The sequence below is a fragment of the Pyricularia oryzae genome, chromosome 3, assembly GCF_000002495.2.
Source record: "Pyricularia oryzae 70-15 chromosome 3, whole genome shotgun sequence".
NCBI classification, from domain to species: Eukaryota; Fungi; Ascomycota; class Sordariomycetes; order Magnaporthales; family Pyriculariaceae; genus Pyricularia; species Pyricularia oryzae.
This window is the reverse complement of record NC_017849.1, coordinates 4,299,274-4,501,337: the sequence shown is the minus strand read 5'-3', so window position 1 is coordinate 4,501,337 and position 202,064 is coordinate 4,299,274. Positions and strand designations below refer to the sequence as shown.

Below are 202,064 nucleotides of genomic sequence, written 5' to 3'. Positions count from 1 at the left end.
TTGCCGGGGGGTTATGGTTGACGTGTGCTTGTTCCGGACGGGGGCATTCATGTTTGCGTGATTCCGATGTTTGTTTGTTTTATTATCCTTCTCCCTCAATTGGCTGGCCTGACGAGTTTTGATGCCCTTTGATCATGCTTGCATTCTTCCCGGCCTTGGGACGGAGCCTTGCCTAGGTGGCCCTACGCCACCAGCCTCACAGGGAATTACGTGTTATTACGTAGTATGACGGTTGCTACCCGCAACAAGATGAGGGAGACTGAGAGAGAAAGAGAGAAACAAAAAAAAGAAGAGAACAGATAAAAGAAAATTATGTTTCAGACCCTGCTCCCAGAATTTTGCAAACAAAGCAGGCCCGACTGCCCTGTAGTTACCTCACATCGGCAACCCCACGGTTCCCTCCGCCCTGCATTGCGCAGTAAAGCGACGCCTCCCCGGGAGGCAGCTTGGCAGGTCTGACAGAGACGACGTGCCTTGTCCTCCTCCCGTCCCCCATTTCCGCCGACCAAGGTTCCCGCCCAGGATGTTTTTGCTTTCTCTCTGCCGGCCTTGATCTTGCTCTCCTTTTCTTTTCTTTTTTGTCAATTCTTCCGAAGGTCTCCCACCAACCGGCTCTGCGGACTGGGGACCGTTTCCAATATTTGACCGGGGGAGATTTCGTGACCAGCAGGAAATATACATGGCAGACTATATCAGCCATGGCCCTGCTTTTACAGGGGGGAGGTTAACCAAGGCAAGGCTGATGAGGAAAAAGCCCAACAGGGTGGCAGTGCACCAAAAAAAAGAAAGGTTGGTAATAGATGTTGTTAGTCACCCGTTTCGGTAACCAAGTATGTAGAAAATAAAGCGAATAGCATTATTACACATGCATACACTCCCGAGTCGTAGTATTCGTCTTGCCTCCCCCGAAGAGCTGCATAACCACGCCTCATTGTGGGCATAAAGACTGACTGTTAGAGAAAATCAGGCAAGCAAGAATAGAACATGTATGAAAGAGAGCTTTGGATCTTGTCGCACCCATGACCTCGGCCGGGCTATCCGATCCTATCTGACGGAGCATGCTCCGCCCGGACAACGATAGAGTAGGATCACCCCCGGTGAACATGGTCGTACAAAGTCCAAAAAGCCCAAAAAGCCCAAAAAAAGCCAAGGTGGTTGCAAACGGGCTTTTGTTTTTCTTCGGAATCATGCAAACTGCAGGAATTCACCAAAGAACTCTTTTTTTTGGTTTATCAAAGTAATGTTGTGTTTGGGTTTTGCTACTCCGGAAACAACACAACCCCTTACACGACAGATCGTCATCGTCTCCCCCCCCGTCGTCGCACTACATCTCCCCGTATGCGGTGTCTTCCCATTTGGGACAAGAGTGCATGATGCGGATAGGATAGCCATTGAGCAAGTCATTCTCAACTGCCCCAAGTTGACTCCCGCTCCCTGTTAGTGAGTGGCTGGGTTTGGAGAGTGCGAGTCATCAAGAAGTATATTTAAGTGTTGGAAAAAAGAGAACTGGACAGCATATTATTATCACACGCAATAACAGCCCTTCGTGGCGTTGTTTCATTTACTGTTTATGACCCCCAGAATTCAGTTGACCTAACTGAGCGTTGTAGATAGGAATATAAACTTTATCAGTTCGGTGACCCCTGACCAGCTGGTCCATATACCATCTTGGCTCTGTGAAGCTTCCAAGAATATCCTCAACTTTATTACACCAAGTCTTGAGTATGCCGAGTTAGTTTGTGAGAGGGCCATGGGTACTATGAGGAGCCGATGGGTTATAAAGAGTTTGACAGGTAGGCTTCTACAAAAAACATATTCATTTCATGACGCTACACCTGACTGGAATAAGATTGCTCACTTGAACGTAATTCTTGGAGCAAAGTCCCTAGGGGTTTACTTTGCTGTTTTGTAAAACCCACAAGTTCTTCAAGCTGACATGTCCGAAACTACAACTGATAGTTCCCCCCTTCAACACGGAAGAACCCTAGATGTTTCTTGACATGTCAATCATTCCATCCAAAAGGGGATGAGCCTGCATAAAAGAGCAGAAAAAACAGAAGCACGTAAATGACTACTCCCTTTCTTGGGACCCTGAAATTTTCCTGACTCTTTGAACGCGCCTCCTTTTTGTTGATGCATCAAACGTATTCAAGCCCACCCGCCACTCGGTCAGAGAAAAAAAAAAGGTGCAGGAAAACTTGGCACCCACTTCCCGCACAGTTCTCTCCCGGCCCGGATTGTTGGCGCGAAAGACTACAGGGGAAGCACTTGAACAGTCGCGGAGAAGGAGAGACGTGGGCGCTCAGCCATGCATCATGAGTAATCTGTCTCGGTGTGCCCGAGGCGGGGGGGGACAGATACAGAGACCCGTGAGACGGCGCACAGCGGAAGGGGTGGGATGAGAAGCTTCTACCGGGCTACACCACACAGCGAAAAAAAAACGCCTTGTAACCCTCTAGGGCAGCGGTCGTGGGTGTTGCAGTGTGGGATGTGGTGCCTGTCCATCGAAACAAGTTGGTGTTTGCTAGGAACAAAGCAAACCACCCAGTCTCTACCTCTCCCGATAAGGGGGGGCCCAGACAAACATATTTCCAAAAAAAGGCCTCGAGGCAAGGTTCCTGCTTCGCTGTGCGCCCCCTGAATGGTCGCGAGCAGGACTTCCGTTCAACCATCTTGATCCCACTCTATCTGACAAGGTCTATACACCGGAGAAAACACGCCGATTGTGACGAATGCAAAGACGACGAAAACTAACAGCCAAGTCAGATGAACAAACAGCTGCTGTCCCCGCCCGCACCAACGGCTACCGGCGTAACCAAAATAGCCCCCCACCACAGGTGCGTCGGGGACCCGGGTGCTTTGTCGGCGGGGACCTTTGGCCTTGGTAAACATGGCCGGTTGTGCTTACCTAGATGCGCAAAGTCTTCCCGAGACCAAACAAGTGGACGGGAAACGGAGCCAAAAAAACAAAATAGGAGACGTTTGCTTGGTTTATGCTCTTTTCGGCGCGACTTGCAGGTCCCCGGATGCCAACATGTTACACGAGCGGGAACGGACAACGATGTTTGCATCTTTTTTTTTTTTTTTTTTTTTTTGATATTCCCAAGTGTCTCACCGCGCCACAGACGCAATCAGGGCGGTTTTCCTAGCCCCCCACGGTCTACGGGAGCGGACGCAGAAAAAAAAAAGTCCCATCCACCTCGGTGAGAACTCTTCCAAGAAAGAGGTGATGCAGCCATGTAGCCTCCCGCGTTGCATGTCCTGTTCGACAGCAACACGACCTAAAGCGAAAAAAAAAGAAAGCCTCGCTCGGAAGCCTCATCCCAGCACCCAAACAACATGAACACAAACACAAACACAACGCACAAGAAGAATGGTAAGACAAAAAGAAAAGAAGGAAAACATCGCCTCAGTTACGCCGAGTCAGATCTGTGCATGTATGAGCAATGACTTGGAGGGGAGGGCACGAGTATTGCCCTGCCTCTTCTGTGTACAATTCTTGTTTGCGCCCCCAAGACACCTTCACCCCCCCAATCTACACCTTGAGGTACATGACAAGGTGAAAGCCTAGCCGACTTTGCCGTAGGGCCGCATTTTGAGCTCTTTTCTTGGTGTGAGTGCTTGTCTTGGGTCATCATCCATGCGAGGGGAAGGAGGAGCACAACGGGAGATGGTCGTCAGGCCTCGCGTGGGGACCCGTCAGTGAGGCGGAGATGGTAGGACTTTGGGGGTTGCGAGGCTGGGGGGGATCGACTAATCCTCCCCTGGCTCGACTCGACAGTTGCCTCCCACAAGGTTCGAACTCGGCCGCTGTGGCCAGTGGGCGGGTGAGAAGGCACAGGGGGCGCCCGACGAAGCGGCCAGTTCAACCGTCCACAGGACCGTTGGGCGATAATGGGGTAGGGGAATGGTGCAACGGGTCATGATGTGCATACACTGTACACTGGTACTCTGGCGAAATCCTATCGTATGTGGCCTTTCTTGTTGGTGTACATCATCCGGGATTGCACGGGAGCAAGGAGTCAATGGTGGATCTGCCACATGACATCCAATGGGCCGGGGAGACAATACTTGGGCCCTGCTTATGCAGCATGGGAACTAGGAATAACAACAAGCGCCCGTCATGGAGACGAACATCTTACTACGTCGTCGTTAGATAGGTTGATATGTAGGTACCTGGTGCGAACCAGTTCACACTCAGCGGGGGGGGGGGGGGGGGGGCACTCTGCCAAGGGCAGAAGGACTTGCAGAATCATGAGGGACAAACATTTAGCTTATGGCAGCTTTATGCGTGTTTCAGCAAGCGCCGATGTCCTTGGTCATCAGGCCATCTCCTTTCCTGCTAGCTGGGAATTAATAGAAACGACGATACCGTGAGCAGATATGGGGCAAAGGCAGCTACATGCTCACTGGTAACAAGCACACGGCTCGAGATTGGATTGCATATTCCCGTAGATCTATATTTGTACCATAGCACACTATGTCGTTCGTGACAGCGCCGTCGCAGCTACATTAACTTTGACGAACAAGCTTCGCTTGCCGAGACCTGTAGTGTATGCCGCGGACGGTGGGGGCTGTATTTCTAATTATGATTCTATATTTTCACACCCAAGCAAGCCTCAACGGCATGCTTGTAGGTCGCGTCAACGCCGACCAGTCGTTTGCAACCTAGCTGTAAAGAATGGATGCTTCAGGGCGTCAGCGGGAGTGATCCTCTTGTCAGGATTGACGTGGAGGCAGCGATCCAAGAGGTCGTGGAAGAGGTTAAGCTCCTTGGCCTCAGTATCCGTCATGCCAGCAGACGCGGCCAGCAGACGGGTCCGCAGATCGCGAGTTGGCTTGATGGCGGCCAGGGTCCTGACGGTAGTCTGCAGGGGTTTGTGTTAGTTAACTTGTGGGCCGCGTTGCGTGCATTTGCTATTTTGATTTACGAACAAGAAAATGTTGGGGAGAGGATCAATAGGGTGTAGGGCGGTACAGAGGGGTGTTGGGAAGGGGTGCCTAGCACCATATGGTGGTGTTGATGTGACCGGTCCGTCGGATACTGGGCCCACCAAAATGGGAAAAGGCCGCAGCCAAAGATAGACGAAGGTGTAGAGAGGGGTTAACGATGACCGTAGCCGGGCTGTTGGGGGCATGATTATGGGGTTTAATTTGATTGCATTGCACGTCAGCAGAAAAAGCTGAGGAGACAGGGCTGTCGATGATGATGTTGCCTGAGTTGACGCCGACACCACAAGCGTACGTTGCCTTTAGCAGCCCACACGGGACGATGCAGTGACTTCACTAATCAGGTAGGCGCCCAGCCGTTGAGCTAGTCAGGGGTGGTAGGCTGTGTTTGCTGAACTAGATCCACCTCCGCTGGACGATCTCAGATCCTGGGTATTATTGACTTGATCCCTGGAAATCGTTGCATCGGAAACTGTCCCGAGTATGGATGGTTGAACAAATCGGGCCTCAAAATCCGACCCGCTGCGCATAATTGAAATCGCCAACGCAAGGGCCAAAAGGTCGTGTCTTGAGTCTGGTGGAGGTAGACGGATGAGGTGATTCCGCTGACAGATTGTCCTGTCGTTGGGCGTCCTCAGAATCTCGGGTGCGGGAAAACGAGGCAGGGGAGGTAAAAATAGAATTATTGCCGCGCCACTTGTCATTGTTGGTTCGACGACGCATTCGCGATCTTGAAACAAGTAGCGCAACCGCCACCGATCTCTGTTTGCAGATGTCACAAATGTGGACACCAAAACAAACGATGTCAAGCCAAAGAGAACGAATGAATAGACGCCAACGATGCCCATGGGCAACGCAAAGCGAGAGTTTGACGCAGGAGCCAGGCTAGAGATTTCGGACAAAAAGAAAACAACCAAACACCAAGGAAATAAGCGAAGCAAACGTACCTTGCCCAAGACTTTGTCCCTCTCTTGGCTGAAAAAGTTGCCGACCTCGTCAAAGTGCATCTGCCACAGTTCACCCCTTTGATAAAGCTTTCTACTCATCTTGCCGCGGATCTCCATGATGGCGCGAAGCATCTGGTTGTTGCTGTCACCCGTAAAGAGAATCTTGCCCGTGTACATCTCGTACAAGGTGCAGCCGATCGACCACATGTCCGCGGCATAGTCGTATGGGATTCCTAAAATGATCTCAGGCGCTCGGTAGAACCTACTGACGAGGTAAGGTGTGATCTCGTTGTGTGCTGTCGCCGCGTCTGATCTGTCGATCGCAGTGCCCAAATCACAAATCTTTAGCACATTACGTTGGTCGTTGACCTGCATCAAGATGTCATCAATCTGGTTAGTCAAGCCGGCCATGTTGAACCCCCAGGGTAAAAACGACAAGGTCAGGCTTACCAAGATGTTGTCTGGCTTTAGATCGGCGTGTATGATGCTGCACCTGCGCATGTGCCCCAGGGCCAAAAATATCTGGTATGCATAAGCCCGAACGCCCCGAAGGTTGATACCAACGTTGTTGCCAAACTTTTTAAGCACTTCTCTGAGGTTGAGGGACAAGTTCTCAAAGGCCATACACAAATGGCCCTTGTACTCGAAAGAGCGCTCAAACTTGACAATGTGCTTCTTGTTTTCAGGATCCGCATCGTTGAGCTTCTGCAGGATGGCGATCTCAGTAAAACCTCCTTTTCGTAGGGCGTCGTTGTTGCGCATTATTTTGATGGCAACGAGCTTCTTGTTCGTTATGTCCATTGCCCTCGCCACACCCGAGAACATTCCCTTGCCAAGTGCCGACTGGATCTGATACCGGCCGTCCAGGATCTCTCCAGGTCTGATCTTGTAGTAGCCGTCCTTGTCGTCGCCTTCAAGGATACCGCCACCATTGCCCTGCGCCAGCTGCGTAGCACCTGCTTCATCTTCTGCACCAGCCGCTTGAGCCGACTTTTTGGGTGCAACATACCTCTCAGGCGGGGCCGTGGAGAACATGTCAAAGTCGTCATCGTCTTCGTCGTCAGCTGCTTTCGGGGCGCCGGTATCTGTCTCCTGTTCCATGACCTCTCCGTTGCCAAGGGCCGAGGCATTATTGGTGTTAGGACCTTCGCCGTGCAATCCTACGTTGCCATGTCGCATTTCGTCGCGGCGCTCATCCTCTTTCCTGTCAGCAGTAGGATCATAGTCGGCAGCCGAGGGGCCGTCTTCATCCAGGGATTTGCCCTTGTTATGAGTGTTGACCAAATCCTGCTCAGTAAACATATCCAGAGCTTCCGGCGTTCCAGCATCATTGGCTTGCGCAGGGGACCGATCAGGAGATACCGCATCTGAAAACGCATTAGTAACAGAAGTATGGCTGTGGCATCTCAGGGCGTTCTTACCAGAGCGAGGCGTATTGACTTCGGTCCGTTGTGGCGTGTTGGCCTGTGTCGATTCAGGCGTCGAAACGGCCAGTTTGGCAGCAGATGCAGCGAGAAGCTGCTGCTGCATTGGTGTTGAGGCGCGTGACTTGCGGAGGAGCTCTTCACGGCGCCGTCTCCGACGCTCGATTTCAGCCTCTTCGTCCACGACAGACGGAGGTTCCCAGTCCTCGGCCTGAGACTCGGACTGCTTGGAGCCAGGGCTGTATGAGCGAAGTAGATCGATTAGCATACTTGAACAGTTATTCGGAATACAGCTACACCCAACATAAGTGGTAAGATTGGAAACATACTCTCTCTTGTCATCTTTAGCACCGTTTTTATGCTCTTCGGCAACACCTTTAACAGATTTAGCATGGACCATTCTCTGGCTACTATCATCAGCCACAGGACGAGCCCGCTTGGACATGGTTTCGTCCCGTGGCTGTCTGTCATTGTGGGCACTATACTTGATAGACTCAGCCTGGTCCCTATCCTGATATTGTCGATCGCGATGGTGACCATCACCTCTGCCGCTGCCCCTATCACGTCCTCCATTTTCAGCCCGCGTAGAGCGGTACGGCGATCTGCTGCGGTGACGTGCACGCTTGTCCGGGTACTTGTCACCATCTCTGTCGTCGTAGCGATAGTCTCGGTCATCGTATGGGAGAGGGCCGCTGGCACCTGGGCGATCTAGGTCCTCGTACTGGCGGGAAGGCCGATCGCGGCGGCGCGATGACTCCTCGTAGTGGACGCGAAACCGGCGCGGGTCGCGGTCAGAACCACCGCCGCCCCTGGATCCATTGTAATAGTCGCGGTCGTCAGCGCGGGCACGCTTGGAGCCGCGTGGAGAGCCGGAACGATAGCCGGGTTCGGGAGACCTGGACGGCCTGCCTCGATTTCTATTGGTACGGTCAACACCGCTGGCCCCCTCACGATGCGGCAGAGTGGTTGCCTTTTTCACACCATGGTCGCCGTTCTCTACAATTTCACCTTCGTCTGAGCTGTAGCCGGAAGCCATCGCGCTGGATGTGCCTGCCTATCGAGAATCGGGTGTTTTGTTTGCTCCTTGGTGTTTTGGTCACCCAGCCTGGGCCCTTTTTTTCGTTGCGAGAGGTTGGGATGTTTGTGTAAGCGTCAGTGAAAGAAGCGATGAAGCAAGTGAGATGCGACAAATGCGCCCAACCGGATCTAACCTAGAGCCTTTTCAGTCAGATCATGCCGGTCTGATTGTAAGCCACTGCAAGTTCGTAAAAAGATGCTGTACTCTCTGTCGGGGTGAAGATTCCGTGACGGATCAACAGATCGCGGTGAAGGGATGATCTCGTGAACAAAACGCCTATGCTTGAGATTCAGAGTCTGAATTGCTCGCGCGAGTCATCCATCAGATTGATCGGATACAGTGTGTAGGTAGTGTAAATTAGTGTGTAGGGCGAGCGCGTCGGGATGGCGAGAGTGGGTCTGAGACCCCACTCACCGCTAGAGTAAAAGACTCGAGTGCCTTGCCTTATCGGCTGATTTTCCCGAATGATAAGCCTCGTCGCAGTTGGAAGAGGGGCAAAAAAGGGTCGGGTCCGTCTTTCTCCAAGTCCCTTTGAACAGAGCCATCTTTGAACCCACCTGAACCAGCGCATCGGCAACAAAGTTTCCTTGTCGTCGAAGTCTTTATTTCGCAGCCTAGAACCTCACCAGAATCTTTTCAGAAGATCACAATGGGTGGCGCAAACCGTGAAGGTATGCGCTCAACGATCCCCGGATTTCAAGCCACGACCAGTCCTCCCCGCCATCCTGCTCATTGCTGACACGCGTTTTCTGCACACTCAGGCGGCAAGGCCAAGCCTCTCAAGGCTCCCAAGAAGGGCAACAAGGACCTCGACGACGACGACAAGGCTTTCCTCGAGAAGAAGCGCGCCGGTTAGTGAAAATATCATTATGGCCCGAGTTCGGATGAACGAAACGAAACGAACTTGGATAACATTGCCCCGTCGGCTGCTAACCCTGTTTGATGCGCACTAGAGGAGAAGGCAAAGAAGGAGATGGCAGACAAGGCCAAAGGCAAGGGACCTCTTAACACAGGTACCCAGGGTATCAAGAAGAGCGGAAAGAAATGATTAGCATTGCGTTTGGTTGGCTTTGGGCATTTGAGCGACCATTCGGTTCCATGTTGACCTCGGCGTCGGCTTGATTCAGAACACGCAGCGATGGAGTTGTGGATTAGTTCTATTATTAAGGACTACGAGAAACTGGGAATATGAACTTGGCGTTCCGACATGCTCAACTTGTTCAAAAACTTGGTGACATGAGCCATGTGTCTTGTTGCTGTGGCCACCTTGTTCTGCTGCGACGACTTGAATCGTTGAAGCAAGGTGAGCCATGTGTTGTACGACGTGCTATTTATCTAACCCGTAAACCATACTCGGCATCTAAATTACTGTATATGTTCAGTCCGAGACTACTCCAGCATGCTCATGTTTAATGGCTTAAGAATTTACTTCAGGGGTACTTCAAGGGTTAGGGTGAATAGCACTGGGAAGACGGGGAAATTGTTGAACTGAAATGTTATTGATTCCACATTCATAATCGCTCTTGCCTCGGCCCTCAACAGAAAAATAATAAAAATAACAATACCAAGAACAGTTCAAACACAAATCCCATGTGCAATTCTAAAGAAATTCATGCGTATGGCGACTGTACAAAAGGACCCACGAATTGGCGGAGGTTAGGCAGAACAAGGACATTCTAGAAAAGAAAGAGAAAAAAGTCGACCAAAAAAAGAAGAAAAAAACGGCCACAACCGAGACATTCCATCTCCAAAACCTCCAGAAATAAAAATGCCCGAACCACCAGTCAACGGCGTGCGCCGGCGCCGAGACCCCTCCGCAGACGCCACAACCGCCACCGACAAGCTCGTCGAGACCGTCAAGGCCGTCGAGGACAAGGCATCCCAGACGCTCCTCATCCTGTGGGACGAGCTGGAGGACTGGCGGCGCGACAACGCCTTCATCCTGGGCGGGTACCGGCGCACCAGCAACAGCTACGCTGCGTCGCTGGCCAGCCTGCTGCACCTGCACAACGAGTCTGTCAACATCTGGTCGCACCTCCTCGGCGCCATCGGGTTCACGGCGACGGGCGCGTACTTTTTGCAGGCCGTCGTCAGGCCCAGGGTGGCCGAGGCCTATGGAGGTGACGTGCTCGCCTTTGCCTGCTTCTTTGCAGGCGCCTTCCTCTGCCTGGGGATGAGTGCCACCTTTCACGCCCTCAGCAACCACTCGCCCGCCGTCGCGAAGTGGGGGAACAAGCTCGACTACACGGGCATTGTGTTCTTGATCGTTGGTAGCTACGTCCCCGCGCTGTACTACGGGTTCCGCTGCCATCCGGCGCTGCTGGAGCTTTATCTGTCCATGGTGAGTTTGCCTACTCGCCGTGAATCTGCAGCACTTTCTTTTGGGATGGTGCCCTTGCCGTAATGACATTACCTGACCAAACCCCCTATCAGATCTGTATTCTTGGCCTCGGATGCCTGGCAGTTTCCTGGGTAGAGCATTTCCGATCCCCAGCCTGGCGACCCTACCGGGCACTCATGTTCGTGGGCCTAGGCCTCTCTGGCGTTGTACCGGTGGTGCATGCCGTCGGCGAGGATGGCTTTGCTGCCCTGGACGAGCGGATGGGGCTGAAGTGGGTGATGTTGCAGGGCGCTATGTACATTTTTGGAGCCTTCATCTATGCGGTAAGATCTGTGCAGCCCCTGAATTCTTCACGCGGAGCACTCTACGACAAAAAATTTTGCTGACATGCAGTCATTACAGGCACGCTGGCCCGAACGGTCATTCCCTGGCAAGTTTGACATATGGTGTAGCAGCCATCAGATCTTTCACATCTTTGTTCTCCTTGCCGCCGCATCTCATTTGTACGGCATGATCAAAGCGTTTGACTTTCGGCATAGTCCGCTGGGTTCTGCGCAATGTTGAGCAGCGTCTTTTCAGCAAAGAAAAAAATGGCCTTGTTACTATTTCGTTTCATTCAGCTGAAGCTCGAGGATTGTCTATGCATTTCCACAAAGATGGGATCTAGACTGGACTAGACTAGAGTAGAACAGACTTGATAATCAAATAAAAAAAAGGCTCGCGATTTGTCATCTGCCCGGGTTGTAGCAAAGAGCAAGCCTCAATCGAGGCCCAGGTCCATCACCCTTACAAGCCCAGAGCCCATCGCAGCGGCAGCCCACCAACCCAGCTCGACGTTAGGATTCCAAGCACAAACCACGACTCGAGTCTCAGGCTCATGCAACATAATTCCTTTGAGCGGATTGTGTTCCTCCGGATAGTCGTCCCTTTCTGTCCGCTCGACCAGCTCACAACCATTGGCTGCGGCCGAGTCGCCTTTGCGTGCCGTGGTCCGCTTTGCCTTTGCCTTTGCCTTCTCCCGGGCCTTTTTCATGACCGCCCTAGAGTGATCGTTTCTCGGATTGTCGTTAATTTCGGGCTTGAACCCATGCAGGATGCGAACTGCACCCCGGATCTGTGGTTTGCCATCCGTGTTCTCCTGGTCCGCGTCCTGCATCGTGGTATCTTCATTATTGGCATCTCCATCAGGAGTCTGGGCCTCGTTGGCTTTTCTGTACTCGTGTTGAAACAGCTTGATCTTGTACAGCTTCTCACCTCGCAGGTAAAAGACCTTGCGCATGGTGTTGAAGGACCAGAGCGAGCCGTCTGCACACCCAATCAGCGTATAACAGTGCGTCTTGCCGGCTGACAGGCACATAGGCTGGCTGAAGCCTTGGAAGACGGTGCGTAGCTGCGAGGGATACCTCATGGCCAGGAAGGCGACAGTGGTAGAGCCCGGGGTGGAGTTGGCATAAGTTGAAAGAAAGCCTTGCATGTGTTCACACCAGTCTAGCATGTTGGGCTGGAAAACGGCACTTGGAGTCGTATGGGCTGCGGTTTCCTGTGATGGATCCGTGAAATCGGTAATGGCCGGACAACCGCCCAACGGGACGGATGTTATCAGGTAAGGGTGCGAGGGGTAGCCTGAGCATATGTCGAGCATTTCCGCGTGGTGGACAACTTGTCTTGATATGAGAACAAGAGGCTGTATGGACCATATGCCGATGGTTCCATCCTTGAATCCGACCGCTATGCGGTTGACATTGACCCATGCGAAACAAGTTGCGACTATCCCAGTTTCTTCCTCTTTGAGGCTGATTGTGGCGATGGGTGTTTGAATCCAGTCTAGAGACGTGTGCAGGTTTGGTTAGATATCGGCCCATATTTTCATGCAGTACATCGTTATGTGAGAACCGGGCAACAGGTAAACCTACCGAACTGTGTCTCGCTACCGACTTCAGGCTCCTTGACCTCGACAATGTGAACTTGACCTTCACACAAGACGGCAATGACGCCACAGAGGGATCCTGGCTTGGTTACTGGGGCCACTGGGCACCACTGCAGTCTCGTCACTCTACCCCAGTCGAAGCAAATGGCCGAAACTCTCTGCGGCGGTTTTCGGCAAGGCCTGCGCACAGAATCCCCATCCAATTCTGACTCAAACCTCCAGAACTGCACACTACCGGCGGTCTTATCCTCCTTGGGGACTGCCTTCTCGGTTCGGTAGAATGCATAGTCTGAGTGTGGTGAAACCGCGATGGCGAGAATTTGAGCAGCATCAGGGTCCGCGCGGGGCGCCCAGCCTATAGCCAACGGTACACCTCCTACATCGAATAGCGAGCCGGTAGGCTGTTGTGCTTCGTCCGTTACAGATTCATCCTTCTCGGAAAGGGTTATTGCGCTCCCCTGGGGAATCACCACAGGCTTCTGGCTATCATGAGGCCCAATGAATGTAATCAAATCTCCTTTGGTTGACTCGGGCAGAAGCTTCTTCTTACGCTTGGCCGGTACCGTGCCGAGCCTCTGTGACGCAGTGCCACCTTCTGTGATCTGTCGATACCATGCATGGAACTTTTTCCTCTGCTCTGCCTCGAAACCGCCAGGAACCCAGGGGCTTGGCATAACGCAGCAACGTCTTTTCAACCCACGGTCGGGGAGGACGTGGTTGACATAGTGCAATCGCAGGTTGTCCGCAAGCGCGACCGCGGCCACATCCGGTCCATACACTGTCTCAAGAAGCAGGCCGAATCGATCGTGACGCTGCAACGGACCTAGATAGACCCTCAAGCTTTTGTTGAGGTTGTCGGCCACATAGCGCCAAAGCTCCCCGTCGGTCTCGGGCGGTCCTTTTCGTTTCGAGACTACTTTCAGTGACGCTCGATATGCCGCTTGTGACTTTTTCTTCTTTGGCAATCGCCACCTCACCTTGGAGGCTGCGTCTCCGTTTTTTTCTGGTCCTAGGTCCGTCGGGTCCTCTGTTTGTACATCCACAGTTCCTGATTCCCTGGCCGGTTTGGAGGCTGGGGTCGACGTCTGCCTCGAACTAGGCTTTGGCTGCGTCGGCGCATTCTTGCGCTGACGTTTGGGGGTCTTGTCCGTGGCCTTTGCTCTCCTCGACGAGCTGGTGTGTGAAGCATAACCTACATCACTTTCATCGGCCTGGACCTCATCATCTTCTGCGGCCGACAAGTCGCTTATCTGGTCCTGGCCGGCGCCATCCTGCCCCAAGCCATTCTCAAAGTCTCCGTCCTCATTTACCGAAGGCTTTCTTTGCCGTCTGCTGGATTTGGAGGGAGTTATAGTATCGTTCACTTCCACTTCACCGTCGACGTCGTCGTCAAGGCCGTAATCAACGGCTTTGTATGTCGCACGTCTGGCGCGAGTCGACCGACGAGCGCTCATAGTTACGGATCAGAGCAGAGAGCAAGATTTCTGTCATCATTTCATGACATCTCTGGGGTTGGCTTTGGTACGAAAAATGACAACTGCATTGAAGAAAAAGTCGTCAAAAAAGGCCAGTAAGGTGTAGCCTGTTTGCGCCTACCCCCACTAGAAATTGTGCAACAGGGTCCACTTTTTACATGCCATCGGAATTTACAGAATGGAGCGGGTTGTCTGTAACTTCTTTGTCGTCACTTTTTGCGCGACAACCTGTCCAACTCGACAAGACTCGTCTGCTTGAAATCGCCCATTCGCACCATTGTTACAGTGGAATAGAGACTACAGGGACCCCACCACCTCGAAATATATAAATCATATTCGTCCATCGATAAATGTTTCGCCTTGTCGCTAGGACGAGTCTAACAAGTCTTCAACTCTTCCCCCTTCCCCACACTAAAAGCCTCAACGCGCTAAAGAAACTGCCCCTTTTTGCAACAAATCCACGATTACTAAATGAATCAATTGCACTTTGACTGTAACTTTCACCGTTGGTCAAGCCCAGGAACACTCAACGGCTAATTGCCAACTTGCCTTGCAAATGCCACTGTCGGACTTTGCCAAGACCTTTCATCCGTCGAAGGTCCCCCGGACATTGAAGGCCGTGCTAGTCCAAGATCTCCGACCCCCGGATTTTATTTTTAAGTGACTGGACCTTGAGCTCTGGGAAATGCGGCAGCTAGAGGAGCGCGTCGTTGGGGTGATCCTTTATGGCCGTGTTTAATCCACTAGCTCCGTCATGGCCAGAGGGAGGTAGCGTCTCTGGTGAGTGAGAAGGCCCGAGGATCTCTTGGATACATCTGGTAAGGATTTTGCAAGTGATCTAGGAAAGAATAGGAGGCCCCTGAGGGAATCGTAATCGAAATCGTCATCAAAAAGAGGGAGAAAAAAACTACCGGTAGAACCCGATGGTTCGGTTGGACCTAGTGAGTAGAATCTGTAGCTCGTCTCAGGAGTGCCACAGTTTGCCTCTGATCCCTATGTGTGAATATTGAGATTTTCAAGACTTACGCATCCGTTTGCCGCCCCGTAGACACCAGGTTAGGCTGTTAGTACGAGGACAAAGCTCGGAATTGGGGAGCCGTTCAACTAGCAAACAGCCAACGCCAACACCTACCCCCTTAAGCTCCGAATCCTTAGTATTACACTGGCTAGCTCTGGACTAATCTCGCCCGTTTGTTGCGATCCAGAATACTGTAGAAGCATTGTTTACTTGCCGATCTGCCTTTGTCGAAAGTCATTTATTTGGACAAATGCCACCCCTCGCGACAAAGGAATCGACATGACCTTTCTATTGTTCAGGCAAAACGTTCGTTACCTTTGTCCAGTGACTTCTTTTCTTTACAGACCTTTGGTCTTGGTTCATTCTTTCGTCGCATAAAAAGTCACCTTCATCTCGAGTCTTGTCCCGGCTCATCCAGTCGTTAATCATCATCAACAACCGCATCATTTTTACAGGCTTCCTCACGCAAGAAACTTGCCAGATTTCGACATTACACAACACCAACAAACAACACATCACAAAATGCGTCCTTCGACCTCTACAAACGTCGCCCTGGCAACACTGCTGGCAGTGCTGGGTGTCGACGCTCACATGATCATGAACACGCCTGTCCCATACAACCTAAACGGCCAGGCGCCACTGCTTCAAACGTCGCCTCTGGGTCCCGACTTTGCCTTTCCGGGCCAGGGACTGTCGCGAGTCGTCGAGATGAACAAGTACGCCGCCGGTGGCGCCCCGATCGAGGTGCAATTCACCGGTTCCGCCATGCACAAGGGCGGCTCGTGCCAGTTCTCCGTGGCCCCCGGAACCACGCCGCCGAGCGACCCCAAGGCCTGGAAGGTCATCACCTCCATCATCGGCGGCTGCCCCGGCGAGACGGACGGCGAGGGTAACCTTCAGACCATCGGGCAAGACCCAGAGGGTCGGCCGACCGCCCAGCAGTGCACATCCTTTGAGGAGAAGGAGTGCCTCAAGACCTTCAAGATCCCGGTGCCCAAGGAGCTCGCGAGCGGCAGCTACACGTTCGCGTGGACCTGGTTCAACACGGTCGGCAACCGCGAGATGTACATGAACATGGCCCCCATCGAGGTCTCGGGCGGCGCCAGCGAGGCGGCTGGCCAGAGCTACCTCAACAGCCTGCCGTCCATCTTTGTCGCCAACATCAAGGGCAACCCCGTCAGCACCTGCACCACCTCGCCGGGCGTCCTGGGCTTTCCCGAGCCTGGAAGCGTCGGCATGGTCCTCCAGCCTCCCACGGCGGGCTCATCTGGTAGCTGCCCGGCGCCTGCTGCGGCACCCAGCTTCGAGCAGGACATCCGCGCGATGCAGGACGGCGGTGCCGCGCCGGCCCCGCCCTCCGGAGGGAGCGACAACGGCAACGATGGCGGCGAGAAGGGCGACTATGGTGGCAACGAGGAGACAGCAAGCACTGCTCCTCCTGCCACCACCGATGTGCCCAGCGGTGTCTACATCAACCCTACCACCCCCACCACCCTCGCCACTGTCGTCAAGGACCCCGAGACGGCTGCTCCCCCCGCCGCGACGCCCGTGCCGGCACCCAACGCAGGCTACGGTGGTGGTCTCCAGGGCACCAAGGTCGCCTGCGCGACGGACGGCGAGCTCATCTGCATCGGCGCGCAGCAGTTTGGCATCTGCAACTTTGGCTACGCGCTGCCGCAGGATCTGGCGGCGGGCACCGCCTGTGCTAACGGCCAGATCGCCAAGCGCTCGGCGTGAGTCCCTTTTTGAGGATCTCGTCGAAGCGGATTTTCGAAGGGTTTGTATTTGTGTGACAAGAGGGGGAAAAAATCGACCCCGGTACTTGAAGGTAAATTGAACAGTTTATTGTTGTAAAAGATTGAAACCATGTGAAATATAGATCTAGAGCCTGTACATTTTTTTCCTTTCTTCTTTTGTTTTTTATTTCATTTTATTATTTTTTATTTTTATCCAGAATGGATTCTTGACCTCATTCGATATTCAATGAGTCGTATGGTGCTTCGGAGGGTTTGATGTGAGGATCCGGTGACGATCAATGAACAAACTTGCCGACTCCAGGTAACCCAAGCAAGTCAGGGTGAGTGTGTTCGGCGGTTTGAGACCAGACAAGCTAGGGGCAGTGAACAAAGAACGACCGAAATTCAAGCCTGTGTGTAGGCACCAGTTAGTTGCGCTGGTGTCACGTGGGAGGCTGTGCTGACCCGTAACCCTTGCAAATAGACCAGGGGCGTAGCCTGGATTTAAAGCCCGGCTCACCGAAGTTGGCGCCAATCATCGCCCTACCAAGTCCTAAAAACAGCGACTGCTTACTGGGATTTGGGCGCAGCAATCGCGGCTGGTTCTCACCGGGGGCTTGAAGCTCATCCATCCCCCAACAGCAATGCAGCAGTTCGAGTCCTCATGATGAAAGACTATAAGGAGTCGGAGGCGGGTTGGTTTGGTGTTTGATGATTCTCTTGTTCAGCATCAGCATTCATTCGCATTTGAGTTTGACATCGTCGCCCTCGTGCTTTGTTCTCGAGTTTTGTGGGAATATCCAAACAAGGGTTCAACAAAGCACACAATTTGGCTGTTGGATGTCAGCATAAGCATTGAAATCTCTTGATTCAAGACAGTTCAAGCCTTTCAGTTATATATAGTACTTTCTACTAGGAAGTACTTTCTACGTCTTCTCTTGACTTTTCTCTCTCTCTATTGTTTTATATTCTTTTTCCCTCCCTCTATTCCTCTGTCTATCCCTTATTCCTGAAACTCAAGCAAAAGACACCAATACCACACAGCACAGTCCCTTACAAGATGCATTCCACCACAAGTCCCATGAGCCTTCGCTCACTCGCTGTTGTCTTTGCCCTCCTACCCGCAATCGCCCTTGCCCACCCCACCGCAACGCCTACTCCCACAAACACAGCTTCGCCTGCACCCAGCTCCAGCGCGCCAGCCAGCACGGCAGCGACGACATCAACATTATCTGTCTCGTCCACCATCACCGGCACGCCGGCATACTGCACGACGGCGCCACCGCAGCCCAAGTTCGACATCCCAACTGGCACCACCCGGCCCGTTCCGCCTCTGCCCTGCACCGGCGCCTACGATGCGGAAAAGGGCCTGTGCTGCAAGTCCACCGACCCCAACTGCAGCGGCGGCGGCGTCGAGTGGCAGCTGCCCCTGGCGCCCTGCGTGACCTTGAACCCGCTTTACAGGGGCTGCCCGGGCAACATGCTCAACAACGTGTGCTGCGAGAGCGCACGTGTCGCCTTTGTCGACGGGAAGGTCAGCTGCGAGAACGGGAGGAGTCTGTTCATGGTCATGACGAGCGCCGACAAGACTGTCACCAGCTCCTTTGGCCCGGCAATCACCACCCCCGGGCCGAGCTCCTCTCAGACTCCCCCCAGCGCGAACCCGGGCTCGGGGACGATCCAGACCACCACCAAGACAGGTGGCGCTCGTATGCCGGCGCCGACGGGAGCGGCACCTGTTGCTGCCATCCTCGGCATGCTCGGGGCTGTGGCTGCTTTGTAAGGATGGATGGACTACCTTGATCAGTTTACAATGTGTTTTCTTTTTCTACAATACCCCTTTTGCAGCGAATGAACGGATGCTTGCGTTTCTGAAGCATAGCGACGCGTGTTTCATTTTTGTATCTTCATTTCTTTTCCTTTGTCTGGAGTGCCTTTTTTATATTTGGGCGTTTTGTCAGGCTATAAGGCGTCGGGCCATAGTGATGCTTGATGGCCCGAAATTGCTTTGTTTTCAACTTTTTGATACCAGAAAATGAAAAGATTTCTCTGCGTTCCATCTCCTTGGTCAACAAACTGCTTGCAGCTCATAATAGAAATCCCCTGGTTGGTAGAGTCTTGGAAGAGTTTGCGGTTATTTTCCTGTTCCCCTGTGACCTCCAACTGGGGCGACTTGGTGGGCGTATCCAGAAAAGGAGGCACAGTCCAACGAGACATCAAGGTGGAGGCACCGAGATTAGGTAGGTACCTTCCCTGAAGGCTTCAGCAGACGACCAAAAGGAAGCTGCAACCACACGGCTTTTTCAAAGAACTCTTAGCGCACATGCAAATTTGAGAGGCAAGGTACCTAGGTAGGTACCTACCGGCGTAGAAGGCAGATTAAGTTTACCAACCACCAACTTAGGTCCCATATGCAGTGTATCAGAGTTCACACATAACCATACGCAAATCTTGTTCACTTCTTCCATCAATAACGCATAGAAGCGCTGCCTTCTTACCTGATTCTATCCTCGTAGCATCAGTATACCAGAGTGAGCTATTCATTCGCCCTACCGGTACCAGCAAACCAGAGCAGCGACGATGAAGGCTGGCAGCAAGTTCAAGAGACTCCCACGTCAGGCCTTCTGCCACTTCTGTGGCGAGCAGAGGCCGGACCTCCTCATTTGCCAGCGATGCGAGATGGTTCATTACTGTTCTCGGGAACATCAAATCGCAGACCACCCTTGCCACAGCACAAACTGCCGACTTGTCGCCAAATGCATTAAGGAAGTGTCCGAGGAAGCCGAGCGGCTGCGAAATCTCGTATGGGATATGGACCCTTATGGCAAATTCTTTACCATCCCAGAGACTCGAAATTACATGCGTGCTCAGATGTCTCTGGGAAGGGTGATGGGCAGTTTCAACACTCCATACGCGGTCAACGCACAGCTTGAGCTGCTGCTGAAACTGTGTCGGCTGGCGAGAGAGGATAATGGACTGGTCTTGAGGACCGTGATCCCGGGCTTGATGTTGCGGCTCGGCAAGGACCAAGAATGCTACGACTTTTTGAAGTGGTGGGGGACGACGCCCATACACAGCCCTTGCTTCACCAATATTTATCTGCCATACCTGGATCTGAAAGACTCGTATGCCTACGAGGACTACAGGTGGATATTCTCCGGCAGCTCATTCGAGCTTTCCATGGGTATGCTCCTTCTGGTACATGGCTTAATCTGCTGTGTTTTCTTGGGTTGAGCTGATTAACATTCCGCAGTTGTCGCCCTTCTATTGATCAAGATCAGGTTGTTCCTCGATCTCCAGCTTTTACAGAGAACCTTTTCTCGGTCGGGTACGAACGGATCCCCTAGCCAGGCCAAGGATAACCAGCAGGCGCTTGATAGCTCCATCGTGGAAACGGCAACTCAAGACACTTGTCAGCAAATGCCAGCCATCCAAAAAGCTGCTGAGAATGGATCTGTCGATGCTCAACCCAGAAATGAATCCGCATCCCCGCAGCCCCGAGACCCTCAAATGAACGCGCAAAAACATGGTAGCATGGTTTCAGGCAACGACACCACTGGGACGACCAAAATCTTCGAACGAGACAAAACCAACGGGACCAAGTCCCAATTTTTGAAGCCACTTTCCGCTGATGTTGCCCGAATTATTCCATGCCTCCGCAGCAACATCGTCATCAACCATCTACAGCAAATCCAGAACTTTGACCACACGCTTCAGATAGCCCAGTTGGAAATAGACATATCAGAGCTCTACACGATAATTAACCAGATCAACGCGAGGTTCTGGGGGGATGTAAGCACCTTCTCCCCATGTCCCGACAGAGTACCAGGCAACGAACTAACATGTGCCCTACTGTACAGCTTTTGGACCCGAGCAAAGCGCAAATCGCGAATACATATTGTATGGATCCGAGTGGGATGGCAGAGTCGTTTAGTGTCGTCAATGTCTCGCAGAAATCATGGTATGAGACTCCAGGGGCAATCGAGTTGGTAGGTATGCTCTCCAAGTCAACAGGTTGATTGACGGACGAGACACAACCGAGAAGCATCTATATGCTGGCTCAGGCGCGAGTCGTTTGTACCTATTGCCAATGTCGGGAGCGAAGATTGGATATCCAGTATACGTATCCAAAGTAGCGTATTGGTAACCTGGCTCATAATCCTAATGGTAATTTGGTTTATCTGACTGTCGCAACGGGTTGAGTTTTGCCCTTTTTATGCTTTTGAAAGGACCAGACTGAGCAGCCCCCACAGTCATCTACTGGGCATCCAGAATACACTATTTTCAGCCCGCGCACCAACCTACCTAGATATCTACACTGGGGGGTGGGGGGTATGTCTACCGTGCCTATCAACCTTCCCAGGAATTCTTTGGTGGAATGGCTTACAGTCTTTCCTATATTACCAGCTACATCACTATTTGCACTGATAATGGTGTAAGTTGATCGTCGAGCGACGAGTTTTCCATTGTAGATGGACTAATCTTGTGACAAACTCCTGGGTATACCCAATAAAACAAAACTCCTACAAAAACAATGCCCAAGCAAAATATAAAAATAAACAAAAAAAGCCAAAGTTACTCAAGCACAATATCCCAGTCAACTTGTTTTCCAACCATATTCTTGTCTATCCCTTTCGCGGGCCGCCTCTCTCTCCGCCATTGCCCTTTCATTCGCTCTTTGCAGAGCCAACCGCCGGCGCTCAGCCTTCTCAGCGGCCCCAGCAACCACCTGCTGGGCCTTTTCGCTGGTTGCGACGTGATGGTTGTGCGCCTCGGTCTTTCGGGCCTCTTGCATTCCCCAATCCGGCCGGCGCTGCTCTGCAAGCGGAATCCCAGGCCTCATCTCGATCCTCCTGTTGGCCGCCTTGACCTTGGCAGCCCTGGCCTGACGCTGCTCCCTCTCGATCCGGGCAAAGAACTTGCTGCGCGGCGGGGCCGCCGGCTTGGTGGGGTTGCTGGCGATCCTGGCCGCCATCGTCTGCTTTTGCCTCCTCTCGGCGCGCTTCGCCTCGGCCTTGCACCTCCTCTCCCGTTCGGTGAGGGTGGGGGTGGTGGTGGTGGCGGCGGCGGCGGCAGCAGGCTGGTCGTTGCCCTGCGCTGCGATTCGCGCTTGGTAGCTGGGCCTGTTGGACAACCTGCCATGTGGTGGAAACAGAGAATACATGTCAGCCACAAAGGTGTTTGCAAACTTGGTCGAAAAAAAGTACTTACAAGAAAGACTCTGCCGTGTTGCTGATGGGCCTGGGATCCCTTGATGGCTTGTTGAGTTGGATGGCCGCCTCGGGAATGGTGGACGACCTGGCAGCAATGCCAGTGGTGGTGGGAGTGCGAGTGGCAGCCATGGGAGACATCTTGATATGGTTTTCGGAGTGGTAAAGTATAAGGAAGGTATGTATGTGCTTTTGTGGTACTTGGCTTGTCCTTTCCTTGCGATGTTATGTCGAGTCGGCAAGTTCGATGTTGGTTTACGAGATTGTTTGCGTGCTTGTATGGTTCTCGGCAAGTTCAAGCTGTTTTTTTTTCAACAAGGAGCTGGTATTGAGGCTTGGCTTGGGCTGTTGAGACTTTATATTTTGTAGCGACTGTAATAATCTGACGTATCGTAAGACTTGTAGATGGCTCGAGGCAGAGTGGACGAAATGCCACAAAGAGTAGGAGAAGGGGGACTTATATACCTACAAAAAATAGCCTTTCAAGTACAGTTATGCGATATTTACAGAAAGCTCGCCTCTCGGTCAAGTAGTTCAATGTAATAACTTTGCCATCGATATGCCGGCCCCCTTTTTGCATGCTACGTAGGACGGGCAGCTGAATGCCATGTGAAGAAATCACCAACAAACTCTCCCAGGCAAATGATGCAATTCCTAGACCTACCTCCCTGGGGATGACTCCCGTCGTTTTGTTCTCCGGGCAACGCTACGCATTGTATACAGATTTGGTTCGTTGACGCCGAATGCTATACTAGCTACTACTGAACGGGGGTGTCGCCCCGAGAATGCTTCTATTTCGTTTCTTTATTTTACCGACCCCATGGGAGTCATCCCTTTCCCATTTGGTCCTTTCGTAAACAGCAGCTTTAGGAAAATGGGGCGGCCGTTGATCCGAACGAACTAATGCAGTGCCCTTACATGCTTGACAACTTGCTTGTCGAGGGCTATATTGAGGCTGAGCCGCCCATTTTCTATGTAAACTTGACGGTAAACTGAAATAATTGTACATAATTCACGTCGGCAACTTCCTGGCCTTGATGCTGGGCCATATTACGGCGACATTGCCAACTAGGCAACTCTAGGTGGATCACGTTGCTAGTATAGACGCATATGTTGCCCATGAGACTAGATAATTCTATCGGACTATTTGTTTAGATGATTTTACTTAAATAATTTAGGGGTTTTTTTTTTTTTTTGCCCTTGGAGTCACCCACCTAGTTGTCGAAGGGTGTCCAGGCCATATTGTAATAAAAGGGGCTGGGAAAGAATGATTACATGTGAACATGGAGCTGGGACTTTTATCCCCACTGTGCAATGAACGCTTCCGGGCTAAACCTTTGCTCGCTGAGCTACTCAATTCAGATACAGTTATGCAGTATTGCAATATATGAGTGAAGGCAAAGGAAAACCCAGTGGCTTTGCCTTTGGTTTCCTATAACGGTCGTTGCTACGTGAACAAGCTTTGATAGAATCGTCTACTCCAGGGCGCTTAACTCCATGCAAGGTAGAAAGGGATCCCACACAAGCTCCACCTTTGATCCAGCCGAGCCAATAAGAAAACCAATAATCAGGATGGACCTTCACCCCGCCCGCTACTGGTCGATCCCTGCTTAAGCTCTCCATGTTCTTCCTCCCAACGAACGAGCTCCGTCCTTTCTCCTCTCTCGGCACAGCAGCAACGTCAAACTCCTTTGCGTTTGTTTGCTCATTTCTGCCAACCTCCCGTTCCGCCATTTCCAAAATCAGCAGCAACCATGGCTTCCCGTGGAGTGTCTGTCCTCAAGTTCGTCGGGACTGTTTCCCTGGGTCTTTTGACTGTGAGTAGCCATCTTCCCCGAGCTCCGTTTCAGCTTTGTTTTTCTTTTTCTGTTGCTTTGTCTGCATGAGTTACCTGCATGGCGGTCTCCGTTGCGTCGCTACGTCATTTAATAAGGCGGCCCCGCAACCAACGAGTCGTCGTCAACCCGCCCGAGAGCAGTCCTCGATAGGCATCTCCGCCTTGAGTGACCATCACACTGTGTTTGAGACAATTTAAAGTCGAGCAACATTGTGCTTGTTGTTGTGCGGCACGCGTCGCTCCATCCCGGGATCATCGCGGCCACGCCAAACTGCAAGCGATGAAATTAAGCGAGCATGATTGACTGACACCTGCATCTCCCCAGGGTCTTTCCTACACATTGGGGACCGTGTCGGCACCGGCCCTTTTGACATTAAACTCATCCGAAAACGCCGCATCCGCCTTCTACTCCCTTTCGGCCTCGGCCCGCCGCCAGCTTGGCGCCCTGACCGCCGCCTCGGCCGCGACCTTTGCGCTCGCCCTGGTCGCATCTCCCCGCTACTTCCGCCACCCCTACCTTCTCTACACCTCGGTGCTCGCCGTCCTGTCGGCCGGTGCCGCCTCTGAAAGGTTCAACCCCTACCTGCGCATAGCCCCGCGTCCCCTGCCGAGGTCGAACGCCGACCAAGCTGCCCGCCGTGAACGCGCCGCCCGCGCTCGCATGGAGGCCAGCTACGAGGTCCTGAGCACCGACCTCCACAGCGATGGCACTAGCGGCGACGAGCTTCCCGAGGAGGAACCCGTTAACCTGAACGGCGAGACTGTGCGTGCCGACGTCGAGACCTTCGTCAAGAAGCAGATGGTGCGTGCCGGTGTCGCCGGTCTGGGGTTCCTCGTCGCCGTCCTGGGCATCTGGGGCGACGGAGCCGTCCGTCCTCCCGTCTACCGCTACTAAGTTGGCCTGTATTGGAAACGGCAAATGTCGATATAGATGTATTCCCTTCACAATCTCGACTTAGTTCAGGCCCTGTTCTCCCCTTCTAGGCATACTCATTCCCACACATTACTGGTCGCGTTGGATCGACGCACGTACGCCGTGTTGAAGTCGACTTTTATTACATTAGGAGAGCTGCGATGGATTGGATCTTGAAGGAAACGTTTTTTTGGTCCTCTCGATTGATCAGTCCTCCTTCCTGTCCCTGTCCCGACAACCCAAGCACGTCACTCTCTACTGGGTATCCCGTACGACCTCGTCGATTTTGCTGGCAACCCTTTTCGCGTTTGCATCATTTAGCCCGGATATGTTGATGCGGCCGTTTGTAGGGAGATATATATGATGCTTGTCGACCAGAGCGCGACACTGGGCGGGGCTTAGTCGGAAGTAGGAGAAGAGGCCTTTTTCCTCGAGTATGTGTTGCCAGTTCCCGGGCGTCTGGTTTAAATATTTGAGGGGCTTGATTTTAGCAGAAACCCAGGCAAAGATTGAAATGTTTTTACGGCGCTGCAATAGTTTGCTTACCTTGTATTCCTCAGTCAGCAGTTTGAATAGAAGCTCACGGTTACCCTTGAGTCTTTGCCGCATGACGGAGAGTTCATTTTCCCTGTGAAAGACAAATGCAGCACGGTCAACAATGCATCCATTCACCGAAACCGAAACGGCGTATTGTTTTTTTTTTTTTTTTTCTCAAAGGGGCAATTTACTAACCATTTCGACCTGAGCTCTTCAGAACTCAAGATCCTAGTCACCAGCCTCGACCCATATGCCGGCGAGGACGAAAACTCCCAGCGGATCAAGCACCTCAGCTGATCGTGAACGTTGCGCGCCGCACCCGCCCCGGCCGGGCAGAAAGCATGCAGGACGCCGCACCGCTCCCCGTACAGGGCAAAGTTCTTGCTAAATGACTGGCAGACAAACATCTCGATGCCCTCGGCGGCCCACGACCGCACCACATACGCGTCCTCGTCCAGCCCGTCCCCGAGGCCCTGGTACGCATTGTCAAACACGGGAAAGTGGCCCATGTCCCGCACCGCCGCCCGCAGCTCGTCCCACTGCGCGCGCGTCGGGTCCATCCCCGTCGGGTTGTGGCAGCAGGCCTGGAAGATGAAGACGCTTGCCCTCGGGGCGGAGCGGACGGCGGCCAGGATGGCGGGGAAGTCGAGCGTGCGTTTTTCCGAGTCGTACTGCTGGAACTCGACGATCTGCAGCCCCACCAGCTCGCACAGCGGCTTGTAGTTGCCCCAGGTCGGCGTGCCCACGTAGACGGTCGGCGAAGGGTGCACGAAGCGCGAGATGAACTGCGCTGCGAGGTGCACCGCGCCCGTGCCGGATATGGTCTGTACCGAGGCGATCTTGCCGGCGGCGAGGAGGGCGCTGTCCCGGCCGAACATGACGCCGGCTGCGTGTTTGATAAAGTCTACGTTGCCGGTTGTGCATTCGTACTTTTTTGTGGCCATGTTAGTTAGAGTCACTATCTGCGTGGAAGAAATGAAATAAACAGTCACTTGGAGAATTTCAACTTACATCATGTCCAGGGTCATTTTGTAGCAGTTGCACCTTGGCCTCCCTCACGGACGCCAGCTCCTGATAGTTTCCCTTTTCGTTTCTGTAGATTCCAACTCCGAGATCAACCTTGTCCGGACTGGTGTCTGCGTCGGCCGTTGTCTTGAGCAGGTTCATGGGATCCGGAGGACCCGGCTGTATCGCTTCAAAAACCATCTTGGATTGATTTCTGAGATAACAATCTTTTCCTTGCCTCGAGCCTTTCTGTGCACTTGTGTTCAACACACTGGTCAAAGTAAGTTTGGTAGTTTTCTGGCCAAATCGGACTGGTAGAATAAACGGGTGGTTCAGCAGAAATGAATTATGATATTGATAGTTGAAATATCAAAATGTGACTTTTAGCTGAAGAATTATTTTGTGAAATTCCAAACATTTCCTAAAAGCAAGTTGTGAGTCCAGCGATGCGAGACGATTTCGTTGAGCATTCATTCCAGCTCCGAAAGTCGGCCGCTTCCGCCCACCTCAGGGTCGCGGATCCTTCTGCCGAGCTCGGAGCCATTAGGCGCATTTAGGGTCCCGAGGTACCTTAGATTACACTGCAGATGGGGCTCCGAAACGGAACCACATCCGAACCAAGCGACTGGAACAACTGCTATCTTTCGTAAATATAAGATATAAGCAGTTAATTCTTTTTACCAATTTTTCTCCTCGTAAATTCTCATGTGCATTTTATTTCACTGCAGAAAGTCTTCTGTCTCTGACATTGAAACCGTCTGATTCCGTCTATTGTCACTACAAGTGTCTTGAGACCAATCCAATTACCCCTATTATCCTCTCCAACCACACAGCACGCAACCGCAATGGGAATGTTTGCAAACAACCTCATACGGAAAGCGGCCGCAGGCCAGCTATGCAAGGCAAGCACAAGACCTCCCATCCCTTTGATAGAAAACATTGACTGACCAATGTCCCTATAAACCACTCCCCCAAAGCAGGCCTTTGGCGTAAAAGCCATGGCCCACCCGACCATAGCCACGCTCGTCAAAAACGCCGGCTACGACAGCCTGTTCATCGACCTGGAGCACTCCAACCTCAGCATCTCCGACGCCAGCATCCTCAGCCACGCCAGCCTCAACGCCGGCCTGACCCCGTTCGTCCGCGTCCCCCACCAGTGCGGCAACGGCTTCGTGCAGAGGGTGCTGGACGGCGGCGCCATGGGCGTCATCTTTCCCCATGTCTCTAGCGTCGGTAAGTCATGAGAGGGCCCCTCCACCCCACCCCCCTTTGTCTTTCAGCTCTTTGTTCAAATGTCGAAACCATCCCCCCACACGCCAAGTTGCCATCGGGATGTTGGGACATCTAACAGCAAACCCCCAATCTTTTCCCCTTTGCCGTCCGGTCTCCCACCAGAGGACGCAAAAGCTGCAGTATCAATCTCCAAATACCCACCGCAGGGCGTGCGGTCCATGACGGGCCAGCTGCCCATCTTCAACCTCGAGGCCGTGCCGCAAGCAACCGTCATCGCCGAGGGCAACACGTTGGGCTCGACGGTGCTGGTCATGATCGAGGACAAGCGGGCCGTGGCCAACGTCGACGCCATCGCCGCCGTGCCGGGCGTGGACGTCTTGCTAGTCGGGTCCAACGACCTGGCAATCGACCTGGGCGCGCCGGGGGCGTTTACGACCCCGGAATTCCGGTCGGCGCTCGAAGCCATCGCCGCAGCGTGTAAAAAGCACGGCAAGATCATGGCCCTGGCTGGCATCTACGACCAGCCCGAGATCCAGGGCTGGGTGGTGCGGACCCTTGGGGCAAAATATCTGCTGTGTCAGCAGGATACGGCAGTGGTGGCTTCGGGGGCTCTCAATGCCTTGAGGGCGGTTGAGCTCAATGTTGAAAAACCGGCGAATTAATCGATAAACAGACCAGAATAAGCTGGAGTTAGTGTATTTTCCTCCATCGGTGTAAAGCCCTAGTAGATGAAAAAACGTAATATTCCCAGCCAGTCTACCCCCAATGCAACGCAGTGTAAGCCCAAACCAAGCCCGGAAAATGAGATTGCAGCGAAAAAAAGAAGAGAGAAAAAAAAAAAAAAACAGAACTGAACCTCACACGCTCGTATATGCGCAATGCTATGTAATCAGTGTGTCCATTCTCCTGCTTCTCACAACCCAGTCACTACAACGTCCACCCCTTCTTTTTGCTCAGCCACCTGACTGTGTCCAGTCCAGTTTGCACACGCATGCCAAACCGTGCATCGAGAACATATGTTTCCCACTTGGCCACCGTCTCGAGCAGAGTGTAACATTCTTCCGTCTTCTTGCGACGGAACTCTTCCACCTCGTCAGCGTCCGTCGGCCATCGCTCGGGACGGCAGACGTCGTCCCAGGCCAGCATTGCCAGCTCGTAGGTGGCCGATGCGAGGATGTAGTCATCCTTGTTTCCGCCTTTGCATGTAGCACTATTGAAACGCGTGGTGGGGTCAGTATGTCAATATAATAACCGAACAAAAAACGCATAGTCGCAAGACAATCTCAGCAACATCACTTACCGATCATAGGCCGAAATATCCAGCAATATCCCCTTGGCCTCATCGCCCCGGCCAGCATGCCGGAGGAGCGCGGCCTGCCCAACACCGTGGATTGCAACCTCATCGTGTTCCTCCTTAACCTTGGCGACCGTCGCACTTGAAGTGCACCTGTCCCATTCCAAGATGGTCATCGCCTTCTCGATGAGCTCCAGGTTCATGCGCTTTCCACCGTTCCAGAGATATATCATCTCTGCTGCTGGGCTGGGACCTATGGCATCTGCAAGATCGAGTTTGAGTGCCGTGGCGCGCTCCTCCCACTTGGCCACTTTACGCATCACAAAGACCTCAAAAGGCATTTGTCGAGCCATGAACCGCTTGCGGCCGGCCGTGGTGGGTGCTTTTCGGAACAAAGTCTCGGCGCTCTTCTTGTACTTCCGGGCGTTGGAAATCAACTCCTTCTTTCTAATGTCCTCCACGTCCAACCTGTCCTTTGTCGCTGTAACCTTGACGTCGCCTGCCTTGACCTCCTTCTCCGATTCGCTCCCATCCTCCGAAAGCTCGGATAGACCACCAAGCTCATGCACGGCATCCCTGTACATCTCAAGGTGGGCGCAGCCGGCAATAAAATAGTAAAGAGCATGGCTCCAGTCGTTGAGCTCGACCATGCGCACAAAGGAGCTGTGCATGCGCGGCCAGTCCAGATAGCATATTGAGCTAACGGCCAGTTCGAACGTGCTCAAAGCCGTGACCTGCCTCATCTTGGCGTCGCCACACTTCTCAAGCATCTCGATTCCCTCCTTGAGCTTTTTCTCACCAATGAGAACACGAGCCTGTTCCATTCGCCATAGGCCGGAAGCAGGATACCGCTCGCGCATCACGCGGAGCAGCTCGATACACCGCCCGCGCGGGTAGCCTACTATCTCGTCCGGTTCTGCAAGCTCCGCCACATCGCGCTCGCTAGGGAGGACATCGGCGAATGCCAGCAGGCCGTGGTAGTATCCCAGAAGCAAAAGCCCAGCAACAGCGCCGTTCATGTTGGGATGAGCGGCGCTTTGCCATAGCATGTGAAGACCCTTGTCTCTGTCACCGCGGAAGCCGATGATACCCAGCAGCCGTGAAAAAGCGGGTGGCACCATGGAGAGAACTAGCATGAGACTTCCATAGCACATGTTGATTGCGGAATGAATAAAGATGTCTATCGGGTGAGTGAAAAGGCTACCGTCGGAAGCTGCATCGGTGAGCTGAGGAGGCGGCCCCGGCGAGGGTGCTCGCGATGCTGACAATGACGGTACCTGAGACTCGACTGCGGATTTGCTGAGATGAGACTTGGTATCCGAGTCATCTGGTATTTCAAGTGCTTGTAACTTCCCCTCCAAAGTCGCCGCGTCAGTCGCTGGCTGACTTGTAGAGTCTTTTGTGCTCGTGTGACCATCATAGGTGACATGTATCGGGGCTTCAGGTGACACCTTCTCGTCGGCATCTACGAATTCAAGGTCGCTGTCTTCGTCTTCTGCTGCCAGATTCCCACTGCCGGAAGCTGTTGATGCCTGCTCAAAAGGGTTACCTCTAGCGCTAGATGCGCCTTGTTCTTTCATAATCTTTTCTTCTGCCGCTGATATGCTGCTCATAACGGCCATGGCCTTTCGCAGCTTATAGAATGCCTTTAGCGCATCCGTAAGACTCTCATGGAGAACGCTAACCACAGCGTTCATGAGCAGCGCCTGGGCGTACACGATAGCAAACTCGGACCCGTTAGGGAACAGCCTGCCGTCTGTCGCAGGTTCTCGCCTCTCGCCCTTGACCTTATCGTTCCACGACCGCGTCTCGCAGTCAGCGATACATTTCGAGGCCTCGGCCATGACGTCCTTTTCGAATCCGAGGATCGAGCGCATGAATATAGAGACACCCAGACCCAACAGGTGGAATGAGCTGGGATCTTTGCGCTGTCGCAGATGAGCCTCTGCACTCTCCGGATCATCATTCATAATATGAGCCATAGCCTGCATCGCATCGCTCAAATCCGCAAGTTCCTGCTGCTCAGCAGTCATGACGGTCCCTTGAACTCCGGAAGGCGGTGTTGTGGCTCTCGATGGTCCGGCCGACGACTTTGGTGTCGTCGTGCCGGAGCCACGGAACCATGACCGCAGCGACATTGTGAATGTGCCAACAAAAAAGATCCTTTTTTTGTATGTCAAGTATTACCAAGTAACCCCTAATGTTTCGCAAATCTGCAAAAGTGTTGACCTCAAGTCAAAGTGGTAATTGAGATTGTCGCGTGCCCAGTCCCAATGAACCAAGGTGCTTGCAGATGCATGCAGCCAAAGCTACGTAAGAGATATGCACGCAAGCTAAGTTATAAAGAGGGGCAGGCGAGCCAGGGCTGACCGGTTTTGAGGTTAAAAAAGAGACAAGAGTGAATAATGTAAACAAAGAATTCTGTTACTGTTCGTACGGGAAGACGTGTCAAAAAGTTACCCCAAATTGCTTATCTGCGGGTTTGACAAGAATGTATGCTGCTATAATCTTGTTACGGTGCAAATATGTTTGCGAAAATGACCGGTTTCCACGGATGTGTTTCAGGGTCCTGGAGAGACACCAGAGAGACCCTGCTGTTGACGATGACGGATACGATGTGCAAGGATTCGCCTGTTAGTCAGCCAGAGAGAGGCCTGCGATTACGACTTTGATCGGTCGAACTTGACCTGGTCGAGACAAGTCTGAATTTTGGGGGGGATTGATGGTGACGTCGAGATTGTGTCCTGGAGCACGTAACCCCGCCGAAAGCTTTGCAGATCAGTTTTTGTCAAAAGACTTGAGAAAATCTCAATTGAGGCAAAGAATATGGAGAGAGGAAAAAAGTGAAAACCGACAAAGGAGATGAGGGTGGGTTGGTTGAAAGGGGGGAATGATCATGAAATAAATGAGGCCTTTATCGCTCCAACATCAAGCCACTCACGCGCCAGCCATTGCTAGCAATTCACTTCCAACTGCAAGTACTTATGTGGAACGGAGGCTAAATAAACGGAAGTAAGCCACCTCGACTATTCGGCCGTCTTTGGGTTGCCAATCCGTCCCGCGGGGTCTCCAAGACCGGACAGACTTTTTGGCCTCCATGATTTGCACTTTGGTTATTCCGGGGGGTTGCTAACTAGCCAAAACGCGAAAGCGCCCAAAGGGAACATAAAACGGTGGGCACCAGTGAGATTAGCACGGCGCGAATGTGTCATTAGCGAGTCGGCATCAGATCTAAGTGGGCATGGAAACAAGACACGAGAGCCGCTCAAGACGCAGGAGTAAATGCTGGCGGCTGCTGGAATGGTGTCTTGCTCCGGTCGTCGTTGCATCAGTTTGTTCATGGAAGATGTTTGAATTAAGTTCAACGTAACCAAGGGGTATGAAGCGCCTTGAAGCGCCAACAAGAGCCACCCCCAAAAGTAACAATACTCGCTCGCCTTGACACTCACTGACACTGTGCGTGCATGAATGGGCATTTACCTGGACCCCTAACCCTGGCCGCCCGCTACCAACAGCTTACCGAAGCTAGCCTGGACCAAGCAATAGGACAAGGCGGCAGGGAGCTGGACGACTTAGCAATGTCTGACGACGTAGACGTTCCCCAACCGCGACCCAAGAGATTCACTCCGCCATCCATCAAACCACCCCACCACCACATCACGCTGCAACGAATCCTTCAAGACGACGGTGATACCTGAGAGTTTACGCGTCACTTTTACCGAAAAAAAGTCGATAATTCACAAGGAAACCCACAAACCAACCATGGCGTCGTCAACACAAACTGCCCCTCAGAAGAAGGAGGACAAGCCAGCCGACCAGACATCCAAGCTTGAGACCCAGCAAAAATCAGCCGCGCTCGAGGAGGACGACGAGTTTGAGGACTTTCCGGTGGACGGTACGTTATGAACGACTGGATGGATGGCGGAACGGCAAACGGCGTTGTCTTGATATCTCACCCGTTCCCACCGCAAAACCGGGGAATCATCCGTTTTCGTACATGTGACCGCACAGGCACTGACGCTTTAAAAAAAACCGATAGACTGGGCGATGGAGGAGACCGAGGCCGGCGCGAGCAACGACGCCGCCCAGAAGCACTTGTGGGAGGAGTCATGGGACGACGATGACACAAGCGACGACTTCTCCCAGCAGCTCAAGTACGTCCGTTCAAGCCAAGGCGCGCACATGGCACTTGCACTAAAATCCCGTTTATAACCCTTGAGTAACGTCGCCTGTTCAACTACTAACGACTATGGATCATCACAGAGAAGAGCTGAAGAAAGTCGAGGCTTCAAAGAGGAGATGAGCAACGGGTTGATGAGTATCACGGGTTCCCCTGGGCACACGGCATCGCACGGGGCGCAGCCACAAACCACCATGGCTACGAGAAAAGGATAGACACAGTTGTCGAGCGGGAAGAAACCGCCACCCAAATAACATCGTAATAGACGCCGTCAGAATTTCATCGTCAATGACCCTGTATCAAGCCATATCAAACCGGGGTGACGTGAGTGTATATGTCATGGATGCCTCGGATAGACCCCCCGTGGCTCTTTGACAGCCCTCATTCTGATATGTACTATTATTTACTTCAAAATGATGGTATTGCTGCTCATAGATAGGAGGTTCTACTGGACATTGTTCTTTGTTCATCAAATTGTCAGGGAATCCTTGTACTTGCAGTAATTACAGGCCACCCATAGGCCACCACCTTTTTATTCTTTCAAGTCCAAAATTCCTCATTGACCACTTACTTGCTGCTGAGCGCGGTGACACCAGGCAGTTCCTTGCCCTCGAGGAGCTCCAAGCTGGCACCACCGCCGGTCGAGACGTGGCTCAGCTTGTCCTCAACTCCGTACTTGGCCGCAACGGTAGCTGTGTCACCACCTCCGATGATAACAATCTTGCCCTTGCCGCAGCCGCTGACGGCAGCGTCAAGAGTGGCCTTGGTGCCCTTGGCGAAAGCGTCAAACTCAAAGACACCGGCGGGGCCGTTCCACAGGACGGTCTGCGACTCGTCGATGGCGCTCTGGAACAGCTCGACACTCTTCTCGCCGCAGTCCAAGCCCATCCAGCCCTCAGGGATGCCCTCCTTGTCCGTGGCAGACCCAGTCTTGGCGTCCGCGGCGAACTTGTCAGCAGTGATGAAGTCGACCGGCAGGACGACCTTGACGCCCTTCTCCTGCGCCTTCTTCATGAGCTCAGGGACGGTCTTGGATCCTGCCTCGTCAAAGAGCGAGTTTCCAATGGCCATGTTGTCGAGAACCTTCTTGAAGGTAAAGGCCATGCCACCGCAAACGATGAGCGTGTTGACCTTGTCAAGCAGGTTGTCGATCAGCTGGATTTTGTCCGAAACCTTGGCACCACCAAGAATGGCCAAGAAGGGGCGCTTGGGCGACTCGAGGGCCTGTGCGAAGTAGTCAAGCTCCTTCTTCATCAGGAAACCAGCGGCCTTCTGGGGTAGGTCGACGCCAACCATGGAAGAGTGAGCACGGTGAGCAGTGCCGAAAGCATCGTCTGCGCAGGCACAAGTTAGCCTGGTGATCAATTATACTGTATGCGGGATATCAATTCTTGTCGGCTTACTGATGTAAATGTCTCCCAACTTGGTGAGGCCCTTGCGGAACTCCTCGACCTTGGCCTTGTCAGCCTTGGTCTTGTTGCCCTCCTTGTCCTTGGCGCTGCCCTCCTCCTCGATGTGGAAGCGCAGGTTCTCCAATAGTACGACGTCGCCCTCGCCGGCCTTGTTGACGATTTCCTCGACCTCAGGGCCGACACAGTCAGGAGCGAAGGTGACCTTTTTGCCGCCCAAAAGCTTCTCAAGCTCGGACACGACAGGCTTGAGCGAGTACTTGGGGTTGGGCGATCCATTTGGCCGACCGAGGTGCGACATCAGGATAACTGTCTTGGCGCCATTGTCGAGGGCATGCTTGATTGTTGGCACAGCGCCGGCAATACGCTGGTTGTTGGTGATGTTCTTGTTATCGTCAAGAGGAACGTTGAAGTCGACCTTTTTGGTGGGGTATGTCTCAATGTCAGTTTAATCACTTCTTAATAATGGAGGACAAGCAGAAGCTTGGATGAATCTGGTAAGCTATATTGGTTTTGCATGTCCTGGTACCGTCAAAACTTACACGGATGAGCACCCGCTTCCCCTTGACATCAACGTCCGTGATGGAGAGCTTGTTAGAGAGAGACATGGCGGATTGTCGACAGCTATTTTTGTTTTGTGAAACCTGAAAACTCGGAATTGAAATGAGATTGATTCTAGGACTTGAACAGGTTCTCCGGTGTATGTTGGGGATGGATGTGAGTGAGGTGACAAAAGTTATCGGGAGGCCCAGTAAACGCGTCGAACATCTATTCATAGCCCCGCCATTGATAGCTCTCTCTTTCTTCTGAAGCTCCAAATTGACGCACCTGCCGTTGGGGAGGGGTTCAATCGTAGTGGGGCTCAACGTTGTCAGAGCGATTATGACGTAAAATGAACTGCCATTATTACTGGTAGGGTGATTTTGTTTGCAACAAAAGTGGCAGTGCAACTGAGACGTGCCCTGCATTCGGATCTACATTGGCTACAATATGTTGTGCTTCATCGCAGGCAAAATATCTGCACCTTTTGACACTAACATAGGCCTCGAATGGGCCGGTTCAGGGGTACAGTCTGTGAAGGCATGGAAGCTAGTCCAAGTAGGCAGGTACCTAGGTAGGTATGCATATCTAGGCTTAACAAGGTACGCAATCGAATTGTATCTTAGCGAATGGCTTAAAAGTACACACAGCGACGACAAGTGACATGAGCTATGTACAGTCGAGTGAAGAAAGAGGAAAAAAGAAAAGGAAAGGTAAAGAAAATTTCTAATGTAGAACAATTGCCATTGGTCTCGTTTGCGCTCAAAGAAATAGGAGAGCAAGTCCATAGTCAGCCAGAAGAATGCACCGCATCCTCCTGCGATCCAAGCCAAGAACGCCGAAAGGAACCCCCAATATGCTCGCATGTACCGTAAAATGCCTTGATGTGGTCACAAAGCACCACTAGAATTCGCCAAGAGGCTGCCAAACAATTTACTGGCACGTTATTGGATGTTTATAGCGGTTGTAAGAATTTCAGCCAGTGCGTCCAAGCAACAGCTCTTATTATTCTGAGGCTGCAGCGCCCATGATAGAAGAACATTCGTGGTCGTGGCGCATTAGGAGAGGCGCAGGTTGGGTGAGTCGGGGTAGGCATGCGGTGTAGGCTGGGCCTCCTCGGCGGCGTTGCTGAGGGACAAGTAGGCAGTCCAGGCAATACCGATGGTTGACACAAACGGCTAGGGCACACACATGAAGTTAGCAAGACTATCACCTGCGACGAGCTACGTAGAGCGAATATTGACTCACCAGCTGGAACTGAACTGGCATCAAGCGGAAGTTGATGACCTGGACCGCGGGCCAAATCGCAAAGTTGGCCTTGAGCGTCGGCACATACATGTCCCTCAGCTTATTCTGCACGGCGCGCCTACCACCACCCTCGGCAATCGTCATGACAGTGAAGAAAGCGGCAATACCAAACGGCGCAAACACCAGCTGGTCCATCGCCACCCTCTTCATCGCCGGGCCAAAAGCAGCCGTTTTTGTGATCGGGAAGGTCTTCTCCAAGAACTTGAACCACTTGAACTGCACCGGGGCCATGCAGAAGCCGTAGGCCATGAAGCGCGTCAATCGCTCAAAGTCAAACGGAGGTGGGAGGATGCGGGAGTCCGGGATAAGGTCGCGATCGCTGAGAGGGTTTTTGCGGTCGAGTTCCTGGATCTCGATAGCGATGGGGTCATCCTTGGGGTTCGGGTGGAAGGGGCCCTTTCGCGCGGCTCGCTGCTTGACGGCGGTTATGGTTTGTGCGACGGTATCTGCTATGCCTCCCAGGACCGCATTGGTGACCATCATCGTGAGGACTTTGACAAAGGTTTTCTAGTCAGTAATGTTGAAGGTTGTCGGTACGGGGTACTGAAGTAGAATATGTGACGCACTAGGCCGCTCCTCGTAGTACGCATTGAAGCGCGAAGTGAGTCGGGCGACGAAAGCCATCTCGACGAGGAAGATTAGAAAGTGGAGGAGTGGCTGCAATATCGTGGTTCGCGATGGTTAGCTTTGAACGTGTGTTGCAAAAGTCCACAACAAGAGAAGACATTGTGGGCGGGAGCAGGTGGGTAAGTGACATCAGCATCAAGTACCCCTTGACATAGGAGTCCATGTGTAAGGGGCAGCTGAAATCAACGTTTGTACCGGGCAAAGACATTAGGACGTTAGACGGATCATGTTCCTGACACTTACCACCCTGTCGAAAATGTATTTAGAGTTAACCGTACGAATGATTCGTCGGCGGCTTAATTCCCAAGTCATCTTGAGTTATAGAAGAGAACAAAACAAAGAAAGAAAAAAGCGGTCCAGATTCAAAGAAAAGTAGACCTGGCTGGTCTAGGGATGGTGATGTATTCTACGGGTTGCGGCTTGCTGTTTGCCAATGCGATAACAGAAAATCGACGAATGTGGCCGAAATGGACCCTTGCACGGCGCGCCGCTTAGTGAACCGCCCGAGGCTTGACAATGATCGATGACGACACGCAGCTGGTCTGGTGTGGGTGTGAGGAGCACAAGCGGGCCCTGTGTGTTCCCTAATCGGGGATGGTGAACCAACGTCGCAGACAAAAAGTGACGTCCCCTAAAAAAAACAACCGACGCACTACACTGTTCGTCAAGATTACAGCGTATAGGAGTGCTCGCGTGATGATTGAAGTGTTGATGACAAGAGAAAGTCAGAAAATCTTTCAAAGTTACCGAAACGTCCGCAAGCGCAAGTTTTTGTGGAAATGCCGTGCCTAACACAGTTTGAAATCCCCCTCAATCCTACTGTAGGAACAGTATACACACCCTGGCACCGCCTCAGCTTTGATCCGTCCGATCCACAGTTTGCAAATGCTTATTTTTAGCCGGCCCTTGTACGGCCACAAAAGGTGCAGAACTCTCGAAATACAGGCGGTAATATCAACACCACTCGAGGCGCTTGGATTCATGTCATTATCAACTTTGCTGAAAAATCAGTCCTACTGCTGATGTAACAAACTCAGCACGACAAGCACGGGATCTACCGAGTCCGAACACAGGATTTTGAAGCTGGCAGGCAGCCAGCGCAAGTAAAAGAAAAAGGTGATATAATTACTACTGTTGCGCCACAGATGTAATGACGCGAGATCATCCAGTTGATTCCTGGATGGATCTTCATCTTCCAAGTCTGGAATGGCATAAGAAACATAAAGAGCCTGATCTTCAAAACGTTCGAATCATATGCACCAAGATGAGCAGGCAAACGAAATTAGTAAACTATACTGATGACTTTTCTCATTAGAACGCCTAGTTGCACCAAAACCACCTTGGCGAACAAGATACAGAGGCAGAGCATGCGCCGAGCTCAAGATCTTTCGCCTTCTATGTATAGCCATGGGGTATCCTTTTTGCACTCCAGAAAAAGCGTTGTATCCCAAACCATTAAATGGTGACTTTTCTCTAGCGAGGAACGCCTGCCAACCTTTGTGGTCAAACTTGACGATAAAAAAGCAAGTACAAAGAAAACACATGCGAACGAATCAGACCAGCATCGAAGTACTCAAATATGATTTTTGTTTCGAACATAAGGAAAAGGAATATTTCAAGATTTTTGCAATAAAGGACAAAGTTGAGAAAATTAGGCCAAGGCCAGGGATGACCGCTCCGACCCTTGTTTCAAGGTCGGCGAATCATGCCGTCCTTGTACGTCTGTTCAGTTGGCATACTCTGCCGGTCCAATGTCAAATGCGATCATATCTGCAGTGACCGGACGTCTGAGATGCTTCGTTGCCTCTTGTGCGCCTCGTTGAGGTTGGAGGACGCCTTGCGTTTCTGGGCAACGCTATCGAGAGGACTGCTGATCATGTGCTGGTATGCACTGACTGATGACTTGCGTCGCCGCACAGGTGTCAAGGGGGCTGTAATGTTATTCAGACTGTCACTTCTGACGCCCCTGATTGGGTTCGAATACCCATTCGAGAAGAGTAGCGACTCTTCAGTTGCCATATCGCTCAGGATGAGCTGCTTGTTGACTTGATCGCGACGGAAAGCCCCGACCTTTTCCGAGTTTCGATCGAAATGGGCCAGCAGCGGGTGGATGTCGCCGTTGCCGTTGACTGTGGCATCGCTGACCGAGCTAGCGGCGACAGAATGACGACGCCCCGGGGTAGGCGTTGCGCCGCCATCATTCTCATCTTCTGAAGGGTTGGCCGTCTCTGCCTCATCCCCGGTGTCATTAGAATCAAAGATGAGGAAATCATCCAATTTCAGGTCTTTTTCGCCCTCATCACCAACAAAGTCCATGTTCTCGGATCCGCTGGAGCCATCCGAGTAAGACATAGCATCCGAGTTTAGAGGATAGAATGCCTCCTCCGGCCCGACGGGCAAATTGTTCATAAAGTCTCCCATTGCGTTGTTGGAGAACATGGCACCGAACATCATACTTCCCGAGTTGCTGAGGATTGGAGACTGCTGCATGCCTATCATGTTGGAAATCTCAGAATCTTGCCAGTTGAGAGAGTCTTGAGACAACTCCAAACGCCGTGTCTTGGATGGGGTGAAGATGATCATCTTGCGAGTAACAGGATCCATGACGCCCACGGGCTTGCTGTCATTGTTGTCCAAATCGAAATGTCCAACACGGGGTTTGCCAGCTTTGCTGCGAAATCGCTGAATAGAGGTTTTGGCGGCCTTGGCAGATTTGGCCGGGCTTGCAGTGTCTGAATCAGACGACCCGTCAGCGGACTCGATGCGGCGGATTTGCTTCTTGCGGATGAGGGGCTCTGTAGGTATGTCCTCCTCCGTGGTTTCGCCATCCGCTGAAGGTTTGAAGAATTCTATTAGCAAAGGTCGACACCGTCTAGCCAGTCTTCACAAAAACTCACTCTCATAGCCGTCCAGAGACTCCGAGCTATCATCTAGCTCCTCGATATTCCGGGCCGGCGTGGAGGCCGCACTTGCAAGCTGACTTCCGGTGGCATCTTCTGTAACCATAGGGCCTTGGGGGGCAAACATGTGATCGTTTGCGTCTTCAAAATCCCAGAAAGATCCGACACTAGACGTGTCGTCGGGATCCTGCTCAACTTGTCGGCGAAAAGCAGGGTCAAGCGATGCCTGCTCGACAAAAATGTCGGGGAAGAACTCTTTGTTGTAGTCCGAGACATCTGACAACGTGTCATCCGAATCCGAGTCGGGAACACCCGTGAAGCGGACATGCCGCTCTACGGGCTGCTGCTCAACGATATGTTCTTCAGGGTCTGATACGATGCCATTCCACTCTGGGAGGTCGTCTTCCTGGTCGTCCTCTTCATCCTCCTCCTCTTCTTCGTTTTCGTCATCGGCCTCATCTTCTTCATCTTCATCCTCCTCCTCGCTATCTTCAAGTGGTGGCCGAGAAGAGCCAGGTGTGTGCTTTGGGTGCGTCACACGGTTTATTATGTGCTCTGCCTCGGCCGCGTAGACATCCTCCTCGTCGTCATCCTCGTCATCACTAACATCCTCGACGGCGGAGTAGCCTCCGTCGTCGGATAGATCAAGTGAACTTGATGAGGTGTCTGAGAGCCGGCGTCGCTTGACCGGTGGCTTGACCTGAGTCTTCTTCTGAGGAAGCTTAAGCCGTATTATGGTCCTGCTCGCCATGATGGGGTATGTGCAGGGGTCAATATGTAAGGGTAAATGTCGGGGTGATTTCTCGTCAAGCCACAAATGGCGGTGAAGGGCTGAAGCTACAGGCTTCTGGGATCAGGGACCACAGGCTGCAGAATTCAGATGATGTTTGCGTTTAGGTCTCTGCTAGCGATGCAGAAGACCGAATATGGTCAATTCTTTGCCGAGTATGAGGATCTCGGTTGGTGAACCTGGTCGTGGTGGTAATGTGATACAAGGTCGTTGGGCGCGAGTGATCCAATCTCACGGATTTCAAGTCAGGTTTTCTAGATTTGTTTGTTTTTTCACAGCAGGAGGCTTCCACGCGCGGGAAATCTTGTTGCTGGCTTGTCTCGACTATTCCCCTGTTTCTAGTGGAAGTCAAGGGCCCAAGGACACGAAAGCCGTGGGTAACTTTGTCGAGAGGAATTGGCAGAGTTGAACTACTCGTTGAGGCTGCTGGACTGCGGAACATGCCTGGAGAAATCGGGCACGTCCCGCAGTGGGGGTTCACAGCTCAGCGACGGCCGAAGGCATCTTGAATTCTCGACAATGTTTCTGTAGGTGTTACGGGGTCTCTAGTGTATAATTGCGACTTCGTTGTCTTTGGGTTTGAGGGTGTTTGGTTTGCTGCGGAAGAAGAAACTCAAGAACACGAACGGGAGGAGGGGGTTGAACTTTTTTTCTGCTCGAGCGAGACCCGGGCCACGGTGGGGTAGGCCCCGGCTTGCATGCGGCGGGGCCCACCTCGGAGGAGTTGCCAAAGCCTCCATTGGCGTCGCCGAACTCCAGTTTTAGCTGAGCAAAAAATACTTTGGACATGCATCAACCTTTTGCGGGCGAGCCTCCCCACAGTGGGCTGCCAATGAGCCATATGAGCGGGATGATACGCACATCAAAATATTCGCCATTGGCCTGAATTCTGTGGATACCTTCCTTTTTTCGGGGTCGCATCGTCACGTTTCTTCACTATGCCAGCAAGCGACGGTCTGACCGCCTTTTTGTCCAAGATGTGCAAGATGCTATGGAGATCCCCTCATGTCGATGTCGTTTCCAGTTTACCACGTAGGTACCAGCCCCGCCAGGATGGCTGCGCATGTGTCGGCTTGGTCGGGTACCTTGTTACTGTAACTAATTCCCGACTACAGTGTACTACTTTCAGCAGTGGTAGGTTAATAGGTGCCTAGCTGGAACTCCTTTGCAAAGAAGGGCGAACTATCTAGGTGCCATAATCGTCCGAGCAAGTCACTAATTATGATTCACCTGCATACAATACTTCCAAAAGGGTGTACGGCACAAGCCATTCACACCTCGTAGCGACTCATCAGTCAGACAGAGTTCACCATTGCTTGTCAAAAACATACAGAGTATAGCCGAGTCCAAGATGGTCTGGAAACCAAGTAAACTAAGTAGACAGCGCGCACAATTCTCTTCTTTTAGCTAGTTTTCCGTCTCGGCTGCAGACCCTTGACGCATTCTATGAAGCATTGTTGCTCATTGATGCTGCAAGATTCAAGGGGCTTGGGCCTGAATCATCCGTCCGCCAAAAGTAGTGCTTCTTTTTTTCCCTCTTAGCCCCATTCTAAATGCGGGTTTGGTTTTCCAAGCATTCCTACGTTTCCCCTTGTCATGGCCCCACAATAGCAGCTCGAGCACCGCTTCTCTGCCACTCGGAGCCTGTCGCAGCTGGGCTGTCGCCTTGATGCCTAGGTAAATCACCAACGTCTTTTGCAACCATCAACCTTGGAATGTCCCTCGTGAGCATGAATAGGGGTCTCTTTTTTTTTTATAGTATCGGGAGCATCAGCTGCGAAACTCTGTTCATGAGCGAATGCTTACCACCTATCTCCCTACTATAAGGATTGTGCCTGTGATTCGTTGGCATAGCTCCAGCTACACAATTTGGACCCAAGGAACCACATCGAGAGGTGGATGCTCAACGAAATCCCTCCGTTGACATAATTTTTGACTCTGTACCATAGTAGTTGCCACCGCAGCTGCCATCTGCAATTTCGAATGAATGACTCAGAGGTGTGTATGAGCAATTTGCGAGATTTTTTAACCTACCCATTGTGAGCTAACTTATTCAAATTTAGACTTTCAGGGTGCAAAACTTGGCTCAAAGTACGTGTACAATACAGAAGTGGTTGCATGGCTTTTGGTTGAAGTGTCAGCATGTGCAGTGGTGGGTCTCATCTGGTTCTAGAAGATTACTACGGTAGAGTCGTCTCTCACAGACACAAGCTCAAGCTTGCCTTTCACAAGCACAAGTTATGTATTTTGACGAACGCACAAGTGTCACAGTCGCCTAAACTGCGAACTAAACATGTTTTACCTGTCAGGCACATGGATGCTATGTAGGTACCTTACCTACTACGTAGTATATTCCGTACTCGCACTGAATAGAGACCATTGGCGTCGGCACGTCATCTGAATTTTGTTTCTCCAAGGGTCTAGCCAAGATAGTACGTACCTAGCGCTTGCCGATCCACTTTCTCGATCTGCCCCCACCAACACAAAATTGGACCGACCACCTGGTTGCCTTGTACTTTTTCCGCAAGGCGAAAATGGTTGCTGGGCGACCACAGCTTGGGCACTCTGCCAAATAATTGACCAAAGTAAACACAAGCTTGAGCGGTCACAAAGAGACAGGCAACCTGCATGTCACCGATGGGGACGCATCACAACCTGGTGGCTACACATCCACAATCAATTTGGTCACGTCGACACTATCGACGCAACTGAATGACAATACTGCTTCAAACTTGTCGGTGTACAACGATCATCACGTCGCGCTCCATCAACAGACAGATTTTAACGACTCCTCCACGTCGTGATGGAGACTCCGTCCGCTACAAAGGACAACCTCTTTAAGGTTTTCCTGCGACTCCGACCTCCTCCTGCCGGGGTCGCGCCTAGTGAGCGCTTTCTCACAGTTGAACCGCAGAGTTCGGATTCGACATCTTCTACGCCTACTCACGTCACGTTGACACCGCCCAGTAACGCGCGAAAGCATGCGACGGAAAAGTATTGCTTCACGCAGGTACTAGAGGAGGATGCATCTCAACTTGATGTTTTCCAGGGCACTGGAGTAATTCCACTTATTGAGGGCGTGTTGGGACCTAATGGGGGGGATGGTACAGATGCACTTTTGGCAACATTGGGTGTCACCGGCGCGGGAAAGGTACGGTCAACAGACGTATTACTGGCGACCATGTCGGGAAAATGGTTGCCTGGGTGTCTTGACAATAGGCTAACATATCACTACATCAGACACACACGCTTCTAGGCTCCAAGACGCAGCGAGGCATGACCCAGCTGTCTCTTGAAGTGCTCTTTCGCTCTATCGGCCAAAACATCGCCAGTCCTGGCGCTTACCCACCGCTCGAGACCTCAGTCGCAGCTTACGATGCGTCAGAGGCAACCATTCTCTCTGCATCTGCATTCCTCGAGTCTGTCTTTGCCGATCCGCATGGCCCATCGCGCTCGAACTCAAGAGCACCAACTCCCATGATTGTAGGAGACCCTAACATACTACCTAAACCAGCCTTACCCTCTACATGGAGTGGCTCCTCCAGGAGCCTTCCCCGAAAGCCCGAAAAGTGTTCGGATTCTTCGGAGAGGAGACTACATTGCTATGCCATCCCCGGCACCTTCCACCCCTACCAAGAAGTCTGGGGGGTTATGTGGTCCAGCGGCCAGTACGGGAAGGGACAAGCCCCCAAACCAACATTTCATGTCTGCCACCATGTCCACTGTGAAGAAAAACATGGTTACTAAATCTAGCCTCTCGCCTTTGAAGGGTGAATCTGCAGCTCCGCCCCTGACGCCCCGTCGACTGCTCAACCGGCCATCATCATACCCGACGATCCCTGATGTCGGTGCCATCAGCGTCCCTTGCGATCCTTCTGCCGAATACGCTGTTCTCGTGTCGATGTACGAAGTTTACAACAATGCGATTCACGACTTGCTTACACCTCCCATCAGGTCTGCGGCCACAAAAGAGTACCGTCGCCGTGCTCTGCTTTTCAAGGCGACCGAACTGTCCCCCGACCGCAAGGTGGTGGCCGGACTGAAGAAGATCCTCTGCACTAATCTGCAACAGGCTCTTATGGTCTTGGAAGCTGGACTTCAAGAGAGAAGTGTTGCAGGAACAAACAGCAACCGTACTTCTTCCCGAAGCCACGGCTTTTTCTGTGTCGAGGTCAAAAAGCGCAGGAAGAGCAGGAGACAAGGCCACAGTACCGAGGCTCCTTGGGCTGGCAGCACATTCACCATTGTCGACCTGGCAGGAAGCGAACGTGCTCGCGAGGCCAAGACTACGGGAGTGACGTTGGCAGAGGCCGGCAAGATTAACGAAAGCTTGATGTACTTCGGTCAATGCTTACAGCTTCAGGCGACTGCTGGTAACTCAGCAAAGGTATGTCTCTTTTCTTGCACTCAGACGCAGGAGCAGGATGCTGATCGTACTTGACGCCATAGCCAACAAACCTCTCATTCCGCCACTGCAAACTGACCGAGATTCTATTCTCCAACAACTTTGCTTCGAATGGATTCAGCAAGTCATACTCGGCACGACGTGCTCCCCAGAAGGGCGTCTTGATTGTCAACGCCGACCCTCATGGTGAATTTAGCTCCACGTCACAAATTCTCCGATACAGCGCCCTGGCTTGTGAGGTGATGGCACCACGGATACCTTCCATCACCCAGACAATCCTAGCAGCGGCGGCAAAGACGATTCACCCGAACAACCATAGGGAAGCCAACAACACGATGCTTCTGTCATCATCGCCCATATCATCGTCTCCTGCTGTGCATCACAGGCCGTTCTTCCCCCCAGGCAGTGTGGCTGGCTCCTCGAACTCAGTACCTCAGTACAACGACAACAGCCCCAACATTCAAAGAACATTTTCGCCTGCCAGTAACTCGTCCTCGGACGATCGGGCCACTATGGAGGCTGCAGCGCTGGAGATCGCGAGGCTATCGGAAGAACTTGAGTACATGCGACAGTCATGCGAGACAGAACGGGCAAGGCGTGTTGAGGCAGAGGATCAGCTGTTGTCGGTGGAGGACCGTCTAATAGACCTTGAGCAGGAGATTCGCGAAGACTGTGCAGCCGAGTTTGAGCAGCGGCTTGCCGTGGAGCTCGCGAGGTGGAAAGCCTCTATGGAACTGGAGAAGGAACGAGGCGAGGAGCACTGGGATCGCAAAATCGAGGTCTATGAGCGTGCTGCCAATGTCCAGGTGCTTGCAACGGACGGCGATGAGAACGATGGCGACAACAAGGAAAATGTCCTCATCGAGAATCTCGAAGAAGAGAACACCCGTCTGCGCCGTGAGGTTCAAGTGCTTAAGCGTGAGCTTCTAGGCCGGAGTCCGACCAAACGCAAGCCCCTGGCCGAGCGCGATGATCTGGCCACCGAGGATATGGCAGCGCCACACCAAACCGGAGACAGTCTACATAGCAAGATGGAACAGCTGAGAGTCAGCGAGGTTGGCCGTGCAAGCTCAACCTCCAACTCGAGTCGAGCCACGGTCCAGAGCACTGCCGGTGGCAGTCCCAGGAAAGTGCGCAAGCTGGTTGCCAAGCGGTGGGATTTATCTGCGGCCAACGATGACGGTTTCTGATCTTGCAGTTTGACTGCTCCTGACTAACAGCGTCCATCTGGGACTCGATTGCCCGGTTGGCAAATGCGGTGTTGTTTTGATCGATTAATGACCATGTTCTATGGAGATGGTGGATACCCCTTGCTCGTTACGGTTGTTTTCGTTGGTCTAGAACTAGTTCTTTGTTTATACTTGCTAATAACTCTCCTATTAATGCGGATATTACGGTACCATGGGACACGTTTGCATTGTTTTGTTGAGTTTTGCTTTGTCAATGTCGGAATATATCTTGCGAAGCCTTGGATTTTTACTTCTTTTCTATTTGTTCCCTTCTGTCGGAGAAACTGCCACTTGAAACTTTTAGATCGAATCTGTGGAGGTAAGGTAGGCCCCTGGCCAGCTCGTCACTACCTAATTTAAGCGCCAAGGAGTGATCGATCATCGGGGGGCTATCTTAGTGGAATTCTGCGGGGTGGCCCGTCCGAGACATCAGCTACTTGCTTCTACAGCACGTTTCGTCGCATCTTTGACGATTTAGCCCTTAAAGAGGTTGATAGCTTGATCAGGAGCCATCCATCTTCACCTTCACATGTCGAGGAAGACGGCCAAAAAAAATAGAAACAGGTTGTTATCAATGGTCCAAAAAGTGAAAGCATCTACAAGAATACCAGATCGTCCTCCCGGTGCAAGCCTTACCTAGCCTTCCCAGGACATTTATTTACCCAGACAAAACTCTGGCTCTTTTGATACCTCCAACGTCCCCCCGCCCCCCATGGTCCCATGTAACACTCCCCATAACCGGCACGCATGATGCATGCATTTATTTGTCGCCAAAGGTCTCCCGTCCGTCCTCAAAGATCCTGTCAAAGTCGAACTCGCCCCAGCGGATGTCGGGCTTGAGGCCGGCGAACTTCCAGACGCCGTCGATCTTCTTGTACCAGTGAAGGTTTGCCGAGTGGGCGTGGCCCTTCATGGTGACCTCCTTCATGGTGGTGTCCTTGTACCTCTGGTGCGGGACGCGCAGCTGGTGGTAGCCGATGACCTCGTCCTCGGACACCTTCTCCCAGCGCGTGCCGCCGATGAAGTGCTGCGTGCGGAGGGTGGGGTCGCCCAGCACCTGCTTGCTCGAGACCATGCCGACGAACTCCTCGGCCGGCATTGCCTCCCAGAGCTTGTCGAGGAAGGAGCGGTAGTCAATCTGTTTTTTTTTTTTTTTTTGGTCGTCGCTGTTAAAGTCTGGATTTGGTGTGGGAAAGTAAAAATAAACATGGCAGGGCGGAACATACGCGCAGAGTAGGCGCAATGACCTTTCGCAGCCTATCCCAGTCCTTGGAGTCGTAGCTGTCTGCCCACTCATAGACGCAAGTCATGAGGCCCAGGTAGTCTGGAGGGGAATTAGGGTCAGCGGTACTGTCGTTGGTGGCTTCACCGCTATTTTCTTTTTGGAGGGGGATATTATGCTCACCTGAGAAGGTTATCTCATCGCTCTTTTGAACTTGCGAACCCATGTTGGCGGCTTTTACAAGTTGAAGTGAACTATACTAGACTGAAGGAAGCTCTTTGGTGTGGGTATCACAGCACTGCGGTTGCTAGATGATGTCGTATATCTTGACGAAGAGACCGGAACAAATGCAGGAACGAGACTGTGGGAGTTAAGACCCTTAAATTCATTTTTTCTCGTCCCTATTCCCAACAATCCGGAAATTGCTTTTACATTCTGAACAAGCAATGCTGCCTGGCTCGGATGGCCGAACCACAACGGACTCCCGGACCGTTTGTGGGGATATGCGGAGAGGGAAAGCAAAAACCGTTGAAGGAAATCTGACATGGCGCCAGCGCCTTGATATTTTTGGCAAATCAATCATCTTCAACCCATGCACTGCCCTGTAAGGGACTCGGAGTTGGAAAAAAATCCCACATGAGCAAGATAATTCTTTGACCCTAAATCTGAACGCATATTTACTAATTAGCCCCAAAAAGGGGTTTCGCAACCTCTTAAAGTGTCTTTGGTGTCGTTTGGAAAAAAGGGTTGATTTATTTTAACTACTTTTAGGTTCGGATGATTTGCTCCGCGACACTCGGACTGCTTCGTCTTGTCTCTACTCATAGCTGGGCCACCCGGACATTCAGACGAACACGAGGCGTTGAGAGCTGAAAATGAATGGGATGTATATCCCCATGCGGTCGAGTCCCTGCAGAGCTGAAATATTAATAATCGAGGTTGCCAGGACAAAATAGTACAAACTGTTTTGTTTGGTTGACTCCATTGGCTAACCCATGGCAGACATTACCCAAGGTTGTGTAGTGAGTGAGTATATTGTGCAAAATCCCAATAAATAACAACCGGCCATCCCATGCTATCCTCTTGCGCCGCTCTATAAACTTCAAAGCGGGTGAAATATATACAAGATGAATTTGATGAAGAAAGAGAAAGAGAAAAGAGCTCATAAGTCTCCATCTACCATCCCAAGATGTTGTAGAGACTGCTTCTTGGCTCAAAGTCGGCAAAGACCTTTGAGCGAGCAGCCTCGTATTTCTCGTCGTTCTTTTGCGCAAAGATCTTGTCCATGGCACCGCGCTCCTGGGTCAACTGCCGAGCGACATAGGTGACGACTGTGGCGACTGTTTGCGGGTTGGAAGAACCGTTGGTTAGTAGCATGTAACATCCATGTAATGTATACGGATAAAAAAAAACGCCATTGTTTTGCTTGTTTGCCAGAACCTGAAAAAGAAAGGCTTCAGAGAGACATACCACATCCAGCGACGATGAGTGGAGGGACGACTCTAAAGAAAAGGTTAGCTCAAGAACAACCAGGCGCTAGAAAACCATAAAGCCTAGCGCTCATTGGGAGTAATTGCTGACAGCGGGAAAGAGACTGCTAGATAGGTACCTACCTAGCGGCAATGGGCACATGCATGGCGGGTCGGATATGCGAGGCGGCTGTAACGGCCGGGCGACGAATGGGCATTGTTGGGCTCATGATTGTTGTATCAGTTTTTGTCTTATATGTCTGGCGGTGTTGGTAATTATAAAAATAGTTTGGAACAGGTTGCTCGTGTAAGTCTTGTATGTGCGTCCTAATTAGGAAATTAGGTTGTTTCAATTGGGTTGAAGAGGAAAGATCTGATTCTTTTCTGGTTTGGATGATGGATTTGCAACCCAAACGAAAAGGAAATTCTGCTGGAATAACATTGCTCTTTTTATCTCATTATTTACCTACTTCTGTTTATCATCAACTTCAAGATCTTTTCGAATCATCCCGACCCTCAAAGCCTGACTTGGGAGGTTTTTCCCGGTGGTGGCCTGGTGGTGGGGTGTTGTCGAGGTCGGGGTCACATCATATGAGGCCATCAAAAGGCAGCGCCAATCCAAGTTGGGCGCTTGGTCGAACCACTTCCTCTTGAGAGGCAACCCCACCATGAAAACCAACAGCCCGCTGACTTACCGCGTGACCAATCCATTGCCCAACGCCTCTGTCGATTGGGAGGATCATGGATGCTTGGCGATGTCCATGTTATCATGCTTTTGATTCTTTTTTTGGGCTGGTTCGGTAAAAAACGCCGCAGTCATGATGCACTGCCTTTCATGATTCCTAGCATTTGGTAACCGGCCCAACCCGATATTAGACCATGCCAAGAGTTTTTCTAGTCGACGTCTAGGTTCTAGTTCTATTTCTAGAATAGTCCTGTAAGCCGTGAGCTCGAACGCCGCCTTGATCAACCAAGACGAGACAACATATCTTGCCAAGCCGCGAACTGATAGCACGTGCGAAGCAGGCCGGCCAAATGCGTGTAGACTTCTTGTCGAGCGCGAGGAGCAACAAGGCAGTCCGCACGTTCATCTCGACCCGCTGCAAATCAGTTTGCCGGAGTTTAAGATGCATCGCCGTTGCCCTGAACACCTTGAATTAGACGCCAAAATATTGGCCGAGATGAGCAAGGACACAGCTGGGCTGGACTGGTTCTACCGGTTCTGTTTGCGTGCTATGGAGGACCGTATCGTGACATGGAATTCGAATATGCGGGGATAGAGCAATTATGAGATGTCCCAATCAATTGGCCAATATGAGCCAAAAGCCTTCCACTGGCCAGATCCCGCTCGCATCATCAGTGTTGACAAAAGCGTGTATTTTTACTTTTTGATTGTCAGCAATCTCAGTTCCTCGTGTTGAATTGAAATTTGGTACGTACGTGGTACTGTTACCGCGACCCAACTCTTGCCTGCCCCACATCAGCTCCGCACCGCGTTTAGCGCCATCCGAGCTCGAGGGCTGTTGACACTGATTCAAGCTCGTTCTGTATCAAATCAAAGCTCTTTCATTGTGAGCAACAGCTGCCTTACAGCGATGCGCCTTGCTCGCGCGATTGCTACCTCTTAGCTAGACTAGAAATTTCCTGGCAATCGACATTCGAGGAGGTGCTGGCCCGACAATGCGTCAGTTCGAGGACTACGTGCTCGAGTCCTTTGACCACACCACTGGCTGGTACCAGGATAACAGCTATGAGAGCCTCAACCGGACTGCCGACCGTACGACCCCCCGAATACGCATGTCCCACGCATGGACCTCTGTTGACACTTTGCTGACCTTGAATGTGCATTTGTGGCTGTAGAGCTCATGCAATTCCGCCTCCCCACGGGCTTAAAGCTTTCCTTCTCATCCCTCGCGACACCGAACTTTTCGACGTCCTATCATCTCGGTGCCGGTGGCCGATTCGACGGCTCAATATGCTACCTGTTTTCTTCCGTGCCGTTGAAAAATGTCGTATCCAGCTCCGAGTCGATACCGCTCACGGCCTTGCTGCGTTCTTACAGACAGGTCCAGGATCTGCCGCCGTTCCAGCCTAGCCATGGCGCGGTGCCTCCAGCCCCAACACCTACTCCAGGGGAACGTCTTCAAGAATTCGTAAAGCAACCATGGCTCGTGTTTGGACGCATGTTCTTGCCAGAGTCGATGCTGGAGGCACAAGTGGTGAAGCGCGCCTCGCCTAATCTGAGATTTCAAGTCAAGGGCGTAAGCCAGGCCGATCTGCCTAACGGCGGAACCATACTGGGAAGCGTGCAGTACACGAAGCCGCGGTATGGCGTCGCGGGACTGCTATCTACGGACGGAGGCCTTCTTGGCTTTAGGGGTTTATACAATTTTGGTGGCGACACGACCCCCACGACATCATCGCCTCGGGCCGTTGGTGGCGACGAAAACGGTGGGGCAAATGGATGCGACGAACGTGAGCGCATATACGGACGTTTCAGTGCGGGCGGAGAGCTCTACTACGGTGTGCTCAACAAATCGGCCGGCGCATCTCTGGGTGTCCGGTTCGCAACACTACCGGCACACAGCGGTACGCCTCTGACGGCGACGTTTACTCTTGCCCCACTGATGGGCAACATCAGCTCCAGCTTTGCTGTCATGGCGCGCCAGAGCTGTTCCCTAGCCACCAGGTTTGACTTTAACGTGTATAGCTACGAGAGCGACTGGACTATCGGCATGGAGCTTTGGGGCAAAGGCCGGATGGCCGGGCTGATTGACCGGCGCCTGGAAGAAGAGGAAGCTCAGATTGTGCCTGTTGATATGGGGCCAGCTGAGAAGAAGAGGGAGAGGAGTTTTCAGGCCAAGATGGAATGGAGACTGGACGAAGACGACGAGACCGAGCCTCCTCTTCCAAATAAACGGGAAGAGGAGTTCTCTGGTGTACTCAAGGCGCGAATGGATCAACACTCCAAAGTCGGGTTGCTGTGGGAAGGCCGTCTCAAGTCCCTCATCTTTAGCTTGGGCACCAGCGTGAACCTAAGCAAGCCCGAGCAGTCATTTCGCAGTTTAGGCCTGGCAATACAGTACTCATCATGAAGCAACCGCTTCTTATCCTTTGGTGGGCGAAAATGCGTGGGAAAGGGGCGTCGACCTACTCTCGGTACCCGGCAAGTGGTCTGGGTCGGGTGCAGGGGTTGGCAGTGTCAAATGGTTTAATACGTCCAAAATCGATGTATTGTCACTTTTGACAGACGGAAGAATCCATTCCTCAAGGGGGAAGAGACGAAAACAGCAATGATCATTTATGCTCTCGGCAGGGCCGACCTCTATTTGGGCAGGGCAGAGGAAATGACTTTCGTCAACATTTCCTCCCAGATGAACGCTCGGAGCCGAGTCCCGAAAAAAGAACAATAAGCAGCGGTGATCTGTGGAACTATATGCCACTACAGCTTGATATCACAGCCGATTTGCTCAATAATGGCAAAACCATGTGTGGCCCAAGCCCCGCAGCAAAAGAAAAAATACCACAACAACAGCCTTGGATGAATGGTGGGATGACTCGAGGAAGACGGCGACCGACACCTTGATGGCCTTGTGGGTCAAGCTTGCATCAAACAAACGAAAACCCAGCAGAGCGCCGAACAAAAAAAGCGGCGAAGGCGAAGATAATTGATGCACCTCGATGCAAGGATTCGACAAAGCTTCGCACCCACATACGTACGTGGTTCATTTAGCCTCTCGCCGCTAATCAACGGTGGGCTCAGTTCTATGAGCGCTTTTTCTAGTCGCAACTCCTCGTCGTCGCAAGCGTGGGTTTGGCGATTAGACCCTGCTTTGCCCTGCCAGCATGGCGCGAGATCATGCGTGAAAAAAAATAACAGTACTGCTATTGGATCTATTTGTAAATTCTTGACCCGGGTCTCGTCGACCCTCTAGAGTTCAGCTGTAGCTGCTCTATAATAGCGTCGGCCCTGGTCCCAGTTTACCAGCAACAACCAGGTCACCCGTACCCACTCTTTGACACTAGCGTGGCCATCAAGGTCCTCAAACCGCATCCAAGCTGCCATCGTCGCAAACGGCGGTAGAACTGTCGTCTCGTCTATTCGAGGGAGGGCAAGAGGAGGTTCCGACAAAAACTCCCGCGCTGCTTTCTGCTACTCCTATCTAAAGTGGGCATGTACGCGAGTGACTTGGTCACACCAGACCCGCTGCATTTGCGCAGTAGTCAAGTACCTTCCTCTGACCTGGGACCGCCTCTTTGCCACAGCTCACGCGGTCGTTTCTCTTTTGTGTTTATATTCTAACACAGCAGGCTCGGGCCGTTGGCACCTTGGACAGGACTTGGTATTCTTGAGGAGGCAGCCTGCATTCCGGTTTAGAACTACAATCATCGATATTACATCCTAACCAGGCGGCATCCCTTCAAAACAGCTTTGCCATTAATCAAGGCTAGGGCTGACCCGAACTGGTTTCCATTTTGTTCAGTCTATTCCACAAAGGACCATTACCCCGGGACGACCCACCCCAAGCATCATTTCTGTGGGTGCATAACACAGAAATCTTTTTGCTTGAAATTCACCTTGGACATATACAATCCCTCACCTCGGGGCATATTTAAGGAGGAACGGGGTCTTTATTCGCATCCAATCTATCCTAGCAAGCACCACCCTGGTACTGTCAACGTCGTGACTGTCGCTTCTGTCGCATCGAAAGCCCCTGCAAGTGCGACCTGGGATTTTGGCTAAGCTTTCAAAAACCACTTTATCGTGCATATAAGGAGACGGCTGGCATCTCTTGGCAGGCTTGGCCGTGTTCTACTCTTCTGCACACTCATTCCCATCCCGCCTGTGCGAGTATCTTTTCACTCCCCTCTTCGCCTCGGAACGTTTTCAATACCTTCGCTTCAACGCTGGTATCTTCAGCCCGCCGCCCGTCATGTCTTTCCTCCAACGTCGCCAGGATCCTGGCACAGATGCCCCCGCTCCTGACCCCTCTGTCTGCACTATGGACGAGACGGCCAACGACTGGTACGGGGTGCGCATCGCCTCCATTTTCGTGATCCTCATTGGTTCGCTCCTTGGTGCCGCCATACCAATCTACCTTGTGCGCTACCGCAACAGCGAGCGCATGGGCTTCTCCAAGCTGGCCTTCTTCATCTCAAAGTACTTTGGCACTGGCGTCATCGTCGCCACGGCCTTTATGCACCTTATCTCGCCTGCAAATGAGATCCTTGGCATGGACTGTCTCAAGCCGCTTCTTGGCGACTACGACTGGTCCATGGGCATTGTACTCATGACCGTCATGGCCATGTTCTTCATTGAGATGATTGGCGCCTGGTTTGAGAACAGGAGCAACGACAAGGCCGGACACAGCGACGCGCTCGCGGTATCCAAGAAGAGCGACGAGGAAGATGGCAGCTCGAAGGAGGCGACTGGCACTGGCGTTAAGGATGCAGGTGCCCCCGCAGACGGTGGCATGCCATCTAACATTCGCGGCGAGGATCATTTGGGACACGGCCGCGCTCACAACGAGGGCGATACCCACCTGGCTTTCGCTGGCAAGATGACATCGATCATTATTCTCGAGGCCGGTGTCATCCTGCACTCGGTCTTCATTGGTTTGACGCTTGCTGTTTCATCCGAGTTCATCATTCTATTCGTCGTCCTGGTCTTCCACCAGACCTTTGAGGGGTTGGGTCTGGGCTCGCGGCTTGCCACGTTTGATTGGCCCGCCGACAAGCGCCGCTGGACTCCTTGGATATTTGCTTTGATGTACGGCCTTACCACGCCTATCGCCATTGCCGCCGGACTGGGCGTGAAGGATGCGCTCCAGGCGGCGCCGACGACCAGGTACATGGTCGAGGGAATCAGCAACGCCATCAGCGGTGGAATCCTGCTCTACACGGGTCTGGTGGAGCTGCTGGCCCACGAGTTCATCTTCAACCCTGAGATGGATCGCGCGTCGCTCCGCTACAAGCTCTTTGCTTTTGGCTGTATTGCAGCCGGCGCAGGGCTGATGGCTCTGCTGGCCAAGTGGGCTTAATTGATGGAGGCGTGCGTGCTGTGCATGGCACTTGTGTCTGGGTGGCTTTTCGACCTGATGCTTTATCTGGTCTATTTGATTGTGGATTAGTTCGAGTTCGCACTACCTACGGGTACCTTTGTCACATCATGACGTGGTCGAGGCGTTGGGTCGATTTGGTTTTTGGAATAACGTTCTGAAGATGGGGCACAGCGGCTTGACCAATTGAGTGAGGCAAGGGACAATTCTTGTTTGTTTGACTATTAGTATTCTTAGACACATAATTAGATATGCTTAATCAGGTATGGTTGATTTCATGGGATTTCTGCACAGGCGCTGCACACGTCTAGTGTTGGTCTTGTTGGTGACTGAGTGTTTCTGTATGCTTCTGTGACTGTCCATATTCGTCCGTACTCCGTACGTCACTGCTGCAGCTCTTGTTTCTTATCGATAGATATGGGGAATTAGTGAGGAACCTATCAAGTGGTCAGTGGCGCTGCCAAGACCCAAGTCCTCCGCTAATGCCCCGGCCCCTCCCCTGTCCCCCAGGTTAGAGGGGCCCATACTATCTAGAACTAGTCACACCGATGAGCCAAGGAAGCTGTGTTCTGACTCGACTTGCCGTGTATTTGTCGACTCAGTTTCGGGAGCTTGGAAGCTCATATATCAACATCTCGAACAAGCTTGTGCAATCTCGGATTGATTCTATGATTGATAACTTGACATTTCTCGCTGTTGCACATTGTTACATGATTAGGAACGAGATGATTTTACGAATACAACGGCAGAACTTGATACATTGAACCCAGCCCAACGCGACTCAAATCGATCGGCGCGTCTCCAACACCTGTCGTACTACCACACATTCTGATGTGACCTGGGGTATCTTGAGAATAATAGAAAAATGTCTGGCAAAACAATAAAACAGGCCCCGCACGAGCGGCGGCGCGGCGAGGCCGCCCTGAGCGAGTTTGCCGAGTACGTGGAGCGGCAGCAGTCCCTCCGCTACCCGTCGTCCGTCACGGCCTCTACGGTGACGACGACGTCGGGCTCGACGACCGAGCCCAGCATCGCCGAGACGGACGACACGGAGCACCACGCCGAACTCGACGACTTTCTCGACGCCCTCAACCTCTCCGAGACCACGGCGCCCCGCCTCCGGCTCCGCGACCTGCTCCTGTGCGCGCCCGACGACAAGGCCTCGCTGTCCCGGCTGGCCGAGGTGCTGCGGGAGCGCATAGTGGCCGAGCACGGAGAGTTTGTCTTTGAGCTTGGGTTTGAGGACGGCGGCGGTGGCAGTCTGCATCTGACCAGGGCCGAGTGGGACACGGCGTTGGACAGGTTGCAGGCCACGGCTAGGTTGGTCAGTGCCGAGTGCCAGCTCTTGTTGACCAAGGGCGTCGGTGGGCCGTTGGAGGCCGAGTCCAGCACCGGCAAGGAGAAGGAGTGTACTGGTAAAGTCTTGGTTCGGCAGGCGCCGGCGACGGTAGAGCAGGTCATTGAGACGAGGATAGCGGTCGTTGGCAATGGTGAGTTTTGACGACTTTAAGGGGCGAGGGGGATGCCGATCAGTGGGGGTACAGGTCTTGCTGACACTACATTGCGCTGTCAGTCGATGCTGGTAAAAGTTCCATGCTGGGCGTGCTGGTCAAGGGCGACCTGGACGATGGCAGGGGAAGGGCACGTGTGAACCTCTTCCGCCACAAACACGAAATCGAGACGGGGAGGACTTCCTCCGTCGGCATGGAGATTATGGGCTTTGACACAACAGGAAATGTCATTACTAGTGACACGCCTGGCCGTAAGTGGTCCTGCAGTTTGCTAGTCACGCCATCTGAACAGAAACTGACTCACGACTGGCACCAAAATAGGCAAGTTATCATGGGAAGAAATTGGCCGCCGAAGTGCCAAAGTAATCACGTTTACAGACCTTGCCGGTCATGAGCGGTATCTGAGGACGACAGTGTTTGGAATGCTGTCCAGCTCGCCGAATTACTGCCTCTTGATGGTTGCGGCAAACAATGGCTTGATCGGCATGAGTAAAGAGCACCTTGGAATTGCGCTTGCGCTGAATGTCCCGGTGCTTGTGGTCATTACCAAAATTGACATCTGTCCACCGTAAGTTGGACACTGGTTCTTTGCCGTTATAGGCTTTTTTTTTTACTGACCTTGATTCAGGAATATTCTGGAGCAAACCATCACACAGATCACTAGGATTCTCAAAAGTCCGGGAGCACAAAAAGTGCCCGTTTTCATAAAGAACCGTGAGCAGTGCGTCAGCACAGCGACGCAGTTGGTGAGCAAAAGGATATGTCCGATATTCCAAGTATCCAATGTCACAGGAGAGAATCTGGACCTGGTCCGGATGTTCCTCAACATCCTGCCTCACTACGGAAGATACGACCAAGGGGCACGGTTCGAGTTCCACGTCAACGACACATTTTCGGTTCCCTTTGTCGGTACCGTGGTTAGCGGTATAGTCAAATCAGGAGTTGTGCACGCAGGTGATTCGGTGCTTGTCGGTCCCGATTCTCTGGGCAATTTCACACCTACCAGCATCAGGTCCATCGAGAGGAAACGAATAGGCGTGCCCGCCGCCTCTGCTGGGCAGTCGGCATCGTTTGCGCTCAAGAAAGTGAAGCGTAAAGACGTCCGCAAAGGAATGGTGGTTCTCCCGAAAATTGAGGGCGAAGCGCCGCCTAAAGTGTATCGCGAGTTTGTCGCGGAAGGTGAGTTGAGAGATGCTAGATGAGCGCTTCTTCTATGACTCGTTGTCGTGTTGCAAACTTTAGCTAACACTAACCTTACACGTCCAGTCTTGATCCTATCTCACGCGACAACTATCAAGACAAAATATCAAGCCATGCTGCACGTGGGTCCCGTCTCGCAGACGTGCGCCATAATAGACGTCGACCGGCCGTTTATACGAACTGGTGACCGCGCTCAGGTGGCGTTTCGATTCGTGCAACGGCCCGAGTACCTGGCGCCTGGGGACAGGCTCTTGTTCCGTGAGGGCAGGACAAAAGGTCTGGGTATCGTGAAGAGCGTTGGATATGACCCCAAACACCCATTAGGGGGTCGCCCAGTAGACGATGACGTGCCAGCCGCCGGGCAGGAGGGCGCTGCCGTCGCTTCAACGACGGAAGAGGCACCTCGTGTTGAGAGCGCCACTGCCTAGAGCGGACTTTAACGTAGAACAATGGTAAGGTACGGGTGGGCATACAAGTGCCCTCTCATTGCCTGAAAACTCGCGCTTCTCCTTGGGCCTGCCTTGGCCACATGCGGGTTTATTACAGCCCATATTTCAAGTATATTCTTGGTGCTCTGTATTTACGATTGAGGTCACGGTTCGTGTTCGTCCAGATTATGTTGGGTGGGTTTTGTGTTTTCTGGTGGTTTATTTTTATTCTGTTTTATTTTTCGGCATCCTTTCTTTGTTTTTACTTTTCTGTTCTTTTCTTTTGTCCCGGGCGCATATATAGCCATGGTCTCGGCTAGTCTATATTCGCATTTGTCATTGGTTTACTGCCAGGTTCCCAGGTGCCATTTTTTGGTGTCCAAATCGGTCATGACGACACTTGTTTCGGTTTGTCTGCCTCCCAGGTACCTATCGCTGGACAATGTTCTAGAGCTGGAACTTGCAATAGTTTGGTTTAAGATTAAGATCATCTTGACAGTTAAACTAGGCGGGCTAGGTAAATGCCAAGTGCATTTTTCGTATTCTTGGCCGCTAAAGAGATTAACAGGCAAGCCAGGCTCGAACACGATGACCGGCACCCGTCTACAGCTGCGATGTTGGCGTCCTTTTGACAAGCGCATTTGCCCCTGCTGCCCAAAGGGCGGCTGTCTAAACGACCCCTGAAAAAGAGCAAGCGCCTCGTGCCGCTCGTGTGATTCTAGATTTGATCTGCTTGATTCGGATGTCGGCTGGAGGAGGCGCAGACTAAGAAACGCTGCAGACAAGCTCCGATTCTAGTCAGGAGACTGGATCGTGCTGCTGAGATCCTTCGTCCATTCTACAGCCACGGGTTTTGCTTTTTATTTAAAGCAGCCCTGTCGGCTGTCTCTCGAGCTGCCAAGACACATCCATCATCCATCGTTTCTTTTTCTCCTCATCTTTTGTCTTCACACTCAAGCCCTCCAACCATGCCGTCTTACAGACTCGCAGCAGTTACCCTGACGTGGCTCGCAGGGGCGGTCACGTCCTCGCCGGGCGCGTACGAGAAGCGCTTCAGCTGGCAGCTCGGCGGAAGCCCCCAGTTCGACTACGTGATCGTCGGTGGCGGCACCGCGGGCCTGGCCCTCGCGAACCGTCTCAGCGCCGACGCGAGCATCAGCGTGGCCGTCGTCGAGGCGGGCACGTACTACGAGGTGACGCAGCCGCTCATCGCCTCGACGCCGGCGGGTGATACCTTGTTTGTCGGCTCGGACCCCAGTGACACGAACCCGCTCGTCGACTTGGATTTTGTCACGGAGCCCCAGGCCGGTGCGAATGGGAGAAAGATACACTATGCGCGGGGCAAGTGTCTTGGTGGCAGCTCGGCGAGGAACTTTATGATCTACCAGCGGGGATCCAAGCAGTCGTACCAGAAGTGGGCGGATGCTATCGGCGACAATAGCTATACCTGGGATGCATTGTAAGTGAACCTTTCTCGTTGTGGCAGCAGGGGGTACTCTATGCGTTTCTGTGGATACTCGTCTCTTTCCAAGCTATGCGACCCTCTGCATAAGCTGGAAACGTCGGCCGTTATCCACCGGAGATGGCAATTTTACACAAACTTCATAAGGTATCTCAAGAGCTGGCTTGTGAACTGACTGAACATTACCTAGACTTCCTTACTTCAAGAAATCGGTGGCATTCACCCCTCCAGGATCATCCAGATTCGAGAACGCCACTGCCGAATATAACCCTCAAGCTTTTTCGTCATCCGGCGGGCCCCTGCGCGTTACCAGCGCAAACTACGCCCAGCCGTTCAGCACTTGGATGGAGCCAGCCCTGAACGAAATTGGAATCGATTCCACGCAGGACTTCAACAGCGGCAAGCTGATGGGAGCGCAGTACTGCTCTAGCACCATCAACGCTGCCAAGCAGACCCGCGAATCCAGCCAGACCTCATACCTGGATGAGGCTTCTAGCAGGCCCAACCTCAAAGTCTATTCGCTGACCAAAGCCCGCAAGGTCATTTTTGACAGCAACAAGAAGGCCACGGGCGTCGAGGTGCAATCTCAGGTTGCCGGTGCCATTGGATTGGGCGGCTTGACCAAATTCACCCTGTCGGCGCGCAAAGAGGTCATCTTATCTGCCGGGGCCTTTCAGAGTCCCCAGCTGCTCATGCTGTCTGGCATTGGTCCGAAGGACCAGTTGAACAAGTTCCAAATCCCAATCGTTGCGGAAAGACCCGGCGTCGGACAGGGAATGGAGGACCACGTCTACTTTGGTCCATCGTACCGGGTCAACGTCCAGACCCTGACCCGCCTGTCCAACGACGTCCTATACACCGGTGCCCAGTTCATCGGTCCCTACTCGATAAACCACGAAGGACCGCTGACAAACCCAGTTGCCGACTTTCTCGGCTGGGAGAAGACGCCCCGAAACCTGCTCACCCCCAACTCCACGTCGGTTCTAGACTCGCGTTTCCCAGCCGACTGGCCCGAAATCGAATACCTCTCGGCCCCCGGCTACATTGGCGACTTCAACAACCTCTTCACGGCCCAGCCCAAAGATGGCTACCAGTACGCCTCCATCCTGGGCGCGCTCGTCGCCCCGCTGTCGAGGGGCACCGTGACCCTCAAGTCGGCCAGCCCCAACGACCTGCCCCTGATCGACCCGGGCTGGCTGACCGACCCGACCGACCAGAACGTGGCCGTGGCCGCCTACAAGCGGTTGCGTGCCGCGTTTGCAAGCGATGCCATGCGCGACGTCCTGACCGACCCCGTCGAGTACTTCCCCGGCCCGGCCGTGCAGACCGACGAGCAGTTGCTGCAGACCATCAGGAACACCGTCATGACGGTCTGGCACGCCTCCTGCACCTGTCGCATGGGCAAGCGGGACGACCCCAATGCGGTCGTCGATAGCAATGCCAGGGTGATTGGGGTAACGGGTTTGAGGGTCGTCGACGCGAGCAGCTTTGCCCTGCTGCCTCCGGGACATCCTCAGAGCACCGTCTATGTTCTGGCTGAGAAGATTGCGGCTGAGATCTTGGCGGGGAAGAAGTAGATGCAAGACTTCTAGGTTTGTTTGCAGTTTCGAAATGCTCTATTGCAACACTCACTCGATATTTTGAGTCTGTGTTGTAAAAGTTGCAATTGATGTGAAGTTGGAGTTGAAAATCCGATATTATTCGGGCAGGCAATACTAGGTATATGATAGAAATCTTTGGCGTAAATAATTCAAGTCTTTCCCGAATGGAGAAAACCAAGATGGTGATGATAAAAAACTGCGGCAAATTCCTCTCGGCTCACGATTGGCGTCTTTGCGTCAGGGGGCTGATACCACTGATCTTGTTCAAGTGCCATGGACGTCATGAAATCCATGTGATTCGTTGTTCGCACACGGAATCAATCCATTCAAAACAAATATTAGAACTATACGCATTTCACATTCAAGAAAACCAGGGTACCTGGGTATACATACAGTAGGTGATAGGGAAAGAGGTAGGTGGTAGGGAAAGAGGTAGACAGGTGGGGAAAGCGGTAGACAGGTAGGCAGGTAAGTAGCATTGCTGGAAAGCTGAACGACTTCCCTGTGCTTTGACAGCAACTCGTGACGACCAAAAAATACTCTCTTTTGACCCTATCCGGGTCCTTGAACAATACGTCACCCATGACACCGTGCCCAGTCCTCATTGATGGCTCAGCCACCAATGTCGGCGGTCGCCAGGATATTCATGCCAGGCCTGCTAGGCCAGTGTATGCTAAACAATTAACTATATGAGTCCTGTAATACTTTCCCGACGCAAACTACCAAATTATTTTGAAAGCTATTAATATGATGTATCATATTCATAAAACAATCTAAGCCAATGTCAGTTTTCAGAGACACAAACACCGGGCTCAAGCGTCAAATTTGGACTGCCTCCCAGTCAGATAACAGATACGATTCTTGGCTAATTTGGTGACGTAGCTCCTGCCTTATCTTCCTCGTTGTAGGAACGGGGTTGCAAAAGACTGTTCTTCGTCTTGGGTCTGGGAGGATGTAGGCCTTTTCCCGGTGTATGCCTTGTTGACCCCAACTTTGCGATAATCGGAATTTCCAGGGGTGCATTTTCCAGAACCGGCATTCCCAGGTCTATCCTCAAGATACGCATATCACGCACTCACAAACGATTTCCTTTATGCCTTGACTAAGAACGGTACTCCGTTCCAGACTGAAGGCTTTTTATCTTTTGACTAGGAGGCCAACAATCCTGTGACGGATACTCAATTCTGAGCCCTGTGGGCAAAGACAACGCCATAGAACAGTCTGTGTGCGGGTATATATCAAAAGAGCAAGATTGGTAAGGGAAGATGTGATGGTAGTAGCAAAGAAATGGATGTGAAGCAGGAGGTGGGCGGTTCTGAACTGGCGGTAAAAGCTCGCATCGTGGCTGGCACAGAACCAAGGCCACTCCCCCTGGCCCAAGCATTATCTAGCTACCTCTTTTCTCTCACTATCTCTCACTTGCTATTTGGTGACACACATCTTTGAGGAAGCCGCAACTGGCCTGTATATATATATATATATATATATATATATATATGGGTCAGGACGCCTCTGCGGAATACCGGAGAAGGCTGAAAACTCGGCCCTTCAAGTGGGAAAGAAAATGAACAAAACAACAATAAAAGCAATGCCACACGAGATAGAGATGCATTCATTGAGCTACCTTCGCAGACCACGCACTTCTTCTCTCTGGTCCTTTCAGTAAGAAAAGAGCCAGAAATGGCAAAAGATCTTGATCAGACCGGGGTTCGAACCCGGGACCTTGTGCGAACAGTGGGACGAGTTACCTCGAACTGTGAAGCACACATTATGACCAACTAAACCATCCGACCAAGTGTTGAATTATCTTTCGATGCATCGTCGAGCTGGTGGACAGCCTCATCACCGGCGTTGCATGGCCTGGAGTGGGTATTGGAATATCTCCACGAAAAATTGGGACTGTACCCATGATGCCAAACGCAAAACGACATGCAAAGCGCCCCGCCCACGCTCACTGCACAATTTGGAAGGTGCCAGCGGGCAGGAAGTGGTGTGTGGCCGATGATTCAAAAACTCGCTCCTTCTCCAACAAACTTTCACTTTCCACGCATTCGTAGGTCTGAAAACTCTCCTTTTTAGGCTACAGGAATACAGAGTAAGAAGACGCTACATACACTTGCAGTGCTTGGGGTCGCTCGGCTTAACAGCCACCTCGACCCAAGCAGGCAAGGTACGCAACCACCGTCAACATTGCCAGCCGGTCCATCATCACCGTAGACGGGCAGAGCAGCCCCCTCAGCAAACCCCTCCTCTCAAAAGCCACCCTAGCCCGTCACGTTCAGGAAGTTTCCGTACAGGGGCGCGGCGAGCCCGGCCTGCTGGGCAAAGGTGTTCATGTCGAAGCCGACGCGCGAGTTGAGCACCTGGCGCTGGCCCGCGGGCACGGCAAAGTTGGCCGGCTGCTCGAACAGCAGGAATGTGTAGCGGTGGGCGGGCTGGCCGGCCGGTGGCGACGGGCCCAGGTAGGCGGTAGGCCCCGTGGCGGTTGAGCTGAGGACCTGGAAGCCTTCGGCGCTCGTCTTGCCCGAGGGCTTGACGTCCCGGATCATGGCGTGGAGGAGGTTCTGTCTGTTTCCGCCGGCGCGTTGTCTGTTTTGGGGACGTCGATGGTCTGCATGTTAGTCACCTTGGGGATTTTGGTAAACTTTTCCAGGGAGTTGGGCATAGTTGATTATAGGAAAAAAAGCTTACACATCGAGATCTAAACGTTGATACCAGCGTTAGTGCTCAACGCTCGAGGCCTGATACTAAGTTGCTGACTGCAAACGCGATGGAAGCTCACCAATCATAACAAAGAGATATGTCCCTGACAAGTTGTCATTGGAACCGAACACGGGCATAGAAGCAGTCTCTAGATGTCGTCATTTAGTCAGCACAAACACAATGTACCCTTACAATGCAGAATCACCAGATGCACAAGAGTCACTCACCGGCCTTTGTGAATGATGTTCCCGGTGGGTCTACAGCCTTGGAGCCATAGACGACACGAAGCTGCGCACTGGCGGACGGATTGAACCCATCCGGGGTCTGTGCAGCAGCAGAGCTGCACAGGATCGTCAAAGCGAAAAGTCGTGGTGACCACATTATGGGCGTTGTAGACGTTGACAGTTGGCAGTTTGGGCGGTTTCGACAGAATAGGGAAAGGGCTGGAACTGGCCTCTTGGATGCGAAGGGTTGGTCCGTCTTTATAGAAGCCTGGTCGGTTCGTGCCAGATGCTGGTTTCATCAGAATTACGACGACTTCGTCTGTATCAAGCCGAGTCCCGCTGCACCATGTGACAATGTTTTCCGTAATCGCCTGCATTGCGGGATTTGGCTCAAATTGCCTGAAATGGTTATTTGGGAGAAGCTAGCCCGTCCGTTGCCTCCGCCACTTCAATCTTTCTAATCTTCGGGAAAATCACCCGGCATAATCCAACCACTTACACGAGAAAATTGTGTCAATGTGTACCCGATGGGGCAACTCAGCTTTTGCACGGATGCCGGTAGTTGTGAACGAACCAAGTCGTTTTCCTCCCCACGTTTGAAGTGTGCATAGGTAGGTAGGGTATGTATTGTTCACAAAGGCCATCACAGCACTTCAGAAAGGGAATTCGAATGGATCTGGTCCAATTTGAACATCAAAGTGTAACCAAACTCTATGAGATACGCTCACCTCTAACTATCCGGGACGGCCATCAAAATATCCATGATCGCGCCTCAAGACAGCAAGACAGAATCCTGTTACTGCAACCGGTCAAAAATCACATAGTCTCAGGGCAGTAGCTAGGCCTGTGATTTAGCCAGCACCCCAAGAACATAACTCCCGATCACGCAACAGTGACGTGCGAGGCTTGGTCTCAACCGTGTCTCTTGCAGACAACCTGACCACTTCCGAGGGTTCCAAACCCATCCTCGGCCTCCTCGGCCCACTTGCGCCAGGCTATACCGGACTCCTCGACAAACTCTTCGGTCAAGCCTGCAGCCTTGCACACCTCTGGGTTCTTTCGTAGGGCCTCAGAGGTAACGAACCCAGTGTGCATCGTGCGGGCCAAGAACCTGCGCTCCTCGAGTGTCGAGTGGGCGACGGCGCCGATGCTGGCCTGGATGTTTTCCCGCTTGAACCCGGCCTTGAGCGCATTCGATACCAGCTTACGGCCTATGTACGGATCATTTCCGTTGATGAGTAGTAGCTTGGTGAAAATCTCGCCGTGCTTTTTAAAGATTGGGTCGTCGGGATACATGACGCTTAGTCCCACGTCGAGCTCGCGGCAGCACACCAAGCCGCCGTCGGGCTTGGCCATGTCGTGCAGCTCCTTCATCAGCCTGGGTGGATCTCGAACGTGCTCGTGGACCTGATGGGTGTGGACAAGGTCGAAGCCGTGCTTGAAGAGAGTGGACGCCTCGGGCGAGAGGTTGTCAAAGCTCTTTGAACCATCTGAGACGACTGGGTATTTGGTCACGGACTTGATGTCGAGAGCGCTTCCTACTACAAGCTCAATGTTCTTCACCCCAGCGTTTTTGATGTTCTCGCGGGCAATCTCGAGAGCATCCGGCATGTCCAGCCCAACAATGGTTGCTTGAGGGTACTGTACGACGAGAACATGTCAGTCTTGCCGCTACAGACAAGTACCAAGATAGTATCTCGATTTCAATACTCACAAGTTTGGCTATGCTGATGGTGATGCTGGCTGGCCCAAGACCCACGTCGAGCATGGCAAAGTTGGGAGGCAACGACTTCAGCACTTCACGAAGGTATGGTACCGTATTGTCCAAAGTGCGTTGCTATAGATGTGTCAATCTCGAGCTTGAGCTGGCTAGTTGTCTCCTGACGGTGGCTGCATGAACAAACCTCAAATATGTGCGCAAGCTCTGGAATTTCTCGTCCCAAATAACTGTCGGTCGCCCGATAGTCAGCTTTGGCGGCGATAACGGCTGGCATTGCGAAGTTATGTTGACTAGATTTTGAGTAATATAAAGTGTCAAGATAGGCTCATGTTCTGCAGAGTCAAGGACCCAACAAGATTGGGGAGGGGCAATGGCCAAAATATATAGGCGATATTCGTCTGAACATGGTGTTTGTCGCATTCAAGTCCTCTATAATACAGAGGTTCCTTTTCAAGCCAAGCTCTCACCAACAGTTATGTTTTCGTATACTGCCCAGACTGCTCACAACTCTGCTGGGAGGTTCGGGACGGCTACAGCCAGTGGGTCCGGTGCCGAACCGACAAGCAAGATTGCCCTAGGACGACTGGGTTTCACAAGACTCCGGATAGACTTTCGGAACTCGCCCTGCAATGTGCACTCCTAGGTAGCTATAGTTCAGTCTAGAACTACTAGAACTAGTCTAGTTGAAAGAAACAGAAAGCGATATCGTCAACCACCCTTGATGATTACTACTTTGAGGAAACTTCTGAAAGCCCGAGAGCCTCGGTTTAATCTTATTGTCGGGTATAGGCAGTAAGATTGTTGGTAATCTGGCTAGGTCCGGTCAAAGTTCAGACTGTCGTGAGGGGCATTTAGAGTGTGCTGTTGGATGGATCACCCTTGCGGGGAGGCTGACTTTGCTGGGCAGGATCCTGTCTTGACCTGAGCTTGATGTCAACTTCGGCAAAAGACACCGCCGTCGGCATGGTAGTAGCGGTATACCCCGCAGTTTCAATTAGTAAACGTAGGTAAGTAAGTCTACGTGGGTAGAGAATGAGGGCCATGGAGGGATGTTGTTGGAGGATGTGCCGGTTGTCTACTTTGGTATTTAGTTTGCGAAGTTACAAGCTCCGGAAATAAACCCTGGGAATACCGTTACCACGTACTCCGCACAAACCCAACTTGTCAGAATTCCATCAATGTCAGTCAAGCATTCGACCCCAAACAGGTGGGGCGGTCACATCAAGACCCACTCCACACACATTGGTCAACTACCTCCACACGCGCGAATTACGCGCGCCACTTTAATCATGACGCGTTCTAATACACCAACCCTCCGTACCATCATGAACTTGATCCGCCCTCACCAGAGATATTCTCGCGGGAATCTGTCATAAAACGCCCATGGCAGCATATTTACAGGGAAAATCCCGAATATCTGCGACTTGACGCGTTGGCTCATCGGAGAAGTAATCTTCACGGGCCAATTCCCCAGATTTTGATCACCCCAACTCGCCAAAAAAACGCACGCACCACGCGTCGGCGGCTTTCCACCACCTCCCCCGGAAGAGGACGATGGATATGTTCCACAACTTCCGGGAAACGTTTTTCGGCACACCACGGTCCCGCGTACCGGCACCCATGGATATGAACATGGGTAAAGTCCCGGCCACTGCGCCGCAACGCAAGCGCAAGGCCAACGACGACCTGCATGTTACCACCTCGAGCCAGCAGACCAAGCGGGGCTACGGTAGGGCATCACGCCGCCTGTACGACGCCTCAAAGTCGTCGCCGCTCAGCGCTGTCTCTGCCGAGAGCTCGCGGTTGAGCTTTGTTAGTCGCTCTCAAGTGACAGGTACGCGATTGCCCATCACGTTACGCTGAGTATATACACACACGGTCGTATCATTAACGGCTTGGGACGTGTATCAGTTACGGTGCCAGAGTCACCGCACAAACCTACTATCGAGTCCGCAGCCGACGGTAGTATTGTCGTCGCGAACGACTTGCATTATGCGCAAGACGAAGAAGACGCAGACGAGGCAGACGGCAATGTCGACGAACCCGTCGAGGCCAATGACGTCAGCATGCCCCCGCGCGCCGTCAGTGTCGAGCTCCTAAGTAGCCCGTCGCGCTCGAATCGTGCAAGCGGGCTCCCAAAACGCGGATCTGCCAGACTTCCATCGCCGGAAATCCTCGAGCCCAAACGTGCCCGAAAGTCTGCGACTGAGGAGCCCGAGCAGAGTCGTCAAGACCAGAATGCGCAATCCGAGGCGGAAGATTGCGAGGATGATAACGAAGACAAGTCTGTCCGGCACGAGTCTGAGCCCGCCGTTCCAGCCCGCACACTTGAACACGATGGCAAGGGCGCAGAAGGAGACAACGGTTTAGACGCAAATGACGAGGAATTGGGTAGGGATGAGCCACTCGATGCAACCGCGCCCTCTCCCACAAAAGCCACGCCGCCCAGACCAGAATCGACTCGAAGCGACAACCAGGAGGAGTTCCCCGAAATGCCTGACGACGGCATCGTTCTCCTGCAGCCCGACTCGGAAGCGATGCCGATAGTCCTGTACGACGACGTGAGCAACGAAAGGTACACCATCAAAGCCATCCTCAAGCATCGACCCAACAAGCACATTAAGCACTCGTTCGAGCTTCAGATAAGCTGGGTTGGCTACAAGGAGCCATCGTGGGAGCCCGAGCGGAGCATCCAGGCCCAGGCACCCGAGCTCCTCTACAAGTACTGGAGCGACCTCGGCGGGCGGCCCGAGACGGGTGCCTTTAGGGTCTTTATGATACTGAGGCACTGGACGGATCCCGAGGCGGCCAAAGGGAGACGAGGTCGCCCAAGTAAGAAAAAGCAGGCGGAGACGGAGACGCAGGCGCCTACCGCGGCCGGCTCCATCACCGGCAGGATCAAGACCAAGACCAAGTACGAGGTGCAGTGGGAAGGTTACCCAAACGAGAAGCAGTGCAACTCGGTCGAGACCGACATGCGGTTGTCAAAGATAGCGCCTGAAGAGTTGGCTGTCTACTGGGAGCATTTCGAGTCCCAATCAAAGGTTGAAAATACAGAGTAGCGGCCTAGGGGCTGTATTGAATTGTCTGGCAATTGTCTTGTTTTCGGGGAATGGCGATCGGGTTCGAATTAAGTGCTTAATGGGCTGTCAAGATACGAGTATTTCGGAAATGGTGACGGGGCATTGGCGTGAGGGCGTTGACTTGTTCGAATTGTAACAAAATTTAGCTTTGGTTTGTACGATGCTTGATATCGGGAACAGTGCCCCTGTTTACGACTCGGTAATATTACCAAAAAAATAAGTACCTACCTACTTGTATTCTTCTGATGAGTATTTTTGAATGCACCCATACAGGCGTATAGTCATACTGTCGGAATGATGTTTACGCATATGGGTTTCCACAATCTGATATCAGTGCCCGTGTAAGTGGAGACTAGCGTGAGGCTAATGTTGATATGTTGGGCTTGTAGACTCGGGATGGTTGGCAACCAAGCCACCAAGTTGCCAGATATATAGGCAGAAAAGATGGACCAAGATCAAGGCCATGGCGGAGAGCTCCAATAAGTTGATCCGCTGGAATTTATCAAAGAGTATAATACAACAAAGTAAATCTCAATGCACCGCGGTTCTTATACAAAGTATTCCCAGATTCACCCGCGACTATTACTCGCTCAAATCAACAAGTAACAAAAAAAAACAACATCTGAACTGGCCTCAAGTCAAACAAAGAGAAATTAAATGCCTTCCAATGCCAAAAAGCCCCTCGAGGGATTCGGGTGCAAATGCAGAACAGAAAATCCAGATGCAGCAGAGGGATCGAGGCGCCAGGAACGCACGGAAAAAAAAGTGTCAAATTTGAGATGTATACGCTAGGTGGTAACAGTGATAAAAGAATGAAAATAAAAAAAAGTACATATGAAAGAAAGAAAGGGAAAAAAAAGAAGAGAAAAAAGATATTGGTATATACTACTACCGGTCGAGGCCGCCTTCCCCTGCAGACGTACATCGAGGCTCCCCCGATTTTCTTTTTCACCACCCAGGCATTTCGTAAATACTTTGCTTCTTCCCTGGGGGCGGATTTGGATCTTCGCTCTCCGGCGTCGGCGGCAGTGGCCTCTTGTCCAGCCCGAGACCGACCCCAAACTGCGCCGTTGGACTTGGCCTGCCCATGACGGGGGATTCGTTCGGCGTCCCCAGGCGTGGCGTCCTGTAAGGGTCCATGCCGTCCTTGGCTTCCGCGGCGGCCCAGTAGCGAGCATGGCCCGCGCCGCGATCCATCTCGGCCGTATCGTACCTCGTCAGCGTTTGCCACTTTGCTACATCTCCCGCCTGCGACCCGGGCGGAGGACCCTGGTAGTAGTAGTCGCTTTGACTGCTCACAGCCGAGACCTGGCTCGTCTGATCCCTCCGCGTCATCCGTCGCACGAGAAGCATAACCACTATCGAAGCCAGGGCAGCACCTCCGAGCCCGGCGCCCACGCCTACAGCAATCAGGCCATTGCGGTCGAGGGGTCCATTCGAGTTGGCGGCAGCTGGTCCAGGGACCGGTGCGCCTGTGCTGGTCGCGCGGGCCGAGTCGAGGCCGGATGTGGGCGCCGGTGCTGTCTGAAGAGTCGTGGGTGTAGGTACGGGTGGGATGTAAGTCTGGATGGCGAGAGCATTGCCAGGAGTGGCAGCGGCGAGTCTGAACACGGCGGACTGGGTCGCACAGCATCTTGTCTTCTCGGCGGCCGATTCGCAACAGTAGTTTGCCGGGTTTCCATAGCCTTGAGCATCGCACTCCCACATCTGAACGCCGTTTAACCTGAAATCGAAAGCTGAGCTATTCCTCGGTGTATCCTGGTCTGAAAATGGGCAGACGGATCCCGTCAGCAAATTATCCCCAAGCAAGCAATGGCCATTTGGACCACGCTTGAAGGCTCACACAGGACATACTCAGCTGGCAGTGTTGTGGGCATATTGGTGATTGCCATGTCGGATCTGTACATGTTCCCCTGGCGTATGCCACCCCTGTTTCGTTTGTAGTCTTTTCGTCTTTGCATAGTCCGTTCGACAGGCATGCAGCTACTGAGCCGCAGCACATGCTGACCTGTGCCTTAAGGTCGCATGGTACATCGGCCGCTTGTTTACCGCCAGGGAAAAAGCATAGGTTGGCTGCTTGGGTGACTGGTGCGACCACCAGCAGAAAGATGGATAAAGCCCGCCGGCAGAGCATATTGACGATGTGATTGTTGAGATGACTCGATAGAAAAGGAAGGAAAGGACCAGGACAGAGTTGAAAAGAGGTCCTTTGATGAAGAAACAAAAGAAGGGAGGATCTCTTCACGCGAAAGCACAGCCACTACCAAAACGCATGTTTGTAGAAAGTAGAGACGAGGCTGACTGTCCAAAAACGGGAGGAGAACCACTTCGCTGGGGGACTATGGGAGGCAACACGAAGAAGAAAAAAAAGGAATGATCTATACATGGAAAACTAATATGGCTGCGGACGAAAAATAAGGTAGGCGGGAGGGAAACTGAGCAGGGTGTTGGAGCATTCACGTCCCAGAGGACAAGGGTGTTCTTTGCTTGGACCCAGAGAGCATGGAATGTCCAAAAGCCCGCAGGAGGCTATCTTGATTGGCCCGTGTTTTGGGCTTCAAGCAGTACTACCTTAAAAAAAAAAGTCTCCAAGACCTTGTAGGCCATACCCTTGGAGCACGGCAAGCGCAAGCCCCAGCAAGTTGAAGTGGTTCCCCATCGTCGTGGTGTGGTCAAAGTGATTATGATGGTTGAATTGCCAGATATGGGTGGCCACTCGCATGAACACCATGACTCGCTCTGGTGGCACCCAAGGCTTCCCTTAGCCAAGTGCCTTCAGATCCGTTTCACTACGTCTCCGGTTGGGCAAGAGTCGAAATCTTGGAAAGTTTTGAGGGGATAATGAATCATAAAAGTATAGCCATCTAGTTCGAGGCGACACATAGTTTAAGGATTAAGATCGACGACTGACTGCAATAACGACCATCGAGAACTCGGCTTTTGGCCTCCATCGTAAAGGCTTCGTAGAAATACCGAGTAAATGTGGCTATGGCTGTCGTTCGACTCGATTCGCGAGAACCACAAGGCTGCGGCCTGTCAAGTACCCCAAAGGGCAAGTCGACACGGGACGGTTGGAGACGCCCCCATCCCCACAATCCGGGTTACCTGGAATAGATCAGTAAGCAGACGGGTTGTGCGATTGTGGCTTGAACGGGCATAATAAATGCGCATCATTATCAGATTGGATGAACATGGCAAGAAATAACGTGAACTCTCCCGGTTTTATCAACACTTGCACGTTAATAAGTAGCAACGTATCTCTCACTTGGTTCCTGGCGTTGATTTTGACAGCATGACGGGATGACAGGATGACAGGAGACACATTCATTTACCACGTACGCAGGGCAAAGTCAAAACTCAACCAACCAACCTTGCTCTTTGGCAGTCATTCCGATGAGAATCACGACTCGGCTTGAAACCTTAGCAGCTGTTGATGAAGGCGCCGGTCGCAAGTTCAGGATAACCGAGTCTCTAGTCGGACAGGAGATCCTGGTCGGATGGCATCACATAACCCTGTGGTCGAAAAGTCCAGTCTGTCCGTGCATACTTGACTGGAACTGGAGCAGCCATGAGTCGCGTCGGCTGGGGCCGAGCTGGGGCCGAGACAGAATTTGCCGTACCATATTCTGATGCGACTCTGGGCAGGACCCTGCGTGGTACCATTCATCAAAGATTTTAACTCATGGATGCGCGCTGTTGGGCTGACCAGTGAGTTGTATTAAGTTTTGATGCGTCCCAAGTACATGCCGCGCTGGTTGCCAACTTGGACTCGATCAGAACCCATTGAAAATCTTGACATGGTAGGAGCCTGAATGGCTGGCCACTTTGCCATACCAAGCTCCATCCTAGGACTGACCACTGCTGCTGTTATTGTACTATAAGTGTACATGTTGATTGTCTTCTGGTTCGATGACAAAAAAAAAAAAAAAAAAAAAAAAAAGAAGACCGGAGAAAACTATCGTTGCCTACCGGGTACAGTGTCGTGGGTACTGCACACCACTGGCTGAAACGCTATATACCCACCTAGGTATCCTCCGCCGACAATGCTTGTTTTCTGTCTGCGAGCTGGAAACGAACAATAAGATCTACCGCCAACATGCAATTTTGACAAAAAGTTTGATATGCGAAAATCGCATCCGGACGAGTGGGCTTGCGGAAATGTGGGCGGCCAAGGCGAGGCGATTCTCCGTACCGTACCAGCTTTCTGTAACTTGGCGGGAGAGGAGTGGTCGGGTCGCCGATGTGATGTCCTGGGGTGAAAAGCGATCGTTAAGCAATTGATGCCAAGACACCATCTTCAGGGTAGAAGGTAGTGGGGATCTAGAAGTGTTCAATCAGTTAATCCCCTTTGGGCAAAAACCAAACGAAAAAGAATAACGTGTACCTGTCGATCGGTATGCCATGGAGCAGGCGAGATTAGACCGTGGAAAAAGTGATGGATTTCCAGCTAAACTGTTGAATAAAGTGACATCTTCAGCACTTGAAACATCAAATTACGCTCTGCCTCACGATCCTTTATTCCCAAAATTGCACATGCAAAACTATGACAAAGATGATGCGGGGAAAAAGAATGCCATCCAAGCACTAAGGGTTATCTAACATGGAAAGGTAAAGATGGTCGAACGTTCATACTGCCATTTTTGGATGGATGTCTACATTGTGGCGTTTGCTCATCCCGTAATACATTTTGGATTTCTTGAGTGGCACATCCGGCCTGCCTTGCTGCCATGCCTTCCTCCAAGAAGGTTAAGGGTCGTGGCATCATTTCTCGCCTCATCCATGCAGCTTGGCCCAAGTAGGTAAGAACCTACGTAGGTGGTAGGCAGCCACCTACCTAGATAACTAACGTATCTGTAGGCAGGTAGGTACCACCCAAGCTAGGTAGGAAGGTATTGTTTCATTTGCTTCTCAAATCTCGTGACGCTATCAATGGCATCCATCTATTCGGTCTTTCGCGCTTTAAATCATCCACTATATTCGTAGTCGTTCAAAACCCGATAACCCGATGACATCAGCTTTGAGACAACCAAACTAAACCCACATCTCCGCCCTAAAAAAAGAAAATGATTGCCCTCCGTGTGTTCAGTTCATTCCACCTTATCGGGATCAAACGGGTTTCACCGTTTCTCTACTATTTACAACCTATGCTACATTGGTGAAGATCTACCGACAGATCTACCTTGAAAAAAATTCCATAGAAGATTCCAAAGTGTCCAGCTGGATCAACGCCAAGTCGCAACCGAACAAAATCAATCAATCAATCGATCATGGCTTGGACGGGAATAAAGCCGCACTTTGCATAATCCCCCGCTGACGGTTTTGATTATTTCATAGCAAGGAGGGCTTGGGTAAGGTTCCCAGGATGCTATTTCCGGTACTGGCTCGGCATCCCAGCAAGCAGGGGTAATGATGGGGGCCACCGCCTGCGGCCGTATCCGCTGCCCTGTCGCCCACTAAAGCTGACCACCTCCGGCATTCAGAATTGCAAGTTTGCTGCTATTTTGGATCTGCCAACTCCAGGGAGACCACCGACCCCCTTTTTCCTCCGAGAATCTCGGGTAATTGGTCGGCACATTGGGTTCAGTTTTCGTACGGCACAGCCCACCCCCTTACGGGCAACACGTGCGCCCGCCTCGCCTTTGAACAGAATCGAATCTACCGCTCACTTTCGCGCGTTGGTGATATTCTGGTGTTTGGTGAAAAAAAAAAAAAAAAAAAAAAAAAACCGCCAGGGAAAGCCCCGAACCCCGCCTTTCTTACTCCGTCCCCGCTGCGGTGAAGGCGCCATGCCCAACCGCCACACGCCATCTCCGTTGCCCTCGCCCACGCGCGATCGCCCTGCAGTAGGAGGACGGAGACGCTCAATCTCTCCGTCCCATGTGGGGTCAGGGTCACGACCAGAAGGAGGGGGTAGCCGGTCTCCCTCGCCTGTCCAGGAGCGATCATCCCGGTACGGTGTTCGTAATGATGGCTTTCGTGATGGGTCGCCGTCGCAGCCCCGGAGCCGTAGCCGACCCGCCACTAGCAGGCGCTCCCGCTCTAGGTCTCTGTCAAGCTCTCGTTCAAGGTCGCGATCGCGTGATCGAGCCGGTGCAAAACCACGATCCAGCCGTCCTGGTATTGACAGTGGCAGGTCAAGGCGTCGCAGGTCCCGGTCGCGCTCACGTTCAAGATCCTCATCCAGATCGGACTCGAGGTCGAGGTCGCAGCTGAGGCGGGACTGCGAGGATGCAAAGAGCAAGGCTCGCCACGAGGGCAAGAAGGAAGCTGCCGTGAAAACTTCGGCCATGTTCCTGGGAGCTATTGCTGTCACAACTTTGGCAGTTCACAAATTCTGGCCCAAGGGGTTCCCATATGGTGACAAAGAAGAATGTAAGGCTTGTTATTATTCTTTCTTTTTTATTCAGCCCCAATAGTGTTACAGTCGGTCTGGCCCAACAAACCTGACATTGATTATGCTCAGGGGAAACACGGGAAATTCCCAAGCATGTTCAGAAATCAAAGGAAGATCTGTTCGAAAAACGGGAGGAAGTGCACCAAAAAATCGAGGACATGACGCACGGGCGGCGGCCCATGCTCGAGGGTCGGCCCGGACGGTCCGGTTCCACGGCATCAGTTGGCTCTAGCAATGGCCGGCGCTATGCAGAATATGATCGCGAGCGAATTTATTATGAAGACCGCCAGGGCAGAAGATTCTTGCCGGTAGCCCGGGAACGGGAAGAAAGACCTGGATTCGAACAGGAGACCATCTGGGTTGACCGGGAAGGTTATCGCGTAGACCCTCCGCCCCGGCATGAAAGGGTATATCGACGCCAGGAGACACACTACAGGGGTGATGACGCTCCTTATGGCGATACAAAAGCACGGCTAGTCAGTCGTTCAAGAGAGGAAGCAGAAGTCCACCAACCACCCGCCCGAAACAGCAGGCCCATGCTTGAGGATGTCAGTCAACGCCCGCGGGATATTCCATGGGAAAATGATGAGAGACGAATGCTCCAAGACACTTCCTCTCGATCTTCTATGAAATACGCAGAACCCGGCGATCTTGGTCCACCTCGATATGAGAAAGTCACTGCTCGCCAAGAGCGCATGGTCGTGAATGAGCGAGCTTTTTCTCCCCCCGGTGAGTGGGATAGAGACACGGAAATCGGGAGGGACCGACGGTTGCATGAGAGCACCAAAGAAAGACATCACATCGCTGAGAATGACCGACTCTCGTTACATGATCTGGAGCGAAATCATGAACAAACCCAAGATCCGCCGTTAAGAGAGATCACTACAGAGCGCCGAGAAATTGTTCGTGGGCGTGATCCATCGCTTGGTCGTAGTTATGAGAGACCACGAGATCATGACCGAATCCAAGATCCACCGTCAAAAGAAATTATCACGGAACGTCGAGAAATTGTTCGTGGACGTGATCGTTCGCTTGATCATGATTACGAGAGACCGAGGGATCATGACCGAATCCAAGACCCTCCGTCAAGAGAGATCATTACGGAGCGACGAGAGGTTGTTCGTGGACGTGATCCATCACCTGATCGTGACTATGATAGACCGCGAGATCGGACACCAAAACGCAAGGTTATCGAAACTCAAGAGATAATTCGAGAGAAAGCAACCTCGCCCCCTCTGGAATATCATAGAGAATCAGAGCGAGCACGGGAACTCGATTTTGAGCCGAATATAATTACAGTAGAACGACACGAGAAAATTCGCCAACGCGACATTTCTCCTCGGGGCCACAAGCCCGTCAAAGACCGACCCAAAGAAACTATCGTCGAGGAACATGAGATTGTCCGGGGACGAGCTCCCTCTCCTGCACGAGGTTATGAAGACGAGCGAGAGTACAACATGACAATGAAGAAGGTCACTAGAGAGCGACGTGAGGAAATACGAGACCGGAGCCCATCGCCAGACTATGAGTATGAGCGAACCCGTGAACAGCCTCGTGAGTTCCGGGAAGAGCGCAGGGTGATTCGTGAGAGAGGAATTTCCCCGCCTCGGGAGTGGGACAGGCCGCGAGAAAGACGATCAAACCACGAAGCGGTAGGTCCCATCGAGGTCGACTTTTTGGACCTCCCAGTACGTACGCGTCGGAATGGCGCGTCGCCCATGCCACACTCGAGAAGGGGTGACAGGGAGCGAATGAGGGACGAAGACCTTGCTTACTACTGAAGACGTTTCAGTCGCAATCTTTCATCCCAAGTGGATCGATGGCGCACATGGCTATGGATGTGATTGTTAATGGTCCAAGGATATAAATTATGCATACAGATTTAACATAAATATAGAATAGACATTGATAAATGCGTACGTTCCTTCTCATAAACATAAAAGCACAGTTTGGATGAACAACAACTTTAGACATGGACATACTTGACTTGACATTTTGTAGGAATAAATAGCTATAATGTTTCATGACATCCTTGATTTCGTAATATATGTGTCCCAGGTCAATTCTACTGTCAGACATTGTGGCTAATGTCACGTTAAATGCAAAGTCTCGAACGAACTGTGAATCCCAAAAGAAGGTTGTTCCTAAACATGTTTCCTGCACCAAACTCCGATGCTAGACTTAGTAGTATTATGAAGCCAACTCATCCTCGGAACAGTCGCTGCTCGCGCCCACCACACTTTTCCTTAGTTTGTTCCTCCCTTTGTTCACTACCGGCTGGGGTGCCGGATCGCTTTCGTCACAGGATGATCCCAGTCCTGCAATCTCACCGGCCGTGCTTCTTTCATCTGCCTCGATGATGGCTGGTATCGGCACCAGATCCGCACAGCCCCTAGGCGCGGTGGCCTTGACGAAATATGGGTTTATGTCCGCTTTGAACCACTTCTCGGCACGGGTAGTGCTCCTCTGGCCGCCCTCCATGGCCGAATACGCTGCGCGGGTGGTGCGCATCCGCTTCTTTGGACCGGCGCCGCCCTGGCTCATAAGGTTGCTCAGCTTCATGCGGTGTTGTTGGAGATGGTTGTCGAAAGCAACGATCCCTCTGACGAACGGTGCAACATCAAGTGTGATGATCTTCATCGTCCGATCCCATACTGACGGATCGAGATGGGAAGAGGGCCCGGCTGCTGCCGCCTCTTCCGAGACAGCTATCGGGTCAAAGGCAATGGCGAAATCGAGCCGGTTTACAGCAGGGGCCGCCAATGATGGCCCGTTAAGATGGTTCCGGATTGCGGGGATGGCTTGATCTTCTTCCAGTGGAGCGAGTCCATCTTGACCCGAAGACAATTCTTGATTTGTGCGTGTCTGGCGGAGCTCCTGTTTGCCCATCGCCTTCAGACAAACTGAGATCGCAGTGTCCAAGGCATCATAACTTGTAACTGGCGTCGCTTCAATGAGTATCCGGCCAAGCGTAAAGTCTTCTCTGGCCTTAGCTGGAAGCGGTGGAAGGGTTGCATCGATTGAGAGCTTTCGATAGTCGGTTAGTGAGCGGTCTGAACGGAAGGGGAATAACAAAGATACTCACCTCTTTAGACGATATTGTCTCCATCGCAGAGCTCAAGTCAGCAATGCTCATGACGTCTGTGAAACTGTCATATGCCTCGAGAGCCGCCAGTCGTTCAGCACAAGACCTGTCCCCAGAGCCACTGCAATTCTCAGCCCACAACTGCATGGCTTGAGAATCCTGCCACAGGCCTATGTCAAGACCAAAGTGATCCCAAGCATGTTTCATCAGGGCCTCCTCGCCATGGCATCCTTCCTGAGCCCCTTTTTCAGGCGTTCTATTCAGCCAGCCCATTCCTTCCTGATAGGTGTCTTCACTGACAACGCGCACAATATCCCCGGCTTCGTCCTGGTCAACCCCCTTAGGCCATCTCAGGTAGAACCAATCAAAACCACCCCTGCGATCGCCAACACCGATTTGGCACCAATAGTTCAGATCGGCAATTGACGCACGCATGTCATGGCCTCGCGATACATATAACGATTCGACAGCACCTCTTCGGAGGGCGTGCCCTTCATGTGCCGCCATTATCAAAAGTCGATCGACAGTAACGTCAATAGGGGGTGGGTTGAAGCGGAAGATACCGTGAAGATCAAGTGACTGAAGAGGAACGAGAGACTCATCATTGCAAGTCATGATGAAGGGTCGTTTGGATTGGGCCATAAGTCCCATTACCGTTGTCCAAAAATTCTTGTCTTCTTCGTAAAGGATGTCAACCTCCTCCAGCAAAATCAGTGACTGTTTCTGAATCTTGGATGGCGCCTTTTTAATCTCTGATTGCTTCGTAGGAGCTGCCGGGTTTGGTGCTGGTTGTGGCTTTGGCGTCGGTTTCGCTTTGGTGTTCGTCTTAAAAAATGAGCCCATGGTTGCTTGCTTTCCAGACTGCACCTCATTCGCAACACTGTCGTCAATAGGCACACAAGCGTCCTCATCGCCAGGGGTGATTGCGCTTGCTTGATGGTGCTGCACAAGATGATTCCTGGTCATATCCCCGATCTTCTCAAGTATATCTTTGCCATTGCGACGGCTGCCAGGGCTGATCTCGAATACTTCGAAGCCAAGTTCTTTGGCAACCGCATAAACGGCTGCGGTCTTTCCACATCCATGTGGACCACTGATGACAACCGCGTTCTTCAGTCGTGGCATTTCCTTGCCAGCCTTGGATGAAGCGCCGTTGCTTGACCTAATGACAGTTCTCCTTGAAAAGCCTCCGGTGACTGGCAGAGATGATTCGGTTTCCGGCTCGGATAGTTCGTTCAGTTCGTTGTCGTCCTCGTCGCTGGAGACGATGAAATTATCAACCTTTCTCCGTTTCCGTTTCTTTTGCCCCGCATCTATTCCTTTGAGGCCCCCTTTCCCTCGTCCAGGCGCAGCATCAGCGCCAGTGTCAACAGACTGGACTTGAAGAGCCACAAGCCACTCTTTGAGCAGGGTGGTTTCTCTCTCTGCCTGGAGAACGTCGGAAACAGAAGCAGGGGCGTACTTTTGTGCCCAAGCCTGTGACTCGCATTGTGATCGATCGTGTGCTGCAAGGCTAGAGCTGATAGACTCAAAGAATCTAACAGTGCCAAGGTTGAACTCAAGTGTTTTGAGTTGGCTCCTTATCCTTTCTTGCAGTTTTCGCCCACTCTCGCAATGTTTCTGAGGAAGTCGGAGCTCACGAGGAGCTGGCGTGAACCTGTCAGTATCCACATTTCTGAGCTCCTCAACCACTGCAGGTATCCGAAGTTGATCAGTAAGCCGCGTTATAATCGACTCATCCAGATTTATCAGTGTGGCGTTTCCTTTGGATTTTCTACAAGAGCGATATAAGGCCGGCTGTTCTTGTTTGCAAGCCATCTCATCTTCGCCTATGCGGACAGCCCCTTTCCAAGGCCACGGAGGAAGACATGCACCAGGTATTTTAAGGCCTAGATGCCTCGTTCCAAACTGGATTTGACCTTTGCCCATGGCCTGTGCAGCATCTATTGGTTGGGCACGTGGTCTTTTTGGGGAACAAGGAGTTGAGGAGAAGACCTTATGTGTTGTTGAATCCGTAGTTGTCTTCTCTATGGCCTGTTTCTCGGAGGTTGCACTCGTCTTTTGTGTCTTGGCAAGAAAGAAAGGATGAGTCTTTTTGTTGGTTGTAGCTTGCTTTTGGATTTTGGCATCGACCTGAGGGAGGTTTGTTGCTGGTAAATCCCATGCTGTTGCAGGTAGCACAGAACCATCGTGGCGCTGCGCCTTAAGAATCTCTTCGATCCTATTGCCAATCCTCAGACGCGCCTGTTCGTCCGTGCCATATTTGACTGATACCACCAACGTCAGTTTCTTCGCAATCCGCGTGCCGCGAGCTTTCGTGGGCTTCAAGTTTGGTGATGACTTGACGGGTGTTTCTTTAGGGTTCGGGGGAGAGCCAAGAGTTCCTGACTTGGCGTTGAAATTCAACATCTTCTTGGGCTTGACTCCTGCATCTGCATTTGCATCCGTGGGTACAGTCACGACTGCAGTTGTCGCTTCGTTGTGGGGTACCTCGTTGCAAGATGGAGGAAGAACTGGTGGCAGAGATCTACGGATGTTGTCGGCAGTTTCTCGTAGGGTATGATCATTTGTTGTGCTGGTATCAAGTGGTCCCTGGACATCCTGGGAAGAGACTGAAGCATCGTCTCTGGTAGTATCGGTGGGTTGTTGTACTTTTCTTGGTCTTCCCCGTCTCTTCTTGCCTGTGGTTCCCTCAGTGGCCTCCGATTTTCGCTTCTGCCTCTTGGGCTCGCTATATTGGGGGTCTGATTGATCGCCTTCCCTGCTCAAAGCCAATTCTGGCCCAGCGGCAGCATAGGGTACTGGACTGCTGCCAAGAGCAGCTTGCAGCTCGCCATGCTGCTCTTCGTTTAGGGGTTGTGGGCGCGGTGTAGTAAAAAAAGGATGTACTCTGCCGTCATTTCCAGCTGCGGAGGCTCCCATAGTCGGTATATTATCGGGGAGTCGCTGAAGAAGAACGGACATGCCTGTGGAAGATTGAAGGGTCGCTTGTTCCTGTGTGCTGTATACCGTAGGCCGTAATCGTCTAACAAAGGAAGGAGCTCCGGGTCCGATTAAGCCAGGCTGGTGGTGGCATGTGTGAGAAAAATATTATTAAGGAAAAGCAGTGTTTGGTAGCAGAGAAGCCCAGAATCCATCCACAGATTCTCGAGACAAGAGTTCAAATTGTGTATAAACCTCGAGAAAAGTACATGGCTGGTGAAGCCTTGATTGACTAGCAAATGTGCCGTCACTTGGCACGCGTTCAGCGCGTCGTGAAGTACGTGAGGCGCGACTTGATTAATGGGACTGCGGGGCTGATAAGGGAGCCCAGTATTTAAAGAGTGGAGCGCTGGAGCTGGGCTGCTTGGCTTGGGTGTTCCATGTCTTAGTCAGCCCCCTCCAATCGATAAGACAAATTGCCCCACTCCCCAGCAGCAATTCGTCGGACGAGATTTTTTTTTTTCTGAGGCAGGCTGGCGCATCGCGTGAAGGTCGAGTTCTCAAGACCAAAGGTCCCTCAGTAGCAGGAGTTTTTCGCCGGCTTTGAAGTGATTGGAGTGCAGTGCGCGAGCCTAGCTGCGATGGCATCGCAATTCAGGATACAAAAGCCATATGAGCTTACTGCACTACCTAAAACCCTAGACCAAAGTGAAGATACCTACGTGGTTGGCGATGTCTTCGGTCAGTCTGCTGGTGTGAGCTCCAAAAAGCGCAAGCGGTCAGAGCTTGCCGTCGGGATCAATGGCGAGGCATTGAATCTGTACAATGTCAGTTTTTCGAAAGCTTAACTTACGCTTGGCTAAGTAGTATTTACTAAACCTTCTGAGATTACCAGGTCGCGTCATCCCGGTTGATTACTTCTTATCCAGTCCCACCATCGTCTTCTTTCACCTGCCCGCCAGTTTCTTTGAGGCTGAAGAACTCAGATGGCGGCATCACGAGATATACTTACTCCTCAACCCTTGAACCGAGACCGAAAGTAACGCTCTACCGAGATGCGCTGGGTGCCTCTGGCGTCAACGCATCAACGACTGTCTCCCAGCCTCTTCCTCGATCGCAACGGGTGATGTACCTGGCTGCGACACAATCCACCAGCACAGCCGCCTACTCGGATCTTCTGGCTGTGACGCGGACGGGAGATGTCTTGTGTCTTGATGGAGAATCACTGAAGCAAAAGTGGCAATCCTCTGCCGGGATCCTCAAGCAGGATACAGCTCTGCCTGCATCCGCCAACTTTCGGATCGACTTTGCGCAAGCTGCCAGCGCGGCAGACATTGTACAAGGTATTTTTGGAGGCGATCAGGAGCAGCTAGGGCTGTTCTTACCGAAAGCCAAAGACCAAACAATCAACGCCGACATCCTGGTGCTCCTCTCCTGTGCGGAAGTCGACGGCAAGGAATTAAGGCATATCCACATTGTAGCCACTACAAAAGCTGCTGATGGAAGCCCAGCAAATGGCCAGGGACTTGCCCAAATCCGTGTTCTGCCCTTTCCTTCGCGGCCTTCAAAGGAAGATGGCATCTCAACCTACCGCCTGGACGCTGCCTCGGGCTCCCTGATGGAACTTTTTGTCGACACTGTCACTGCATACGATATTTCGTCTGCAATCCCTCGCGTTGACAGCAAGCTCCACGTGTCCAAGGCGACCTCATTTCTTCGACTGTCCAAAACCTCTGTCCTTGCTGCAACCTCGTCGGAACTGGCTGTGTACAACCCGCTATACAGATCTTTGCAGGCGTCGCTCCCGGTTGAGGCCGCTGAAAAGCAAGAATCGACAATGAAACTTGTTGCATACTTTGCTCGATTGGAAATGGCAGTTGCCGTGCGCGGAACCTCTTTAGTCGCCGTGCAGCTTGAGGCCCCGAAGGGCAGGAGCAAGAAACGGAGAGCTGAAGGGCTCCTGATTGACTCCATTGGACGGGGTGTTACTGCACCAATCACCAAAACCAACAAGCGAGGCGGCAACTTTGACCCTTTGAGCTTCTCAACGCAAACTCCCCCATCCCTAGAGAGCATCTACGGACTCGGTTCTTGGATTGATGACGCCAAATTGGCTGAAGAAAACATCAAGGCTGGTGATTACGCCGAGTTCGAGAAGTTTATGGCGTTCTCTTTCCAGGTTCACTGCGATGACGGGCTTGAACACGACGGGACACAGGATGAGAACACGGCAATGGATGTGGATGAGACATCCTCGACCAGCGTCGCTGCAACCGGAGCCGGCCCCCGGAGGTCCACCAGAGGCGATGGACGAGTTTGCTGGGTCTTCAAGGATCGGGAACTACCGCAGTGGCGTTTCCCACAACAACTAGAGCCGGTTGATAGGCGCATGGTCATATACGCCATCCAAAGAGCATTCAACGTCGCGAGTGTCACTGCATCTACTCTGCTCGGCTGGCAGCTGCGGTGCCGTCTTCCTTGGAGTGGGACAATACAGTACTTGGCATTAGCTGGTCATCTCACCACAGCAAACCTGCAGACAGCACTCGAAATAGACAACACAGATCTCAGCGGTTCGGAGGATATCTTGGCAGAACAGCTACCCCAGGTACTTTCCGAGATCGACCCGACGCTGGATCTGTTGCTCGTATGGTTAGCAGCTACCAAGCTGGGCCCCGTGGAGATTCTATCTGCCGTCAAGATCATCATGCGCAGCCTGGAGCTCATCCAAGATCCACAGCAAATGACCAGGAATTTGCTCACCGGATCAGGCGCAAACGGCACCGAAAATGGTAACCAAGAGAATGGCCAGATAGGCATGGAGCTTGACTTGCTCGAGGAGGAGCTTCACCTGACAGAGCATTACCTGGGAGACGACTCAAGCACTCGTGCGGAGGGCCTTAGTATCGCATTTGGCAAGCTGGGTACCTGTCCCGCCGTGGCCAACGTCCGTGCAATCCGCCAAATCTTCAAGCCGGAGGAGACGCTTTCTCTGATCTACCTCCTTCGTATGGAGCTGAACAGGGATGGTTGGACCAGTCGATACCTGGATGGAGCTAGGCTGAAGGAAGAGGATGATTTGGACGCTGTCCCGGATAGCAGCATACGGCTGATTGCCGACCTGCTCTGCCAATGCATCGACTCTGTGGGACCCGGTGGTTGGCTCATCAATGACATGTTATCGCTAGCAGCTGGGTCGGATGATCAGCCGGATTCAGCCGACTTTCTCAACTCGATGAAACTAGAAGTCAGTGCCGCGCTCGAGGGTGTCGAGGAGGCGGTCTATCTGCGGGGTGTGCTGGCAGAGGTTGTGAAGTATAGCTCATCACTATCTAAGGGTATTACTCCTGGTGGCCAGGCAGCAACGAATGGACCTGTCGAAGGACACACAAACACCACCACGGCAATGCTTCCCTTGGGTTCAAAGGCTACAAGGAATGCGGTATCCAAAAAGAAGGTTGTGTCGGGCGGAGAGGTCAAGACCAGAACTCCAAGAGAGGTTGGGCATTTGACCAGCAAGAAGGTTGCCGATTACACTTTTGAGAGGATCTTGGTTTAACTCGTTATATGCCAAGAAGTTTCAGCATGTAGCAAATACAACATTTCAACCACTTAGTCGTAGCTCTAGAGCCTTCAGTTTTGGGTTTACTGGTACGGTCTTGCTGTGCAGAAATGTCTGCACGGTGTGTTCTGGCTATCACGACATTGTCCTCAAGAGAATCAAGTCTTTCTGGTTGATTGAAAGTGATAAGCCCCCACTAGACTAGTTCTAGTTCTAGATGCAACCTGGATATACTACTCCGTAGACTGTTCATTAATAATTCACAATGCTGATTGCCTGCAACACGACATGCAGCCTTGCCGAGGCAATGTGTCCATGTGTTATTCGTCCTGACCGGCCGCAGTTGCACTGCATCCAATCTTTGCATACACTTATCATGGTAGTATTTACACTAAACGCCCAGAAGCAACTTAAACTTGCATATTCAGGTAGCGCAAGACCAACGCCCAGGACTGCATTTGGCTGCCCGGGAGCCGCAATCTGATGCAAGATTGTCCAGTGATGAGCCGGTAAACGGGCACCAGCTGAGCTATGGAGAGGCTATGCAGTCGAGATCAGAACTAGTCACGAGGAATCGGGCGACTTTGATTCGCTGCATGGGGTTTTTTTTCTTTTTCGTTCCCGGTCAGAGGAATGTGTTCAGCTTGGCGATCGGAAAGGTAAGACGCCTTTACCGCATTTTGCGTGGCTGCCTGGTGGGGTATACAAAGAGGAAGCTCCCGTGCATGGCCTCGCAGGTCTCGGTCGATGGATTGATTTGACGAGAGGCGAACAAAATAAAAGAAGACAAAACGAATTCGGCACAACTAGGAGCCGCGAAAGAGTCAGAGAGCGCCGTCTGAAAGGCCGGCGCAAAGGTCCGGCAGCGTGGGTCGGGCTAAGTGTAGTCACTGGCATGTTTCCACTTTGATATATTGACATGAGTTTTTATTGTACAGTGCATATTAATTATATGTTTGAAAGAATATCATTTGCATAGTATTTCTATATTTTACTTTTCGACCTTGTATGCCGCGGCAGTCGAGTTACTTTAGCCAGTAGCAGATTGCGAGCGTCTCGGTCGACAAAAGGGAGGCTGTGGAGAAAAATAGCTGCGCCCAGTCCACAAAATACGATCGGGCTGCCCTGCATTGCATTGAACTATGGAGTCTTCTTGCAGCCAACGTGCATTGAATGCAAACAACGGGCCTAGACAGGTCTTTTGGGATATTGCTGGGTGCGTTCTGTCAGGAGTCGGGTAAGCGGGTTTACCACGGAAGCTTTGCCACAATCCCGATGGCCATGAATCATTGTGTTGACTTTGTGGTGAATACTTTATGGTTGGGACTGTCTGTCACCGCGGTTTGCGTCACAGCTCTTTGGCTTTTTCGGGTTTAACCATTCGGAGTATTTTGATTGAATGGACTGGCTAGCAAGAATTTCAAAAAGAAACCCCAAGATAAGGTTGTTTGGTTGGCTGGACTAGCTGACTAGACCGTTGTTTACGTAGTGGGGAGCGTTTGGATGTGCATGTTCCGTGGACCATCGCTCGGTGCCACACGGCGCTTGTTTGCTGCAGAGTCTTGAGAGCGTGCAGAGGGCTGAACCTGGGTGGGCGAGAAAGGAAACATTGGCTTCGATGCGGCGCTTCTTTGGCGCTTTTGTGGCGTTGCATCTTTTTGTGTAAATTTACAGGGTGGCACGTCACAGCTGGGACAGTGCCAAGGATGTATATCGTGGTGGCGTATTTTGAATCTACGGTACAGGCATGTACCACGTACAATCTTTCAAAGCCCCCATTATTATGTGAGAAGAAATCTCTACTTCGTGTTGATGTGAAGCGTCGCATTTAAAACCATGGATGCTGAATCACGCCCAACTGCACGGAAGTGCCCGTAAAGTGAAGTCGATGATGACAGCAGACGGCTCCCAATACGGTATGATCTCGTTTCTGTCAGGCAAAATCCTACTACGTAAATGCTTCGCTTAATTATTTCAGACTGCTCTAGCCTGGCTTGGCCAGGTACAGACCTATTGTAAAGTCGTGGGTGGAAGATCATTGCCACCCTTCTCCTTACCACTTCCTCGTTTTGGAAGGCTGGTGTGGAATTTTTCTTCCGTTCAATCGCGTGTGGACACGTCCAGCAGTGATCGGCTCGAAGTCCCCGTTCCTTGTTTGCAAAAAAAGAGAAGTTAAAAAAGGAGAGAAGCTCACAAGGGGTCCTGTTGAAGCTTGTGCCGATCGTCTGGTTGTTGTTCTCCATGCTGGCAAAAATAAATCTTGGTTCCTTGTCTTTTGTCCCTGCATGGACACAACCCGGAGAGCAGGGGAGGCGAGGGATTAGAGCTGTTGCATCAAATCGTTTTTAGAAAAAAAAAGGCAGGGGCTGCTTGAACTGGCCCCGCGTTCTCCAGTTGAAACTTTTGAGCCTCGAGGAGAACCATGATATCATCATGACCTTGTCCTGATTATCCTAACCGAAGTGCTGAGACGTTCTTTTCGCTTTTCTTTTCCTAATCCCCATGTCGCTCAAGCTCGCTTCATAATTATCTTATATCCTCAGAAAGGATGTTAGTTCTAGTATTTATCATAGTGCAGAGTTGTCTTACGGTAATTTTATGACCTGCACTATAAAAGCCGACCATAATTAATTCGGCATAAGACCTCCACGATTTTTTTTTTTTTTTAGCATAGTACTTCGGACGTACCAGTCAGGAGTGCAGTGTTCATCCAATCTTTATCCTTACTGAGAACCAAGGGACGTTTATGGGGGGTTGGTGTGTCCGACATGCGATGGATGTGCCCAAAACAGCACAGCCCTGGGAGTGACAGACGTCCCCGCTGACAGCCGGCAAAGCTGGGGTTGGCTGGCTAAAAAAGCCTTTTTGCAAGTGTGACTGCGACTGGCTGAAGGCGCAAAACGTCAAGACACCGACCTTGCTCAGCACGTGTGGGCAGATGACCCACCCCAAAAAGTACGTCATTCGGCACGGAACGCCACAGCCCCCCCGTTTGTAAGTTGTCTTTGCGTAGAAGCGTTTGTTGGAAAAAAAAAACATGCGTTCTGTCGGACATTGTCAGATTCCCCTCGGGCGTCAAAACCGTTCAATAGTTCGAGGCATCTCGACGAACCGTGTTTGCCTTGTGCATCCAGACCCAGGGTTGCACATATGAACTTGTCGCTCGGTGAGCCGCGCGACCCAGACTTCTTTGCGCGGGAACACCTTTTCCTGCAGCAGGTGTTTTACGCATTGAGACGGAACGACCAGGTGGGTAAGATTAAGGTGGGTAAGATCAAGGTGGGGAACATGATGTTGATTCTGCGTGCGAGCCACACCGGAAGTGATGGTACCACCCACGGTGATGGGGGGTAACTTGATGACAACGCTTGTCTCTGATCGAAATTGAATCAGAAAAAGTCTGCCCGCTGGCCACGGGTTTTTGGCCGATCATTCTCTTTTCCGTCGCCGGTTCGTACACAAAAAAAGCGTGTGATTTGCTGATCGTCGATGAACTGACCAACCACTCACTTTCATGGGGTATCAGAAGCTTGCCCGAAACAAAAGCGCAGTCATTTGTTTCTATACCTATCTCACCTTACCTTAAACTTGGCGCCGCGCCCTGGTTGCTTACATACATACTAGCAGGGTACGGTACATTGCGGCGGGTACCAGGGTGTTGTCTAGTTTATTCTTCTACAGTAGCCTGCCCGGGGCACTTGTCTTTTCTTTTCTTTTGTAGCTTCCGCACCTGCATGCATCCTGTGCCTTTTGCTTCTGTCTATACCAAGCCCTTTCCTTCATCATTCTTGACAAAAACCACCACTACTCATAAGGCCTCCTCAAGACTGTGGAAACCTGCCCTGTGAACAAGATTCGGTTCTCCCTCCTCACATAATCGCCCGAGTTCTCACAGCGTGTTCGAGGAACAGCCCATTCGATACCCCCAGACACGGCAGGACCGCCTATATTACTCATCAATATTCATGCAGGCAAGCGACTGAACCCAAGAATCGAGGCACCTTCTCAGTCGAGTCTTGTTTGAGCCGTTCTTCCCAACGCCACTCTTCCTGCAACGACTGCTACGAGCAGCCATCTCCAGTGGCGTTGTCGTTCTGCAAGAACCCCACTGTCGAAACGGCCGTGGCTGGCCATAAAACCCTTAGCCCCAATACCGTTGCCGGCGCCGCTTTGACAGCGACCGAAACGACCGCAATGATGAACCGCACGTCGGTCGAATCGATCCAGACCGCAGATTCTCTCGCCCGTGCCTTGTACCGGCGCGCGCGGCTGTCTGGTCCTGACTTCTCCGACATTGCAACTGTGGTTCGATCGCTGCATACGTGCCTTAAGCACCTGCGCGTCGAGGCAGAAGATCCAGACAGCTTGTTGAACACGACCCAGCAGGAGCACAGCGTCTACGCGCGCCAGCTTGGTCCCATCGTTGAGGACTGCGACTTCACTTTGAAGCAGTTGGATACTATCTTGGAAAAGTATGGCGGAAGCAGCGCCGATACCCCTTCTGAGGAGGGTCCACACCGTGATGGCTACATTGTTGGCACTGCGGATAGCCGCGAAAAGGACATGATCGCTTTGATCAGGACCAAGCTTGCCAACCAAAAGACCAACATCGACATTTTCCTGGATACGGTCCAACTGCACAACCCAGCCAAGGCGAGACAGCAGTTTGTGGACAACCCTCAGAGCCAACAGCTGGACTCTATCAAGGATAAAGTCGATGCTATAGCTGCCCGGCTTGCGCGGCGCCGGGTTGCGCACATGAGCGCTGGCGATATGGAAGAAGAGGAGCTGTGGCAACAGTTTTCCACCGAGCTTGAGCGAGAAGGTTTCTCCAGCGAGGTTCTGATGCGAAACAAGGTACGTTCTGGCGCTGAATTTCCCTCATCCCTATGGTGTTCTTTCTCTTTTGAATCACGTAAAGTCACCGGACTTCAACTCTTGGGCATGGTTTTCAGCGGTTTTACTGACGTTTCCTGCATCATATAGGAGGTTCTCCGAGCTTACATCCGGGAAATGGACTCCAACGGTCTCTTTGATCAAGACCACCCGCCGTCAGTTCGAGGTCTTTTGCCTGCCGCGGAAGGTCCGAATTCACGGGGACCACCCATGTCAATTACGCCTTATCCATCTGATAATCGCGACGCCATGAGTCCCAAGGAAGTCATCTCACCTCCGACGACTGCCAATGAGAAGTTTCTACCATCAGTCAAACTCAATCGGGGGCCCCCTGACTATGATTCTGTGCATGGTTCTCAGAATGAATACAGTCCCCAAAACGCCCACGGCGGCTTTTCAAACCAAATGTCACCAAGATCTCGGGCCCGTTCTCAAAGCCAACCGTCACAACCTCAGAGTGCACCACCGCACCAGACTATACATGCAACCCCATACCCCTATGACTCCCTGCAATCCCCGACTCTCTATGGCAATGATGGCCAGCAACGGGTCGATTCTCAGCAGTATCAAGCTCCCATCGTGTATAACCCCCCTCTTCCGGCCAAGATACCACTTCGTCAGAATTCAGGGTCGGATTCTGGTGCTTCGGACTCAGATTCTACCTACAGTGATTCGAACAACTCGCTGGCTTTGATATCGACGCAGGATCTGATGCACCTTGACCACCGCATGACAGCGATGCATCTTGGCCCTCCGCAACCTTCTCATCTTCTCTTTTCACCTGGAACTTCGCCAAATGCTCCTGGCGGCCGCTACTTGCCTGCTCCTCCAGTAGGGGACCAATTACCCCCTGGTGTCCCAGGCAGCCCGTCCAGCCTTCCACCATACAGCAGCCCAGCATCCTCGGTGGCAGCAATTACTAAGCCGCCGCCTCCGGCGTACGGCAGCTCCCCCATGCAGATGCCTGCCATAGGTCAGCAGCAGCAGCAGCAGCAGCAACGGCAGTTCTCACGACTTCAGCCCGATAGCCATGGTAACGAGATTCCCCTCGAGGCCACATGGACCAAAATTCGCCGCACGCTTGTTAGCCCCGAAGTGCTTGACAGAGCGGGCGTTCGGTACGAGGCTCGTCCCGACTTTGTCGCCATCCTTGGGGTTCTTTCGCGTGAACAAATTGCACAGTTTGCCCGCGAGAGCGATGAGGTTCGCCGAGCAAGATATAGTGGTCAAAACTATCCACCTCCTCGTTTTATGCGCGATGGAAGCAGTGGCATACGTGACAATGGTATGCGGCAAAACCACCGGGACGACAAGTGGAGGTCTGGTTCGACGAGCGAATCCGATGACGTTTTGTGGGATACCGACTCTTCGTCTGATGAAGGATCCCGCGAGAGAGAGCGACGACCTTATGGCGGCCGCCCTTATCGTGAAACCCCTGAGAAGGAAAGGCGCCGAGGCAGTGACGAAATGGAGAGGAACACGAATGATGAAAAGACGGATGACAAGGGTACAAAAGTCTATCCCTTCGTGTTACCCATGGCAGCGGCTGCTGCAGCAAAGGGTCTTGATGGTAAAGCAACGCCAGCAAGCACAGTTCCGCCCAAGCCGATACTGAAAAACAAGAATGAAAATCACGTCCGATTCGACCGCGAGGGGCCTATCGAGATCTCACCCGAAGATATGTCGGCTGATAAGAGACGACGGGAACAACAACGACGGGAGCGCGACCGTGACCGTGAAGCGTCGAGGGAACGTGACCGCGATCGCGATCGTGACAGAGATAGAGAGCGGGATCGTGAGAGGCGGCGAAGAGACCGCGACCGAGAACGTGACCGAGACGGGGATCGTCGCGACTACTACTCGTACGGTTCTCGTCACGGCCACCACCGACACTCGAGCTCAATGGATGCCCGCCGCCACGGGCACCACTCTCAAGGCGCTGAGCCCAGCCGTGATAGAGACTCTGCGCGTCGGGAGAAGAAAAAGGCCTGGGGCCAAACGCTGGGCGCCGCCGGTATTGGTGGCGCCGCAGCTAGTCTGCTCAGCGTCCTTACCGAGGCGGCCACTGGATTTTGAGGTGTCCGACACGACAAGTTCGGCCTGAAGTCCATTGGCAGTCTTTATTCACTGTTTCTTTTAGTCATTTCTGGCAACTTTGTTCACACTTTCTCCAGAAGAGTTCTTTTTTGCATATACTGCCCCTTTTCTTTTCTTGTCATTTTCCTCCGGATTGCGAGTACTGTGTACTACTAGGATTTTATGGCATGTACGCTATCGCTGGGTATGTTCAAGCAGCGCGGGAAGGCAGAGTAGCGTAGATTTTACATGATACCCCTGAAGAGTGTTGAAAGATTTTGACATGCAGGATGAATAACTAGCCTGAATTTGCACTTTTCTGATATTGATTTCTGAATTTGATTCAACTGTTATTGCGTGTGTTGTTGGTGGAGGTAAAATTGGCGGAACTCTAACAACGCTACTCTTAACAGTCTCCCAGGATTCTTAGCTTTCTCTTACCTAGGGACCACCAAACACCAGAAGATTTTGAAGGCTGGTCTCTGCAAAGCCATGTTGGTGCAAAACATCCCGCCCTCGATGACAAGGGAACTCGGCGACTACTATAACGCTAATGTTCTTTTCATGAACACCGGCCTTTTTGAGTAGTCGCAGTACTGCACAAAGCGTTCTGCCGGTAGCGAGCACATCGTCTACGACCACAACGGACGCGCCCGGCGAGATGGCATATAGGTCCATCTCTATCCTGCCCAATGTAGAGTCAGCGAGTACCGGAGACGAGATGTGCGAAGGAAGCTTGCTCGTGGAGATGGTCGGCGGCGGGAGTTTGCCGGCCTCGCGGATCAGCACCAGGGGCACGTCGACCCGCGTCGCCAATGCCGATGCGAAGAGGAAGCCGCCGGCCTCGCAGCAGACCAGCGCGTCGATTTGGGCCCAGTCGCCGGCGAAGTGGCTCTGCAGCAGGGATGAGCAGAGGTCGAGCCCGCCGGGGCGCTGTGCGATGTCGAGCACGTGGCGGAATTCGATGCCCTCGCGTGGGTGGTCTGGCACTGAACGTATCATTTGTACCAGTCGTTGCAGGTCCTCGTGGATGAGCGGCAGCAATCTGTCTTGAGCGAAAGCCTTCACTGCTTTACTTCCGGGAATGTCGTTCTCAAAGGTTAAATCCGGGCAGTCTGACGAGGTCATCGAGCCCAGCCTGGCGTGTTTGATGCCCTCGCCGTCGGTTCCGTCCTCGGCGGCACACAAGGCGGCACAGTTGCCGCGACCAATGGCGAGATCCTTGCGAGACCCTCGACGAACCTGTCGCAGTTCTTCGCTTACTGTGACGCGAACCTCGAGCAGCTTGCTCTTTGGTACCAGGTGCGACAAGGCTGCAACCGGGGCCTGCTCTCGCATCCCGGTTATGAGTAGTACATCGATGGGTGCGGAGTCGCGCACCACCTTGAGGAAATGCTCCTCTGGGAGACGAGGCCGTCGCCGCAACTGACTCTTGAAAAACGCATTCAATCCTGATCTGTGCTGCTCCTTGTAAGGCCGGTCCGAGAGAAGCCGGTCAAAGTCGGCACCCGTGGCCTCGGCGTATTCTCGTTTGGTCGCATCGCTGATGCCGATTGCGCATGCAGTCGGATATTTGCGGGCTGGGTTGCTGCTGTTGAATACAGAGACCCAGATCGCGGCACAGTAATCTTTGCCGGCGCCATGTAACCCGGTGACCAAGATGATGAGTTTTGGCTCTGTAGGCACCTTCGGGAGGGGAAAGGCGTAGGCCAAGATGCTGTACGGGTCGGAGCTCGTTTTGAGACGTGCCAGGCGTGCCAGGTTTGGTCCAAACGCCTTGGTGGCCAGCGCAGAGTCTCGAGGATCAGGGCCCAAGTCGGCGCCGTATACACCGGTGCTCAGGGGAAGCAAGGCCCCGACGACATTATACACCCACTGTATTGCGGTTTCAGCAGCTTGAATTCCATCCTGGTCTCGGGGCCAGACGCCAGTGATTACGCAAGCAAAGTCCCAGTCCCGGCAGCCAAACGCGCTGGAATCCGCAGCCACATCCATCACGGCCGCCCCGCCGTGCAGTAGATGGAGATAGCAGAACGGCGAGGGTCGAGTTTTGATGGCGTTTTGCAAGACAGTGGCGGTGGCTTCGGCTCCGATACGTCGCAGGAACATGCATCGCTTGAACGACGAGGTCTTGCCCCCGCCATGGCCTCCGTGCATTCCAGACATGTACATCTCGGTATCGAATAGACCGATGCCATCAACCACCTTGGATGAAGCTTCCTGTCCCAGTACTTTAGCCAAGCGATCGGCCTGTGCTGTTTGCAAGGCGGGCGCCTTGGTAGAAGCTTCATACATGGTCACGCCGAGATGCATCTGTCCCACGTCCCAGTACAGGTACGCGTCGGCTGAGCAGTCTCTTGGAAGCTTACCCGCGACGAGCTCATCGAACATTTCGAGTTTGAGAAGCGCTTCGCTGTCGCCTCTCAGAGGAACAATCCAGTTTCGGACCGAGTAGGTTGGGCTTGTGTAGGTTTTGAAGGTGACGCTCACCACGATACCGAAATTTGTGCCGCCGCCTCGTATTGCCCAGAGCAGATCAGCCTCGTTCTCCGGACGCTCGGAGCCGGCCGGCTGGTGTGGGCCTGGCACGTTGCCAATGCAGAGAACCTGGCCGGAGCTGACACTGACCATGACGGCCCCGACGATGGAGTCGCACGTCAAGCCGTGCAGCCTGGTCAGATGCCCGATCCCGCCCTGGAGCCACAGACCTGCGCCGACGCTTGGGCGAGATCCCAGGGGTACCGTCAAGCCGGCTGCCATGGTCTTCTCGATGATGTCGCCGGCCTTTGCACCGGTCTCGGCGACGACAAAGACATTGGACTCGGGAGTACATGTTGCTTTGCCGTCTTCAGCCACGCAGATTTGAACCTTGTCAAAGAATCCCATATCGATTGCGACGACGTTGGGCCACAGGCACTGGTCGCTGTGGCTCCCACTGACGACGGTCAGCTTGGTCTTGTTCTTGAGCGCCCATCTGACACACCGCTGAAGGTGTTGGATCTCTGTTGGCCCAAAGACCGCGGCTGGGCGATGAAGACGGGCCTGGCGGTTCTTGATCTTATTCTGCGGACTGCCGATGAGCAGTGGCACTTGAGCCGTCAGCTCTGGTAGGGATGTGGCGTGTCTTGTGAGTGCGATCATGACCTCGGGTGCGCCGAAGCCGAGGAGATCTGGGTGGGCTCCTTCACGGCGGCCCAGAGACCGGCATACCTCACGCCAGTCGGATCGGATGCTGACCGACTGTTCGTCCACATCATCAACAGCGTACCCAGCAACGAAGCGGGCGAAGGCATCCAGGATCGCGTCGTCGTTCGTCACACGGATGACACCAGAAGGGAAGGATGCCGTGGAGTGGCACACCAAGCCGTCCAAGTGCAGACTGCCAGCACGGTGGAAGATCACCACCATTCCACCGTCGAACCGTCCATCGAGCATGCCCAGTGCTCGCTCGATAAACTTGACTTTGGGGCGCATTCCGTACATGCTGTGACAGAACAAGACGAGATCGAAAGCCTCTTCGGGCTCGTCCATGCAGTTATTCCCGTCCAGGGCAAATGGAGTGTGACGGATTTCGGGAGAGGTTTTCAGGCAAGGGAGAGGAGGCACCAGCTCTGAACCAGACTGAAACCACTCCTCTAGTCTCGCAGCAAAGAGGGTGTTGGGCTCGTATGCAACATACTTTGTGATCTTTTGCCTCTGTTGCTCGGGCAGATATCCGAACACGCTCTTTGGGCCGGGTCCAATCTCGAGCACCGAGAGGCGGACACGCCGGTTGAGTAGAGGGGCCACGAGCTGAGACAGCTGGGGTATGATGAAGTCTTGGTAGGTCGCCCATCCCGACTCCTTGACAAACATGTCAAAGCCGGCGCTGTACTGCGCTTCCGACAAGGGCGGCAGTGCTTGTGTTGCTGTGGCGGCTCTCTGCCTGAGGGCCGATTTTAGAGAGTCGAGGGTGGCCATAATGGGATACGTATAGGAGAGCAAAATCTCCTGTAGAATTTGGTTTGGGGTGATAGGAAGTAATACGTGGGGTAGTAGAAGGGGTGTCGACAAGACTTGGTCATGAAAGCCAGTGGTTGGTTGGACTTGTTTCGGATAAAAAGGGGTAAGGAGGGTGAACAGGTAAATGAAGCGTACGTGCCGGCTTCTGCACTTATATACCCTGCTCTGCTCTCCGAGGTACGCTATGCGCTGACGGCCGGCTACCACTCTGGCAGGCTCTCGTGTAGCATGCAGCATAAATTGCTAAGTGCATTGGACCTCTTTCTCGCTCCAATCAGATCCAGGGGGTCCTGCAAGTACCTCGGTGTAGCTTGACCAGCATATATGCAGGGAAGGCTGAGGTTCATGACCAGAGTAAACACCTGCGGCCACAAAACTAGCTATTATGGGTCATGAGGATACGTTACAGGAGCAAGAAACGCGGCATTTGTCATATTTCTCTCTAGTTCATGCCCCCCCTCCCTTTTTGTTCCCCTCTCCCTGATACATTGCGAATACCCTCCAGAGCTAACCACGCTGTCCATGAGAAAGCAGGGTATAGAACTTGTTCTGTTCGTTCAGATCATCCTTCAGTAAGCCAGTCATGCTCTGCGTCAGAGTCACCGTCCCCGTCTTCTGCACGCCCCTCATCACCATGCACATGTGGGTGCACTCGAGGACGACGGCGACGCCCAGGGGACTGAGGACCTCGTTGATGGCCTCCCCGACCTGCTTTGTCAGACGCTCCTGGATCTGGAGTCTGCGCGCATAGACCTCGGCGATCCGGGGCAGCTTGGACAAACCTAGCACGCGGCCGTTGGGAACGTATCCAATGTGCATCTTTGATCCATTGTATACAGCGTCAGCTGGGGCTTTGTTTTTGACGGTCTCTCCATTACCTCTTTGTATTGGTGGAGAGATGTCTGCCTGTTCTGCAGGTGTGAGAATGAAGGCCTAAAAAGAAACTTGCCTTTCCAATAAATGGAACCATGTGGTGCTCGCACATGCTAAAGATGTCAATGTCTCTGACGATGACGAGTTCCCTCGAGTCTATACTGAATATCGCATCATTGGACACCTCGTGGATGTTCTTGGAGTAGCCCTGAGTGAAGAACTGAAGCGCCTCGGCGTATCTGTTTGGCGTCTCTGCAAGACCCTCGCGAGCCGGGTCCTCGCCGACTGCGCAGATGATCTCGCGGGCGGCGGCTGCTATGCTGACCTTGGAGAGGGAGGGCGCTTCTTCGTCCGCTACTCTGCTCGAATCTGGCTGTGGAGCCGGTATCGAGGAAGAGACTGCTTGCCAGAAAACTAAGTCTAGGGAATCGTCATGGCTGCGGGCCTGACCAAAATTGTGCGTATCTCGTCTCATACATACCCTGATTGCAAACGTCATGGGCTGAGGACTGGCCGGTGGAGCTCAGCCTGAGAGGAGAAGATTCAGGGGCAGCAGCATCTGTACTGGCCAGGGATGTGGCGACCAAAGTTGGACCGCCCGACGTGGTGCTCTTATCCATGTGCACTGGTTGGAAATTTGGCACTAATACAAGTCTTTGACTACGACGAGATTTCTTTGGACTGATAGAAAGAAAAGACTTGGCCCGAGTCAGGATATCCTGCAGCATGGAAAGCGTCCTTAAAAAGGGAACTTGGATAAGCTCTGGGAGGTACCAGAGGTTGCATCCTGTCATACTATTATTACTTGCGAGGCTATCTGTATTGAACGACCACCAGATACCTACCAAGGAAGAGAGGAAAGGAAAATGAGTAAAACTGACATCAGGGGCGCCGGCATCACAGAGCCGCATCGGTCCGAGGACGAAAAGCCGAAAATATTTGGAAAGGCTCCAAGACCGAGCTGCTGTGCAACTCGGAGGGCCTCCGACAGCGTGGGAGTAAATTAAAATAGGCGAGGTATATGTATATCTCATTGGCCAGAGAACACGCCAAGGCAGTCAATCAGGTGAGGTCCGGCTGAGCACATGCCGTCGAGAAGACAATTACGAGTCGGCCGTCATACCAAAGGGCTGTCGTCACCAAGATGAGCGATGTAGCAAGTTGTATCGATACATACGGGGCATGCATCTATACAAGGCCCGATCAGTGAGCATAAGATGGAACAAGCGAGTGAGTACTCCTACAACTACCGGTAGCAACAAGCGAGCGTGAGTGGATAGTCACCAAAAATAACCATTTTCTTCCACCATCTTCCACCACCTTCCACCACCTTCCGCTTTGCCTCATCTTTCCGTTGCCGGCCAACGCTGGATGGGGGTTGGATCATGTTGCCTCTGAACCTCCGCAGCCGGCACAATACTCCCTTTGCTCCTGAGCACCATCCACCTGTATTTGCATCACTTAATCTTTGCCACATGCAAAGAGCACTGATGCGCCGGTCTCGGATCTGATCGCGCCGTTCACCGGCCTTCACACAACCCGCGCTCCCCGTAGTAAATCCTCCCCCGCGGTGGAAGACGGTCCAGCAAATTTCAATGCTGCCATAAATAAAGAAAAAGTCCGACAAGACCCTATTGGCGACGACTACAGCGACTGGAAGGGCAGTCTATCAGCTGCATAAGCCTGGCATGGTGGGTATCGCAGTCGAGAAGAGAACTTGTCCAGGGCATAGGGAGTGGCCCCTGAGAAGGCGACCGGGACTGTCGAGGGTCACAATTATCAGGAACCAGGAGTTGGCACCCAAAATTGGTTGCTTCTGTTGCTGCTACCAAACCTTTTATTTTCGGACGTCTTGGATCCCAATTCCAGCCATTTCCTTTCCCCCTTACCAAACAAGTGAAAGTCACCTAGGCAAGGCCGAATAAAAGTTTGATACATGACCGATGTTATCAAGTATGGGCCAACGTCGTTGTTCTACACGCAAGGGCCCTCGAGCTATTGCAGGTGCCACCATCTTTTAACTGGATGCCCTTGCAATAGTCTACAAATGGTGGTACTTGTGGCGATTTATATGGGCCCTTGACAGGCAGAGATGTTTTCAATCAATGGCAGAATCCATGGCCCATGTGCATAGCACTGGGTTAGTGCGTCGGTGGATCAAATGTACTATACGTAGTATATATTGGTGCGGGGCTAGAATAGGGCCGAACCGGTCTGTCGGGATGATTGTACAGGGCATGTTCGAGGGACCATCCCAGGAAGGGTATGATATTTCTCTAGCGCTGCAACGACAGGCGCAGCTATCAAAGCGATGCTAATGCCTGCTGCTCATCCGGTAAAAAGTTCGCATCTGGCCATGACATCCGTAACGGGCCCAAAGTCCACCAGGACGCCCTTGTCCAAAACGGCAACCTTGTCGTACGCAGCCACCGCTTCCAGTCGATGCATGACGGAGACGACAGTCGCGTGCTGCAGCCTCGCGGCCATGATCGATTCCACAAGGACTTCGGTCTGCCGATCCAGGCTAGTTTTGGAAGAAGGTTAGCATACAGCAATTCCTCGCTGTTTTTTTTTTCTTCGTGGGGCGCATGGGTAAAAAAGGGGACTCACTTGCTGGTCGCCTCATCGAGGAGGATGATGCCGCCCGACCCTGCCGGCTGGCTTTGCCACTGCAGCACGAGTCTCGCAATGGCCAAGAGCTGGACCTCGCCCGCCGAGAGGTTTGCGTCCGCCCGCTTACCCCCCAGACCGCCCGAGCCGTCGACAATCTCCCATGCGCGGCATTCCCGGAGCACCTCCTCGATGATCTGATCCGACATGTCACCGCTCGGGTCGAGCTCTTGGCGGAACGTCGACGTCGGCTCGAAGAAGCTGTCCTGGGAAACGACCGTGAATCGACGACGCAGGACGTCAATCGGCAGGGTGGACGTGTCGACGCCATCTATGCGGATGCTCCCAGCAGGCGTGTGGAGCATTCCCAGCAGAGCGAGCAGCAGCGTCGACTTGCCCGAGCCGGTACGTCCGCACACGGCAACCCGCTCGCCTGGCTGCACGGCAAGGGTGATGCCGCTGAGCCCCCAGTTGCTGCCGCATCCCTCATCTTCATAGGTGGCCCAGACGTTCTCGAAACTGATCTGGCCGGCGCCGGGCCGATTGTCTGGCAGATCTGTAGTCGACGGCTCCTCACGTTCTCGCGGGGTGTCCTGCTCGAATGTGCAGACGCGGGCGATGGCTCCGAGCGAGGTCTCGAGTGAGGTCCAGGACATGATAAAGTTGGTCAGCGTCTCGCCGAGGGTGGTGGTGTTTAGGAGCGCGACGCCCACAGCGCCGGCGGCGACTTTATCTCGCAACCCGATGGCGACGCCGGCGATGGCAATGGCCAGCCCCGCCACCACGAGGTTCAGTACAAGCTGGAGCCACCTCTGCACCATGTAGAGCAGGTAAAACGGCTCCTGCGAGCGATCCAGCTTCTCGGCGAACTTTGCTCGCATGGGGTCCAGCCAGCCGTTGGCGCGGATGACGGAGAGTCCAGCCGTGGTCTCGCCAAATGCGGTGTGCAGATCTGCCTTCCAGTCGAGGTCCAACAGACGCAGCTGCTTGGACGATCGAAGGTAGACCTTCTGGATGAGATACAGGGCGCCGAATACGACGGGAAGTATGGCGAGCGCTTCTTTGGAGACCAAGACTACCAGTATCAACTGGATAATGGTTATGAAGAAGTCGATCGAGGTGTTGAAGAGATCAATGGGGAGGCGAGTGTCCACAAACATCAGATCCTGGTTGAAGCGGTTCATGAGGCTGCCCGTGTCGACGCGGCTGATGAATCCAAATGGCGCCAGGAGGACTGTCCGAAGAAGGCTGTCGTGCATGGTAGAAGCCGACCTGGGCACTATGAAGAACAATACATGACTGAATGATATAGTTGGTTGGCATTGTATAAAGTTCTGTAAAAGATCGGGTACGGGGATAGTCTTTGGACTCACAAGAGCGAGAGCCACAGCATCAGAAGCGGGAGCACCTCTAGCAGCGCGAGGATTCCTATCCAGTAGCTGCTGCTGTACGTGGTGCCTTGTTTAATTGCGGTGGACCACCATTGGACCCAGAGATCTGCGAGCATTGATCGAATAAGTCATGGAAATATGAACGACTTGTGGTGGGGATTCACAAACCTGGTATTTTGAAGCATACCGCGCATCCCATAACCAAGAACAAGAAAGTTGCAGCATTTTTGAAGCCCATAGCACGTGCATATCTCAAGTAGACTTTTTTATCCGAGACAGAAGTCCCCGTGGCCTCGCCTCCATTTTCGACCTTGTGCGTCATAACGGTATTAGTACCATGATCTGGTGCCGTCGACGTCTTCTCATCGTTGCTTGCGTCCGTGACTGTGTATTTTGCGTCAGAGTCTTCATGTTTCGTCCCTTCATCATCGGCCGGCTTCTGCACGAGGACCGGCGTGAGGATCCCGTCGACGGTGATCTCGTACACTTGGTCGGCTAGATTTGCTATAGATGCTACATGTATAAGTAGATTTTGACATTGTCAGCAGATACGTTGTACGCAATTTAAAACTTCTCCTGACTTACAGTCGTGAGTTGCAAATAATACTGTCGTTCCCAGCCTTCGCAAAAGCCCCTCGGGCCCGAGAAGCCGTGTGGCTATATGATGTTTCGTAGTACGATCCAATGCACTAAACACATCGTCCAATAGAACAATGTCCTTACGAGTAGCTATTGCTCTCGCAAGCGCCTAAATTGAAAAGAACAAAGACAGGTGAGACGGTGAAACCCTTTGTAAATTGTGCAGAGTGTACGGACTAGATGGAAAACTTACCAAACGTTGCTTTTGACCTCCGCTAAGGCGAGCGCCGCCGCTACCAATCCGACCTGTTCTGTAGTCGGGTAAGCCAGTCAGGTCGTCCAAGCAACAGGCGTCGATGACACCTGCAAGCCATTTTGCGTCTCCTGACTCTCCAAACTGGGTCCACGTATGCTCTGCCGATATGTTCTCCAGCCAGGGCGATTGGCTGCAGTACGCAACCTTGTCCAGGGAAATGTCAATGGAGCCCGATACGTGGCCGCCCTCTCCGATGGCCGACTTTAGCAAGAGTGACTTGCCTGACCCGGTCTTGCCGACAAGAGCAACAAAGGAACCTTTTTGGATTTGCAGATTAATGTCTTTGAGCACAGGCTCGTCGGGAGACCAACCGATCGAAGCATGGCGGATGGATAACGCAGTCTCATTGGCCTCTGAGCGCTGGATAGATGCATCTTTGGTGCCTCTATTACTTTCAGGCATTGTTTCTGGCTCGTTTTTAATGGTAAGAGGCTTCTCTGGGGTCTTGAGAAAGGCGAGAATACGCTCGAAGCAACCGTGAGCGGAACCGAGAGCCGGCATAGCTTGGAACAAATGAACCAACGGAGAGCCAAGAAGTGCGATGAGGACAAGAGAAGAGAACATTGTGGCCGAGTCGAGATTGTCATCGTTGCCGTTGACGCCAATGTAAGCTGCAAAGACGAGCAATGGTGAGAGTGTCATGGTGCTATACGCTGTTTGTTCAGAAAAGTAAGTGTCAGTAAATGCCCCGAGCAAGGTCTGAACATGTCTTGAAAAAGACGGTCACTGACACAAGATGACGGACGCGGTTATCAGGGCACGGAATGGGCGTGCTGCTTGTATCTCTAGTCGCCTCAGCTCGTTCACCACTCGGCTGACTCTTGTTTCCGCCCCGCGCATTTTGACAGCTTTTAGGGAGTCGCATAGCCGTTTTGTGGCATCGATGCGCTGCTCCATCGCCTTCAACCATTTTCCCTGCTGGAGGCTCATGTTGCCGGCGACAAAATATGCGCCTACGCCGCAAGCTGTAAGGGAAATAAGCCAGCCATTAGCATCATCGATTCCACAATAAGCCCAAATAATGGTTCCCATAGAGTGCAAGGCACTCACAGAGGGCAAGACCCAGCATAGCCACGGAAGAGACCCCCATTACTCGTTGTAGGAGGTACGTTGCCAAGGCGGTTTCCAGCACGCCTGCCCAAACCTCGTGAATGTAGACGAGACCACCAACAATACGCTGAACGTCCGAAATCATGAGTGTGGTTGCCTTGGCTTCAATGCTACTATCCTCGCCTAGTCGCAGCACCTTTTCGAAGATGGACACGATCAAGCCTCCACGAATAATCGACACTGATTTATAGGTATGGCGCGAGTACCAGCTGTTTGAGACCTTGGGAGATGTTAGCGAGAGAAAGAAAAACAACAAAAAAAGACAGAATAAAACCAGGGCCTCAAATTACAGCTATGCCAATGTAAACAAAAGCGTAGGCGCCTAGAAGCCCGTAGCCGTGGCTGGCCGGCCTATCTCGTCCATTCTCCAAATAGTCCAGCAGGGCAGTGACGAGGAACGACTGTGAAAAAGTGAAGCCGGTCACCGCCAGTCGTGGGATCACTGGAGCGAGCGCATAAGATCCTAGGGATGTGAAGGCCAGCAGGGCGAAGGTATTGGTGGAAGAGGCTGTTGATTAATTAGAGGGGTTTCATTGCCGGTATGCAAACACGAACACACAAAAGAAAAGACAAAGAACAAAAAAGTAAAAAAAGAAGAACATACAAAAAAGGGAGTGTCCGTTGGCGGTTTGGCCGTTGGTCATTCCATGGAACTGAGCACGGATGCTTTTGACATACAAAGGGCTGCTGATCAGTTCAAGATCCGTGGTGGTGAAAGCGCGCCTGTATCCAGTCAAAAATAGCCTGTTCAGCCAGAGGAAGAAGGTCTGGTTGGTCGGTCCCGCCAGGTCCTCTGATGCTGCTTTTTTGCGGGAGCCATCTGAGCCGGAGCGGAGGGTCTTCTTTTGCTCTTCCAGGATCAAGAGCACAAACTTTACACAGCAGTTGGCAGCTGTGATGGAAGCGGCCACCGTTTGCCTCTTGAGATAATACGTCCTTGCGCGGGTGGCTTCCGTCAAGACAAAGATGAACAAATAGGCAACGATGAGGGACGATGGCCGAGCTGATCTCCTGTGCTCCACTGCAGAGAGGAGAAATAGAGCACACGTCGCGGCCAGTCCGAGAGTCGCCCAAGGGATGGCCGCGCTGGTTTCCAGGTCTTGGATGCGGCATCTTTGGACCAAGATGGTGAGTTGCAGTGCAAATGACAGAATGTTGAAGCCCTGCGCTGGTTAATCCACCTGCTCCTACTTGGTTGATTCCCCATCGTCGGAAGCGCCAACTACTCACAATCTTGGAATGGTACAGCCAGTTGAGGCTTGCAACGGCGTGTCGGCGAGCCAAAAATACAAGTCTGGCTGCTGCCAAGATGATCAGTACCGAAGATGGCAGGATGCCTAGGACCGAATCCTGAAAGAGAAGCGTAAAGTCGAAATCAGAACGGCAACCCTGGATGGCAGGTCCAAAGACGCGGTCTGCGTCGGCAGGACATTCCATCCTGAACGCAGGGAGGTTTTGATCTTGTTGGCTTCTTGGGTGACGGGTTCGGACAGGGCGAAAAAAAAAGCTTGAAGCAGGCAGCCAAGAAGGAACAACCCGTGTTAGCGGGGGGAGAGCAAATGCACGACAGATATTTGACATTGACAGAAACCCCCCCCCCCCCACACACACACAAAACTCCAGACAAGCAACATGCTAATAACCGAATTGCCTGTCTTGGGGGTACGCCCAAAGGGTTGCGTATTAGACATCCATGTATTGTGTTATCCATGTATTGTGTTCGTAGATTGCTGCAACAGTGACTGTTCGCTAAATTTGGTGGCTCCGCCGATAGCGACCCTCGCGCGACGATGCGGGTGCTTTGGAGTTTGGACGGGTCAGCTTACCCGGCCTCCCGGAAGCCCAAATGCACGACGATATGGTTGCGAATCTTTGGTGAATTTTCCTGGTCCGTACCCACACGTTCGTTGGTCGCTAGACAAATCAGACCCCTAGAAGGTCTATACTACCATCCATATCGGGCAAGCCTGGCGCTTTTGTGGAAACCCTCGCTTGATAAAGAATCGTCAGCTCCTGGCCATGCAGCGTCAGCTTATTACGAAGGTACTGCGTAACAGGCATGAGGGGTTTCACCTTGAAGTATTGTGGGGGGTAGACGATTGTCTCGATGGCATGCGAGTATTTTTCTGCATGTTGATAATGGAAAGCTTCCATTTCCAGCTTTTGTTTGTAGCATTTCTCGACAAACCTCCAGAAGAGACTACTCGCAATCCAACGTTCAACCCCACAAAGCTTTCTACGACCAGTGCTGGCGCTGTTGCTTTTGCTTTCTTGACTATATCCCATCCATAAAAAAAACACACGTCTTCGAGCAATGGGTTTTACGGGCAGAAGACACAAATCCAAACTCTCAAACAAGTCACCGGCCCAAGACGAAAACAGCATCTACTGGAGACCAAGTATCTATCCATGATGATTGTTACCGATGCCTCGCCTCAAAAATACTGGTGAGTCAAGGTTTTCAAAAAATACAAATTTTTGTTTCATATGTATGAACGCTCAACTCGACACTTATTACCAGGTCAAACCTCTTTTTCTATGGTCAGGCTGCTCATATTTTCGCGGAGCTCGTTGGACCAGTGATGGGCCCGGCCTTGATAGAAAACAGTCTGTGGCAGCCTCTGCTGTTGGGACTAGGTAAGACTGTCGATGGAGACTACCTACCTAGGTACCTAAGGTAACTAGGTAGGCACCTAATTTACGGGGCTTTGCTAATTTTGCAGCTTGTACAATAACCCAAACCATTCTCGCCGGAATCGTTCCCGAAACGCTCCCGCAGAGCGACCAAAACGCCATCGAGTCCCAAATGGGAAACGATGCCTCTTGGAATGATTTTAGTCTTCAAAAAAAAACACTGCGTGACCTGCTTCAGCACGTTTCCAAGACCTTTTGAGTTCATTACCTATCACCGGAGTGTTCAATGCACAGTCTTGACTTTTCTGGTTGTTGACTTTTCCCGCCAATCACTAAGTGTTTTGCTGCAATATCTATCGACGAGATATGCTATACCTATAGCCAAGGTACGCTCTTTCTGCCAAATTTGCCACATTATCTATATTGGCACAGTTTGTATTAATAAACGACTTGACTACCGTTTCCTAGGCCAACCTCTTAGTTTCCTTCAGGGCCTTTGCGCAACTGATAATCTTAATCGTCGTCCTGCCGCTCGTAAACCTGTTCGTCTCAAAAAGGCTAGGACTCTCCCCTTGAGTAAGGGACTTTGTTCTCTCGCGGCTGAGTCTCGGTCTTATAACGGCATGCTTTGCCATTCTGGTTGTGGCCCCAAACATACCTACGGTGGTAATCGGTAAACACATTTTCACCCTGCCACAAGGCAATAAATCTCCAAAACAACATTGTCAACCCTTTGCTAGCATTATTCTCCGCCTGCAAGGTCTGTCTTGTTATACCCTCGGGAGCGGGTTCGGCCCCTTTGCTCGATCGCTGCTCAGTTCGCTGGTCGAAAAGGACATGGTCGGAACGTTGTACACCACCCTATCCATCATGGACACGCTGGGCTCCCTGCTCGCGGGCCCTGTCGTTGCAGGCATCTTTGGCTGGAGCATGAGGCTCGATGGCGTCTGGAAAGGCATGCCTTATCTCGTGTCGTTTGTGCTGTGTGGTTTGGCGTCTGTGGCCCTCTCCTGCTTGGGCTTTCTGGATTCGTTGCCGACCGAACACGTCCAAGCGGCCTACAACGAAGAGACTGCACCGTTGCTTGCCTCGGATATTCCTCCTAGCGAATCGCACGATTAAGGTCTGCTCTTTTTTGTCGTTGAGTGGCACAATTTATGTTCGACAAGCTTGCGTGCTTAAACTGGGTTAGCTTGTCTTGTCCCATTCCAGTCTAGATAGAGACAGCCTTGCGGGCGACGATTCGACCACAAGTCAAGATAACATCGCCAATATATTGCCGAAACCAAGTCTAGAGGCAGAGGGACTTTGCTACAGCTTTTCGGCAGAGGCGGGTCCCGGGGCAGGCTGACGTGATTGATAGGAGTGCAGCCGTGGTGGTTGGGTTTTCCTTTGCTCTGAAAAAAGATAAAAGACATGTAGAGGCGATCAAACAACTACTACGCCTACCCAGTACCTTGATGTATCCGTACCTAGGACTACCGAACAAGCACCCCTGACTGCACAAGTTGGACCTCTTCTCTCGCTGTTTCACTAGATCAAAGTCCCTTCGGCCCCTGAATGTCGTCCACTATCAAGCTTTGTCAGATATTACGTCTGCCCCAGTCACATCGCCAACTTTAAGCCAGGGGAAACGAAGAAAGCTCGTGACTCTGGCGTAGGTTAACATAGCGACTAGATATATCACCAAAGCATCCACGAGCAGAGCTTTCCAAACTCTGCCTCTTCAAACGGCGCATCACTACGCTCCGGCCTCATGTCTGCGCGCAGCTCCAGGGCTCGCTGCTTGCACTCGTCGCTCGATGCCTTCTTGCCGCCTTTGTGATAAATCCCAGAGAGCTTGTAGAGGGCCCTGGCTCGCTGCCCTTGGCCCTCCACAAATGTCTCGGAGATGCTGACAATCTCCTCTAGAAGTTGGCTGTGTTTTGGTGCGATTTGGTGTCAGCGTGTTGGTTTCATGACATACCGCTCGATTCCTTTTGTCTCGTATTCTTTTTCTCGACTTCTTGCAAAGGGCAGAGACAAAAAAGGACTTACATGGCCGAGCTCTCAAATCCTTCCAGGGCGAGCATGCGCGCCACATCATACTGCGAGTCGCACGTCTTCAGCCGGTTGCCCAGCAGCTCGCGACGAAACTCGAGCGCCTTGGACGCCAGCCTGATGGCTTCGGTCGTCCGCCCCTGCGCCAGCCTGATTCGCGACAGGAGAACCATATCGCCCGAGAAGCGCGGGTTGCCCGTCGCCAGGAACGTCTCGTCGGTGAAGTCCTTGAGTGACGGGCACCGCGCCAGCATCTCCTCGGCCTCGTCGGGACGGCCCATCCGCAGCAGGAGGCTCGACAGGTTGCTGTACGAGTTGCCGATCCTGTCGCTATTGGCCTCGCGCCGGAGACGAACCGCTTCCGCATGGGCCTCGTGTGCGAGCTCCAGCTCACCCATCTCGGTGTATGCAAGGGCGATATTGTTTAGACTGTATGCGATGAATGGGTCCTCAGGCCCAAGCCGAGCGCGGCGGATCTCGAGGGCTCGCTTGAATGGTCCCAGCGCCCGAGGTGCTTGGGCGAGGTCGAGGTCCAGCAGGCCGCCGAGGTCGATGGCGCTAGCGTAGGTCAGCGTAGTCATGTCGTCAAATGCGGCGATTGCCTGGTCGACCATCCCTTTGGCAACCGTGTACATTTCCCGCTCATACAGATACCTGGGAGATTCATGTGTGGGACGTTAACTTTCCAAAAGCAACCCAATGGCAGAAATAAAGAGTCCATTAGAAACGTGGGACTCACCAGGCGCATCGGAGTAAAAGATCAGCGTACTTTTGCCGGTCCAGGGCGGCTATGCCAGAGCTCCTGGCCAGCCCGACAAGGTGATGGACGTGAGGGAGGCAATTTTCGCATCGCGCCCAGGCCGAGATCTGGTGGCCAATGTCGACACTCGAGTGATCAGGAAAGCCCCAGCAGAGCATGTGGACCACGACGTCGAAAAGCTTGGCGGCAGTGGACTTTTCAAGCCTCTTCCTGACAGCCGACTGGACGAGTCGATGCATAGACAGATCCGAAGACTGAGCTGCTCGCTGAACGAGAGCTGCACGCATGAGTTCTTCCGAAGCATCGCCGAGGCTGTTGAATGGCGTGGGTCAGGGACAGTCGGCGTGAACAACAAGGGGGGTTAGTTGGTCTGGGTGGGACATACTCAAATTGGTCCGAAAGGAAGAGAAACTCCTCATCCAGGTCCTTGGAACCGTTGATCAGGATATCCTCTGCGATTCCATCTGGTTCAAAAAATGACAAAAGGTTAAGGAGGCAGGCAGAGTTGGTCTCGGTCAGCTTCTGGAAGGACATGTCCCACACTGTGCTCAAGGTGTGCTCATAGTCGCTACCAGGGTTCCTGCGAGAGTCAACCCTATACGAATACCGCTCGTACAGAGGCAGGAAATCCTTCAGGGCCAACCGTCTCTGGGTAATGAAGCCTGCCACCTGAGCGAGAGCCAGAGGCAGCCCGCCAAAAGTCCTGGAGATGTCGAGTGCGTGTTCTGCATCCAGCGGAGAGCCATCTTCTAAGTCGATCGCCCTTAGCAGCAGTTTGGTGCCTTCGTCATCCCCAAGAGCATTGACCTGTATCTTTTGAGCAGCAAGCGAGCTGGCAACTGTGAGATCCCGTGTGGTCACAAGTATTGAGACTGAGCCGCCAGTGGCCCCTGGCCACGCCGTCTTCAAAGCAGCCAGATCGTCGGCGTTGTCAAACACGACAAGACAGCTGGATTCTATATACCTTCGAGTCAGTGGCTGTGTCACGAAGCTCCTCTTTGAGTTCGAGTAAAACATACTGGTATTCAGGAGCCAGTTCTTCATCTTCCATGTAGCAGCCGCCGAGTGGTTCATCTCGTCGCCATCCCCGAGCAGCCCAAGGCCATCGGCGATCGTCCGGAAGCTCTGGCCTATAGCGATGGCGTTATCGGCCGCAACCCACATGACAACGTCGAAATGGTTCACAGAATTGTACGCATACTTGAGTGCAATCTGCGTCTTGCCGACGCCGCCCATGCCAAACAGCGCTACTGACTTGTGCGAGGAGGCTACCATGTCGGGAGCTAGTGCACTATTTACCGTGGCCAGCACTTCATCACGCCCGTTGAACTTGGCGTTGGCCGAGAATGGTATGTTGCTGTACCTGACCCGCTTGCTCTCGTCGTCCCTGGCTAGCTGCGTGGTTCCCAGTAGGTCCAAAACTTCCCTATATTGGCACTCGTCCTTGCGCATTCGTGCCAGGTCGGCCTCGCTCTCCACCGACAGGGTCATGCGTTTGATACGCATTGTGGGTCGGATTTTCCTTTTGAAAACTGGAAGTTAGGCTTTCGGGGGTAGGTTGCAAGTAGTCTACTTTCCAGACTGATTAGAATTAGACTAGAATGAATGCAGGCAAGACTGCTGTATTTGGTGTTCAGGGTTCCCCTCACCTGGTGACCTGAGCCCGTCACACCATCAGATCGACTCGACCAGGGTTAACCACCATTATCTTCATTTTGGCCAATAAAGTTGGGCATGCCGATGTGCTGAACTTCCAACGGCCGGCTTGGCACTGGGTGTTGGAAGTCACCCTTTTCTTATGACCAACCAATCATAGTGCGTGTTATGTATCGCCCGAGAGAAAGGACTCCTCGTTGCGGTTGTGGGCTGAAAATGATCGCACGCTTATACAAAGGGTTCAACCAGTACAGGACAGGACAGCCTGGCCGACATTCTGCAGCGTGCTCATATTTGGTTCCGTGAGCATTTTGCACGGCCTTACCCAAATCCGTTTCTAGATTCTGTCATATCAGCGAGATCACGGACAATGAATAAGGCCCAATAGTTACTAAAAGCGTTGTGGGGAAGCGATACCTTTTGATATAGGGGTACGATACGAGGAAATATAACTGTGACTTCCTCTCAGACTCTGCGCTCGGCCCAGCTCTGGATGATGCCCTCTACAGTAGCGTCGTATTCTTTGAGCACGACCTCACCGCTGCTCTCTTCAAGAAATGTGTTTGCTTGCACAAACACCATCGGAGGCGGCTTGTTAGCTAGCACCGTCTCCCTCCACTCGAGATGCTCCCCCTCGACTCTAGAGAGGTCCTCGTAATAAGTCCGGCAGGCCGCCACATCGGCCGTGCAGCGGTACATGTGCAATCGGAGGAGCATCCGGCCAAGTGCAGGCTTTCCGTGCGTTACAATCTTGGACCTGTCGACGTGGACCGTCAGCGAGCTTTTAGGTTTGTCGTGGGTGATGGTGACGACGCCGTCACCATCGAGCAGGAGGCATCTAAGTATTGAAAAGTGGGCCTGGATCGGGGCAGAAAGGTCAGTATGAGTAACATAAGAGACAAAACAGCAAAAGATAGACAGGAACCAAAAAGGAGATAGTTCAGCCGGAATGGAAAGGGTGACAAAAAGACGTGAGACGGGTAGAAAGTCGGGGGATGCTTACTCTGCTGTGTGCCTGGCCCCATTTCTGTACGACGGAATAAATATGTTAGCAAAAGGGGCAGGTTATATCGAGTTGGCAGGCGAAGGGTGAAGAGAACCTACGCCACTGCCAACGTTAAAGTTGGAGAGGCCGCGCAACCCATCGACTCCGAGCTGCTGGTACAAATTATATGTTACTGTCAGAGCTTCAACGTTAGTCCTGATCATTTCAAAGCAGCCAAGTGCGCAGGAAAAATGCCTCACAATCCTCCGCTCGGATATCGGACGTATCCGTGAACCCAAGTAGCCCCAACAGCTCCTTTTCGTCCATGAGATAGGCCCCAACAAGTTCGGCCCTGCACTCGTCTACCGTGGTAGCCAGGTCTGCGAACTGGCCCGTCCAAGTCTGACCAGGCTTGTACCAGCTCGTGATGGGCTTGCCCGAAAGCGGGTTGACGGGCGGGTTCTCGATGTCAAAGTTGAACTGGCCTTCCCCTTTTTGGACCATCATCCTACCAGTCCCATGGCCGAGCAGCTCGTGTAGCACAACCCACCAGTAGTACGCGGGAAACTTGTGCTCCTTGAACCTTTCGGCCTCGGAGACGGGGATGAAAGGGTACTGCTTGCACTGGCTTTCGGCTGCCATGCGATTGGCGATAATGACGTTTTTGAACCCCACCTCTTGTCGGATGTCATTGTACTGTTTTCAGGACGGATACGTACTACATCAGCCACACGTGCGTCTTCAATCTCTAACCTGTATTGTAGACCTACATTTGGCAGGTTGATTCCGGGGAATATAATGCTAGAACAGTAAGCAAGAGCTGAGCACGGTCAGTAAAATGGCACAGGGAAGCTGAGATACGATGAGAAGAAACACACAGTGAATGCTGGAAAAGTCTGGCGGCTCAAACAGACTCTTCTCAAATGGGCCCTTGCCATCGTTATCCTCGGTCGCCCAAGGCAGCCGACGAATGAAACGGGGCGAAAGCTCTACTAGCTTTGCGAGCATCGCCGTCTCTCCGTCGTCGGCGATGGCAACCAGGCTTTCGAACTCGGCACGGACGCCATGTGGATCGCGGTACGGCTCTACAAATCCCATTATGTTCTCGACACGGGGGGCGCAGTCCCGGACCCAGATGCGCTGTGACTCGCGGTAGGCTTCCAGATCGCCGGTGCGGAAACTCTTATATACAAGGCCAGGAACTCCCGCTGGGCGTCGTTTGCCGCGTATTTGGATGCAAGCGACAGCTCGGCGCAGATGAGCTCTAGGTCGGCAGAATGATCACCATGCACTAGCTTTACCACTCCCTTTTGATCCTCGCCAAGAGCAAACGTCCTCTGTGCGGCGGGGTTTCCTTCAATATCGCAGCTTACAGAGGCGACCAAGAGTTCGTAGTCCACGTTGTTGGCCGCCTTTCGCAGCCGCGTATTCTCTAAAAAGACCGAGTTCTGCTCCAGGGCTTTGGAGGCTGCCTTGATCTCTTCCTCGGTGATGGAGGGAGAGTCGGGATAGTAGCTGCTCTGCGTCGATTCGGCAGGATAGCCGAGGCTGAAAGGTGGCCTGGCATAGATGGACTCTGCTATCTGTTTATACAGCTCCGAAAGCCTGGAGGACCTGCTGGCGAGGCTCTTCAAGACCAGACCGTCCACGGCCGGGACAAACTTTTGGTCACCCGACCCCTATGTTTCCGGATGGGTCAGAACACGCCGCCCTAGTTCTGTCAATTGCATCCGAACCTACAAAATAGTTGCCGATGTTGGAAAGAAACGTGGCTGCATAGACAAGGAATCCTTGGAGATTCTCCTCGTTGACGTCGGGCCCAGTCAGAGAGCTCCAATTACCGGCGCAATAGTTGTGGAGCTCAATGATAAAGTCAAATATCGACGCCGACTCTGGGGAGACCTGGCGAAGGATGATCCTCGTTCCATGCCATGCGGCACTGCAAGTATTCGAGAGATTAAATCGAGGTCAGCGGCAATCAATCGAGCCAAGCGCAGTGCTCGAGTGGCCTACCGAGCCATATGGTGCGCATATCGCTTCTCTTGGTCCGTCAGGCGCTGGAACTGCTCTCTAACCCCGAGCTGGAAGACTTGCACGTCCTGGAGGTCCATCATCTTGGGTTCCTAGGTTTGATTTGTCGCTATTCTCTGGTTCCATCGAACCAACCTGCCAAGAGAGGTGAGGGGTGAGTGAGGGATGAGGCAGGGCGCGATATAATCCTAACCCTGAAATCAGAAGACTTGGTGGAACGCAACTTCCATTGGATTTGGTAGAAAATGTGGATCAAATACACTCTTAATACCTTAGGTAGGTACCTACCTACCTAGGTATACAAAGACGAGGGTGAGTGAGTGATAAGGCAGCGCGTAATATAATACTAACACTGAAGTTTAATACCTAATCGGATGGCTCAATTGAAAGTAGATCCGATTTCCAAATAATTTACATCAAGTCTTTTTTTTCATGCAGCCTGCAACCATTATAATTCATGGAGGTCTACAACCTTCCCGTCGACATCACGGGGGCCTTGCTGTACCCACACGTGAAACAGGGCGACTCGAGAATTGATTGTTCCCGCGAAGCCTTCCTGCACGGGCTGATAGCTATCCGGATAACGTGGTTGAGGAGTCGCGCTGGCCATGTTGACGAGCAGAGGTCTTCTGGAACCGGCTTGATTAAAGCGAGTTTCTTTTTTTTTGCCTTGCGGGATGAAAGTGGGGAAAAAGTCCTTTGTTGTTGTTTGTTGCGGACCGAGCCCCTTGGACAGAGGGTACCAAAAGTCCGGATCACCTCGTTACTTTGAATCGCTTGATTCTGTATGGGAAGACCTGCCATCTGTCTCAACAGCCATGGCATGAGATGCCGAAATTGCATTGACTTTGCCTATCTTCCATGGGATATTTTTGACTGAGCGGACATATAATTGTAATTGGGTAATCATTAACTCGTTACTATGGACATATACTGCCACACCTAACCCATGCTATCCATAAATGGTATGGTATCTACTAAAACTTTAAAAAAAAAAAAGTAACATATAACCCACAACAACATCGTCAGACTACGAACTTTTGAACATAAATCACCCTACCAGCAGAAAAGACGAAGCAGAATCATCGTCTCCTCGTCCTCCTGCCGGCCGCACTTGTACCATATTGCTGCTGCGGCTGTTGCAAGTCCTTGAGGGTGAGCTTCTCCCCTCCACCGGCATCCTTGGGTGGCCCTTTCGTGCCATCGGCCACGCCAGCCCTCAACTGTGCCATAAAGTAGTCCGCATGTGGCGCATCGTACACCAGCTGAGTGGCCGGCGGCGGTGCATTCTCCTTGGTTTTGCTGTCGTCTGCGCCCATTACCGAATTCTTGTCCCCAGTGGCAGAGACAGCGTCTGCATTTCCACCACCGCTGCCGTTGGAGCCGATAGAGACGTTGGAGACTGCGCGTCCCATGATCTTACGTTTACGACGGGCCGGCTGTGGTGCCGCTCCCGGTAATGCTGACTGCCCGCCAGATGCGTCCTGTTCGTCTGCCGAACCGGGAGCGCTCGTTTTACCGTCGAGGAGGGACGTCAGCTTGGAGCACAAAGCCAAGCGGTTGGCTTCGTCCTTTAGCTTCTTCTCGCGGGCTCTTTGGGCCGACGCTTCCCTTGCGGCCATGGCGAGAGCATCCTCCTCTGAATCGTCGGCGTCCGAGTCGGCAACCTCGCTTGCTATTCTTGCAAGCTTCCTTTGCGCCGCGGGCTTGTTCTTCGGCTGTTCGTTTGCTTCTCCCGCAGCAGACTTTTCTTCTCCATGAATCTGTTGCTCTGGGGGTGTTTTGTTGAGCGCACTGACCGATTTGGCTGCCAATGGCTCTGATGGTGCTCGACTTCCGTCATTTGTCCCGGTGTCATCCTTCGGTTCTTTTGGATGATTAGACTCTCCTGCAGGTCCCTTCTCGTGATCGCTGATTTTCTCCGCAGACTCAGCAGTTTCCGCCTGGATAGGAATTGCCGATGTCGCATCACTCGCACTTTCGGGTGCTGCTGGAGGCGCGGGGGCCTGCGCTGAAGTAGATTCTGCGGTTGAAGGACGAGATGCAGAAGCTGATTTTGTTCTGCGCAAGGACTCCTTCTCCTTGTCGGATGGTGCGGATCGTGACCTGGTCAAATCAGTGTTTGCAGAGAGCGTTCTCGGTGGCGTAATGCTCTGGTTAAGCTCTTTATACATAAAGTCCCGAAACGGGACCTTGTAGCCAGTTGATATGCAAGTCCAAAGCCAGTCGGCCTGAATAACAGGGACTTTCCATGCCAGCGCCAGATCCAGCTTCTGCTTGCGAACAGCTTCTAATGACGTGCAGAGAAGCATCGAGGTGTTTGCGGTGAATCGCTCGTCGTAGCGCGCACCGAGCTGGCGAATCGTCTTGTCTATTTGGTTCAAGTCCACACCTGTAAACCCCGAGGTAGCTATTCCAAGACTCTCGAAGCCCTGAATTGGGAAGCGCGGAAACGGACGGCCGATGACGTGATGGTTCGGATCAAAGAAATGCTTCTTGTGTAGGCATTTCTCAATGAAGAACTCGGTGACTATTGAGGCTCCAGATGGTAGCCTTGGATGACTTTCTGGCTGTGACTCTTGTGGAACGATGAGTATGCGGTGGGAGTACTGTGCTCCTTTCTCCAAGCTAAGTTCCTCCAAGCTAGAGCAGACGTGCCCACCGAGAGAGGCGAGCGTGTTCACCAAAATCTCGGTTTGCCGCCGCGAGAAGCCGTGAACATAGCAACAGCACGAGTCAAACACTGGTCGCTCCTTGGGGATCTCAAACGGTGCCGGAGCTGGGGTCGTCTTTGCATCGGGTGCAGCAAAGGAAGTTTTGAACGAGCTGTTGTTGCCTTCGGCCAGCGGCGCAACATGCACAGCTGGGGTTTCCTGCTCCGGTAAAGCCGCCTCAGCAGAGATCGGCGACGGTTTCGACTGCGCCGGCTTTCCAAGAATATCGCCCCACAGGCCGTCTCTCTGGTTGCTAAGCTTCAAGCTGGCCGTCCTTCGCAGCTTCGTCTTCCGGTCATCCGGCGCACCCCCCTCCTTGGCCGCAAACGACGCATCGCGGGTCCGTTTGCTCCCGGCCGCGGACCGCCTTGCCGGTGCATTTCTGTTCCAAGCATTGAGACCCCGCTCCTCGGGCGGTAACAGCGGGTCATATAACGACTCGTCGAGGATCATACCGCGTTCGACACTGTCCCGAACCCACTCGATTGAAACAGTACGTATCTGCCAGTCTTTCGCTGCAGCGTATTTTCGGCCCCGCGGCTGGTGTACTACGAGATGCGTGACATGTTTGGTCAGGTCACCCGTGTAGGAGCCCCCGTTGGAAGTGATAGTGTGTGTTATGGACTGTCGTTCGTCGGCTGTGTGAGGACCATGGACAGATTTGTCAGCTCAAGGTCCCGTGTGTGCCCGCCGCCGTGCTGGGCTGCTATGTGTAGAGCCTACCATCGTCAAAGCCCGTCAGGCAGATGAGCAACTTGCCACGGCCGCGTCCGTTGCCGCCATCAGTCTCAAACGTCTTCAGGCGCCATTCCGTCTCGAGCGCCTTGAAGTTGATGGGCTCTGCCATGGTGAAGAGGCTGCAGATGGCATCGATCCAGCCTGCAGCCATGGGCTTGATGTCGGGTCGTTCCTTGGCGACATGGCGGTATTTCGGCGTGTCGTACTCGCCGACAATCAGATGCGTCACGTCCGGGGTGAGATCGTACTTGTGCGTGCCGCCTAATTCGGCAGCCTTCAGGGCAATCTCGGCCTGTAACGGGAGAGTTTCTGGGTGTCAGCCATATTTACAGTGGCTATCAGAGCAACGAGGGCGAGATAGGTGCGCCGTCAAGGATATCAACAAATCCCATACCCTTTGTTCTACCGGGATGCTTGTGCAGCAAACCACCACTCCACGAAAAGGCTGAGCAGAATCGAAGCCTGAGTTCTCCGAGTCCGATGCTCGAGAGGGGGAGGCCATCTGATCTTCAGAGTCGAGATTGGAAAGAGTGCATAAATGCCAGGAAGAGCTTGCCGGCGGCAAGCATGAGCAAAGAGTGCGAAGCAAATTTTCCCGGGTTATGAAGCACCAAAAGACCTATTAGGTATCTCACGATGTAGGTAGACAAGAGAAGCGAAGGCAAGTTACCAAGTAACGTAGCGTGGGGTCGAACGTCTCGATCCAGAGGTTGCTAGCGATAAGCATCTACTCTACGAAAATGGTCGAAATCAAACAATTATTCCGGGGCGCGTTAGAACGCGTACTGGTTTAAGTGGGTCAGAATTCCACTACAACGGTCCCTCCCGACGCGTGAGTTTAGCGTTGGCGGGGGACTACTGTATTCGACCCTTGCCCGCTGACGTCATTTATATGCCCTTACCCTCAGGGAGGTCATATCGACGAGAGCGAACAACGCATGCATGTGCAAGGATGGTGTTTTTGTGTTGTTGTTGACTAGGTACACACATCTGTTGGTATCGTATAAAGACACTCGTGTTTGAAGTTCCTGACCAATCCTTCGACCGAGATCCCTTGTCTCTGTCCCTCGATCCCAACCGAAACACTTTGTCTTAGCTCAATACCAAGACTGTATAGTATACAAGGTGTCCCTGGAGACACCAAGGACTTTTTTTTTCTAGAATTCTAGAGTGCTCGCGCTCAAACGTAGCCATATGTCAAGCCTCGTTTGTCAAGTATACCCCTGCGCTCATTCCAGTCAAAATCTCGGAGGTACACTGTCCAATGATTTAGATAAGAGGCTGAGAGTAACTCGTCACCATTGTTCGAAAGTGGTGGCTTGGGCGCAAACAGAGTTGTTAAAAGTGAATCTGACCGATTTGACGTCCGATTTTGCAGCTTGTAAAAAGTATTCTGCAGTGGGTAGTGTTTGTTGTCGAACAGTAGTGTAATGTCAAGTTATCGCCGCTTAGACAACATACTTTGCATCAACTGTTTGGCACTGACTCTCTTTTTGATTGGCGGGCCGGTTGCTGATGGCTCCTTGCCCGTTTCTTCCTGCAACACTCTTTTCTTGGATACTGGGGGAATCTCATCTCTTGGCTTTTGAGACGATTTCGACTCTTGGGCCATGGGATTAGGCGCGTCCTTGGGCGATATGCTTGTATCTGCGTTTAGTAAAACTGGAGACGACGTACGTCCGGTGCTGTTCACCACTACTCTTCCCTTTACTGCGCCTTCTGGAACTAGATACCACATCGGTGGTCAGCAGTTATATCTTGAGTTCAGGTCTCTACAGACCGTCATGATTTATCATGGGCTGGAAAGAAATTACCTGTGGCCGCTGCAGGAAGTTTTGGACTAGATACCGAAGTCACTGGGGGTGAATTTCGAGATCCATGTAGAGGTTTTTCGGGGCTTGGCGCTGAAGGATCTGCCTGGTTTTTGCTCATTTGCGGCATTGTGGTGGATGTACTAGCAGGACTATTGCTAGAACTCTGTTCTGTTTCGGCCGCTGAAAACTTGCGGTGTGGCATAGTGGAAGGTTGGGGACAGACTGGGGTTGTGCTTGTAGAATTTGAATCGACGATGTCCGCCTTTATCTGGTTTGAAGATGGCGGATTGGCACTGCTCAAACCCCTGATACGAATGTTGGAAGTTTTGATCGTCATTTGTCCGGCAGGTGATGCGCTTTTACCATCCATTCCAGCGCCATCAGCAGCCTCGGGCCTGTCATCAAAGGTCTGTTGCATGATGGAAGGTCGTGACTGGGCTGGGCTTGTAAATGTCGGGTTTGGATCAATACTATCCGGCTTTGTCTGGTTTAATAATGACGGTTTGGAACCGCTCAAACCTCTGATCTGGATATTTGAAGTTTTGTTTGTGGTTTGCTTCACAGGCACTGTGTTTCCACTATCTATTCCAGCACCACCGGCAGACCGGGGTCTGTCGTCAAATGTGACGTTTCTAACCGTCGGGGTTTCAGTTTTGCTGATAACTGGTGTTGGCGGTCGGGGGCTAAAGATGTCAGTCGCCTCGACGGTACTAGGCTGAGCACGCCGCTCTCCAGCCGTCGAGTTATTGTTTTCACTGGTAGCACTCAGCTTTCGAGCCTGGTCTGGCACGTTTTCTTCGTCAAGTTCTTTGCTCTGGGTGCGCAAGCGCCCGGTGAAACCTATTTTTGTGAACTTTCCCTTGATCGTTCCATAACTGGGCTTCGAATTTATGGAAGGACTATCGGTCCTGAATAGGTCCCCCTGTGCTCTTGTGTGAGGCTTCCTCGGCGGCTCGTCATCAACAGCAGTTTTCGCTCGGGGGCGCCCTTGTGTACTGAAATCTTCACGGGCATTCGGTGGACTTTTCAGGTCCTTGCCCCGACCTCCATTATAGTCTGGTTTATAACTGTCGTAGGTGAAGCCGTCTCTCGGCTCGGCTTCGTTGCGGTGGTATGGCTGGCTGTGATGACGCGAATAGGGTATTTCATACGAGCCATGTCCGTTCTCCCTTTGCTTCACGCCCCGACCCGCGATATTTCCGTCCGGAACAAGAGATGATCGCCTTGAATCAGCATTGGCAATAGACAGCACCCAGTTCAAAGTGATGTCGGGGTTTGTTTCTAGTTCATCCGTGGCATTTCGGATCCACCCTCGGTGTTCCTCGGCATCCTTGATGCCCATGATGAAGAATGCTATATATTGCTTTTCGCTAAGACTGCAACTTATGCCTAGAAGTTGCTTGCGTAGGTTGTTGAACCTCACCACGTAGGCCTCGAAGCTATCAAAGGAAGCAAGGCCCATGGTGGCGATGCTTTGCAGGAGAGAGCTAAGCTTGTCGAAGGAGAAGCGAGGCTCTGCAGGCCTAACGGGTTTTGGTGACGTGTACAAAACTCCATGATTTTCATTTTCGTCTTCGGGGCGCTTTCCTGCCCATTCAAGGATGGCTGACCAGATCTCCCAAGGCGTCTCTTCCCTGAAAAATGACCCACCGAGAAGCGCATTTCTGACCCGTGCTATGACACTGAATTTGAGCGCAACGGTGACCCGCCGCAGTTCATCTGCAGTCGGACGCCTCTGGAATCTGGCATCCCGCTTCCGGTCTGAAGCGGCGGGTGGCACGAGGGGCACGTGAGATAAGCCACGCTCGCGCAGCCGCTCGTAGAGAAGTTTCTTCCAAGATTCGAACTCGCTCGGCTTGCTCAAGCGCTCGCAGCGGGGGAGCGAGTCGAACTCTTGGCTATTGTCTCCAAAGCCAGTTTTCAGCGACGGGCTCGCCATATCCTTTCCGCCTCGAACAATAAGCCAGCGGCTTGGGGGTGGGAGATGCACTTTATTTTTCTTTCTCTTGTTATTTGACCTCACTGCCCGGTTTTGCTAGGCCGAAAACGCGAAATGAGAAATCGGCCCAGTGGCATGGTGGATGTTTAAATGGTCGTTTGAGCAGCTTGAGACGCACTTGATCTCGCCCTTGGATTAAAAAGCCCACAAACAAGAAGAGAAGAAGTAAAGTCCCCGTGGAAAAATAACAACAAACCCCGTTTGTACAGCGTGGTTAGTTCAGATGCAAAAAGTTTGGCTAGGCGCGCAGGGATCACCGGGGGGCATCGCATCACCGTTGCAGGGTAACGCTCTGGCAGCTTACTTGTATGGTGGTAGGGGTAAAAATCCCTCCCATGCATGGCACAGTTGCTTAATGGTGTGGGCCTTATAGGTATTTCCGGCTTGGTAATATTTTTTGCGAAAAAATAAATTCAGGTACTTGAAGCTCCCCGCGAACAGTTAAGTTGGTGAAGGCCCACGCATAGACGTACGGTGACAGGGGAGTGATTTTTTTCGCACGATACCATAATAGACTTACTATAGTAGGGGTAGGGATAAAAATCCATCCCCCGGTACAGTGTTCGCTGGTGTGGGACTTGTGGGCTTTGCCGACTTTGGTAATAGTTTTGAACAAAAAAATAATTTAGATACTTGGTTGGTGATTTCCGCGAACAGTCAAGTTAATAAAGGCCCACGCTCACACATACGGTGACAGGGAGTGGTTTTTTTGCCTGCATCCGTAGTAGAGGGCGGGGGTGATCACGTTTGTGGTGGATGCCCATCCAATGGGGTCAGCCCTATAGGCTGGTACCTCTGAATCCGGTAAAAGCCCGGTTACGCATTTAACGGCGAAGAACAAAGCTGTCGCCCAGTAATTGATATGATTTGTACAGAATGTGATGATTTCGAACATTGTGGAACGCTTGGATGCTATCTAGGTCTTGAATCCTGATGGTGATCCTATGTCAGTGTTTGTATCCTTCTGGGTAGTACAGTAGTAGGTGTGCAATTTTATTGCTACCTCCAAGGTGGGGGAGTGACCCTGTTGGGTTGCAATATTTTTGCACAGGTGCTATACCTAGTGCTTGGATGCGAAAGAACACTGTTGGCGAGTCATCAGTGTCATCAAGACTTCCTTCCGGAAGAAAAAGAGGATAGGATGTGCAGCACGGAAGGGGGTTTTTCGGTTCAAATTGCGATAAGATTTATTTGACGCATTCCTGTTTTGATCTTTGCTCATCCCTTCCGTTCACAGGTTCCATGTTCCTTGCTTCCTTCATCCAATACTTTCAACGACTTCCCCCCTGAACTAGCCTGAACTAGCTAGCGGGCAGTGAGGCTTGGCAGGTACCACGTAGCTGAATGGTGGATGGAGTTCAACAGACCCTGAACCCCGGAGGCTCCGCCGAACACCACTCTTCATGAATAAGGCATTATGAGCCCTTTTGGATAGCTTAGAGTTTTAATCTTAAATCTCGGCTCCGATGCCTATCAGCAAAAAGACTTAGCATTGTGGCGACACCAAGTATTTTCTCGAGTTCATCGGTTGACGATCGCACCTGCGCCGCCTCATACGAAGTATTTCTCCCGCCCAGACCGCAAGACTCCGTCCAGCTCATTGCGTGTCTGCGTCCATCAGGTAGCCCACACAAGTTAGCAGCAGGTCCTGGCCAGGGACGCGGGAACAAAGCGCCAAACATATCGTGCAAGGACAACATCACGAGTCTTCCCAACAATTCTGACTTCCTATTTGTAGCGACAACCGTCGAGGTTCAGCGACGATGATGATAATATCCTTCCTGTGCGATTCGTAGGGAGAGAGCCACACCCATATCGCCCACTCTGATGATCTCAGAGACGCTATACACACCCTGACTGGGTACGGTCTTTTCCGGCTCAACAAATGTTACCCTGAACATGAGGAGCCTCTCGCACCCATGATGGCGGCGCCCTTGGCATATGACATGAACAGACATACTGGCGATCTGATGTTTGGACTGCGCAAGGTCGAAGTATTATCGAATGTGAGTTCCTGATTTGAGTTGGATGAACGAATCTCGACGCATCATTTCGATCTTTCAGCATGAAACCCTGAATATGATTTTTAATATTGCGTTGTATACGCGCAGCTCTCGGTGAGTTGGTAAACAATACATTTACTACTGTCACATCACATACCTTATTCAACCTGCATATCGAAGGCATTCCTTTCACTGTCTAGTTTCTGCCTGACCATCACTTTTACCGACTTAATTTTTCTCCCGAATATGGACACACGGTCCGATGGATCGCGTCGGTAGGAAACTAATGCTTGGCTCTCGGCAAGTAGTGGTGAGGGAGGTATACAAGTGGATACGGGTCTAAATTTGGCCTCGCGGACACAACAGCGAAAACACAAGAGAAGATATGAGACTGCAAGTCCTAATAAACGAGTTTGGTTCGCTGTGGGCTTTTGGGGACTTTTCTCCATCCAACGATCTACGACACTGCCTACCGTATATTGCCGACGCTGTTCTTCAGTCCCCACGCGTCAGGGATGAATGGAGCCTGGCAGAAACAAGGGGGGGGGGGGGGGCTTTGCCTGTTCGCTATCCATGCCGAGACCGCAGGCGACGGAATATCAATGCAACACAGGGGTTTGCTCCGCATCGTTGCGACCCCATCAACACAGATAGGATGGATGAGGAAACATCCCAACTGGAGCAGGCAATAATCGACGAGATAGGAACAAGCGTTCATCATTTGTATATAAATCATCATTGCCCCGGCCGACTTGGGAAGACCGACTATGCCTTTTTCCCAGTCAGGCCATTCCGACCTCTCTTCGTCATTCTTTTTTTCTGCCGGCTGACTTTCTTAATTGAAGGCTTCCTTTCTTCTTTCTTTGGTACTTTATACATTCGCGTCACACGCAGTTACACTCCTTTGTTTTGCTACACCACCAACACCACCGTCACTATGCAGATCAAGTCGTTGTTGTTTGGCCTTGTGGCCGCCGAGGCCGCCATGGCCTCCCTCCCCCTCCGTGTCGTCACATGGAACATCCGCTACGCGGCAAGCAGCCTCGAGCAGGGCGAGAAGCCGTGGTTCGACATCTTTTGCTGGGCCACCAAGTCCCGCTGCCGCCAGTACAAGTTCTACGACAAGCTCAACCAGATTGTGAGCTCGACCCCCAACGGCGCCCCCATGGTCATCGGCATGCAGGAGGTCCTCGACAACCAGCTCAACGACATCCAAAACTCCCTGGGCGACGGCTGGGCCCACATCGGCGTCGGCCGCGACGACGGCAAGAAGGCCGGCGAGTACAGCCCCATCTTCTACCAGACGAGCCAGCTCAGGGTGCTCGCGTCCGAGACAAAGTGGCTGTCGCCCACGCCGGACTCGGTCTCGTTCGGCTGGGGCGCCGGAAGCAGGCGCATCGTGACCACGGCCGTGTTTGAGCACATCGCCACGGGCGAAAAGTTCATCCACGCAAACACCCACCTCGACAACGTGAGCGCGCAGGCCCGGAGCGAGGGCATCAAGGTCGTCCTTACCCGCATCCAGGCCGCCCGTGTTGCCTTTGGGCCCCTGCCCGTCTCGCTGACCGGCGACTTCAACTCGGCCCCTTACGCTGACGCCTTCAAGACCCTGGCCGACACGGGCTTCATGAAGGGCGAGCTGTACGACCTCGCCACCCCCGCCCAGCACGCCGGTCCCTACACCACCACGTACACCACTTTCCGTGAGGGTGCTGGCGAGAGCAGGATCGACTTCATCTGGCTGGGTGCTGCCCAAAACTACCCTTACTCGGTCGTCAAGTACGAGATTTGGGACCACACCGTGGATGGCATGCGTGTGAGCGACCACAGGCCTGTGGTTGGTGACGTGATTCTTCGATGAGATGTCTCTCTTTTTGAGAAGGGCAGTACGGCAGTGATGTAGAATAACGTAATTAATAGCTTCTTATAATATATAATGGGCTAAACTTCAACTAAACCTCTGATTATGCTGCATTCGTTCTATGTTCTATAGCCGCGCTATGCTGTAAATTAAGCCTTGCCGGGGGAAAAAAAAAGGGAAAAAAAGGGGGAAAAAAGAAGAAGGCTTCATCATGTGGTGCATCATCGGAGTTGCCGCCCCTTTTAACGAACCTGACTCAGGAGAGGCTCGACAGGGGGGACCGTCAGATCATGATCAGCCATCTTGGTCGCATCCGCCTCGCCAACGACATCATCATCCTTGAACCCAGCAATATCCACGATCCTCCTGACCTCGGCCTTTGCAGCCGAGCACCTCCCACCCTTGACAATGCGCGCCTCCCCGACAACCTTCTTGTACAGCGCCAGCTGCGCCGAGATGGCCGAGGCGTTTTTGTGGAACCCGTCGATGCCGCCGGGGACGTTGAGGTCGTAGAGCGCGATGCCGCCGACCTCGGCAAAGTCCTCCCTCAGGTTGAACTGCTCGGGTCCCGCGGCGTTGGCGGCGTAGACGCTGGGCACGACGCCGTCGCTGTCGATGGCGGCGCGCCACTCGTCCCCGTAGCTCCAGAAGCGGTCAAAGGGCGCCGGGCTCAGCGTGGTCCAGTCGAGGGCGTGCGTGGCCTCGTGCATGAGCAGGTACGGCGACGACCAGTAGATTGGGTCCTGCACCACCATCGTGTCGCCGTCGTGCACCCACGCCGCCACGCCGCCGGGCATGTTGAGCGGGACTGCGGTGAAGACGGAGACGGCTTCTCGGATGCCGACTGGCATAGCGCTTATTCCCTGTTTTTTTCTTATCGCAAAAGGGTTTTGTGTGGACTTGGTGAGCTGGGTGGTCGGGATCAAGGGTGTTTGTTTGTATTACATGCAGTTATTTTTTTTTATAAGTGTGGGTGGAGAGGGCGAGCGATAGGTTAGAACAAAAAGAATATTGCGCTTCTTGCTTACCTTGACTACTTCCAACTCGGTGGCGCCGGCATTGTAGTGACGGCAGACGACCCAGGATCTATCACAGTCCTTGAAGGTGACGTTGAAAACGTGAAACTCCCATGGGTTGATCGTCGTCATTGCAAAAGTGCCCTCAAGGCCCTCGCCGTTGAAACAGGCGTAAGGGATCTTCCCCGGGATCCAGGACTCAACTTTGATGTCCGAAATTGACATGGGTGGCATGTGCAGCCTGAGATCTTTGTCCATGCCGTACATGTCAAAGGCCATAGGCTTAATGGTTGGCTTGAAGTTTTCGACCGCTAGTGCCAGGCCTGATAGGGCAGCCATGGTGGCCATGGCTGGGATGAAGTTGTCAAAAAACATTATGGGATATTATAATAGGTAATTAGTGTATTACAAGTTCGGTCTGTATGAAGCTCTTTGAGGTGTGTGTGATATATAGGATAGAATCTTGAGCTCAGAAAGTTACTGTAGCAGAACATTGTGAAGATTTTATACAGTCACTTGCGAAGGCCGATTCATTGTCTTCAATGGCACTCACTTGAAAGGTTTGACAAGATAAATGTTGGTTAGTATGGATACTTTGCAGAGGGATTGCATCCCACGAGGAAAAATCAACCTCAAACAGGCAAGCATTGTTGCCAAAAAGGCGGTATGATTGGCCGTGAAAAAAAAAAAAAGGATTTGAGCTTGGTTGGTTAGGGTCTGAATCCTCTTGGCTGTGCCGCGATCCGCCATGTGTGGAAGAGTTGAGCTGCAAGGACCCCAACTGCCGTCGTCGATCCAGCTGGACTGTAAGGACCCCAGCCTGAGGATCCGTCTGACGTGATTATCTTTCAGCTCCAAGATTGTTCATTATTCTGTCGAAGGGTAAAAAAGACCCAGGTAGGAGTCTGAAGGATCAAAATCCCAACTCGTACGCTGCATGCATTTTGAGCCTACATTCAGGGTGAATGTCAGCTCCCGAGGAATTAGCGATGGAAAAACTTTGGGTATTGGATTCAATATTAACCCCAAAGCGACGAGACAACTCGTCGCGCTGACCGCAAAATAAATCCTCTTCACGAGTAGGTAAATAATAATTTCAATTGATTCTTGCTGTGTGGGGTAGCGAGAAAAAAAAAAAAAAAAAAAAAAAAGACTCCGACCGGTGGTCGCAATTGCAGGTCTCATGCTGCCAGTTATAAACTCTCAGTCTGGAAGGCCATACATAAAAGCAAAGGCTGCAATGCAACTGCGTAGCGGACACTCATGATCTCCGATCAATTGTTTGGCGGGTTCAGGAACAGAAAGAGGCTTGCCATAAACTGTGCAAGCAAGCTCGGTTGTACCCACACCAGAATCGACGTTGACAGTAATGGCCCTCGTAGTCAGCAAACGGATTTCGTTTTTTTTTTTTTTTTTTTACGAGGATTCAAATCGAACAGTTCAAGTCGCTCGTTCTCGTTCGTTTGATGATGGTAGACTGAGATAGATAATAGGGGACAAGTGCATAGAGCGGGAAAAAAATGAACAAACAATAGGCAAAAAGACATTGGGAGCATCCTGAGGATGCCGTAGATGGGTCTCTCTCGCCGGGAATTGAACCCGGGTCTCAAGCGTGACAAGCTTGCATACTAACCACTATACTACGAAAGATATTTGGTTGTTGTTGGCAATACGGATGGCTTGTGCACCTATGAACTCAAATTGTGATTGGACCACAGCTCATGCACATTCCCGCATGCAATAAACCTTGGCCTTCTGCAAAAGCAAAAGCGAAAAAAGCTTTGTTATAAAAGTAATTTGGTGACGTACGGAATTTGAGACAAGTTGCAAAATGCCTGCCACCTGGGAGTTGATGCGTAAAGTACACACGCAAAACCAGATGCTCCAAGAACCTTTCTGCCTCCGATATAGGCCAACAGAAGCTTAGGTTAAACATCCCGCAGAATCGATATCTTTTGCCTCCTTAACCGATACCAGCGACTATATACAGATCTTTTCTGTAAAGCATCTCAGCGGTTTATCTATTGGCCAAAAGCTTCCCCCAAAATGCAAGCCCTGCTTTAGCAAGCTGGGTGGTTGGAGCCGTTCGACCGGCCGATCTGGGCTTTCGGCTGGGTTTGTGCTGCCACGCCTGCAGAAACATGCATGAACCACGCATGCCAAAACCCAGCGGCCCAACCTCCCCCCAACGTCGGTCGATGCCTTGCTCCATTTTCTTACAGTTTTGGGGTTGCCATATCAAGCCACATACAGAAAAAGATATGTAGCAGACACATCATATACGTATAGTCTTACACAATAACCGTATTTACCTATCGTGCTTGTCCAAGGTAGGTAGTTAATGTACGCATGGATGGCAAAAAGTCGTATCAGCACCAGCGGCAACCCCCAATCGGTTACCGTTCGCCTCGACATCTTCCCCATGCAACCGGCTAGAATCAAAGACATGGAAAACAGCGAGCGCTCCCGGAGGTTTATTCTTTGCCTTCTCCAACCCCGCGTGTAGAAGATATCGACCGACTCACAGAAAAAAGAGGCTCCATGTGTTCATCTGCATCCCGCGTGACGTCCCCCCGTCATCTCCGCATTGGCCAGTTGGCATAGTTTACCCCCCCAACCTACTTCGCTTTACATTATCTCTTCCCGTCCGTCAATACCGTTCTCGACCCTGCTGTCCCACCTCCATCACCCCCATTTTTATTGAAAAGCCGGGGCTAGTGTGCTATTGACAACAAATCTACCAAAACCGTGCGCTGATGTCTCGAGTTGCTTCTGCTTTCCCGACACCGTGGTGAGCTTGCCGGATTGTGATCGAATCCATATTACTGACTGCCCGGCACGGCATCTCCCAAAATTTTCTATGCAGCTTCTCTCTATTACTGAGATTTCCTCCTGTTTTGTTTTGAAAATGAATATCTGAAAGGGCCTCCAGGCTCTTCCGACCCCAGTCAATAAGCAACGAACAAGAAAGGTGTTATACCCTTCCTATTAGTCTCGGGAAAATTACTGGCGTCTTCTCCCAGCTTACCAACACCGGGGGGTCTCATACCCTCCCCCCTCGCGTTCCATGTATCTTCCACACCAAATCGGCGGCCTCCCTTCCGCTGGGATCGCTAGGGGAGGAGTCGGTATAGATGAGCCGCTGGCGGCCGTGATCGCACGCCGAGCCATGGAACCACTGCCCACAAACACGCTAGTCGGCGTTATCGTCGGCTCCGTCCTGTTCGTCTTCCTCGCCGGGCTCGGCTGGTTCATGTGGACATATCGCAACTGGCTCTCCTTTGCCGCCGTCCAGCCTGAACAGCCGCCACCACCGCTGCATCGCAGGTTCAGTATGGTGCGCAGCTCCAAAAGCTCCAAAAGTTTGGCAAAAAGCACGAGAAGTACGGCAAAGAGCACAAGAAGCTCGGCAAAGAGCACAAGGAGCTCAGCAAAAAGTACAAGGAGCTCGGCAAAAAGTACAAAAAGCACAAAAAGTTCGGCGAAAAGCACAAGAAGTTCAAAGTCGTCCGGCCACAGGAGCCAGAGGAGTTCCAGGAGCGCGAGAGCACCGACGCCAGTGCCTGAACCTGTGCCCGTGCCCGAGCCCGAGCCCGAGCCCGAGCCCCAGTCCTCGCGTGCGCCTTCACCTGAACCCGAAAAGCCGGCATCTCGTACACCTACACCTGAACCCGAAAAGCCGGCATCTCGTATACCTTCGCCTGAACCCGAAAAACCGGCATCACGTACACCTACACCTGAACCCGCAAAACCGGCATCTCGTGTACCTTCGCCTGAACCAGAAAAGCCGGCATCTCGTACACCTTCGCCTGAACCAGAAAAGCCGGCATCTCGTACACCTACACCTGAACCCGAAAAGCCGGCATCTCGTGTACCTTCGCCTGAACCAGAAAAGCCGGCATCTCGTACACCTACACCTGAACCCGAAAAGCCGGCATCTCGTACACCTACACCTGAACCCGAAAAGCCGGCATCACGTACACCTTCGCCTGAACCAGAAAAGCCGGCATCGCGTGTACCTTCGCCTGAGCCCAAAAAGCCGGCGTCACGTGCACCTTCGCCCGAACCAGAAAAGCCGGCATCGCGTGTACCTTCGCCCGAGCCCGAAAAGCCAGCATCGCCTGCACCTTCGCCTAAGGGCAAAAAGCCAGCATCGCCTGCACCTTCGCCTAAGGGCAAAAAGCCAGCATCGCCTGCACCTTCGCCTAAGGGCAAAAAGCCAGCATCGCCTGCACCTTCGCCTAAGGGCAAAAAGCCAGCATCGCCTGCACTTTCGCCTAAGGGCAAAAAGCCAGCATCGCGTGTACCTTCGCCTGAACTCAAAAAGGAGGCGTCGCGAGCGCCTTCCCCTGAGCCCGAGCCCAAGCCTGAAGAACCCAAGCCTGAAGAACCCAAGCCTGAAGAACCCAAGCCCGACCCGTCCGACGCAGCTGAAAAAGCACCCTCGGTTGTCGAGTCGGCTCCGGACCCGGAACCGGAACTCTCTGATGCTGCTGCCGATCCAAAGAAGACCCCCTTGCCGACGCTACGGCCCTCCTGAATAATACGATGGCACAATGAATTCGATTTGGATGACGGGAGGAAAGACATGTAGTGTCTTGCACCTTAAACAGTGATTGTGCGATTTTCAAGATGCAATATTGTGACACGAGGTTTCTGTAACATCCTTACACTGATTATGTACAAAAGGTATTCGCAGATGGGAGGGCTTGTCATACCTGGTCGACGAGAACGCATGGAGGTACTCTTACAGATGTAATTCGTTGTTAATTTCTGTGGTCGGGTCACCAGGGAGAGAGAGATGTGTAGGTATTTAACTTGAGGGTAGTTCAAGGGTGAAAATATGTATCTGATATCTTTCTAGAAACCATATTAGTTCCTGGGGCTTCGACCTCTATTTCGTGATCAAACCTGGTTCTGCTATCGGCGGTTTAGGTGGACCCAGTCAAATGGTGCGGTCTGCCCATTGAATCGACGTAGCTCTGTATTGCTGGTCTTCTCCAGATGCTCCTGATCCACTCTCAGCCGACCGACCGGGCATCCATCGTATAGTTTGCCGATCCTCTGCAGTCCCTCTGCTCGTAAGCAGTTCCATCATAGCGTCGACCCTCAGCTGAAGTCTGCTCACGTCATCCGGCTTCATGGTTGTTTGAGCTTGCTCTATCTCAATGTTTAACTGCCCAAAGGCTCTTTGCAGTTCCCTGTACATCTGATAGTCATCTGCACCCTGCTTGAGCCTTGGACTTTCATTTTCCGGCTGCCTTCGTCTCCGTTGCGGTTGGAGAGCATTCGGCGAATAAGAAATCGCCTTGCAGTCAATGCATGCGCCGGGAATTGAGCTCATCATACTGCTCGAGGCCGGGCTGGGAGTAGGGCTGCGGTACCGGCGGTTCTTGGCAGCTCCATGATTGCGTTGGCGAGGATCATCATGGCAACGCCGCCGTAGTGGTGATTTTGCCCGGCCTCGCGTCTCGCAGCCGACGCGGGTAAGCCGCGCCAGTCTGGAAAGAACGCGATCGATGACTTCTGCGTTATCTTGGACGAGAGGCAGATTGGAACCGTTTCCGTCATGTCGACCCGATGAGTTTTGGCCATGATTCACACGACGAGTTCGTCCTCTGCATTCCGCTTCTTCTCTCCCAAAGTAGCGGCTAGAACCGCGTTCCTTTGCGAGGCGTTCCGGTGCATGTTCCATCAGGTGCCTTATCAGTTGCATCGCATTCGTCGCGCCGCGTGCTCCATTTTGGCTCCGACTGCGGCCAGGATAAGGTGTGGCTGAGCGACGCCGGTGTTGCTTGCCTCGTATCATGGCTTGTGTGTTAGGGCCAAAGCTTAACGACTGAGAGGGAATGATTGTTTGCTGCGCCTGATGGAAATGTATTTTTCACAATCATCGAATAGCTGGCAGTATGTTTGTGAACGGGCATTCGAGATGGAAAGTGCCGTATTGCGTACGTGTAACCCAATTTATAGGACAAGTGAGCCCTTAGTTTGACTGTAGAATTATGACGGATCTCTCGCTCCTTATGAAGTAATTTGTGCCCCTAATTTTGGTTAGTCTTGGCATCTGTCAAACATCAGTTTCTATATGGTAAAGCTTGACAACTGTTTATGTGAGAAAATGTTAATCGGTTTAGGTTTGGGGATCCACAACAAGCATCTTGACTATTCTAAGCGTTGATTTACTTCTGGAGTCCGAGAAAGGATCCGAGAATGCTAAGCCACCCGCTAGGGCAGCGGTTTTCGAGGCCGTTGATCGAACTTTGTCAGAAGCGGACGGGCATTAGCCTCCGATAACATGTTCGGAGACCCCCGGTCTGGTTGAGCAAGAACGTGTCTGCCCTGCAAACGGAGTCGCCCGCGAATGAACGCTCTTGGATCCCTGACTTAGCGCATGTGAAGGACGGCTAAGAAAGATGCCGCCGTCATAGAACTCGGCGTATTGTCCCGGGTAGCCTTGCCCGTTGACCCCGGAGCTTTCAAGGCAATGCCGTGCAGATGCAGCCTCCACAATCGAAACCTAAGGAACGTGACCTAAAATAGGTTATCTCAGGCTCAAGGAAAACCTAAGCAAAACTCTGTTGGTTGCCAGGCTCGGGACCTCAGCGCCTTTGTTTCTCAGGCAGCAGCACCTGAAGAGGCGGTATTCGTTCGCATTTCGCATTTCGTATGCAACTAGCTGCCCCATCAAAAGGTACGACGAGGCACCGAATGAACGACAGTCGACAGTTGCAACAAACAATCTTTGTGGGAGTGGAGTCGTCTACTAACTATGTAAGGGACTGGTTCCAGAAGGCAGACACCCCACTCGATCCACTAATTAGGCAGTTGGAGGCGGTTTACCGGCAAACGCCATGCCGCTGCTGCCCAGCAAGCCGGAACCTGCTAGTGATGGCGCGGCGCCATGTCAAACAAAAAGACCGTCGCCGACCGGCATCTGCATTCTAGTTTAGTGCGTGGGGGCTCAAATTACCCGTGTGCAAGATGTTGAAGGGGCTTTTGCGTGGTAGAGGATCCCCATTACAGTATATCATAGTGTTCAGGGCGAGTGCCGGCGATATGGTTGAAGGTCGTTTTGAGGGGGAATGCGATCCGGGAAATCTCCAATATGGTTCTTGTCGTTCTTTCTACAAAATTTCCGATCCCTTCAGCCATCTTGCTAAAATATCCGGTTTGTTTGATACATACAGTAGGTCACATGACATGAAGATCTTCAGCAAGCCCTTCCTTGACATACAAATACAATGAAATACCTAGTTACCAGGTATCAAAATATATACTGTACCTACATTGGGTTCTTTGTTTGAGCAATTGAATTTTATATTCGCGACACGAGTGAATCGGATCAGGATAATATCTATCCTACCCACGCGTTGTCATTAACTGGGATTTCTAAGCTTGCTTGTCTCTTCAACACTCTACCCCGCGGGCCCAAGTTCTTGCCAAACTGAGCGAGGCAGTCAATCGTACATAAGCTCAATGCTGACACTGAAGCAAGCCCGGCTTGCCCAGTACTTTGGAAACAAGGGTACCAGGTCCGTCGGCAGAAAAACTATTAAGCTAAGGTACCTACCTATGTTCCTAGTAAACCCCCAATGCAAAACGCCAGTTCAAGTCAGATCAGCTGATCTCGGGAAGGTGGCGATCGATCAAGCCGGGTTATGCTCAGACGCAAGTAATGTACATTTACAATTACTATTCATGATTACAGCAAATACCATTTCGTCTGGGAAGGGCGTAAACCCCAGGATGATCGGGTTAAGTGCCAAGGCTGAACACACATGTGCCTGCCTACCTCATTCCAAGCTTTCTACCTGCAGAGTACCGACGGGTATGGAGAGAGATCTTCATTCCATCACCGGGTGAAATAGGATTGGACAAAGGTCGTCTTGGTCAAGTCGGCCCCACTGTTGACAAGACGCACATGCATCCGTCTTTGGCAAGGCTCAAAGGGGGATATACGAAAAGCCCAACAGCAAATCACAAGGACGAATCAGTCAGGCAGAAAACAAACAATTCACTTGGTTAGCGAGGGATTTGCATCAAAGCCTGGGTGAGCATGCCATGTCATTATGAAGCTTGACAGAAGTGCAAGCGAGGGATTGACGTTGATGTAGCATGGAAAGTACCACGGTAGGTGGCAAGGGCCTTCGTTTAGCGAACCGTTGCCGAGGTTTGCGGTTGGTCAGGACCCCCAAGGTACCTTACCTACCTTACCTACCAACCTACCAGCCCAGGCTGCGCTACCCTCCGTCACCTGAAGTACGTCGTACAGCCCGACTGGTCTTACCTCAAATACCACATTGACCTGACAATTAATTACCGGTAGGACTGCGTACAACACCACCTCAAGTAGACTGTTTCCTTACCAAAGTACACACCATGTCATCAAATCACCCCGCCCATTGGAAAACAAACCAATTGACTGGCTGTCTACCAAGTAGGGAATAAGGTCGGAGCAGCCGGAGTGCCGGACCCTTGTTATCTCAGCGGTTTCGAGTCTCACCTTGCCCCACGCCCCGCCCTCCTTATTGCGGATACGTACTTTCGTACCGACTACTACCTCTACTACTGTAGGTACCTTACCACACGCACTGTGATTCGATTCGCCCTCCAGGCTCGCGCAGGCAGTCTTTCCAATGCACTTCGTCGATTAAAACAGTTGCCGTTTCCACCATCCCCGTTTCTTTGGACACCCGTGTGACAAGCCCGACGACAAAGAACAAAATCCTCCTTGTGGGGTCCCCTTCGGCCTGTTCCATCCGGTCTGTTCCAGGCGCGACGACCCGCCCGGAAATCGTCAAAGCCCAATTGAAGCTGTCCGCCCGCCCTTGACTTGACCTCCACTTCTGCATCCATACCTATCTCCCGTTACCAAAAAACAGATTCAACCCCCCAGCCCAGCCCTCCATCGTCTCAACCCCCAAGACGTCCAAAAAGAAACGCGTTACTCCCAACCTAGTTTGTACTGCGAGCCAAGCACGAAATTTGGCCAGACCAAGCAGCAGTGAGGTTTTGGGTCGAAAGAAGAAGTACATTTTCAGTTTGTCGGCTGGTACGATTGAAAGAGAAGCTCCACCTACCAGATCTCGGGAGCTACCTCAGTTAGGGAAAACTCCAACAACTCGAGCTACCACAGTACTGTGTGCATTCTCATTATCCACCGCGGAAAAAGGATCAACAGTCAGGTAAACCAGAAGGACAAAAGTATTCTTCGCCATAGCCAGAGGCATATATCCACCATAAAGGCGTCCCTTTCCATCATGGGTCGCGCACCAACCAGTGGCAACTGCCACACGTGTCGCATGCGTCGCGTCAAGTGCGATCGCGCACGACCAGCATGCGAGCGATGCATTAAGGCTGGCTTCGAGTGCAAGGGATACGAGACAGTTTTGCGGATGCAAAGTCATTCTTTTGTAGCCGACGCCCAGACTGGTACCGTCAAGTTCAGCACGATCCAGACAGTATCATCATTTCCAGAAGCCAGACCAGGCGAGGCTCCCTTGCATTGCCCCAAGAGCAAGCGACAGCAGCAGCAGCAGCAACAACAACAACAACAACCGCTCGTCCGCGCCAACAAGGCCGCTGCACGCCGGCTGCAGTCTCCCTCACCCAAAAGCGCATCATCCGCTAGCCGCTCTCGTAGCAGTGGCAACGATACCAGCTCCGATGGAGGATCCAACTCGGGCACAGCCAGGTCCAGTCCACCGCCGGAACTGTCTCTGGAGGGCTTTGTTGACGAGATAACGTTTTCTTACTTTTTCCATGCATATGGCTGGATCAACATGCATAGCATTATGTTGCAGGACTCGAGAGTGCGAGATACTCTCCTCGAGGGCATGGGACATGATAGCCTACGGGCCTTGGCGTATGGTGTCATGGGCAAAGATCAACACATCGCTAGCCTGCAGTCGAAAGGGGCTCGTCTGTACGGAACCGCCCTCGGGAAACTACGCAAGATGATGTCTTCACAAAGCAAAGACGAGCTCGCGGCGTTGATCAAGCCTATCGCAATCATGGGGTCCTACTTGGTGTGTACTAGTCCAACCTATTGCGGCCCGAAGGGCCTGCCAACCCTGTCCGCGATATATCAAAGGCGTAACTAACAACTTTTCCACGATTAGATTACAGTGGAAAACGATCTACGGTTCACACATCACCGTGGACTGTCACGAATCTTGGAGTACTGTGGACCGGAGTATTTCCAGTCCGCCAGCTTGCTGCCTGTCTTTGATTCTTGCCGCTTGACCATGGTACGATACCTTGCGCCAACCTTGTCCTGACTGACAAAAGCTAACAATATACTTCTCTAGATTTCCAATTCCATGGTCCGGCGCACTCCAACATTTCTTTCACAGGAGAAATGGAAGACTATTCCATGGGAGAAGGCACCGCACCTAAAGACCTGGTCAAGTAGACTACTTGATATCATGGCTGACATTCCCGAGCTCATCTCCGGAGTCCTTGGTGTTATGGGTGCTCGTATAATGTGGCAGAACAGCAATTTTGCACCGGTGTATGCGGAGGACCCTAACGAGGTGCCACGATTGCAGGGCAAGGTCCATGACCTGAAAGTCAATTTGGCAAGCTGGCTCGAAAATTGGACCGATTCTCACCCTATGGCGCACAAAGTTATGGACTGGGCTTTTAACAGGGCAGCTCATGACGAATATCGTCCTGGATTTGAAGGATATTCCGGTCCCGATGTTTACGACTATTCGGTCTTGTTACCTCCATCACCTCCTCCGTTCTTGGAGCCAACAGAGGAGACCTTCACCTTAATGCAGGAAGTATCACTGTATACGACGGTGCTCATCTGGACTGGCCGCCTAACAAAGTATCTGGCTGGAGCGAGCATCGGCCACGACAACATCAACTTTTACAACACACCCTTTAGCACTACGTGTACCTGTTGCACGTCTCGGCTGAAGGACTTGTGCGACACTGTTCCCGACTCGCATGCAGACGTCCTCCAGGTAACAGTCGCACCGGATCCGGAGATGCAGTGGAACTTTAACGCGGCAAGAATCGCCATCGCGCCCATCAAGGTCTCGCATAGCTACGAGCAGCCACAACCTGTGCCTGACTTCTGCTGGGCTGCGCACAAGTACGGACCAGACTCTCCCGAGGTAGAGAGGCTTAGGCAACAGAAGGAGCAAGAAGAGGAGATGAAGAAAGCCCAGGACGCCCTGGCAAAGGAGGTCAAGTCTTTCAACCGTCCTCTGCCGGTGTTGTCATCACCAAAGGGTGAGCTCAAGACGCCACCATCGTCGAGCCCGGTCGAGTCGAAACACGACACCATGTCCGGCAGCCCAGGCATCACCACCAATTTGCCCACACCGCCGCAGTCTGCCGTTTTTAACGACGACTCCTTCACTCCGCCACAGTCAGCGAAGCCGCCCATGCTGCTGCCCGCCGACGTGCGCTTCTCAAGTCAGCTGCGCGTACTCAACTGGCTGACGGATCACCTGCCTGCCAGCCGACCGCATGTCCTCGCCACGCTGGCTTCGATTGGCCTGGGACACTGTGGTCACGACGTGCGGCCCATTGACGGCCTGCCCGAGGTGGGAAACGTCGTGAAGAGGGTCTTGCACTCGACTCAGTTTGAAGGTTCTGAGAACGTTTTACTCAAGAGATACCGCTAAATCATGGGTTGTCAGTGAGATGGTATGCTTATGTTTTTGAATGACCTTTTCCTATGACATGTTTGAAAGTCCGTTTTTTTTCGGGGTCGTTTTTATATCATTTTGGAGTACCAGCGACCACATCTACTTTGAACTGTTTTTTTTTCTCTCTGGTTGTGAGCGTTGCAAAGGAGTTAGGAGCGAAGCACTATCAAACGGTGTGGAAATGACTATAAGGAGAATATCAAAAGAAGCAAAATCTTCCGTGACTGGCCGGCCACACGACCATTTTTGGGAAACCCTGACTGCGGGAGTCGTTTTGATATCTTGGTCATTTGTATTTCTTTTATCATCTGTTTGCAGATCTAGCCCGCATCATGTTCTATAGGTACTCAGTTCCCTGTTGTCAATGTCAGTGTTTATGAGCTACTGGATCCTGTGCTCGATGTCTTCTATTGTTTGAGTTCATCATCCCTGTATGGTTTTATATCAACGCCATCTGCCAGAGATTCCGGAACATGCGCAGACGCCCGCCCCTGCCAAGTATCAAATCTATGTATGCAACCAAACCTCATAACTCATACAGTTATCTTTATAAATCCCCCTTCCAAACAATCAATCACAACCGCAGGTGGCTTCTGTGTACGCCCACGCTGTGTTCCAATGTTGCCTCTTGGTCAAAATACATATTATCCTCTTTAGCTAAGTAGCTCCTTGATATCCTCAATCCTCGCCAGCCTCTTTTCATCATCCGACATCATTCCCAAAGACGTAGCACTAGAGTGAACATCAAGTCAGTAAACCAATCATGACCGAGAGAATGTTTGGGCTGGTCGCAACTCACATAAACTTCTTCCTGTCTTGAATCTTCAGCATCCTCTCCTCGACGCTATTCTTGACAATGAACCGATATACCTTGACCTCCTCCGACTGGCCCATGCGATGTACACGGTCAATAGCTTGCGACTCGACGCTGAAGCTCCACCAAGGGTCGCACATGTAGACACGGGACGCCTCCGTCAGGTTCAGCCCGACGCCGCCGGCGCGGAGGCTGATGAGGAAGACGGTGAATTTGCTGCAGGCCTTGAACTCCTCCAGGACCGCGACGCGAGTCTTTTGCGCCATGGTGCCGTCGAGCCTGACGTGGTGCATGTTTGCACGGTCCAGCGAGCCCTCGATCAGGGTTAGGAACGAGGTAAACTGGCTAAAGACAACCACCTTTGCGCGCGGCCGTTCACGGCGAAGGTCGCGCAGGTGTTGAATCAGTGCGACGACCTTTGTGGACGAGTCGTTGACGCCAACACGCTGGAGACTGATGCGCCGTGGCTGGTCTGGCTGCTTCTGCTTGAAGACGCTGCCGGGCTTGTCCTCGTCATCGTCGTATACGTCATTATCGTGTCGGACGACTTCAAACAAGTCCCGCTCGTTGATGGGCTGTCGACAGCTGACACAGCGGGGGACCTCGTGGCGGTCTGTTTGGTGCTTGATGTAATCAAGAATGCACTTTTTGCACGTCGAATGCCAGCAGCCCGTGACAGTCTGCTCGATCATGGGTTCTTCAGTGCATATGGGGCATTCATTCGCAGCCTCGTCACGAATCTGCGACAAGACATGTGCTCCAAACGCATTGGCGTCTGCCGGGTCGTCAGTACTGGCAGTGAAGCGCTCGATCAAGGAATGAAGGTCCATGTCGTCGGCGAGACCAGCCACAGCATCGGCCGCCGCTGCAGCTTCATCCTCGTCTGCAACGATATCCTGGTTTCTGACGAGAACAGGGTGACAGCATGATTGGCGGAGGCGCAAAATCTGCGCAAATATGCTTGTGTAAGCTTTCATGACTGTGCCAGCCTCGACATTCTTCTGAAAAGCAGAGCGGGCTCTGTTGATGATGTGGTCATAGACTGCACGCTCCGTCTTGGAGAACTCGACATCTACAATTTCGATGGTCTTTGGCGGTAGTGCCACAAGCCTGTCGCAAATTGGGTTAGCACTGAGCATCGAGCCTATATGTATTTTGTACTCTTTCACACTTACGGTTGTCCAGACGGGGTTTTCATATCCTTTGTCCTCCTCATAACTAACGGTTCTAGGACGGTCTGCACAACATCCAAAGCACGCATAAAATCCTTCGACTCGAATGGAACTGTGATGAACGTCCTCCAGAATGAGAAGTTGTTCCAGGGCTCGACGCGTAGGAAGCGGACAAGACTGAACAGATCCTCCAACCTGTTCACAATAGGGGTTCCCGTCAAAACCCATCGGTGATCTGCACTGAGCTCGTAGCAGGCCTTGGATGTCTTGGCCTGCCGGTTTTTGATGTTGTGTGCTTCGTCAAGAATGACGCGTAGGAAGTTGACAGAGAACAGCCCGGTATGTCCGTCTCGCTTTGCAGACTTGCTCCCGGCGATCTGTCCGAATTCTGATAGCACAATGCCATAGCTCGTGATGATAACATCTGGAGCGGTGGCTGGATTGGAGCAGAGAGCCTGGAGATTGGCATGCTTGTCATTGCCATAGTATACTATAGACTTTAGAGTGCCCTCCTTTGACGCATTCTCAGCTTCGCTTTGCCATTGCGAGAGCAATGACATGGGTGCGACTACGAGAGTTGTGTACGGAGCTGGCTGCACCTTGTTGCCGCCGCCCGGCATGCGCTGCAGGTCATTAACCGTGAGGGCGGTTGCGTCTGCCGCAGCAGCCGCATGGGGTTTGTGAGTATGTATCAAACTCAGCATCTGGATTGTCTTTCCAAGACCCATTTCATCCGCAAGTATGCCACCAAGGCAATGCTGCTCCTGAGCCGGGAACTCGAGTGACATTTCACCAGAATATGGGTTGACATAGAAGCTCGGTTGGTCTGCGACCTGGGGAACATCTTGATCGTCGAAGTCTTTTGTGGGCCACTGATATTCTTCCCAAAGTGGATGAATAGAAGATTCGCGGTCCTTGCCGGCCTCGTCTTTCTCCTTGGCAAGCATCCAATATAGAGACTGCTTCTGATATGGCCGGAGATCCATCGCAAACGTTTCAGCTGGCTCGGCTTCCGGGGTATCAAAGTCGAAAGACTGGGCCTTCTTGTATAAAGCATCGAGCTGGTCCTGCTCCAGCTCTTTCCCATCTTCGGCTTCAGACTGTGGCGAGTCTGAATTTTCGACACTCGTGCTTTGTGGTTGTGCTTCCTTCTGGTCATCCATCTCGGCCGCCTGCAAAAGCCCCTGACGTGAATTTTTGGCGGTTGCCTCGTTCACACGTATTGGCATCAGGTTGATTTCTTGAAAGAGGCGAACGAGTGCGACTTGTCGAAGTCGAAGGTTGCGCTCCTCTGCAGTTTCCTGCTCCTCAAACATGCCAGTGTTGCGGTTGTCAGATAGCTGAAATCGTCTGGTATCGAAAGCCTCGTTGAGCAGGGAGCAACGTAGCTGTATAAACACTGTGTCATTCGTCCTTAATCTTTCCGGCGCATATACGCAGGTGCCCTCGAACTTGCAGACCTTTTGGTCTATTAACGTAGACACCCAGTTTGCGGTATCTTTGGCAAGACGACCGATTTCAGTTCCCTGACGGTCTGTGAATCGAACTATAACATCGACTCTCCTGGCCGCAGCTGCGCTAACACGAAGCCCTCCCACCGCAGCTCCAAGCTTATTTGTAGCACCTTTGCCTTTGGTTGGGGGTTTGGGTGGCTGTATTTTTTGTCTCTCGATCCTTACTACATCACCATGCTTAAGCAGGTTTGTACCGCTCCGTGTGGCCCAGCCCTCCACTCCAAAGGCCCCAACATATCGTGACCCAGGGGCCCCCGGCCGGATGGCAGGTCGACTAGTGACTTGATCAATCTTAGCCCCGTCTCCGCCATTTAATCGTATCGACGAGGTTATTGTGGTAGGTTTTTGTTTTGGCTTCAACTTGTAATTCTTCCATGTGCCGTCAAAGTACATGTTAACTGCCCGCTCGAGATCGCTACCGCATTGTTGGCGGATGATGGCCAGAATGTCGGGCTTGACCTCGACGCCGACGACGGCCTCAAAAGTGGCCTGGTCGAATCCAGAAATATCCTCAAGAGAGGCTTCGGGCCGGGAAGTCTCTTGGGCCGTGATTGTATTTAATGGTTCCCCTAGTGCAGCGGAGTGATTTGAAAGTGTCGGTGGGGTGTCGAGTGTATCTTGTCTATGCTGTATCTCGGGGGACGGCGGACTCGGTCTGCGACTCTGCGTAGCTGCTTCATCGTCAGAGTCGCTGAAGAAGCGGCGCTTCTTTGACGGAGGCTCTGAACCATTCGAAAGGTCCATCTGGTCATAATAAGGGGTTTCTAAAGCGATTGGAGGGGCCATGTCAAAGAGTGGCGAGACAATATCTTTGAAATGCTTCAAAGATTGAATTTTGGAAGACGCGACTCACAAGATCGGACGCGTTATCCGGACTGGACCGCGTTAATGGGTTTACTAGCCCCACCTGCCGGCCATTACCCGCTAATATTTCGTCATGATTTCGTTACCCCTGCATAAAAAAGTCGGGGTCTGGTTCTTGCCAGTGGGGACCTCGACAAGGTAGTCATTGCTTTGCGAAAGATAGGGATTTTAGGTCTGGTAGAAATCTCAGAGAAATGGTCTTTCATGGTATTGGGCTTCACTCAAGTGGACTGAGTAGGATGATCTAACTGTGGGATTACTCGCTATCTTTATTTTTGCTCGAAGCTACCTTTCACATCCCTGCGCAACATCATGCTGCGCACGAAAAGTGTTCGTAGCGCCTCGTCGCAGCTCAAGCTCTACACCGGCAGCTTCGCGCAGCCCCGCCGCGGTATAGTGACCGAGACCGATGTTGAAAAGGCACGCGCCTATTGTGTCAATCAGCTCAGGTTCGTCAAGCCTCACATCAATTGGTCTTCAAGAATCACAAAAATGCCCCCGCTAACCCTGCATCTTTAGACACGGTGACTACGAAGCTTACCTGATCCGCCGCTTCCTCCCTCCCTCAGCCCAAGACGCATACGATGCCTTCCGGACGCTCAACCTCGAGCTCGCCCGGCTGCCGGAGACGGTATCCAACCCGCTGATAGGCCAGATGCGCATGCAGTTTTGGCGCGACTCGATCAACAGCACATTCGCCGGCAACCCGCCTCGGGAACCAATCTCCATCCTGCTGCACAAGGTCATCAGCGACCTGGGCCGTCGAGGATCCCCTTCCTCGATCAAGTTCTGGCTGCTGAGGCTGCTGAGCACGCGCGAGCAGTACATGGACAACCGCCCGTTCGCTAGCCTCGCCGCCCTCGAGGACTACGGAGAGAATACGTACGCGACGCTTATGTACGCCACCCTGGCCGCCACGGGCCTGCGCTCGCTGCACGTCGACCACCTGGCCAGCCACATCGGCAAGGCCTGCGGCATCGCCGCCATCCTGCGCGGTGTGCCTGTTTTGGCGGCACCGAGGCCACCGGTCCAGTCGCCGCTAGGGGAGAATTCCAGCAACGCCGGCCCGGCGCTCCTGCTGCCGTTGGATGTCATGGCCAAGGCTGGGGTCAGGGAGGAGGACGTTTTCCGTCGCGGGCCCGAGGCTCCTGGCCTGCAGGACGCCATCTTTGAGGTGGCGACCCGCGCCAACGACCATCTCATCACTGCCCGAGAGATGCTCAAGAACCTCAAAGCTGGCCAGAATCCGGGCCATGATTTCGAGCACGAGGGCGAGAGCGAGCACGTGTACGATGCGAAAGATGCCAGCGCAGAAAGGACAAAGCTCGAGGTTCAACGCGGGTTTGGGACCCTGTTGGAGGCTATCCCGGCCGCTGACTTCTTACAGCGCCTGGAGAATGCCAACTTTGATCCGTTCAGGGTCAAGTCGAGCTGGAAGCTGCCGTGGAGCTTGTGGAGAGCAGCACAAAAACAGCAGATATAAGCCCAAGTCTTTGGTACCAGCATAAACCTACTCACGTCATACTATATACCCCGTAAGCTGTATTATTATGTACAAAATACATTTATGAACTGCAATCATATTTACTGTTTTTGAATCGTATTAGGCAGACTTCAAGGCAATCGACGTCTCCTGTACTCTTAAATACCTAATTAGCTGAGGTGTCCAATTAACCCTCGGATCTCAATCATTCCCATGGCTCCTTGCGCATACTGCCGCAACAGCCTGCTTCACTGCTGCCGGTGTCGGCATCAAGATACATGCACATGGCGCAGAGACCGGAGTTAAACGCCCACAAAACGAATGCGTGCCCAGATGTGCAAAACCGCATACGTCAGCAAGCCGACGGCGACCGATACGGCGGTCTGGCGTGCGAAAGAATAGGCTGTTGGTTGGGTTCTGTATCTTGGACATGTCGTCGGCTCAACCGGCTGTCGTGACATCACTAGCGCTTGGTGGTGGTGTAGCAACGCACAGGTTCCCGGCGGCGATTAGAAGATTAGATCTGTTCGTCAAGGAGGGCGCTCTGCTGATCGCTGCTGCATGGATAAAAGAAGATTCCCATGCAGACATTCTTGTCATCGGACGGTCCTTTTGCGCCCGAATCGCAATATTTGAGCTACATCTTTCCGTCAGATCGGATGATCGGTACCTAAAGTCGCCGTTAGCTCATATTTAAAAAGATGGGGCAACTTAAGGAGGCAAGGAGGCTTCCTTTTAGTCCAGGTGTCGTCCGTCGACTTTGACGTCTGACGTGCGCATTCGATGCACACACCCCCTGATTATCAAAGAACATGTCCGGAAATAACCATAGCTCACAGTCGATCATTGCTTGATATCCGACACGTTTCCAGGGCAACGCGAGCCGTTGCTGGTCCAGGTCAATGCCGGATAAAGATCTCGCTGGTTGGGACAGGAACATATTCACGTTCGCCGTCGCAAATGCAGGACTCGTGAATTTTCAGATCAGATCTTGGAATAAAATTGTACCAGGACGTAACAAGAAGGAGATGCGATGAACAAAAGCCTAATCATATACGTACTGTGCGTAAACAGATCTGACCGCTAAAGGATTTACCCTGTAAAATCGCTTTGCAAATCCAAGCTCTCGAGTCAAAGTCTCCTTGCATACATTTGGAAAGCCTCTTAAAGCACTGGACTAAAAAAGAAACCATTGTGCAAATATCATTTTAGTAAGCGTTTTACTCAGATTTGAGTGAGACTACCTAAATAATGAAACGTGGCAAATTCTCGCTCGCCAATTTATCTTGATCAACATGTTCACTCTACACCTTTTTGGGCTTGTAGATGCTGGCGGTACATGACAATCATGAAGACGTGAGACTTTGCCCATACATAGACAAAGGAAGTTACTTTTTATGCATTGACTGACAAGTGAATTCGCTGAACAAGATAACCAGTCCATGACTGTTCTGTGAGTGGTATAATCTGAACTCCTTCTCCACCTTTGTTTTAATATTTTCAAAATATGCATCACCGTGAGCGACTAGCCTTCTCGCTCAAGTAAGCCAATACCCCCTTTTTGATTCCCAGTATCCCAATATGCACTACCTGAACGCCTCCAAGACTGGCGAATCCCTGCCAGTCTGGTTTCCCAATGATGCTGCGGGTTTGCCGCACAAAAATAGAACAAAGAAAAAGGAAAACATAATTCTGCTTGGGTATAATGCGGATAAAACAAGGCTAAGCAAAGTGAGAAAAATGCGAAGCTAGCGTCCCCGGCTGGATGTTCGTTGTAATAGTGATTTTTAACATTATGAACGGTAGTGCCGGGGTGCAAGATCATCGCGAATACAGATTAACGATATGCTCGTGCTTTGTTTTGGTTTGTTTCATTTCGGAATCGTCGAGTCGAGATGTTTAGACTGACCCCGAAGCCTCCGCATAACTGGTTGGCGGCGAACGAAGAATGGGAGATGTTGGAGACGATCCCCCCAGCAGGGTTTCGATGTTGCTGAGGTCCAAATCGTCGGTTGATCCTTCTGAGCCACAGTACGCAGGAGGGGACGCGGGGACCATCGAGTATATGGGCGGAGCTTCATTGTCCCAGCTAATTCCCAAGCCGGACGGCTCGGTTAGGATGACATTGAAGTGCATGCGCATTATACGGCCAACTCCTGTCTGTGTCACCATGTCTAGCTTCTTTGCTGGGGCGTACTGTTCAAAGAGTTAGCTTTTGTTGAGCTGAGAATTATAAGGGGTGAGAATTCTTACCTCTTGAGACACCACCATCTCAATCTCAAGCTGATGCGTGACCTCAGTACCGTCTGCGCACTTGGTGTCGCATACGTATCGTCTGTGCTTTTTTGACTTGGCCAAATCCGATTCGAGCTTCTTGCTCAGGCCCCAGTCGAACTCCATCTCGACAGTGGCGTCATCGGCAGACGAGTAATTGCTCTTCCAGCCCTTGAAGTAGGTCTGCTCGCCGATTATCCTGCTATCCGTCCTCTCCAGACCCTTCTTGGCAGGGCTGGCATCGTCCGAGGTCGTCTCATCCTTTGGCGCATGCTTCTCGCAGGCGGGCGCAATGACTTTAGACTTTTCCTCAAGCTTCCACGATAACTTTTTAAGCTTCCAGAACTCGACGGTCCCGCAAGTTGGGTTGGACTTGGCGATGCCGTCCAGACGGAGAGAGAGCGTGTTCACACCCAGGGGGTGGATCACTTGGGGATAGTGCGCGCTCGATTTGACGTCAATAGGAGGGAATACGCGTATCGAGTGGTGCGGGACCTCTGCTTCGGGCTGGGAACGTTTGACCTCGATATTCTTATCAAACTTGATGCTGGGGCCATGGCCTTGTGCAGGGGTCGCTTCGGCGTGGAATTCGTACGCAATGTTTACCAACGGTCCGTCCATAGTAGCGGGAAGGTGACCGCCAAGCAGGAAGGAGAAAGGGAAATAGTGTGATCCTGATGTTCATGTTAGTCTTTGTCAAGTGGAGACAATGCTGTGATGGGGATCTCTTACCCTTTGTCAAAACCAGCGGTGCCTTGAGAAAAGACCAGCTCTGAAGCTCCGTGTACTGATGTGCGCAGTCGTGGCAGTGCGCAGTAAAGGGGCGCTTTTGGGTGACATGTATCCTGAGGGTGCCAGTGAAGGACTCAATGGGCACATCCTCCTTTAGTTCCATATGCATCGAGCCCGAAAACAAGGCACCGGTGCTGGTTGATGCATCTCCATAGAGGACGAGGGGTGGCGATTCGACTTTGAGGTTCAGAGTAGCAGCTTGGTTGGAGTGCTGGTGGATGTGCAGGTCCTTGGTCCCACGGATGAGCTGACCAAGACCATTGAGGGATAGCCTGTGGTGATGGTGTCCCTCAGAAGACGACTCATGTCTCTCTGGAGTCATGACGCCCGACTCTTCTGCCTCCTCGTTGATAGATGATGCGTAAGAAGGGGATGCGCTCCTGGAATGCCTTGGAGTTTGCGGGGGAGATTTTTGGCGCTTGAATCCAGCGGCGAGTTGGGTCTCGAGGGTATGCGTCGAGGTGCGCAGGAAGTTTGCGACGCGGTGAGGCATTGTGGCAACTTTCCCTGGAACTCGGGCCCTTGGCTAGCCGTACGTGGGTTTGTTCGCAACGGCGGAGTATCTAATCGGCAGGCACCCACGACGTAGTATGTAGGTAGGTGGTTGCGGTTGGTGGCCGGCTCACTTGCGAATTGGGTTCCTGGCGGTTACGTCCAAGGTATTGACGATATAATGCAGGCACCTCAAATGGCTTGCAGGTGCTTGATGTGAATCAATTGGTTGGTTGGTGATTGGTGATGTACCTTCCCCAAAGTTTTTAAAAGAGGCTTTGACTTTTCTTGGGGAAAGGGAACTTGATTGTCAAGAACAGGCCATGGGAGGCGCACGCCTTTAAGGTATAAGCCAGTGCAGGGTGACAAGACCGGGGAATTCCGTTTTGGGTAAGAAAACAGACGGCTTTGTTTGTTTTTACCACGCAAATTCGCCCTGGCCAAAATACTCGCTCGCAGTTCGGAGGTCGCGCGGAAACTTGCAGGCTTCGATTTTGGTCTGGTGACTGGTCGGAGTGTGGGGTGCGACTTGTCGTAGGTACTGCGTAATATACCTCTGTAGCTTTATGACTACTGCCGCAGTGGCTCAACTGCCAAAAAAAAAGTATCTACCAGCTAGCGCCAAGTAGACTAAGCAGGGCGTTTTTTGTTGCAATTCCTCGGCTGTAAGGTGACGTTACTCGCTTGTCCAATTGAGAAGACGAGAAACTTCTTTGGTAATCCAGTGAATACAGTAAGATCTAACTGGAACTGCGCGTGACTGTCTTGGAATTAATACAATCAGTCGTTGCGCTTCCTTCCCCTCACCAAGGAGGCTTGATGGTACCCAAGTATAAGTTTGGGGGTTTGTTAGGTAGGTACGGTACATACCAAGAGCTTGTTTCTGCGCTTGTGCAGGGTTGCGGGGTCTAGATCAAGTCAGGCGCTCTGTCTCTGCTGTTTTTGTCGTTTTCTGGTTTCACTGCGCAACGAGAGCAAACAAAGCAATTGTGTGTTTAAAAAATCTGTCGATGTTCACAGCCTCAGAACCAAGCATAATGCCCTGGGCCGGTTGCGGGATCGCGTCATCTTTATATGACCTAAAAAAAATAAAAATTTGCAAGCTCGCCTCGCGATGCCGTTTTATTCAAAGGGCAGTTTCCATCAGGTAATTCTCGTGTCATAGGGCGACGGGGGCCCCTGGTGGGCCGCAGGGGGGTGGAAAAAATCAGAGGAAAAAAAGGTCCATGGTTTGCGTCCACACTGTCCAGCAAGGCAACACCCCGACTGGGCGGAGGATAAAAAAAGAGAGAAAAAGTTTACAATAACATTAAAGTGGTACATTCAAGGCCTGGCCCGCGGTGGCGTCAGGGATCATCGCCGTGGACCGCTTTCGGCGACTAATCCACGGACCTCAAACTTGACTCTGTAGTCAGTTGCGGCTGTATGAATCACCCTTAACCATCGACTTCGGCGTCGAAAGCATGACGGTACCGCGCAAGTGTTATGCCGAGCTAACTCCTTGGAATACTGTACTAACCGGAACACATCTTCAAAGTCAAACAGCTCTTAGTACATACTACCAACCCATTGCTAGACAAGAAGAGTTCAAGATCCGACTGTGCAAGCGGCCAGGTTCTTGCCAGGGTATGTCCCTTTAGAAGTTCACCTAGTACAAGTTCAAATTCAAGTACCACAATATAGGCACAGGTTCCCTGAAGCGGTAACATGATTCTGTGGAGCGGCCACTCCGCCTTGAGCCGCCTTCAGGATTTTCCACGATGGGTACCAGGCAGGCTGGGCACAGAACAAATCCATAAATTTTCGACTCTTGTACACCTACTTTGTACACCGCTGGTGACAAAACAGGTTGTTCCTACTTTTCGTCCTTTCAAGTTTTTGGGTTTTACCAACATAAAATATAAAGAGACGTATACTTTGTAAATCAGACCTCAATTATGCAGGTAAAGCCAACTGTCGCCATAGTATGGCACCATCCCCTCAAGCAAGGCGACAGGTACACGTTTGGATGAGGTGATGGCTTGATGTGACAATGTACTTTGGTACTTCCCGTATGCTACGACACAATAGGAACTGGCAGTTTCTGGAAGTCACGCGCCCCATAAAATCTTGGCCCCGCCATGTGCCCGTTGCCTTTGTAGCTGAGTCTTACTCTGGAAAAGTTGAAGGAGGTTCAGAAACGACATAATGACCCACTCAATTTCAAGGACCTCGATCATCGCGTGAATTGAATTTTTTTCTTCTCCATGTCAAGTCCACTTATTATATGTTGCCCATCAGGGTTGCTGCCAAAGGGAGGTAACTAGCTCCCGTCGGAAAACCTACGTATTGCATCATTTTTGTGACTTTGCAAATAGCTGAACCTGGGAAATTCTTTTCCCATACGAAAAGAGCACAGACATGAAGAGTCAGATATTGCAAAGCGAAATTCGCCGGACGAAATTCGCGCTCCGAATATCTTTCTTCTCGACTATATATAGTACTTTTATAACCTAAAAAAACCTACGTTCGTATATCCAATAGGCACTTGATGGGAGATGCACCCTTGGCACTTTTTGCAGCCTGTGACGACAAGAAAAAAAAAATAGTTCAAAAATCCCCCACATTTACCGTCAGCCCTGCGGAACCCCAGCTTCCTTTTTTTTCTTTGCCTGATCGCCATCAAATTCTCCTCCCAAAAAGGACCACGCGAAGGAGCTAGGGGGTGCATCTCCGCGGTACATACCTAAAGCAGCCCTTTTTTTTGCTTTGATCATGTGCGCACATGCAATTCGGCTGCCATGAGAATGCCAGGCGTAACGTCTAAACCACAGCCTCCATTCTCAAATCAAACCCCTCACTTGCTCGCTCAAGAAATAAAACAAAAAAGGTCGGACCATTATATCGCATCATTCACCGATCGGATCAAGAATTGCCTGATGTTGACAGGCCAAGCTTTCCTGGCCCAGATGAGCTGACACCCCAAGACACCGTAGGCCGCACCGTGGGAGATTTTCTTTTCTCCTCTTTTTTTTTTTCTTTGCCATTTCCATTTCCACTCTCACAAATAAAATTGGCACAGTACGTAATGAGTAATTGCCAGCCAAACGTTCTGACACATGCCCCCAAAATGTAACCATGGGGGTGAGTGAATAGCGAAGAGGCAGGCTTCGAATAAAGTAACGAATCCTTTTTAAACCACTCAAGCTAAAGAACAAAAGGAACAAGGGCATTGAGTGCCAACAACGTGCGCTGGCTCAAGACAGGCGAACCCTGTGATCCACGATACCCCCAAAAGTAGCTGCCTACCGTATTGCACGAGGGGCGCACCGCCGGGTGACGGATAGCTTAGTATCGAGCACTCTCGTCCCGAGCATAGCTGTTCTAGTCCAGTACCGTCCTCCTTTTCCCGGTGCAACTAACTATTAGAATCATACGTGGTATGCTGGCTTCTGCTTCGGTTGCTAATCACGGGCGCTTGTCGCTGGACAGAGTGTGTAAGCAACCACTCATCCACGTCTTCTTCACCAGCAAGAACCTTGAGAAAGTCGAATTTGCAGCTATCCCCGTAGCTCTTACACCGCCCGGGGAGGTAATGCGGTGACTAAACACGACACGACATTTGCAGTAGTACCAGAGTCCATACAAGGAGTACTCTGTAAAAGTCAGGTACGCGGCATAATGAATGGGGCTACTACGGGATAATGAAGAAAAAATAAGTTTTCTCCACTCTCTTTGTGACGCACAAAGTGCGGCCCGTCTCGTCCCTTGCTTCGAGTTAACAGATCGTTCATAATGAATACCTACTGAGTAGCGATGCGGTCATTTAAAATCGCCAGGAACGACGCCCCACGTCTTGTAAATCTTCAAAGTCTACCATGTCCACACGAACCGGATGTTGACTCGAACAACCCGCTCATCGTGCTATATGTGGTAAGTGAGCAGTAAAAGAAATTTGCTTATACCGGCATAAGCCGACCCAAACAAAAAGCCGCATAGTCTAGGCCGCGCATTACCATGTATTCTTTTCCCGTACAAGTTTCTAAGGCGTCCTTTTGGCCTGGTGCTGGTCCTAGAAGGTGAGTCGAAACATGCTCGGCGGTGATCGAAAGCCCGCCGGCTCGGTCAGGGATGGGCTTGCGGGCAAAAATAAGTTTCGCCGAAGTTGTGTCCAACATTTGCCTTTGTTTGGTTTCTTGGTTCTTGTGTTCTTTTTTTTTCTCTCAATTTGACAAGTCATACAACAGTAGTCACAATATTGAAATGTCGTCGACCCCCTTTCCCGCTGGATGCGGTCTAGATTGTGGCCATCCGTGTGTGCGTGTCAGAAGCATCAACGTGAAGTGGGATCGTCTCCTGAACAAACCCGCAATTAAATAACTGGCACCCCATCGCCGGCGCGGGTCAGATTGTGACCATCCGTGGGTGTTCAAAAGCATACCGTGAAGTGGGATCGTCGACTTAGGTACTTACTTCACCAAAACCTCAAATCATGTCACGGGGTATCCATCCTCCCCATCGCCGGGGCGCGGGCTAGCCAACCGGCAGGCTGCTCGCATACAGAAGTCTTGTTGCCCCGGTGAAAGAGTCGACGACAAATCACATACATGGCTACCTCGCGTAGCACGGAAAAGGCATCAATGCGCCTGCAGAATTTTACAGAAGCAAAATCGCGAGCAAAGTCTACCAAGTACGTGGTAAGTGTGTGGATGGATGGGGACCCTTCGCTCTCAGTCAGCCCCCGACCACGCCGACCCTCCATGTGACCCGTGTTTACTGCCGCGCCGCCTTTTCCTTTCGGGGTCACTTCCGCACATCACCATGAAGCGGCATGTCGACTCTAGACTTTTTTTTTTGATATATTAATATACCCCAGGCGGGATGCAGGACTGGCAGGATCGTCCAACGTCCAACAACAAGTTTCTTATTGTGTCCAGCTTTTGGGGGCACAAAAACAACCCATCGCCAAGGCCAAATTAAACAGTTGTATAGTACGCACATTATGTCTTCCAGGGCGGTCTAAGCGTGCAGATCCGGCACAAGATCCATGTCGTGCCGAAGCCTCTTGGACCCCCCGGGAAAAAAAAATAAAAGCTCTTGTTTTTCTTTTGCGCTTTCTTTCTGGCCGGCCTTGGCTTGCCTTGAGTTCAAATTCCCCGAGGCGCATCGTATTCCAGCGCCTTGATCTTTTTTTTCTCCTTGTTCCGCCCGTAGGTCAAACGGTTGTGTAGGATCCTAGGAAACCTGGCAAGGGGGACAACCGTTGAGTCTAGTCGTTTGTTGGTTTGTTTCCACTTGATTCTAGCGCGAACCTTTTTGGTAGTTGACTAGACCTAGTTGGCAAATGTCTTTTACCTAGTGCATCTGCCAGATACCATACCACGTTTTCTCAAATTCGCGTTTGTGCCATTTGTTTCGGTTTGTTTCAAGTTTTTTTAATTGATTTTTTGGAGTTTTCTATTCCCTAATTTTGTCTATTCCTAAAAAAGCACACGCAGCGAAACTAGGCACAGCCGTTCGAAAAGCAAGAGCAAGCACAACAAGTTAAGCGCTGGGGGGAGAGATTAGGAGGGGAAAGATACATACAGAAAAATGTCGAGTATGCCCCAGAAACAAAAGAGACATCATGTGGTAGTGATGATCGAGATACGGAGAGAGGAAGTAAAGAAATAGAAAAGAGAGATAGGAGAGATAGTCGTAGAGAGACTGTGATCTAGATGGTATCATAACGTAAAACAGAAAACAAAAAGCCAAGGTAAAAAGCAAAAACAATCGTGCTGTTCGTTAAGTGTGGTCGGCCGTAAAATAAAATGATCTTATGTAAAATAGGTATCGTGAAAGGATACGTGGAATGAACGTGGGTCGCAGCTGTGTAAAAAAAAGTTGCGGGGAAAAAAAAAACCGTTGCAAATAGTCAGACATTAGTTTGAAGAAAGCTCTACCCGAGGAGGACAATAAACAAAAGCATGGGAAATCAACCCATGCTCTTCGTCCTCCTCGCGAGCTGCTTCAAGGTCGTATTAAGTTTTACTCGAAGTTTCATCGAGGATTTGACGCTGCGCAGTGCGGTGGAGCTAGCCATGCTGCGCAGTTTTTGGATGGAGCTGCTCGGGGACAGCGGGCGCGACATGGACTCGACGACGGTGTCGTCGCTGCAGATGCTCCAGCGCGAAACCTCCCCCGGCGACGGCATAGAAGCCGCGACCGGCGCGGTCGCCAGGGTGGTAGCCTCGCCGCTGCAGTTGATGATAAATTCGTGCATCTGAGGGTATTCAGGTAGCGGTTTGTCGTGCAGTGTTACCGGAACGTGCGACACGCGCGGCATCCGGCTCATGGGCCGAGTGGGCATGGATGGCGTCGGAGGCACCGCCGGCCAGGGAGCAGCAACGGGCAATTGGTTGGACATTGTATATCGATGCCCCTGGGAAGTCGGCGGGAGGGGCGCCTCATCCTGTTGCCATGTCGGCGGCGTTGGGAAATCAAAGGTTTCGGAAAACAGGATGGTGCGGGTATAAGTGCGCCTATGTTGGTGGTGAGCCATTGTGCGTTTTTGTGTTTTTTTTTTTTCGTTTTCTTGGCCAGCAGAAAGGTATATAGAAATAAGTGTGCACAATGTTTCAATGGTATTATAGACCAAATAATTATTATTGATATGTATTGAACAAAGATGTTCTTTTGGATGAACTGCAACGACAAACAGATGATATGCGTAAAAACTGCGTGAACTTGCATCGGAAGGTCGACATGAGACGAAGCATACTGTCCTTATATCCCCCCCTCCTCAAGGTCGCTTTGGCCTGTTTGTGAGATAGAAACAAATCGCCTTGACCCTCCTCGTCCTGCATACTGAAAAGAGCACGCACGAGCACAAACCTCCCAAAAGTATGCAAGTGCTAGGACGAAACCCACCGCAACCAAACTAAGGGCCTGCTCGAGGATCTGCAGCTTCGACGCACGAGCCTCTTTAAAGATGTTTGTATGCCGGCAATGCAACGCTGCAAACGTTTTAACTGGACAGCCCAAGGTTCAAGACGACCGTTAGAGATTGATTTGCGACCCCTCATTAATCCCCTGCAGTTTGTCCCCCTCTCTTCTTGATTTTGGAAAGTGACAGAAACACATCTCAAAAGGCTGATGCTTTGTGGCGAGAAACAAACATAGTAGGAAAAAGGGAGATTTTCCAGGGCTGACAGGACAATAGTAAACAAACATCGGACCACCAAACTAGAGTCCGCAACGTGGCTGGCGATGCCGAAGCTAACAGCCCGACCAAGCCGACAAAATACTAGCTGTTTTGGAAGTCGCACTAGAAGCATTCTAGCTCCGTTCCCACAGTCCTGGTGCGACCACCGCGTCGCGGGGTTTACGAGCGATAATGGGTGCACGGTCTCCAAAAGAGACCTTGCCCACACTGCACGTAAGCGAAGGGAGGGGGACGGGAGGCCTAATCGCTCCTATGTCCAATGCTCAGGTTGTATCATGATAGGCGTGGGTTTCGGGGGTTTTTGTCTTTTGTCCCAAGTAGGGTGTTTTTCGCTGACACCCGGCAGTTCTGGGGAACCAGCGCGGGTGAAGACCCGTTTACCCATAGCCGGCGTTTTGGGCGAGGATTGTCTGCTCTAGTGATTGTCGTCGTCGTCGTCGTCGTCGTCGTCGTCGCTGTCACTGCCGGTCAAACACTGCTGGTTGTCTGCCCTCGAGTCGTTGTACCTTTTATTCGGCCTGTTCCATTCTTTCACGATCGGTAGGGGTTTGACCAATATCTCGATCCCCGAACATGTTTGAAGGTGGTGCAAAAAGTTCAAACAGCCGGTGCAGGGGTCGTGACCCAGAAAAATATAGGCTTTTCTCGAGCGATTGGGTATATTCATTGATTTGAACCGCTGGAGCTGTTTGTGGTCGAACTCGTAACCACCTGTGAACGGGTCTTTGAAATCATCCTTGAACGTCCGGGCCATTATTAGGCGCAAATAGAAAATTGCGAGCTTCTTTTCGGCGTGGCACGCTTGCCATTGTCCTTGCTCTGCTTTTATAAGTTCCGGATCCGTTGTCCGGCCCGCTGGGTTGTCCCTCGCGTTGGCACTGAGAGTAAACCCCGAAGATCGACAAAATGCCATAACCAGGTGAGTGTATTCCTGACTATTGACAGTATGGTGACCGATGCTGCCGGTGGTCCAACCCGAGAACGCCCATTGGAGTATGGCTTTCTTGTCCGCCCGCACAATGATTGCTGGCGTTGTATCCTGTCGGCCAGATCCATTGTGGACCGAAACAACCTTTTTCCACAATGTCACTTCTCCTTTTGGGGACACAGAGAAGCATGACGTCCCGTGTGGCTGCGAAGCACCTTCCAGGAACCCTTTGAAAGTATCGCACCGTCGTAATATTTTCCGGATTCTTTTCCGGCAACGCACCACCTCCGCTGAATAACAGCGTCCTTGAAGCTTCTTGGATATCCTTTCGAAAGCGTTCCAGTGTGTCCTGACTAGGTTTGAACTAGTCCATGAATACTAGTACTTATTAGTATATATACGGAAGCATGGTAAGCAAGCGAAAACATAAGCAAGAAAGAAAGAAAAGAAGGAGAAAACAAACCTGCTCACCTCTTTCGCTGTTCTTTGTTCAGCGTCCTGGATCGACCGTTCAGCCCCATTCTTGATGAGCAGGGCCACTATGTCAATATGCCCAAACAATGCACCCAACATGAGTGGTGTTATGCCATGCCTTGTTTGCTCATTCACGTTTGTGCCTGCGTTCACAAGCATGGAAACATTGCCCTTTTGGCCGCGAATAGTAGCAATGTGTATCGGTTTGAGCCCAAATGCATTGATGATTCTCATTGCTTCAGGCTTCATTCTGGAAAAAGCTGAACGGAATCTGAAGCGCGTAGACTAGCTGGTGGTCAGGATTCTGATCTTTGTGTGATCTGAAATGTGCTGAGTACTTACCAGTGAAGTGGCATGTGATGAAATACTGAAAAGACGCGCACAGAAAGGCACCGAAAGCAGTTGACTTGGAAGGGAAATGGCTGTAACGGTCAACTTTATACTTTGACGAATCGAAAGGGAGAACTGAAAAGTGAAGAATCAAGGAAATCGGGTTGATATTGAAGAGTATGTTGGTGATCTGAGCTGATGTAGATTTGCCTCGGACGAACGTGAGAATCAAGAACAGAAGCTTGAATAAGAAGACGTATAGAGGATAATTAAAGACGGATATGGTAGTTAAGGAAAGGAAATGGAGACTGCTTGCTGGTGTGAAGAGATTGATGGGTTGAAACGAGATAAATTTGAATGGAAGACTGGTGATAGGAACGTGATAACAAGTCAAAAATAAATCACTTTTCACAGCTGGACCTACTACCAAGCAAGTCGATTATCTGCCGGGTAGTAGGGCTGATCTTCAAACTTGAGCCCTACTTGGAGATATCATATGCGGGTTAAATCGTTCCTTCCTCATGTTGTCGATGTACCGTGTGGCGGTTTGACCATGGCCTAATTGGCTGAATTTACAAACCTTCAGTACATCACTGACCACGTACGCAGTCAACAGCCGATGGGAGACGATGGACTCAGCATTAATCATAATCGGTAAGCATCACTAGCTACCGACGCTGGGTTCAGGTAAAGGCGGAAGAAGACGATCGATTGCTCATGCCGAAAGACAGACCCCAGACCCATTTTGTTACGCCGTGAACCCTAAATGCCAAGAATGCATACAAACTCCCAGTGACCAAGCCAAAAGAAAGACGATTTTGATGGGACATTTACTCGTCATCCTCCTCCTCCTCCTCCTCAGCCTCAGCGACCGTCATGGCGATACCTGGATGTACATGTTAGCCTTGTGTTCTTGAACGCGCGTGTCGTGGCCTAAACCAGCCGGGACCATGTATGATTAGAAACTTACGGTCCAAGTCACGCTGGCCGGCCTGGGTGATGCGGCGGCCTCCCTTCTCCTCATCCTGCTCCAGGATGCCAATCTTCTCAAGCGACTGCATGATCTTGCGGTCGACGCTGCCGGAGGCGTCAACGTGGTGCGAGGGGCGGCTTCCACGGTTCTTGGCAGTGCCGTGAACCTTGCGGAGACGGCCAACACCAACGGTCTTGCGCATGTAGACGTGGCGGGCGACCGAGGCGGCACGGACGTAGAACCAGTCGATGTCCTGGGGAGGCATCTCCTTGGCGGGGCCGGTCTTGACGGTGTCAACCCAACCTGTAGGTGAGAAGCAGAATCGTCAGTTTGTGCATCATCAACAAGCATAGGGCACAAAATAGGGATCAATATCTTACCAGGGATAGGGAGCTTGCCCTGACGCTTCAAGAAAGCGGCGTAGGCGTTGATGAACTTGTGCGCCTGCACATCAAAACCCAGCATATTAGCATTATTCCGTCGTCAGAAGTCTTTCGACTCCCTCGCGCCTGCTCCTATGCTCCAATATAGCCAGACTCTTTCGAGCCTCTTCCAAATCTTGCACTCTTGCATCGTTGCCAATCGCGACCATCATGGCCATCGCGCTGTTGTCGAGCACATTCGGGTGTGCATGATTTTCAACTGCGGGCTAGTCGGAGGACGAGATGATTTCGAGGCGGTGGGGTTTTTCTTTCAGGCTTTTGTCGAGCGCTGAGCTATCAATGAAATTCGGTGACACCTACATCAACATCGCGAACATTGACTCCGCCAGGCATTTTTGCGGTTGTGTATGGGGGTGTTTGGGGAGGATGGGTTGGGCGGGCTTGTCGTCGTCGTCGGTTTGGCGGGGGTTGAGGAATTGTCGATGTGCACCACAAGAAGTTTTGCGCGAGACAAATCAATCACTTGGAACATTTCTTAGGGTTGCTCCATCACGTGCGCACTTAGGACTCCAATTGCCTACCGCGCAGCCACCGCCTGACAGCTGCGAGCCACAAAGTGACCTCACGTGACCGCAGCTGCTCGACGGCCCCACTGTACTGGTATGTAGGCATTGCTCCAGCAAGGCTCCACAGGTGCCAAGAGTGACAGTGCTTGTAATGGAGGATGATGGGATTGCTTGCGAACTAGACTAGCACATTGGCATACCAATTGATTACTCTGCAGTATGCACAGTAATGTTTCTTGGTCATACAATATGCCGATAGAATCGCGATTCCGCCATAGTGTTTTTTTTTTCTCTTTTCGATTCAACATTACTTACCTGGAAATCTCCCTCCACAGACACCAAAAGGTTGCATCTACCGAGGCTCCACTGTGAAACCGAGTCAACTAACCTGTCCTGGAAGTAGATAGCCGGATGGGCCTACCTTACCGTACTGTAGTGCTAAAATAGCGACGCTCACTGGCAGCGGATTCTGCCCGCAGCCACAATGTTTTGCCGAAAACTGAAGCCGGTGCCGAGCATTCAATCCGTACAAGCCGTAGTACCCAGAACCCGACAACCCCAGTCACCCCAAGGCTCCTCCCCCATGGGTCCCCGCCCCCTTGGCTATGTCGGAGAAAGATGGCGCCGCGTTGAGCCGTCTGGTCGTGCTTCGTTACCTTGAGTTTCGGTACCTAATTCTAGAGATTAGACAAAGATTCAAATTGGATGAACTTCCCTTTCCTAACTTTCCCGGTGTCTCCTCAACTTAAATTGTCGACTTTTGGCATAGAGTTTGTACTCACTTCTGTCCGTGTCTTGCGAATGAATCTGCGCACGGTTTTGGTTTCATTTTGAACTTGGTCAGGCAGCTAGCTGTTGGCCTTTCTATTGGAGATTGACTTGATGAGAACGCAGCCTTCTTGAGAACAGCAGACATATATCTACTCACAAAACAACCAGTCTGCTTTTAGCATGGAGCTCGGTAAGAACGATAAAAAGCCATTTAACGAAGAGAAACAAACCTTATTTTAACCTCACTGATAAACTGACATGTAATTTGTAACCTATCTAGCTATCGCTGCAGCCGGCACTGCCGCAACAACCGCTGGACTGGCATATCTGGATGCCAAGTTCCACGTGAGCAAGGATCTCAAATCAATCTTTGCCCGTCGAAGACTGCTCAAGTACTTCGAAGAAGGAGGTAGGACAGAAAGCCCGTGCGAGCTGTTATACGACTTACCATACTTCGTTCACTAACCACAATAACCCCAATTCAAGTCAAGTCCAAGAAGTTGTCAGCGTACTACTTGTTTGAGGACGTCGTCAGACAAAAGCCCAATGCAGAGGCAATCTGGACTCGGGAGGGCTCCTTGACATGGCAGCAGCTTTACGATGGCACCAATCGGTTCGCCCAGTGGTTCCTGGCCCAGGGAGTCAGACCCAAGGATTTTGTTGCGCTCTTCATGGGCAACTCCCCCGAATTCATCATGGTGTGGCTGGCTCTGACTTCCATCGGAGCGGCACCAGCCATGATAAATCACAACCTGGCGTCGAAGCCGTTGCTGCACTGTTTGAAGATCAGCACCGCCAAACTCATCTTGGTAGATGTCCCACCGCAAACTGAGAAGAGCATCTCGGATATCCAAGAGGATTTGAACACGGAGGGCTTTACGGTCTTGAGGCTCGATGACTACCGTCATCATATTGCAGGGCTGGAGCCCGCTCGACCTGGAGAGGAATACCGAAAGGATATCAAGCCAGATTGGGCCGCAGGCCTGTTTTACACAAGCGGCACGACAGGAATGCCCAAAGCTTGCGTATTACCAGTGGCTCCGGTGTACATCAACGGTTGCACCACCAAAGCTGGAGTTAGTTACCTCAACAGCTCTGACAAGGAGGCCAACGCAAACATACGGTTTTACGACTGCATGCCTTACTATCACGGCACTGGAGGCATCACTATGATGAGTCAGATCCTCGCCGGGACAACTATATGCGTTGCTCCCAAGTTCAGCGTTTCCAGGTTCTGGGAAGACGTTCGTGAGTCTCGCGCAAACGCCTTTGTGTACGTCGGCGAGACGTTGCGGTACTTGCTGGCACAGCCACCTTCGCCGCTTGACAAGGAGCACAACATCAAGGTGATCTACGGGAATGGACTCAGGCCAGACGTCTGGAAGCGTTTCCGCGATCGCTTCGGCATCGAGTGCATCCACGAGTTCTTCAACAGCACAGAAGGTGTTTTCCCGCTCGACAATCACTGCAGGGGCGACTTCCTGGCCCACGCGGTGGGTCACCATGGGGCTATTCTGAGGTGGAAGTACCACCACCTATACGTGCCGGTCGCAATCGACACAGACACGGGTGACATAGCCAGACACCCAAAGACGGGTTTCGCCTACCGCGTGCCTTACGACGAGGGTGGCGAGATTCTCCTCCGCATCCCAGGAGAGAGGACCTTCCCGGGGTACTTTAACAACCCCGAAGCCACTGACAAGAAATTCGTACGCGACGTTTTTCAAAAGGGAGACACTTACTACCGAACCGGCGACGCCTTGCGCCGCGACAACGACGGCAGGTGGTACTTTATGGACAGGTAATTAGGCGACCCTCCTCGTCATCAGAGCTGATATGAGCACGGCTAACCGACAGTAATGATATGTGCAGGCTTGGAGATACCTTCCGCTGGAAGGGCGAGAACGTTTCCACCGCCGAGGTCGGCGAGGTGCTCGGCAACTTCCCGGGCGTCGTGGAGGCCAACGTCTACGGCGTGCAATTGCCCAATCACGACGGCAGGGCAGGCGCAGCGGCCATCTACATCGAGCCCGAAAAGAAGGCGTCCTTTGACACGGCGGCCTTCCTGGCGCACGCGAGGAAGCACCTCCCCAAGTACGCGGTCCCCATCTTCCTGCGCCATATCGCAGTCATCTCGGCTTCGCACAACAACAAGCAGAACAAGCAGCCGCTCAAGGCCGAGGGCGTGGATCCAGACAAGGTCAAGGCTGGCGATGAGATATGGTGGATAGAGGACGGTGGTAAGGGGAACAGATATGTTCCTTTTACCCGGGAGGACTGGAACGCGCTTGGGGTGGGCAAGGCGAAGCTGTAGATTGTGGATGACGTGGGGACGCCATCTGTGTTAATGTATTTGTTTTGGGGTTTATACTGATGCAGCTGTTTGTAGGTGTTTCGTTGATTTTTGAGTATGTAAATAAGCAGATGCAACTTGGCGTCACAATCTCCATTTCTTCAACAGTGGGATGAGTGTCAAGGTGTGTGTAAAAACATTTCGTCCATGTGCATGCCCGATGGTGATTTTTCTCGGTGAGAATCAAACCATTCTTTCCCTTCTCGGAAATTGAAACAAGACACACACACACACACACACACACACAAGACAGCTACCAATTTCAATTCCGGATCGTCCATCCGATGCAAACACTCCTTAGGAGCCTGTTCCTGCCCAGCTTATCGTTTCCCCGCACTTGGCACTCACATCGGCATTGTCACCCTATCTCACCCGTTGAGCTAGTCTAGTCCGGGCTTTCGCCATTCACTTCAGTCATGTACTTTCTCGGTCACTATCCGAACTCCCAAACTCACCTTGAACCATAATCGCCAAACCTTTGCGCATGTCTTTCTTTGAGAATGTCCTTGCGAATTAAAAATGTCGGTTGTTTATAGATACAGACCTAGGGCACTCTGCGTTGGCCTCACACCATGTTCCACGGCACGGTCACGTCCCTCCCAGGTGTCCACAGCACGGAAATGTCGATTTGGGCCAAGTCGACATTTCCATGCATCGCCATGTCGGAGTCGGATACTGAAATTGAGCAAGATGAGCAAAGATGAAATTGCCAGTCTCAAGGTCAACCAAGAACGAATGATGAAGACGCTCCACGATACCTGCGCCTGGGGCACAGGGAAACGCTGGGGAAGGTGGGCCGGCCTAGAAATGAGTTCACTGCCCGACCTCATCAACAAAGACGGTTCTAACCATTAGACTCCCCGCAGCGGCCCGACAGAGACGGGCATGTCGCGCCTCGCCCTCTCAGACTCTGACAAGCAGGTGCGCGACTGGTTCGTCGAGACCGTCAAAGACCTCGGCTGTACTGTCAAGGTCGACTCGATGGGCAACATCTTTGCCAGCAGGCAATGCCGTCCTGGTTATCACTGGGCGACCACTTTTGCGGGGTCGCATCTGGACACGCAGCCAACCGGGGGAAGGTACGACGGCATCCTTGGAATAATGGCCGGCATCGAAATGTTGCGGGTGCTGAAAGAGAACAAAATTGAGACTAATTTTCCGGTTGGGGTTGTCAACTGGACCAAGTGAGTGGCACTCGGTGGCCAGCCGTGGAGAAGGCATTGACCTGATTTGGGACTTTGAAAGGGAGGCAACTGGCTGATGACAATATTCCTGACAGTGAGGAAGGAGCCCGGTTCCCCGTGAGTATGGTCGCCTCTGGAGCTTGGGCCGAGGTCTTCGATCTAGACCAAGCCCACAATCTGCAAGAAGTCGGCGACGGTAAGGCTACGATGAGGTCGGAGCTTCAAAGAATTGGTTACCTGGGCGAAATCCCTTCCAGCTTCGCCAGTGTTCCGATGGCGGCCCATTTCGAGCTGCATATCGAACAAGGCCCGATATTAGAGGCAAACAACCTCAAGATTGGTGTTGTCCAGGGTGTACAGGCATATAGGTGGTTTACCGTTGAGATTAATGGTCGCGGTAAGACCCCACCCCCCTTAAGCAGCCTTACGTATTACTTGCCTGTATTGATCATTGATACTAAACATCACAGATGCACACACGGGCACGACGCCATTTTCTGCAAGAGCCGATGCCATGCTCTTGGCTTCTCGCTTCATCGTCCACTCGCATGCGCTGGCTACTTCCCACGGAGCCCTTGCGTCCACCGGAATCGTTGAACTGGAGCCTGGTTCTGTAAATACCATCCCGGGCCATGTCCGCGTGAGCTTGGATATTCGTGCGCCTCAGGACTCAACCCTGGACGCCCTGGAAGCAGATCTCAAACGAGACTTTGATCTGCTGTCCAAGGGTATTGATCCTCCTGGATCCAAATCACAGCTTCTCGCCGGAGCAACCCCTGGGAGGAACGATGCATTCTCAATTACTTGGAAGACGGACAGCGTCTCGGAAGCAACCAAATTTCACCCAGACTGTATTGAAACTGTGCGAGCCTCAGCCATGTCTGTGCTTGAAGCGAGGGGCCTCGAGAACCCCCAAGGCTTGATCCGAGATATGACGAGCGGCGCGGGCCACGACACGGTATTTGCAAGCCGAAGATGTCCGGCAAGCATGATATTTGTCCCATGCCGGGATGGTGTCAGTCACAACCCCGAAGAATATACTAGTCCCGAGGACTGTGCCTTGGGAGCCGATGTATTACTGCAAAGCATCTTGCGTTATGATCTCTTGAGGTCTGAAAGAGAACGCACACGGTTATGAGCAACAGGTTGGAGATGCTATCATCAGAAGCAGATTAATGAAAGGAATTGAAATGATGGCTCCATACCGGCCTCGCAGTCAGTGGAATATCAGCCGATGATAGAAGCAGGTCTCTATACAGCGATCTGGAATCAACCATGGATAGTGGATGAATAAAGACGATAGCAAACCGACGTGCCACTCATCTCCACCACTCAGTCTCCATGTGCAGCAACAAGAGAATTTGCGGCCCATCTCCTGAAATATGCCAAGCCGTGTCACGTCCGGATCCTAGATGAGGCCTAGACCCTGATGAAAGTGCGTTGTGGCTTTTGTTCTGGATGTATCTGGGCAAACATCTTCGGATCTTTGAGGGATCGTTCCGAGCTCGTGTATCCATGTAATGTTGGTTGGGCAGCAAAAGAGAGATCTAGGCTCCAGTTTGACTTGTCTGATTACTTGCCGCCGAAAATATCGATGTATAGCACGCCCTCCTGCAGCGCAAATTAAGTGTGCAGATGAAAGACTGTTAGATGAAGTGATAAATATTCTACCCTCTCTACCGGTAGTTGGTGGTTGGTATTGAGACTAATGTACGATAAATGACAATGGATCGCAATGATGTGATCGATTGGCCCCATCCGGAACTAATAGTCTTTGTGGTTAATGAACAGAAGAGCAAGTAGTTCCTGTCGTTTTTTTTATTTCTCTTTTTTTTTCTAATTTGGAGGCCCATGGTCTTGGCCTAGTGCTTTTGTTTCCAGGTCTATTTTCTTTTCGGGGACTTCTGGATCACCTCCATTCCTCAGCTTCTACCAGTCACTTCTTGTCCAAACCAAATGATAGCACTGGTGATTCGACGCCACCTACGCCCCCCGAGCCGCCTTGTCGCTAGCTCTGCTCAGCCCTCTCACTATTGTAACCTGGGAATTTCTACATCGGACTTTTTTGCGTGCTGAAGAGAACAGTTGAGTAAGTACACGCATGAACCATGATAATTTTAGACAGCCGCCCTCCGCTCTGCTTGCTCTACCATGTCGTGTGGCTTGGCGCTCCCTTCGCACTAGGAGATCTCTTCTTATTTTTTTCTGAAGAGCAGAAAAAAGTCTGTAGCTGTAGTGAGACAATCGGAGATGCGATAAGGCGACCGCCACTTTCATGCCTTTGTCGTTTGTCACAGCTGTAGTTGCGATTGCTATTTGCGTTGGCGTTTTTGTTTTCGTACTTGGCCCCGGATAACAAAGCAACATGCAGATGCTTTGTCAAAGCCATGGCCGTCGACGGGGGAAAAGGCCGACGATGCCCTCAAAGCCTCGCCGTGTGCAACTTTCCCCGTTTCTGTATTTTACTTTCACCCCGTCGCCCCAAGAGAGAAACCCCAAAGATCTCGAGGCCGAAGCAAGGGCGCAGATCAATCTTCTTCCCATAAGACCCTTATATTGCTTCTTCGCACATCCCAGAGAGGAAGCCTTGCAGATTTGACACGATCTCGTCTCTCTCGGACAGGCCCGCAGACAATGAAGCAAAGAATCACAAGCTTGGTTTGTGGCCTGCTCGGGCTGCTGTTGTTATGCGACACCGTGGCAGCGTACGATGTTAGGGCCGGATTTGGCGTAAACCGTCGCAAAGGCATGGTCAAGAGGTAAGGCTCTGCCCGCAGCCGGCCCCGAATTCAAGGGTTATTTCGTGCGTGCCTGGAATATTCTAACAATTTGATGCCAATTTAGACGTGTGAAGGGATCTACCAGCAATGTAGAGCGAAGTTTCATCGGGAATGTCCCTTATGGTAAGACTATCAAGGTGTCTCACGAGAAGCCACTTCTGGTAGCCCAAGGGGCAAATTTAATAGAAAAAGCTAACGCTCAAAAACCACGCCTTCAACACAAAAACAGGCGAGGTCATAACTCAGTGCAAGAAGTCCAAGGTCGTAGCCCTGACGTTTGATGACGGACCCAGCATCTACACCGAGCAGGTGCTGAACCTGCTGAAGCAGCACAACGCCAAGGCGACCTTCTTCCTCACGGCCAACAACGGCCAGTGGCCCATGGAGAGCGAACCTTGGAGCGGCCTGGTCCGGCGCATGATGGCCGAGGGCCACCAGATCGCGCACCACTCGTGGTCGCACCAGGACATGTCTGTGCTCGACGCCGACACCCGCAAGGACGAGATCGTGCGGGCCGAGGAGGCCTTTGCCAACGTGCTGGGCGGGCGGTTCCCGACGTACTTTCGCCCGCCGTACGGCAGCTGCAACGCCGACTGCCTGGCGCAGGCGCGGCGGCTCGGCTACCACGTCGTCACGTGGGACGTCGACTCGGACGACTGGCGCTACCAGACCGAGATTGAGCGCTCCGAGCGCCAAGTCGAGGACGGCGTGGCCGCCGGCGGCAGCATCGTGCTGGCCCACGACATTCACTACAACAGCTCCACGCGGCTCACACAGTTCATGCTCGAGCTTCTCGCCAGGAAGGGCCTGAGGGCCGTGACCGTCGGCGAATGCCTAGAGGACCCTGCCGAGTTTTGGTACCGTGAGGCCAGTGCGTCCAGCGGTAGCGGCAGCAGTGCCGCCACTGCGCCGAGCAAACCGAAGCCGAAACCGAAGCCGGGCGCCACTTCAAAGCTCAAGGCGTCGACCGACGGACGCTGCGGTGGAGATGTCACATGCAGCGATAAGCATTGGGGATCGTGTTGTTCGCGGTACGGATGGTGTGGAAGCACAGCAGACCACTGCAATGCGGGATGCCAGTCTCAGTTTGGTCAGTGCACATAGTGGTGTTTGGAATGGGTTGGTTTGCTGCATTACATGGTGTTTTTTGCGTGGCTTTTTAGAGCCCAAATGGCTCATATAGTAAGCTCGGTGTAGCTGTTTATGTCTATGTTTTTTTGTTTTTGCACTTAGCTCGGAGTTGAGTTGGCCAGGCGAATTTATGGGTTTTTGTTCCAAAGACTTGACGAGTTGTTATTCATTCGTGAGATGCGCCTAAATGGTTCTCGAGCGTGACATCAAAGTCTTCCGGCTTTCTACCAAGCACATGCTCCAACAATGGACTGACCACCGCAGTCTCTCCAGCCTTGATGGCCGCCCAGGCAGTGGCCCATGTGGTCGCCTTTTCTTGGCTTCCAAAGACCGTAGTGACTTGTAGTTGCGAAACGTACTCATCCACGCTGACCTCGCGAATCGCGATGGGTTTACCCACACATTTGCTCAGCTGCTCTACCGTCTCTTCAAGCGTCCACACTTTCGGGCCAGTCAAGAGCAGTATTTGATTTTCCAAATCAATGCTCTCCAGGCCCGTCACGGTCGCCCCGGCATAGTGTGCAATCAGTCGGGCTGTCGCCTCTCCCAGCTCATCCCGCTTGACCCATGCCACACCTGGCCCTTTGCCATTGTGTGGTATGTGGATCTCCGAGCTTGGATTTGTAGCATCGAAAAAGGCCGTGTAGATGGGGTACGACTCCGAGTAGAGACCTTCTCGAATGGCTGTAAAAGTCAACTTCGGGTTGTTGGCCGTGATAAACTTCAGGTGAGACTCCGTCACCAGGTGCGCCTGCATCACTTCGGCCTTGGACAAGCTACTCGAGACGGGCCCGGCAAATGCCAATGATGAATAGAAAATGTGAGAGACGCCAGCCCTCACAGCTGCGTCAACGGCTGGGATTTGAACCTGCAGGACATCGTCTGAGCAAAATGCCAATGACATTTGTTTTAGGACTTGGCTGAACGAACCTGGACCCTGTAGTCACGCACGTGGCTTGGGTATGATATGAGGAATAAAACGTCAATATCCTTGAACGATGCCTCCAACTCCCGGGGTGAAGACTCGTAGGATGCTTGGCGAAGACGAACACCGCCTTGCGAGTACTCTGCTGGCTGGTTTTCAGGATAACGACTGATGATAATGAGATGATCGTCGGGGAATATTTTGCGCAGATGAGCGATGGTGCTGCCTCCGAGACCCCCTGAGGCGGGAAAAACGCCGACTGTTCTCATGGTGCAATTGCTATTTCTTTTTATAAACTCTTATACGCCGATGTGAATATAATCTGACGGTTGACTGAAGCTTTGTTGGATAATCGTGTAATAAATACTCAGCCGGTAAGCATACAGCAGTTATACATTACCAAGCAGCTTTTGTGCACCGGAAAAATCCTGGAATATTCCTTTCATGATCTTTTATGACGATGACAAATGAGATGACATCTGCCGCGGGCGTGGTCCACAAATTGGTGCAGCAGAACCGGATGGAAACCAAGACTATGCGAATAGCGAATGGTGGATTGCGTACGTCGAGTCGATGCGGGGATCTCGTCGCACCACAACACAATTGACGCCGTGGGATACCATTATACCGTAATGAACAAGCTTTGTGTGTCCGCAGATATCGCACCAGTATCCCGCGGATCGGTTGCGTCTCGTCATAGAGTAGTGTCAATCATGAAAGAAATAAAAGAAAATGCGCTCAAGATGATGCATTCGTTCAGTATTAGTCAGTCATGCATATAGGTGTATGTCACTTGGATGTACACCCAGTACAAGTGCCGAGGTGTCACGAATTTGCAACATCTGTGAGTTTGGGGGGAAGCGACAAGTACTATACGTAACGAATCGCCCAAAGATGTTGTGTCGCGGTATGCACGTGCTCGGCTCAGAACTGTTGAAGAGCGATCAGAAGATTATTCGCCAACATCGCATAGCTGGATGCCCAAAGGGCGTGGAAGTTGGAGTGTCGCTGAGGATAATTCCTCGGTGCGAAGTATACTGAGAGCTATGGCACAATTGGCTCCCAGGGAACGGGAGCTGCTGTAATATAGAGTCAATTTATCATGCGAGACTGTATCCGCCCAACTTGAAAAAGACATATGTAATGGCAAGACTGAGCAACGATAGTGAAAGGTTGAGCTCGAGCACAGCCCATACCCAAACACAACCGATCGAAGGTGCCGTCTTCATGACGGCGAGATAGGCATGTTCGTTGGTGACGTGGATGAGATAGCAACCAGCGGCCGTGCTGGCGGCGAAGAAGACGGCTTGTCGGATTCCGTTTTGATATTGCCTGGGGACGAATGGCACTAAAATTGGGTTCGAGACATGTGGGTGGAGGTTGTAGAAAAGGAAGCCAAATACTGTTTGTTCCGCAAAAATCAGCACAGGAGAACTCGTGTGCTTGAGATATGGTTGCGACAAGAATCGCAGCAGACCTACCAAGGAGAGCTTGGAAGGCTCGTGTGAACACCTTGGGCCAGGTGATCTCCATGGCGAACTGATTTTGAACCAAAACATCAAAAGTGAAGTGCAGCATGGCCAGGCTGACACCCCACAGAAGAGTGTCTAGGATGCGTTCTGCCTGGGGAGACAGGCTTTCGGCCTCGCCTTCTTCCGTAGTATCGGCAGCAGCGACGGCAGACCATCCATGCTTTTTAAGGTCGTTCTCCCTTTGCTTTTCGTCTGCCTGTCGGAAAAGGTTGCGCTCGCTGGCGATATCGAGGAGCGTTTTGTCGGATGGACCGGAGCGGTCTGGTTGCTTGAGCTCGATCTTGACGGGGTCTGCCTTGCGTTTGCGTGCCATGGTTGCTTGGCGAGAGGTCGTCTCAAGCTATTCGTGTGTCTTTTGGTATATATGTCTTCAAGTTGATGAGTACCGGGTGTGTGTGCAGCTAGCTTGGTGCACAAGGCTAAGCTCGAATTCGGTAGCTAGGACTTGTACAGGCAGGTTCGGATGAACACAACCATTGAATTTCAAACAGAGATGTGTCGTAGCCCCACCAGCTTGCGGAAAACGGCTGGAAGGCTACATTTAGGTGGGGTCTAAAATCTACACCAGGCCGGATCAATGAAATCCAATTCGCCAATGCAAAACAAAAGGTGACAGGGATGCTCTGTACATACTGCGCGCGTTGCCGTAAAATAAAGCTCATAATTTCCCGCGCACCACTCAATCTTCTGGATCGTCGTGAACCGACCAGGGGGTTGTTCGTCTAAACCGCAAGGTGGCATCAACTGTCGAAATGAGGAGGACACATGAATGGCATGAAGTGGTCATGAGGTGTTACAAACGGGGGCTGGCGAATCTATGCTCGCTATACTTCATTTTAGCTCGTTCTCCCCTCCTCTTTTTTGAAGTTTGATCGTTCTTCTTCAAATCGTTTCCCAAGCTAAAGGATAAGCTAATGCAGTAGCATCCATGTACCTCAGCAGGTGACGTCGCGTGCATACCCAGTGAGTAGGACCCTTGTATACCCCTCTCCCCACCTTTTTGTCGGTTACTGCAATTTATCGACCAACGGACGGAGGAGCATGAACTTAATCATGTTGTTTGCTGTGTCGTTTTTACTGATGATCGCCACCAAAAGTGTAACATAGCTCCCAACAACGAAAATTAGGGTTGCAGTTGTCAGGCTGCGTCGAAACCGGGTCTGTCCTACATCGCAACTATACCTGCGGCGCCGTGCCGTCCACTGCGCTCCTTGATAGGATAGACGTCACGGCACAGCGGAGACAACTCTCACCAAACAAAACACACAACGCCCGGTTTGACCATGTCGACGACTCTACTGACGGCCGGGCTTTTGGTCCTGCTCGCGCCGTGTTTGTATATTTACACAGCATCGGTAGCGGCGACGCGATTCCCGGCGCTACGCAACAAGCGCATATGCCTCCTGATCGCCCACCCTGACGACGAGGCCATGTTCTTTGCGCCCACCGTGCTTGCACTCACGCGCCCTGAGACTGGCAACCACGTCAAGATTCTATGCCTGAGCAGCGGCAACGCAGACGGGTTGGGGGAGACGCGCAAGAAGGAGCTGGTCAAGAGCGGCATGCTCCTGGGCCTGCGCAACGAGGACGACGTCTTTGTCATCGAGTCTGAGTATGAGCTTCTTTGAATCTACATCATGATACTTAACCTGCAGCAGGAAGCTTGAGTCGGGGGCTAACCGCGACATGATTTCACAGCGCCTTTCAAGACTCCATGACAGCGACTTGGGATGCCACAGCCATCTCCAGCCTTCTCACGTCCGCCTTTGTCCCGAACCCAGCCGCAGGCGCAATGATCGACGTCCTGGTGACCTTCGACAAGGGCGGCGTCTCGTCGCACCCGAACCACATCTCCCTATACCACGGCGCGCGAGCCTTTGTATCCTCGGGATCGGCCGTAGACCTCTACACTTTGACTTCGGTCCCATTTTTGCGCAAATACGCTTCGATCATCGACGCGTTCATGACGCTTGCCATGAGCTGGGGTCTCCAGGGAGTCTCGGAGGCCAAGAGCCCCGAAAGACTCGTGTTTATGAACTCGTTGATGCCAGGCAAGGCGCAGGAGGGCGGTGGTAGCAATGACGGCGGGGCGAGCTATGGAACAGCTTGGCGCGCCATGACCGAGGCTCACAAGAGTCAAATGGTATGGTTCCGGTATGGGTGGATTACATTGAGTAGGTACATGGTTGTGAATGACTTGAAGTTGGAGGGGACGAGTGCCTCGTGATGGGGTTGCTGAAAGGAAGAGCTAGCGCAAGTCTGAGATGGCTTGCCCAAGATTGCCAGAGTAGCGAGCATGTAAATTATACAATATACCCCTTTTGCGCTATTTGAAATGAATACCTACTATGACGGTTGGCCAAGTCAATTCTATGAACCGTTACCTACCCTGCACTCACCCGTGAAGTTAATCAGTCACGTGTCTCATCGTAGTTCGCGCGCCACAATAGCTCGGTTCACTGAGGTGGGGTTCAGAATCCGCGCCAACAAGCTTGAAGGGGATCATTACAGCAGAGCATCAACCAAACGCGCTCAAGCCTGAACGATCAACACGTGTCGCTCCTCGAAAATAAGTACCTGGAGCCACACAAGGATACTCCAGAAGCATTGCGCCGATAAAAAGCCACTCAAAAAGGACCTCCCTCGGCCAAAATTATGGCGGACAGCGGTGAGGCTCAAGCCAATGAGCCTTTTGGCTTGGTGAGGCTTCTGTTGGACGAGGTTGTGTTTGTCAAGCTTCGAGGAGACAGAGAGCTCAAGGGCCGTTTGCATGTATGTGCTCTCCGATAAGGGCCGGACGTTGGCGGGTGAAAGGAGATCGCCCGTGTTGTTATCTGCATACTAATGTCTCATCAATAACTTGCACGCAAAAGGCATACGATTCTCATTGCAACTTGGTCCTCGGTGATGTCGAAGAAACACATTACATTCAGGACGAGGACGATGAGTCGGAACTGAAGGTGAGAAACTCTGATGACTATCAAAATGTTTAATAGGCTTGTTAACAGCTGTATTGCGCCAGACTGTGTCACGAAAGCTTGAGATGTTATTCGTGAGAGGTGAGGACAATAAACTCCCAACCACCAATCCCCTTCTCTGAAAAGCTCTGCTAAGCGTTCGCTATTCTCTAAACAGGAGACAGTGTTGTCATGATATCACCATCAGACCAGGTAGCAGCATGAACAGCCAGCCCCTGGCATATCTTCAAATCATCAGGCGTCATGGCTAGACATCTGAGGTTATCGTGCCGTGCATCCAAGCGGGGGAACATGATGCACGAAAGCTTCGGGCACCTGATCGATGCGGTCTGTCGGCTGCGAATTGTGGCCACGGGCGAGGTGACATCCGGTCCCTACGGCGTTTGACCATGTGTCCGAGACCGAATGATGGCTTTGTCAGCCTGATCCTAATTCGAGGCTCTAGAGAAAAAATAGAGCAAATCGTTGTTGACCATGACGACAGGGTGGAAAAAAAAAACCCATCATCACGCATCTTTTTTTTTCTCATTAATACCACATGTCGCCCAACTTCAGCTCCTCCTCTTACTGGATCTGGTTTTCCGCCCTTGTTTTGTGAGGTAACTTTTTGACCTTGGTAGCACGTCCTTTTATGCGTGTGTGAGAATAGGTCTGGCCGGTCCGCACAGCGCATACTCCTTGAAAGAGGCTCAGATGTTCCCTCGCAACCATTCTGACCAGTCAGGTTCCTGCCAAGTGGTTTTTCATTAGGTAGCAAATGCAGGGCTTGTGAGCGGCTACCAATTATGGAATCTCCCAAGGGTTGAATCGACAAGCCATGGATTGCTTCTTTGGGGTCTGGGGCTGCATCGCGCTCGAGGCAAGTCCACTACGGGCATAGCCGCCCCCTTTGTGATGTAATTGTGTATGGCTGTCAAATGGCCTGTCAAATGGAATTATCCTCCTACCAGCATTAGTCTGCCCAACTGGGTATTCAGTGCGCGGGTGCATGTGTCCTATGAGGCCCTCAAACACGATTGCACGATTTGCTAAGGTTTCCCCGGAGATCCAACAAGGACGGTTTCCTGGGCTGACATATATACATAATGTCTTCAGGTTAGCCGTTCTGCAAGAAATTTTCACTATGTCCTCAGCATCCCCATCCGGACTCACGACCCTCTCTTTCTCTCCTTTTGTCTGTTTCTTTTGCTCATTTTCTATTTGTTTTTTCTCTTTCAATCCTTCGTCCTTTGGCAGGCTCCTCTCGTTACGTCTCTTGTGTCGTCCAGATCGATCAGAGACAAACAGCCAGTCGTTGTACACCCAATCTATAGCAGCAATATCTTTCACCCACAAACTACCTACACAATGGTCTCCACACGCACCTTGACGGCACTCCTATGCACCGTCGTCCCGCTCACGTGGGCCTACCCGAGCATGATCGAAGCACGAGATGATCATCCCTTCATGGCCCCCAGCCCCAACGACCGTAAGTGCCGGGCAGGACCTTTCGGGCCCCTCAAATCCACAGGCATCACGCTAACCAGCCTCCCCTACCAACAGGCAGAAGCCCCTGCCCCATGATGAACACGCTCGCCAACCACGGCTTCATCCCGCGGACCAACATCTCGATGGACCAACTGGTGTCGGCACTGGAGCTGAGCATCGGCCTCGAGGGCGCCGCGACCAGGATCGTGGGCGGCAAGGCCCTTGCCACCTCGACGACGGGCAACCCAAACACCTTCAACCTCGACGACCTCGTCAAGCACGGCATCCTCGAGCACGACGGCTCGCTGTCACGCTCCGACCTGGCCGATGGCGACAACCACTCCTTCAACAAGACCCTCTGGGACACGACGCTCACCTTTTTCAAGGACGACAAGATCTCCATCGCCCAGGGCGCCGCCGCCAGGAACGCCGCCATCGCTGCCGCCAAGGCCAGGAACCCAAAGTTCGCCATGGCCGCTGGCGACGCGCAGAACAGCGCCGTCGAGTCGGCGCTCTACCTGCGCGTATTTGGTGGTGTCAATGGCGATGCCCGGAAGGACTGGGTCAAGATTCTTTTTGGTGAGTTTTTCTTTTCTTCCTTGTTTGGGCGACCATGTGTTCGTGTGTGTCGTTATTCTAACTAGACGAATTTTGCTTTTTTTTCCCTACCTAGAGCAAGAGCGCATGCCCTACGCCGAAGGTTTCCCACAGAAGCCCGCAGGCAAGATCACAGCCCAGGAAATACTTGGTATTGTGTCAAAGCTCACTGCCGCTTAGAGCTGTCCATTTTTGTTAGCGTGTATTATTTGTTAAAGCGAATGTTTGTATTGACTGCTGTTTGAGATGTCCAAAGGGGATAAAAATAGAAATAGTATATTGATATGCTCTCAGCCTCAAGTTGCTTGTGGTCCAAAGAATATATAAGCTTAATCTCCACCTCGACCATCAATCGTATTAAAATTCTCTTATATGGGACAAACACCTTTTTCACTCAGACTGACCAGGGACAAGGCAACCAGACCATGACCAACGAAACGAGTACAGCGTGGCTTTCACTGGTAGCAATAAATGCTCATTTTCGGGGCATCGCCAAACGGAGAAAATCGAATTCAACCCCAAAAAATGTGCTGGTTTTAATTTTAGTCTTTGTCATCATCACAGAAGCAAAACCTGCAGATAGACCGTCTACCGCCACACTCTCCAAACAGTCCAGCTGGTACTTTCCCCGGTTTTCTGTCCAGTCCAATGATAAACAAACTAGAATAGAACTAGCTATGTCTCATGTTTAGCATCCTCAACGTAAAAAAAAAGCGGCTTTTCTAAATTCTGTTCGCTCCTTTGTTGCTTGCAATGTCGGCAGCCTCAACAGCGCTAACAAAAAAACAAGCTAAGATAGCAGGTCTTTCAGGGCCGGCAGCCTCCATAGTACTGCACACCTTCCACGCCGAAACATGCGGGGTCGTCATCGTCGGATGATCTCTGCTTGCTTGGCCATTGGGGGCCGCTCGACAAAATTCATTGCGCCCACCGTTTGACTCCTTTATTCTTTTGAACCTTTACACCATCAACCCCCTAAAACCTCCCCAGCCATGTCTAATTCTAATGCCGCCGGCGTCGTGCTCACCATTCACGGTGACGATTACTACTTTGAGACGTCGTCCTCCCCGCTCGCTCAAATCCCGCCAGACTCGAGCTGCGATGGCGACTTCTCTCTCGCTGCCTTGTGGAACTTCCCCGACGAATACTTTAGTATCCGGGAACTATTCGAGGTAAAGATGCAACTCGAAGAGTCGGACGAGAACGTATGGGATCCGGCTTTTTCGGACAGTGAGTGATCCAGTTCGCTCGTCGCCGAGATGGTACATATTTCCCCTGGCCCGCTGAAACTAAACATCCTCGAACCAGCCATCATCCTCCGGGCGGCTCGACAAGTGCAACTTGCCTCAGACATAAAATCCCACCGGGTGTTGTCCGTCGTAGACGATGCCAAAAACCAAACCCAGGGTCCTTGTGTGATCCAAAACCGCACCGGAAAAGTCCTCCAAGCGTTCAAGCTGCAGCGTGATACGCAAAAGGCGTTTGTAGGTGGAGTCATGCGTGTTGATAACCCACCAGCGTCTGTGACATACCGCTGGCATACCTCTTCCGATGTAGGTTCATGAGACGCTTCCTCCTCACCGAATGAGTTTCTTGATGGCTTAATCGTAACCTATTCTCAGCGTATTCCGGTGCCCTACAGCCAACCGGTTACATCAGAGGAACTATTGAATAAGCCCCTGAGCGGGCTCCGCTTCGCCATCAAAGACACCATCGACGTCGCAGGCCTGGAGACGAGATGCGGCAGCTCGGCGTGGGCAAACACGTACCCGGCGCGCACCGAGACGGCCGAATTCGTGACTCAGCTGGTTGAAGCGGGCGCCCTCTTCGTCGGCAAGCTGCGCTGCGACCAGCTCTGCGACGCCCAGGACCCTCTCGAGCGCTCCGAGGAGGAGGTGCCTTGGAACCCCCGGGGCGACGGCTTCCAGAAGCCCTCGGGCACGTCGTCAGGGTCCGCAGCTGCCTGCGCCGCCTACCCCTGGCTCGATTTCACCATTGGCGGCGATACGGGAGGCAGCATCCGACACCCTGCCGCGGTCAACGGGGTCTACGGCCTACGGACCTCGCTTGGGTCCGTCCGCAGCAGGGGCATCGTCGCCTGCGCGCGCATGGACACCGTCGGGCCGCTTGCGCGATCGGCCGAGGTCCTGGCCAAGGTCGCACGTGTCATGATCTCGAGCCAAGAACCACCCCTCCCAACCGAGGCAACGGCGGAACCCACCCCGCGCTTCCGCCTCGTCGTCCTCACCGACTCGTACCACACCGCCGCCGAAGGTGTGCGCTTCTTCCCGCCCGAGGACTTCCCCGACGTCCCGAACAAGGCAGCCCTGGCCGTCTTCAGCGAGGTCCTGCGCCGAGTGGAGCAAATGTCGGGCGAGGCCCGGTGGCACGTCAACCCACACGAGGTGTGGCGCAAGACGCACCCGGCAGGCATGGCCGACGACCTGGCCAAGGCGACGCGGGACATATACCCGCGGCTCGTGTACGCCGACCTGTGGCGAGACGTCGTCTCCCCTCTGCACAGGGACCACCGGGCCCGGCACGGCGGGGAGGCGGCGCACCTGGAGCCGCTGCTCAAGGCGCGGGTCGAGTTCGCGGCGGGGGTCACGCAGGCCGAGTACGACGAGACCGCCGCCGACTTTGACAGGTTTCGCGACTGGGTCAACGAGGAGCTGCTGCCATCGCCGGCCCAGAACGGCGGCGAGATCCCGCTCGTCGTGTTCCCCCAGTCGTGGGGGCTGCCGCAGTACCGCGACGACGCAGTACCCACCCGGACGCGCCCCGAGGATCTCTTTTTCCGGAACGCGTTCTCGGCCTACTCGCTCAGCTACTGCTCCGGCTGTCCCGACGCCACCGTGCCCGTCGGCCAGGTGCAGGTGCGCTCCAGGGTGACAGAGACCGAGGTCGGGCTGCCGGTGGCCTTGTCGTTCTTGGCGCCCAAGGGAGCGGACCTGCAGCTTGCTGCGCTCTTGAAGATGTTTGAGGAGTCAGGGGTGTTCAAAGCTGTCTCTTGCGGGAGGAACCTATACCCCTGATGTGCCATGTCGTGGGTAATGATTATGGTTGTATGCGCCTCATGATTAGACGAAACTATCAGGGAGGGCATGTATGTTTCGGGAACGATGACTTTGCGTCAAAACTCCATGTATCCCAGCTTCATCGAGAATACAAAAAAAAAAAAAGAAAAAAAAAAAAAAAAAAACAGACGGCCAAGGCCCGTTTGCTGGGCTCTTGCTTCGTCAGTGACTGTCGCCAGCCCACCACGCCCATTTTCTTGCCCAAGATCCTTGGGCATTGTCATAAAACACATAATTTCATCAGAGCCACACGTACAAAACTTCACAAGGATATGTCGAGATAGTAGGATAAATACATACGAGCAGCCAAGACGCTCGTTGACTCCGTTGCTTTCTTTCTTTTTTTTTGGGATGTGGCAAACATATACTGTGTAAAGGCGAGGGAAAGAGTATGGTATGGGGAGGCTAGATACAAACGACAGATAAAGAAAGCCGGTTGCCCGACAAAATGCTCAATCTTTACACGCCCAAAGGCAAGGGCAGAAAAACGAAAGCTGATGGCTCAAGTTGCCTATTCAAGGACAAGAATGCGAGAGATGGAAAAAAAAAAAAAAAAAAAAATAACTCCAATGATAGCCCAAGGTCTTTTGGCTGAGCCCAGCAAAGAGACTTCAAGTATGGGAAACAAGGCGGATATACCCAGCACGCCAGCACCTCTGTAAGCAGTCTTCGCATATTCGAGCTGGCAACGAATGCAGCGTAATCGGGTTTAAAGAAACAGAGAGCCTACGATATCAACAGGAAATGGGTATAGAACTTTATGCGAGTAGCAGACGAAAGGTAAGAGATTAGGGTATTTCAGGGTATTAAGTATGCCGTACGGTAAAAATAAGAATGTCTTTAGATAACGCTGGATAACGCTGGATAACGCTGCATGGATAAGGCGCAGATTGTGGTTCGAGAAGTAGAGTATTAAGCAAAGTCGATGGGCGAGAAGGTATAAAGTAGTGGTAGAGATGGTACACTGTTCAAGTGCGCTTGGGAGTTATGGGGAAGGAGCCAAGTGTCGATAGTGGCCACCCCAGTTCTAGCCCGATGGCCCAGTCGCCCACCGTGTCTCTACAGGAGGCCGACTCATGGGCGGATATGGCGGCTGCCCAGGCAGATGGTGCATTGGATGCGGCTGCGGAGAATGTGCAGCAGGCGGGGTCCCTGCGGGTAGGCCTGGGTGCGCAGGACCTCGGTACGACATGCTTCCGGGCGGTGGGAGAAAGCCAGGCCCCGGGTTGAGAGGTGGTAAGCTGGGATGCGGAGGGCCTGCAGGTGGAGGCGGGCCACCGTTGGAAACGGGTCGTGGCGAGGGCGTTGCTGTGCCCGAGTGCCCATGAGGCAGGATGTGCGCGGGGGCCTGTGGGCTCTGGGACGGCGTCCCGTAGGCCATGTAGTTGCCATAATCATCCGTCCGACGCCGCCTTGCGGCCGGTTCCTGTCCCACGCTCGACATGTCGCTGTAAGCCGGGGAACCCCCCTCGCTCTGTCTACCTTGGGGCGTCTGTGATGACATGAAGGACTGCGGGTTGGCCTGACGCCTACCACGGCCACGCCCGGAGCCGCTCCCCCGACCGGCGCGCTGAGACCCTCCCTGCTGTTGACTAATTGGAGAGTGTCCATGATCATCGCCACTCGATTCGCTGGGGTGCTGGGGCATGGGGGGTGCGGTGCGCTCTGCCTCGTGCCTCATAGCCGGTGGCATCATGCTGAGCACGCGGCGGTATTCTTCTCGCCAGTAGTCCCGTTCGTGGATCAGTGCGCTGTTTTGTCGCTGTGATTCCCGAAGCTCCTGGTCCGTTTGCAAGTTGTGATCCTTTTTCCTTTCCCGGAAGCGCTTAGATGCCTCTGCGTTCCTCCTCCGTTTCTCATCAGCCGCAATCGAACCTTGCTTCAAATCCACCGTGCATTCAATCTGCCCTCCGCCTTGCGGTATCAGGACCATTGACTGCCTTGGTTCGCCTCCACGCCTTAGCATTTGGTTATAGAGAGATGTACCTCGGCTTGGACCAGGGAGTCCCGATGTCTCTTCGCTGCTACCACGATACAAGTTTGAAGTATCGGATTCCGAGTCATCCCTTGATCGCTTCGTGGGGGGATTAAGTTGGTCCGTAGCCAGCGGTGGCAGGCCTTGTCGATTAGGGGGTTGCGACGGAGTACGGTTGTCAAACGGAGAGGCCCCATGTCGCACCGACGGACCTCCTGCAGGGGATGGTCGTCTTGGTACGCCGAGGGGTGATATTCCGGGGCCAGGACCCCATGATGGTGAAAGCGCAGGTAGGGTGTGTTGTTGTTGTTGTTCGGATTCTATGGGTCTGTTGCCGCTCATCGGCCCACCGGCAAGGCTGAAGGACCGCTGCGTCCTGTCCGGGCCCATCTCCCTTGAAGGTGGAAGACTTGTGGGTCCAGACTGGTGCGGCGTATTTGGAGCGCTCAGAGCCGGTAGTTGCCTCTGCTGTTGCCATTGATGTGCGGCTGAGGTTGTGTGTGGCGATGTTGACTCCTCCGGACGAACTGTGGATGGGGAAGGCAACTGAATCGGGAAAGGGTAGGATGGCGACGGCATCGCGCCTGTGGAGTAGCGTGCGGGTACTCCATCCGCCGGTGATCGTGCTAGCCCGCTGCCAACAGATGCCGGACGCTCAACACTGGGTGTATCGAGGCCTCTAGCCATGCTCGAATGCCTATGAAGACCCAATGCCGGACTCTGATGCTGGTCGAGCGGGTTGAGTATGTTGCGCACGTCACTGGCGCCCATACTGATGGGGGGAAGCTGCAGACCGAGGCCAGATCGCAGCGATGATGTATGTGCCTGCCTATCGGTCACCTGGTCACGACCTTGCTCGGCGGGGCGTGCGCCTGGCAAGCCAGGGCCCGGCAGTCTCTGTATGGGCGAGCGCGTGTTATCGGAAGGGCCAGTCGTCGTTGATTCGGGTCTCCTTGGCGACATCAAGTGTGATGCCCCTTGGACTTGCTGCTGCTGCTGCTGCTGTTGCGATTGGTCCTGAAATTCGGTACATTGGTGACTGCCCGGGCTGGTCGCTGCAGTCGTCGTGCCCTGTACTGAGGGGCTGGAGCGGGGGCTTGTGTTGGTGCTGCCAGTACCACAGGCCTTTTCCCCGTCTACGGCGGCAACTTTGGCTTCACCGGGGGCCTGGGTGGCCGGTATGGCTGGGTCTCGATCTTGATATTGCTGTTTCTCTTGTTGGTGCTGCTGCTGGGTACCAAGGGATGTGGCGTCTTGTCTTGACCGTGCACAAGTGCTGTCGTTGACAAACCACGGAAATGTATCGATCGCCACCTCGACGACTTCTCCCCGGGCAGGGAGTATGTCGAAAATACTTCTGGGGGGAAGGGCCTTGGTTTTCACGGGTCCAGGCCGTGATGTCACTTGAACAGCACTGCAGCACGAGGCAGTTCCTGTACCTCTTTCGGGTGGTTTAGGTTGGGTTGCAATGTCAAAAGTTTTGTACTTGGTCGACCGCCACTCTGGCAGTACACCTGGAGGATGCAATGCAATGGGGCTGGTTCGTTGCAAGCCCTCTCGTTGGGCTCCTATGCTTTGGATTGGGTGGTAACAAAGGACGTCTTCGTTCTCCTCCTGCCTGTATAGACAGACGGGTAAGGATGGGTAAGGATGACGTGCAGGCCAGATATGCAACCTTGTGCAGCAGCTAACAAAAGATCTGGGGAACGCTCGCTAAAGGGCAGCCAGTCAGTCGTCGAGCTTGCATGAGGCGTTGCTGTTTTCAGCCCGAGATTGGGCTGACGGGTAACGAGGACTACGAACCAGCAGTGCTGACAAGCTCCGAGGAAAGGTGGTGACGGATCTCTTCGATCAAACCGTACGCAAGCTGTATGTGTGGTGTGACAGGCGCTGAGTGGCCCTGCTGCGCGTGGACCTGTCGAACGGCGCTACGAATGGTGTGCAGCAAACAAGGCGGACCAGTAGGATGGTCCGCAGGCAGTCCTCGTCCACTGACTGGCCTGTATTGTAACGGCAGACGGCACAGTCAAACCGGGGCCTCTCGAAATGAATGGATGATACGAGTCCGCCTGTCAGATAAGCCTAGACCCCCGATTTTCTGCCACCAAGTAGAAACGGCCGAGATATATCTGCGCGGGGCTGATGATTTCTTTGGGGGTGGTTTGTATTTTCCTTGCCGGTCGTTGTAATCTGAGGTTACCAAAAGGACTCGAGGCGCCGATCGAGGGATGGTAAAAGTTGACAGGTCGGTCTGAAGAGCAAAAAAGTAGCAGCCGGCTATGGTTATGGGCAAAGTCGTGGCTGACTTTGCAGGGCTGTCTGTAGACCGCTCGCTTTCAAGACTCGGTGTGGTGAGCGACAGACAGTTGATGCCGTCAGCCGCGCGGCAGGGTATATGTTATTAGAGGCGGCGGCGACCCCTCGGCTCTGAGTTGCTTTTTTCCTTTTTCCTTTTTTTTTCTGGTGGTGGGTATGGTATACAGGAGTATATAATATTCTTCACCTGCGACCTCACCGCTCGGATAGAGAAGTAAGTGCAAATCAATGGCAGCGTAATAGAGTTTCGAGTTGGGATTAGGGCCAACCAGATTCAGCGGTCGAGATAGGGTGGTGGACAAAAACAGGGACTGAGAGGTTTCTTATTGTTCTCTGGCGCCGTCCATCACCCATCTAGCCCGCAACTTCGACATTGCTCGCCGGCCCCAACCCTTGCACCTAGTCAGTTGTTCCTTGACCAGGCAGGGGTGGGCAGCTTGGGCATCATGGAGACGGTTCTGCGCAAAGGAGGGAGATTTCTTCCCGCAAATGCATGGTCCCAAGAAGTGACACGGTTAGGACGCAGAGAGACGGGGAAGGACAACGAGAGAATCCACATCCACCGTCACTGATGTTGGCCGGGGTGCAGAAGAGCGCAAGGGTTTGTGCAAACCCTTGAGCCCTTGTGGTGGAGAGCTAAGACCCATCGACAGGGCTTGCATCGCGTTGGAAGATGTGGCTCGCTTGACCATCTCCCGGCTCGTCACACCTCCTTCTTTCCTGTCCCGCGCTGATGTTTTGGCACACCCCCCTCACTCTATAAGCCACCCCGTCTCGATTTGGGAGTGGTAATCGAGGTAGGTCTCTCGATGTGTACTGTATTTTATGTTGTATTGGTGGAAGCCAATCTTTTGTGGTGCCTATTTTAAATGCTCGGGGCGGTCTTTATTATTGCTTGCTGTTATTATTTCTCTCAAGCAGGCGGTCACCTATTCTAGACAAAGGGTTTCCTTCTGTCTTACTTGGAACCGTTGGAATTTAGAAGATGGGGACAACGATCAATAATTTGGCCACTGAACGATGATGGTCTATTACCGTAGACCCGGGCTGATGTGGCTGGAAGAGAAAAAAAAACAATCGCATTCGGTCCATGTGCAGGGTGCACAGCTGCCATCCAATGGGCGCACGTAAGCAGAGAGACAAAAAAAAAAAAAAAAAAAAAAAGGGAAAGCAAAAATCAAGTAACCACTGAGTACAAACAACGGCCCACGAGAGAGCGGGGGAAGGAAGGCTCGGATCGAGGTCCGGTCCGTACGGTCAGCCAGTCACCAGCCACGCTCTTCGGGAAACAAATCCCTACTAGCTCTGGCTAGTGTCGTGTCGTGCGTAATATGATGATTTTCTATAATGTGTCGAATCGAAAATCCTGTCGCGAGCCTAGAGATGAGGAAACGCCTGAGTAAGAAGTTTGTGGGTTGGCGAGGTGAAAAAGAGTGTGGCGTCCCAGTTTGAGCGTTACATCGCCTGTTGATCCGGTACTCTAGTAGGTCGCTACGCTGTACCGTAGTAAATTAGTTGACGTGGGGCCCACTACCAACCATCTCCTGGCTGCTTCCCTCTACTGCTGCCAGGGTCTTTTTGCGAGTACTACTGCACTGCGCTGCTGCACCTACCAAGCGCTCCCAGAAAATCCGAGCTACTGGCTGCACGTATCCGCACAAGACGCCAGGCACGAGAACAGACGGGGTTTATGGATAAAAAAAAATATCTCAGTCGTTAATGCTTACTTCGTCATGAATGCATCTGAAATCGATTTCTTGTATGTACTATGCATGTCGGTGTGTCTATACCGTTTTACGGCATATAAAAACGGTGGCATCGCCATCTTCCTGGACAATAGCACTACAGGCATGAAATAGTACCAATTTGTCTCCGCTGCATCGATAGAGAACGGACGGAGCATTTCTGATGTGATGCAAATTTTCCCAACCACCCACACACCATCGTCCGCTCAGGGGATTCGATCCGGGGAGAGCTTGGTCGGCTCCAAAAAAAAAAAAAAAAAAAAAAAGACGAAAATGTATGATTCAAGGGAGAAAAAAAAACCGCAATAAAAATTATTCATAGACTATCCGGGCCCGTCGTTGGCTAGGCACCTTTCTCGTCTTTTTTTTCCCGCGCCTCACCTCAGACACGTCAACAACAACCTATTTCGGGTAGTCGCCGTCAGACCGGTCTGCGACGTGCAGATAAAGAGATGCAGGCAGGCCCAAAGCAAGAGACACAGCTCACGGCGCTGACCAGTCGGCGATGGCGTGTACACAAACAGCCTCAGTAAACTACCTAGGTAAGCTTAGTTCGCAATGATCCCGTCTAGTTCCCGATGTCCGGGCTGTCAAAAAAGAGGGTGTGGGGGTAGCTGCGAACCAGCGGTCTATGCGCTGGGCTATGCAACAGTATGCTCATGTTCGACCCTGACTTGCGCATTCTCCCCCTGACGTGGTCATGATGTAAGTACTCTAAAAGTACCCCGTTAGGTAATTTACCACCTCACGACGTACTAGACATAATAGCACTACGCCCTCCAAGGGATGGAATGCGAAAAATTGAACCAAACGGATACAGCTTGGCGCACGCGGCTTCCATCCCGGTGCACACCGCATCATCAGCATCAACCTCTTGTGGCATGCATAGGTTGCGGGGCGCATCATGGAGACGCGATAATCGAGGTCTTGTGCACCGCTCTTTCGGATCCGTTTGCCATCTTTCTCCGGGTGGGGTGCGATAAACTCTGATAAGAGAATTCAGATGGTTTTTTTTTTTTTTTTGTTCTTTCTTTCCACTGGTGACTGCTGCGGCTGGTGCTGTGTTGGCAATCTGGGGAACAACCACAAGAGGGTGGATCGCTTGCTTTCATTTTAATTGTTCACGCAATTGCTTTCTTTCTTGACGCAGATCTATCAATTCCGCAAACTAATGTACCTGACAAAAATCTGTAAGTGAACACTGCAATATGCGGCAATACCCTAAAGAAAGAAAGTAATTTTCACCCAAACGCGTGACCCCAGAATCGTCATTACAAGCCACTCTCTTTACATAGTACTACTTACCACGTAAAAACTTTGGGGTCGACTGGGACAAGCGAGACGGAAACAAGTGAAAAAAAGGGGGTGTTTCCTAACCCAGAGCTCGGCCTTCTTCCCCGTTCTCTTTGTGTGACAAATGAGATCCCGATAGAGGGAACATTTGGTTACCGCCTACGCAACGAACCGGGAACAGGCCCTTCGGAAACTTGAAGCATCGGAGCGTACTGTTTAGTTTCCCAGCCACCAATGCCACCGTTCCATTGCTATTTACATGGCCTCTGGCTCCGCCTTGGCCTTTATCCACATTTGCTCAACCCATCTATGAACTGGAAGGTGTAAGTCGTGCATAATAAAGTGGGCTTTGGTGACAGTCTTGACGACGGCAAGGAATGGAATTGAACCCAATTCCCCACGAGGGTAAGCATGGGATGCAACAGCGGCATTGAAAAAATGGTCCATACGGTAGCCTTGCAGACGAGGTATGCGTAGTAGCGATCGGGCGTTTTGTGAGGAACAACTTCCTCTTCCAGCGAGGCGTGTGCATGTTATTTTTTTTTTTTCACTTGTTCTTTTATTTTCTCTCTCTGTCAACATTATCGATTTATTACTAACCGATCCCATCGGAATACACTTGCAAAAGAAGAGAATCACTTCTATTTTGAGTATAGGTAACCATGGTTACCCACCTATGTACTTTAGTATCCAAAACATTTATACGCACCAGCACCACTAGACTACGATCTGTCGGCCGAAATGAAATCAAAATCTTCGACCACGTCCGCCAGTAAAACAACCAAGGTACCCAATAATAACATGTTCGTACTTGTATTTGTCTTTGATTGGGCCGAGATGAAGCGCATCTCACTCCCGATCCTGCAGGAGATTCAACCCATTTTCGGACAGGCGTCCTTTGTCTCGTGATACCCATCCCCCCGGGTTTCGTCGACGGCGAGTCACAAACGGTTACATTAAAGTTGGCGGTCGGTAGACGCGGCAAAAAAAGACGCCGGCTGCTCACATAGGATGCTGTGCTCGATGTTTGCATGTCCCCTATCGCCCTCTCGTGCTACCTTTGCACAAACCTTGCCAGCCGGACCTGCCGAGTGCCGCACGTTGTGCTACATATATATCTTAGCCAGTCTTAAATAATATCTGCTGCCTGTTGCTATTCTTGCTCAGTTTTGATTAAATGCGCAAAATGTAGGTGTTTTTTGTGCTTGCTCGCACGGAAGAAATCATTACTGAGACATGGGGCATCGGAATCATGCCCGCGCACATCTATTCCGAATGGCGGCCTTTTTTCTTCTTCCTTTTTCTTCGTCATATCCCTTGCCAACTGTATGTAACTTCCCATGTGGCAAAGTCGGACTCCCAGCATTTGAGCAATGGGATTGCATCGTGCATGGCATATTGCGGTGACTTATCCTTGGCTATACACAATTCAAAAATCTTGGTCAAGTACTTTGAGAAATATATTAAACCGGGGGAAGAAGAGAAAAAAAAAAAAAAAAAAGAGAGAGAGAGGAAATATCATATCCAAAATAAAATAGTACGTCACCGCCGTTTGAACTTCCAATACAGGCAGCAAATAAAATGGGAACCACCCCTGACAAAAACCCGACCGCCATACCCACGCCCACCCACACCATGAACCCCAAAACAGACATAGGATCTCTATTATACCTCTTGTGCCATGATGCATATCACCTGCATGCAGGTCCAGGTAAGGGCTGTTTTCGCATGCATCCGAACCACCAAATCCTGCGTCTCAGGCGTTGACGCCTAAACCCACCCGTATAAAGCGGTGAAGCGAACGACGTCGTCGCCCCCGAGGAACTGGGAAGTAAAAAAAAAAAAAAAAAAAGTCATGTTCGGCTCGAGACAAATCATCGGTCGTTCGGAGGTGTGGTTCCCTTACATACACCAGTACTCCTGTATCGGTATCCCCCAACCCAGGGCCCTTGACTTTCGTGCCGTGCGCGCCCTCAACCCGCATGAACTTTTTTTTCTGTTTGCGTAGTTCCGATGATGCTCCGAATTCCAAGGCGGTCGGACACGTGTACAACGTTAAAGACTTCTCATCCACTTGTTCGTCATTCGGCAATGTATCCCAAAGTAGACTAATCGATGTCAAAATGTCTTGCAGCCCGGCGCGAGGAAACTTGCCTATTTTGCGCGATTTCCTCCTTTTTCCTTGTACTACTATATCTAGAACAGATGTGGGACACAAAAAAGACATCAAACAGTAAAAATATCAACAATGGCGTACATAAAATGGAGATGGCGTATGGGTAAAAAGCGGTATGATTCAAAGAAAAGAAACACATCGCCCTTGGTCATGCGTTGCACGCCTCCCAGCAAAGAAATAAACACACAAAAAACCCTTCCAAGGGCTCTTTACGTTCCGGGTTTCTGGAACGTCCATGGAACAGGCCAGAGAAGAGAAATAAGAAGTAATAGATCCATCCAGAGAACCCTGCCCTGACCGCTTCCTTGCTTGTCAGCTACGAAGTAGGTACTTGATATTCAGCAGTTAGTGCTATTAATGGGCTTGTACTTGACTCCAGCTGACCGGAACCGTTTCTGTTTTCTGTGGAGCTTCTTCCCATCAAAGGTTGTGCATTTGTGCTGTTTGCCCCTGTCCTGGGTGAATAATCGACCAGGAATCCATGACCGGGTAGTCTTCCAAACTTCCCGGTCGATGAAATCACCTGGGACTTTCCTTGCTCTTCCGATCACGAAGACAAAAAAAGAGACAGGGGGAGGGGAAAATTGCTTTTATGGAGCACGTTAAAACTGCCGTAAGGTAAAAAAGACTTTTTCTCTTTCGAAACTGAAATGGGTACCCACCGAGAGCGGACGGTGAGGCGCGCTTTATTCCTTCTTGTGCAGACCGCTACACAACTGATCACTTTTTTTTTGCCGGCCAATTCGGTCGAAAATGTTTGTCTCGTTTTGAAAAGATCTACCCCGAGAGCGTAAGAGGTTCGTTGGGCATACATGGAATGGGCTACAACGGCCCAAAGGTGGGGTGGTTGTAAGGGCTTCTCTGCAATCACGTCACAACACGCTACGACATAGCAAAGATTAGGTGCACGATTCAACTGGCCCGGTTCTGTCGGTCAGTCAGTTCAAAGGTGTGCTCCAAATGGATCGATGGTAACGGATGTAGTCCCTGGGATTTCCGAACGTGCACAAAACGATTGGTTTCTTTCTTTAAACTCCACCGCCCACCCACACACAGACCAATCTGACGTGCGCAATTATTGATGTTTGTCATCCTTTACATATCTTCGCTTTTTTTTCTTCTTCTCTTTGTTGTACATTTGAACACTCGCTAGTGCTCCCAGGGCCATATCTGCACTCGATAGCGTGACGGAACTTATGCGGCTGTCAATCTTGCAGAACCAGCACCTAGACTTGTCGACATTAGGCTCGCCACATCTGAAAGCGCAGTGAGGCTTGACAAGCAGAGGCATATGTGCCTAAGGAGGTACATCCGTGCCAAGTGTATCGCTACTGCTTTAGTTTTGTTAGTGTCCGCCATTGTGTGACGGGACGAGATTCACTACTGCTGCAAAGTCTTGTGTCCATCCCTGATTTGGTTTGGGTCTCTCTTTTTTCTTGGAAAGGGCAACCACCCCGATGGTGCGGATGTCGACATCTCCTTCCCAATGTGGTAGTGCAATTGCACACCAAGAAAATAAACAAAATGTCAAACTCAGCTCCCAACGGAAAGCGCATCCATAACTTGGCACTGGCCACCCGAGAAGCTTGGAATTCGGGGAATACTACAGTTTCTGCTTTCGAGGCTACATCGCCCAACATACTACTGTACGAAGTATGATTTACGCATATTCAGTTGGCAAGTGCACGGCCGTTCGGGCCCCAACTACTACGTAGGGTAAGGTGCCGTGCCTCGGCTTATTACTACGGTGGAATACGTCCCACACACCATCTACAACGTGGTATGGACAAGCGGGATCGGAGGTTGAACGGCAACCGAAATCCGCATTCACTGCCTTGTGACTTGCAGCGTTGAAGCACTTACTTAGTGTCACCTCTATGATCGTGGCTAAACAAGCCTCAGATATTCAGCATCCCCGAAATCGATTTGCTTGCTGTTTACTGTACACATGATTACTGACATTGTACATTAATTACATCGTGGTCACCCTGCAGGAACAAGATTCCCCATGTGCCTGACCTAGGTCTGCGGCATGGCGCTCCGGTTCAACAAACAAGCTGGATTTGTTGACTCTGTTCGACTCACCAACAAAGTCTTTGTACGAATCCTGAGCAACGGTCGAGATTGCTTTATTGGGAGCTGATGGCAACTCGGTGAGGCAGTTAGCGAGGCAGCGTCGCGCTGGATGGTGAACCTGGAAAATTGGCAATCTCGTCCACTGTCGTATCGGATGTCAGCGATTATCTTGCCCTCACACCATTAACTTGTGGCCAAGACACACTCTTTGCATTCGTGATTGGAACTGGAAAAATTTCGGACAATCATCAGCCCACAAAAAGCTACCACCCCGGGCCGCCCAGGTTACGTACCTTGCAAAGTACCTATGACACTCCCACCTATCATAGAGGCTACCATTAGGGTGCCTGCTCAATGATGCAACTCGCTTCGATATAGCGCCATGGACGACGACGAGTGCCTTTGATTTCACAGAACCAAACGGAGCAACGTCCGAGATAGACGAATTGCCGCATTTGGTGTGATCGCAAATGCCACGCACGCGACCCTCACTCAACTCTTGGGAAAGCCTCTCGTCTTTTTGCTAACTCTCCTATCCGAGGTATGGAGGACTGGTTATCGACACACGATGCTACAGCCGCCCCCAAAGATGAGTCCCATAATTTCGCATCACAACTACGGCGTACAATGCAACTGTCAATGAACTACACCATCCCCGAGATCGGCATGGGTTGCTACAGGGCCACAAGTCATGACGCAGATTAACCGGTATTTGATGGTAGCATGGCATGGGGACTCGAGATCCAATTCACTTTTCTCAACCATGGCGTGAGTTTCGTAACTGAGCCAGCTCGAGAGACTAGCAATTATGCCCGAAGAGAGAGAGCACGCCATCGAAGCGAAACGAGCTTACCGGGGGCGCCATGTCCAAAACCCTCGTCAACCTGTTTTTCGTACCTTTTGTTCCTCACTGAAATGGTTCTACAACAGGCGAAATAAGCAATTGATTGGCGTGACAGAAAAAAAAAACCGTCGCAGCCGACCGACCCCCTCGGCAAGCCGTTGCAACTTTGGCCGCAAAGGGTTATCGTTGGATGGAGGTGTAAATTGAGGCTGACGAACGTTGTTTCCACAACGCACGCGTTGTTCCGACTCGTGTGTAGAAAAAGGAACAAAACCCCTGGATCTTTTTGGGTGTCTTTTGTTTTATCTTGGGGTGGGCGGGGCCTTGTTTGACTTTTTAGCACACACCATTCCCAGGGGAGTTATTCATTAAGACCGTCAAAGTGGAATCGATGCACCGAAGCCAAGCCAATCGATTGGCTCCGTCAGAAGGGGGACCCCTCAGCCATGCCAGATTTCCCAGGGTTCCGGTAGTGTGGACAGCGTGCCGATGCGGCGCTTACTAGCGACATTAGATCACTGCGGGTACGGATAACACTTTGTCGACATTTCGAAAAAGTTATTGATGGATTGCGCGTGGAGAGTTTTTAGAGGGACGAGGCCAACCGAAGAGAAAGAGAGAGAGAGAGAGAGGGTGACAGAGAAAAAAGAGAAGAAAAAAAAATCCGAACCACGCTTGAGGAAGGGGCCCGCTTGGGCTTCAAAGTTTACTCCCGAGAGCAAAACAAGCAGCGAGAATCCGAATTTCGGATCTGGCCACAAAAAAACGACGATCCCATTGAATGATGATCTTTCACTTACTTGTCTCACTGTATTTGGTGGCTTCAGCTTGTTACAAAAAGGGCCACCTGAAAAGGTTTCCCGGTAAGCCTCCACAGCGCCGTCCCTCATCTCATCTCCATTTCGGTACCAGCAAAATAGCAACCCATCTTGGTGCGAGAACGAATCGTCAGGTACAGCGGCAAACGTGCATAAGCGAAAGATCTCTTGGGAACCCTTTGGTGGTACAGAGTGACATTAATTGATTTTTGAGATTGAAGGTGGTAACATGCTCAAGATTAAGGCATGGGGGCATTTTTGTCTATAGCTTTCATCTTTTTTATTTTTTTATTTTTATTTTATTCGTCTTCGTATTTCCCTGTCGCATGGGGGGTTTCCCCCCTGTCGATTTACGAACTGCTGCTAACAGGCACACAGAAAAACTGTTCCCCTACTGTATTAGCTGACAGGCGGATGTTCCAGGGTAAGATGGGATGGCATGCATGGTTGACGCAGTCACCGCATGCATGTGGGGTGAATTTGGACTAATGCAGCCTGGCATAGATGCAAGGGGCCGGCCGGCGATGATCGACCGAACTCGGGGGTCAGCTTGTTGATTAACAAAATACTGCGAAATGTCCAAACCAACAAATGTACAACTTGTTGTGATGGACATGTTGGTATTTTACTCTGTCTCTTTTGTCTCTTCCTTTCCTTTTTACGCATTTCCATCTGTTTACCAGATCTCCATGGGGAATGGTTAAACTGGAGGTGATATATCGAATGTGGGATCCCGGACAGGTGAACCTGAATATTATTAATAAGAGACCGTTGTTATATGTTGCAACTGCAACATTGGTTCATGGGGGGGCTTGATATAACCCTCCCTGCTTTGTTGGCGCTTGGCCAGTCCGAGTACTTCATCAGTTGAGTGTCCAGGCACTCTAGGTCACCCACCACTCACTCGAATATTTTGGGACAGGCCCTTGGAAAGCCCACTCATCCCAAACGTTATTAGAGATCACGAGATCACTCCAGTAGCACTGCGAAAGAAATGTCGACATGGCGATGAACAAGCCTAGCCCTTTTGATGGAGACGACCCTCCGCCCGGCCGGCCTCGTTATGCGGTACAACGGCCGAGGACATCTTGTTTTTTTTTTTTTTTTTTTTTTTTTTTTGCTCCCTCCTGAAATGCTCCACCAGATGGGGTTGAGCAGTGCTCTTCTAACCAGTGAGGGAAAATGAAAGACAAGAATAGAAAAAAAAAATCTTACCTGTCACATGAGATGGTTTTCTGGTGTAGCACAGTGAACAGTGAGCCCATAATAACGGACCAACAATACAGGCCTTTGTATAGAGTTGCTTTAAAATTCGAGATTAGTCTGCTCGGCCCGTCACACAGAGCGCAATATCATGCTGCAAATGATTTTGCAGATACGAGGTCTGCTCTCATGGACCAGCCCTGTTCATCATGCGGTACCCTTCCAAGAACATACTATATTCCGAAGTATAAAGGAAATCTCTGCAATGCATCAAAAAGATGCGACGGGCACACAACGCCCGATATGCTGCTGTAGGCGTCCCTGATTTACCCAAGCACCAAAAGAAACTCGAAATCTGGGACAGGTCGTTCCAGAGTGGGGGGGTCACACCAAGAGAGAGCAGCCTTGGGGCCCAATATCTGCTCTTGAATGGATCACCAACCTGACCACGAACCGTAGATATTTGACGGGCACGACTTTCCGCACTGCAACACCAGTAGCTGCGTCTTGCCGCAGACCTCGGCCCAAACAGAAATAAAGTCCTCGTTGGCCTATAACAAAGCATGTACTTGCAGTGTTAGTTAGTTGCACGTATAACAGCTATCTTGCCACAGGCGAGCCGGAAGAGCACCCGCGGTGACGGAGCCAAGAAAAGAGTTCAGGCGCTTAATAGGACCGCTATGATGTGCGACTAGGTGCATTAGGTACTATTTGCTGTGCTGAGCAATGCAGAGTTTTGTTGATATTTGGATTGGAGGATGCGCATCCATCACCATGCTCTATATCCTCTTTTTTTTCGTTTTTTTTTTTTTTTTTTTTTTTTTTGCCTCACAGATACTTGGTACAAATGCTTCACACCTGCCAAAGATGGAAAACAGGGGATACCGCCACCTTGGGATGGGTTGTTGGGTAGCGCCGTAGCATCTCAGGGCCTTGCCAGATCTGATCTGGTGAAGGTATGAATGATGGGAGGGTCGGCTTGTAATCGCGGCAGCCTGAATCCTTACTACCTGCCGAGGCCTACAAAAAGTCCAAGAGAAATGTGATCTATCACCTTTGTCAGCCCTTGGCCTTTGTCGACAATCACGTCAGGGGGCATGACACCACAACGTCGCGACCGCGCACATCCAAAAATCTCACACATACAAGGTCGCTGGGCTGTGAGTTGACCTGTCACCTTTTCGTCCCGACCTGCATACCCAAAAGGAACGGTTGAAGGGTCAAAGCTAACGTATGTTTATTTTTTTTTCCCTCTGTGGCCTGCCGCTTTTTGCGTGACAAATACGCAAAGTGTGGTTCAGCCCAGACAGGGCTGACGCAGAATGCCAATGCGGATCAGCTTGCCAATGTCATCTTTCCTCTGCTTGCTTTTCTCTTGTCGCAGCGTGATTTTTGATCTTGTCACACCACTATCGGGGACCTCAACCAGTGATGGCAAGAAACTTGGTTGAGACTCGATTGGTCCTTCTCTTTTTCTTCTTTTCCCACCCTTTCTTTCTCCTTTATCTTTTAACAAGCGAGAAAGATAACGTGAATTGAGACGCAATATTCTCCCGAATACAAACCCGTATTTACCCGTCGTTGGGCGAGCTGCAGTTTCTCGCCTACCGTTCTAAGCTTTTCTACCTTATATTTCCGTTTGATTGAATCGAAAAAGAAACAAAAAGGCACTCCATATGGAGCCGCCAGGCTGGGTGCACAACAGGTCACGGACAGCCTTTCCGAACCGTTGTATTTATGTGTATTAGGCCCGATCAGACGTCGCTTTGGGGGTTCGTCTCGTGTTTTGCATGCGATCTGGAACTTGCCTTGTTGCGGACAAGGCTTTTTTTCCTGGCCATGGCGAGCATTGTCGATTATACCCGGCGTGAACTGAATGGCGGCACATGCAGCCGGTGACCTGGTGCCAAGGTCGCCGACCCTCTTGCGCTGCTTTTTTTTTCTCTGCATGTTATTTTCCCGGCCTCAAAATGGATGCCATCTTTTGCGGGGAGGGACGGGGTACAGGCCCGGGAGCCGTCGCTTGCAACCAGTGACGAAACAACGGATTGTTCAAGTTTTGATGGTCTGAGGCAGATCAAGTTTGGAAAGGTGGTTTTGAAGCTTTTCAGATGGACTGAGCTGCTGCTGTATTTTTGTTAGATAAATCAACGTATTGAAAACAAAATTGAATTGCATATAATTAATGATCTCATTAATTTGATTGCCCCTCAACAGCGCGGGGTAGTTGGATTTTATACTGTAGTTAGCAATAGCCAACACAGAAGGACAGATGAACATTTTATGTACATCTGCACTTACAGTTGAGCGGGGATCATTGCTCCGTCAAAGCCCCGATGAATTCAGCCAAAAATGGAGCACTTGAATTAGCTTTCTGCGTGGGGATTTTGCCCCTCGCCCGTCATTGCGTTATCATTAAGTGGAAGCTGGTCGGATCGGGACAGCAACCCGGTCGGTTCGGGTTAGACTTTTAAGTGAGAGCTCCTTCGCCATCACCTGCCTGGCCAGATGGTTGCCATCATGGTTCGCAATTGGACTTTTATGATATTATCATAGCCGACAATTTGTGGGAAAGGAACAAGTTTCAAAGGTATCCGGGCAGGTGCTGACAGCACATTAATAAAAGACAAGCCACGAAATAGGCATATGCACCAACGACCAACAGCATAATGGCGGGCCAAGATATTCAGACATGGGAGGTCAAGGAGCCGTGGATCGACCTTCATTGCGCCCTCGGCGAGGGTCCCTACTACGAAAAGGAATACAACCGCCTGCGCTTTGTTGATCTCAAGAAGAACCGGTTGCACACCGTGTCCCTCGACAAGGGCCCGGACTCTCTCGAGACTCTCGAGATCGACGTCCCCATCGGTGTGACGGCCGACATTGAAGGCGTCGACCCGGCCGAGAAGATCCTGGTCGGACTCAAGTACGGCATGGCCACTCTTGACTGCAAGACGGGAAAGTATGAGTACCTGACCAAGTTCAAGGATGAGGACGACAAGCGCCTGAGAGGCAACGATGGCGCCGTTGACCCGCACGGCCGCTTCTGGATCGGCACCATGAACGACTTTTATCTGAACGGCGTGTGGCCCGAGGGTGAGTTACTTTCTCTCACATGAGCTGTCGAGATTATGCACGTGCAAGGGGAGCTTCGTGCTGACCCTAGACAACCCCAAGGTTTCCTGATGCGCTTCGATGGCAGCAAGTCTAAAGAGACTGTCCTGAGTGACTTGACCATCCCCAACTCGGTAGGCTGGTCACCGGATGGCAAGATCATGTACTTTACGCACACAACAGCTGGTGTCATCATGGCATGGGATTACTCGCCAGAGGACGGCAGCCTATCCAACGAGCGCGTCCTTTACAAGCACGACGGCTCTGGCGGCCCCGATGGGTTCCGCGTCGATGCCGAGGGCAACATCTGGCATGCCTTCTACGGCGAGGCCCGCGTGCTTCGCATCTCGCCCGAAGGCAAGGTTACGGGTGTCATCAAGATGCCGACCAACAACATCACGTGCGTCGAGTTTGTCGGTACCATGTTGTACATCACGACAGCTGGTGACGACGAAGGACCTGAATGGAGCAAGAAGTACGACGGTGGGCTTTTTAGGATCGATGTTGGTGTCAAGGGCCTTGATCCGTACAAGTTCAAGCTTGAGCAGTGAGGTAGGTGTCCGTGGTGCATAACTTAGAGGTTGCTGGTAGATATTGTACGAAGAAAGGACTTCAGGCCAAAGGCGGCGCCGTGTTTTCTTGGTGCGAAATGACAGGAAGGCACACAGCCCATGTGCTCCAGAATAGACCGTGTAGATAGATTATCTCAAAGCATAAGTCTTGACTGGGAATAGCTCTTTGGGCATGCCTTTTTGTATCTCGCTTTTCACCAGCCGAAGCCCAGCAGCCTTGAAAAGCTCAAGGAACTTCTCATCTCGCCTAGAATAGGTGTCAGAACATGCTGTCTGTGTCAAAGTCACAAAACGAGAGCAAATGCTCTGGGTGTAAGCCGGACCAACCTAGTGACACTACTATCCACATCATCAAATAAATCTTCAATTCCAGTGTTGAGGTTCTCCTTGACAACGATGAACCCAGTCTCAGGAACCAAGGCAGCCTTACATCTCTCGAGGTAGGCAACCACCTGCTGGTCTGTGAGATGACCTAGACACCACTGCGTCCAAACGAGATCATACTGCATCCCAGGTGGTGGAGTCCATTCCTCCAACCCAATGTTGCTCACTGTCCTCACACCAGAGACCTCGCTAAGGCCTTCTGTGAACTTGGCGATTGGTTCCACAATGTCGACCTGCTCAGCAACGTGGAGCAGCAGTCCTTTGGTTATCCTCCCGATGCTTGGGCGCAAAACACAACGACTATCAGCCCGGCCGACTAACTTCACTCGTTATTTTTGAAGAGTAAAACACTAGACTCACCCGGCGCCCCCTTCCATGGCCGACTGTACTATCCTCAGCCCCTCCTTGTTGCCTATGCCCATCTTGGCCAAGAAGTTTTTGGATCCTTGAAGATCGACCTTGGTCACGTAAGGGAACCCACCTAGCATGCCATCGACGTCGGCGTTGACCGCCTCCCAGTACTGCCTTCCATCCTTGGTGTTGATGCGCGAGTCTGGCGCCGAGGCCGAGGGCGCGGGGTCGGAGGTCATTGATGGGGAGTGGAAGAGATGGAATATTACTTGCGAAACCCGCCAGAAATTGCCGTGGGAATTGAGCTCAGTATTTTCGGGCAGACAAAACTGAATTAATGTAGTGGTATGGAGTGTATTGAAATTAGTACTGCAATCGTGTCGCTCTGTTTCGGATGAAAACTTGAATTGAGGGGCACATCAAGAGATGATTTCCGTGGTTTTAGTCAAGTTCTTGAGAATTGGGGTTTACGTCGCTCAAGCCAAGGTGGTGGACGCGATCTTTTCTGCTACCGTTTCTGTTCCTCCAGGTTGCAGCTAGTGGATTCGACAAAAAAATAAAAATAAAAAACAGATGCAAGAACCCTCATTCCGATTTACATCATCGCCCTTGAATGCTGTCATTGAATTTGCGTTAGCTCCAGCGCTCCAACCATTGTCTATATGGGCCAACGCAAAGACAACAGGCATTTCCCAGGCACCTACCTGGTGAGGTGGGGGAAAAGCAGTCATCAGGTAACATCGAATCGGCAAGTAGCGAGGCAGAATAGTGCTTATGGCAAAGCATCAGGAATACGTGGAACCAACTTCATGGTTGCTAGGTACTACACTACCTAGATACCTAGCTACCTAGGCAGGTAGGTAAAAATGCATACGAGGGCAGTGTCTTGCGATCAACTGCTTGCTTATTGGACAGACAAGAGATGCATCATGCCGGCCATTGAACGCTAATGTCCAAGGATGCGAGATTCGGAGTCACCGCCGCGACCTGCTAGTACGGTACAGTACATCACATATGTCACGCACAGTTGAAAGATTGCTTGGATTGTCCCCTAATCTGTAGGCCGGTACAGTGCGGTTCGAAAAGCTTGAGTGCCCTTTCTGTATCACGTGTAACGCCAAGTCCCTGTATCCCAACGTGTTTTTCACTGCAGCAAATTCCTCTGGTAACTCGATTTTTTTTAAAAGCCAACACCCACTCACTTGGAACCTCACTTTTTCAATATCTATCTGACAGCATCGCAACTCCGTTGCATCCAGAGATCTGCCATGTGTGAACTTTGATTGAGACAAATCCAGGACTGCCTGACATGGTGTTCCTGGGTACAGACGGCGCAGTTGGAAGCTGCGATAGCGATGGCGACTCTCTGTTTGGCGAAGGCGAAGCAGACTTTGACTCTGCATCGTTGTTTGGTGACGGCGACGATGATGGCAATGGTTCGAACTCCCCTTTTATGGATACGACCTTGCCACCGTCACCACCTGCCTCCTGCAGCAGCAGCACCTTTACTGGTTTAACGCTGCCGGCTCCTCCAAAACCACCGGCACCGCTTCTACCACCGCGATCAACGTTGGTTCTGCCCAGCCCTCCACCAATCACTGTGTCACAGCCAGAACTGAATCTGGAGTCTCTTCCACAAACCCCGCCAGTCTCTCAAGGACCCGCATCACCCCTTGCGAGTGCTGAAACGCAACGTCCTGAGCTGCAGCATACTTTCCCAACACCACCCTGCGAAGGCGCGCAAGCTCAAGGACAATTAGACGTTAGTACCCACAGCTTCACGCTGGCCGACGATTTCCAAGTGTCTTGGGACTCGGAGCTTATCTGGCCAGACTGGGCAGATTTTACTCAGGAAGATCTCGCAATTGACTTTTCATTACCTGAACCAGACTTCGTTCGTGACGCTCAAGCATGTCCGGACATACTACAGAACTGGGACTTGAACCTAGAGCTCGATGCGTTTCAGGATCTCGGCGCTCCCCAATTCGAGCTCCCATCAGAAATCTCGCCTGTGGAACTCCCGGGTGATGTGGAGATCCGTTCGGAGAATTGCATGCCTCGCCGAATAGACGGCCCTGACGGCGACCCTGAGAGTCTTGTTGAGTTCATCCCGGCATTTAGTAAGTGTTCTTCTGGTTTCCCTTGAGAGTTCTCAAAGCTAACTTGAACATAGCCGCCAAGACTACCAAAGAGCAAGTCTTTCAGTCGCTCGGCCTGTGTCGCTTGCACCACACAGCTCTCATGCGGGAGCTGAGAGATTTCTTGTCCGACCCTTCCAATGCGCATCATAGGCAAGAGCTGCAATCTCTACAGCAGGAGGTTATGAAGAAAGCTTTTATCAGGCTCTCACTAAAGTTCCTCCAACACACTCTTCATGGTTTGGAATGTCGAGCCATTCAGTGGTTCGGGCTTGCCTCTGTTCCCCATAGGGCAGCTAAGTCGCCTATCTGGCCAGACGATTCTTCCGAGTAAGTGACAGCCCTTTGATCCCATGCTTGTTCATGAGCCTCTTCTATTGATATGGTGGAGATGATACTGACATCCGGACCTATAGGATCGTATGTTGTGTCACTGTGCTTCTATACCAGACCTTCAAAAACTCGAAGCAAAAAGCTCGAGCTGCCCTCACCAGGCAACAAAAGAAAAATTCGAGAAAGAACCAAGCCACTGAGGAGTCGCCCGCTGAACTGGACCAACCCCCTGCGAAGAGGCAGCAAGTACATGGCCCCGCAACAACTGGGGTGGTCGCCTCTCTTGATCCTGAAATACGGGTTAATAATTTTTCGCAAGAACCTCAGATGGTTACCTGTACCAACTGATTTTGAGTAATTCGATGTACTGGGAAAGCATTCAAGTGATCGACCTGGTTGGCTCAAGGCTATTGGCAATACTATCTTGAGGAACGAGGTTCATTCACTTCGTCCCATGGTCATCACAGCTTGCCATGCCCGTGGACATGATGCGCCGGCGATATAGGCTTATTATGGATCTGTCCACTATGACCTGCGCACTCCTGGGCTGCACAGGGGCAATAGATGTTGTGGTGCTGAAAGGGCTTCCTATAGTGAGCTCAGGCCACGGTTAGCACCGGACGGCCTGCAGGCTTTCAATGAACGAAGTCCTCGCGATGCCATAAGGGGCATACCAAGAATATTTATGTATCAGAACTGTTTAGACGCAGAGGTGTCTTGATACCATGTGGGGTATTACGTTATTTAAATTATGAAGTCGTACCGGCAGGTGGCCTTATTCTTTTTGTAAATAGTGTCGAGTCATGGTTTTGCCACCGGCTAGAGATACGGAGGCTCAGATAAAAACATCCACAAAACGAAAACATTTACCTTGGACTTGGTGCGTCGGCGACACGCTGGATATATGAAAGTGTACTGGCTCACTTGTTCACCACTTCTCCAAGCAAACCTAGGCGCATTGGAAGGGCCGGTAACAGCCATCCAGCAGTGGACCGTTTTGCAGCCTTGTGGCTTCCTATGGCCTAGGATGGGTGTGCAATGTATATGAGGTGTTTGGACGTAGAAGGGAACGAGAGCGGGCATAAGATTGAATCGGGTCTCGGTTCTGGGGAAACAGCTGGGTAACAGCGTTGCAAACAGACCAGAGCCCGAGGAGAATATAAGGGAAAGAGTAGTTGACGAAATAACTGTACCTCCAAATAAGGCATTTATAAGACCAAATGAGCATATAAATCAAACAGACATACTACCAATATGCTTACATACCTATGCATACGGTGGTACACAGCGCCGACGCTAATCCATATGCACAACGGGAGATTCTTTCGCCAACCCAACCCGACAGCGCATAACAAAATGCGGAATAGGGATCCGAGAGGGAAAGATGTAAGTAAATAAGTGGAAACAAAAAAATGAGAAAGACAGACTATTCAAAAAAGTTAAGGTCGGGGAGCACAAAAATTACGGTTGATCTGAATCCGACCCGGGCAGGTCTCGAACCTGCAGCCTCCTGATGGCTGATTTCCTCAATCGTAGTCAGACGCGCTACCATTACGCCACCGGGCCTGTAACCAATTGTTGTTGAATAAGCCGCACGAGTCAGATTCAAGAGGAGTTTGGGTGATTCAGTTTCTCATCCGTCTTGGAACTCATCAACTTCCTACTCGCTAATATCAAAACTTTTAGACTTTGTGAGGTATTTCCAAGGCGCATCTAGCTTAATCTCACTCGTGGATGCCCGTTCGAAAGGCAAATAGTGTGATGTCGATTATATAGCTCTGCTCCAGGCCTGTGGGGATAGCCCATCAGTCTAGCTACAGGCTATGTTCTATGTATTCGAAGGATCGCAGCTGAGAAGAACCTTGCCTGCAGTTAAGCAATTCATCGCTGCTGATATCCTCTCGTTTTACCGATAGCGAAGTTCTTGAGCTTCCGAGATTCTCGGTCACTCGCCTGACATAGGGTCGGCTACCCTTGACGTCTTGCTCATCGTCACCCTTGGAAGCGTTCTCTTGGCCGGCATCTTCTGCATTATCGCTGTCCCTTCCCGTGAGGATCTCCCTTCACCGGCCCTGATTCTCCAGCTCCAAATTGACAAGGGCGTCGAAGGCCGAGGATCCGGCTTCCGTTTCTAGGAACTGCAGGTGAGAGTCAAGGATCCTGCCATGCTGTTAGGTACTCGCATTGCCTATTGAGGTATAACGTGATTAGAATACATACTTTGATAACTCTGCGGAGACTTCATCGTGTCCACGTTCGGCGAGCATTGCCTGGAAGATTACTATGGACACCTTTGCGTGATGAGTGGGGTTTTGAACAAACAGGGAATGGGCTAGCAGCCGGTACATCTCGCGTATCTGGGCCTCGTCTGCAGGGCAACAACATGGTCAGCGCGTTCTCCAGCATGCGAAAACGCTGGTATAAAGACAGAGAAAGGAGTTGTGATGAGGAGACCCAAGAAAAAGTCGGGTGCAGCTGAGAACAGGAAAAGAATGCGCGTTGAGACTGCTGTGGAAGCGATCAATGGACAAGTGCAGGTAGGTAGCGGACACTACAAACCTAGAGTCGGCTCCATGAGCAGTTCCTCTAGAATCTTCGATCCATTCTTCACCTTTTCAATGTCACTGATCGTGCCGTCCTGCCACAAGTCGCAGAGACGAGATCTCTTTAGCTCCAATGCCTCGCCAGACTCGCGGGAGATGTTCGTCTCCTGCTGCATGCTGCTCGGCCTCTTGGTTTCTTTGGTTTTGTCAGCTTTGTCGTCCATGATGGGGCAGGCTTGTGGGATTGATGAGTGTTTCCAGTCTGGTTTGGAAGTTTGCCGAGATGGACTTGAAGGCTGGCTGGCTGGCTGAAGTGGGTGACTGTGCTGTGCAAGCAGAGATGAGTTGCAGGCAATTAGCGCGTTGCAGGCTCAACTGCAAACACCTTGGTGCAACTTTGAAGCGGGCATCATATTGATGCACGATGTTTGTGGAAAAATAGTTTACAGATCACTCCCGCAGCCAAACTGAGTAATTGCTGGCAAGATCTGATTGTAATCTGAGATTTATTCAGCCCGCTACCTTGAAACCTTTTCCTTCGATATCATTCTCTATCTTTTCGTTATAAGAACACAACACCGAGGATATCGTCAGTTATCACCTACCAGAGTACTATCAGGTTCAGTCTTAACAAAACTTGGTTCTGGAAGACAATTATCGAATTTGGGATCCGCGGCGTTAAAACCAAGGTTCCCTCTCACCCAAACCACCTTCAGAAACGGACGGCGGCGCTGATCCCGTTTGCTCCTTGCTAAGCCTCGCTTACCGTTCCTAGGGCGTTTTTGTTCCTAGCTCCAGAGCCACCTATACGATCTATCAAGGGTTTTTTTTTCTCCTTTGCGCTCGCCCGATTGGCTTTCTCCGGTATTGGTGCAGGCAAGGATGCACCTGTCGGGCAACGACAGTCCGTTCGAGAGGACACACTAGTTCTAATGGGAAGACAGTTGCGGGGAATCCAAAGTGCCAGTGGACGTATTGCCACCAAAGACAGGTCCTCGGCGGCCCATTAGAATATCGAGAATCCCGCCCGATGAAAAGATGCGGTAGTACAGCATACAGCACCGGCATAGCGTGACGTTGGGAGCGGGCCAACCCCAGCGAGTGCCATGATTAGTTGTGACGCGTTTCGTTTCTTGGTGTCCAAGTTTCACAGTAACGCCAATGCATAGGAAGGATGAGAAAAGAGGCGTGGTGATGGTCGAGTTAAAAGCACAAGACGGAAGAAGAAAAAAAAAAAAGAAAAAAAAAAGGATGACCGACAACAACCCAAGATTGCCCATGAGATTTTTGTCCTTTTGTAATTTGACTTGTCCTTTTACACATTGGTTGCCTGCAGCACATTTGGTTCACGTTCCTTTCCTATTGGACAGGGTCTGTCTGCAAAAAAAAGTCAAAGTCATGGGGAGGCGCAGGCACGCAGGGGGGTCGCACTCAGTCAGAGCTTAGCGGACGGCGAGGGAAATAATAAAAATCAGCTCGCCGCCGTTTGCTCAGTCACCGAACGCAGCTATTTTGAGGTATATAAATATACAACAGCCTCACCTACATCACCTGCCCAGCTTCTTCATCAGCTTGGCTTCATCCTTATAGGTAATTGTGCTTCTTTGCGTGTGGCTTTCCATTCTAATTCTAGTTCTAGATCCCAGCGGGGCGGTACATGTCGATGAAGATATGGGGATTTGAATCAAGGGTCAACGGTCTGGACTGCTGGTCTCAGGTTTAATTACTTCAGCGAGCAGGCTTCCCAAAAATCCAGCAGTGAGTGGGGGTGGTTGCTCATCATGTAACCCAATGAGCGTGGATCCTGTCACCGTATCCCTGCCGTCAGCTCGCCTGGGGGTCTTATTTTTGTTGCCCGCGCTTGGCATTCGGTCAGCTCCCGCGAAGAAAAAAAAAAAGGCAGGCCCGACGCCTTTGTGTGCAAAATGCCCTTCTCTCGCTAAGTGTTTTTGAACCTTTGACAATTTAGCATGCAATTTGATTGTACAAATAGGGGTGAACCGCCCACCACCATGTAAGCAAGCCTTGCCAAGCCTGTTGCTTATTCTTCTATTCAATCATTATTACATGCCACCCTTTTCCCACCTAGTTGGTTCCCTTTTTGCGAGCGAGACGGGTTGGCGGGTAGCTTTGCCTTTGCTCTTTGCTCTTGTCCTTCATTCCCACAGGCAAAGAAAAGTCGACCTGATACCCAACATTTCAATCATACAAAAATAAACCACTTTCCTTTACTGTCTTATACGTTCATTCCCCACTTTCCTTTCTCATGGCTTTTTGGAAAGAGATGGCTATCGGCGTTGCCGATGGAAATACAATGTCGACGCTGCTCGATCAGGCCACCCAGACCATCTCACGGCCGCGATACCGCAAAGGGCTTCTGACGGTTCTCGCCTTGACTGTCCTGTCAACAGTTTG

General features: G+C 51.9%; 74 protein-coding genes and 3 non-coding genes across 78 annotated transcripts in view; 35 read left to right on the top strand and 42 right to left on the bottom strand.

Moving 5' to 3' along the window:
- Positions 1–4,101: 4,101 nt before the first annotated feature.
- MGG_12944 (CMGC/DYRK/PRP4 protein kinase) lies at positions 4,102–8,724 on the bottom strand. Its single transcript, XM_003712541.1, has 6 exons — positions 7,651–8,724; positions 7,319–7,560; positions 6,348–7,264; positions 5,898–6,266; positions 4,268–4,868; positions 4,102–4,141 (listed from the first exon to the last, which is right to left on the bottom strand). The coding sequence occupies exons 1-5, from the start codon at positions 8,355–8,357 to the stop codon at positions 4,644–4,646; spliced, it is 2,460 nt and encodes an 819-aa protein (XP_003712589.1). The 5' UTR covers positions 8,358–8,724; the 3' UTR covers positions 4,102–4,141; positions 4,268–4,643.
- Positions 8,725–9,048: 324 nt separating this feature from the next.
- Positions 9,049–9,447, top strand: MGG_16856 (uncharacterized protein; the record flags this gene model as incomplete). Its single annotated transcript, XM_003712540.1, has 3 exons — positions 9,049–9,070; positions 9,161–9,250; positions 9,353–9,447. 3 exons carry the CDS (start codon positions 9,049–9,051, stop codon positions 9,445–9,447), a joined length of 207 nt encoding a protein of 68 aa, XP_003712588.1.
- Positions 9,448–9,890: 443 nt separating this feature from the next.
- On the top strand, positions 9,891–11,480 carry MGG_16855 (uncharacterized protein). The gene is made up of 3 exons (XM_003712539.1): positions 9,891–10,740; positions 10,833–11,063; positions 11,143–11,480. The coding sequence occupies exons 1-3, from the start codon at positions 10,168–10,170 to the stop codon at positions 11,302–11,304; spliced, it is 966 nt and encodes a 321-aa protein (XP_003712587.1). The 5' UTR covers positions 9,891–10,167; the 3' UTR covers positions 11,305–11,480.
- MGG_05071 (uncharacterized protein) lies at positions 11,246–14,215 on the bottom strand. The gene is made up of 2 exons (XM_003712538.1): positions 12,654–14,215; positions 11,246–12,564 (listed from the first exon to the last, which is right to left on the bottom strand). The coding sequence occupies exons 1-2, from the start codon at positions 14,119–14,121 to the stop codon at positions 11,501–11,503; spliced, it is 2,532 nt and encodes an 843-aa protein (XP_003712586.1). The 5' UTR covers positions 14,122–14,215; the 3' UTR covers positions 11,246–11,500.
- Positions 14,216–15,682: 1,467 nt separating this feature from the next.
- On the top strand, positions 15,683–17,127 carry MGG_05070 (uncharacterized protein; the record flags this gene model as incomplete). The annotated part of the gene is made up of 2 exons (XM_003712537.1): positions 15,683–16,893; positions 17,115–17,127. 2 exons carry the CDS (start codon positions 15,683–15,685, stop codon positions 17,125–17,127), a joined length of 1,224 nt encoding a protein of 407 aa, XP_003712585.1.
- A 337-nt stretch (positions 17,128–17,464) lies between these two features.
- On the top strand, positions 17,465–19,048 carry MGG_05069 (uncharacterized protein). The gene has a single exon (XM_003712536.1). The coding sequence runs from the start codon at positions 17,957–17,959 to the stop codon at positions 18,677–18,679; it is 723 nt and encodes a 240-aa protein (XP_003712584.1). The 5' UTR covers positions 17,465–17,956; the 3' UTR covers positions 18,680–19,048.
- A 428-nt stretch (positions 19,049–19,476) lies between these two features.
- On the top strand, positions 19,477–21,147 carry MGG_15124 (uncharacterized protein; the record flags this gene model as incomplete). Its single annotated transcript, XM_003712535.1, has 3 exons — positions 19,477–20,080; positions 20,150–20,688; positions 20,757–21,147. The coding sequence occupies 3 exons, from the start codon at positions 19,477–19,479 to the stop codon at positions 20,913–20,915; spliced, it is 1,302 nt and encodes a 433-aa protein (XP_003712583.1). The 3' UTR covers positions 20,916–21,147.
- A 346-nt stretch (positions 21,148–21,493) lies between these two features.
- MGG_12946 (uncharacterized protein) lies at positions 21,494–22,247 on the bottom strand (the record flags this gene model as incomplete). The annotated part of the gene is made up of 2 exons (XM_003712534.1): positions 21,494–22,031; positions 22,108–22,247. The coding sequence occupies 2 exons, from the start codon at positions 22,245–22,247 to the stop codon at positions 21,494–21,496; spliced, it is 678 nt and encodes a 225-aa protein (XP_003712582.1).
- A 1,503-nt stretch (positions 22,248–23,750) lies between these two features.
- Positions 23,751–25,464, top strand: MGG_12948 (uncharacterized protein). Its single transcript, XM_003712533.1, has 2 exons — positions 23,751–23,923; positions 24,269–25,464. The coding sequence occupies exons 1-2, from the start codon at positions 23,861–23,863 to the stop codon at positions 24,836–24,838; spliced, it is 633 nt and encodes a 210-aa protein (XP_003712581.1). The 5' UTR covers positions 23,751–23,860; the 3' UTR covers positions 24,839–25,464.
- On the bottom strand, positions 24,978–26,844 carry MGG_05067 (aspartate aminotransferase). Its single transcript, XM_003712532.1, has 4 exons — positions 26,405–26,844; positions 25,589–26,322; positions 25,403–25,484; positions 24,978–25,315 (listed from the first exon to the last, which is right to left on the bottom strand). Exons 1-4 carry the CDS (start codon positions 26,597–26,599, stop codon positions 25,112–25,114), a joined length of 1,215 nt encoding a protein of 404 aa, XP_003712580.1. The 5' UTR covers positions 26,600–26,844; the 3' UTR covers positions 24,978–25,111.
- A 166-nt stretch (positions 26,845–27,010) lies between these two features.
- On the top strand, positions 27,011–28,417 carry MGG_05066 (HpcH/HpaI aldolase). The gene is made up of 3 exons (XM_003712531.1): positions 27,011–27,300; positions 27,379–27,631; positions 27,794–28,417. The coding sequence occupies exons 1-3, from the start codon at positions 27,244–27,246 to the stop codon at positions 28,291–28,293; spliced, it is 810 nt and encodes a 269-aa protein (XP_003712579.1). The 5' UTR covers positions 27,011–27,243; the 3' UTR covers positions 28,294–28,417.
- On the bottom strand, positions 27,086–32,135 carry MGG_05065 (mitochondrial outer membrane protein IML2). Its single transcript, XM_003712530.1, has 2 exons — positions 28,932–32,135; positions 27,086–28,841 (listed from the first exon to the last, which is right to left on the bottom strand). The coding sequence occupies exons 1-2, from the start codon at positions 31,061–31,063 to the stop codon at positions 28,559–28,561; spliced, it is 2,415 nt and encodes an 804-aa protein (XP_003712578.1). The 5' UTR covers positions 31,064–32,135; the 3' UTR covers positions 27,086–28,558.
- A 325-nt stretch (positions 32,136–32,460) lies between these two features.
- Positions 32,461–33,613, top strand: MGG_05064 (uncharacterized protein). Its single transcript, XM_003712529.1, has 3 exons — positions 32,461–32,820; positions 32,965–33,079; positions 33,189–33,613. Exons 1-3 carry the CDS (start codon positions 32,688–32,690, stop codon positions 33,226–33,228), a joined length of 288 nt encoding a protein of 95 aa, XP_003712577.1. The 5' UTR covers positions 32,461–32,687; the 3' UTR covers positions 33,229–33,613.
- Positions 33,391–35,431, bottom strand: MGG_05063 (phosphoglycerate kinase). Its single transcript, XM_003712528.1, has 3 exons — positions 35,057–35,431; positions 34,509–34,932; positions 33,391–34,439 (listed from the first exon to the last, which is right to left on the bottom strand). The coding sequence occupies exons 1-3, from the start codon at positions 35,288–35,290 to the stop codon at positions 33,673–33,675; spliced, it is 1,425 nt and encodes a 474-aa protein (XP_003712576.1). The 5' UTR covers positions 35,291–35,431; the 3' UTR covers positions 33,391–33,672.
- Positions 35,432–35,586: 155 nt separating this feature from the next.
- Positions 35,587–37,724, bottom strand: MGG_05062 (uncharacterized protein). The gene is made up of 4 exons (XM_003712527.1): positions 37,233–37,724; positions 36,929–37,019; positions 36,303–36,853; positions 35,587–36,232 (listed from the first exon to the last, which is right to left on the bottom strand). The coding sequence occupies exons 1-4, from the start codon at positions 37,299–37,301 to the stop codon at positions 36,113–36,115; spliced, it is 831 nt and encodes a 276-aa protein (XP_003712575.1). The 5' UTR covers positions 37,302–37,724; the 3' UTR covers positions 35,587–36,112.
- Positions 37,725–38,105: 381 nt separating this feature from the next.
- MGG_05061 (uncharacterized protein) lies at positions 38,106–41,287 on the bottom strand. Its single transcript, XM_003712526.1, has 2 exons — positions 39,887–41,287; positions 38,106–39,820 (listed from the first exon to the last, which is right to left on the bottom strand). Exons 1-2 carry the CDS (start codon positions 40,638–40,640, stop codon positions 38,754–38,756), a joined length of 1,821 nt encoding a protein of 606 aa, XP_003712574.1. The 5' UTR covers positions 40,641–41,287; the 3' UTR covers positions 38,106–38,753.
- Positions 41,288–43,240: 1,953 nt separating this feature from the next.
- Positions 43,241–46,556, top strand: MGG_05060 (kinesin family protein). The gene is made up of 4 exons (XM_003712525.1): positions 43,241–43,830; positions 43,920–44,162; positions 44,449–45,066; positions 45,129–46,556. Exons 1-4 carry the CDS (start codon positions 43,483–43,485, stop codon positions 46,272–46,274), a joined length of 2,355 nt encoding a protein of 784 aa, XP_003712573.1. The 5' UTR covers positions 43,241–43,482; the 3' UTR covers positions 46,275–46,556.
- A 517-nt stretch (positions 46,557–47,073) lies between these two features.
- On the bottom strand, positions 47,074–47,761 carry MGG_05059 (scytalone dehydratase; the record flags this gene model as incomplete). Its single annotated transcript, XM_003712524.1, has 3 exons — positions 47,074–47,451; positions 47,540–47,637; positions 47,719–47,761. The coding sequence occupies 3 exons, from the start codon at positions 47,759–47,761 to the stop codon at positions 47,074–47,076; spliced, it is 519 nt and encodes a 172-aa protein (XP_003712572.1).
- Positions 47,762–48,711: 950 nt separating this feature from the next.
- On the bottom strand, positions 48,712–49,222 carry MGG_05058 (uncharacterized protein; the record flags this gene model as incomplete). Its single annotated transcript, XM_003712523.1, has 3 exons — positions 48,712–48,875; positions 49,006–49,037; positions 49,149–49,222. 3 exons carry the CDS (start codon positions 49,220–49,222, stop codon positions 48,712–48,714), a joined length of 270 nt encoding a protein of 89 aa, XP_003712571.1.
- Positions 49,223–50,684: 1,462 nt separating this feature from the next.
- Positions 50,685–52,099, top strand: MGG_05057 (mitochondrial distribution and morphology protein 10; the record flags this gene model as incomplete). The annotated part of the gene is made up of 2 exons (XM_003712522.1): positions 50,685–50,781; positions 50,865–52,099. The coding sequence occupies 2 exons, from the start codon at positions 50,685–50,687 to the stop codon at positions 52,097–52,099; spliced, it is 1,332 nt and encodes a 443-aa protein (XP_003712570.1).
- Positions 52,100–53,938: 1,839 nt separating this feature from the next.
- MGG_05056 (zinc-regulated transporter 2) lies at positions 53,939–55,045 on the top strand (the record flags this gene model as incomplete). The annotated part of the gene is made up of 1 exon (XM_003712521.1): positions 53,939–55,045. One exon carries the CDS (start codon positions 53,939–53,941, stop codon positions 55,043–55,045), a length of 1,107 nt encoding a protein of 368 aa, XP_003712569.1.
- Positions 55,046–55,615: 570 nt separating this feature from the next.
- Positions 55,616–58,880, top strand: MGG_16854 (uncharacterized protein). Its single transcript, XM_003712520.1, has 5 exons — positions 55,616–56,553; positions 56,637–56,825; positions 56,896–57,142; positions 57,203–57,753; positions 57,841–58,880. The coding sequence occupies exons 1-5, from the start codon at positions 55,929–55,931 to the stop codon at positions 58,200–58,202; spliced, it is 1,974 nt and encodes a 657-aa protein (XP_003712568.1). The 5' UTR covers positions 55,616–55,928; the 3' UTR covers positions 58,203–58,880.
- On the top strand, positions 58,878–61,430 carry MGG_16853 (uncharacterized protein). Its single transcript, XM_003712519.1, has 2 exons — positions 58,878–59,661; positions 59,855–61,430. Exons 1-2 carry the CDS (start codon positions 59,171–59,173, stop codon positions 61,239–61,241), a joined length of 1,878 nt encoding a protein of 625 aa, XP_003712567.1. The 5' UTR covers positions 58,878–59,170; the 3' UTR covers positions 61,242–61,430.
- A 1,529-nt stretch (positions 61,431–62,959) lies between these two features.
- Positions 62,960–63,058, bottom strand: MGG_20149. Its single transcript has one exon. It is a non-coding gene; the product is annotated as a tRNA-Val (tRNA).
- Positions 63,059–63,286: 228 nt separating this feature from the next.
- Positions 63,287–64,686, bottom strand: MGG_05054 (uncharacterized protein). The gene is made up of 4 exons (XM_003712518.1): positions 64,196–64,686; positions 64,048–64,116; positions 63,957–63,966; positions 63,287–63,854 (listed from the first exon to the last, which is right to left on the bottom strand). Exons 1-4 carry the CDS (start codon positions 64,347–64,349, stop codon positions 63,530–63,532), a joined length of 558 nt encoding a protein of 185 aa, XP_003712566.1. The 5' UTR covers positions 64,350–64,686; the 3' UTR covers positions 63,287–63,529.
- Positions 64,687–64,815: 129 nt separating this feature from the next.
- On the bottom strand, positions 64,816–67,032 carry MGG_05053 (methyltransferase). Its single transcript, XM_003712517.1, has 3 exons — positions 66,097–67,032; positions 65,907–66,029; positions 64,816–65,833 (listed from the first exon to the last, which is right to left on the bottom strand). The coding sequence occupies exons 1-3, from the start codon at positions 66,184–66,186 to the stop codon at positions 65,105–65,107; spliced, it is 942 nt and encodes a 313-aa protein (XP_003712565.1). The 5' UTR covers positions 66,187–67,032; the 3' UTR covers positions 64,816–65,104.
- A 185-nt stretch (positions 67,033–67,217) lies between these two features.
- Positions 67,218–69,279, top strand: MGG_05052 (uncharacterized protein). The gene is made up of 2 exons (XM_003712516.1): positions 67,218–67,746; positions 67,824–69,279. Exons 1-2 carry the CDS (start codon positions 67,467–67,469, stop codon positions 68,972–68,974), a joined length of 1,431 nt encoding a protein of 476 aa, XP_003712564.1. The 5' UTR covers positions 67,218–67,466; the 3' UTR covers positions 68,975–69,279.
- A 610-nt stretch (positions 69,280–69,889) lies between these two features.
- On the bottom strand, positions 69,890–71,283 carry MGG_05051 (uncharacterized protein). The gene is made up of 2 exons (XM_003712515.1): positions 70,850–71,283; positions 69,890–70,758 (listed from the first exon to the last, which is right to left on the bottom strand). The coding sequence occupies exons 1-2, from the start codon at positions 71,127–71,129 to the stop codon at positions 69,944–69,946; spliced, it is 1,095 nt and encodes a 364-aa protein (XP_003712563.1). The 5' UTR covers positions 71,130–71,283; the 3' UTR covers positions 69,890–69,943.
- Positions 71,284–74,025: 2,742 nt separating this feature from the next.
- Positions 74,026–77,344, top strand: MGG_16852 (the record flags this gene model as incomplete). Of its 2 annotated transcripts, XM_003712514.1 has the most annotated exons (4): positions 74,059–74,071; positions 74,330–74,553; positions 74,728–75,367; positions 75,459–77,344. In XM_003712514.1, 4 exons carry the CDS (start codon positions 74,059–74,061, stop codon positions 77,168–77,170), a joined length of 2,589 nt encoding a protein of 862 aa, XP_003712562.1. In that variant the 3' UTR covers positions 77,171–77,344. The 2 variants fall into 2 exon arrangements, with proteins under 2 accessions (XP_003712561.1, XP_003712562.1); XM_003712513.1 differs by having other exon boundaries at positions 74,026–74,343; positions 74,476–75,367.
- On the bottom strand, positions 77,344–81,731 carry MGG_05049 (uncharacterized protein). The gene is made up of 2 exons (XM_003712512.1): positions 78,475–81,731; positions 77,344–78,416 (listed from the first exon to the last, which is right to left on the bottom strand). Exons 1-2 carry the CDS (start codon positions 81,436–81,438, stop codon positions 77,580–77,582), a joined length of 3,801 nt encoding a protein of 1,266 aa, XP_003712560.1. The 5' UTR covers positions 81,439–81,731; the 3' UTR covers positions 77,344–77,579.
- Positions 81,732–81,933: 202 nt separating this feature from the next.
- Positions 81,934–85,217, top strand: MGG_05048 (uncharacterized protein). Its single transcript, XM_003712511.1, has 2 exons — positions 81,934–82,223; positions 82,292–85,217. The coding sequence occupies exons 1-2, from the start codon at positions 82,038–82,040 to the stop codon at positions 84,953–84,955; spliced, it is 2,850 nt and encodes a 949-aa protein (XP_003712559.1). The 5' UTR covers positions 81,934–82,037; the 3' UTR covers positions 84,956–85,217.
- Positions 85,218–86,439: 1,222 nt separating this feature from the next.
- Positions 86,440–86,842, bottom strand: MGG_16851 (uncharacterized protein; the record flags this gene model as incomplete). Its single annotated transcript, XM_003712510.1, has 2 exons — positions 86,719–86,842; positions 86,440–86,612 (listed from the first exon to the last, which is right to left on the bottom strand). Exons 1-2 carry the CDS (start codon positions 86,735–86,737, stop codon positions 86,440–86,442), a joined length of 192 nt encoding a protein of 63 aa, XP_003712558.1. The 5' UTR covers positions 86,738–86,842.
- Positions 86,843–87,896: 1,054 nt separating this feature from the next.
- MGG_16850 (uncharacterized protein) lies at positions 87,897–88,312 on the top strand (the record flags this gene model as incomplete). Its single annotated transcript, XM_003712509.1, has 2 exons — positions 87,897–87,952; positions 88,093–88,312. 2 exons carry the CDS (start codon positions 87,897–87,899, stop codon positions 88,310–88,312), a joined length of 276 nt encoding a protein of 91 aa, XP_003712557.1.
- A 31-nt stretch (positions 88,313–88,343) lies between these two features.
- Positions 88,344–92,245, top strand: MGG_05047 (uncharacterized protein). Its single transcript, XM_003712508.1, has 2 exons — positions 88,344–89,815; positions 89,945–92,245. Exons 1-2 carry the CDS (start codon positions 89,153–89,155, stop codon positions 91,928–91,930), a joined length of 2,649 nt encoding a protein of 882 aa, XP_003712556.1. The 5' UTR covers positions 88,344–89,152; the 3' UTR covers positions 91,931–92,245.
- MGG_05046 (adenine phosphoribosyltransferase) lies at positions 92,242–96,017 on the bottom strand. The gene has a single exon (XM_003712507.1). The coding sequence runs from the start codon at positions 95,888–95,890 to the stop codon at positions 92,372–92,374; it is 3,519 nt and encodes a 1,172-aa protein (XP_003712555.1). The 5' UTR covers positions 95,891–96,017; the 3' UTR covers positions 92,242–92,371.
- Positions 96,018–96,439: 422 nt separating this feature from the next.
- Positions 96,440–97,280, bottom strand: MGG_05045 (GTP cyclohydrolase I; the record flags this gene model as incomplete). Its single annotated transcript, XM_003712506.1, has 2 exons — positions 96,440–96,751; positions 96,942–97,280. 2 exons carry the CDS (start codon positions 97,278–97,280, stop codon positions 96,440–96,442), a joined length of 651 nt encoding a protein of 216 aa, XP_003712554.1.
- Positions 97,281–98,963: 1,683 nt separating this feature from the next.
- Positions 98,964–104,276, bottom strand: MGG_05044 (canalicular multispecific organic anion transporter 1). Its single transcript, XM_003712505.1, has 11 exons — positions 104,042–104,276; positions 103,416–103,974; positions 103,102–103,319; positions 102,752–103,031; positions 102,433–102,666; positions 101,639–102,354; positions 101,392–101,554; positions 100,975–101,319; positions 100,789–100,912; positions 99,416–100,714; positions 98,964–99,329 (listed from the first exon to the last, which is right to left on the bottom strand). The coding sequence occupies exons 1-11, from the start codon at positions 104,246–104,248 to the stop codon at positions 99,134–99,136; spliced, it is 4,341 nt and encodes a 1,446-aa protein (XP_003712553.1). The 5' UTR covers positions 104,249–104,276; the 3' UTR covers positions 98,964–99,133.
- Positions 104,277–105,223: 947 nt separating this feature from the next.
- Positions 105,224–106,567, top strand: MGG_15121 (uncharacterized protein; the record flags this gene model as incomplete). The annotated part of the gene is made up of 3 exons (XM_003712504.1): positions 105,224–105,258; positions 105,333–105,448; positions 106,206–106,567. The coding sequence occupies 3 exons, from the start codon at positions 105,224–105,226 to the stop codon at positions 106,565–106,567; spliced, it is 513 nt and encodes a 170-aa protein (XP_003712552.1).
- A 561-nt stretch (positions 106,568–107,128) lies between these two features.
- Positions 107,129–108,066, bottom strand: MGG_16849 (uncharacterized protein; the record flags this gene model as incomplete). Its single annotated transcript, XM_003712503.1, has 2 exons — positions 107,129–107,363; positions 107,483–108,066. 2 exons carry the CDS (start codon positions 108,064–108,066, stop codon positions 107,129–107,131), a joined length of 819 nt encoding a protein of 272 aa, XP_003712551.1.
- Positions 108,067–108,220: 154 nt separating this feature from the next.
- MGG_16848 (uncharacterized protein) lies at positions 108,221–109,751 on the bottom strand (the record flags this gene model as incomplete). Its single annotated transcript, XM_003712502.1, has 3 exons — positions 108,221–108,557; positions 108,631–109,201; positions 109,265–109,751. 3 exons carry the CDS (start codon positions 109,749–109,751, stop codon positions 108,221–108,223), a joined length of 1,395 nt encoding a protein of 464 aa, XP_003712550.1.
- Positions 109,752–110,366: 615 nt separating this feature from the next.
- Positions 110,367–113,000, bottom strand: MGG_05041 (dipeptidyl peptidase III; the record flags this gene model as incomplete). Its single annotated transcript, XM_003712501.1, has 9 exons — positions 110,367–110,759; positions 110,905–110,928; positions 111,006–111,079; positions 111,147–111,582; positions 111,657–111,706; positions 111,765–112,068; positions 112,188–112,565; positions 112,627–112,825; positions 112,900–113,000. The coding sequence occupies 9 exons, from the start codon at positions 112,998–113,000 to the stop codon at positions 110,367–110,369; spliced, it is 1,959 nt and encodes a 652-aa protein (XP_003712549.1).
- Positions 113,001–113,830: 830 nt separating this feature from the next.
- Positions 113,831–117,286, bottom strand: MGG_05040 (uncharacterized protein; the record flags this gene model as incomplete). The annotated part of the gene is made up of 5 exons (XM_003712500.1): positions 113,831–116,269; positions 116,355–116,661; positions 116,764–116,871; positions 117,040–117,096; positions 117,272–117,286. 5 exons carry the CDS (start codon positions 117,284–117,286, stop codon positions 114,000–114,002), a joined length of 2,757 nt encoding a protein of 918 aa, XP_003712548.1. The 3' UTR covers positions 113,831–113,999.
- Positions 117,287–117,308: 22 nt separating this feature from the next.
- Positions 117,309–120,363, bottom strand: MGG_05039 (uncharacterized protein). The gene is made up of 2 exons (XM_003712499.1): positions 118,184–120,363; positions 117,309–118,094 (listed from the first exon to the last, which is right to left on the bottom strand). Exons 1-2 carry the CDS (start codon positions 120,120–120,122, stop codon positions 117,808–117,810), a joined length of 2,226 nt encoding a protein of 741 aa, XP_003712547.1. The 5' UTR covers positions 120,123–120,363; the 3' UTR covers positions 117,309–117,807.
- Positions 120,364–121,603: 1,240 nt separating this feature from the next.
- Positions 121,604–124,097, top strand: MGG_05038 (uncharacterized protein). Its single transcript, XM_003712498.1, has 2 exons — positions 121,604–122,299; positions 122,494–124,097. Exon 2 carries the CDS (start codon positions 122,571–122,573, stop codon positions 124,044–124,046), a length of 1,476 nt encoding a protein of 491 aa, XP_003712546.1. The 5' UTR covers positions 121,604–122,299; positions 122,494–122,570; the 3' UTR covers positions 124,047–124,097.
- A 173-nt stretch (positions 124,098–124,270) lies between these two features.
- MGG_05037 (uncharacterized protein) lies at positions 124,271–125,566 on the bottom strand. Its single transcript, XM_003712497.1, has 2 exons — positions 125,075–125,566; positions 124,271–124,909 (listed from the first exon to the last, which is right to left on the bottom strand). The coding sequence occupies exons 1-2, from the start codon at positions 125,435–125,437 to the stop codon at positions 124,289–124,291; spliced, it is 984 nt and encodes a 327-aa protein (XP_003712545.1). The 5' UTR covers positions 125,438–125,566; the 3' UTR covers positions 124,271–124,288.
- A 1,074-nt stretch (positions 125,567–126,640) lies between these two features.
- On the bottom strand, positions 126,641–126,712 carry MGG_20148. Its single transcript has one exon. It is a non-coding gene; the product is annotated as a tRNA-Asp (tRNA).
- Positions 126,713–128,132: 1,420 nt separating this feature from the next.
- MGG_16847 (uncharacterized protein) lies at positions 128,133–129,945 on the top strand. The gene is made up of 3 exons (XM_003712496.1): positions 128,133–128,399; positions 128,426–128,520; positions 128,582–129,945. Exons 1-3 carry the CDS (start codon positions 128,232–128,234, stop codon positions 129,600–129,602), a joined length of 1,284 nt encoding a protein of 427 aa, XP_003712544.1. The 5' UTR covers positions 128,133–128,231; the 3' UTR covers positions 129,603–129,945.
- Positions 129,479–131,531, bottom strand: MGG_05035 (uncharacterized protein). Its single transcript, XM_003712495.1, has one exon. It carries the CDS (start codon positions 130,869–130,871, stop codon positions 130,008–130,010), a length of 864 nt encoding a protein of 287 aa, XP_003712543.1. The 5' UTR covers positions 130,872–131,531; the 3' UTR covers positions 129,479–130,007.
- A 447-nt stretch (positions 131,532–131,978) lies between these two features.
- On the top strand, positions 131,979–133,897 carry MGG_16846 (uncharacterized protein; the record flags this gene model as incomplete). Its single annotated transcript, XM_003712494.1, has 6 exons — positions 131,979–132,251; positions 132,561–132,597; positions 132,648–132,676; positions 132,774–132,893; positions 133,507–133,635; positions 133,725–133,897. Exons 1-6 carry the CDS (start codon positions 132,047–132,049, stop codon positions 133,895–133,897), a joined length of 693 nt encoding a protein of 230 aa, XP_003712542.1. The 5' UTR covers positions 131,979–132,046.
- Positions 133,898–134,325: 428 nt separating this feature from the next.
- On the top strand, positions 134,326–136,707 carry MGG_05033 (uncharacterized protein; the record flags this gene model as incomplete). Its single annotated transcript, XM_003712493.1, has 3 exons — positions 134,326–135,093; positions 135,187–135,315; positions 135,376–136,707. The coding sequence occupies 3 exons, from the start codon at positions 134,326–134,328 to the stop codon at positions 136,705–136,707; spliced, it is 2,229 nt and encodes a 742-aa protein (XP_003712541.1).
- Positions 136,708–137,012: 305 nt separating this feature from the next.
- Positions 137,013–141,052, bottom strand: MGG_05032 (DNA repair protein RAD5). The gene is made up of 3 exons (XM_003712492.1): positions 138,721–141,052; positions 137,531–138,655; positions 137,013–137,463 (listed from the first exon to the last, which is right to left on the bottom strand). Exons 1-3 carry the CDS (start codon positions 141,015–141,017, stop codon positions 137,385–137,387), a joined length of 3,501 nt encoding a protein of 1,166 aa, XP_003712540.1. The 5' UTR covers positions 141,018–141,052; the 3' UTR covers positions 137,013–137,384.
- A 174-nt stretch (positions 141,053–141,226) lies between these two features.
- On the top strand, positions 141,227–143,841 carry MGG_05031 (uncharacterized protein). Its single transcript, XM_003712491.1, has 2 exons — positions 141,227–141,544; positions 141,615–143,841. Exons 1-2 carry the CDS (start codon positions 141,408–141,410, stop codon positions 142,576–142,578), a joined length of 1,101 nt encoding a protein of 366 aa, XP_003712539.1. The 5' UTR covers positions 141,227–141,407; the 3' UTR covers positions 142,579–143,841.
- A 39-nt stretch (positions 143,842–143,880) lies between these two features.
- MGG_05030 (arrestin) lies at positions 143,881–147,233 on the bottom strand. The gene is made up of 4 exons (XM_003712490.1): positions 147,007–147,233; positions 145,585–146,896; positions 144,832–145,526; positions 143,881–144,774 (listed from the first exon to the last, which is right to left on the bottom strand). Exons 2-4 carry the CDS (start codon positions 146,135–146,137, stop codon positions 144,478–144,480), a joined length of 1,545 nt encoding a protein of 514 aa, XP_003712538.1. The 5' UTR covers positions 146,138–146,896; positions 147,007–147,233; the 3' UTR covers positions 143,881–144,477.
- Positions 147,234–147,489: 256 nt separating this feature from the next.
- Positions 147,490–148,322, bottom strand: MGG_16845 (uncharacterized protein; the record flags this gene model as incomplete). Its single annotated transcript, XM_003712489.1, has 4 exons — positions 147,490–147,645; positions 147,696–147,784; positions 147,959–148,003; positions 148,289–148,322. The coding sequence occupies 4 exons, from the start codon at positions 148,320–148,322 to the stop codon at positions 147,490–147,492; spliced, it is 324 nt and encodes a 107-aa protein (XP_003712537.1).
- Positions 148,323–150,722: 2,400 nt separating this feature from the next.
- MGG_16844 (uncharacterized protein) lies at positions 150,723–151,095 on the top strand (the record flags this gene model as incomplete). The annotated part of the gene is made up of 2 exons (XM_003712488.1): positions 150,723–150,812; positions 151,003–151,095. The coding sequence occupies 2 exons, from the start codon at positions 150,723–150,725 to the stop codon at positions 151,093–151,095; spliced, it is 183 nt and encodes a 60-aa protein (XP_003712536.1).
- Positions 151,096–151,528: 433 nt separating this feature from the next.
- Positions 151,529–153,102, bottom strand: MGG_05028 (uncharacterized protein). The gene has a single exon (XM_003712487.1). It carries the CDS (start codon positions 152,654–152,656, stop codon positions 152,090–152,092), a length of 567 nt encoding a protein of 188 aa, XP_003712535.1. The 5' UTR covers positions 152,657–153,102; the 3' UTR covers positions 151,529–152,089.
- Positions 153,103–153,749: 647 nt separating this feature from the next.
- Positions 153,750–154,232, bottom strand: MGG_16843 (uncharacterized protein; the record flags this gene model as incomplete). The annotated part of the gene is made up of 1 exon (XM_003712486.1): positions 153,750–154,232. A coding segment is annotated over one exon (483 nt), but the record flags the coding sequence as incomplete, so codon positions are not given.
- A 22-nt stretch (positions 154,233–154,254) lies between these two features.
- MGG_16842 (uncharacterized protein) lies at positions 154,255–154,970 on the bottom strand (the record flags this gene model as incomplete). The annotated part of the gene is made up of 2 exons (XM_003712485.1): positions 154,255–154,611; positions 154,719–154,970. 2 exons carry the CDS (start codon positions 154,968–154,970, stop codon positions 154,255–154,257), a joined length of 609 nt encoding a protein of 202 aa, XP_003712533.1.
- A 701-nt stretch (positions 154,971–155,671) lies between these two features.
- On the bottom strand, positions 155,672–156,928 carry MGG_05026 (40S ribosomal protein S19). The gene is made up of 4 exons (XM_003712484.1): positions 156,768–156,928; positions 156,405–156,468; positions 156,022–156,327; positions 155,672–155,937 (listed from the first exon to the last, which is right to left on the bottom strand). The coding sequence occupies exons 1-4, from the start codon at positions 156,798–156,800 to the stop codon at positions 155,882–155,884; spliced, it is 459 nt and encodes a 152-aa protein (XP_003712532.1). The 5' UTR covers positions 156,801–156,928; the 3' UTR covers positions 155,672–155,881.
- A 676-nt stretch (positions 156,929–157,604) lies between these two features.
- Positions 157,605–160,214, top strand: MGG_05025 (fatty acid transporter). Its single transcript, XM_003712483.1, has 4 exons — positions 157,605–157,934; positions 158,025–158,153; positions 158,231–159,545; positions 159,617–160,214. The coding sequence occupies exons 1-4, from the start codon at positions 157,925–157,927 to the stop codon at positions 160,056–160,058; spliced, it is 1,896 nt and encodes a 631-aa protein (XP_003712531.1). The 5' UTR covers positions 157,605–157,924; the 3' UTR covers positions 160,059–160,214.
- Positions 160,215–160,485: 271 nt separating this feature from the next.
- MGG_05024 (N-carbamoyl-L-amino acid hydrolase) lies at positions 160,486–163,043 on the top strand. The gene is made up of 4 exons (XM_003712482.1): positions 160,486–160,888; positions 160,964–161,281; positions 161,377–161,678; positions 161,752–163,043. The coding sequence occupies exons 1-4, from the start codon at positions 160,617–160,619 to the stop codon at positions 162,417–162,419; spliced, it is 1,560 nt and encodes a 519-aa protein (XP_003712530.1). The 5' UTR covers positions 160,486–160,616; the 3' UTR covers positions 162,420–163,043.
- Positions 163,044–163,915: 872 nt separating this feature from the next.
- Positions 163,916–165,165, top strand: MGG_05023 (chitin deacetylase 1; the record flags this gene model as incomplete). The annotated part of the gene is made up of 3 exons (XM_003712481.1): positions 163,916–164,040; positions 164,126–164,184; positions 164,291–165,165. 3 exons carry the CDS (start codon positions 163,916–163,918, stop codon positions 165,163–165,165), a joined length of 1,059 nt encoding a protein of 352 aa, XP_003712529.1.
- Positions 165,166–165,358: 193 nt separating this feature from the next.
- MGG_05022 (uncharacterized protein) lies at positions 165,359–166,386 on the bottom strand (the record flags this gene model as incomplete). The annotated part of the gene is made up of 2 exons (XM_003712480.1): positions 165,359–166,060; positions 166,123–166,386. The coding sequence occupies 2 exons, from the start codon at positions 166,384–166,386 to the stop codon at positions 165,359–165,361; spliced, it is 966 nt and encodes a 321-aa protein (XP_003712528.1).
- Positions 166,387–167,342: 956 nt separating this feature from the next.
- On the bottom strand, positions 167,343–167,962 carry MGG_05021 (uncharacterized protein; the record flags this gene model as incomplete). The annotated part of the gene is made up of 2 exons (XM_003712479.1): positions 167,343–167,449; positions 167,599–167,962. The coding sequence occupies 2 exons, from the start codon at positions 167,960–167,962 to the stop codon at positions 167,343–167,345; spliced, it is 471 nt and encodes a 156-aa protein (XP_003712527.1).
- A 676-nt stretch (positions 167,963–168,638) lies between these two features.
- Positions 168,639–170,010, top strand: MGG_05020 (N-acetylglucosaminyl-phosphatidylinositol de-N-acetylase). Its single transcript, XM_003712478.1, has 2 exons — positions 168,639–169,261; positions 169,348–170,010. Exons 1-2 carry the CDS (start codon positions 168,933–168,935, stop codon positions 169,874–169,876), a joined length of 858 nt encoding a protein of 285 aa, XP_003712526.1. The 5' UTR covers positions 168,639–168,932; the 3' UTR covers positions 169,877–170,010.
- A 115-nt stretch (positions 170,011–170,125) lies between these two features.
- MGG_16841 (uncharacterized protein) lies at positions 170,126–171,173 on the top strand. Its single transcript, XM_003712477.1, has 4 exons — positions 170,126–170,421; positions 170,523–170,609; positions 170,672–170,708; positions 170,785–171,173. Exons 1-4 carry the CDS (start codon positions 170,305–170,307, stop codon positions 170,829–170,831), a joined length of 288 nt encoding a protein of 95 aa, XP_003712525.1. The 5' UTR covers positions 170,126–170,304; the 3' UTR covers positions 170,832–171,173.
- MGG_16840 (uncharacterized protein) lies at positions 171,098–173,029 on the top strand. The gene is made up of 3 exons (XM_003712476.1): positions 171,098–172,095; positions 172,170–172,673; positions 172,768–173,029. Exons 1-3 carry the CDS (start codon positions 171,975–171,977, stop codon positions 172,869–172,871), a joined length of 729 nt encoding a protein of 242 aa, XP_003712524.1. The 5' UTR covers positions 171,098–171,974; the 3' UTR covers positions 172,872–173,029.
- A 654-nt stretch (positions 173,030–173,683) lies between these two features.
- Positions 173,684–175,726, top strand: MGG_05017 (uncharacterized protein; the record flags this gene model as incomplete). Its single annotated transcript, XM_003712475.1, has 3 exons — positions 173,684–173,921; positions 174,000–174,244; positions 174,314–175,726. 3 exons carry the CDS (start codon positions 173,684–173,686, stop codon positions 175,724–175,726), a joined length of 1,896 nt encoding a protein of 631 aa, XP_003712523.1.
- Positions 175,727–177,921: 2,195 nt separating this feature from the next.
- MGG_05016 (uncharacterized protein) lies at positions 177,922–178,221 on the bottom strand (the record flags this gene model as incomplete). Its single annotated transcript, XM_003712474.1, has 1 exon — positions 177,922–178,221. One exon carries the CDS (start codon positions 178,219–178,221, stop codon positions 177,922–177,924), a length of 300 nt encoding a protein of 99 aa, XP_003712522.1.
- A 2,415-nt stretch (positions 178,222–180,636) lies between these two features.
- Positions 180,637–181,221, bottom strand: MGG_15120 (uncharacterized protein). The gene is made up of 2 exons (XM_003712473.1): positions 181,022–181,221; positions 180,637–180,942 (listed from the first exon to the last, which is right to left on the bottom strand). The coding sequence occupies exons 1-2, from the start codon at positions 181,171–181,173 to the stop codon at positions 180,696–180,698; spliced, it is 399 nt and encodes a 132-aa protein (XP_003712521.1). The 5' UTR covers positions 181,174–181,221; the 3' UTR covers positions 180,637–180,695.
- A 9,319-nt stretch (positions 181,222–190,540) lies between these two features.
- Positions 190,541–191,313, bottom strand: MGG_12954 (uncharacterized protein; the record flags this gene model as incomplete). Its single annotated transcript, XM_003712472.1, has 4 exons — positions 190,541–190,569; positions 190,669–190,765; positions 191,073–191,156; positions 191,269–191,313. 4 exons carry the CDS (start codon positions 191,311–191,313, stop codon positions 190,541–190,543), a joined length of 255 nt encoding a protein of 84 aa, XP_003712520.1.
- Positions 191,314–191,732: 419 nt separating this feature from the next.
- Positions 191,733–194,273, top strand: MGG_05015 (regucalcin). Its single transcript, XM_003712471.1, has 2 exons — positions 191,733–193,310; positions 193,392–194,273. Exons 1-2 carry the CDS (start codon positions 192,884–192,886, stop codon positions 193,877–193,879), a joined length of 915 nt encoding a protein of 304 aa, XP_003712519.1. The 5' UTR covers positions 191,733–192,883; the 3' UTR covers positions 193,880–194,273.
- Positions 192,776–195,329, bottom strand: MGG_05014 (uncharacterized protein). Its single transcript, XM_003712470.1, has 3 exons — positions 194,645–195,329; positions 194,228–194,563; positions 192,776–194,147 (listed from the first exon to the last, which is right to left on the bottom strand). The coding sequence occupies exons 1-3, from the start codon at positions 194,872–194,874 to the stop codon at positions 194,030–194,032; spliced, it is 684 nt and encodes a 227-aa protein (XP_003712518.1). The 5' UTR covers positions 194,875–195,329; the 3' UTR covers positions 192,776–194,029.
- Positions 195,330–195,944: 615 nt separating this feature from the next.
- Positions 195,945–197,107, top strand: MGG_05013 (uncharacterized protein; the record flags this gene model as incomplete). Its single annotated transcript, XM_003712469.1, has 2 exons — positions 195,945–196,755; positions 196,809–197,107. The coding sequence occupies 2 exons, from the start codon at positions 195,945–195,947 to the stop codon at positions 197,105–197,107; spliced, it is 1,110 nt and encodes a 369-aa protein (XP_003712517.1).
- A 1,478-nt stretch (positions 197,108–198,585) lies between these two features.
- MGG_20147 lies at positions 198,586–198,672 on the bottom strand. Its single transcript has one exon. It is a non-coding gene; the product is annotated as a tRNA-Arg (tRNA).
- A 141-nt stretch (positions 198,673–198,813) lies between these two features.
- MGG_05012 (uncharacterized protein) lies at positions 198,814–200,939 on the bottom strand. Its single transcript, XM_003712468.1, has 3 exons — positions 199,666–200,939; positions 199,327–199,474; positions 198,814–199,266 (listed from the first exon to the last, which is right to left on the bottom strand). Exons 1-3 carry the CDS (start codon positions 199,871–199,873, stop codon positions 199,170–199,172), a joined length of 453 nt encoding a protein of 150 aa, XP_003712516.1. The 5' UTR covers positions 199,874–200,939; the 3' UTR covers positions 198,814–199,169.
- A 608-nt stretch (positions 200,940–201,547) lies between these two features.
- The window catches only part of MGG_05011 (initiation-specific alpha-1,6-mannosyltransferase), a 1,819-nt gene continuing 1,302 nt past the window's right edge, over positions 201,548–202,064 (top strand). Inside the window, exon 1 of the mRNA XM_003712467.1 lies at positions 201,548–202,064. This exon is cut by the window's right edge and continues 249 nt beyond it. Coding sequence (XP_003712515.1) covers positions 201,916–202,064 — 149 coding nt within the window. The 5' untranslated portion in view covers positions 201,548–201,915.

Excerpts from the sequence above, each read along its gene's own strand:
- MGG_05014 (XM_003712470.1), bottom strand. The coding sequence starts at position 194,874 with ATGACCTCCGACCCCGCGCCCTCGGCCTCGGCGCCAGACTCGCGCATC. Across the intron at positions 194,564-194,644 it reads GCCATGGAAGGGGGCGCCGG|CATCGGGAGGATAACCAAAG; the intron begins GTGAGTCTAGTG and ends TTTGCGCCCAAG. Across the intron at positions 194,148-194,227 it reads GTGGATAGTAGTGTCACTAG|GCGAGATGAGAAGTTCCTTG; the intron begins GTTGGTCCGGCT and ends CACCTATTCTAG.
- MGG_05038 (XM_003712498.1), top strand. The coding sequence starts at position 122,571 with ATGAGACTGCAAGTCCTAATAAACGAGTTTGGTTCGCTGTGGGCTTTT.
- MGG_05028 (XM_003712487.1), bottom strand. The coding sequence starts at position 152,656 with ATGGCTCACCACCAACATAGGCGCACTTATACCCGCACCATCCTGTTT.
- MGG_16853 (XM_003712519.1), top strand. The coding sequence starts at position 59,171 with ATGCCGTCTTACAGACTCGCAGCAGTTACCCTGACGTGGCTCGCAGGG. Across the intron at positions 59,662-59,854 it reads AGCTATACCTGGGATGCATT|ACTTCCTTACTTCAAGAAAT; the intron begins GTAAGTGAACCT and ends AACATTACCTAG.
- MGG_05026 (XM_003712484.1), bottom strand. The coding sequence starts at position 156,800 with ATGCCTGGCGGAGTCAATGTTCGCGATGTTGAT. Across the intron at positions 156,469-156,767 it reads TCAATGTTCGCGATGTTGAT|GCGCACAAGTTCATCAACGC; the intron begins GTAGGTGTCACC and ends TTTGATGTGCAG. Across the intron at positions 155,938-156,021 it reads CGGCCAGCGTGACTTGGACC|GTATCGCCATGACGGTCGCT; the intron begins GTAAGTTTCTAA and ends ATGTACATCCAG.
- MGG_05015 (XM_003712471.1), top strand. The coding sequence starts at position 192,884 with ATGGCGGGCCAAGATATTCAGACATGGGAGGTCAAGGAGCCGTGGATC. Across the intron at positions 193,311-193,391 it reads GAACGGCGTGTGGCCCGAGG|GTTTCCTGATGCGCTTCGAT; the intron begins GTGAGTTACTTT and ends GACAACCCCAAG.
- MGG_05031 (XM_003712491.1), top strand. The coding sequence starts at position 141,408 with ATGCTGCGCACGAAAAGTGTTCGTAGCGCCTCGTCGCAGCTCAAGCTC. Across the intron at positions 141,545-141,614 it reads TATTGTGTCAATCAGCTCAG|ACACGGTGACTACGAAGCTT; the intron begins GTTCGTCAAGCC and ends CTGCATCTTTAG.
- MGG_05037 (XM_003712497.1), bottom strand. The coding sequence starts at position 125,437 with ATGTTTTTTGACAACTTCATCCCAGCCATGGCCACCATGGCTGCCCTA. Across the intron at positions 124,910-125,074 it reads CCGAGTTGGAAGTAGTCAAG|GGAATAAGCGCTATGCCAGT; the intron begins GTAAGCAAGAAG and ends AGAAAAAAACAG.
- MGG_05035 (XM_003712495.1), bottom strand. The coding sequence starts at position 130,871 with ATGATACGAGGCAAGCAACACCGGCGTCGCTCAGCCACACCTTATCCT.
- MGG_15120 (XM_003712473.1), bottom strand. The coding sequence starts at position 181,173 with ATGGCAGCTGTGCACCCTGCACATGGACCGAATGCGATTGTTTTTTTT. Across the intron at positions 180,943-181,021 it reads CTAAATTCCAACGGTTCCAA|ACCGCCCCGAGCATTTAAAA; the intron begins GTAAGACAGAAG and ends GCAATAATAAAG.
- MGG_16840 (XM_003712476.1), top strand. The coding sequence starts at position 171,975 with ATGGTCTCCACACGCACCTTGACGGCACTCCTATGCACCGTCGTCCCG. Across the intron at positions 172,096-172,169 it reads GGCCCCCAGCCCCAACGACC|GCAGAAGCCCCTGCCCCATG; the intron begins GTAAGTGCCGGG and ends CCCTACCAACAG. Across the intron at positions 172,674-172,767 it reads CTGGGTCAAGATTCTTTTTG|AGCAAGAGCGCATGCCCTAC; the intron begins GTGAGTTTTTCT and ends TTCCCTACCTAG.
- MGG_16847 (XM_003712496.1), top strand. The coding sequence starts at position 128,232 with ATGGAACCACTGCCCACAAACACGCTAGTCGGCGTTATCGTCGGCTCC. Across the intron at positions 128,400-128,425 it reads TGCATCGCAGGTTCAGTATG|TTTGGCAAAAAGCACGAGAA; the intron begins GTGCGCAGCTCC and ends AAGCTCCAAAAG. Across the intron at positions 128,521-128,581 it reads TACAAGGAGCTCGGCAAAAA|GAGCCAGAGGAGTTCCAGGA; the intron begins GTACAAAAAGCA and ends GTCCGGCCACAG.
- MGG_05025 (XM_003712483.1), top strand. Across the intron at positions 158,154-158,230 it reads CAAGTACTTCGAAGAAGGAG|TCAAGTCCAAGAAGTTGTCA; the intron begins GTAGGACAGAAA and ends CCCCAATTCAAG. Across the intron at positions 159,546-159,616 it reads AGGTGGTACTTTATGGACAG|GCTTGGAGATACCTTCCGCT; the intron begins GTAATTAGGCGA and ends TGATATGTGCAG.
- MGG_05032 (XM_003712492.1), bottom strand. The coding sequence starts at position 141,017 with ATGGCCCCTCCAATCGCTTTAGAAACCCCTTATTATGACCAGATGGAC. Across the intron at positions 138,656-138,720 it reads AAAACCCCGTCTGGACAACC|GCTTGTGGCACTACCGCCAA; the intron begins GTAAGTGTGAAA and ends AATTTGCGACAG. Across the intron at positions 137,464-137,530 it reads CAAGACAGGAAGAAGTTTAT|TGCTACGTCTTTGGGAATGA; the intron begins GTGAGTTGCGAC and ends TGTTCACTCTAG.
- MGG_05024 (XM_003712482.1), top strand. The coding sequence starts at position 160,617 with ATGTCGGTTGTTTATAGATACAGACCTAGGGCACTCTGCGTTGGCCTC. Across the intron at positions 160,889-160,963 it reads ACAGGGAAACGCTGGGGAAG|CGGCCCGACAGAGACGGGCA; the intron begins GTGGGCCGGCCT and ends GACTCCCCGCAG. Across the intron at positions 161,282-161,376 it reads GGGGTTGTCAACTGGACCAA|TGAGGAAGGAGCCCGGTTCC; the intron begins GTGAGTGGCACT and ends TATTCCTGACAG.
- MGG_05067 (XM_003712532.1), bottom strand. The coding sequence starts at position 26,599 with ATGGTTTTTGAAGCGATACAGCCGGGTCCTCCGGATCCCATGAACCTG. Across the intron at positions 25,485-25,588 it reads GAAGAGCTCAGGTCGAAATG|GGAAAATGAACTCTCCGTCA; the intron begins GTTAGTAAATTG and ends TGTCTTTCACAG. Across the intron at positions 25,316-25,402 it reads TGCTGACTGAGGAATACAAG|ACGCCCGGGAACTGGCAACA; the intron begins GTAAGCAAACTA and ends TATTTAAACCAG.
- MGG_05061 (XM_003712526.1), bottom strand. The coding sequence starts at position 40,640 with ATGGCGAGCAGGACCATAATACGGCTTAAGCTTCCTCAGAAGAAGACT. Across the intron at positions 39,821-39,886 it reads GTCTCTGGACGGCTATGAGA|CGGATGGCGAAACCACGGAG; the intron begins GTGAGTTTTTGT and ends TCAAACCTTCAG.
- MGG_16854 (XM_003712520.1), top strand. The coding sequence starts at position 55,929 with ATGTCTGGCAAAACAATAAAACAGGCCCCGCACGAGCGGCGGCGCGGC. Across the intron at positions 57,143-57,202 it reads AAAATTGACATCTGTCCACC|GAATATTCTGGAGCAAACCA; the intron begins GTAAGTTGGACA and ends ACCTTGATTCAG. Across the intron at positions 57,754-57,840 it reads TCGCGAGTTTGTCGCGGAAG|TCTTGATCCTATCTCACGCG; the intron begins GTGAGTTGAGAG and ends TTACACGTCCAG.
- MGG_05052 (XM_003712516.1), top strand. The coding sequence starts at position 67,467 with ATGGATATGTTCCACAACTTCCGGGAAACGTTTTTCGGCACACCACGG. Across the intron at positions 67,747-67,823 it reads TAGTCGCTCTCAAGTGACAG|TTACGGTGCCAGAGTCACCG; the intron begins GTACGCGATTGC and ends GACGTGTATCAG.
- MGG_05064 (XM_003712529.1), top strand. The coding sequence starts at position 32,688 with ATGGCGTCGTCAACACAAACTGCCCCTCAGAAGAAGGAGGACAAGCCA. Across the intron at positions 32,821-32,964 it reads TGAGGACTTTCCGGTGGACG|ACTGGGCGATGGAGGAGACC; the intron begins GTACGTTATGAA and ends AAAAACCGATAG. Across the intron at positions 33,080-33,188 it reads GACTTCTCCCAGCAGCTCAA|AGAAGAGCTGAAGAAAGTCG; the intron begins GTACGTCCGTTC and ends GGATCATCACAG.
- MGG_05012 (XM_003712468.1), bottom strand. The coding sequence starts at position 199,873 with ATGGACGACAAAGCTGACAAAACCAAAGAAACCAAGAGGCCGAGCAGC. Across the intron at positions 199,475-199,665 it reads GCTCATGGAGCCGACTCTAG|ACGAGGCCCAGATACGCGAG; the intron begins GTTTGTAGTGTC and ends GTTGCCCTGCAG. Across the intron at positions 199,267-199,326 it reads GTCTCCGCAGAGTTATCAAA|GATCCTTGACTCTCACCTGC; the intron begins GTATGTATTCTA and ends ACAGCATGGCAG.
- MGG_05048 (XM_003712511.1), top strand. The coding sequence starts at position 82,038 with ATGGCATCGCAATTCAGGATACAAAAGCCATATGAGCTTACTGCACTA. Across the intron at positions 82,224-82,291 it reads AGGCATTGAATCTGTACAAT|GTCGCGTCATCCCGGTTGAT; the intron begins GTCAGTTTTTCG and ends TGAGATTACCAG.
- MGG_05060 (XM_003712525.1), top strand. The coding sequence starts at position 43,483 with ATGGAGACTCCGTCCGCTACAAAGGACAACCTCTTTAAGGTTTTCCTG. Across the intron at positions 43,831-43,919 it reads GTGTCACCGGCGCGGGAAAG|ACACACACGCTTCTAGGCTC; the intron begins GTACGGTCAACA and ends TCACTACATCAG. Across the intron at positions 45,067-45,128 it reads CTGCTGGTAACTCAGCAAAG|CCAACAAACCTCTCATTCCG; the intron begins GTATGTCTCTTT and ends TTGACGCCATAG.
- MGG_05049 (XM_003712512.1), bottom strand. The coding sequence starts at position 81,438 with ATGTCCGTTCTTCTTCAGCGACTCCCCGATAATATACCGACTATGGGA. Across the intron at positions 78,417-78,474 it reads AGACAATATCGTCTAAAGAG|CTCTCAATCGATGCAACCCT; the intron begins GTGAGTATCTTT and ends GACTATCGAAAG.
- MGG_05030 (XM_003712490.1), bottom strand. The coding sequence starts at position 146,137 with ATGCCTCACCGCGTCGCAAACTTCCTGCGCACCTCGACGCATACCCTC. Across the intron at positions 145,527-145,584 it reads ACCGCTGGTTTTGACAAAGG|GATCACACTATTTCCCTTTC; the intron begins GTAAGAGATCCC and ends CATGAACATCAG. Across the intron at positions 144,775-144,831 it reads AGATGGTGGTGTCTCAAGAG|TACGCCCCAGCAAAGAAGCT; the intron begins GTAAGAATTCTC and ends CTCTTTGAACAG.
- MGG_05044 (XM_003712505.1), bottom strand. The coding sequence starts at position 104,248 with ATGGAATGTCCTGCCGACGCAGACCGCGTCTTTGGACCTGCCATCCAG. Across the intron at positions 103,032-103,101 it reads TTGTTTACATTGGCATAGCT|GTCTCAAACAGCTGGTACTC; the intron begins GTAATTTGAGGC and ends ACATCTCCCAAG. Across the intron at positions 101,320-101,391 it reads ATTATTTGCAACTCACGACT|CATCTATAGCAAATCTAGCC; the intron begins GTAAGTCAGGAG and ends TTATACATGTAG.
- MGG_05039 (XM_003712499.1), bottom strand. The coding sequence starts at position 120,122 with ATGGCGAGCCCGTCGCTGAAAACTGGCTTTGGAGACAATAGCCAAGAG. Across the intron at positions 118,095-118,183 it reads ACTTCCTGCAGCGGCCACAG|TTCCAGAAGGCGCAGTAAAG; the intron begins GTAATTTCTTTC and ends TGTGGTATCTAG.
- MGG_05020 (XM_003712478.1), top strand. The coding sequence starts at position 168,933 with ATGTCGACGACTCTACTGACGGCCGGGCTTTTGGTCCTGCTCGCGCCG. Across the intron at positions 169,262-169,347 it reads GTCTTTGTCATCGAGTCTGA|CGCCTTTCAAGACTCCATGA; the intron begins GTATGAGCTTCT and ends ATGATTTCACAG.
- MGG_05065 (XM_003712530.1), bottom strand. The coding sequence starts at position 31,063 with ATGTCGCTGCGGTCATGGTTCCGTGGCTCCGGCACGACGACACCAAAG. Across the intron at positions 28,842-28,931 it reads GATATTTCGGCCTATGATCG|TGCTACATGCAAAGGCGGAA; the intron begins GTAAGTGATGTT and ends GCGTTTCAATAG.
- MGG_05053 (XM_003712517.1), bottom strand. The coding sequence starts at position 66,186 with ATGCCAGCCGTTATCGCCGCCAAAGCTGACTATCGGGCGACCGACAGT. Across the intron at positions 66,030-66,096 it reads AGCTTGCGCACATATTTGAG|CAACGCACTTTGGACAATAC; the intron begins GTTTGTTCATGC and ends ACACATCTATAG. Across the intron at positions 65,834-65,906 it reads CCATCAGCATAGCCAAACTT|TACCCTCAAGCAACCATTGT; the intron begins GTGAGTATTGAA and ends CTCGTCGTACAG.
- MGG_05063 (XM_003712528.1), bottom strand. The coding sequence starts at position 35,290 with ATGAATAGATGTTCGACGCGTTTACTGGGCCTCCCGATAACTTTTGTC. Across the intron at positions 34,933-35,056 it reads GGAAGCGGGTGCTCATCCGT|GTCGACTTCAACGTTCCTCT; the intron begins GTAAGTTTTGAC and ends CCCACCAAAAAG. Across the intron at positions 34,440-34,508 it reads GTTGGGAGACATTTACATCA|ACGATGCTTTCGGCACTGCT; the intron begins GTAAGCCGACAA and ends GTGCCTGCGCAG.
- MGG_16855 (XM_003712539.1), top strand. The coding sequence starts at position 10,168 with ATGCCCGAACCACCAGTCAACGGCGTGCGCCGGCGCCGAGACCCCTCC. Across the intron at positions 10,741-10,832 it reads TGGAGCTTTATCTGTCCATG|ATCTGTATTCTTGGCCTCGG; the intron begins GTGAGTTTGCCT and ends ACCCCCTATCAG. Across the intron at positions 11,064-11,142 it reads TTGGAGCCTTCATCTATGCG|GCACGCTGGCCCGAACGGTC; the intron begins GTAAGATCTGTG and ends CAGTCATTACAG.
- MGG_05066 (XM_003712531.1), top strand. The coding sequence starts at position 27,244 with ATGGGAATGTTTGCAAACAACCTCATACGGAAAGCGGCCGCAGGCCAG. Across the intron at positions 27,301-27,378 it reads CCGCAGGCCAGCTATGCAAG|GCCTTTGGCGTAAAAGCCAT; the intron begins GCAAGCACAAGA and ends CCCCCAAAGCAG. Across the intron at positions 27,632-27,793 it reads TCCCCATGTCTCTAGCGTCG|AGGACGCAAAAGCTGCAGTA; the intron begins GTAAGTCATGAG and ends GTCTCCCACCAG.
- MGG_05047 (XM_003712508.1), top strand. The coding sequence starts at position 89,153 with ATGATGAACCGCACGTCGGTCGAATCGATCCAGACCGCAGATTCTCTC. Across the intron at positions 89,816-89,944 it reads AGGTTCTGATGCGAAACAAG|GAGGTTCTCCGAGCTTACAT; the intron begins GTACGTTCTGGC and ends TGCATCATATAG.
- MGG_05054 (XM_003712518.1), bottom strand. The coding sequence starts at position 64,349 with ATGTGGTCACCACGACTTTTCGCTTTGACGATCCTGTGCAGCTCTGCT. Across the intron at positions 64,117-64,195 it reads AACATCATTCACAAAGGCCG|AGACTGCTTCTATGCCCGTG; the intron begins GTGAGTGACTCT and ends GACGACATCTAG.
- MGG_05051 (XM_003712515.1), bottom strand. The coding sequence starts at position 71,129 with ATGCTCTGCCGGCGGGCTTTATCCATCTTTCTGCTGGTGGTCGCACCA. Across the intron at positions 70,759-70,849 it reads CCCACAACACTGCCAGCTGA|ACCAGGATACACCGAGGAAT; the intron begins GTATGTCCTGTG and ends GCCCATTTTCAG.
- MGG_16841 (XM_003712477.1), top strand. The coding sequence starts at position 170,305 with ATGGCGGACAGCGGTGAGGCTCAAGCCAATGAGCCTTTTGGCTTGGTG. Across the intron at positions 170,610-170,671 it reads ACGATGAGTCGGAACTGAAG|ACTGTGTCACGAAAGCTTGA; the intron begins GTGAGAAACTCT and ends GTATTGCGCCAG. Across the intron at positions 170,709-170,784 it reads TGAGATGTTATTCGTGAGAG|GAGACAGTGTTGTCATGATA; the intron begins GTGAGGACAATA and ends TTCTCTAAACAG.
- MGG_05069 (XM_003712536.1), top strand. The coding sequence starts at position 17,957 with ATGCATTCCACCACAAGTCCCATGAGCCTTCGCTCACTCGCTGTTGTC.
- MGG_12948 (XM_003712533.1), top strand. The coding sequence starts at position 23,861 with ATGGCTTCCCGTGGAGTGTCTGTCCTCAAGTTCGTCGGGACTGTTTCC. Across the intron at positions 23,924-24,268 it reads TTTCCCTGGGTCTTTTGACT|GGTCTTTCCTACACATTGGG; the intron begins GTGAGTAGCCAT and ends GCATCTCCCCAG.
- MGG_12944 (XM_003712541.1), bottom strand. The coding sequence starts at position 8,357 with ATGGCTTCCGGCTACAGCTCAGACGAAGGTGAAATTGTAGAGAACGGC. Across the intron at positions 7,265-7,318 it reads AGTCAATACGCCTCGCTCTG|ATGCGGTATCTCCTGATCGG; the intron begins GTAAGAACGCCC and ends ATGCGTTTTCAG. Across the intron at positions 6,267-6,347 it reads TAAAGCCAGACAACATCTTG|GTCAACGACCAACGTAATGT; the intron begins GTAAGCCTGACC and ends ATCTTGATGCAG.
- MGG_05046 (XM_003712507.1), bottom strand. The coding sequence starts at position 95,890 with ATGGCCACCCTCGACTCTCTAAAATCGGCCCTCAGGCAGAGAGCCGCC.
- MGG_05071 (XM_003712538.1), bottom strand. The coding sequence starts at position 14,121 with ATGAGCGCTCGTCGGTCGACTCGCGCCAGACGTGCGACATACAAAGCC. Across the intron at positions 12,565-12,653 it reads CGGTAGCGAGACACAGTTCG|ACTGGATTCAAACACCCATC; the intron begins GTAGGTTTACCT and ends ACACGTCTCTAG.
- MGG_05062 (XM_003712527.1), bottom strand. The coding sequence starts at position 37,301 with ATGACTTGGGAATTAAGCCGCCGACGAATCATTCGTACGGTTAACTCT. Across the intron at positions 36,854-36,928 it reads GTACTACGAGGAGCGGCCTA|TCCTCACGATGATGGTCACC; the intron begins GTGCGTCACATA and ends CCTTTGTCAAAG. Across the intron at positions 36,233-36,302 it reads TGCCAGTTCAGTTCCAGCTG|CCGTTTGTGTCAACCATCGG; the intron begins GTGAGTCAATAT and ends TGTGTGCCCTAG.